Source organism: Strix aluco, chromosome 7 (genome assembly GCF_031877795.1).
Source record: "Strix aluco isolate bStrAlu1 chromosome 7, bStrAlu1.hap1, whole genome shotgun sequence".
Classification (NCBI taxonomy): Eukaryota; Metazoa; Chordata; class Aves; order Strigiformes; family Strigidae; genus Strix; species Strix aluco.
The window spans coordinates 1-237,375 of NC_133937.1; the positions used below are offsets into that span (position 1 = coordinate 1).

At 51.0% G+C, this 237,375-nt stretch overlaps 15 protein-coding genes, 1 non-coding gene and 1 pseudogene across 35 annotated transcripts; 6 read left to right on the forward strand and 11 right to left on the reverse strand.

Moving 5' to 3' along the window:
* Window positions 1-850: 850 nt before the first annotated feature.
* LOC141926101 (acrosin-like) lies at window positions 851-3,362 on the reverse strand (annotated as a pseudogene).
* A 3,396-nt stretch (window positions 3,363-6,758) lies between these two features.
* Window positions 6,759-9,278, reverse strand: LOC141926102 (acrosin-like). Its single transcript, XM_074831338.1, has 5 exons — window positions 9,181-9,278; window positions 8,670-8,867; window positions 8,068-8,333; window positions 7,660-7,805; window positions 6,759-7,175 (listed from the first exon to the last, which is right to left on the reverse strand). The coding sequence occupies exons 1-5, from the start codon at window positions 9,264-9,266 to the stop codon at window positions 6,759-6,761; spliced, it is 1,113 nt and encodes a 370-aa protein (XP_074687439.1). The 5' UTR covers window positions 9,267-9,278.
* A 3,396-nt stretch (window positions 9,279-12,674) lies between these two features.
* LOC141926106 (acrosin-like) lies at window positions 12,675-15,194 on the reverse strand. The gene is made up of 5 exons (XM_074831348.1): window positions 15,097-15,194; window positions 14,586-14,783; window positions 13,984-14,249; window positions 13,576-13,721; window positions 12,675-13,091 (listed from the first exon to the last, which is right to left on the reverse strand). The coding sequence occupies exons 1-5, from the start codon at window positions 15,180-15,182 to the stop codon at window positions 12,675-12,677; spliced, it is 1,113 nt and encodes a 370-aa protein (XP_074687449.1). The 5' UTR covers window positions 15,183-15,194.
* A 3,396-nt stretch (window positions 15,195-18,590) lies between these two features.
* Window positions 18,591-21,110, reverse strand: LOC141926109 (acrosin-like). The gene is made up of 5 exons (XM_074831350.1): window positions 21,013-21,110; window positions 20,502-20,699; window positions 19,900-20,165; window positions 19,492-19,637; window positions 18,591-19,007 (listed from the first exon to the last, which is right to left on the reverse strand). Exons 1-5 carry the CDS (start codon window positions 21,096-21,098, stop codon window positions 18,591-18,593), a joined length of 1,113 nt encoding a protein of 370 aa, XP_074687451.1. The 5' UTR covers window positions 21,099-21,110.
* Window positions 21,111-50,300: 29,190 nt separating this feature from the next.
* Window positions 50,301-65,855, forward strand: CWF19L1 (CWF19 like cell cycle control factor 1). 2 transcript variants are annotated; one of them, XM_074830113.1, is made up of 14 exons: window positions 50,301-50,396; window positions 50,533-50,617; window positions 51,135-51,213; window positions 53,453-53,554; window positions 54,332-54,546; window positions 56,499-56,617; window positions 57,307-57,391; window positions 58,254-58,394; window positions 60,628-60,739; window positions 62,410-62,489; window positions 63,412-63,621; window positions 64,407-64,526; window positions 65,432-65,529; window positions 65,618-65,855. In XM_074830113.1, the coding sequence occupies exons 1-14, from the start codon at window positions 50,374-50,376 to the stop codon at window positions 65,760-65,762; spliced, it is 1,614 nt and encodes a 537-aa protein (XP_074686214.1). In that variant the 5' UTR covers window positions 50,301-50,373; the 3' UTR covers window positions 65,763-65,855. The 2 variants fall into 2 exon arrangements, with proteins under 2 accessions (XP_074686214.1, XP_074686216.1); XM_074830115.1 differs by lacking the exon at window positions 50,533-50,617 and having other exon boundaries at window positions 50,329-50,396.
* LOC141926228 (small nucleolar RNA SNORA12) lies at window positions 64,100-64,241 on the forward strand. The gene has a single exon (XR_012624074.1). It is a non-coding gene; the product is annotated as a small nucleolar RNA SNORA12 (small nucleolar RNA).
* CHUK (component of inhibitor of nuclear factor kappa B kinase complex) lies at window positions 65,801-96,903 on the forward strand. 8 transcript variants are annotated; one of them, XM_074830105.1, is made up of 21 exons: window positions 65,804-66,032; window positions 66,110-66,204; window positions 67,984-68,098; window positions 70,221-70,290; window positions 73,802-73,890; window positions 74,587-74,676; window positions 75,303-75,427; window positions 76,985-77,092; window positions 78,636-78,771; window positions 79,741-79,935; window positions 80,329-80,431; window positions 82,747-82,870; window positions 84,168-84,319; window positions 85,351-85,412; window positions 87,973-88,082; window positions 90,107-90,156; window positions 90,892-90,988; window positions 91,837-91,984; window positions 92,821-92,960; window positions 94,416-94,515; window positions 96,418-96,903. In XM_074830105.1, exons 1-21 carry the CDS (start codon window positions 65,877-65,879, stop codon window positions 96,442-96,444), a joined length of 2,292 nt encoding a protein of 763 aa, XP_074686206.1. In that variant the 5' UTR covers window positions 65,804-65,876; the 3' UTR covers window positions 96,445-96,903. The 8 variants fall into 8 exon arrangements, with proteins under 8 accessions (XP_074686208.1, XP_074686210.1, XP_074686206.1 ...); XM_074830107.1 differs by lacking the exon at window positions 67,984-68,098 and having other exon boundaries at window positions 65,801-66,006; XM_074830106.1 differs by lacking the exons at window positions 65,804-66,032; window positions 66,110-66,204 and adding an exon at window positions 66,211-67,833.
* A 102-nt stretch (window positions 96,904-97,005) lies between these two features.
* ERLIN1 (ER lipid raft associated 1) lies at window positions 97,006-119,022 on the forward strand. 3 transcript variants are annotated; one of them, XM_074830116.1, is made up of 12 exons: window positions 97,006-97,092; window positions 97,537-97,764; window positions 99,019-99,100; window positions 99,637-99,683; window positions 105,502-105,563; window positions 106,451-106,576; window positions 107,742-107,815; window positions 113,016-113,074; window positions 114,128-114,219; window positions 114,751-114,840; window positions 115,057-115,136; window positions 115,333-119,022. In XM_074830116.1, exons 2-12 carry the CDS (start codon window positions 97,652-97,654, stop codon window positions 115,549-115,551), a joined length of 1,044 nt encoding a protein of 347 aa, XP_074686217.1. In that variant the 5' UTR covers window positions 97,006-97,092; window positions 97,537-97,651; the 3' UTR covers window positions 115,552-119,022. The 3 variants fall into 3 exon arrangements, 2 of the variants coding, with proteins under 2 accessions (XP_074686217.1, XP_074686218.1); XM_074830117.1 differs by lacking the exon at window positions 97,006-97,092 and adding an exon at window positions 98,806-98,891 and having other exon boundaries at window positions 97,704-97,764; XR_012623911.1 differs by lacking the exons at window positions 97,006-97,092; window positions 107,742-107,815; window positions 115,057-115,136; window positions 115,333-119,022 and having other exon boundaries at window positions 97,216-97,764; window positions 114,751-114,795.
* A 1,292-nt stretch (window positions 119,023-120,314) lies between these two features.
* Window positions 120,315-134,965, reverse strand: ADAM8 (ADAM metallopeptidase domain 8). The gene is made up of 22 exons (XM_074829992.1): window positions 134,848-134,965; window positions 133,607-133,716; window positions 129,655-129,731; window positions 129,297-129,375; window positions 129,113-129,189; window positions 127,257-127,443; window positions 126,711-126,776; window positions 126,540-126,608; window positions 125,750-125,919; window positions 125,580-125,661; window positions 124,766-124,914; window positions 124,337-124,514; window positions 123,468-123,557; window positions 122,516-122,711; window positions 122,195-122,294; window positions 121,912-122,095; window positions 121,737-121,814; window positions 121,547-121,631; window positions 121,286-121,400; window positions 121,013-121,190; window positions 120,878-120,934; window positions 120,315-120,612 (listed from the first exon to the last, which is right to left on the reverse strand). Exons 1-22 carry the CDS (start codon window positions 134,921-134,923, stop codon window positions 120,439-120,441), a joined length of 2,577 nt encoding a protein of 858 aa, XP_074686093.1. The 5' UTR covers window positions 134,924-134,965; the 3' UTR covers window positions 120,315-120,438.
* Window positions 134,966-137,703: 2,738 nt separating this feature from the next.
* Window positions 137,704-176,127, reverse strand: TUBGCP2 (tubulin gamma complex component 2). Of its 8 annotated transcripts, none has more exons than XM_074830121.1 (18): window positions 176,083-176,124; window positions 173,965-174,128; window positions 172,284-172,412; window positions 171,459-171,635; window positions 164,911-165,070; window positions 163,277-163,484; window positions 162,041-162,240; window positions 159,352-159,541; window positions 158,283-158,428; window positions 157,445-157,625; window positions 154,768-154,951; window positions 153,931-154,103; window positions 152,409-152,537; window positions 150,876-150,996; window positions 146,246-146,389; window positions 145,518-145,646; window positions 144,513-144,676; window positions 137,704-138,079 (listed from the first exon to the last, which is right to left on the reverse strand). In XM_074830121.1, exons 2-18 carry the CDS (start codon window positions 174,112-174,114, stop codon window positions 137,974-137,976), a joined length of 2,691 nt encoding a protein of 896 aa, XP_074686222.1. In that variant the 5' UTR covers window positions 174,115-174,128; window positions 176,083-176,124; the 3' UTR covers window positions 137,704-137,973. The 8 variants fall into 8 exon arrangements, with proteins under 8 accessions (XP_074686222.1, XP_074686223.1, XP_074686219.1 ...); XM_074830122.1 differs by having other exon boundaries at window positions 154,768-154,948; window positions 176,083-176,122; XM_074830118.1 differs by lacking the exon at window positions 137,704-138,079 and adding an exon at window positions 138,103-139,952 and having other exon boundaries at window positions 176,083-176,127.
* A 60-nt stretch (window positions 176,128-176,187) lies between these two features.
* ZNF511 (zinc finger protein 511) lies at window positions 176,188-182,402 on the forward strand. 2 transcript variants are annotated; one of them, XM_074830130.1, is made up of 7 exons: window positions 176,188-176,366; window positions 176,504-176,577; window positions 177,433-177,634; window positions 177,788-177,912; window positions 179,289-179,474; window positions 181,374-181,445; window positions 182,181-182,402. In XM_074830130.1, exons 1-6 carry the CDS (start codon window positions 176,208-176,210, stop codon window positions 181,441-181,443), a joined length of 816 nt encoding a protein of 271 aa, XP_074686231.1. In that variant the 5' UTR covers window positions 176,188-176,207; the 3' UTR covers window positions 181,444-181,445; window positions 182,181-182,402. The 2 variants fall into 2 exon arrangements, with proteins under 2 accessions (XP_074686231.1, XP_074686230.1); XM_074830129.1 differs by lacking the exon at window positions 182,181-182,402 and having other exon boundaries at window positions 181,374-181,785.
* A 4,113-nt stretch (window positions 182,403-186,515) lies between these two features.
* On the reverse strand, window positions 186,516-188,446 carry ECHS1 (enoyl-CoA hydratase, short chain 1). The gene is made up of 8 exons (XM_074830128.1): window positions 188,312-188,446; window positions 187,790-187,987; window positions 187,586-187,713; window positions 187,398-187,497; window positions 187,187-187,291; window positions 186,983-187,102; window positions 186,824-186,891; window positions 186,516-186,735 (listed from the first exon to the last, which is right to left on the reverse strand). The coding sequence occupies exons 1-8, from the start codon at window positions 188,412-188,414 to the stop codon at window positions 186,670-186,672; spliced, it is 888 nt and encodes a 295-aa protein (XP_074686229.1). The 5' UTR covers window positions 188,415-188,446; the 3' UTR covers window positions 186,516-186,669.
* A 148-nt stretch (window positions 188,447-188,594) lies between these two features.
* On the forward strand, window positions 188,595-190,342 carry SPRN (shadow of prion protein). Its single transcript, XM_074830135.1, has 2 exons — window positions 188,595-188,937; window positions 189,605-190,342. Exon 2 carries the CDS (start codon window positions 189,623-189,625, stop codon window positions 190,028-190,030), a length of 408 nt encoding a protein of 135 aa, XP_074686236.1. The 5' UTR covers window positions 188,595-188,937; window positions 189,605-189,622; the 3' UTR covers window positions 190,031-190,342.
* Window positions 190,343-190,585: 243 nt separating this feature from the next.
* On the reverse strand, window positions 190,586-193,497 carry MTG1 (mitochondrial ribosome associated GTPase 1). Of its 2 annotated transcripts, none has more exons than XM_074830132.1 (11): window positions 193,352-193,497; window positions 193,203-193,269; window positions 192,785-192,887; window positions 192,614-192,694; window positions 192,275-192,331; window positions 191,968-192,058; window positions 191,791-191,852; window positions 191,471-191,567; window positions 191,165-191,246; window positions 190,939-191,051; window positions 190,586-190,817 (listed from the first exon to the last, which is right to left on the reverse strand). In XM_074830132.1, the coding sequence occupies exons 1-11, from the start codon at window positions 193,479-193,481 to the stop codon at window positions 190,720-190,722; spliced, it is 981 nt and encodes a 326-aa protein (XP_074686233.1). In that variant the 5' UTR covers window positions 193,482-193,497; the 3' UTR covers window positions 190,586-190,719. The 2 variants fall into 2 exon arrangements, with proteins under 2 accessions (XP_074686233.1, XP_074686234.1); XM_074830133.1 differs by having other exon boundaries at window positions 192,785-192,950; window positions 193,220-193,269; window positions 193,352-193,482.
* A 475-nt stretch (window positions 193,498-193,972) lies between these two features.
* On the reverse strand, window positions 193,973-196,821 carry PAOX (polyamine oxidase). Its single transcript, XM_074830131.1, has 7 exons — window positions 196,674-196,821; window positions 195,949-196,441; window positions 195,669-195,868; window positions 195,176-195,431; window positions 194,846-194,958; window positions 194,604-194,761; window positions 193,973-194,145 (listed from the first exon to the last, which is right to left on the reverse strand). Exons 1-7 carry the CDS (start codon window positions 196,819-196,821, stop codon window positions 194,005-194,007), a joined length of 1,509 nt encoding a protein of 502 aa, XP_074686232.1. The 3' UTR covers window positions 193,973-194,004.
* Window positions 196,822-197,975: 1,154 nt separating this feature from the next.
* Window positions 197,976-207,839, reverse strand: LOC141926118 (lysosomal acid lipase/cholesteryl ester hydrolase-like). The gene is made up of 10 exons (XM_074831374.1): window positions 207,735-207,839; window positions 206,583-206,700; window positions 203,866-204,064; window positions 202,120-202,229; window positions 201,275-201,420; window positions 200,518-200,664; window positions 199,802-199,873; window positions 199,282-199,347; window positions 198,921-199,150; window positions 197,976-198,216 (listed from the first exon to the last, which is right to left on the reverse strand). The coding sequence occupies exons 1-10, from the start codon at window positions 207,837-207,839 to the stop codon at window positions 197,976-197,978; spliced, it is 1,434 nt and encodes a 477-aa protein (XP_074687475.1).
* Window positions 207,840-215,336: 7,497 nt separating this feature from the next.
* On the reverse strand, window positions 215,337-221,826 carry LOC141926122 (lipase member M-like). The gene is made up of 9 exons (XM_074831379.1): window positions 221,743-221,826; window positions 221,025-221,190; window positions 219,434-219,632; window positions 219,066-219,175; window positions 218,513-218,649; window positions 217,953-218,096; window positions 216,706-216,777; window positions 215,933-215,998; window positions 215,337-215,570 (listed from the first exon to the last, which is right to left on the reverse strand). The coding sequence occupies exons 1-9, from the start codon at window positions 221,824-221,826 to the stop codon at window positions 215,337-215,339; spliced, it is 1,212 nt and encodes a 403-aa protein (XP_074687480.1).
* Window positions 221,827-237,375: the final 15,549 nt, after the last annotated feature.

Here is a 237,375-nt window from a genome sequence, read left to right on the forward strand (position 1 = left end):
TGTGGAAACTTATCAAGAATTAGTATGTTCAGCAAAAATAAGAGACATGTCCTTGGAAAGCAGATGGGTTCTAACTAGTTCAGTCTTTATAGTGAATAGATAACCATATATGGACGGTAGGAACTGATATACTGGGCTTTTAGATAAGATAGAGAAGATAACAGCTCTTGTTGTTCAAGAAAGTGGCTAAGAGAATCTGCGCGTGCTCCGAGGAAAAGTACAAGGTGAGGAGGACTGTGAGCCTTCCTCCCAAAGATCCCTGAGACGCCCCCCAGGAGGCAATGCGCAGGTGCAAAGAGAACACAAACTGCTGACACCAGCCTCTAGAGCTAACCCAGCCTCACTCATGCATATGGATATTTGTGTTATGTAATCAATGAATATGTATATCCAGAGTCGATAAGTTTCTGGTAAAATGTGCTGTTGGGGTGCAAGCTTTGTGGGGAAATCCCCTCGCACCCCAGCGCTGGAGTAAACATACCTGCTGCATAACTCTCTGAGTTGAATAGAGTCTGTTTCCGCGAATCACTGTCCCCAAGACCTCTGGCCCCCTGTGACCAGTGGCCCCTTCTCCCACCGCACCCTCCCCCTCCTCTCCGACCAGGCTCGGGGTCACCCCTCAGAGTGACTCTTTCCCTTTGTGCCCGACTTGGCTGCCTGCAGCCTCATTTTCAGGTGCTGGGCATGGAATCCTTGTCTTGGACAGGAGACAGAATGGAACTGAAGCGTCGTGAGCTGTGAAACTTGGGAATTTTATTCAACAACTAAGACAACATTTTTTTGTGCAGTCGGAGGAGCATGGGCAGGACCGAGAAGGCTGTTGACGCTGAGGCTGCCGTTGGCTCAGCAGTCAGAGCCCTTGCAGGAGGCGGTCATGGTGCACTGCAGCCTGCACTGGATCCTGTCCATCCTGGTGCTCAGGCCTTCCCTCAGGTTCTGCATGAGCTCCTGCAACCAAGTAAAGAGTTCCACCAACTTCTGCACTAGAAGGGGAAGGAGCTGAACCCGCCTGATTGTGTTGGTGTTGGCCTTGGCGTCTGAAGGGGGGTTGAGGGAAGGCTGGCCGTGGCGTTGGAGCAGCCGTTACTGCTGGGCTCAGCCCCATCTGTTCTAGGATCCAGTCGTAAAAGTGCTGAGTGGAGGTGTAGATTCCCAGCCGTTTTGCTCTCGTACAGCCTCTCCCCCAGCTGGTCACCCCAACCAGCCAGAAGTGGTCAGCACTGTTGTCTTTGCAGACGAGAGGAGCACCGCTGTCACCCTGCAGTGGAGGAGAGAGGGTCAAGGTGGTGTCGGGTGGCCGCTGGCAGCACTAGGGCCGGCTCCTTCTCTCTGTCAGCACCCCCCAGAGCTGTATGCGCTGCACAGAGAGGCTCTGCTCAGGTGCTGGGGGCGACAGGACCTTGTCTGAGAGGGGGTCATGGGCCCGTGGGGTAGGACTCGTGCTCCTCTCGTGCTCCACCCAGCAATGCTGGCTGGGTGCAAGAGGGATGTTCCAGGGCTGGGACCTGGACCTCGGTGCTGCCAGGAGTGCTGGATGGGCTTTCTGGGCAGAGTCCCAGGCCTCTGGGACAGTGGGGCCCTGGGCAAGGGCCTGCAGCTGGGGAAGGGGAGGTGAGCCCCGCCAGCGGCGGGGACCCAGCGGTGGGAGGGCGACTGGCCAGGCAAAGCCCGCGCCAGGGTGTTTGGGCGGCTGTGCCGGGGCTGCCTGTGCCGCTGGGTGCTGCCTTGTCGCAGGCTCCTACCTGGCAGGTGTCGATGCCGCCCTGCGGGTAGCCAGCGCACAGGTTGTGGGGGTGGACGGCCCCTTGGTACGACCGGCTGCTGTTGCAGAGGTTGAGGTCGATGAGGTGGACCTTGGCCTCCTGCAGAACATCCGTTGGTCCTTCAGCTGTGAGCAGAGAAAGGAATTAACGCCCGGCAGCTCGTTGCCAGGTCTCCTGCCCTGTCTGGGTGAACCCTTCCCTGGGGCTTGGCTTTGCACCGGCGTTGCCCTTCTGTCTCGCCGTGGGCCCTGGGCCAGGCCCATCTCTCCATGGGCACACGTCCCCGCAGCCGCGCTCTGGCTCTTGCCTCTGCTGTCAGGAAGCCCAGCCCGCCTCCCCCGTGTGCCGAGCTCGCACTTGGGACGCGAGCGCTCTTTGGGAACTCACCTCTCGCTGTCGTGGACGCCCAGCCACTGATGTAGCAGGTTGTCAGTTCTGACACTTTCAGCGAGGCGTCGGGCACGCAGGCGAGTTGTATGGAGTTGCTGCACTGGACAGGCTGGTCCAACTCCAGCAGCGCAATGTCGTTCCTCTGCGAGATGCTGCTGTAATCCTCGTGAACCAGCAGCCGTTTAATATTGCGCACTTGGGCCTCCGGGCCCAGCTGAGTCAAAGCGGGTGGCCCCAACCACCACGCGCCACGTGGTGATGTGCCTGGAAGGCAGAGGGGGAGAGGGCTCAGAGGGAGAGGAACCACGTGCTGCAGCAGCCCAGCAGTTCCCTGCCCTTTGCTTCACACAGGGGAGAGGAAAGCAGTGCTACGGAGGGCGCGACTGCCCCTGCATGCCTTGGGCTCAAGGCGTGTCAAGCTGGAGGCTGCTAGAAAGCCGTGGCAGGAGCCCAACTCTCTCCTGAGCAGCGTCTCAGCCGGGCTCTGCAGTGCCCAGGCACTGGGCATACCGCAAGGAAAGGGGACGGGAGTAGCACGTGGTGCTGCGGGTGGGGCATCCGCGAGTGCCAGGGGATATCCCTGTTCCTGGCCCTCCTTACCTGGCCTTGGTGAAGCAGTGGGCTGCTGTGAGGACCCACTGTGGGCTGATGAGGGACCCTCCACACACATGTCCCGTGCCTCTTCTCCAGGGACCCTGGATGCTCACGATCCAGGGCCAGGCCCCTGGCTGGGCGTCTGTACCCCCCACCACGTGCGAGGTGCCATCGTCAGCAGCCATGGGCCGGAGCCCGCAGGTCCTGTAACCAGAAACTCATCACCATCCTGCTCGACGGCTCGCTGCTGTCCCGGCTGAAGGTCAGCCGTCTGCCCTCCCCACGAGGCACTGCATGGACAGCGAGGCCAGAGAGCCCCGTGGGGCAGGCGGGCGGCCGCCCCCATTTCTGCTGGAGCCCCGCAGGCGAGTTGTGCCAGCAGCCCGGGCGCTGCAAGGAGCCGAGGCTCCCGCGTGGGGCTGGGGAAGCCGTGGTGTGGCCACGGGGGACAAGCGGGCACCCTCCAGGGAACCCCATCAGGTTGCCCAAGCTCCCTCCCAGAGCCTCGGCCACTTACCTACAACTGTCCCAGGCGCCGTGCGCAGGCCAGCACAGGGCCAGCAGGATGAGGAGACGGAGCAGATGCATCGCTGCCAGCGGCATGTGCCAGCTGCCAGAACCGAGGGCTTGTTGCCACCAGTGCAGCAGCCAACAGAGTGCCCGCAGGGCTCGCGGTGCCCACGGTGCCCACGGCAACGGGGCTGATGTCACAGAGTCGCTGGTTCCAGGGGCTGGGCACGGTGGTCTCTAGGGGCGGGGGGGGGAAAACATGGGGGTTTCCAAGCAGCAGGGGAAGCAGAAGCTGGGATCGGACACCCCCGACAGACCCAGCTGAATGCTCTGCTTGCGGGACGGGGTGTGCAGGCCCCGTGGCAGGCAGCAGCGCCCGGCCCCAGCACTGCCTGCCAGCGGCGAGCAGGAAAAAACCCAGTGTGGCACCACAGCCTCTTGGGGGAGTTCACCGCCCCCCTGCTCTCCGCAGCCCTCTGCCACCAGGTCCTTCTCAAAACTCGTACACCGGAGAACAGAACTGCTACAGACAGCAGCACACGCGTGTGTGTGGCAAAGCCCATCTGGTTCCAGCCGCGCAAGCACGCAGGGATGTGCAGCCACCTCAGCCCACCAGAGCCGAGCAGTGTCACCCTTCCCGCACACAGCACAGGGCAGCACAGAGGCAGCACCGGCCACGTCAGCCCCAGCAACACCCTCTGGCAGGCGCCGTGTCCTCACTCTCCAGGAGTCGTCTCGCTGTTCTGGGCCAACACGGACAAGGGCGGTTGTGGCCCCTGGTGTGCGTGGCCAAGGACAGGCAGCTGCAAGCTCCAGGCAGAGGAGGCTGCTCCTGCTCTCAGCCCCACGTGCCATTCTCCATGGCCTTGGGAAATGCTGCAGCAGCCTCAGCTCCTCAGTCTGCCTCCTACGGCCGACGGCAGAGCCGTGCTCACGTGCGGGATGCAGGGCAGTCGTGGCAGAGAAGCAGGAGGCAGCCGCCTGCGTTGCGCTTGCTGATCAGGGCCGCTCCCTGGAGGGGCGAGAGCAGTGGCTTGAAGCGTGGCAGCCTCAAAGCTGGTGAAGGGTGCGGGAGCTCCCTGCTGCCATCCTGGCTTGTGTGGACAGACGTCAGGCACACAGCTGAGCGCCCGCCCAGCCTGGTCCCGAGGGTGCCAGGGCAGGCTCCCACTGAAAGCGGAATAGCTGCTGTCAAAGCCCTTGAGGCACCAGGGCTGGGCCCCAGAGAAACAGGACTCGAGGCTGCTTTGTTTTGGGGAAGTTGACCTGAAGGTGAGGCCCCAGATCTGCTTCGAGAGAGCAGGCAGAAGGCGGCCTGAGAGAAGACGACTCGTCCTCTGTGGCTCTTCTGGTCAGCCAGACCCTAATCACAGTTGTCTTTAAGCCCGGCCTGCCACTCAAAGCCTATTTGGAGCCCAGCTGGATACCAGATTGCCAGCCAGAGGCAACGTAGAGCCCGCCTAGACCACACGTCAGCCAGCCAGAGCCTACTCACAGCCCTCTTGGACCTCAGCTGGCCAGCCAGAGCCTACTCAGAGCCCTTGTGGCCTGCAGCCCAACTGCCAGAGCCTACTTGGAGCCGATGTTGTAAGAGTCGGTCAGAAGATCAGCATTGTCTCAACATTGTCATCAGGGACATGGACAGGAAGGTACCCGACAATGGCCTGTTTGGAACACAGTTGCCAATCCCAAGAGTGGAATGAGGCTCCTGAATACAGAACTGTGCGGCACAGTGAGCGCTGTGCTGTTCTCCTGAGCACTGAGGCGTGTGGTACAGAGTGCTGTGCTATTGTTCGGTACCTGAGCCTAACCAGAGCTGACCGCATAGCCACTGTCAAAAAAGATGGGTTGCAACTGTTGCCATAACATCAATGAAGAAATCATGAACTTTAGGCGAACTTTGCTTTATTATAATACCAAAACACACCTCCTGGTTGAAGGCTGCCCGCCTCTAAGACTGACCACGCCTTGGACACTCCCCCTCGTGCATGCGCAGTAGCCTCATTCGAGAAGGGCGGAGATCCCTGATGCAGAGGTGGAGCAAGGTGTGTCACTAAGCATAAAAGATGACTTCTGGACAACGAAAATTCAAAGCTTCCCCACCGAGGATCCATGGCGACCGACGACGGAGCACTACCTGACCCAGGACCATTAGGACATCTTGAGATCAGCGGTGGTAGCTATAACCTCCCCTTCTCTTCTTTTTAAACTTTACTTTTCCCCTTTCTTTCACCCATCTCTAGCTTCACAGGCAACACAACACAGTTTCACTGTTTGATTGATGCTATCCCCTTTGGTGTTGGTCACCTTAATTTTGCACTTTCGAGATCGTAGCAAACGAACCATCACAAGTCCACCGAGTGGACCGTGACAGATGTGGACACAAAAGTTGGCCAGCCAGATCAAAATTGGAGTTGTCTTTGAGCCCGGCCTGCCACCCTGAGAGAGCCAGTTGGGTACTAGCTGGCCAGACAGAGACGATGTTGAGTCTGCCTAGACCGCTGGTTGATACAAGGAAATGATCACCTGCTTTGCAACTTACTTACTTATAGCAACTTATAATGATTTCTGAATATTGTTTAATAATCCTGCTTGCCCTGACTGTTCTGTGGAAGTTTACCAAGGACTGCTGTGTCCATCAAAGCAAAGCCGTTTTCTGTGGAAACTTATCAAGAATTAGTATGTTCAGCAAAAATAAGAGACATGTCCTTGGAAAGCAGATGGGTTCTAACTAGTTCAGTCTTTATAGTGAATAGATAACCATATATGGACGGTAGGAACTGATATACTGGGGCTTTTAGATAAGATAGAGAAGATAACAGCTCTTGTTGTTCAAGAAAGTGGCTAAGAGAATCTGCGCGTGCTCCGAGGAAAAGTACAAGGTGAGGAGGACTGTGAGCCTTCCTCCCAAAGATCCCTGAGACGCCCCCCAGGAGGCAATGCGCAGGTGCAAAGAGAACACAAACTGCTGACACCAGCCTCTAGAGCTAACCCAGCCTCACTCATGCATATGGATATTTGTGTTATGTAATCAATGAATATGTATATCCAGAGTCGATAAGTTTCTGGTAAAATGTGCTGTTGGGGTGCAAGCTTTGTGGGGAAATCCCCTCGCACCCCAGCGCTGGAGTAAACATACCTGCTGCATAACTCTCTGAGTTGAATAGAGTCTGTTTCCGCGAATCACTGTCCCCAAGACCTCTGGCCCCCTGTGACCAGTGGCCCCTTCTCCCACCGCACCCTCCCCCTCCTCTCCGACCAGGCTCGGGGTCACCCCTCAGAGTGACTCTTTCCCTTTGTGCCCGACTTGGCTGCCTGCAGCCTCATTTTCAGGTGCTGGGCATGGAATCCTTGTCTTGGACAGGAGACAGAATGGAACTGAAGCGTCGTGAGCTGTGAAACTTGGGAATTTTATTCAACAACTAAGACAACATTTTTTTGTGCAGTCGGAGGAGCATGGGCAGGACCGAGAAGGCTGTTGACGCTGAGGCTGCCGTTGGCTCAGCAGTCAGAGCCCTTGCAGGAGGCGGTCATGGTGCACTGCAGCCTGCACTGGATCCTGTCCATCCTGGTGCTCAGGCCTTCCCTCAGGTTCTGCATGAGCTCCTGCAACCAAGTAAAGAGTTCCACCAACTTCTGCACTAGAAGGGGGAAGGAGCTGAACCCGCCTGATTGTGTTGGTGTTGGCCTTGGCGTCTGAAGGGGGGTTGAGGGGAAGGCTGGCCGTGGCGTTGGAGCAGCCGTTACTGCTGGGCTCAGCCCCATCTGTTCTAGGATCCAGTCGTAAAAGTGCTGAGTGGAGGTGTAGATTCCCAGCCGTTTTGCTCTCGTACAGCCTCTCCCCCAGCTGGTCACCCCAACCAGCCAGAAGTGGTCAGCACTGTTGTCTTTGCAGACGAGAGGAGCACCGCTGTCACCCTGCAGTGGAGGAGAGAGGGTCAAGGTGGTGTCGGGTGGCCGCTGGCAGCACTAGGGCCGGCTCCTTCTCTCTGTCAGCACCCCCCAGAGCTGTATGCGCTGCACAGAGAGGCTCTGCTCAGGTGCTGGGGGCGACAGGACCTTGTCTGAGAGGGGGTCATGGGCCCGTGGGGTAGGACTCGTGCTCCTCTCGTGCTCCACCCAGCAATGCTGGCTGGGTGCAAGAGGGATGTTCCAGGGCTGGGACCTGGACCTCGGTGCTGCCAGGAGTGCTGGATGGGCTTTCTGGGCAGAGTCCCAGGCCTCTGGGACAGTGGGGCCCTGGGCAAGGGCCTGCAGCTGGGGAAGGGGAGGTGAGCCCCGCCAGCGGCGGGGACCCAGCGGTGGGAGGGCGACTGGCCAGGCAAAGCCCGCGCCAGGGTGTTTGGGCGGCTGTGCCGGGGCTGCCTGTGCCGCTGGGTGCTGCCTTGTCGCAGGCTCCTACCTGGCAGGTGTCGATGCCGCCCTGCGGGTAGCCAGCGCACAGGTTGTGGGGGTGGACGGCCCCTTGGTACGACCGGCTGCTGTTGCAGAGGTTGAGGTCGATGAGGTGGACCTTGGCCTCCTGCAGAACATCCGTTGGTCCTTCAGCTGTGAGCAGAGAAAGGAATTAACGCCCGGCAGCTCGTTGCCAGGTCTCCTGCCCTGTCTGGGTGAACCCTTCCCTGGGGCTTGGCTTTGCACCGGCGTTGCCCTTCTGTCTCGCCGTGGGCCCTGGGCCAGGCCCATCTCTCCATGGGCACACGTCCCCGCAGCCGCGCTCTGGCTCTTGCCTCTGCTGTCAGGAAGCCCAGCCCGCCTCCCCCGTGTGCCGAGCTCGCACTTGGGACGCGAGCGCTCTTTGGGAACTCACCTCTCGCTGTCGTGGACGCCCAGCCACTGATGTAGCAGGTTGTCAGTTCTGACACTTTCAGCGAGGCGTCGGGCACGCAGGCGAGTTGTATGGAGTTGCTGCACTGGACAGGCTGGTCCAACTCCAGCAGCGCAATGTCGTTCCTCTGCGAGATGCTGCTGTAATCCTCGTGAACCAGCAGCCGTTTAATATTGCGCACTTGGGCCTCCGGGCCCAGCTGAGTCAAGCGGGTGGCCCCAACCACCACGCGCCACGTGGTGATGTGCCTGGAAGGCAGAGGGGGAGAGGGCTCAGAGGGAGAGGAACCACGTGCTGCAGCAGCCCAGCAGTTCCCTGCCCTTTGCTTCACACAGGGGAGAGGAAAGCAGTGCTACGGAGGGCGCGACTGCCCCTGCATGCCTTGGGCTCAAGGCGTGTCAAGCTGGAGGCTGCTAGAAAGCCGTGGCAGGAGCCCAACTCTCTCCTGAGCAGCGTCTCAGCCGGGCTCTGCAGTGCCCAGGCACTGGGCATACCGCAAGGAAAGGGGACGGGAGTAGCACGTGGTGCTGCGGGTGGGGCATCCGCGAGTGCCAGGGGATATCCCTGTTCCTGGCCCTCCTTACCTGGCCTTGGTGAAGCAGTGGGCTGCTGTGAGGACCCACTGTGGGCTGATGAGGGACCCTCCACACACATGTCCCGTGCCTCTTCTCCAGGGACCCTGGATGCTCACGATCCAGGGCCAGGCCCCTGGCTGGGCGTCTGTACCCCCCACCACGTGCGAGGTGCCATCGTCAGCAGCCATGGGCCGGAGCCCGCAGGTCCTGTAACCAGAAACTCATCACCATCCTGCTCGACGGCTCGCTGCTGTCCCGGCTGAAGGTCAGCCGTCTGCCCTCCCCACGAGGCACTGCATGGACAGCGAGGCCAGAGAGCCCCGTGGGGCAGGCGGGCGGCCGCCCCCATTTCTGCTGGAGCCCCGCAGGCGAGTTGTGCCAGCAGCCCGGGCGCTGCAAGGAGCCGAGGCTCCCGCGTGGGGCTGGGGAAGCCGTGGTGTGGCCACGGGGGACAAGCGGGCACCCTCCAGGGAACCCCATCAGGTTGCCCAAGCTCCCTCCCAGAGCCTCGGCCACTTACCTACAACTGTCCCAGGCGCCGTGCGCAGGCCAGCACAGGGCCAGCAGGATGAGGAGACGGAGCAGATGCATCGCTGCCAGCGGCATGTGCCAGCTGCCAGAACCGAGGGCTTGTTGCCACCAGTGCAGCAGCCAACAGAGTGCCCGCAGGGCTCGCGGTGCCCACGGTGCCCACGGCAACGGGGCTGATGTCACAGAGTCGCTGGTTCCAGGGGCTGGGCACGGTGGTCTCTAGGGGCGGGGGGGGGAAAACATGGGGGTTTCCAAGCAGCAGGGGAAGCAGAAGCTGGGATCGGACACCCCCGACAGACCCAGCTGAATGCTCTGCTTGCGGGACGGGGTGTGCAGGCCCCGTGGCAGGCAGCAGCGCCCGGCCCCAGCACTGCCTGCCAGCGGCGAGCAGGAAAAAACCCAGTGTGGCACCACAGCCTCTTGGGGGAGTTCACCGCCCCCCTGCTCTCCGCAGCCCTCTGCCACCAGGTCCTTCTCAAAACTCGTACACCGGAGAACAGAACTGCTACAGACAGCAGCACACGCGTGTGTGTGGCAAAGCCCATCTGGTTCCAGCCGCGCAAGCACGCAGGGATGTGCAGCCACCTCAGCCCACCAGAGCCGAGCAGTGTCACCCTTCCCGCACACAGCACAGGGCAGCACAGAGGCAGCACCGGCCACGTCAGCCCCAGCAACACCCTCTGGCAGGCGCCGTGTCCTCACTCTCCAGGAGTCGTCTCGCTGTTCTGGGCCAACACGGACAAGGGCGGTTGTGGCCCCTGGTGTGCGTGGCCAAGGACAGGCAGCTGCAAGCTCCAGGCAGAGGAGGCTGCTCCTGCTCTCAGCCCCACGTGCCATTCTCCATGGCCTTGGGAAATGCTGCAGCAGCCTCAGCTCCTCAGTCTGCCTCCTACGGCCGACGGCAGAGCCGTGCTCACGTGCGGGATGCAGGGCAGTCGTGGCAGAGAAGCAGGAGGCAGCCGCCTGCGTTGCGCTTGCTGATCAGGGCCGCTCCCTGGAGGGGCGAGAGCAGTGGCTTGAAGCGTGGCAGCCTCAAAGCTGGTGAAGGGTGCGGGAGCTCCCTGCTGCCATCCTGGCTTGTGTGGACAGACGTCAGGCACACAGCTGAGCGCCCGCCCAGCCTGGTCCCGAGGGTGCCAGGGCAGGCTCCCACTGAAAGCGGAATAGCTGCTGTCAAAGCCCTTGAGGCACCAGGGCTGGGCCCCAGAGAAACAGGACTCGAGGCTGCTTTGTTTTGGGGAAGTTGACCTGAAGGTGAGGCCCCAGATCTGCTTCGAGAGAGCAGGCAGAAGGCGGCCTGAGAGAAGACGACTCGTCCTCTGTGGCTCTTCTGGTCAGCCAGACCCTAATCACAGTTGTCTTTAAGCCCGGCCTGCCACTCAAAGCCTATTTGGAGCCCAGCTGGATACCAGATTGCCAGCCAGAGGCAACGTAGAGCCCGCCTAGACCACACGTCAGCCAGCCAGAGCCTACTCACAGCCCTCTTGGACCTCAGCTGGCCAGCCAGAGCCTACTCAGAGCCCTTGTGGCCTGCAGCCCAACTGCCAGAGCCTACTTGGAGCCGATGTTGTAAGAGTCGGTCAGAAGATCAGCATTGTCTCAACATTGTCATCAGGGACATGGACAGGAAGGTACCCGACAATGGCCTGTTTGGAACACAGTTGCCAATCCCAAGAGTGGAATGAGGCTCCTGAATACAGAACTGTGCGGCACAGTGAGCGCTGTGCTGTTCTCCTGAGCACTGAGGCGTGTGGTACAGAGTGCTGTGCTATTGTTCGGTACCTGAGCCTAACCAGAGCTGACCGCATAGCCACTGTCAAAAAAGATGGGTTGCAACTGTTGCCATAACATCAATGAAGAAATCATGAACTTTAGGCGAACTTTGCTTTATTATAATACCAAAACACACCTCCTGGTTGAAGGCTGCCCGCCTCTAAGACTGACCACGCCTTGGACACTCCCCCTCGTGCATGCGCAGTAGCCTCATTCGAGAAGGGCGGAGATCCCTGATGCAGAGGTGGAGCAAGGTGTGTCACTAAGCATAAAAGATGACTTCTGGACAACGAAAATTCAAAGCTTCCCCACCGAGGATCCATGGCGACCGACGACGGAGCACTACCTGACCCAGGACCATTAGGACATCTTGAGATCAGCGGTGGTAGCTATAACCTCCCCTTCTCTTCTTTTTAAACTTTACTTTTCCCCTTTCTTTCACCCATCTCTAGCTTCACAGGCAACACAACACAGTTTCACTGTTTGATTGATGCTATCCCCTTTGGTGTTGGTCACCTTAATTTTGCACTTTCGAGATCGTAGCAAACGAACCATCACAAGTCCACCGAGTGGACCGTGACAGATGTGGACACAAAAGTTGGCCAGCCAGATCAAAATTGGAGTTGTCTTTGAGCCCGGCCTGCCACCCTGAGAGAGCCAGTTGGGTACTAGCTGGCCAGACAGAGACGATGTTGAGCCTGCCTAGACCGCTGGTTGATACAAGGAAATGATCACCTGCTTTGCAACTTACTTACTTATAGCAACTTATAATGATTTCTGAATATTGTTTAATAATCCTGCTTGCCCTGACTGTTCTGTGGAAGTTTACCAAGGACTGCTGTGTCCATCAAAGCAAAGCCGTTTTCTGTGGAAACTTATCAAGAATTAGTATGTTCAGCAAAAATAAGAGACATGTCCTTGGAAAGCAGATGGGTTCTAACTAGTTCAGTCTTTATAGTGAATAGATAACCATATATGGACGGTAGGAACTGATATACTGGGGCTTTTAGATAAGATAGAGAAGATAACAGCTCTTGTTGTTCAAGAAAGTGGCTAAGAGAATCTGCGCGTGCTCCGAGGAAAAGTACAAGGTGAGGAGGACTGTGAGCCTTCCTCCCAAAGATCCCTGAGACGCCCCCCAGGAGGCAATGCGCAGGTGCAAAGAGAACACAAACTGCTGACACCAGCCTCTAGAGCTAACCCAGCCTCACTCATGCATATGGATATTTGTGTTATGTAATCAATGAATATGTATATCCAGAGTCGATAAGTTTCTGGTAAAATGTGCTGTTGGGGTGCAAGCTTTGTGGGGAAATCCCCTCGCACCCCAGCGCTGGAGTAAACATACCTGCTGCATAACTCTCTGAGTTGAATAGAGTCTGTTTCCGCGAATCACTGTCCCCAAGACCTCTGGCCCCCTGTGACCAGTGGCCCCTTCTCCCACCGCACCCTCCCCCTCCTCTCCGACCAGGCTCGGGGTCACCCCTCAGAGTGACTCTTTCCCTTTGTGCCCGACTTGGCTGCCTGCAGCCTCATTTTCAGGTGCTGGGCATGGAATCCTTGTCTTGGACAGGAGACAGAATGGAACTGAAGCGTCGTGAGCTGTGAAACTTGGGAATTTTATTCAACAACTAAGACAACATTTTTTTGTGCAGTCGGAGGAGCATGGGCAGGACCGAGAAGGCTGTTGACGCTGAGGCTGCCGTTGGCTCAGCAGTCAGAGCCCTTGCAGGAGGCGGTCATGGTGCACTGCAGCCTGCACTGGATCCTGTCCATCCTGGTGCTCAGGCCTTCCCTCAGGTTCTGCATGAGCTCCTGCAACCAAGTAAAGAGTTCCACCAACTTCTGCACTAGAAGGGGGAAGGAGCTGAACCCGCCTGATTGTGTTGGTGTTGGCCTTGGCGTCTGAAGGGGGGTTGAGGGGAAGGCTGGCCGTGGCGTTGGAGCAGCCGTTACTGCTGGGCTCAGCCCCATCTGTTCTAGGATCCAGTCGTAAAAGTGCTGAGTGGAGGTGTAGATTCCCAGCCGTTTTGCTCTCGTACAGCCTCTCCCCCAGCTGGTCACCCCAACCAGCCAGAAGTGGTCAGCACTGTTGTCTTTGCAGACGAGAGGAGCACCGCTGTCACCCTGCAGTGGAGGAGAGAGGGTCAAGGTGGTGTCGGGTGGCCGCTGGCAGCACTAGGGCCGGCTCCTTCTCTCTGTCAGCACCCCCCAGAGCTGTATGCGCTGCACAGAGAGGCTCTGCTCAGGTGCTGGGGGCGACAGGACCTTGTCTGAGAGGGGGTCATGGGCCCGTGGGGTAGGACTCGTGCTCCTCTCGTGCTCCACCCAGCAATGCTGGCTGGGTGCAAGAGGGATGTTCCAGGGCTGGGACCTGGACCTCGGTGCTGCCAGGAGTGCTGGATGGGCTTTCTGGGCAGAGTCCCAGGCCTCTGGGACAGTGGGGCCCTGGGCAAGGGCCTGCAGCTGGGGAAGGGGAGGTGAGCCCCGCCAGCGGCGGGGACCCAGCGGTGGGAGGGCGACTGGCCAGGCAAAGCCCGCGCCAGGGTGTTTGGGCGGCTGTGCCGGGGCTGCCTGTGCCGCTGGGTGCTGCCTTGTCGCAGGCTCCTACCTGGCAGGTGTCGATGCCGCCCTGCGGGTAGCCAGCGCACAGGTTGTGGGGGTGGACGGCCCCTTGGTACGACCGGCTGCTGTTGCAGAGGTTGAGGTCGATGAGGTGGACCTTGGCCTCCTGCAGAACATCCGTTGGTCCTTCAGCTGTGAGCAGAGAAAGGAATTAACGCCCGGCAGCTCGTTGCCAGGTCTCCTGCCCTGTCTGGGTGAACCCTTCCCTGGGGCTTGGCTTTGCACCGGCGTTGCCCTTCTGTCTCGCCGTGGGCCCTGGGCCAGGCCCATCTCTCCATGGGCACACGTCCCCGCAGCCGCGCTCTGGCTCTTGCCTCTGCTGTCAGGAAGCCCAGCCCGCCTCCCCCGTGTGCCGAGCTCGCACTTGGGACGCGAGCGCTCTTTGGGAACTCACCTCTCGCTGTCGTGGACGCCCAGCCACTGATGTAGCAGGTTGTCAGTTCTGACACTTTCAGCGAGGCGTCGGGCACGCAGGCGAGTTGTATGGAGTTGCTGCACTGGACAGGCTGGTCCAACTCCAGCAGCGCAATGTCGTTCCTCTGCGAGATGCTGCTGTAATCCTCGTGAACCAGCAGCCGTTTAATATTGCGCACTTGGGCCTCCGGGCCCAGCTGAGTCAAGCGGGTGGCCCCAACCACCACGCGCCACGTGGTGATGTGCCTGGAAGGCAGAGGGGGAGAGGGCTCAGAGGGAGAGGAACCACGTGCTGCAGCAGTCCAGCAGTTCCCTGCCCTTTGCTTCACACAGGGGAGAGGAAAGCAGTGCTACGGAGGGCGCGACTGCCCCTGCATGCCTTGGGCTCAAGGCGTGTCAAGCTGGAGGCTGCTAGAAAGCCGTGGCAGGAGCCCAACTCTCTCCTGAGCAGCGTCTCAGCCGGGCTCTGCAGTGCCCAGGCACTGGGCATACCGCAAGGAAAGGGGACGGGAGTAGCACGTGGTGCTGCGGGTGGGGCATCCGCGAGTGCCAGGGGATATCCCTGTTCCTGGCCCTCCTTACCTGGCCTTGGTGAAGCAGTGGGCTGCTGTGAGGACCCACTGTGGGCTGATGAGGGACCCTCCACACACATGTCCCGTGCCTCTTCTCCAGGGACCCTGGATGCTCACGATCCAGGGCCAGGCCCCTGGCTGGGCGTCTGTACCCCCCACCACGTGCGAGGTGCCATCGTCAGCAGCCATGGGCCGGAGCCCGCAGGTCCTGTAACCAGAAACTCATCACCATCCTGCTCGACGGCTCGCTGCTGTCCCGGCTGAAGGTCAGCCGTCTGCCCTCCCCACGAGGCACTGCATGGACAGCGAGGCCAGAGAGCCCCGTGGGGCAGGCGGGCGGCCGCCCCCATTTCTGCTGGAGCCCCGCAGGCGAGTTGTGCCAGCAGCCCGGGCGCTGCAAGGAGCCGAGGCTCCCGCGTGGGGCTGGGGAAGCCGTGGTGTGGCCACGGGGGACAAGCGGGCACCCTCCAGGGAACCCCATCAGGTTGCCCAAGCTCCCTCCCAGAGCCTCGGCCACTTACCTACAACTGTCCCAGGCGCCGTGCGCAGGCCAGCACAGGGCCAGCAGGATGAGGAGACGGAGCAGATGCATCGCTGCCAGCGGCATGTGCCAGCTGCCAGAACCGAGGGCTTGTTGCCACCAGTGCAGCAGCCAACAGAGTGCCCGCAGGGCTCGCGGTGCCCACGGTGCCCACGGCAACGGGGCTGATGTCACAGAGTCGCTGGTTCCAGGGGCTGGGCACGGTGGTCTCTAGGGGCGGGGGGGGGAAAACATGGGGGTTTCCAAGCAGCAGGGGAAGCAGAAGCTGGGATCGGACACCCCCGACAGACCCAGCTGAATGCTCTGCTTGCGGGACGGGGTGTGCAGGCCCCGTGGCAGGCAGCAGCGCCCGGCCCCAGCACTGCCTGCCAGCGGCGAGCAGGAAAAAACCCAGTGTGGCACCACAGCCTCTTGGGGGAGTTCACCGCCCCCCTGCTCTCCGCAGCCCTCTGCCACCAGGTCCTTCTCAAAACTCGTACACCGGAGAACAGAACTGCTACAGACAGCAGCACACGCGTGTGTGTGGCAAAGCCCATCTGGTTCCAGCCGCGCAAGCACGCAGGGATGTGCAGCCACCTCAGCCCACCAGAGCCGAGCAGTGTCACCCTTCCCGCACACAGCACAGGGCAGCACAGAGGCAGCACCGGCCACGTCAGCCCCAGCAACACCCTCTGGCAGGCGCCGTGTCCTCACTCTCCAGGAGTCGTCTCGCTGTTCTGGGCCAACACGGACAAGGGCGGTTGTGGCCCCTGGTGTGCGTGGCCAAGGACAGGCAGCTGCAAGCTCCAGGCAGAGGAGGCTGCTCCTGCTCTCAGCCCCACGTGCCATTCTCCATGGCCTTGGGAAATGCTGCAGCAGCCTCAGCTCCTCAGTCTGCCTCCTACGGCCGACGGCAGAGCCGTGCTCACGTGCGGGATGCAGGGCAGTCGTGGCAGAGAAGCAGGAGGCAGCCGCCTGCGTTGCGCTTGCTGATCAGGGCCGCTCCCTGGAGGGGCGAGAGCAGTGGCTTGAAGCGTGGCAGCCTCAAAGCTGGTGAAGGGTGCGGGAGCTCCCTGCTGCCATCCTGGCTTGTGTGGACAGACGTCAGGCACACAGCTGAGCGCCCGCCCAGCCTGGTCCCGAGGGTGCCAGGGCAGGCTCCCACTGAAAGCGGAATAGCTGCTGTCAAAGCCCTTGAGGCACCAGGGCTGGGCCCCAGAGAAACAGGACTCGAGGCTGCTTTGTTTTGGGGAAGTTGACCTGAAGGTGAGGCCCCAGATCTGCTTCGAGAGAGCAGGCAGAAGGCGGCCTGAGAGAAGACGACTCGTCCTCTGTGGCTCTTCTGGTCAGCCAGACCCTAATCACAGTTGTCTTTAAGCCCGGCCTGCCACTCAAAGCCTATTTGGAGCCCAGCTGGATACCAGATTGCCAGCCAGAGGCAACGTAGAGCCCGCCTAGACCACACGTCAGCCAGCCAGAGCCTACTCACAGCCCTCTTGGACCTCAGCTGGCCAGCCAGAGCCTACTCAGAGCCCTTGTGGCCTGCAGCCCAACTGCCAGAGCCTACTTGGAGCCGATGTTGTAAGAGTCGGTCAGAAGATCAGCATTGTCTCAACATTGTCATCAGGGACATGGACAGGAAGGTACCCGACAATGGCCTGTTTGGAACACAGTTGCCAATCCCAAGAGTGGAATGAGGCTCCTGAATACAGAACTGTGCGGCACAGTGAGCGCTGTGCTGTTCTCCTGAGCACTGAGGCGTGTGGTACAGAGTGCTGTGCTATTGTTCGGTACCTGAGCCTAACCAGAGCTGACCGCATAGCCACTGTCAAAAAAGATGGGTTGCAACTGTTGCCATAACATCAATGAAGAAATCATGAACTTTAGGCGAACTTTGCTTTATTATAATACCAAAACACACCTCCTGGTTGAAGGCTGCCCGCCTCTAAGACTGACCACGCCTTGGACACTCCCCCTCGTGCATGCGCAGTAGCCTCATTCGAGAAGGGCGGAGATCCCTGATGCAGAGGTGGAGCAAGGTGTGTCACTAAGCATAAAAGATGACTTCTGGACAACGAAAATTCAAAGCTTCCCCACCGAGGATCCATGGCGACCGACGACGGAGCACTACCTGACCCAGGACCATTAGGACATCTTGAGATCAGCGGTGGTAGCTATAACCTCCCCTTCTCTTCTTTTTAAACTTTACTTTTCCCCTTTCTTTCACCCATCTCTAGCTTCACAGGCAACACAACACAGTTTCACTGTTTGATTGATGCTATCCCCTTTGGTGTTGGTCACCTTAATTTTGCACTTTCGAGATCGTAGCAAACGAACCATCACAAGTCCACCGAGTGGACCGTGACAGATGTGGACACAAAAGTTGGCCAGCCAGATCAAAATTGGAGTTGTCTTTGAGCCCGGCCTGCCACCCTGAGAGAGCCAGTTGGGTACTAGCTGGCCAGACAGAGACGATGTTGAGCCTGCCTAGACCGCTGGTTGATACAAGGAAATGATCACCTGCTTTGCAACTTATTTACTTATAGCAACTTATAATGATTTCTGAATATTGTTTAATAATCCTGCTTGCCCTGACTGTTCTGTGGAAGTTTACCAAGGACTGCTGTGTCCATCAAAGCAAAGCCGTTTTCTGTGGAAACTTATCAAGAATTAGTATGTTCAGCAAAAATAAGAGACATGTCCTTGGAAAGCAGATGGGTTCTAACTAGTTCAGTCTTTATAGTGAATAGATAACCATATATGGACGGTAGGAACTGATATACTGGGGCTTTTAGATAAGATAGAGAAGATAACAGCTCTTGTTGTTCAAGAAAGTGGCTAAGAGAATCTGCGCGTGCTCCGAGGAAAAGTACAAGGTGAGGAGGACTGTGAGCCTTCCTCCCAAAGATCCCTGAGACGCCCCCCAGGAGGCAATGCGCAGGTGCAAAGAGAACACAAACTGCTGACACCAGCCTCTAGAGCTAACCCAGCCTCACTCATGCATATGGATATTTGTGTTATGTAATCAATGAATATGTATATCCAGAGTCGATAAGTTTCTGGTAAAATGTGCTGTTGGGGTGCAAGCTTTGTGGGGAAATCCCCTCGCACCCCAGCGCTGGAGTAAACATACCTGCTGCATAACTCTCTGAGTTGAATAGAGTCTGTTTCCGCGAATCACTGTCCCCAAGACCTCTGGCCCCCTGTGACCAGTGGCCCCTTCTCCCACCGCACCCTCCCCCTCCTCTCCGACCAGGCTCGGGGTCACCCCTCAGAGTGACTCTTTCCCTTTGTGCCCGACTTGGCTGCCTGCAGCCTCATTTTCAGGTGCTGGGCATGGAATCCTTGTCTTGGACAGGAGACAGAATGGAACTGAAGCGTCGTGAGCTGTGAAACTTGGGAATTTTATTCAACAACTAAGACAACATTTTTTTGTGCAGTCGGAGGAGCATGGGCAGGACCGAGAAGGCTGTTGACGCTGAGGCTGCCGTTGGCTCAGCAGTCAGAGCCCTTGCAGGAGGCGGTCATGGTGCACTGCAGCCTGCACTGGATCCTGTCCATCCTGGTGCTCAGGCCTTCCCTCAGGTTCTGCATGAGCTCCTGCAACCAAGTAAAGAGTTCCACCAACTTCTGCACTAGAAGGGGGAAGGAGCTGAACCCGCCTGATTGTGTTGGTGTTGGCCTTGGCGTCTGAAGGGGGGTTGAGGGGAAGGCTGGCCGTGGCGTTGGAGCAGCCGTTACTGCTGGGCTCAGCCCCATCTGTTCTAGGATCCAGTCGTAAAAGTGCTGAGTGGAGGTGTAGATTCCCAGCCGTTTTGCTCTCGTACAGCCTCTCCCCCAGCTGGTCACCCCAACCAGCCAGAAGTGGTCAGCACTGTTGTCTTTGCAGACGAGAGGAGCACCGCTGTCACCCTGCAGTGGAGGAGAGAGGGTCAAGGTGGTGTCGGGTGGCCGCTGGCAGCACTAGGGCCGGCTCCTTCTCTCTGTCAGCACCCCCCAGAGCTGTATGCGCTGCACAGAGAGGCTCTGCTCAGGTGCTGGGGGCGACAGGACCTTGTCTGAGAGGGGGTCATGGGCCCGTGGGGTAGGACTCGTGCTCCTCTCGTGCTCCACCCAGCAATGCTGGCTGGGTGCAAGAGGGATGTTCCAGGGCTGGGACCTGGACCTCGGTGCTGCCAGGAGTGCTGGATGGGCTTTCTGGGCAGAGTCCCAGGCCTCTGGGACAGTGGGGCCCTGGGCAAGGGCCTGCAGCTGGGGAAGGGGAGGTGAGCCCCGCCAGCGGCGGGGACCCAGCGGTGGGAGGGCGACTGGCCAGGCAAAGCCCGCGCCAGGGTGTTTGGGCGGCTGTGCCGGGGCTGCCTGTGCCGCTGGGTGCTGCCTTGTCGCAGGCTCCTACCTGGCAGGTGTCGATGCCGCCCTGCGGGTAGCCAGCGCACAGGTTGTGGGGGTGGACGGCCCCTTGGTACGACCGGCTGCTGTTGCAGAGGTTGAGGTCGATGAGGTGGACCTTGGCCTCCTGCAGAACATCCGTTGGTCCTTCAGCTGTGAGCAGAGAAAGGAATTAACGCCCGGCAGCTCGTTGCCAGGTCTCCTGCCCTGTCTGGGTGAACCCTTCCCTGGGGCTTGGCTTTGCACCGGCGTTGCCCTTCTGTCTCGCCGTGGGCCCTGGGCCAGGCCCATCTCTCCATGGGCACACGTCCCCGCAGCCGCGCTCTGGCTCTTGCCTCTGCTGTCAGGAAGCCCAGCCCGCCTCCCCCGTGTGCCGAGCTCGCACTTGGGACGCGAGCGCTCTTTGGGAACTCACCTCTCGCTGTCGTGGACGCCCAGCCACTGATGTAGCAGGTTGTCAGTTCTGACACTTTCAGCGAGGCGTCGGGCACGCAGGCGAGTTGTATGGAGTTGCTGCACTGGACAGGCTGGTCCAACTCCAGCAGCGCAATGTCGTTCCTCTGCGAGATGCTGCTGTAATCCTCGTGAACCAGCAGCCGTTTAATATTGCGCACTTGGGCCTCCGGGCCCAGCTGAGTCAAGCGGGTGGCCCCAACCACCACGCGCCACGTGGTGATGTGCCTGGAAGGCAGAGGGGGAGAGGGCTCAGAGGGAGAGGAACCACGTGCTGCAGCAGCCCAGCAGTTCCCTGCCCTTTGCTTCACACAGGGGAGAGGAAAGCAGTGCTACGGAGGGCGCGACTGCCCCTGCATGCCTTGGGCTCAAGGCGTGTCAAGCTGGAGGCTGCTAGAAAGCCGTGGCAGGAGCCCAACTCTCTCCTGAGCAGCGTCTCAGCCGGGCTCTGCAGTGCCCAGGCACTGGGCATACCGCAAGGAAAGGGGACGGGAGTAGCACGTGGTGCTGCGGGTGGGGCATCCGCGAGTGCCAGGGGATATCCCTGTTCCTGGCCCTCCTTACCTGGCCTTGGTGAAGCAGTGGGCTGCTGTGAGGACCCACTGTGGGCTGATGAGGGACCCTCCACACACATGTCCCGTGCCTCTTCTCCAGGGACCCTGGATGCTCACGATCCAGGGCCAGGCCCCTGGCTGGGCGTCTGTACCCCCCACCACGTGCGAGGTGCCATCGTCAGCAGCCATGGGCCGGAGCCCGCAGGTCCTGTAACCAGAAACTCATCACCATCCTGCTCGACGGCTCGCTGCTGTCCCGGCTGAAGGTCAGCCGTCTGCCCTCCCCACGAGGCACTGCATGGACAGCGAGGCCAGAGAGCCCCGTGGGGCAGGCGGGCGGCCGCCCCCATTTCTGCTGGAGCCCCGCAGGCGAGTTGTGCCAGCAGCCCGGGCGCTGCAAGGAGCCGAGGCTCCCGCGTGGGGCTGGGGAAGCCGTGGTGTGGCCACGGGGGACAAGCGGGCACCCTCCAGGGAACCCCATCAGGTTGCCCAAGCTCCCTCCCAGAGCCTCGGCCACTTACCTACAACTGTCCCAGGCGCCGTGCGCAGGCCAGCACAGGGCCAGCAGGATGAGGAGACGGAGCAGATGCATCGCTGCCAGCGGCATGTGCCAGCTGCCAGAACCGAGGGCTTGTTGCCACCAGTGCAGCAGCCAACAGAGTGCCCGCAGGGCTCGCGGTGCCCACGGTGCCCACGGCAACGGGGCTGATGTCACAGAGTCGCTGGTTCCAGGGGCTGGGCACGGTGGTCTCTAGGGGCGGGGGGGGGAAAACATGGGGGTTTCCAAGCAGCAGGGGAAGCAGAAGCTGGGATCGGACACCCCCGACAGACCCAGCTGAATGCTCTGCTTGCGGGACGGGGTGTGCAGGCCCCGTGGCAGGCAGCAGCGCCCGGCCCCAGCACTGCCTGCCAGCGGCGAGCAGGAAAAAACCCAGTGTGGCACCACAGCCTCTTGGGGGAGTTCACCGCCCCCCTGCTCTCCGCAGCCCTCTGCCACCAGGTCCTTCTCAAAACTCGTACACCGGAGAACAGAACTGCTACAGACAGCAGCACACGCGTGTGTGTGGCAAAGCCCATCTGGTTCCAGCCGCGCAAGCACGCAGGGATGTGCAGCCACCTCAGCCCACCAGAGCCGAGCAGTGTCACCCTTCCCGCACACAGCACAGGGCAGCACAGAGGCAGCACCGGCCACGTCAGCCCCAGCAACACCCTCTGGCAGGCGCCGTGTCCTCACTCTCCAGGAGTCGTCTCGCTGTTCTGGGCCAACACGGACAAGGGCGGTTGTGGCCCCTGGTGTGCGTGGCCAAGGACAGGCAGCTGCAAGCTCCAGGCAGAGGAGGCTGCTCCTGCTCTCAGCCCCACGTGCCATTCTCCATGGCCTTGGGAAATGCTGCAGCAGCCTCAGCTCCTCAGTCTGCCTCCTACGGCCGACGGCAGAGCCGTGCTCACGTGCGGGATGCAGGGCAGTCGTGGCAGAGAAGCAGGAGGCAGCCGCCTGCGTTGCGCTTGCTGATCAGGGCCGCTCCCTGGAGGGGCGAGAGCAGTGGCTTGAAGCGTGGCAGCCTCAAAGCTGGTGAAGGGTGCGGGAGCTCCCTGCTGCCATCCTGGCTTGTGTGGACAGACGTCAGGCACACAGCTGAGCGCCCGCCCAGCCTGGTCCCGAGGGTGCCAGGGCAGGCTCCCACTGAAAGCGGAATAGCTGCTGTCAAAGCCCTTGAGGCACCAGGGCTGGGCCCCAGAGAAACAGGACTCGAGGCTGCTTTGTTTTGGGGAAGTTGACCTGAAGGTGAGGCCCCAGATCTGCTTCGAGAGAGCAGGCAGAAGGCGGCCTGAGAGAAGACGACTCGTCCTCTGTGGCTATTCCAGCACCAGGGTTTGCCGTTGGTTAAGGGGGAATGATGTGAGAGGGGCCACTCTCCACAGATAATTGAAGGGAGAGATGGGGTGATTCTGGGGAGAGCAATCGTGTGTTTGTACATCTTACGTTTGTGAATATACATATATATATATTCTGGTTTAGGATACCTTATAGCAAGTTAGTGTGCATCTTTTCACTTTTGAACCTCTAGTGAAGTGGCTATTTGAATCATAATGTATTTTACTGAATTATTTTGTAAATCCTTACATTGGTTCATGATTAAGTGCTGCTAGTCATTAATAAATCTTGATTTGCTGCTAAATCATTACTGGGTTAATATTTCCATCTGCGACGTGCCCTCCCTGGGGATGGCCAGATAGTCCAGAGAGAGTGTTCCCAAGGCCCAGCAGCAGTTCGGGATGCTCCTTCCATGTTTCAGAGCATCTTTTTCCTTGTCTCCAATTCTCGGGATACAGTTTTTGGAAGCTGCCTGCCGAGAGGGCAGGATGGGGCGGGGGGCAAGGACCGCTTTTGTTACTGTAGGCCAGGCCATGCGACCTGGCCCAGCAGGCTGAGCAGCCTGTCAGGCAGTCCTGGGCTGCATCTGGGGCCTCGCTTTGGTCCCAGAGTAGCGTTTTAAGGAAGGAAATGCCTTTTCTGTAGTCGGTATAAAATAATAGATCTGAATTTTAAGCACTAACTAGCTCTTGGAAGACTTTCCAAGGAAAGCAAAAGTCCTGATGCCAGTTTGATGGATGAGGAGCTCAAAGCAGAGCACCCAGCTGAAAGGGCATGAGGTGCTGGGCCTGAAGGAGCTGCCACCTGCAGCTGGGCAGCAGCACATGCTCATGTGCTGGGCTCAGGACTGAAGCAGCTTGGCCAAGATTTGTGGCAGAGGGGCACAGAAATCAGTTCTCCCTTGTTTTATTCAGGGGCTCCATCTAGCAGGTGGTGTGGCACTTTATGGGATCTGGGAGATTATGACAGATCTGGGTATAGGTGACTTGGTGCCCCTGGCCTGCACTGGAAATGCTCTTGAGGTTCTTGCTAATAGAGGAAATAGCAGAAATAGACAGTGGGGGATGTCTGTGGATTGCTCATGAGCAGCAATTCCAATGCCTTATTTGTAAAATAAAAGACAACTTTTTTTCTTGATGGTGAGTTCAAGCTTGCAGAAGCCACCCAGACACTGCCAGTGACTATTGCCAGTGTGTGATGGTGTGGAATTAAGGTTGAGCTGTAAGAATGGCAGGTGCTTTAATTATGTATTTTGTGATTTATTTACCTTTTTCCTGGGACCTGTATTGAACTGCTTGGTGCATTCTGAAAAGACACAAACACCACAAGGCTCACCCAGCTCTCCACTAGCAAAGTTTGGAGGCATCAGAGTCTAATTAAATGTTTGAATTTATTTCTAGAATTTAAAAACCCAGAGGAAAGGAGTAACAAAATCCCTGCCAACGTAATTGTGCAATGTAACTGACAGCTGTATTTTTTTTCCTTCCTTGTTGGTGATCCAAAACAACAAACACACGAGTATTTCACTGTAGTAAATGTGCCAATAGCACTTTGCTCCTTACCTGTGCAGCAGAGTTCCATTCTCAGCTTGTTGATATTCAAATGCTTCCTCTCAAGGCCCCAGGATCACACAAAGCCCTGGCGGGCTGGATGCACAGTGTATAGCTGTCCAAGTTTCAGCAGCTCATGTACACTGAGTTCCCGTGATAGGAAATTTAGCTTTATTCTGTCTGAGGTTTTGGAGACCCAGCAGGTCCACTGACTGTGTGCGTCTAGTGGAAATTTAAATGGAATGTTTGCACCTCTGCGTTTTTGTAAGCAAAAGTTTCAGTCTCCTTCCTGAGTAAATAAGGCCCATCCTATTTTCTTGCACTTCTGTGTCATTTTTCAGGTTAGTTTCTGGCAGGCAAGAAGAGCACATTGGATGTTGGGAAGCTCTTCTGAGAAAATGGCAGCTGTGCCCCTCTGCTGGTGTTACCCGTTTTGGGAGGCTGTGCCACCGCTGCAGGCGGTGTGCTGAGCTGAGGGACCTTGGGGCTGACTTCCTGCAGTGGTTCTTGTGCTGTGCCCCTTGTCAGGGCTCAGGGGAATCTCTCTTCTGGCTGCTGGGGAGGGGGAAGGCGATGAAACTGGCTGCCCTCAGAGCCTGCACCAGCGCCGTCGCCTGTACCTGCGTGGGCTTTCCCCATGGGAGTGAGTGTCAGGGGGTGACAGGTCAGGGGCAAAGGTTTTCTTTCTGTATTGAATTCACAGGTTTCCTTAAAGTGTTCAGGTGGAATTTGTAAAACTGTATGAGGAAAGTTACAGGCATTCTTCCCTGTCTGCATCTTCTCATGATTTGTGTTTCTGCCTCTAAATTGTGGAGGTCTTTCTGGTCTGCTCGCCCCCGCCACCCCAGAGAGGAACCTGCTTTTGCGTAGTTGCTGTTAACACTTGTGACTCACATTTGCCTATCAAGGGTGTAATTACATGAAAGCCTGACACTGGGATTTTTACAACACGAAGCATGATTAAGGATTATTGTTCTGGGCTATTATTAAGTGCTCATCTTATTGCAGTGGGTCTTGAAGGGAACTTGCTAGTTATTATTAACTGTAAGTGTGAATGCACAGAGCTGCAACAGACAACTTATATTGTTGCTAATGCAACATAAAGCTGAATCCTCCTTCAGTTTGCTTCCCTAATTGGCTTTTCCTGATTCCTACATACAACTGCATGCTTCAGCATATGTTGTTCTCCTGTGCCCTCCATATAATCCTCCAGATTTTGGTTTCTGATATCCCTTTTGGGCTGTTTCAAATACCTCAAGGAGAAGCAAAGCTGCTGCAGATGCACGTTTTGCATGGGCCAAGGGATCTGTCCCATCTGGAGGGTGGGTTTTTTGCTGTGTGACCTCTACAGCCACAGTAGCATCAGTGTGTGGTATCTCATTCAGCATTCAGGGTTTTGCACTTTCTCATGCAGAGTCCCCAGGTCCTCTCAGACTGTACCCGTGCTGTTAAAGGAATGAGCTTGTACGCTGCTCACCCGTTCTTCCGAGCTGGTCCCTGGTGTGCTGCTGGCCTGTGCGAGTGTCTGGATGGGGCTGGGTGGTGGCACGCAAGGGGCTGTTCTCAGCAGTGGTCATGCACTGGCCCAGGGTTAATCCCTTGGTAGGTGTGCCTGGGGGCCACTGGGCCCCACGGGCGATCAGGCAGGGCAGCCTGTGCCCCTTGGCCTCGGGGCCAGAAACTCGTCTGTGGCCCTGTTCTATTGAGCCCTGTAGATGTAGCCTTGAAGGCTGACACCGTTGTGCCATTTGACAGGCTGTGGCTCTGTGACAGAGGAGTTCCTTGTAATAGCAGAATTTTGTGCGATTATCCCAGAATGCAGATGAGAATGTGGTTCCCGTTGCCTCTGTGATCAGGGGGGAAATTCACTTGCTTGGAGCCATAAACCTCCTTTGGTTCTGTGTCCCTATATCAGGACTGGAGCATTGCATCAGCATTGAGCTGGCCAATGGAGAAGCTGAATTTTATTCTTAATGAGAGTAATTAAATGAAGTTACCAGAAGACAGTTTTTTTCTTGGACTGACAGATTTTCTTTCATGTGCAAATTCTGGATGGTACAAAACTGTCATCTGCAGAGCCCAGCAGTCTCTTGTTCCTCATACACATACTTCTGCACTCACCCCTCTTAGCTGCTTCCTTATTTGTGTTCAGAGGAAAACTGTCTGTAAGTTCACATCCTGCTTTGGTGTAGGGAAATGGAATTCAAGACAGACTTCTGAAAATGTAAGCATTGCTGGTGCAAGATGAGAGGTAAATCAGGTGTGTGGCACTGCTCTGGTTTTCTGTATTAGTGAAGAGGAAGCATTGCTATATGCTATATCAACTCTAACTGTATAGTTGATATATTGTTGCTATTCAAATGCTTCCTCTCACTAATGTAGAAAAGCTTACAGGAAGCATATTTTCTCTATTAGTGGAGCTGTCAGCCCAGCCATGACTAGGGGGGGCCTTTGGGGGCCTTCCCCAAATCCAGGCAGGGATGTTTCTTGCAGGGTGTTGTGAGAATTGGGATTTCTGCCTGAATCTCAAACCTAAACACACAGCTCTGTGCATGTTGGGGGTGGGGTGGGTGGGTGTTACAAGTATGGAGGCAAAAATTATTGAGTCCCACTTTTTAACCTTTTCTGACTCCATTAGGTTTTCATACGTGTTGTGGGTTAACCCTGTAAGGCAGCGAAGCACCACACAGCTGCTTGCTCACTCCTCCTGACCCCCAGCGGGACAGGGGAAGAGGAAAGGAAGAGTAAAAGCAAGAAAACTTGTGCATCAAGATAATAATTGTTTAATAAGCAAAGGAGAAGTGGAAGAAGAGAGAAAGCAAGTAAAAGTGATGCAAAGGCAATCACTCGTCACCTGCCCTAGGTAGACTGATGCCCAGCCAGTTCCTGAGCAAAAGATGGCTCCCCCCGCCCCTAAAATCCCCTCCTCTCCCTTTTTACTGCCGAGCGTGGTGTTACATGACACAGAATATCTCTTTGGTCAGTTGGGGTCATCTGCCTGGCTGTGTCCCCTGCCAACCTCTTGCGCACCCCCCTCCATCTATTCACTGGGGGGGAGCTGGGGGGGAAGGCAGAGTGAGAAACAGAGAAGGCCCCAACACTGTGCAAACCCTGCTCAGCCACAGCTAAACCAGTAGTGGGTTATCAGCATTGTTCTGGCCACTGATCTAAAACACTGCACCATACAAAGTGCTGAGTCCCAGCCAGACTCAATACAACATTATAAAACCAGTGGGATCAATTACTCTTTTCCAATGAGGAATAGGAGATTTTTCACCCTCAGATGTAGCCCTGCAACCGGATCATTAATAATCTCTGCCATCATTTGAAGCCAGAACAATATCTACAAATGGTTGCCCAGTTTTGAATGAGTTTTTGGTACACCACAGTTTCTATCTAATGGGGACATGGCTAGCACATTAGCTGGAGTGCTGCTGTTATTTAGCTGTTAAATTATATTATTAATACTATTTTGTCTTATTACCCCAGAAACAACAGAAGCAGTGAGTTAGCATCTCTAAGGGCTTGAAATACAGATTTGTTTATGGATTTTTTGAAACTATTAGTAATCAATCATTCAGGCAGGACTACTAGCAGGATTGTGTTGTACTCCTGTGACATCCACCAACCTGCCCACCTTGCTACGTAGGTTCTGGTTTGGGCAGGGGTCTGAAGTGTTCAGCTTGACACATCTGCCCTCCAAGCGTAGTAAGTGCTGTGTTACAGAGCAATAGAGACCCCCATCGTGGGGTGATCTGGAGAAGGACAAATACTGACTGAAGCAACATGAACCTCCTTTGCGTATGCAAATATTATTTACATGGATAAAATATTCTTGCACTCTAACTGTGGGGGCAGTATCTAAAAGGTTGGAGTAACTTTTTCAGCTGTCCAAATACATCTCCTAACAACAAAATCAGAGATGTTTAGACTTTGGGAAACCATCAGTAGCAATGTGAAAGAAATATGCATGTGATTTTGTTTTTTCTACTTCAGCAGTTTCTTTTGTTTCACTGAGCCATGTTCAGAAATAAAACTTACCAAATGTTTAGTGTCAATGAGTCAAAGAAAACCATCCCTCTCCTCAAAAGCCTGCCCAAGCAGCAAATGATGCTGAGTTGCATTGCTCTTGTTGCCCCCAGGACTGTTCACAGCATGAACAGAAGTTGCCAGGAAAGGACAGGTTAGTGCTGCCAGGTGAGCACAGCACACAGGGTGCTGCAGCCTCTGTTACAGAGGTGTCCTAGAAAAAAGAACAAAGAAAGTGTAAGATTTTTATTTTTTTTCAAAATCCCTTATTTTCTTTGCATGTTGAAAACCTCTTGATGGGGATTTCTTAATGTCACTTCCCTAGAACCCTGTAGATAAATAACAGCATCTGCCAGTAGAAACAACACATAATTTTAACAAAACAAGACTTCTCTTACCCTTTGAAGTTCCTGAAGAAGCAGCTCTCCCCTCTTTCCTTGCCCTTGCACCCGAGCTGTGGCCTTTTCTTTCTTTTATCTCCATGTAGTGGCTCCTGTCCTTGGCTCAGGGCCAGACTCAAACTTGGTCTCCATGTCCATGGTGCCACATCAGTGAGGTGCCTACAGACAGCTCTCAGATCACAGGGACGGGGGATGTGGCGAAGAGAAGTTCCTGGTTTCTGGACCGAGGTGGCTTTGGAAATCCTCTCGGAACCGCCGAGGTGAGCCTGTGCTTGTTCTGCAGCGTGGCACTGGGCTTCACAGCTGGAGAGCAGCAGGGCGTTAGCCAGCTGGGTTACAAGGTGCCCCATTTCTCACCGCTGTGGCAGCTCACCAGGGTGTGTCAGCAATGCAGAGTTAAGATTTTTGACCCCAAATATTACTACAAACACTCGAGCCCTTTTTAAACCCGGAAACCATTTCCTATCAGGAGACTTGAATCAGAATCTCCTTTTCCCTTTTTAATGGAAACAGAAAGCTGTAGACTGCACAGTTATAAATAAGTCTGGAAAACAAAGTATGCTTCAGTTTAGGGCAGCTGCTTGAGGCAGAGGCTGTGGGAGGTGTGAATGGCTCAAACCCCTCCACAGCATCCTGAAGCCAGGAGCGCCTTGCAGGACAGCGCTTGCCTCACCAGGGGTTCTGCACAGGGATGTGTCTGTACCTGCCCTCAGGTAGGGCACTTGCCCAAGCAGATGCTCTGTGGCTGCTGGGTAAGTGTTGGAGCACTCCTCCTCCTGCCACCTCCTGGGGCTTTTCTGTTCCTGGAAAGTGGTGATGATTTCTTGCTCCACCTGGGAGGAGAGGCAGTCTTCTGCTACAGTCACATCAGAGGATGATCTGCAGACATGGCGAGCACCGAAGGCTCCTGATCAGCTGGGTCAAGCCTCGGCTTGGGCCAAGTCATGAATAGCTCAGATAATTCTACTGGGGATATTGCAAACAGGTGTGCATCCTTATAGGTAGATACTCCAGAAAGCATTTTCAGATTGACACCAAGTTTAGCAGCAGAGCAGAAAAAGCAGAATGTCTATGAATAAAGAATTATGCAGGGGACCCCTTATTTTCTGGATTTTTGTATTGCATTGACGGTGTAAAAGGCTGGAGAGCCATTAGCAGGGTCCTCTGAGATTACTCGCCCTTCCTGTAGTGTCTGGCAGAAGGAGAGGGTGTGGCAGGGCATTACATGCTCTGGTTATTTTCTCCTGCTGCATTGAATCTTTAAGGTCCTTGCTAAATCTTGGCAGTATCCTTTTTTTGAGGCTCATTTTTTCCCTCCAATCTTGCATGCTTTCCTGTTGTTGCAGCTGTTCTATATAAATGATTCTAAGATTAATCTTGTTCAAAATACTACCTGAGCTGCCTTTCTTGGCAGATGTCAGTAACACACGTTCATGAGGACTTAAAATCTTAAATACTGAAGACTATGGTGTATATCGCTAATCCAAAAGATCAGAAAGAGTATTAGGCAGGCTGAAAAATAAACCTCTGGGCACTTATGTCAAGCAGCTGGGTGAACAGAAGCTTGATGTATACGTAAACTGTGAAATAACACATGAAAAGCTGACAGCAAATGAGCCTGTCATTCATTCTGTCTGATCTTGGCACATGGAAATAAACATAAATTGTAGAAGAGCCTTGCTCTATGAGACCGGCACACTTTTTTTTTTTTTTTAGAGGGACTGAGTGTGGGAGGAGAGAGCGTGGGAGTTCAGTCATGACCTGGGGTAAAAACAATGTTCTAGGGAACACAAAAGGCCAGAGGTTTTTCTTTAGTCAACCACTTTCTTCCTCTTGTTGCTTGACAACAGGACTCCTGAGTCCCTGATGTTGCTTCCCTGTCAAACAGCAGATGATACCAGAGTTCCTGGGTAAATTCATTCCTTGCTCTTGCAGACCTGGCCGGGGCTGCACGCTGAGCAGGACTTTGCACATTTGACTTCTCCCTTGTGCTGCCCTGAGGTTGGGGGCATCTGTTGGATCTCCAGACTCTTTCTGGCCCCTGAAGAGAGGTGGTGGGTGCAGGCACTCACAGGGCCCTCAGCCTGCCGGGGGGCTCTGCCTGCTGTGGCACTAGTTGGCAGAGGTGGGAGAAGAGCTCTGAGACCATCTACCCAGCCTGACTCGCCGGGGGTTAACATCATGTTCAAGTCACCAGCTGTAATTGCCTGATTGCAGGGCAGCCTTCAGCGCTGTTTTACGCATTAAAAGATGTGAGTCAGTTTTGGCCAGTGTCTATCTGCTAGGCTATGCATAGTTTTAAATTGAATTAAAGTGCCTCTGCTCTTAAGAATTTTTTTTTTCCTCCCCATTGAGCTTTGCTGCACTCTCTCTCTGCTCTATCACTGGTAACAATGCTGAGTGATAAAATGCCTCTTGCCTTTGAAGTCAGGTCTAATACCAATTTTTAAACCAGTTTGAACTCTGTAGTGGAAGAAGATAGGACAACGATATGGCAATCATTAGTTTCTTGTTTCCCCCTAATCTGGTAGAATGTGTGTTATTGTGGCCTTTGCTAACTGTAACCACAGCAGCAAATAGTGATGGGTATATTGCACTAGGATCTGCTATCTCAGTGATCATATTCTGCTTCCAGACGCCTTACAGGTCACAAAGTAAATTAACATTCAACGGCGATACATCAGGATGGTGCGGAAAATTCCCTCCTCCCTTTCAGAGAGATGATCCAGGCTGTTTGGGACCCTGGAGCAGGAGCTGACTTTTCCAAAGTCCAGCAGTATCCCAACCTGACCGTTACTGAGCAGGCTGCTGTGTAAAGGTCAATGAACTTGTCTGCCTGGGTTAGTTGGAGGGGCTGTACAGGGACCAGCAGGTGGAATGAAATTCAATCTATACCAGCAGAAGAGTGGGCAAGTGACTGAAGGGGACGGGGTGTATTGGAGCTTTGGTAGTAGGGCACTCCCTGTTGTGGGGTGGGGGTTTTCTTAAACCAAAAGCCTTTAAAGTCAAAAAGTTTTCTATTAGTTCTATTTGTTTGCTGCTGGTTTGCATTCCAGACTCTGGCAGAGGAGCTGAGCAGCACGGAGTGGCACGTGGTGCTTTTGGAGAGTATTATGGTCCAGGCACAACTGTGAGTGTAACACTAATGTGCCCTGGAATCAGAGGGAGGCGTGCTGGTGCAAGAGGTCTGGGGTGAGTGTAAAAGCAGTTGTGATTATGGAGGAAGTTAACAGGTCTGGCTCCTGTCCCCAGCACCTTGTAGGAAAGACTGAAAACAGCAGCAGAAGTGGTGCACTGCAGTGGAGAACAGTTGTACCTTATATGAATAACATATGTAATTGATCCGTCTTTGAAGGGTTGTTAAATTGCTTCTGGCCTCTCTGAAAATGAGGAAGGTAAATGTGTCCAGTTAAATTTCCCATTTGCTGTGTGCATAAACAAGCTTAGAAAAGTGAGTATTTGCCCAGCCACAGGACATCCTGAGACCAGTATGAGAGCAAGTGGGATAAATCGCTTCTGAGGAGTGTCTGTCGCTTCCTAGAGAAGTTAAAAAGACATGTCAACTTTTGCATGTCTAAAGTCAGAAAAGATCTCAGTCCTATGGGGTGATTTTGTAAGAGAATGAAACAGAAGAGTGGTTAAACTGCTCGGTTGAGTTACCTACTCAAATTGCATGTGTGTGTGTTGTTACTTCTCTCAGGCACTTTAGAAGATAATCCTCTTCTCAAGAGGTACTAAGCTGAATACACTTCTAGATAGTGACTGCACCTAAGGATGTAATACTTCTAAGGAGAAATAGAATTTTCTTTTACATTATTTAACAAATTTGCCTGTGGCCTATCTCCTACTCCCTTGTTACTAACAGGAGTTTTTCTGAACAGTTCACAAATGTGTCAGTTCTGTAGTTACAGGAATGTATAAAAAGTAAACTGTGCTCACAGATACATTAGAAGAAACCAAACGCGTTACACTTGAATATGAAAAGCTGCACCTTGGACGTGGCATCTGAGCACACACCAACACAGATATGACTGAAGAGAAATACCCATGAGGTTGGTTATTTACTGGAGAATTGCTGTCTTGCTGTTTGCTGATACTACTCTGATACTCTTAGGAGGATACGGGGGAAAAATATAATACTTTTGAAAGTCATTTGTGTGTGTTTCTGAAGTACTGATTGATCATGACTCAAAATATCTGGCTTCAGTACACTTTGAAGTCATGCAGATACAAACCCAGGATATTTCTGAGGATTGTGCTGATGCTCGTAACCACAGCTCAGATCTCTCTGTGGATTCCATCTGGTGTATTTGCAAAGAGGCTGAGTCTCTGATGCTGCTGCCTCTGTGTTAAGTAGTTCCCCTTCAGGGGTCTGTTGCCTGGCTGTGGGGTTTTTCTCATACCCAGATAAACTGTGCCTGTCACTGACCTCACGACAAGCCTCATCCAACCTATGAAATGTCCTGCTCCCAGCGACAGTGTCGTCCAGGACAGAGGCTGCTCAGGATGCAGCGGCCAGTTACAGACCACACAAGGGCAGCCAAGAAACCCAACTGAAATGTGGTTTTGCACGCAGGTTCCTAGGTCAGCCTGGCTTTGGTCAGGCAGCTGCTGACTTGGCAGAGAACTGTCTCTTGGCATGCATGTCTGTGTTCCCCTGCAGCTGCACCCGGTGAGTCTCTCTGTTCCAGTTTGGGGCTGGAAGACTCCTCTGGAGCCTGTTACCCCTGCTCTGGAGTTAGTAGCGAGGAAGCATCGCAGCCGCAGTGCTCCTAGGTGATACAAGGGTTGTGCCACTTTCATTAGTTGGCATTTTTTTTCTGAAGTCATGCTCTCATTCTCTAGCATTGATATAAAGCTGCCTTAAGCCAGAAGAAGTGAGCACAAGCTCTAAGCGTACAAAACTCTTTTACAGACATGACGACGTCCACTGCAAGGGTCATACCATGTATTTCTGCTGATGGGGAAGCTGGCGCTCTCTGCTGACTTCATTTAACTTCTGTAGAGGTGGTGTGTGAGCATCTAATTGGCAGTGTCCACTGCTGTTAGACTCCTTATATAGCTGTGTTGTAATCTTGGAAACAAACTTCTGTTCATTCTCTATCAAATAATTACCTATAAATTTCTTTAAAAGTGCTCTTTTATGTATGTTCCTGTTTTCTCTCACAAGTGTGCATTTGACTCGGAGATTCTAAGCCAATATGAGTCTTTACAGGTGCATTTATTTTAAGCAAAGCATTGGTTTACCTAAGCCGAGTTGGACCTTTAATGTAGGAACGCAGGAGTGGAGACTTCCAGCATCTGAGCACTGGAGGAGATGGCTGTTGTAACTTGGATGGAGGGGGAAGGACGGACTGAATAGAGCCGAGATCTCTCCTTGTGGATTTGTCGTAAATTTGAAGCATAAGGTGGAAAAGGTGGTGTGTATTTATGCCCTAGTCAGCCTCTTCTCATGATACTTAAGGTCCAGGCTTCTGCAGTCCCTTCTTTGGACCCAAATTGCGTGAGAGAATTTATGGTGTATGGGTGAGTGGAGTCAGAGGTGGGGATTTGTGGATGGCTGTGTCGGAAATGAGAAGTAGGAATTCTGCTGGGGTGTCTGAAGAGCTGTTGGGAGGGCTGTGCTGGGTCTGGATGGCAGGACTGCTGCATCTGATCTGCCTCCACAAGGAGCTGAGGCTTTACTCACCTGCAGGGGTTTGTCTCTGCAACAAGCGTCTCCAGTGTGCGTGTGAGAGAGAACGATGGGGTGTTCTTGTGTCGGTGATATTGGAGGCAGAGGGAGAGGAAGTACAACCTCAATAGCATTATAGAAATTATTTTTTTGCAGGTCTACATCCCTAAGCAGGTTAGAAAATAAATAAAAACAGAGCCTTGCTCTTCCGGCCCAGAGAAGCCGCTCCTCCCTTACGAGGTGACCAAAAGGGAGGGTGGAACTTTCTTGGTAACTTGTGGAAACTACTTGCAGCTTCCTTACTAGATATAATTTTCCCTGGGGAAATAATTTGGGAATTACTGTGGTTCACTCAGGTCAGTACTTTGTATTTGCGAGTGCCTGGAAGTTTGTGTTTCTGAGGAGGGGACAAAACCCCTCTGAGGCCAGTTATGGAGCAAGTGTACAGATGGGAAGCCTTTTTCTTAACTAGAGCACTCAGCTTGGCCCTGTGCTTTGCAGTACTTCCTATCTCTTCTATTAAAGGTGTATAGCAAGTGTTTGGGGATATTTCTTCTCTTCCTGAAAATAATTGCATTAGAATTCATATTTCTACTATGCTCTGTTATGTGTAGAAATAGTTAAAATGGTGAATGTTAATTTTTCTGCTGAAAACTCTCAGGAAGAAGATAATCCAAACGTGCTTTTTCTTGTTTGGAAAAGACCTCTAATCTTTATGAAGATGAGATTGCTCTCTTTACTGGTGTAGTTCATTTTGCTGTGTTATAAACACAGACAGATTGATACAGGTCTCGTGTCTGACTGCAGCGACACTACAGTTATTGCTGCTGTTCCTGTTTGTGGCTTCTGGTGGCGGATGCTGCACAGGCAGGTTGGTATCACTGCTTTGATGTGTCTGTGCTCTTGGCCAGGCTGTGCTGCCCAGCGCAGGTGTGATCTCTGCTGGAACTGGAAGAAAATGTTGCAACTGGACTGTGGTGGTAGTGAAGGATATAAAGCAACAAGTCCACAGTGCCTGTGCTGCTTCAAAAGTGATGGTGGGGAAGGTAAAAGAAAATACAAAAGCTGGAAAGTGAATCTACCAGCAGCCAATGTGACGTATACAATGTGATGTACCAATTTGCCAATGTGACGCCCGTCTATAAGAAGGGTCGGAAGGATGATCCAGGAAATTACAGGCCTGTCAGCTTGACATTGGTGCCTGGGAAGCTGATGGAGCAGCTCATCCTGAGTACCATCATATAACACGTGTGGGACAACCAGATGATCAGGCCCAGTCAGCATGGGTTTATGAAAGGCAGGTCCTGCCTGACAAACCTGATCTCCTTCTATGACAGGGCGACCCGCTTACTGGATGAGGGAAAGGCTGTGGATGTTGTCTACCTCGACTTCAGTGAGGCCTTTGACACCGTTTCCCACAGCATTCTCCTGGCAAAACTGGCTGCTCGAGGCTTTGGATGATCACACGCTTTGCTGGGTAAAAAACTGGCTGGATGGCCGGGCCCAGAGAGTTGTGGTGAACAGAGTTAAATCCAGTTGGCGGCCGGTCACGAGTGGTGTCCCCCAGGGCTGGGTTTTGGGGCCACTCCTGTTTAACATCTTTATTGATGACATAGACGAGGGGATCGAGTGCACCCTCAGTAAGTTTGCAGATGACACCAAGTTGGGTGGGAGTGTTGATCTGCTCGAGGGTAGGGAGGTTCTGCAGAGAGACCTGGACAGGCTGGAGCGATAGGCTGAGGCCAACTGGAGGAGTTTCAATAAAGCCAAATGCCGGGTGCTGCACTTGGGCCACAACAACCCCCAGCAGGGCTACAGGCTTGGGGAGGAGTGGCTGGAGAGCTGCCAGTCAGAGAGGGACCTGGGGGTGTTGATTGACAGCCGGCTGAACATGAGCCAGCAGTGTGCCCAGGTGGCCAAGAAGGCCAATGGTGTCCTGGCTTGTATCAGCACTGGCGTGGCCAGCAGGGACAGGGAAGGGATCTTGCCCCTGTACTCGGCACTGGTGAGGCCGCACCTCGATGAGTGGGTTCAGTTTTGGGCCCCTCACTCCAAAAAGGCCATTGAATGACTCGAGCGTGTCCAGAGAAGGGCAACGGAACTGGTGCAGGGTCTGGAGCACAGGTCTGATGGGGAGCAGCTGAGGGAACTGGGGGGGTTTAGTCTGGAGAAGAGGAGGCTGAGGGGAGACCTCATCGCCCTCTACAGCTACCTGAAAGGAGGTTGCAGAGAGGGGGGGATGAGTCTCTTTAACCAAGTAATGAGCGATAAGACAAGAGGTAATGGCCTCAAGTTGCACCAGGGAAGGTTTAGACTAGATATTAGGAAGTATTTCTTTACAGAACGGGTAGTCAGGCGTTGGAATGGGCTGCCCAGGGAGGTGGTGGAGTCCCCATCCCTGGAGGTGTTCAAGAGGCGGGTTGACATAGCACTTAGGGATCTGGTGTAGTTGGGATCTGTCAGTGCTGGGTTAACGGTTGGACTAGATGATCTTCAAGGTCCTTTCCAACCTGGATGATTCTGTGATTCTGTGATTCTGTATGTGGGTTATTTGGGGGCCCTCTATAGCTGATGAGACCATTGGCTGTTCCATGGTAGTGCTTTTCCCATGACATACTTCTGAAGACTGAGAAGGTTTGGTTAACAAAACATTCAGTATCTATTTTTCCTTTAGCGCTGACAGAACTAGTTCTGCAGGTGCACACGAGCCAACTTCCCTGCCAGATGAAGTGACCGGGCGCGGACATCCCGCCCCCTGCTAGGAAGAGGTCTGTGCCTCCTGCCTGCGGGGGAAACCCACAGGGGCGATTCTGGATCCCACCCCAGCTTGCCAGTGTCTTGTCTCCTGCGTTGGCCCCGTCCCAGGGCCGTGCCCCCACTTGCTGGGGCGCCGCGCACCCCTCACGGCATTTCAGGGCGCAGGAGCCACGGCCGTCGGGCAGGAGATGGCCCACGCTGCTCCGTGGCCTCCCCAGCACCAGCCGGTGCAAAGAGAAGAGCGTGAGAGCTGGGTGCCCGCGGAGAGGAGCGACCCGGCCCGTGCGGTACCCTCGTAGCTGCGGGTAGTCGGTAACTCAGGGTCTATAACATCAGGCTGCTTTTCCTCCCTTTGCTCATTACTAGGTGGACTTTTTTTTTTTTTTGGCTGCACACATGCGAAATATCTGTTGGTGGAAAACTAGATTTGTCAAAGTCCTAAGTGGGGTCGAACCATTTGATTTGGCTTCATTCTTGAATTCAGCATCTGGTTGAGCCAGCGGGCACACGCGAATCTGAGCAGGCGCATCTGAATTTGTCTAGCAGATGTAGGCGACTCTTCGTGCTGTACTGCGTATGTGTCCTGCATCAGCAAGGACAAAATTGTTACATAATAGGTTAATTTGTGAAAATAATCCTCAGTTATAAAAACAGACAGAAGAGACTTTAGCTATAGAAGGCTTAATAATTTTAAAGCAGTGGCTGAAATTTCTGCAGTGAATTGTCTTCGAAGCAAAATAAGCTAAAATGGAAAAAGCCACCACCCTTCTGGAGTAAGCTTACCCATTCCTGAGAAATCTTTTGCACAATTATAGGAGTATAATGATATCTGTTATTTCCTGGAGTAAACAAGTTCTCAGTATTTTTTTTTTTAAAAAATCAAAAAGGGGAAGTTAACGTTTATATCCCTACAGTCTAGTAATAAATAATAGCTGGGGTATTCCTTTGCTCTGTTGTTAAAGGAGTGAAATCTGAGATTCAGTGTTCACTAAAGCAGTTTCCTAGCTGCTTGTTAGAGCCTCTGCTTCTCTGGAATGTTTTAATTTCCAAGAGGGTCACTCCATGTGGAAACAACCAGCTTAATTGAAGGTGGACCTGAGAATGACAGCCTGTTTCAGGATTGTTGTGTACAAACAGTCCATAGGAAATAAATATCATAGAAATTTAGACAGAAAATGTGCATTGTTTCCCATTCTAATTAAACTTTGTGACATCTGAGTTTTTTGGTGATAGTTTTCCTCTTCTCTGTTAGATCCTGCCTCACATCTTCTCAGTAGCATAAATATTTCTGTGGCATCACTCTGGAACAATTTCATTGTGTATTTCTTTCTATTTCATAAAAGTCAACACAGAAATATTGAATATATTTAATTGAATAGTGCAATAAAACCACATGCAGCTCTGTAAATATGCAGCTGTATATGTACACTCAGCTTAATATATGCAACACTGAAAAAATTTGATCCTCTTGCTGTGTTACTTGTGAGCCCAGTAACTCTGGGTGTAGCAGAACAAATACTCTCTATTCACAGATTCTCTACTGCTGTTTTACTTCCAAGGCAACAGCTCATCCCGCAGAGATCACCTATCCAGAGCTACCAGCTGGACACTCTTGCGTTTTGAATATACTTGATATTATTATCTCTTATTCCAGGAAATGACACTTCTTAGAGTGAAGGATTAATTTTCCACCACGAGCATCCTCTGGTGAACTGAGTCATTGGGCTCATTCTTTAACATGAACAGAACATTTTGTTTGAGATGTGACATCAGCCTCTGCTCACCTCACTGAGCACGTCAGGACTGTCAAACCTGTCCCTTTGGAAATGGCCACCTGTCCCCTCCGCAGCTGGGACAGGCACAGCAGGAGTATGTGCTCAGGGGCTCCGGACACAACCGCTCGCACGGCAGCGACTTTTGGCCTCAGCCTGTTCTCGGACCTCAAAACCTTTGAGAATCTGGATCCTTGAGAGCAGCTGCAGGGGGGACCCGCAGGTCCCCGCAGTCCTTGCACTGACGCTCCCAGCTCCCTTCTAAGAGACTCTCTCTTGGCTCAGGGTGTGTTCGTGCTGCCGTCAGTGGTGGCCATGGGTCCATCACAGTGTGGGAAGGCAAGTCCAGACACCCGCTGGTGTCTGTGGAGCAGCTCTCTGGGTTCCCTGCTAAATGTCGCCACATTTGCACTGTCACTGTCAAGTGAACGTGATCCCAGAGGTGCATTTTTCTTGGCTTCAGGTACCCTGTAGCTTTATCCTTCATTGCATTAACTAATTCTGTAGCTTTAGGTGTTTTTCCAGCAAATGTCTTTGCTCAGACGATGCACACATACCTTCCCTTGGATTGTTTAACAAGCAACTGCTGGTGTGTACATAACCTATCAAATGGCATTTCTTGGCACCATCATCCCAATAACTTTAGATTGCTCTTCATTGGCTGAAACCTCTGCCTCTGTGGTTCCCCAAACCACTACAGGCAGCTGGGTTTTTCTTTGATACTTCCTTGCATGGCTCCCTAGGCTGAGTTCCTCCATAGTTTCTCATTTGCTTGTTTTCTTATGTGTGGTCTTGGTTCCATGTGTATCCAGGGAAATCGGTGCATATCTGAGAAAAGCCTGTCATCTGGGGCCATGATTTTTTTGGAAATAACAAATTTTACTGCCTGGCAAATATCCAGTGGCTCACACTCATCTTCATAACAGCAAAAAACTCGGTGTTTGTCTCCTGTAGAAGAGGATGATGTTTAAGTCTTCAGCAGAAAAACCACATAGATAAATAGTTGTCTATTCTTTGAGAAATCTTTTGAAAATTATACTAGGCAGTAATTTTGAATGAAATCTCCTTGCTGCAATAAGGAATTGTTTACAGAAAATGGTGCAAGCAGTTATAGAGCAGAAAATGCTGGGTGTGTTCAAGAACTGTGTTTGTGGAAACCTGAGCAGTCAAATTAAGAAAAGTGTGATTGACTTTAAATTACAGTGGCTGGGCCATGCTTGGTTGACAGCAGATCTAATACCGAAATGGGAGAGTGTTGTGACATCCTTGGATTAAAAGTATGTATGGGGGGAGGGGCACGGAGTGGGAAAGGAGCATCCTTATTCCCCTTGGAAGGAGCCAGGGGGGGAAGCAGGAAGAAGGCGGAGGATACTCTTCCGGGGGGGGGGGGATGATTACGAACTGGGAGTTTCTCCCAGGCAGCCTGCAAGGCAGGATGGTGAGAGGCAGCTCGGAGATGAGTGATCCTGGTGCACCTCTTTCTGATCCAGACTGAGCGGATCCTCTCGTACCCCATGCAGGGCAAACCGGTAGCACTTGCAGAGTGTTGAACTTTGTCCCAAAACCTAATAAAGTCAGCAGGATCATGGATTGCAGGGAACACTACACTTCAGTGCTTAATTAATTAATTAAATGAATTAAAAGCAAATCAATAATGAATGTCCTGTCTCATCAGGCAGCTGCAAGCATATTCAGAGGTTAAGGTACTGACCAGAGCCGTGTGCGTGTGTCTGTGTGCCAGGGTTTTAGATTCCTGATTGTTGCTTTACATTTTACAGTGCTATGGAGCTTGGGGTGTTGGAAGAAACAGACTTCTGCCAAGGCCTTTGGAGACCAAATCCTCTCCGAGTGACCTGTAACTGAACGCTGCGCAATGTTTTTGCAATTTAAAGGATTTTAACTTACCTGAACACTATAGAAAGTTTATTTTGCCATGATGAATAGCTATGGTATGGAACTCATTGCTACAGTACACCACAATGCTTACCTATGTGTATGGATGATGAGATCTTCTGTAGTTATGAAAGTAAATAAATATCCATGATGAACATAACCCCAGGGCCTCAACAAACAAAGAAACAAAAATGCTCTGGGATATTGAGATGTGGATGGGGGAATTGAATTATCAGGGACAAAAGTCATCTGGTCCACTGTTAATATGGGTGCTTGTAAACTCCTCAGCTGTGATAAATGCAAGATAATTCCAGGAGTGAGAAAAGTGGACACTCAGACCTTCCTTCTGAAGGTACGCTCCACGTGCAGGGGGAGGATGCCGGGGACCAAACCAGGCTTGGCTGAGAGTCCATGGAAGGGGGATGTGAACGCTTCCTCCCTGGACACAGGGCCCCGGGCCAGCGCCCAGAGAGACCTAGTGGGGTGGGTGTGGCAGGTGCATCCGCCCAGTGAAAGCAGAGCTTCTTGGCTGCTGAAGTGTGGCAGCTTCTGGCTGTCTTTGTTCTCAAGGTCTCGTGGTAGTTGGGACCTTTGGCCAATGGGAGCCGCTATTGACTACAGGTCAGATTCAGCCTGGGTATAAATGGAGTCCCCTGGGGGAGCCATTTGGAGCTCATCCTCTGGAGCAGCATGTTGTGGTCGAGGACTCTCCCCTTGGGTCAGGACGCTGCCCAAGGAAACTCCTCGAGGGGCCTTGGGTCGGGATGCTGCCCTGAGCAGGTCCTCGAGGTTGAGAGCCCTCACTTCTTAGGTGAGCGATAAAGTGTTTTGGGTTGCCGTTAAACCCTAGGGAGTGGGGCTTTGTTCTGCGTTTTGGGTTGCCGTTAAACCCTATAGAGTTCTTTGTAAAGCGTTTTGGGTTGCCGTTAAACCCTAGAAAGTTGTTCTGTTCTCCTCTCACAGACATCCGAACCTGTAATTTATGGAGAGCTAGTTAACTGTGTTATTAATAATAATTTTTTATTTTTTTATATTAGTGGTTAGTTGTTTGAGAGCCTCCGTAACAGTGGGGAGGGCTGAGTAGCAGGCAGTGGGGGACATTTTGCTCCCCAGCAAAAGGGGAGCGAGGGCAGCGTCATGCCGTGGGAGCACAAGTCCTGAGAGAGCCCTGGCTGCAGCCACTGCCCTCAGCAGGGCCAGCTGCACACACGGCCCCTCCACCAAACGGTGAATTGTGCCCTGGAGAAACAGGGACGGCCGGTGGCCAGAGCTGCCGGGCAGCACCGTCGCTGCATCCCGTGGCCCGCTGGCAGCTGGACAGGGCCCTCTCCTCACAGCAGAGCGTCCCCTTCTCTGCAGTGCCCCCCCCTGCCAGGAGGAAGGCAGGCAAAGCGGGCAGCGGGGCTGGGGGGCTGCGCACCAGCTGCCCCACGCACAGGAGCCCCTCCCCGGCCTCTCTGTCTGCGCAGAGCAAGGGGCAGAGGGAAGGGGCAGGGGGAAGGGGGACGCAGCCCCAGCCGGGCCGGCACGCAGAGGAGGCCAGGAGCCTTTCCCCGTCCCGTGCCCCGGCCTCCCCAGCAGCCCCGGCACCAGCAGTGACCCTGATGGCAGCAGCTGCTCCCACCCGCCTCCAGGAGCTGGTTCCTGAGCAGGAGCAGGGCTGGCAGGGAGGTACTGACTGCACTGTCACTCTTAACACCTCTGCTTCCTTTTCCCTCTTGTCTTCACAGAACGCGCCGTTTCCCAGAGCCTTTTCACGTGTCAAACTTCTCGTGAAGAGCAACTGGGGAAACCCATTGTACACCTGCATTTACCGAGTGCAGGTGCACGGGGTGATGGTGGGAACAGGAAGCCTCAGCTGAAACCAGAGGAGACGAAGAAGGACCAATGTAAAAAAGAAAGGTGGGGGGAAATAAATGATGTGGCAGTTCAGATCAGTGTAGAAGATTGGTCTCCAAAGAGGGGCACAAGAAGAGCCCTTGGGGGAGGAGGGGGGTGCCCGCTAACATGGCCACTGCCCAGCCTGCCAGCGGGGGGTGCAGGGCCACCAGCAACCCTGGGGACAGGTCTGGGGGGCTCCCAGGGCCAGGGGTGGGAGCTCCTCCATGACCTTCCCGATAGTGGGGACAGAGGACCAGATAGAACGGTTTGGTCTGGACCTTGCCAGCAGCCAGGCTGGCTGTTTGTGGATTAACCCAGAATTTCCATCCAGCAGGTGAGGGGAGTCCGTCTGACCGGCCTGTCGGAGAGCCCCTTCCTCACCCCGGGAACGTCCCCGTTCTAGATCTCGCTGCTCTCTGTCCAGCAGCCGTTTGTGCGTGGGGGCACACACAGACACAGACTGCCAACTTCTGCCAGGCTGAACTCGATCAAGGCTTTGAAATAATTACCAGAGACAGTGGATGCTCAGATCGTGCCACTGCATATGTCTCATTTCCTGCTGTAATAAAACTTCCTCAGCATCTCATTTCTTCTCCTCTTTCCTCCTCCCGGCTTACCCTCAGTGGCACTGACTCGGTCTGCAGAAAATAGATAAATAAATAAAAAACTGTAAAAAAAAATCACACATAGGACTCAAGAGGGACTTCTTCAGAAACAAATGGCTCTATAGATAAAACAATGGGTTAAATTAGTTTCTAATTAATTCTCAAGTTCTCTGGCCTCTGCTTTGACAGGTGTCGGCTGAAGATCTCTCTGCACTCAGGAAGCTCTAGAGTGGGATATCCCGGCAGGAGTGCTGGGGGACAGGAGCCAGGCAGACCTAAACCTACTACTTGTTCTGTTTAGTTAATAAACCTTAAGGAGCATAAAAATTACTCCTCTGATGGCAGAAGCAGAACAGGATGAGGGGATGGAGATTTTCAGAACTGGTCTTCCATGTATCACAACTATGTAGCATGAAAAGCTTTATTCTGACCACATTTCACAGTTCCTTCATAGCCAGAAGGAATTTCATTGCACGAATTTTCATACTGCTAAACTGGCAAAAATGTATACAGGCCTTTTTATCGCTTTCTATCCTTTCACACTTGTTCCATTAAACCATTTTCCACTCTCCAGGTCACAATCTCTGTAAGCAGAAAAGTGCCACTTGTCATAAACCGGGTAGGATATGACAAAGTATCAAATACATCAGTATTCATAAAAATAGCAACTTTAAAATGAAAAAAAAAAAAAAAAAGAAAAAAGTATGGTGGGGGAAAAGTTATTTTCTACCTTGACTGTTAGCTTCTTTAGCTGCCAGTATTTAACATTAACGGCTCTGGATTTCAAGGCCATGACTGCAAGAGTTCTGCTATGTGTGGGTATCAGTGAGGGATTAGCTGCCTTTCACCAGCTCAGGTGCTCCACCTACACTTCTTCATAGATTTGATTTTATTTCATTTTTTGAAATGTTTGAAAGGTTAGAATCTAACCTCCAAGGTGTAACGGGCAAAAGAGCCCATTTTAAGTGAAATTAAATTACACTTCTCTGAATTTCAATGCAAAAAGTTACCTCCACTGGTACATTCCTCCACAAGAACATTAGCACCTCCAACCTCATAGACACCCATAATTTATTTCTGTAAACAGTAAATTACTAAACATAGCACAGCACTCTATGAAAGAGAAGAATGCACACAATCAGCATTTTCCTCTGACTAGAAAATGAAAATCTCTAAGAGCAGATAAGCCTGAACTTAAAATCAATCGTATCTGGACCCCAAACGAGGTATGGGTTCTGATATGCCACACACCTGGACTCAACTCTTGAAAGCAATGATGCACTGAGGAATATTTTAGGTTATTATGCAGAGGCTTAACTAGAGTCTCGGCAACTTAATTCATGTCTGGGTTTTCACGGGCTTGTCTGTTGTGGGGCACCACTTGTACCCTGGATTCACCTTCACAAATGCATCCTTGTACTAGGAAAGAAAAGGAAAATTACCAGTCATGGCAGTCATGCCATTATACTATGCATAGGGTAACAGAGTGCACTGCTTGGGAGAGGATTTAATACAGTAAATAATCCTTAAATATCTTGATTTTTTAACAGCTCAATCACATGCTTAGAGTCTGACCACCAACACAATCTAACAAGAAGAAATATTAAGATAAGTAGAGCTGTATTTTAAAAAGTGGGGTTTCTCTTTCCTCTCTGGAGGGTTTATCACCCAGAGCAGGCAGACGTTCTGATCCTGCAGACTGCTCCCCAGTGCTTGTACGTTCACCCTGGGAAACAAAGACAGCTATTGGAATTCTTCTGCAGGTACAATCTTTGTTTACTTTCTAGTTGAATGAAATTAAAACATACATCTATGTGCAGCATGATGCTCCTTACCTTGCACTCATTTTTCTCTAATAGTTCAGTATTCTGGAATATTTGAGTATATTCTCTCGCAAACCAGGCACTGAAAATAAACCACTACCCTATCACCTCATTTTCAGTAACTTCCGATACATCATCCCCATGTTCCTTCCAAAACGTAGCGTGCTGCACAGCTGCATGGGACCATTTAACACTCTCCTTGGCCTGGAGCACACAGCACCCATCTCAGTTGTTTGCTGTATTCTTGGTATGAGGCAGCGAAATGAACAAAGACAGGCTACACATAGCAGGGCGTGGAGAGAAGGTCTGGATCCTGCACACTCTGGGGGGGTAAAGGGAAGGATGGGAACTTGCTGACTAGACCAAAACAAAATTTTGAATGTTAACAGCAATAAAAAGAGCACATTTCAGTATTTTAGATGTGTTGCTATGCAAGATGGGGAATGGCTACGAAACAAAGCAATTGACTCAACAGTAAAGTTTTTTCCTGTTCAGCAGGAATTTTTTATTAGCAGCACTGGGGTCGCCCAGGGGATTCTCCACCATAAGGGCTCCCCCAAACTAGCAAGGGACATCCGTTTACATACACACAAACCATACATATTCAGTAGATTTCCTGGAAAGGGGTGTCTTATGACAATGAGTTCCTGGGATTCATTTACATAGTCTGAGCATGCGTAGTGGAAATAGGGTGAGGGTCTTCGGTGATTGAGGGAGGAAGTAAGCAGTCTTCTTCACGGTGTTCACTAGTTGACCCTCTCTCCAGAGCACGAGCTGTGAAGTAAAGTCCAGATGCCTCCTTCCTAAATCAGCAGAATCATCCTCTTTATAACAGGGTCTCTTTGTTCGAGCCCCTCTCTTACCTTAGTTTTCCCATTCTAGGAGCTGCCCAAGTGCCCACTGAAGGCCTTGAGTCTGCTCTCAGTGATTTCCGTCAGGAGCCTGACGAGCCTTTCAATCTTACCTAAACAGACAAAGGGACCTGAGGAAACAGTTGAGGAGTCAGAAGTCCTTGAGAAACAAATGAAGCAAAACACAAGCAAAGCTCTCATACATCACAGTTTAGTCTTAATAATTGTCAGAAATTCATTAGTTTGAGCCCTTTCATTCCCTTTCATTCCCCCCTTTTCTTTTGAGGGTATAGTGCTTATAGCCCCATCCCTCATTTAAATGAATTTGCTATATCGTGAATAGCAGTTACAACATTGAATTGATAAACAAGTTACTACAATCATCACAGCTATCTCTACAATTCAAGTAATTGTTTTAACCATCTTTAGTTTGGCAACCATGAAGTAAGCTTGTCCCATATTTCTTCAAAGCCTAAGGAAGTATTGTCCTTTTGTATCTCTTGCAAAATACCTAATTGTTGCTTTATTATTCCTAAATCTACATTTATTTTTCCTGTTTTGTCCATGTATGTACAACTAGAATTCACAACTGCGCACTCTCCCATGTGAGGCCAACATCATATCTAGAGCCATTCTGTTTTGAAGGGTGACTTTAGAAATTTCAGTAACTTCCCTCTGTAATGTTTCTATTATAGAATCACAGCATCACAGAACCATTCAGGTTGGAAAAGACCCTTGGGATCGAGTCCAACCCTCAGCCCTACTCTACAAAGTTCTCCCCTACACCACTTGTGGTTTTCAACTTGTGGGTTGAAATTAAGATAGTTTAATAAGCAAAGGAAAAAGGAAGAAGAAAGAAAAAACAACAGCAGCACCAAAAAAATCAAAGCAAGTGATGCAAATGCAATCCCTCATCACCTCTCACAAGCAGACCAATGCCCAGCCAGTCCCTAAGCAATGGTTCCCACCACCATTTTGCAGTTTTATTGTTGACCACAGTGTCATATGGTCTGGAATATCCCTTTGGTCAGTTGAGATCAGCTGTCCCAGCTGTGTCCCCTTCCAGCCTCTTGCCCACCCCAGTCTACTCACTGGGTACCAAAACACTATCTTGGTCACAAATCCAAACCACAGCACCATATGGGCTGTTGTGAAGAGAATTGGCTCAACCCCAGGCAGACCCAGCACACACAGGAACACTGGTCTTGTGGGGAGGGAGAGGAACCCAATCCCACGTGCGTGCCAAGGCCGTGATCTGGTGCCCCAAACAGCTCACATTTACTCCAACTCCCCACCTTTCCCAGGAGGTCGCCAGTGCCCAGCTCCTGGCACTGCCCCGTCTCTGCTCTGCCACCCGACTGCTTGTAGGGCAGCAGGATAAGCCATGCCCCAAAGCAAGGCTGTGACCCGACTCTTCCCCTTCCATGGTGACAAAGGGACCCTGGAGCACATGGTCATGGGCAGGGAGCCCAGCAGGGACAGAGCCCAGAGCCTCACAACAGGCACAGCAAAGCGAGGCGACGCCAGCCCACAGCCTGGTCGTGCCAGCTGGGACACACAGCAGCCCCAAGGCAGTTGTGGTCTTGAGCAGCCTGGCCTCCATCTCCCACTGGGATGGCACCCCAGGGCACTGTCCCAGCCCTGTGGCAGCCCCACCAGTGTCCCTGTGCAGAGCAGCAGCCCCTGCCATGCTTTGGCTTGGCACCTTCTGCCCAGGCACCTTCATGTCACTTCCCTCTCCTCCTTGCCATGGAGGCTGCATGTCCCACCTTCCCCCAGGGCCACCGAGACCCTCCAGAGAGGCAGGAGGGTGAGCGATGCCTCACATGCCTGCAGCAGTGGGGAGTCACAGGCTGCAGTTCCCCGGGAGCTGCTTCATCTTTGGAGCACTGGAAGCAGGGTTGGCCAGAGATGAGCAGGGAGGTGCTGCCCTGGCCACGGCACTGCAGGCGCAGAGGGTGCTGGTCAGCTGGGCATGGCTGATGGAGCTGCCACAGGACATGGGCTCTCTGAGCAGCTTTGGATGTGCTTGGTGCAGCTGCAGACCTCCTGTTTCGGATGGCAAAGAAACAGAAGATTGGCTTTGCAAGGCAATACTCTGGAGACTTTTGCTTCCATTTTTGACAGGACTTCCTCTGGCCTCCCTTTGGGAACCGTGTGGTTTCAGGAGTCTGCCCGGAGGCAGCGGTCAGCAAGGGTGTGATGCTGAACGCAAGGCTGCGGTGTCTTCTGCTCTCAGGGGACTGAGCGAGGGCAGCCCCTGCACACCGCTGCTGGCACACCGACCAAAACAGCCCTCGTGGTTTGCTCTTGGACAATAGACACACACCCTCTGCACACACACACAAACGCAGACCCATGCACTCCATGCGCACAGCTCCGTTTGTCACACACACACACAGACGTGCCGATACACACACAGAGTCCCATACACTCTGCAGTCACACAGAGACGCGTGCACCCCTCACACCCCCACTCAGCCTGCACACACATACACCGACACGTGGGCACCCACCTACCCACCCCCAATTTTACAGTAAGACCTACACACCCCTTACACACACACAAACAGACCCATACACCTCTGACACACACCCACACCCTCCAAACAGTGCCCGGGGGATCCCCAAATACATGTGTGCCCACGAGCCCCGAGAGTGTCACGTGTGTGTGTGCCTGCACAAGTGGCCTCCTGGCTGTGCCAGCCCCAGCAGAGGAGGGGATGTGGCTGTCACTGCTGGTGTGTGATGGCAGCGGCAGCGCCTGGGCTGTGGCAGGCTGTGAGCCCCCACGAGTGTGTGTGCCTGTGTGTCTGTACATGTCTGTGTGAGTGTGCATGTCTCTGTGTGTCCGTATGGATCTGCAGACCTTCCTGCCTCCCCTCACAGCACCCAGCGAGCAGTCAGAACCAGCCTGCCCCAGCAGCAGTTGAAGAAAAGGAGGACGACGGGGGCGACATTTGCGGTGATGGTGTTAAGTCTTCCCAAGGAAACGCTGTGTGTGCTGAGGCCCCGCTTCCCAGAGAGCGGCTTAACATCAGCCTGCCACTGGGAAGCGGCGAATAAATTCCGTATTTTGCATTGCTTGTGCACACAGCTTTTCCTTTGCCTTTTAAACTGTTTTTATCTCAATCCATGAGTCATCTCAGCAACTCCTATTTTCCACCCATCCCAGGGAAGAGGGGAGTGAGTGAGTGGCTGTGTGGGTGCTTGGCTGTTAGCAGGGGTCAGCCCACTCCGCTGGCTCAGACTCACAGGTCACAGAGGAACCCAGGCTGGAAGGGACCTCCAAAGATCATCTGGTCCAACCTCTTGTGGGAAAGGGAGCCTGGATGAGACTATCTCACACCCTGTCTGGCTGCACCTTGAAACCCTCCAGTAATGGGGACTCTACCATGTCCCTGGGGAGGTTGTTCCAGCAATTGATTGTTCTCACTGTAAAAAAATTCTCTGTCAAGATGAAACCTCTTCTTTCTCGTTTCATGCCCAATTTGTTGTCAGTCAGGACCCCCAGGTTCTTCTCTGCAGGGCCACTTTCCAAATGCTCAGCCCACACCCTGTCCTGGTGCACAGGGTAATTCTTCCACCAGGGGAAGGGACTTTGCACCTCCCTTGGTTGAACTTCACAAGGTTTCTCTCACCCTGCTCAGATGGCAGCACGGGCCTTCGGTGCCTCAGCCACTCCTCTCAGTTTTGTAGGACTTGCAGACTGGTGGAGGGTGCGTGGCCACCTCACTGGAGAAGGCCATCACAGAACCATCTCGGTTGGAAAAGCCCTTGAAGCTCCTCCAGTCCAACCATGAACCTCACACTGACCGTTCCCAACTCCACCAGATCCCTCAGCGCTGGGTCAGCCCGACTCTTCAACCCCTCCAGGGATGGGGACTCCCCCCCTGCCCTGGGCAGCCCATTCCAACGCCCAACAACCCCTTCTGGACAGAAATCCTTCCTAAGAGCCAGTCTGACCCTGCCCTGGCGCAGCTTGAGGCCATTCCCTCTTGTCCTGGCACTTGTTCCTTGGCTCAAGAGACTCATCCCCCCTCTCTGCACCCTCCTTTCCGGGAGTTGCAGAGGGCCATGAGGTCTCCCCTCAGCCTCCTCTTCTCCACACTAAACCCCCCCAGTTCCCTCAGCCGCTCCCCATCAGACCTGTGCTCCAGACCCTGCACCAGCTCCGTTGCCCTTCTCTGGACACGCTCGAGTCATTCAATGGCCTTTTTGTGGTGAGGGGCCCAAAACTGAACCCACTCATCGAGGTGCGGCCTCACCAGCGTCTCCTCAGGCTGAGGGAACGTGACTGCCCCTCGGTGAATCCACGCAGACTCCCCCGGTCACTTCCCCGTGCCTGGAGGTGGTTTCCAGGCTTGGTTGCTCCATCCCGTTCCCGGGAATGGCAGCGGGGCCCGGCCAGCCGGCAGCTCCCCACACCCTCCCTGTGGCAGTGAGGGGCAACACTTGCTTCCCTCCGCTCCTCCGGAGCCCCTCCCGGTGCCGGGACTGTGCCACGGCCACGGCCAGCGGCCCCCGCGGCCGCCACGCAGCTCCCTCAGCCCTTGTGTGTGACAGCCGGTGACCGGCACGGCCCCGGGCAGGCGGCTCCCGCTCCCGCTCCCGCCCGGACATCTCCGCTCTCCGCGGAACCGGCGGCGGGGGGGGCGCTTTGGGCGACGCACCCGGAAGCGCGGGGGGACGCTTTAGGTGACGCACCCGGAAGCGGGGGGGGTTTCGCGGCGCGGCGCGGCGGCCCCTCTCTGGGACGAGCGGCTCCGGGATGGCGGCTGCGCCGCTGCGCGTGTGAGTGCGGCGGAGCGGAGCGGGACGGGCGGGAGCGGGCCGGGCCGGGCCGGGCCGGGCCGGGCGGCGGGAGAGGGGGCCGCTGAGGCGGGGCCGCGCCGTGCCGCGCCGGCCGCTGACGCGCCGTGTCCCGTAGGCTAGCGTGTGGAGACGTGGAGGGGCGGCTGGAGACGCTCTTCGGGCGGGTCCGGGCCATCCAGGGCAAGAGCGGCATCTTCGACGTAAGACTCCGGGGGGCTGGGGGGCAGCGGGGGAGCGGGGCTGTTCCGTGTGGGGCTCCCGTTCCCGTCCTCGGGATGCTCAGGTCAGGAGCCTGCCCCGGGCTGGCACGGGAGAAGTTCCTGGGTGGGTTTCGCGTGGAGGGGATGCGCTGGGGGTGCTTGGGCAAGTGTTGCTGTCCGGAGCCGCGCTTGTCCCTCCGTGACCCTTCCCTTTCTGCTGGGGGTACGCAGGGGCCAGCGGAGGGGACTTTGCACCCCCTCAGCCCTCCTTGTCCAGCACCAAAGCTTGGAAGGAGCCGTAATCTGTGGGCAGAGAGTGCGGGAGAGCAGCTGTGAATGTCGCTGTCATGCCTTTAACACGCGACACAGATAAGAGACACCTCTTTACCGTGGCTGACAAAATGCTGGTGGAGTGATACATGTCACAGCGTTGTGGCAGTACAGCGTGTCAGCATAAAAGTTGTGTATGTTGTGTCTTCGGTCAAATGGCAATTCTCACTTTGTCTGATGTTTTCAGATGCTTTTGTGTGTTGGGAATTTTTTTGGCTCTACTTCAGAGGCAGAATGGGCAGAGTACCGCACAGGGGCCAAGAAAGGTAAGGAGAGTCACGCTGGGTGCTGGTGTTCGCACTGTTTCACAAGTCGCTTTACCATCTCGTTGCAGTATGCTTTTGAATTCAGAAGTTGCAGTTAAGCAGTGTAATGTTAAAGCAGTTAAACTCAGGTAGGAAAACTCCACACAGGAGGAAAAGACAGGTTTATTTTAAACCAAAACTCGTTTCTGTCATGCTGTCAGACTCGGGAGCACAAAGATGCACGTTGCCCGAGTGGCCAGCCCATGATTTGGGCATGAAGGCCTGTGCCTGGGTTGTCTGGCCAGCGCTGTTTGCAGTCACAGGAGAGAGACAGGATGCTACTGATTGGCGTCAGGGTCTTCTCTCTTCTTGCCTGGATATCTGATGGCTCCACTTCTCTTCCTGCCATCACCTCCTTACAGTTTCCGCTGCTGGCTGCCGTGTGGAGTGGTCCTTGTTTTCTCATCCCGGGTAGCCTGAGAAGATGTACGTAGATGTTTACGGCGCTTTGGTCAGCAGGCCATGGGATCCCAGCACACCTGCCAGTGTCTAACCCTTCTTTTGCCACTCCTGGTGCTTCCCTCGCAGAAATTCCCAGTCATTCCCTGTTCACACCCACCTTCACGCTTCTACTGCTGACCTCTCCGCAGTGTCTAGCAGTGCTGTTCTTCCCCTCCCTGCACTCAGCCCTGAGGGGAAAGGGGAAAGCAGAGGTGCTGGCGGGCTGAGCATCTGCTCTTCAGCCTTGGAGATCATAAGGCTTTCCAAAGGAGCAGGGTTTGCCCATTCCTCCTCGGTCCCCGCAGCCCTTGTGCTGAAGACGTTTTCCCAGCCATGGATATGAAAAGTTCTCGTGGACTTCTCTGCCTCTTTCTACACCTGTCTTGTAAGGGAGATGCTACCTCATGAGCATTTGTAGTGTTCCTATTTCCCCTTCAGTGTTACTCTGGCTCTCGCCCGTGGCGTGAGGCAAGCCAGAAAGAAGCTGGGACTCTTGCTTTCTAGTTCCTCTCTGCTGCTGCATCACTCCCCAGTTATGCCCTGCATGTTTGTGCGTCTGTGCGAGCTGTCTGGACAAAGATTGTCCTATTTGCTGCTTGTGGCTGAGGACTTACATGGCGAGGCGTGTTGCCTTGGGTTCCTGTTGCTATGATAATATAAGAATTGTTACTGGTTTAAACTTTGCTCCCCGTGGAAGCTCTCCTGTGCATGCAGGGACAAGAGTGGGTGTTAACAGCAAAGTCTTCCCTGGACCGATGCTCTTTTGCTCACCCTCACTTGAATTGTCTTTACCCTGTGAAATCTATAGTTTATAACCTCTCCTATATGCACAGAGATACAAACAAGATTCCTGTCACTTCATTTTGGTTTTAAGCCATTCATAAAGTTTTCAAACTCTGCTCTGCAATTGAAAGCAATCTCCTGTATCTTTTGACTGTGGGAACTGGAACTTCAAGCAACAGCCTAATAACAGCTGTAGCAAAGCTGCTGTATTGCTGCTGCTCTCCCTTCTTAAATAGGAAAGTACTACTGGTTTTTATTCAGTGAAAAACTTAGGACCTGCTGACCAGGTGAACTGCTGACCAGCTTATTGGTGTACTGGTCTGGCAGGCAGGCTACAGGAGGTGTCTCTGACATCAGTCATTGCTTTTTCTGTGATAGCTTGAAAAGATTTGACTTACACTGTTTGGAGCAATAAATTTTTATTGATCACCCAGCCATAGAGAAATTAAAACTGGTACTTGCTTATTGCTTTTTTATTATTATTATATCCACCAGTTCTAGGTAAAGTCATGCAGTGAGTTCTTCTACTAAGCGAATCAACATGCTGATGAACTTGAGCTTTTCCCCTAAAACATCAATGGTTTGCAGTTTTTTGATAGCCTTATCAATTTAGATCAGCTTAAACTGAATAACCTGGTATTTACTTAGCAATGCCCTAGGAGAGACCCGTGTTTTTAGGGCTATAGATCATTTCACAGCTGATCTTCTGATGTAGGCAGTGGAGCAAGACATATTTAAAACAGAGGTTATTCTCTGCTGGTGCTGTGTGCATCTGTGGAAACAGCAGGCTTGGGAACTTATTCTGAAGGAAGGTTTCTTGTTCTGTGCTTACTGCTTCTTGGCACTCTACAAAGGGGTGGTGATGGGGTCTGTAGGAATGGACAGGACCTGCTGCAATTCCTAGTAAATGTGGACTGAACCTGTGCTAATGTGCTTGAATTAAAGCAGACTGAGTGCATGTGGTTTTCTTCCTCAGCTCCAATTCCAACCTACGTGCTTGGCGCTAATGACCAAGAGACTGTGCACTATTTTCCAGACGTCAGTGGCTGTGAATTGGCTGAGAACATCACTTATTTAGGTAAGGCTGCAGGTGATTTGTGATAAGGGATGTGCATTTGCCCAGTGGTGCTTGCATGAATGTTTTCTGATTTTCCCACTTCAAAGCCCTTTCTTTTTCTGGAAATTTTAAGGTGGCATTTCTTATTCTGGGGTTCAGACTGGAGTTGAACTCCATGCTGAAAGGCTGATACAATGTGCTATGTAAAATGTGAGAGAGAACCCTGCTTTCTTTTTGTTGTTTCTAACACTGACCTTGCTAACCAAAAGGAAGAGTGGTTGAAAGAGTCTGTTCTTTGAGAATATCTTATTCCCATAGCAAGCCTGTCTTTGTATGGGGAAGGTTTCCTACTTTTGCTATGCTCTGAGGCTGTACTGGAGTAGCAGAGGTAAGAAGTGTCATCTTTAAAGGTAATGAAGCTGTAGCAAAGCTAAAAGGAAAAACTAGTTTCTTTCCAGAATGCCACCCAGCAAAAAACATAATGAGTAAAGGCACTTGCAGTTGTCTTTTTTTTTTACTCAGCCTTCATACCGAACTTTTGATATGGATTGACTTTTGGGAAGCAAGATAGAAGTGAGAAGAGAAGACTGGGGGTTGTCTGAACAGCTGCTGCACTGTAGGAGTGTTGGGTGTGAGCCATTGCACTTTTAAAACTTGTCTTTCCCACAGTTTATGGGCACAGAAAATGAGCTGTCTGTAAGGATAGTTTCAGTAGAAGTAAGGCAGGACTGCTGAATTTGGCCCTCTGTCTGTGATGCAGTGTCTACATCTCAAGTGCGTGCCGGTGTATTAATGCAGGCCGTCGAGGTCTTTACAGTGGTACTTCTGGACTGCAGATCGCATACCTGAGTGGTACCGAGTCCCAGGATGAGCCAGCTCCTGCCTACAGTTTCAGCACAAAGGACGTGGCAGAATTAAAAACATCTTTGTTATCAACCCCGAACTTCAAAGGTGTGGATATATTGCTGACATCCCCCTGGCCCAGAGACGTGGGGACTTTTGCCAACAGTGCGGTAAGTGTTCTGTTTTCCCATAGAATGGGTTTCTAGATGCATTTAACAAAGGGTTGCCCTTCTGCTTGCTGTGCCAGTTTGGGCTATTGGGCCATCTCTGAGTGCTTGAGAAAGCTGAGAGTAAAAAATGGACAGCGAACGCTCTGGATCTTCAGAGAAGAAGGACCAATGGGGAGGGGGACTTGTGAAACTTCAGGGTGTTTTGTCTGTCCCTGCCTGCAAAATAAGAGTCAAGAGTTTCCATATGATCACATATGTTGCTCTGAATTCAGCTGGCTGCAGTTGCTGTGGAACGATGCTGCTAGTCTCTGTCATGGAATGCTGTGCTCTAAGCTTCTTCAATACCACTTGACATTTAGTTGTTCTTTCTCCCCCGTTCAAAACTTTTTAAGTGGTTTAGTGTTTATTTCCTTAAGTATCAGTCAGCTGTACTAAATGATCTGGTTCTTCCTCTGTCTGGATTTGGAGGATGTCGTTTCATTCGTGTCCAGTTTTCTGTTGTTAATGTTCCTCAGCAGAAGTGATTTTCCAGTTGTAAGTTCCAGTGATCTGAAACCTTCCTGGAGAGTAAGGCCACATACCATGGCAAAAGTATGCTTTTTGCTTCCTCTTGGTATCTTTCAACATCCCAAAAGAGATACAATCCTCAGTCTAAAAGCATAAAGAACCCTCCTCATCTCCACGCCCCCCCCCCCCCCCCCCCCAAAAAAAACCCCAACCCCGCTAGCCTAGGGAGTTGGAGAGAAACAAGTTGTAGGGATGTTCTGTCTTAAAAAGAAAACTCGTGTCTCGAAATTCCCATGGGGATTCTCTGTAGTGGTTCAGTGTATCATTCTACACTTGGCTTCCCTCAACATGAATCTTCTGAGAATGTACTCACTTGAATTAGCAGAGGAGTATATTAATAGTGTTGGAGAGTGTGCTTCATCACCTGAGGATTTCAGTAGTAAGTCTTGGAGATTCCCTTGGGTGCTGAGACCCTGAAATCCCGTTGCTCAAATAAAGCAGGAAGTTGAGGAATGAAAAATTAGGTCTCTTGCACTTTGTCACCTGAAGTTTCTCTTTCAGCAGAAGTAGTGTGAGGAGCTAAATTGCATGGATGAGAATTGTCTTTCTGGAGAAGTCTGTGGGTTTCCTTTTCCTGAGATGCTTCATAGCTCTGGCTGTTTTCAGTGGGGCTGGAAGCAGCCTGCCCTCAGTGCAGAGGCTGCTGGGCTCCCCTCTGCCATGCCCGCTGCGAGGGCAGCAGGAGGGAGCACAGGGAGGAAAACTGCTTGAGGGTGGGTTAGTGCCTGTCCTGCTACCTCATGAAGGGCTGTGACAGATGCCTGCCAGTTCAGAGTCTCGTTCCCCGTGCATTTACCAAAGATAACAAGGTAACAGACATAGGCTGTTTCTGCACTTCTCTCTTCCCTTGTCCTTCTCCTTCCCTACTTCACTTCTCAGTCTAAGGCTAATGGGGAAAAGACAGCACAAGAGGCTTCACTCAAGGAAATGGTTTGAAGTCTGCTTTTTGGTTGTGTTTTGTTTTGCTCTGACTTCTCAGGGATGGGAGTGGGATAAAATTTTGCTTCCTAAGGAAACCTCAGAGCTTTCCTAATTGCTTGAGTCATGCACTAAAGCTTTGGCACTCTGGGCATGTGGTCAAAACTTGTCTTAATGATTGGTGTTGGTGTTTGCCAAATTCACTCTGTGTTGCCCTGGCTTCACAAGGCCAAGAGAATGAAAATATGACAAACTTGGATTGATGAAATGAGTGGATGCACAGAATGGAATAAATGAGTAGGTTCTGGTGATAAGAGATGGAGCCCTTTTGACTTTTCTTCTGCTTCCGGGGAATGGGGACCGCTATAGTCAGTTTCTATGTTTCTAGCACCAGGTCTGTATAAAACTGTTTCTTTTCACTGCAACCTGACAGTTTTTTTTAAATAAAACTCGGTTGTATTTTGTAGGGAGAAATAGATACCAAGAAATGTGGCTCCAAGTTAGTATCTGATCTAGCTGCAAGTCTGAAACCAAGGTACCACTTTGCTGCCCTGAAGAAGGCCTATTATGAAAGACTTCCTTACAGGTTTGTAAGACCATGTGAAAAGTCATTTATTTTCTAATAAGAGCTCAATTTTTAAAAAAATACAGGAGGACAACTTTAAAATAATTTTATGAAATCATCCAGCCCCAACACCTTACTATCATAATTCCTGCTGCCTCAGAAACGGTGCTATTGCTGAAAACACTTGTCCAAGTATATTGCTCTGAATCTGATGCCAAATTAGTTGCCCTTAGTCGCATTTAAACCATGTTCAGCCTAATTCAGGGGTGTGTCACTGAAAACGTATCATGGAGAAGCTCTTGTGTAGTGAAGACGGTGGTGTTTTCAGTCATAACTTTGTATATAAAATGTGACTAGTGACATAAGGTAGGTGTAAGAACAACCTACAAACAAACCTTAGGCTGTCATGTTTATATTGGGTACGATCGTTATCCTTTCCACAGGAAACACTGTAAAGGTGTAGCTGTTTTCAGACTAGTGAATTGTCCTCTCGTTTCTGTGTTTGGACTGCAGTGAGATGTCATTTTGGTCTGTGCAGCTCTTTGCTCATAGATCTCATGAGTCTCTGTCCTCAAGCCACCTTGTTCTTGGCCAAAGACTGTATGTGGCTGAAGTGCTGTCTGAGTAGCTTCGTGGAGGAGACGTGGTTTTCCCACTGTCCTTTTCTATATTGTATATGCCAGTACAGTCCTGTTTCTGCTTCCTTACAGAAATCACACAGTGCTGCAGGAGACCCCACAGCATGTGAGCAGGTTTATTGCACTTGCTGATGTTGGCAATGCAACCAAGAAAAAGGTACTGACACTGTTGAATCTTTCTTCTTTTCTCAAGTACAAGTAATAGGGCAGTAAGCCCAGCTTTGGCAAGCTAGAGGACAGCATTGATCACTTAAAAGCTTGACTGAAGTGGAGGGATTGGTGTCACTTCAGTAATAGATACCATTTGCCCATTATGTCGGAGGCCTAAGGGCTGCAAGATGTGTTCTGAGGCATCATTGTTCTTCTCTACCTGGTCAAATGGCATGTAGTTGTGAAGACAGCTGCAGAGGAAGGTGGTTAGAAAGCTGCTATTCCTTCCCCTTCCCCAGCTGCTTTACGTATTTTCTGTTTGCATGGCCTGGGTTAGGAAGGAAGTGAAATTCCAAAGGAGCCCTTACAAATGATTGAAAATAACTTCTGGGATGGGAAAGGGCTGATTTGGGTTTTTCCTAACCTGTTTCTCCCCTTAAGAAAGTTATGAAATATTGGTATAGAAGGACAGGTTGGTAGAGATTAAGAAGGCATAGGAACCAGGCCTGGTAACAAAAAACTCCTGGTCCAGGAGTTCTGGACAGAAAGAAGGCCTGGAAACATGCAAAGATCAAGGTCATTTCTTTTTCAAGAAGGATACGCTGCTGCTTTTCAAAAGATCTTTCCTTAAAGCGAAAGGAGTGAGCCACTTGGAAGCACTCTGTAAACTCTTGGTTGAACTGGGTGGGAGCCTGGCACAGGGAGTGTGTTTTTCATGTCCTGCCTTAGCTTTAACAGCGATTCGCTGAGTTCTTGCAGTGCTAAGTTGTGTGTTACTGTTTCAGGGTGGCTTAGTTCACAGCTGACCTCTTCAGAATTGCAGTCGTGGCAAAAGCTTCTTGCATTTGAGCCGTCTGTTTTTGTTCTAGTATCTCTACGCCTTCAGCATTGTGCCGATGAGCTTGATGGACCCTGCAGAGCTAGTGAAACAGCCCCAGGACGTCACTGAAAATCCGTACCAAAAGTCACGGATGGAGGCACAGAAGACCAAATCACCCCTGTGTGCAGAGGTACTGCTGCGTTCTCCTTCACGTGTGTGCTCTGGTTTCACTCTCTGTGTTCAGGGAGCTTAGAACAGTGTTTGGCTTTAACCTGGGAATATTTCTGTCCAAAACACTTCAGGGTTCTGTGTAAGCCATTTGCATCAACCAAACTGTATAGATGCAGTGCATGGGAGTTTGTTACAGTTTACCCCTTCTTAAGTCAACTGTATCCAGGGCCACATCAAAAGAAGTGTGGCCAGCAGGTCGGGGGAAGTAATTCTGCCCCTCTGCTCTGGTGAGACCCCACCTGGAGTACTGCATCCAGCTCTGGTGTCCTCAGCACAGGAAAGACAGTTGGAGCTGGTTGAGAGGAGGCCACGAAGATGCTCAGGGGGCTGCAACACCTCCCTTATGAAGACAGGCTGAGAGAGTTGGGGTTTTTCAGCCTGGAGAAAAGAAGGCTCTGGGGAGACCTTATAAGGGCCTTCCAGTACTTAAAGGGAGCTTACAAGAAAGATAGGGACTTTTTAGTAGGGCCTGTTGCAGTAGGACAAGGGGCAATGGTTTTAAACTAAAAGAGGGTAGATTCAGACTAGATATAAGGAAGAAATTTTTTACAATGATGGTGGTGAAACACTGGCACAGGTTGCCCAGAGAGGTGGTAGATGCCCCATCACTGGAAACATTCCAGGTCAGGTTGGACGGGGCTCTGGGCAACCTGATTGAGTTGAAGATGTCCCTGCTCATTGCAGGGAGATTGGACTAGATGACCTTTAAAGTCCCTTCCAACCCCAACCATTCTGTGATTCTTCCTGCAGGTCTGCATGGTTATGCTGTAGTTAGATCTGCTTGTTTGTCAGGACTGTTCCCTATGGGCACCTCAGCACACATGGTCTTATTCTTTCTAAGGTTGTAGACTACAAATTAGTCCTTTGCAGCTGGCCCCCCATTTTCTCCCTTAGGTTGCTGGCTACGCACCTGCTACTTTTTTTAATGTTGCGTTTCTACTCTATCCCTCAACACTGGTGAGGTAGGTGTTGGGTAGAGTTTTGGGGTTTTTTTTCTCAAGTGTCCTAAGTTACCAACTCTGTGCTCCTTTAAATATCGATTGCTTGCCACCTGAGGGCAGAAGGGTTCCTTCCTGGGGCCTGTTGGTGTCAGAAGATTTGAAATTGCCAACTTTGTAATTTGATCATCGGACAAGTGGATTGTGTTCATCCGTGTAGAGACCCAGATTATTTCCTTGTGCAGAGCATGTTTTGCCCTCTAAGCATCGTGGGATACTCCGCTAATGTGGACATGTGAATAGCTGTGCCTGTATATCTTAGCATAATGTAGACAAACCAAATTGGGAAATCATTGGCGGGGCGGGCGGGAAATACTCAGCCTGAAGTTGGGCTTCACCTGGGCTTTGCTGAAACAGTGTATAAAGTAGGAAGCGCAGGCATTGCTCTCCAGCCTTTCTCCCTGGAGCATGCATGCAGTGGCTCTGACACCATGGGTGGGCACAAGGGTGATAGACACCTCCTGATCTCCCCTGAGATTTGCTGTTGTGTTTAACCCCTGGCAGTAAGACTTTAAATAGACCAAATGCTCTTGATGGAAACAAAAATTCTTGTACCTTTGAGTTTCAATGTCCACTTGAAGACAGGCATGAAAGCTTGGGAAGTTTACTGGGAAAAATGCTTCCACTGTACGTGCCAGTTTTCCAGCATGGGTTGGATTTTAGACTGCAGTTGTGCTCCTGTGTGGGAGCCAAGCGAGGCTGGCATGAGCAGCCCTGCTCTTTGCTTTCCTCTTCCCAAGCACCTTCCTCTGCAGCATTAAAGCCTTCTAATAGCATTTTGCCATACATGACAACGTTGTCAAATCATTTCAGCCTCTGTGTGAGTCTGTTGAGAGGTTACCATCTCTAAGAAATAAAGACATTCTTTTGGCACTGGCTGTCAAGTGAAAAAGGTTTGAATAGTCCATAAAGCCAAGTAATTCTGAATGTTCAGCATAAGGCTAAATAGGAGAATGTAGCAATTTGGGACAGCTCTCCCAGAATTTTTTCCCTGTCTGAGGCTGTGTATCCAGACAGGCAAAGTCTGCTGTGGTACTGGGAGAGCTCAATTCATTCTGTTCCAGAATATTGATGCTTTTGCTGTTGATGCTTTTCAAGGGTGGTTATGCACCTCTTCCGGAAAAAACAAATTCTTGTATGTACTGTGACTCCGTGGTGCAGTTACAACAGGCTTCGGTTTCATTTTCTAAACAGGAAGAACCAGCTTGTCAGTTTTTCTTTGATTTGAACAAGCATCGGGGAACAAAACGTCCCTCAGATGGGAAAGAGGGAGGGAACTCCCAACCTAAGCAAGCCAGAAAACCCCGTAAGTATGCAGATGCTTTTTTTTCCTGAGCTCTTCCCTTGAGGCATTCTCACTCTTCATTTTTCTCAAGCTGTTGAGCTGCACATGTCAGCTTGCTAACGTGCTTTGTCACTATACTAGATGCTGTGGGAATACAGAGGAATGAAGGGTCCTTTGTTTCTTATAAACCTGACAATCAATAGGTGAAAGAAAAGTCAAAAGCATAGTTTAAAAGCTAGTTGGGTCTGTGACTGTTGCAGCTGGGCTGATGCCATTTACCTGCTGAACCAGACTGGCCTCTGAACATGACAACAGGCAGTTTCAGAAGGCAGCATGTTTCCATTCAGAGGGACTGCGGGAGACTGGATCACAGTGCTGATGAGTTCTTGAAACACCACTTCAGTTGTTCTCTGCTGCGAGTTCACAAAGTATTAATGAACTGGGAAGGGAGGAAGCCCTCCTGTTACCTCTGTATTTCTGTGCTGTGAATCTCGTTAGAGTTTGTCTGACTTGAAGAAATTGAAATGAAATCTTTAAGGATTGTGACTTCTTGGTGACGGTGTTATTGCAAGCGTGTATCTTTAGAAATGTTGGTCTTGGTTATAAAGAAATTCATGCTTAAAATGCAAATGTAGGTGTCAGCCTCCCCTCTTGTTTCTCTGAAAGCTATTCCCACTGCCAGTGGGTAAGAAGACATTCTTCAAAAATGCCTCTGGTAGATAAGTCTGGCTGCCTTTGTTATGTGAGACTAAATTGTTCAGTTTTTATTTATTAGATTTACAAACCCTTTGCATAGTCCTTGCATGTAACAGTTGTACAGGCTGTATGACTTTATGGTAAAATGAGCACAGTGTCATTGCTCTATACGTGCCTGCAGAGGCACGACTAGCTGTAACGGCAATCAGTTTTGATGAAAGAATGTCTGGGGGTTTTCTTGTTTTCCCCCATCGCTTCTGTAGGACATAGTGTGTCATTGTGCAATATTCATATAACTTCCAAAGTCTTCTGGAGTTTGATGTCATGCGAAGAGAGCCTTGTTACACTGTTCTGCTCAGAACTGAACCCCAGAATCGGACGTCTGGTTTCCTGCAGTTCTTGGGAGAGCCATACGTGTTTACTGCACTTGCAAAGCTGCTGGTTTGTTCTTGTACACAACCTGCAGAGGTTAGTGTTTGACCCTAAGAAGAGGCCTAGCTTACCAATGCCATCAACTTATATTAAAGGTCAGCTCAGGTATCACAATTTGGGTGTGAATCCAGGTGTTTTGGGTGTGATTAATAGGCCAGAACTGACAGGTGCACTTGACAGTGTCTGTCCTTGTCTGTTATCTATGCAGTAATTTTGCCTCGTTTTGACTTGTTTGTTTAAATTTCCTGGTGCTTTCTTATTAGTGAGCTGTAACCTCTAAATTCCTGGAATTAGTGCTCTTCCATTAAATTAGAGCACTTGATGAGAATGGCAGTCAGCAAGGGTGTGACTGCCACTGCCTCCTCTCTTCCTGAAATTCCCCAGAGGCACCAGTTCTCTAACCAGATCTGCTTCCAGGAGCTGTGTCCTTCTGATATCTTCAGCACTTTTTCAGTCGGGAAGGGTGGCTGGAAGATAACAGCTCTTTCAAATCTTTTTCTGTTCCTTGTTCTGACAAATAAGCCTTATATTAACACTTGTTTCTCTTTCCTCTCCCAATTAAGCACAGCCCACGGGGCCCTGCTGGTTCTGCCTCGCCAGCCCAGAAGTTGAGAAGCATTTGGTTGTTAGTATTGGCACGCATGTGAGTACCCATAGCATGTTCTTTGCTACCTGATGGCAGAATCGTGCCAAAACACAGCAATATAAAACATCAGTCTCCAATTTTAAATCTTAAAAAAACCCAAACAAACATTATTTGAAGCTGACTCATGGTTTTGTTTTCAGTTTCTTTGCATCTCCCCTATAAAAGGCATAAGTATACAGATAAAGTCTTTTAAAAAATGAAGCATGGTCCAGTTTTGCTCTGGCAGCAGAGCTGGATTATGGTGCCAGAACACTTTTTGCTGTGCCAGCCCTCATGGCTTGCTTACGTTACCATCTGGCAGAACTTTTCCAATGTGAAATCAGTGTAAACTGGGACCTGTTTTGGCAGCAGGATGCACTGTCTGGAGTTTTGCCAGATCTCCCTGGGATGATTAGTTCCAGTTTTGTTACATATACATTAAACAGAAGATAAAATAGCTTTAAAGTCTGCATCTTGGAGATTAATTCAATCATTGCTTAAATCCTTGCTTAAAGTTATTGCTCCTGTGCAACATAATCCACTTTACACTGCTACAGGGACAGGTTTGTCCACGGGCTTATTTTGAAAGCTGTTAACAATTTTCAAGTGGATTTTCTTGTCATACTAAGAAATTTTAGCCACAGTAGTGAAGTTGACTCAGCTGCTTTCCTGCAGACAAGACATTCTCTGGCATTCAAAAGATTTTTTTTTTTTTTTTGGTTCTTTAGCAGCCCATCTCTCGCCCCTCTCTTTCTCATTCCTCTAGTAATTAATTGCTAATAAACAATCCCTAATAAGTGAGATAGAGGAGAAGACTTTCCTGTTCCTGAAGCAGAATTCTTAGGCTGGGGGATACTCAGAATGCAGTCAGAGAGTAACTTTCCACAGCATGGTAAGTGTTGCTTGCAGTGAGTAATTGGTGTGTATTGTTTCACTCTAGTGCTATCTTGCCCTGGCCAAAGGTGGCTTATTACCTGATCACGTCTTGATTTTGCCTATCGGGCACTATCAGTCAGTGGTTGACTTGTCTTCAGAGGTGGTGGAAGAAGTGACCAAGTACAAGTCTGCCCTGAAGGAATTTTTCAGAAGCAAGGGAAAGAGATATGTCCTATTTGAAAGAAACTATAGGAGTCAGCATCTGCAGTTACAGGTATGGTTTTAGTGTCACCCTGGGAGAATATAAACTTGCGCTTATCTGCAAATGAATTGAAAAAAAAAAAAGCTCACCTTCAAATTTCCCTCTTTATTCTGTGCCTTCCCAGAGTATGGAGAGAAGTCGTCCTACCCACAGATAGAGCCAGAGCAAAAATAAAACCGGTGTGCTGGTTCTGCCACAGTCCTTTAATTCTTCCTGTTACAGCAGCACAGCGTTGGTTGTGTTGAGTGGGTGAGGAAAACTTTTCCCTGCATGGAACTGATTAAAAAGCCCACACCACAAGTTACAGATAACTTGCAAGACCTCGCTCTGACTCTGGCTCACACTGGCACACGAACTGTGGTGCTTGCCTTTGTCTGAAGGAGGCTGAAAATCTAAAGATATATGTAGAACGCTGGTCATTGTCTACCACTACCAGCCCTTTGATTTGAGGTTTTCTTTTTTGTCCTTGTGTGTCAGTCATTTAGGGGTTTATTGTGGTAGTTTCTGTATCTGGCAGATCTGTAACTGTATCAGAGCGGCCTTAAACTACCACAGAGATCAGAAAGGAGAAGGCTGTGCTGAGAACTTTTTCAAGCTTTTAGTTTTCAGCTTTTTGTTCCTCTCCTACAGAAAAAAATCTCGTAAGTTTAAGCCTGAACAGATAGGTGCTCACCTGTCTTGTTTGATGATGCTGAGTGGTACTGAGGAGCATAGAGGCTCCAGTGATGGATTGCTTTGTGCAAGTGGTTTGTTTTGTCTTGTCTTCTTTTTATGGAAATGTTGTCCTCCCTCCCCAGGTGATTCCTGTCCCATTGGACCACTGTACTTCTGAAGACATTAAAGAGTCCTTTATTGCACAGGCACAGGAGCAACAGATTGAATTATTAGAAATCCCAGAGCACTCAGATATCACGCAAGTATGAGATGTGATTTCACCTGTTACTTTCCCTCTGTCCTGTCTAGGCTGCTGTGTCCCTTTGAGGTCACTTGGTGTGACAGGGTTAAGCTGTTGGAGGCAGACCACTGTAGACTTAAGTTGCAGACGTGCCAGACGTATTCTGCTCCGTGTGAAACTCCTAGATGTGTTGCTTATCTGAAAATTATTCCAGCTGCGCGTAGGGCTTGCTGAATTCATTCCTTCTGACACCAAACACCCCCCCTCTCAGTGCCGCTGCACATCAGGGAGTTTTAGGTTCCCTTGGATAGAAATTTGAAAGAAGTATCAGGGAAGTGAATTAGTAGGGACATAGGGTTTTTTTTTTTCTTTGTGCTTAGTGGTCACAGGGAGACCTGATCTGCAGCAGGAGCCAGAAATAGCATGTGTGCATGCTTATCTCTTTGTAAGCCCTTACAGCTGTTGATAGCCGTGTTGGCAAGCTCGGGGGCTCATTTCTCAGCTGGGAAATGTGAATGTAGTCTCTCCACATGCCTTTCTTGCTCAAAAAACGTGCTGTATTAGTATGGGATGACTTAGCTCAGGTTAAGAATGATCAGAACGGCCCGATTCTCTCATTTAATGACTCTGTAGCAGTAACTGCAAAATTAAGCCACAGAAGATGTTACAGTGGTGCCCTGTGCGCATCATCAGCTGCTGAGCCCCGCAAAAGCCGGCCCCTGCTTCATCGGCCCTTGCAGTTCGAGCTCAGCCACTGTCGCAGCCGGGTCTCTGCGGGTCGCTCGGCTCCTCAGCCGCGTTTCCTCTGAAGAAATGCCTCTCTGAGGAGGAAACGCCCGCTTTGGGGTTTTTCCCGAAAGCCGCCCCCGTTGCTGGCGGGCGGGGGGGCGGCAGCGGGCGCCCCTCTCGCGGCCTCTCCCCCCGCAGGTGGCGCAGCCGGGGACGCCCTACTTCTACGTGGAGCTGGACACGGGGGAGAAGCTCTTCCACCGCATCCGCGGCCGCTTCCCGCTGCACTTCGGCAGGTCGGTGTCTCCCCCCGCCCCCCCCCGGTGCCGGTCCCGCGGGGCGCCGCCGAGGGCCGCCCGGCGGGTGACGCGGCTGTGCTTGCAGGGAGGTGCTGGCGAGCGAGGCGCTGCTGGCGCTGCCGCAGCGGGCCGACTGGCGGCGGTGCGCGGCCGAGCGGGCGGAGGAGGCGGCGCAGGCCCGCGCCTTCCGCCGCGACTTCCAGCCCTTCGACTTCGCCCTCCGGGCCTGACGGCGGCGCTGACGGACGGACGGACGGACGGACGAACGGGCGGGCGGCGGGCGCGCGCGCGATGACGCGGCAATAAAGGCGGAGTTGCCGGTGGCGCCGAGTGGCTGCGGCGCGATGGAGCGGGGTCTGCCCCCCGGGCCCGGCGGCGCGGAGCGGGCCCCCGGCGGGGCGGCGCTGCGGGGGCAGCCGGCGGGCGGCTGCGGGCCCTGGGAGATGCGCGACCGCCTGGGCACCGGCGGCTTCGGTAACGTCTGCCTCTACCAGCACCAGGTGGGGCGGCGCGGAGCGGGGCCGGGCGGCGGCGGGGAGGGCCGGGCCGGGGCGGCTGACGGCGCTGTGTCCTGCAGGACTCGGGCGCCCGGGTGGCCATCAAGTCCTGCCGGCTGGAGCTCAGCGTCAAGAACAAGGACCGGTGGTGCCACGAGATCGACATCATGAAGAAGTGAGTGCGGATGGGTCGGCACGGCCCGGCCCGGCACGGCCAGTCGGGGCCCAGCGGCCCCGAGCCAGCCTGGCTGAGGGGCCCCGGAGCCTGGGCACTGCCATGGCCTCAGCCCTGAGCCACCCGGGGTGAGGGGCTGGGATGGGGGGACAGCCATGGCCTCAGCCCTGAGCCAGCCGGGGTGAGGGACTGGGGTGTGCGGGCAGCCATGGCCTCAGCCGTGAGCCAGCCCGGGTGAGGGTCTGGGGCAGGGGGACAGCCATGGGCCTCAGCCCTGAGCCAGCCCGGGTGAGGGACTGGGACGGGGGGACAGCCATGGCCTCAGCCCTGAGCCAGCCCGGGTGAGGGACTGGGACGGGGGGACAGCCATGGCCTCAGCCCTGAGCCAGCCGGGGTGAGGGGCTGGGACGGGGGGACAGCCATGGCCCTGGTCCCTAAACCAGCTGGAGTGAGAGTGTGTCTGTCACCCCGCAGCTCTGCGCTGGTGTATCTGTCATCCCAAGATGTCCAAGCGCTTCTGCTCATGTCCTGACTTGGGACCCCCGGCACTCTCGTGTTGCATGGGCAGTTTGTCCGTCATAAATTCTTCCAGACTCGCACTGTGCAGCAGTTTGGGTTTTCACATGGTGATGTGAGAACACCCCCATGTTCCCATACAGTTCAGTGTGTTCATCTTTGATCTAGTAACCGGGGGTCTAGGACTTGCTTTTTTTCTGTCACACTCCTGCATGTACAGAATAATGTGTCCTAGCACTTTCTTGTAAGAAACTACATGTTCTATGCTGCCAACCTTCCTTTTCTCCAGCATGTCACTCTGAGGTACCTGCGAGCCAGAGCTGGCCAGGTTTGTCCTCATGGACGTGAGTGGTAGCTCTGGGTGTCGGGGTCTCGTACATCCTGAGAATTCCTCCTCCCTTTTGAGAGAGATCCTGGAGCATGAGATACTCCATCCTGCTGGTGGGAGCAGGGACGCCACTCAGTTTTGTTCTGAGTTGTCCTCACCAAGGCCTGCAGTGCCTCTGCTGCACACTGAGGTCCTACTCTGCCTCTTTGTAACCCTTGCCTGCTCACTGTATGCACTGACGTTGGAGGAAACCCCTTGCAGGCAACCTGAGTTTGTAAGTCAGGGCTTGGTGATCGCTGTTCTCATTAGTGTTTTCACCATACTCATTTTTGGAATAGAAGCACTGAGCTGCACAGCTGATCTTGTGGTGGCTTCCAGAGGCTTTGGAAGGTGTACGCAAAAGTAATTTGACTTCACTTCCTTCTGGACGTGTCATTTATTCCCAAGAGTAACTTATATTAGAGACAGGAAGCAGCTGTTTGAATTCAGTTACAGAAATGAATCTTTCCCCATGTATGTGGATTCCACCTGCCTCGTTCCACCTCTCTAGTACAGTTGCACAAGTATTGAAGGATTCCTCGGGGACCCTTGGGCCGGTGAGAAGCAGACCCCACATACAGAAACAGAGACACATGTTTAATGACTTTGCCAGGAGTATGCAGGAATCCAAAATTTGAGCCCGGATCCCTATCATCAAAGTCGTGCACCTTGACTTTGAGACAACATTTCCGCTCATCACTGGTTTGTGTATTCCCAAGGTGTGGATTTTATGCATTTGGATACTGGTAGGTACCGATTGAAGAGTGTACTTCTCAGCAAGTATACGTTTGGGGAATAGAAGTTGTGCCTGAAACATAAAACATGGTTGATTAACAATCTGTCTTACTCTTCCAAAAGAGGAGTGAGAGTTTTCACCCAGCTTTCCATGTGCTTAGGCTGAACCATCCCAATGTAGTAAGAGCCTGTGAAGTTCCCGAGGAGATGAACTTTCTGGTTAATGACGTTCCTCTTCTGGCAATGGAATATTGTTCAGGGGGTGATCTCCGGAAGGTAATGTCTGCTTTCCTTTGCCATATGCAGAAAAATCAAGTGGTGGTGATGCTGTTTCTGTAACTGTGGTTGTCTGTGAAACCATGTATGTTCTGTGGCACTTTTCTTTGTAAGTACAGGTGTGGGGAAGTAAATGTAAAGTGGGAAAAAACCCACATATCGGAAATGAGGCTTGTGTTTTTGAAACCAGAGGACAGAGAGCAATGCAGGTTGTCCTTTCACGGAACTGCTTTAGCATTAATACAGCTTCCTGTAGCCTAGATACTGGCAGCCAGCGTGTTTGACTTTGCTGCAATGTGTCTCTGTTTGGAGACTAATCTGGTTTTGATTCATGTCTATCAAGTGTTGCATTGCTCTCAGCACAGGGAAGGATCCTGTTAGTACTGGACTGGGGCCTCCAGGGCTTCAGAGACTTTCCTGATGAACTGGAAACTGCCCTTCTGCAAAGCAACAATACCCCAGAGTAAAGGAACCTTTCAGTAGTTCCCCAGGCAGTGGCTCTGTGGCCTGGTAGAGTTCATGCTCCCTCTCCACTGCAGCTGGATTCAGGAAGTAGCCATTTGTATAGGGGTGAAGAGGCAAATCCCTGTTGATTAAGGTTTGCTTTGAAATCACCTCATCTAAGTGATCAGGAAGCTCACTTTTCTGTTTTGTCTTTTTTTGTTACTGGTGTTAAATAGCACTGGAGGAAGGTGAGCAGATGTTGAATGCAGTAACCATATACCTGCGCTAGCAGCTAGTGCATCAGTAACTTACTGAGCCTCATTTTATGGTTTTGAGTTGTTTAAAGCAGTAGGGACAATAGTAAAAGACAAGGTTGGCAATGGAAGGAAGTGGGCATATATGAAAATAGCATTTGGATGTTGCAGACACGTGTAGCTGACCGTGTTCTCGGTGATGCTTGGGTGTTGTGTCTTTGCAGTAGAAGTTTTGAGAGTGGTTGAAGGTAAATTGGAGACCCTGGCAAAGAAATTTGGGATTACATTAGCACTGCTTGCAATGCAGTATTTGATCATCTAATTTCTAATGAATGAATCCTTAGATGTTGCATAGATGCTAGGACAATTAATTTAATTTGATCACATGTAATGCTTTGTTCCTTAAAGGAAAAAAAATGCCTTTTTTTTTATTTCTGATCCTGCTCTTTAAATCTTTCTCTTGCACTCGCTTGACATAATTTGTGTTTATTAATTTCTCATTGCCCATCTGCAATCTTCCATAAAGCTTGGGAAAGCATCTGCTTCTGTCTGTGAACCACACACATTTTTATGCTTGTGCTCTTTCAGGGTAGTGTGGGCTCGGAGCTTGATTTCTGACTTTGCCTGTCTCCTCCTTTGTTGTTCAGCACATCTACCCAGAGCTTAAGGAGTGAGATGTTGAAGTTTGGCTTCTCCCCCGTAGAGGTTTGACTACTGGTTGTACCTGAAGCATGGGAGGCAGGCAAAAACATGAAGAGGGCTGGCTGCAGTACAGAGGTGTACCTCAGTCATCTATGAACACCTTCAGTGTAGTAAAAATCAGATCACATGTTGATTGACTCAGGGCGTATGCAGGGAATTGCTGAAGCTACTTATTGACAGATCATTAAGACAGTGATTAGGAGCAGGGTTCCTCCGGTGCTTCTACCTGCCTTTCGCAAGAGGATAAAAATTCAGAGCAAGGGAGCAGAGAGATGAAGAAGCACTTTAGAGGGGAGGCAGGGTTGAGAGTACAGGTCATGGTCCATGCTGTGGACACTCCAGTCGTCCACAGGCCGATGATCTGCTTTTAGCTCGGGATTAACTATTTGGGCAACCAAGCCAGTGTGCTGAAGTGTCAAGCAGCTTCTCCTTGTGGGAGGGCAGTCAGGAAGGAGGCCGTGTCCCAAGGCAGAGCTAGCCCACGATCGAGTGCTGTGAGCTGAAGAAGGTGACTTGTGTGGAGTGGAGCAGCCTGTGGCAGTAACACCGTTACCAGAGAATGTGCCCTTTGCTGATTTTAAGGTGCCTGACCATGAGGTGGGTGACTGGTGTTATATTTGAGCTGTGCTGTTTTCTGTGTTGTGCCAGCAGGGGATGGAAGATGTTGTTCTTGACTGTTAGCTGTTGCACTGTGGGTCTAAACATCTTTTCCTGTCTTGTAGTTGCTAAACAAACCGGAAAACTGCTGCGGACTTAAGGAAAGTCAAATACTTTCTCTGCTTAGTGACATTGGTATGTAGTCTAATGCCTTTCTCATGTTTTGGTTTGGGTTTTTTATTATGTGTAATGGCATTTTGCTTTTTCAGCTGACCTGGAAAAGGGGACTAATGAGGCCAGGTGTGTTAAAACCAGTCAGGTTTCTATTCCAGAGCAAGGACTTGATATTCCTGCTGATCACAGAGACAAGAAGCTTGCACTAATTATGTGTCTGTGGAATGGGATTGGAAAAGCTGTGTAGTGGTCAGTTGTAGGTAACTGTGACCTTAACGTTTTGTTTTGTTAAGGTCACAGTTTTCTGTTGAAATCTGGTTTCTGTTCATGGCTCTGGAGATGCCACACTGCACGTCACTTGAAGGAATGTAACTTTTACAAACCAAAAAGCAAGAACCAATGTGAAAGTGCCAAAGTTGCCCTGTGGCTTCTCTCTGTAGGGTTTGCTCAGTAGGAGGGAAATTTTGTTTGTTCAGGGTGACATTACAGAGGAGATGATAAACTGGAGTGGAGCTGAGGGCAAGGTACGTAAGAGCATAGCAAAAGAGGAAGCCAACTATGCCATGGCTAGTCCAGCAATCTTCTGGCTAATGATGTGCTCTCAACTGAGGGTTAAGTAGGTAGGCAATCCCAACATAAATGTGCCTGAATGTTGAGAAGCTTCTCATTTTGGAAGAGCAGTTCTGTTGGTCTGCATTAGAGTTGTGGCTAGCACAGTGATGGAGATCATTGTTTCCTCTACTCAGCACTGGGGAGGCTACATCTGGATACAGTTGTCCACATCTGGCCCCAAGTTCCAGAGGGACGTGGAGATCCTGGCAGGGTGCTGCAAAGGCTGCCCAGGGCCTGGAGCATCTGACCCACCAGGATGGGCTTGTTGGGTCTGGCCGCAGGGAGGCTGAGGAGGGTCTGAGAGCAGCCCATGGCTACAGAAAGTGCAAGTGCAAAGGTGATAGGTGGGACCATACTGTACTTGGTGAGCAGCATGACAAGGGGCACCAGCCTTCTGTTGCACCATGGGAGCTTGAGGTTGGAGAAGAAACCTCCTTTCCCACTGACACTGCTGCTGTGCTGTATATGGCCCATGGGAAGGTCCCAAGGCAGCGTACAGGGAGGCAGAGTGATGACAAGATGAGAATTGACCAGATATCAGCTTGATCTGCGTTACAGAAGATGTCTGATATCATGTGGATTTCAGATTCTGTGGTTTGGAAAGGGAGCAGGCAACAAATCCGTACAGGGTGGGAGTAGCTCAAGGTGACAGCACTGCTCGTAGGGAACAATTTAATTTGATACCTTTGGGTACCTGCGTTAAAGCCATTTCCCAAGGCTATAGCAATCCCTGAAAATCACTGTGACACAAACTTGATGGTATCCAGAAGTGTTTCATCAAATATATTTCAAACTGTTTAGCTTGCTTGATGCCAAATTCTTGACCCCTGAGAGCACTTTAAGAAAGTAAAAGATGTGAGACTTGAAACTGGCCTTTCTGTCCATCAGGGAGTGCCTGGCTTCTTGGGCACCCTGGGGAGGACAAGTCATCTGATTGAGGGTGATGCTACACATGGTTTCTACAGCAAGTAGGCTTTCCAGGAGAGCTGCTCAGTAGAGCTCCTTGGTTTTTTAGTTCTCTTACAGATAGCCCATCTCTACTTATAGGAATGGAGCTAGTTTTGGCATGAGAAAGTATTTTGGACGTATTGGTCTGGGCTTCTGTCCTTTCAGTGTTCAGAGTGTTGCAGTTGAGTTCCCAAAATCAAGTGCGACTGCATTCCTTCATCCTTGTTCCCCTTCCCTCTGTAGAATGGGGTCTGTTGTTTTCATAAGTTGAGTGTCTCTGGCATGTCTTTGGCAAAGATTTGAAAATGCAGTGGAGAAGAACTGCAAGTCAGAAGCTGTTAAATGTATAAATAAGTGGTAAATCAGTGAAGGTTGGGGACTTTCTCCCTGATGGGAGAAAGTGTTTGAACTGTGGACAAGGCCTGTTGGTTGAGTATTTCTCTTAAAATAATCCCATGATGAATTTACAGTCACGGCTGGTCAGCACAATGTGCAGTTGGAATATCTTTTGCATAGCAAAATTTAAAATACCCCATGATGGAGAGGAGAAAATACAATACCTGCCTTGGGCCTTCCATGGGACCTTTTATTTCTATCTGCGCATCTCCAAGACTGAAAAATCATGACTCAACTGACTACTCAAATTTTGAAAGTCATCTTTTGCTGTTTTGTCTGTGGCTGTGTCCTGTGGCAGACACTGGCTTGATAATCTTTTATTTAGTGGCCAGTGTTGTTTTGTGGAGGGACTGCTAGTGAATTTTCCCCTTCCTGCAGGCAGGATTTCTCTTGTTTCTGTTTTGTTAGTGGCTCCACAGTCTCCTCAAGGCAGTTCAGGTGTGGACTGTTGCTATAAGGCAAAGTCCTGCTCTTTGCCTTTCTTGGGCACGTGCTCCCATTCCCTCCCCTATAGCAGCCACTCCTGCACCCAGGCGAGGAGCAGGTTCTGGAAACCAGCCTGGCTAAAACCTGATTATTTTTTTCTTAGTAGTTTCCAGCTGTATTGGTCCCAGAATCAAGTTGATCACGTGGTACCATAAATGCTTGTGCTGCCATGGAAATTGCATATGGAAAAGGAGAGTTTGGGAACCTGTGTTTCTTCTGGGGACAGCCCCTACGTAGGCTGGCTTAAAGCAATCGTAGAATTTCATTTTTAGCAGTGAGAGTGACAGAGGTGGTGGTACTTGGAGCACACCAGTCCCTTACCAGCAGAGGGGAAGCCTTGAGCCCCTAAGTTCAGGGTTGCTCATTCTGACCGGGGCATTGGTGGTTACACCTCAGTCAGCTGCTCCACGCAATGTTAACCAGAGGCTGCCCAGGAGTCAGTTTTTAGCTCCATCTGTGCTTCTGCTTCATCACAGCTGGACGGTCCCCTCCCTGATGGGATGGTTTGTGTTGTGGTGCTTTGGCAATGGTGGAAGTTTACTACAAGCTCTGTTAGCCACTATTTGGCAGTAGTTTTAGGTCAAAGAGAAACTCAGCTTGTTTCATTTGCTTAATTTCAGTGCTTGCTTTCATCAGCATTTTGCATAATGTGCTCACAGACATCAGTAGGTCTTTTTGCTACCTTGTGCTAATTTGCCAAGATCTTAGGCTAGAGGACATGCAGAGCTGTTTCAAGATGCCTGCACATTTTGGAGACCTGTCTGCATGCTTGTCTTACATTCATTTTGTAACTCTACAGTTTGAGGAAAAATTCAGCTGCCTTCTCTGCTGCAGTACAGGCAAGAGATGTGCCCTGCGGTTATACCGTGAGTCTGAACTTTGTAGCAACCTCCGCTTCTTCAGAGCAGAACAGCAGAGCTGGTTCAGTCCTAGCATAAATCTGATGAATCTTTTAAGTAGCAGTTCTTAATGGTGTTTTAAGATGAAAATTTATGGATGTCAACCCCAAAGTCATGGATATTAGGTTTTTATCAGGTGTATCATTAATCAATCTGAGTTTATTTTCTATTAAATCAAACGTGTCTTTCAGGATCTGGTATCCAGTATTTGCATGAAAACAGGATTATACACAGAGATTTAAAGCCTGAAAATATTGTTCTTCAGGATGAAGGTGGGAAGGTAAGTCAGGTGGCTGCTGTCAGTGGTGTTTCCACTGTCATTTCTGAAAGTTGTCAGCAGCTGTGTCTTACCTGAGAGAAATAAAAGAGAACAAGTAGTTTGTGGCATTGAACCGGACTGAAAACTCGACTGTGAATTCACTAAAAGTTTTACGTCTTCTTGAAGCCACAAATCCTATTTTGCTTATTCTTAAATCCTTGTCATTAAAAACAAGCAACTTTTGCTTCTGCTCAAGAACCCTGCCTGCAACAGAGTATGAGTGATATGAGACTGTAGCGTATCCCTGTGTTTGTGGCTTTGAGGGCTGCATGTAAAATCGAGCTAGTTCAGAGAGTCAGCCTAATGGATTTCTTAATGAAAATTGTTTTCTCTATTGTTACTCTTTAAACAAAAAACTCACTTCCCAGATAAAAAGCTAGATATTCTGTTTGGCCAAGCTGTAAGTGTCAAGCTGCTTTATTTAAAGTTGAGTCTCAGTTGAGATAGGTGGACAACGCCAGCTTACGTGGCGAAACAGCGAGCCTTAACATCGCATCACATGTCGAAGATTCACCATTGACTTTCTCCAGCATTTCCATTCTGGCTTCTCTCTTCTTGAGTGTATGCTGTGGATGTCACTGCACAGATTTTGGGTTGTTTGGTGGGTTTTGTTGTCTGAATTTGCTCTTCTGATGAACTAGTTAAAACTGTCTACAGATTGTTCACAAAATAATAGACCTGGGATACGCAAAAGATCTGGATCAAGGAAGTTTATGCACTTCGTTTGTTGGAACATTACAATATTTGGTAAGACTTTTTTTTCTTCACATATACAAGTGGTGTGGTATTGCCACATTTTATAGAATCACAGAAGTGTGTGTCAGAGGGAACCTACAGGGGTCCCTCGTGCAGCCTTCTGCTTGCAGCGGGACTGTCACCAGCACTAGGTCAGGGCAGCCATGGCTTGGCCCAGCCAAGCCCTGAAACCTCCAAAAATGGAGATTGTGCACCTTCCTGGAGACCTGTCCCGAGGGTGTTCCCTCTCCAGGGGAAGAAGTGTTTCCTCGTGTCTGACCTGAACCTCCCAGATGGGGATCTGGGGCCTTTGCCTCTCACTGTATCACCTGTCACTTCCAAGATGAGTTTGGCCCCATCCATCCCTTCCTATGCCCCAGTCAGGGGCTGCTCTCAGCCCGCACCCCCCTCCAGCCCCACTGCAGCCAGACCCACAAGCCCAGCTCCCTGCCATCTCCTCGTGGGCTGGGGGCTCCAGGCCCGACCCACCGGGCAGCCTAAGCAGGGCCACATCAGGGTCCCTGTGCCTCTCTGGAACTGTGGACCACGTCTAGATGCAGCTTTGTCTCCGCAGAAATGCAAGAAGATAGATGACCTGAAATACCACTTTCAAAGTGTCTTTTTATGATCCTTTTTAGGCTCCAGAACTCTTTGAGAATAAATCCTACTCAGTTACTGTTGATTACTGGAGCTTTGGAACAATGGTGTTTGAATGCGTTGCGGGATTTAGACCTTTCTTGCATAATCTACAGCCATTTACCTGGTAAGACACAAATTCTGCAAGGGGTGAGGCCAGGCAATGAGAACGACAGCTACTGCGTGTGGTGAGGTGACAGCATGAACCAGAATGATAAATTTATTGTTAGGTGCTGAGGCTGGTGGTCTGCTAAGCTTTGCAGAAGCCATTGAAACTTTAGTAGTATCGATGACAGTTTGACTGGCTATTTTTACTTACTGTAGTATGTGCTTATTACATTGTGTGGTAGACTCTGGTCAGAATAATTCCTTCCCAAGTTAAATTTGAATGAAAAAATATAATTATAAACCAGTCTGTATATCACTGTCAGAAAAATGTAATGGGGAGGAGTGATACAGTCCTTTACTCACCTAGGCTGTGAGGTTACTTATTGTTTGCAATCAATAACACACAGCAAGAGCATGTTTTGTGTAGTAAACACATAGCTACATGATTGTAAGTAACTTCATAAAAGTGACAACTGAAAGAGTTTAACCTGCATATGGAGGCTTCTGCTCGCTCTTTGAGGGCTAGAAGAAGGGGCAGAAAGATAAATTTTTATATTTCCACTACTTACCTTGTAATACCAGGAGTGTGTGTAAGCTTGGTAAAAGGGTAATTCTGCAACAGAAAAAATATGAAACTTGCTTTTCTGTTAGCATTGAAATAATAATGGGAGAAAAGGTAAATTTGAGTTTTAATGCAAGTGTTAGCTTAAAAATTTATTATGTGTTAACAAAAAACTAGTATGTGGTAATAGTTTCCTTTTTAACTGCTAATTCTTGGGGTTTTATTATTTTAACAGTTCAATATTTGTTGCCTGTTTTCCAACATGTAGAACTTGATTTCCTAATGTAAGTAGTAGAAAACCAATGAATTAAATGAGTTTAGAAACAGCTCTTCCCTATCCATAAAAGAAGGAAGAGAACAGTGCAGGCCTCCCATATGTAGCTTCAGTTCCAGTTGATGCTGACTGAGACAGAGCAGGCTGGCAGCCGCCAGGAGCAAGGAATGTTCAGCTGCCTCACAGCTGACTGACTGTTGGCTTGCCCTGGGCAATCCTGCTGCTCCCGGAGCAGCTGAGCTCTAGGCAGGGTTCAGCCCACTGCTGAAGTGAGCCACAGTGAGGAAACTGAGGCAGAGGTGCTGGTGATGCTTTCCCTGGTACTGGATCCAGTGGCAGGCTGTGTTTCTAACATTTATTAGATGTTTCACTTGGATCAAGGTAAGAACAGTGGTTTTGCCAGATGCCTTACAAATGTTATCTGTCTCATTACAGTGTAGAGGCTGGTTTTGTTGTGCGGGCTTGCTCTGTGGTCAGTGAATTGTTACATGTTGACCCTCTTGCTTGGTGCTCTCCAGACATCCTTGCAAGCAGGGGCAAAAATGTTTTCAGAGACAGTGTTAATTACAAGGGCTCCCCTCTTCCACTTGGACATGCTCTGGGTGGCATCTTTGTCCTAAAAGAGAAGAGTTTGGTTTCTAAAGCTACTAGACTGTGGCGATTTTTATTGCTGTCATATTCAGTTGGCCCTTTACAAAAGTAACCTCATCAGTATATCCACAGAGGTTTTTATTTTCTAGGCATGAAAAAATCAAGAAGAAGGATCCAAAGCACATCTTTGCTTCTGAAGAGATGAATGGGGAGGTTCGCTTTAGTACTCATTTGCCGCAGCCTCACAGCCTCTGTGGGTAAGTGTGTCCTTGTGGCTACATGTGATAATTTTTAGCTTGTCTTAAACTGAGGGCTCCTCCTTTATCCCAAGCACTGAGGGGTCCTCCTTCTTTCTCCTAAGGAGTGTTTCAAGCTCTTTGTAAGCTACCATTTGCTGTGAAAGTCTGTAGCCACACGGCTCTTTTCTGATGCTTTGGGTTCACCCTGCAGTTTGTGGGATGATGGCAATCTACCTTGCAGTGTGAACTCTTATGAGTTTTCCACCCATTATTACAAGGCCATGGGGTAACATCTACCCAATAACTTGATGGTATTGAATCTCCTAAACCAAGTACTTGAATGAGCTGCTTCATGAAAGCAGAATTTTCTAGTGCTTCTGTTGGGAAAGCCGCTGCAAGTCAAGCGGAGGCCACAAAGATGGTCAGAGCCTGTTGAATAGAGTGTACAAGGAGAGGCCTGTGGAAATGGGCTGCTTCAGTCTGGCAAAGAGAAGGCAAAGGGAAATGTAACTTTTTCATCGTCTGTCTACTGGGGTGTTACAGAGACAACAGATGTAGGCTCTTCTCAGAGGGGCAAATCAAAAGGACCAACTGCAACAGCACAAGTTACAACAGGGGAAATGAAATTTGGGCACAGGAAAAAGGTTTCCCTGTGCTAGTGATGCATTCCTGGGACAGGCCCCGGGCAGGGGGGGATCTCCATCTGCGAGGTCTGCCCAGACTCACTTGGATACAGCCGTGAGCAGCCTGCTGTAGCTGAGACATTGGCCCAGCTCTGGGCTAGGGTTCAGACCAGAGACCTGCAGGGGGGCCTTCAACCTGAATTAATTGGCCTTGTACCAAGTCAGAGGTCAGACTCTGATTACTTGACACTTATCTAGCACTTGTGTCTTCAACTGTGCCCAGCAGTGCAGCACAACTCACTGCAACTGGCAGATTTCTAGAAAAAGTACTGGAGTTGAGAATGAAATAAGTGGCTTTGTGCCAGTGCTTTCAGCTTTTTGCACTGTGTACTGTCTTTAAAGACATTCTTCGCAATAAACTTAACATACTTCTAGTGTGGATAAACATGCAGGAGAACTTTCCAGGTGGCTCTGCAGCATGGGGATGGTTATTCTGCAGACAAGGCTTTGAAAACTATTTGACTTTGTGTATCGCAGATAGTTTTTGAAAGAAAAAGAACAAAAAAATAACTCTCATCCATTTTGACACACCTTACTGATGTGTTGAGATACTCTTGACTCCATGAATATGGGTCAGAAGTAGTGTAATGCAGGGTGTACTGCATGGGCGTGCGCTTCTGAGGTCAGCAAGGACTCTTGTTACAGCAGGGGTGCTCAATCTGTATGTGCTTTCCTCCCCTTCTGGGTTTTCCCCACTGTCAGAATGAGCAACTGCAGTGAAATCGGGTGTTCTTCACACCTCTTCAGCAGGTGTTGCACAGATATGGTCTCTAACCAAATAGTTGTAACCTTACTGCTGCTGTGAGACCCTGGTTTCTTAAGTGGTCTGACTGTTGTAGAGTGTCTACCTTCTCTTTCTTACAGCCCTTCTATTTTAGTTTAATTGTAGAACCAATGGAAAACTGGTTGCAACTGATGCTGAATTGGGATCCACAACAGAGAGGTGGAGGTTTAGATCATGAGACCGGTCGTCCAAAGTGTTTCCTAATAATGGATCACATACTGAATTTGAAGGTGAGTGAGGATTGTTACTGGTTTAAAGGCCTACTGAAAGCATCTCAGAGGACAGAAGGTGTGTTCAGTGGAGCAAAGCTATAATCCTGACATCCAGCTGCAGGATCATGAGGAATGTTTTTCTTGGTATCAGGAAGTGAGTGTGTATACAGCCTGTCCAGTACATATCTGAAGGCAAAATATCACCAGCAATATTAATCTCTAGTTTTACACTTGTAGTAGAAGATTAAATAATGGTTTAATATTTGCTAATAAGTTTTCCTGAACTCCACTACTGATGCTGTGACCTCCACGTCCATGTACTATAGTAGTAGAACAGAGATTACATTTACCTGACTCTTCCCCTTCAAGTAATTATTGGAGCTTTGCTGGAGTAAGAATAGCTGAGGCAAACATGTGTAGAAGCCAGAGGATAGTTTTGTCTGATCTGAAGGATTCTAAAGGAATTAAGGCCTGAAACACAAAATATTGTGCCCGTCATCGGGACTTGTCAAAATCTGTATATTATGGCGTGTTTTGGGTCCTACAGTCTCTGCCCAGGTATAGTAGAATTATAGTGAGGGCCATGAGAGCCATGAGAAGATGAGCACTGGTATGTAACAGCTTTTTTGTATGGAGGGATTAAAGGAAATGGAACTCCCTCTCTTGGGAGCAGTACTGGCCAGCATCAGGAGACAGCAAGGCTCAAGATGACCTTGTCACTGTTCTTCTGATTTATTTAAGCTGCAGCATGGCTTCCAAAGGCTGTTACTGTGTTTGATTGTAATTTTCTCTGACATTAAGTTAAAAGTTACAGGCCCAGGCTTTGAGTCTGTTATGTGGGGCTTCACTCCTGAACTTGATTATTGTAGTCATTTAAAACTCAAATGATGCTCTAACATGTTAATTGCTACATACTCCCTCCTGGGCCTTTGTGTCCTTTGTCTTTGATAGCCAGTGACTTGTCATCAACTTGTACTCTTTTTACAGATAGTACACATCCTAAATATGACCTCTGCCAAGATTGTTTCGTTTCTCTTGCATCCCGAGGAAAGCCTTCATTCCCTTCAGATTCGGATTGAGTTTGAAACTGGAATAAGTACTGGAAATCAGGAACTGCTGTTGGAAACAGGGATTTGCCTGGACCCTCGGAAACCTGCTTCTCAGTGTGTTATTGATGGCGTAGTAAGAATGATTCTGTTCACTTACTCATTTACTGTCTTTCACAGTCTCAGGGAATTTAAAATCTTAGAGAAGATAAATTGCCTTAATCTTCTCCCACTGGAGACAGTTTGCTCTGTAAGTGTAGTAACTCTTAAGGTCTAGCATTATTTCCTTTATTGAGTAATGTATGCAGATTCCTATAGTTATACTCTGTCTAAATATTTAAATAAAGTAACATGCTAGCAAAAGGTCCTATGTTTCTGTGGGATCTATCAAAATCAGTTTTTTAAGGCACCTGATAAGAAGAGTGTCTGTCCACAATAATTAGTTCATGATGTAACCAGGACCCTCTGGATTAGTAGGAGCTATGTTTGGGATATCTCTTGTTTATGTTCTCTTCTCTTGTCTCACCAGAGAGGCTGGGATAGCTACATGGTCTATTTGTTTGATAAAAGCAAAACTGTCTATGATGGACCCTTTGCTTCTCGGAGTCTGTCTGACTGTGTAAATTACATTGGTAAGTATGCTGGAAGACAGCTGGGAACTGAAAGTGCTGCTTCTCATGTAATACAAAAGTAGATTTGCCTTACAAATCTCTGTGTTATCTTGAAGGGTACTGTCTAATTCAAAGAGGACCGTTTAAGAACCTGGAGCAGCCTAACAAAGTTTCATCTACACTCCTCTATCTCCACATTTTGTAAACGTAGTAGTTCAGAGAATTTATTGCCTGCCCTTTGGGAACTCTTCTATAGAGCAACTTAAGAATTCATTTAAGGTTTTTGCCCTTTTATTAAATTTTGTGCACTGAACAGCATCTACCCCACCTAAACACTTAAACCTAAGCATTGCCCCACTTAAACAGAGCCATGATGTGAAGGAAGGCTTGGGAGGTAATACATGCAACCTAATCTTGTAGCCTAGAGAGGGAAACTTTTGGTTATGTCTGCACAGCACATCCTGGAAAGAAGATTCTGACTTGGGTGCTGTGATTTCATTTGCACAGCTTTCTGCTCTGATAGGGGGTCTTGTCCCTTTACACCCCCAGAGTGTTGAGGTGACATCATGCTGAGATGGGTTTGCAGAACTTGAGTGACAGCCCACATAGACATCCTTTGGTGGTACCAAGGGTCAGGGACCTTCTTGTCTTGGGGTTTAGCATCTGTAGAAGTTGTGCATGTATCCCTTCTCCTCCTCCCTGTGCACAGGTAAAAACAGGTTACGGCTCCTTGCAGTCCTGTCTCCTGAGATTGGGTGCTTTGGATATTCATGGCCAGTTGCCCTCCTACAGCTCTCCTAGATTTTGCTTCTGAACCCCATATCAGCATCCTGAGGATACAGATTACCTTTTTGCCCTGTACTGTCTGTGATGGTTGCATTTCAGCTGCAATCCATCTCTCGTGTCTCACCTAAGTGAAAGAACAGGTCCCTCATTCTGTGCTGCTGATTCTTCAGGCCTTGTATGAGGAAATTCATCTTGCTCTGATCACAGAGCTGAGACGGTGTGTTTGGCCGATTTGCACCAGTTGCAGAACTGCCAACATTCCCCTGTGGAAGTTAGGAGTTAGGGCTGGTCTTCAGAGATGCTTGGCAGAGGTTCAAAACCTCTTGCACTGTCTTCCCAACAGTTCTCAGCTCTAGCAATAATGTGTCTGTGACCCCATAACACTGATCTGACTTCTGGTCTCACCAAGTAGAGCCAAGTGTCTGAGAAAGTCTGGTCCCCTCCTTCTGAGTTAGGAGTAGAGCTTATGTATTGCTGAATGGATACTGGTGGGATCTGCTCCGGTTGGTCCCTCTTAGTTCTGGTGCTACTGCCTGGCCCTGGCATCATCGGTGTACTTTTGGACAATGCATGAAAGCTGCTGCTCTGCTTACAGCTTCCCTTATATATCTCCTGAAATGACAGCAGTCACCTGCAGGACCTAATAGACCTCTGTGAAGGTATATATACACCCAGTATACCTGTAGGAAGGACCTTGTATACTTCTGTGAAAGAGAAGATAGTGTCAGGGGACAGGAGACATCTACTGGGATACTGGATGTAAAGGAAATGCCTTGTGACATACAGTTACTGCTAAGTAGCTTAATTTTCTTCGGCCTGGCTCTGCAGAAGTGTTGGGTTTCCTGGTCTCCTTTTACTGTCACTCGGGTTTATTCTGATTGTTTTTTTTCTGTGTTCTGGGCTGTTTTGTTCTGGTGAATCTCATTGCGTGGCATCATTGTGCTGAATCTCTTGGAGCTGAGGCTTTTTGCAGTGTGTTTATTGATATCCCAAAGTTCCCTGTCTCTAAAGGGGAACACACATATAACTCCTGCATCTTTTCCCTTTAAATATCTACATCAGGAATTTGGGAGGAAATGTACAAAAGATTTGAAGACGTTTTCAGATGAAAACACATCAGGACAGTGACTAATATCAATAAAATAAATAATAATATAATAAAACAAATTTGCTTTGCTAGTTTGGGAGAGTGCTTTAGATAGAGATTTTGGATAAAACCACCTGCCTTGTGCCATGTTTCATGCAGTGTGCCCCATGTCTGCTAGTGCCAGTAGGCCAAAGCTGTCAAAGAAATCTGTTCTCTTGTAGCTCTGAGTTCAAACATGAGCTCTGTTGCCTGGTCAGCCGCAGGCTGGCGAATACCTGGGGAGCTATAACATGAAAAGCTTATACATGCTTAGGCATCATCACATAAAAATTGAGCAGATCTTATGTGGCTCAATCCCTTAGTTTAAGCACCTGAAGCAGGAACTGGGAATGTTGTAAACACTGAATTTCTTTTCTAGAGTTGTCCTTTCATTTATGTACAATTGTGTTTTTCTTGCATTCAGTACAGGATAGTAAAATCCAACTGCCAATTCCTCAGCTGCGCAAGGTGTGGGCAGAAGCAGTTCACTACGTGATTGGACTAAAAGAAGATTATAGCAGGCTTTTCCAGGGCCAGAGAGCTGCTATGTAAGTTATTACTCCTCATTCAGAAGATTAATTGTTATGCAAATACAGCAACTGTTTGCATGGAAACGTACATCTCAGGGAGTTTTGGTTACCCAAAGTCTCACATCCCTCTGCTGCTTTATACTTTTGCATGATAAAATGTATTTGGGTTTGGAGCTTACTCCACTCCAGGAATTTTACTGCATAGTGCCTGACATTGATAAGAACTGGAAAAACTTGAACCTTGAATATAGTCACAAACTCACGGAATGGCTGGTGTTTGCAGGGACCTCTGGAGATCCAGTCCAACCCCTCTGCCCAGGCAGGATCACCTAGAGCTGGTTGCCCAGCACCGTGTCCAGATGGCTTTTAAATATCTCCAAGGATGCAGACTCCACAACCTCTCTGGGCAACCTGTTGCAGTGTTTGGTCATCCTCACAGTAAAAAACAGTTCCCTGATGTTCAGAGGGAACCTCCTGTGTTTCAATTTTTTGCCCATTGCCTCTGGTCCTGTCACTGGGCATCACTGAAAGGAGCCTGTCTCGGTTCTCTGTGCAATGCTCCCCTTGGGTATCTGTGCATTTTGATCCCCACTCAGCCTTCTCCAGGCTGAACAGTCCCAGCTCTCTCAGCCTTACCTCAGGAGAGATGCTCCAGTCCCTTAATAATCTTCATAGCCCTTCATTGGCCCTCTTTCCAGTATGTCTCTGCTGTACTGGGGATCCCAGAACTGGACCCAGGTGTAGCCCCACCAGCACTGAATAGAGGGAGAGGATCACTTTCCTCCACCTGCTGGCAACATTCCTCCTAATGCAGCCCAGGATAGTCATTTCACAAGTGGCAGAGTGAGTGGAACTGTTTGTTATATTTGTAGGGTTTTGTCCTGTGATTGAATCCCAGAATGGGCAGTGTCATATATCTCAAGTGATAGAAAAGGTGCCAGCATTCACCAGGGGCAACATGCACTTACAGGACTCCATAAATGCTAAGAAACACTCTACACTGCAAAGAACGGTTGGACTAGATGATCTTCAAGGTCTTTTCCAACCTAGATGATTCTGTGATTCTGTGACTGTTTAACTGAGCTTGACAAAAAACCTGAGAAATGAGGAAGGACTTTCTTTTTTTTCTTGATGAGGACCTGCAGCTTCTGAGGACGAGAGATGGAGGGTGTGATCCCACTGAGACTCCCTGTTCCAAGGATCTTAAAAATATTTTGCTAGCTATGTCTTTCCTTTAGGTAATGTGACAGCACTGGCCACATAAGTCCAGATACAGTTTTCAACTAACATGTGCTGTTCTTGTTTCGTTTATTAGGCTCAGCCTTCTTCGGTATAACGCCAACCTAATCAAAATGAAAAACAATATGGTGTCAGCATCTCAGCAACTGAAAGCAAAGCTGGAATTCTTTCATCAAAGCATTCGCCTTGACCTGGACAGATACAGTGACCAGATGGCTTATGGCATATGTACGTATTGTGTAATACTTGCCAGAGTGTCTTGTCTGATCTTACAAAGTCTGATCAGACTGACTATAAAGGACTGTGGGTAAGAACTAGTTTAAAAAAAAATGAATGCAGGAGCTGCCATTGTGTTCCTTAGGATCTTTATGGGTATGTTTTAGCTGGGGCAGATGCAAGAGAATAGTTTGGCAGAAGCAAAGGCAGGAGGGTAAAAAAATAAAATGTTTTTGGAGACCTTCAGTGACAGTGAAACAGGCTGTTCCCCACTGAGAACACCAAGCTAAGAAAATTGTAGTATTAATAGTACTGGTGACGTAAATGTTTGCTATTTATTCATTCAGAGTCTGATTCATTTGGAGTTGTCACAGGGCATAAAGTGGAGGGCAGAGTTGCTGCACGTGATGTACAGTGGAGGGGCCACTAACCATCCATGGCAGAACAAATGGCCATGGTGACTGTGGAAACACCGTCGCAAACAGAGCTAAGGCAGTGGTCTTGCTGTGCTTGATAGATGCAGCATGAATCAGGATGAGAGATGAGGTGAAAAAGCACTGGCTACAGTTTTAATGTCCCAGAAACATCTGGGTCTTACAAATATTGTTCAGGGGAGAATAGTAAGGTTTATGCATAGTTTGGATACACGGCTGAAAACTGGAACTTGAGTCAAAAATTATGACTGGGCTGAAGGTTGATGATGGAAAATGGAAAGACTCAGGGAACTGGTTTTGGACAGTCTGTGTTTAATCAAAAATAACAGTTGTTGCACTTAATGGTGGAGTTTAAAGACTCAAACTCATTTAGGCCGACAATTGCAAACAGTGAAATCCTACTGAAGGGTTTTTATGAGTTAAGGTCAAGCACGGAGTTGTTAAGTTCCAACTTTCCTGTCTCTCTGTGATCTCTGGGTCATGACTCCTGCTTGGAGATCCAGCATCATGCTCCTTGTGTGCAAATTCAACTGATGTGTATATAAAGTTCAGGTCATGCTTTGTTTTTATGTTGATACCTTTTTATGTATTAACAACTCTTCTCTTAAGCTTCAGAAAAGATGCTCAAAGCCTGGAAGGAGATGGAAGAGAAGGCCTCTCAGTGTGCACAGGTAGGGGATATTAAAGAAGCTTCATTACCTCTCTGTGAAGGAGATCAGGACAGGAACTTTGTGTCATATGGGCCACTGCCATGTCCCTTCAGTGTGTTTCATATGCTGCCTGCTGTGGGAATCAGAATATCATTACAGGTGCATTAAAAAAGAAACAGTCCCCAGTCACCAGGTTGTTTGAATCTAGTGATTTGAACAAAACCAACACAAATGTCACTAGAGACTCAGTTGTCTATACAGGAAAGTAGACTAGAGAGACACATTATTGATTGCCCAAAAGAAATGGTGTTGCTAGAGACAAGAGTCTTCCTGATTGGGTTTATTGCACACAAAAATTTCCATTGCTAAAGCTGAAAATGATAGCAGTCACTGTGCAGTGATTTCAAAATTGCAGTTCTTCGTTTAGGAGTACAGACATAAACTTCTGGTGTTCTGCAAGTAAATATGCAAATTAGCTTTTAAGATGAGTCATTCTTAAGAAATTTAGAGCAGAGCTAGAGCCAGTTCTTACTCTGAGTAGTCCTAATAGTTAACAAATGTTTTCACTTGTGGTTTATGGACAGCTGAGCTGACATAACGGCTCTCTGTTTCTCCAAGAGTTAGTTCTGCGAGAAAGGCTAGTTGAAATTTATCTGCTGCTTAGAATTCTCATCTCTGTCTTCAGGGAATGAGCATTTTAATTGTACCTCCACTGAAAACAATGAGGAGACAGAGGTCTTTTTGATGGAGAATAACTCTGCCTACAGTTCTGTCCAGACCTTTATAGGGAAGGAATAACTTGTAGCTGTGAAAACTAGGGACAGAGTTAGGATGATTGTAGTTATTGTCAAAAGCTGTTTCTTCTTCCCTTCTACTGGATGCACTGAATAAAGCTTGGGAGAGGGGAGCATTCAGAAGGAATGCAGGGAAAAATTGGCACATTTGTAATGTATTTCTCAGAGTAGAGGTCTTTAAAATATCTCAGAAAGTGCTCTTGTTTTTGTGCTCCGTGATAGCAGCTAGCTGCAGGAGTGCCAAGAACATTGCATGTTCTGCTGACCAGGACTGTCACATGGTTTGCTGGGCTGATGCCTTGAATTTCTGCTCTCCCCTGCAGGGAGTTTTTGTATTTGCTCTTACAGTAATACAGAGCACAGTGATTAATGCATAAAAATCCCAGAAACCATTAGAAACATAAACAATAAATTACATTGCCTATTTTTCCCCCCCTACAAAGGAATAGACTGTGTAGTTCAGGTTCTGGGATCCATTACCAATCTTCATCTAAGTCAGAAGGTTTTTGGAGCCTTGATTTTTCTTGCTCATATGATGGAGATGGGGGAGTTGGGATTCCCACGTGAACTCTCTGTTTAGCTCTTTAACTTTGGGATCCTGCTCCCTGTTGGAAGCAACAAAGATAAAAGGGAGGGTGCCTCTAGTAGAATAACTCAAAGCTGTCACTGGCTGTTTCCAGAAAACCAGGAACCTCAACAAATATTTACTTTGCAGACCATCAGAATTATGTTCTGTCTTCAAGCTGTGCAGTCCACATGTACAGTCACACTGTCCATTTATCAGGAATGGAAAATGTTTTACTCTGTAATACACAGTGGTATCTCAGTCTGTCTGGCAGGCAGCTTAACCCCTGGGAATTCAAGAGACACAGTTACACTGTGTGGTGAGTGCTCCAGACAAAGACATTTCTTTTGTTAACAGGGTTTACTTCACGTTTTTCTTGCTGTTTGATTTTTCCTTTGATTATGTGGCTTCTTGCTGCTGCTTTTTCTTGGTTTATTCTTTACCTGAAAAACCTACAGACATCCCTTTCTGATCAAGGGGTCACATCCCATTTATATAGCCTCATATCAACTGCTGCTGCAGCTTCAGCAAGGGCTGTGTTCTGGAAAATGTTCAATTTTCGGGTCCTACAGCCCCAGGTCAGAAAGGAAAAGCTGAAATATCTCAAAATACTTTCTCTGGGAGGTAGATCAGTGCCCACAGCCAATGGCACTAAGACCCACTGTGGTGACCAGTACTTGCTTAACCGTGCTGGGGATCTCCAGTGCCTGTCTGGCACCACGTACCTACTCCTCACGCTCAGAAATGTTGTTGGCTGCCTCGCCTAACTTACTGTGGGGGCTTGGCGTAAGATTGGTATCTTTTATATAGCTTTGAGGAACATGTGAAATACCAAAGGAACATCAGACCAAAATGCATATGGGAGGGTAAAATGTGAGAGCACACTCTCTCCATATTGTAAGAGTAGGAGAAAAAAATCTTCTGTGACATAAGTAGAACCAGAGCGTGTGTGTGTCTGCAGCATGCATCCCACAGAGATAGAATTTATGAAGAAACTGCTTTTTCTCATCCAGTGTGGTTGTCAGAGTTTTGTATCCAGATGATCTCATGCACTGAGGAGATAGTAACCTCAATTATTGTAGCAGCAGTCATGTCAAAGAGCTTTTTTTCTCCTAAACTCTGCATGGAGTCTGCCCATTATCCAAACAAGTATTCTGGGGATCTTTATCTGTTTTATTGCTCTCCTCCTTCAGTTTGATTTGTACCTACATTTTGCCATTAGGCTGAAGATATTGGATATCTGGATGAGCAGATCATGGCCCTGCACACAGAGATTGTAGAGCTTCAGAAGAGTCCGTACGCAAGGCGCCAAGGAGAGGTCATGGAAAGCTTGTAAGTGCTTTGCTTGTTATTTTTATCACACATAAGTGGATTTTGTGTATTTCAGTGTCAGAGGGTTTTTTTTCTCTGGTGGTGGTTCCATCAGAACCACCATTTGAAATGCACTCCTCGCTTTTTGCAAAAACTGTGAGTACAGAGTAGTTTGTAATCCGTTTAAGATCATTTTGCTGGTAAAAGGGAGGGTCCTACCACTTGTGACTGTATGTTCCTCCTTCCTCTTGAAGTTCTAACGATTACTTGGCAGCATTATAAGGCAGAATGCACAATGACTAGACTTGGGGAAACATGGGAAACACAGCTAGGGAGGACAGGACACTTCTCTGTCACTGACGATGAAACTTCATCGTGGAAGAGGATGGACCTAAGATGTATCTTGTCTCAACTGAGAAATGCACAGGATTTCTTTTTGCACTGAAAAAGATTGAATTCTATAGTGTTGAGTGAGAAAATTACAAGAACAATGTAAAATCCTGTTAAAAATCTTGTGTGTTTTCAAAGCAAGGATAATTAACAACTCATGGATACTTGAATATTTGGAAACTTGAATGTTTATTTTTTTCAAAAGCATTAAAATATGCAAGATATAAGTGGTATTACTGGTCTTAAGATGTAGGAAGCAATTATTGTAGCTTGGGCTGTTGCTGAGAGCACAAGTGTCAATTATAAAAGAGAGGGATCAAATAGCCGCCAAGATTGAACAGCCACTAAATCTGTTGTTGATAAGAGCTATTCTGAATGACTCTGAATATTCTGGGAGGAACTGTGCCTGTTCCTGGCGTGCTCTCCCTCCTCTCTCTTTGCAGAGCTAGATCAGCTTTTCATCCACGTGTAGTTGCAGGAGCAGCAGAACTGGTGCACAGGGGAGGAAGTGGAAGGGAGAAACCACCTCTTGCAGCAGTAGCCTGCGTTCAGAGCAGCTTAAACGAATTGTGAACCTGCCTCCTTAAAACATTGTTTCTAAGCATTTTCACAGCTACAAACCCAAGACTGCATCAGCTATTTGCAAGGTGCTTAAAATGTGCCCTAAGCTGTTGATTATTCTGGTCTAAAGCTACTCCTCTTAATGAGGAGTGAAGTGGAGAACAGATTGAGTGTCCTGCTCTTTAGTTTTTGGGGCTGTAGCAAAGCATAGTGCAGAGCACCAGCTTAAGGTTTGATATACACAGCCAGGAGACATGCATGCATCCTGGGTGATCTCGCAGATCCACCTGTCGGGGCTGGATGCTAATGTTCTCCTCTTCCCAGGGCAGCAGGAGTAAAAAGCACCTCTCCCCTTATCCTTGGCTGATGCAGGAGTTTTGAGATGGATAACTGTCCAGGACACTAGAAATGCTGACTTACATAAGCAGAAGCAGCTTGCATGATCTCTTGAAACAGTATTGGGGTGATCTAAGCCATGGGGAAGAGGAGGCCTGGTGAAGGCCCAAAAGCAGAGCTGCTTCTTGTTTCTGACAGGCTTTTGATTTAGAACAGTGAAGATTTGCTCAAAGGTAGAAGCCTTAGTGTTTGGCTGCTTTTGAAATATTTGAAAGTAGTAACATTTATTTAATGGGAAGAAGAGAAACACTGTGCTCTTGTTTGTGATGTAGCTGTGTCTCCATTTGCAGAATATCACTAAATTTGAGGCAAAAAAAATGCAGAACAGGAACAAAAATTTATCAGGCAGTTGTACAGAAGTACCTATAGTTATAAAAATGAAGTTTCATAATTAAGGATACCACGGAAAGAAAATAGAGCTGAGCCATGTGGGAATTTGAAACTGAAAATAACCTCCAGTTGGTATGGTTATCTGAGAAGAAAATGCATAATCAGAGGAAAAGAGAGACAGCTTTTAGGGAAGAGTTGGTTTCCATCACAGAAAGGCCATCCCTGTGTTCCAAATGTTGTATACTAGCTGTGGAAGAAGGTGACAGCTCCAGCGCATGAGGTTCAGTAAGGCATAACTTAATTGCAGTGCATTTTTTCTTGTCACCTGCTTGTTGATACATGTATGAAATATTTTCTTCTTTTTGAAGGGAACAGAGAGCCATAGACCTGTACAAGCAATTAAAAACAAGACCTCCAGGTATGGAAGCAGATGGTTCAAAGACTGTTTCATACTCGTACCCCATGACTAATTTTTCTGAACTCAAACCCAGAAAATACTGTTTAGGAAAAGGCAAATTATTGTATTAAAGTTAACCAGACTCAAGGGCATATCTTAAGATGACTTTCTTTTTACTGAGCCTAGAGCCCTCTGAAATCCTCTAGTCCTGTTCCTCAGCCGTGGCTTTGTCTTTTGGTTTCAGTCTTGGAGCATCTACCCTGAACATGTCTGCCTTCTGGCATTCTCTACTTTTTTCCCCGCCCCCAGTACTACTGCTTTACTCCCCGCAGACATGGGAAGAACTACTGTTTCTCTGTCGCTGCCCCAACCCAAGGGCAGTCTCTTTTCTCCCTCTCTTCTTCTCTCTTAGTTGTACTGGATAGAGCCCCATGTTTGGGGTTTATTGTGTTCTGAACATAGTAACTGGTGAGCAGAAAGATTCAGTTACTCATGCATTCAGCAGCTACCTGCAGCCCTTATTGAAGCCAGTATCTAGACAGTGCAAGTGGCTGGAATTGTATACAGTGCTGCAGAGAGGAGAGGCGTGGAGGAAAAGCTGTGCCTAATGAGAGATTGTGACAGATTTTCATTATGTTTCAGTTTGTTTGGCTGCACTCGTTAAGTCAGATCTTTCCTTGACTCTGGGTGTTCTGTGTCCAGAGTGGTTCTTGCTGAAGAGCGTTTTACTAATGTGGTGATTGATGGCCCTTCCAGATCATGCCTACAGTGACAGCACGGACATGGTGAAGATCATTGTGCAGACAGTACAGAGCCAAGACCGAGTTCTCAAGGAGCTCTTTGGCCATCTCAGGTACTTTATGCAGGAAGAAAACCCGAACAAATGCAACTTGCAGCATTTGTAGCTTTGTAGCAGGAAAGGAGAGGGAAAACCATGGGCATCAGAGCCCAGAAGTTCCATCCATAGGTGTATGTTTCTCATAGCAATATTAATTCTGCTCCTTTGTGTCTGTGTTGAATTTCCACTTACTTTTTTAAAGCATATACCTAACGTGTATAGTTAATAGGGAAGGGGAGGAGAATGCTATGGCTTGTACTGTTAGCATCCAGGAGTTCACTTTAAGGCAGATTCTGACAGTGTTTAGGTTGGGATTAAAATCTTAAGAAAAAACGAAATAACGTAGCAGCTGAGAAGATACCACAGTGATTTGTTCATTAATTCATTAATTCTTCAAGTAGCTCAGAAAAAATGTCATTATGCTGATCTCAGTAGTCAGCAAAGCATGATTTAGTTTTATTTTCATGTGTGTCTTAGCCTTAGTAGATTCCATAAAGAAAGTTGTTAGCTATAGTCTGCCCACAGAGAGGAAAACAGACCAGAGAAGATTAATAAAATACTCTGAGTTGCTTTGCTGTCCATTGTCATCAAAATTGTGTTTTGCATTTCAAATAAAAAGAGCTTATATTGTGGATATTAATAGTAGTGCCATCTACTTGCTGGTTTGAGTCTTATCTGGACTTGGAAAAGTCCAGGGATCACTCCAGTCTTGCAGGTTTTGTACCTGCAGCTGTCACTGCTGTGCTAAGAGAAAGGGGTGTCCTCACAGAGTTGTTCTTGAAGCCAAGGTGAGGTTTTTGCTTTTGCCAGAACATAATGCCGCACAAGCTGGAAAGCAACTTTGTGTTTGGTTTTTATTATAGTAAGCTCTTGGGCTGTAAGCAGAAGATCATTGACTTGCTTCCAAAGATTGAAGTGGCTCTAAATAACATCAAGGAAGCTGACAACTCGGTGATGCAGATGCAGGGCAAGAGACAAAGAGAGATATGGCATTTGCTGAAAATTGCTTGTGTAAGTAAATTTTGGACTATTTGTTTGCTCCTCCTTACAGTGCAAGAGGCAAGGGACATCAGATGAAACTCTGAAGAGACCAAAAAGGGATACCTTCCACAGTGGTTGATTTTTACTGTAGAGAAGAGCAGTTTGAGATGCTGAAAGCTGACACAAGTTTAGAAAGTGGGTAGACAAATTCGTGGGAGAGAAGCCCAGTAGAGGAGTCCTCGGTCCCGGTAAATCATCGCCGGTGGCTGCAGTATGGTAGACAATGCCATGCCTTGTGCCTTGTTCTTACATTCCCTGAACATCTACTGTTGGCTGCTGTTGGAGGCCATATGGTGGGATAGGTGAACTTGAGCCTGATACATTAAACCTATCATGATTTTAGTGCTGCAAAAGTGAAGTAGGTGCTTTTCCTGGTTGGTTTAAGGTGTTTTAAGATTACACTGCTTTCTCTGCATCAATTATAGTGACTATACAGCTGAAGCGATCTCCTGATTTCCACATGCCTACATTCGAGGTCAGCATAGGAAATGTGCATGTCTTTCCCCTGTCAGGAGAGTTGCCTGCTGCTCAGGACTCAGTTTAGGACATGACACCACCTCCTAATTCTTCAGTGTAGAAGACATGTCTTGTACCACATGGGTGACTTACATGCAGAGGCACTTGGTACCAGCAATTTGCAGAACTGGAGTGTTGTCAGCTGACTTGCCAGCCACAGGCATGGCCTACGCTGGGTGTATGTGTTACAAACAGTGCTCGTGTGTAATCGCAAGTCTTCCGTACAGAATAGTTAAGCCTGACTAAATTCGTCCTTTGTCCATCACAGCAGATGAATTTCTTTTTTCTAGACTCAGAGCTCTTCTCGATCGCTGGTAAGCTCCAGCCTGGAAGGGACAGCCTCAACTCCAGCAGCCCCTCTGTGGCTCCCACAGAGCTCCTCAGGGAACGTACCTCACCCTCTGTCATCTGTGGCAACTCCTGAAGATGGGTAAGAGCTGTCGGAAAAGGAGGCCACTGTGGAGAAGTCAGTGTAGCCATTTTGTATGCACACACTCTAAAGTCCTGTCCTCTGGCACTGGGCTCTCTGGTGCTGAGAGGGCCTGAGGGGCATGTCTTCGCCAAGTCCCCTGTGGTGGGTTTTGGATATGCTGCACAGGGAGAGTTTTGGCATGTGAGACTGTCTCTGAAGGCAACGTTGTTCAACTCCTGAATGGAGTTTACCACAGCAAAATGCAGCAATGAGATTTTGAACCAAAATGCAGTTTCTTTTCACGCCCAGGTTCTGGTGCAAGTCCCAGATAAATCAGGCCATATTTAGTGCTTCTTGCTGATTTTAAAAAGTCTTAACTCAAATGGAGGTCTGAAGTCAGGGTCAGTACTAAGCAATCCATCTGGTGGTTTTTTATCCTTCAGATATTTCCGTTGGTTTTTATCCTTCCAAAATAAGATTTCAGTAGCTCGTATGTTACTAATGCTCTAAAAAACACGGGAATTAGGTTGAACTCTTTATTCAGAAACCTCCACTCTCTGGTCCTGAGCAAGTTCCACATACCGCTCTCAGCTAAAGTACTGTGCTGTTCATTTCTTGCATGTCATGTTATTCTGTCTTGGGGTTGGATTTTGTTATTAAAGCCCCTCTCAGCCAGTCCTAGCTGAGTTAAGAGAGTTGTCAGGAGCTGAGAGGTTTTTCTTTTCGCTTCATCAGAAATTTTATTTCTGTTCAGCGTAACAGAAGGGAAGGTGCCCTTCAGAGACTGCTCAGCCCTTGATCTGCAGCAGTGCTGGTTTTGCGGGGGCTGGGGCAGGAGCTGTGAACATCACCATCAAACCATTTGTCCGCTTCTTTCTTCTTGGGTGGTCAGGGAAATACCGAGATTCTGAAGATACACATACTCTAAGCAGGCTTTTGCTGGAAGTCATTGGATTTTTCTGAAACCCTAAGTAACCTTTTCCATTTCCTCTTTTCTGTCTGCTGCTGTGGGGCCGTTTTTGCCTCTGAGTAATGTGGGGTGATCACCCTTTAATAGGTGCTTTCCTGAGCAAGGTGCCTTTGGATCACATCAGAGCTCCTCTTCGAACCATGACTTCACTGTACAAAGAGTCAAGAAATGTAAAGTCATTTCAGGCTCACTTATTTAGTTCTGTTAAGGCTGAGTTTCAGTATCGTTTGTGCAGTTCCTCTGTAGGGAAGGAGTGCAAATCCACACTTCCAGGGTGGGAATCTGCAGGATGCTGCCTCAAGGTATGGTTTTGTGCCCTACAAGGTAGCTTCTACAGTTACAGAGAACTCCTATAAATCAGTTTTTTGGGTGTTTTTTCTTTGTTGTGGTTTGATGTTTTTTGGTTTTGTTTTTTCTTTTTTTTCCCCCCAGTACAGAGTCTTTTGATGTTGGTGTCACTTTGTGGTTTAAATCTGTCATCTTATGCCTTCCCTTCCCTGCAGGGAAAACTTTGTCCATGTGATAGAAGAGAATCTGAATTACCTCGAACTCTTTAGCAGTATTTTGCAGGAGGCAAGACAGGAGCAGGACAACAGCATGATGGTAAGTCTGTAGATGTACCTCTGAGGACCTGGTTTTTAAAAGACATAGCAGGGTCCTCTGGAGGTGTGGAGAACTCCTTAAATAGGGTCACCTTGTGATGATGTGAATTTCTGTGGCTGGCATGTGATGTCTGTCATCCCTCCTGGACTCCACTAACGTGCTGGTCCTTATGGAAGCTGTCACTTAATGTCAGCTGAGCGCTCTGTGTGGCGGAGTGGGCTGTTCTGTGGGACCCCGGCTGGTAGAGCTCACTCTGAATGCTGGTTGCATTCTCAGCTGGAGTGTCCTGGTTTGCATCCCTGCCCTGGAGTGGGCAGGATATTCCATTTCCAGAGCCCTTTCCTGATTGTTAACTGAAGCTCTCCTTATGGCAGAAGTGGGGCTTCGGAGAGTCCGGAGAAGGGTCTTTGCACAAACTGGTATTTGAAATAGCAAGAAAAGACAAAAGTAAATAATGATCACCCAGATGTTTTGACACGATCTGAAACTCTGTTCATGAACTACTAATTGAGGGCCAGTAAGTCACTGCTCAGAAGAAAGAAGAGCACCACAGAATACCAATCTTTTAGAAGAGTCTCTCAGCTGATTTTGGTGTCTGTGTCGTAGAAGCATCTGTATGAATATAACGAGAAAGGGATGGCTGGGCATGCGGATTGACCTGTTTGTAATGGAGAAGAGTCAATACAGCCTCTGTTAGCATGAAATTGTCTCACAAATGTATTGCAGTCCTGTAAAGAAGTCAAAGATCCACTGATAGGCTGTAACTTGGGTTTTCAAAAAGTTTCTTAAAGGTCTCCTTAGTGATAACTTCCATTCTCATGGGATAAAAAAGTTGAAGCTGTTTACCAGTTGTAACTGCTGAAATAACAAGGAACAGAGGGTTGGGGAAATGGAGGTGGTTGATGAAATGGAGCTCTTGTTCATAAACATTTTAATTCATAAACATTTTAATGTTCTAATGTTTATGAATAATGGTAAGCAGTGAAGTGAGAGTTTATGAAGTTATTTGGGATGATGAAAGGAAAACTTGCTAGTGGGAGTTGCGGATGACGCTGTAATAGCGAGTGATTGAGCAATATGAATGGGGAAATGAAATTAGCTACTAATTTAAGATGAAGTAATTACATTAGTGGGGAAGACAGCCTTAACTATGCATATCCTGGTCTTCATCCATGAATGCTTTGTTTGTCTTTGTTCCATTCTGACAGGGTTGGTATCAGCTGCGTAACACAATCTTGTCTCCTTGCTGTGGCTGGAGACGAGCTAGAAGCTGTATGAGTGGCCTCTTCCCTCTTAATTGTCATGTCTCTGTCACCCTGTTTCTCATTCCAGGGTGCAGCATCTGTCTCTGTCATGTTTTAGCCTAGAAAGATTATTCATTGTTGTGGAATTGTCCTCTGCAGATCAGCACCCATTTTGTTATGTTTGGATTTTTTCCCCTTTTTTTTTCCCTCAGGAGACAGAAGTTAGGCAACAGGAAAGCAGAAGAAAATGGAATTTGTCCTCTTTAATTCACTTGGGGAAAAACAGAGGGGAAAAAAGAATGAGTATAAGAACCTTTTCTCTATTCTTGCATACTTGGAGCCTTTCTTTCTTTTTCATTTGTGTTCTTGCACTACCAGTGTGTCCCACAGTGCACTAGGAACCCTGGCAGTAGGTTTTTAATTTCCAAAGCAAGTACAGTCTGTGACTTGTCTGAGCACCGTGATAAGTATGGGGGATTTTGTATTGGGGACAAACCGAGTTGTGAAATTGTGAGATTACTTCTCAGCTGTTAGATCAGTGTGATTCTTTGTGAGAGAGAGATGCTGGATACTGAGCGTCCTTTGGTCACCACCTTGGAAATGTTATATTCAGTAGCTGTTTCCTGCACTTCAGTTGTTTCCTTGCTTCTTCTTTCAGAGTTTTGATTGGAGCTGGCTGAAATAGTCACAGGAGCCAAGGTGCTGCTATCTGCAAGGCGCCTGCATGCTGAGGGGTGGCTTGGCAGCCTTCGATGTGACAAGCTGGAAGGGACTGGTCCATCAATCACCTTTGTAACCCTCAGCGGAACTGGTTACCAAGGCGGTGGTCGGTAGCAGACACACCACTGGCAGTCACAAACAGCGTCTGACAGGCTCCTGCCTAGTTGGGCTTTCAACTAAACAAGTAACCTGCTTGCGGCGGCAGCACCTGGGGCGGTGGCACGGCCCTACCTGGCCGGGCAGCCGGTGCTGAGGGGCGGGGCCTGCGGAGGCTCTCCCGGACTGAACGGGAGGAGAGCTACGGGGGCTGCCCCCGCCGCCGCCCCTTCCCGCCGCTTGTCACGACTGCTCACGGGCGTAACATGAATGTATAGATTATATATATTTTAAATAGAATGAACTGCAATAAACACTGTGGAGAGGCTGGCGGCGCTCGCTGGCTGCAGGCGGCGGGGCCGTTGCCGGGCAGCAGGCAGGCGGGGCGTGCGCCGTGATGTCATCAGGCGGCGCCGCGCGGCGCACGCTCCTTACGCGGCCGCAGCAGCGGGCGGCGCGCATGCGCAGCGGGGCGGGAGCGGGGCCTCGGCCGCACGTGGGCACGCGGCGGCGGCAGGTACCGGGGGGGGGGGGGGGGGCGCTGAGGGGGAACCGGCCCCGAGCGGTCGCGGCCTCGGTGCCGGCCCAGCCCCCTCCCGGCGGGGTGCGGCAGGCGGGGGCTCCCCGCTGGCACCGTCACCGCTCACGCAGCGGCCTGAGGGGCGGGGGTCGCCGGCGGGCCCGCCCGGGCCGGGGAGCAGCCTGCGGGCCACCGGCCCTTTCAGGGCGGCTGCCATCCCCGGTGCAGCCCTTCCGCCGGCGGTGGGGGTCTCCTCGGCCGGAGGCGGCCGTGCGCCTTTGGCGGCGGCGTCGCGCTCGCTGCGTCCGGCGCGAGGGGGTAACGCAGCCTCGAGCTGAGGCGGCGACGGTACCTCGCTGCCGAGCGAGGCCCGCTGGGTGCTGTGAGGATATTCCTTGGCCTTTTGGTCCAAAAGCTGAGAAAGTTTTGTTGTTGGAAAAGGGCAGAGACACCTTCAGAGAAGAGGGAGCGAAGACCTTCGTGCCGACGGCGCCCCAGCATCCAGGTGACAGGCTGCTGCAGGGGTGACGCGCTCTGCCCCGCAGGTGATGTGAGGATGACCATGGCCCAGGCTGGAGCCGTAGTCGCAGCTGCCACGGGACTCCTCACGTTCTTCCTGTACTACTCCATCCACAGGGTTGAGGAGGGGCACCTGGCTGTGTATTACAGGTACTGTTCCCTGCCAGCACCTTGGTGGCTTCTGTAGCCTTCCCTGAGTTTTCCTCTCAGCCAGGCTTCATCCCTGGCCCAGATCACCTTGGGAGGTGACTGCTCTCCTGTGCTTCCCTCCAGGCTTTGACCCGAGGTGGGCTGACCGTGTTGTTTCTGCTCTCTTGCACTAGAAATAACGTGGGCCTGGATAGCCTGGCTCTGTCCAGAACCATTACAAGTTTTGGTCTTTTTGAATCCTCAGCTACTTTAACTCCCTCTCGTTCTTCCCCTTTTGTGGGTCACAGTTTGGATTTCAAAGCTCTCGGTCCACCCAGTCTTTTCATGTCTGTTGATCTCTCCCTCTTACATCGAGGGCTGTCACCTCTGTTCCAAGACTGTTGGCCAGCCAGAGTACCCACTTCGTTGTTGCTTTGAAATGGGTCTTCTCCCTGACTCTGGGCTGAGTTTCACCTGGGGCTTGTAGCTGCCCCTAATAGCACCTGTAGAGCAACTTGTCAGTCCACAACACTGAGTGGTTACAGTCACTAAATGCCACCTCTTGACTAGATTTTGGTTCAAATTTGAGTAAAGGAACAGAGAGATTCAGCACCAACCTTTCTGAATATTTTGCTGTTTCTGCTGTATTTCTGTCCTGTCTCTTTTACCCTTTGCACTCATCACCATGGGCCAGTTTGCTTTGCACTGCTCCTCCCTCTAATTCCGAGTGTTTTGAACAGCACAGACCCTTGTGGGATGCTGCAGGAGACCTTACTGTACTACAGGGGTCCATCACTTCGAGCTCTCCTCTGTCTTCTGTCTTAATTGCTTGCCAGTCCCCACGAGACACTGTGGGGGTGGTTTTTGTGCTTTGGGTAAGGGACTGTGCTGAATGCCTCGTGGAAATCCAAACTGGCAGTATCACATCAACTGCTGGATTTTTCCATGGTTACCAGTGAACTATTTAGAGAGGAAAATCTGTGTTCTTGAAGCTCTCTGCAATGTTGCAATGATGGAAGAATTTAGCAATATCTGCCTTCTCTAAAAGTTAATTGCTCACAGGACTGAAGTGATTGTCAAGTTGCAGCAGGCAAGTACCATATGCAGTCAGCCCTGTTATAGGGGATTTGATGGCAAATTTGATGCAGGTGAGTAATGTAATTTGCGCTACCACAGCTGTGACTCCTGACAGTTTTGAATATATTTGCTCTAAAAGCCAGTGCTTACTATTTTCCAGATGCCTGAGGCTTTTTCCTGTTTTCTCTCTCTCTGTAGGGGTGGTGCGTTGTTAACTAGTCCGAGCGGACCAGGCTACCACATCATGCTCCCGTTCATTACCACGTTCAAATCCGTGCAGGTTAGTATCTTCTCATCTTGGAAGAGAGTGAGTGGGAGCAGGTGTTGGTAGGGCTGTCACTGGATGGGGGTGACTTGGGCAGCTGGTGTTTGCAGAGGGGCTCGGTCATGTGGTAGTTGGAGCAGCAGCTCCTGTGAAGCCCTTGGTTCCTTCTGCCTTAGGTGCCAGACCCAGCTGTGCCCTGGGACTTGTCCTTTTGGTGGAATCTCCACAATGTGCGTGTGTGTGGCCTGGGATACGAGATGTCTTGCTCTGGGAGGACAGTCTGTGTCTGCAGCCCTAATTGTTCCCCAGGAGAGCTGCAGGCCTTACTGCTGCAGGAGCTGAGAGTAGGGAAGTGAGCACAGCTGCCTGTCTGTCTCCAGAAGGCAGTTAAGAAGTCCATCTTCTGCCCACACCTGCAAAAGTCGGGAGGGAGGTGGAGAACACGGTTTTGACTCCATGTTCCTGTGTAATGGTTGTGAGAGTCTGGGCACAGCATGATCTTCCTGGAGAATGGAGTGGGTTTGTGAGCACTGGTTGTCTTTTTATTTCAGACCACGTTGCAGACTGATGAAGTGAAAAATGTGCCTTGTGGGACAAGGTATGTTTTCCCTTTGTACGTCTCCTGGTGATGAGTGGATTTACTCTATTGTGTAGTTTGCAGCTAGTCATTTACAATGCTGTGACACGGAGCCTGAAAAGTAAAGGCACGTATCCTAAAACTAGTCCCAACCATACATACCTCACACTTGGAAATAATAGAGCAGGAGGTATGGGATGGAGTGCTCTTGTTTTCATTGGAGGTGATGTTCAGAGGGGTTTTGCATTTATAGTGATATTCTCTTGATTTTTCTCGGTTTCTTCCCTCGATTATTGTGGTAGCCCATTGCTTGTGCTTTGCTCTGCCCTCTGCTTTGCAGTAGTACTGGTCTGAATCTTGTGGCTAATACAAGTGCTAAGCCTAGCAGTGGGCAAAAGTAAATGGTGAATGGGAATCCTCCTGATGGGAGATGGTTCATTTCAAAAACACCTAAAGAAAACGAGTCTTCTGGGATCGTTTGGGCATTTTTGGAATTGTCATTTCACCATTCTTCATGTAAAGAGGGAGAGAATGAAGAAGAATCCTGTGCATGGGTGGCACCTGCCTGCTTCATAATTAAGATAATCCTTTTGTCAGCACAGATCTGTATAGTTCTAACAAGCACAGAAGTAACAGAAGGAGAGGGCTAGTTGAGTTGGGTTGCAGATCCTGTTGTGTTGGTTCATTCACAAGTTGAAGTGATGACCGAATCTGTTTCTTCAAGATAAAAACAAAACTGGTGATTCTCCTTTTAGCTTTAAGGTACTCAACAATATTTCTCTTTAAAAAAAAAAAAAAGTCAGTATGACTTGAATGATGGCACACAATGACCATGTTGGAATTAAAAGTTGAACATTAGTGGCAATATTAATAAAGCAGAGTTAATTTTGATCTGGTTTAGCCCTTACTGAAATGAGTTCTTGGAATTATTCCTGTAGCATCAGTCATCACTTGGGCTTACATATTAACATAAAGTTTTCCTGGGCCCTAGCTGGTTTTAGTTTTAATTCTCAAACCTCTTTCAGGAGTATCTGTAAGTAATGCTAGTGTTCAGTGCTGCAGCCATGACTTTGTGGTAGAGTCTAGGTCAAGCAAAAAGTAATTGCAGGAAGGAGGAGTACAACTCATTATGTTCTGTATTCATATCTTTTAAATGGCACAGTTAAAAATACACCATCAGAGCAGAGTTTTAGCAATGTGTTTAATGGCAACTTTTAGCTCGTAAGTAGCATAAATAGGAGTAATACTTCACCTTCCAGACATTGTAAAACAGCATCACGTCTCTGGGCCAGGCAGCGTGTCCTGCTGTCCTGCAAGCCTTCTTAACAGACCAAGCCAAAGTTTCTGCTGAAGCTTAACAACGTTAGATGTGCTAACATAGCCAAAATTAAACTGTGCTGCTTTGACCCTGCTTGAGCAGGGAAGGTGGGCAAGGTGACTTACAGAGGTCCCTGCCAGCCTCGACCATTCTGTGCATTCTGTGATTTAGGAGCTAAATATTCTGTTTAATTCTGTATAGTTAGTTCATTAAGTTCCTGTTACATTTAGCATTGCAGGATCCAGTTGTGCAATACAGGTGGTTGTGAAGTTACAGGTAATAAACATGCTTTAAAACACCAAACAACTGGTGAAGCAGTTCTTAGTTAATAATTGAATACATTTCAGACCAAAGGTCCCAGCAGCTCTGTTCATTTTTAAGGTGTTACTGCAGGAGCCTTTAAGTTTGCTGCATTTGGAATCAAAGTCTGCAGCTGCTCCATGCCAAAACTTTGAATCCACATTTCCGTAATAAAACATTAGCTTATAAATAACAAATGGATCAAATCTGAAACTTCACTATCCCGGTTTAAAGTTCATTGCAAGAATAGATCCTAAACAGTTTAAGCTTCTGTAATTGTGTATTAAACCATCGGATTTTAAAGGCTGGGTTTCCCTTCCACCATATTCATGTTCCTGTTTCCTGGATCCTCATCTACATGAGACAGCTTCTGAATGGCTGTGTGGGTGTCCCATCCCCAATTTCTGCCTTACCTGTCCCATTTATACTTGACAGCATTAAGTCAATACTTTAAATACAGATTTTAAAATACTTTGGCACCAGATGACTGTTTTTCATAAAACAGCTGTCACCTCGGAGATGAAAGCCATTTCACCGCGGCAGGTAGAACATGTATCTGCTGTAAGCTGTGAATTGCCTCTGGTGTCTCGGATTTCTGGCTTTCCCCAACATGAAAATGTGTGCACAGTTCCTTGGAAAGTTCAGCAGTTTCCTCATGACAGGTCTGCTGATCTCCAAAACCTGAAACTAGTTTTAGAAGAATGAAGTATTCCAAAGGACTGACTCGAAGAATTAGTTGAGAATGGGTATACGCATGAGTATATGAATTGTGGAATACAGTAAGTGGGTTGAAAATGGTGTTGTGGAAATATTGCATGAGGGAATTAGGTAACTAGCATTTTTCTTATAAAATTAACTGGAAAGAATCAGGCTAAATATTGCATAGGTTTTCACAATGCCAAGAAACAGTAGATAGTCAGGACACTAAGCAGTAATATTGCTCAAGCATTAGATGTTTATTTGCAAAGGTGTGAGAGTCATCCGGTGCTTGTGCTGCAGATCTTTGGCAGGAACGCAAGCAGAGCACTGAAGGAATGCTATTCTGGGACAGATCCCTGCCTGTTAGCCAGTCACATGGAAAAATCTGTGATGAATATTGCAAGTGGATGTATTGCACTTAATCCCTGTATCTCTAGACAGACCAGATCTGACCTTTAAGCCCAGTTTTTTACATTCTCTGATTGCCTAACCTGGTCTGGTCTTGTTTGTGGTCAGCTCTAGCAATAAGCATTAAACTTTCACCTCTTTTTACAGCCCCTTTTTTATGGCAATGTCCTTCAGTTTTTCCTTTGTCTTCTGGCCAGGCATAACCTAAAGTCCTGAAATGTGTGAGGCTTTCTAAGGTTTACTGAAATGCCTGCTAGTGTATGTTAGTCCCCTGTACACTTTCACCTTGTCCTGTAAAGTTAGGCACTTGCTGCCTAATTATACTTAAACTCCTCCCAGGTGCACATAAGTCTCTGTGTTGATCCTCCTTTCAGATTTTCTATGGATTTCTTCTTGTTCCTCTCTCCCTGGCCAAAAAGCCTGCTCGAGTCACTGCTGCTCTGCCTGACCAGCCCCATGAGCAGCTCTGCGGGAGGATCTTGGGGGGTGCAAGTAGCCCTTACAGAGGTTGCAAATACTGGTGTTAGACTGTAGAAACTGCATTGGAGAGTTGCAAGCGCTGGGAGTCTGGGAGTCACCCTGCCTTGTATCTGGCAAGAAGCAGGCTTTGGCAGACAAAAACATTTTGAGAGTGGTAGTGACTTACCACAGTGGAAAGAGCGTTGTCTGAACCAGTGTTTAAGCCGTAGGTTCCAAAGGGAAGTAAAGCAGCTGTGGATGATGGGAGGATTTGTACAGTTCCAGCTCAACAAGGTGTGTGAATCACCCCAAATCTGTGTGATGCTCTGCTAGAACTACTGTCCTGAAACTACCCAGGACAGTATCTCCAGCACCCCAGTTTACTAGCGTCTTCTGGACCAGGCTGTTTGAAAGGAGGTCTTGTCTGAGATGCTTGTTTTTAAGATCAGAGTGTTACAGTCCAGTTTGGCTCCTGGTTTTACAGCATCAAGGTCCAGAGGGCCATCCCTTCTGCACAGGGTGGTGATGGCTCCAGCAGCTGGATAGATGGATGGAAAACACAGTGTAGATGCTCTGTGGGCATGGTTTAACCTTAAGCCCTCAGTGGGGAAATGGGTGGCCAGCATACTGGGGCTCTGAGTGGCACCTATTTCCTCCAAGCCATTGCCTGACCAGCAGGACTGGTATAATTCACTTATGCCCCACCCTGTTGACCCTTGGTGGTTGAGAACCTTGGCAGGTTGTATGGGTAGTGTGGTTGAGTCAGGCAGCAGGCAGTCCTCTCTGGTCTGAGGTGCCAGCCTTTCCTGCATGTGAGGTGGTGAGAGGCTGTTTCAGGAGGCAGATTGTCTCAGGTGCTCTCTTTTTCCTTCTGACATCCCCATAAAACTGAAATGCCGAAAGGACCCTAACATAAAGATGGACAGTGGAGGAGATTCTGGTGGAAGAGACCCACATGCTCTGCTTTGGTTCCTCACCAGGATGTCTAGAAGATACCCCAAGATGGTAGCAGGTTTCCCTGTCCTGGTGGAGATGTCATAAGGTAACTGGAACAAATCAGGAGGATGAGAGCAGGTTCAGAAGATCCTGAGGAGTGCTGTTGGATGACACTGGCAATGATAAACAGTCATTTTATTGGATGTGGTGGGACAGTTTTAAGTGCAGAACAGATGAGATCGAGAAAAGCACATTAGAACTGCTTGCACAGCCTGACATACCTACAAAGTATCCATAAGCCTGTCTTATTTAAAAATAATAGTAACGCTTCTTAAGAGAGTGCCAGCAAGAACGCCCGTGGCCTAAAGAGAAATCTTGAGTGAAAAAGAGATTAATACTCTTAATACTAGTATCTCAGAGGGGAAATAAGTCTCTCTTTGGCCACAAATGCCTTTTCTGTTGGCTTGTCCCTTCCAGCAGACAACTCCAGGCTATCACCAAGGTTTTCAGCTCGTGGTTTGCCATGAAGCAGGCAGGTTTGGAGAGTGAATGCAGGCTGTGCCTGGGAGACTTTTTTTTTTTTTAAAAAAGAGCACAGACATGGGCAGGGCAAGTTCGGGTGATTTTTCTGCAGGCTTAACTTTCAACTGCCAGAGATTAAGATTTGCAAAATGAGAAACTGAATTTGTCACGGGGTATATGTTTGAGTTCAAACACCACAGAGACTAAGTTTGAAAATGTGCGAGGTCTGCTTCTGGGGGTCAGCTGTCTCTAAGCGGTTTCTGCTAAAGCTTCTTGTTTGTGATTTGTCTTTGCCCTCCGGACAAAATTGCAAGATATCGTGCTTTAAAAATACACTCTCAAGAGATTTAGGAGCTGTTGAAAATTAAGGGTTTTTTTCTTCACTGTAGAATTTGTGCTTTTCTCCGGTGTCAGAGGTACCGGGGCGTGGGCATGACCTGCTGAAAGCCACAGCACTAAGAGCAGAGGCTGGGATCAAGCCCTGCTTCTGATTTCCTCTTTTCTTGGCCGGTCTGGCAACACATGATCCCCTGGGGAGAGGACTGCTTGCAGGCTTCTTCCGACGAGGTGTCTGGAGCTTCTTGACAGTGCACATGCCTGGGCACGTGTGCACTGTTGCAGTGTTACTGGAGAGCTACTTGCAACATGACATTGAAGCAGAGAATGTGAATTAAAGTCTGTTGTGTGCTTTGTTTCTTCCTTTCTGACAGGGGCCTTGTCAAGTTTGTGCTGGAGTTAGTAAATGCAGGAACTTAAACTAAGGGCTTTTCTACGTAAAATGTATTTGCTGCTTAGAAGAGTTGCAGTGCATCTGCAGTTTGTGTCTGCTCTGCTGCTTGCTGGTGTCATCTGCTGTACTTGTTGCCTTCCTTTGTTGTGCTGGACTCCCCCTTTCTGATAGTTGCAGCTACATTTCTGTTCAAAAATGTGTTCCTTTTGCTGGCTAAGTAGGAGATAACAGTGAAGCAAAAGTGCTTTCCAGACTTGCTGGAGCACGCTTTTGACTTATGTGGAGAGAGGGACCAGTCTGTACGAAGCTGGGGTTTGCTACCCTCTAATTGCAGAATGCTCAAGAAGTCAGAATTGTTCTGGGTAAGTTTAGTAGAATTTAGTAAGAGAAGTAAAGATGACTTTACCTTAAATACAGACCACTGTTAACAGTTGCAGTAATTAATGAATTCTCTTTTTCACTTACAGTGGCGGTGTTATGATCTACATTGACCGAATAGAAGTTGTGAATAAATTGGCACCGTACGCAGGTATTTCCCGTCCTGTTTCAACAAGCAGCGCTCTGACTCTCTTCACTCATCCTGTAGCAGCTCTGTCTTGGTTTGCAAGACTTCCATTTTCTGTGTCTTGTTATCCTTATGGTTCCCAACACCATAGCACTTAGTTTCATGCAGGTGTCCGCAAGCTTTTCAAAGAGCCACACATTTGCAAGATGAAGGTAGATTCTAGGGTTGCTTCTCCCCTGTACATGTACAATGTGATGTGTACTCAAGCAACTTTATTTCTTGCTGCTGAAGGGTGGAAGTAAATACACAGGAAAAGCCCCCAGGTGCTTGCCAGTTCAGTTCCTGGGAAAATGACACAGGCAAAGCCTGCGTAGGAGCCCCTTACCTTCCTATTTCACCAGCTGCCAGACCAAAGATCCAGACAGCTTTTTTTTTTCAGCAGCGTAGCTTAATGCAAAATGCTAGTATTACTGAGGCATCGAAGGGTGAATTCATGTTATAAATGTGGGAATGATACTTGTTTTCACTTTATAGTAGTATCTGTTTGTATGCATGCAGGTCCTGGACAGGCTTTACTGTTTCATTTGTTTATACAGATCATAAAACAGGACCACGTGGTGTATCTGGCCGTAATTATGCTGCTCTTCGAAGTCGTACAATCGCAGCAGCCCTGGTGGAGGGGACCTCTGCAGGTGTCTCCTCTGACCTCCCTTCCCTTCACAGCAGGCTTCTCACTAACAGCTGGGCCAGCCAAGTCCTGAAAACTCCCAAGGATGGAGACCCCCTCCATGCCCCCCTGTCCCAGTGCTGCGCTACTTTCCTAGTACTCTGAGCTGTTGTTTTGCAGTTATGGCATTGCAGAAAGCAATACATGTCAGTGGTGACCTGTGATCATTCTCTTACTTTCTCAGTGTACGATATTGTGAGAAACTACACTGCAGACTACGATAAGACCTTGATCTTCAATAAAATTCATCATGAGCTGAATCAGTTCTGCAGTGCCCACACCCTGCAGGAAGTATACATTGAGCTGTTCGGTAAGTGGATGGCAGCTGGATGCACCCAGCAAGGGCTGTATAATCTCCCTGTTCTGCCGTCAGATATGTTACAGCAGACTCCTGTGAGCAAACAGCTGCTGTGCTGGAGTTGCAAACTAGAATCCAGCTCCTCATATATCCATATGCCACTTCCCATGTAACTTTACTCTTTAGTGATTCAGATTTCTTTGTCTTTCCACATCTGCATGTGGGAATTTGATTTCAGTCCTTTTCCGGTTAGGACTGAATTCTGGACGCACAAAGTAGCCACTCTGCTCTTGTGCACGCAGTCATGCCGTTGCCTTCACTATGATGATGGTTTTGTCTTGTCTACTTCTACTTTTATGCCCCTGTTCTGTGGCTGAATTGACTTTTTCACTTTAAAAGCTTCCTTCTGGCTGTTTTTAGCAAGTGAGAACCGGAAGAGACATGCTCTCAGTTCATTGCAGTGGTTTAGTTTTTTCACAAGGGGGTAGCAGTGTTCAGGAATTGGCATATTTAATGTTCTACTTCTTGGTACCTACCTGTGCCCACAAAGACACAACAGCATCACAATCTTCCTTGAATGGCAGAGCAGGGGAAAATGGGTTTATGGAAGATAAAAGGTTGTCAGGGTTTTAAGAGACTGTGAATCTTTGAATGCTGTACTCAGACTTGCCAAATACCTGTACTCAGAGAGGAGTTTCTTGGTAGTACATGCAGCTTAATCTGTTCATAACTGGCCGTTTCTGTGGAAAGATCTCCCTGGAGCTTGGAAGTGACAGAACACATTTTTTTCAGTAGCAGGTGCTGGATCCTGCAGGTTACTAGAGACTTAGGGCAGAGCAGCGGGGTTGGTGTGGGTCTGGCCAGGAAGGCAGAGGCTTCTACCGCAGGCTCTGGGTGCTTTTTCTTACTGAGATGCTGAAAGCCATTTGCCCTTAGCTCAGATACCGTGAGTTCATCAATAGCTGAACCTTTTTAGAGACACCAGCATGTGGGTCTCCTTTCGGGAACATTTTCCAGGGGATATAGGAAGGGAAACAATGTACTGAACGATCTCAGAAAGTGTCTTTATCTTACACCATAGAGATACCTGCTCTTCCAGGCCAGCCGACTCTGCCATACAGGATGTAGGAGAAAAGATGCTAAGCTAAGTGGTCTCTCTCTTGTCCTCCAAACACAGATCAGATAGATGAGAATCTGAAGTTGGCCCTGCAGAAAGATCTCAATGTCATGGCACCAGGTCTCACTATCCAGGTAGGTTCATTCCCTAACAAAGATTATTCTTTTTTCCACCTCTGATTTGCTCACCTTTCACTAGATTGAGGTTTCTTGCTTCCATTTTCCCCATAATGTGAAATAGTTGAGCCTTGAGTTGAGGTTTGTTAGTTGAAGACTGTCCAGATGACAGTGACCACTTTTAAACACTGGTTTTATGTTAGGGGAAGACCTGCAGGATAGATAAAAGGACCTTTTAGGCCACAGACCTGCAAGTATTGGATTAATTTGCAAAGAACAAGAAAATATTTAACTACCTTTGACACCCCTGCAGAGCTGGGTGCTCCCATGTGCCAGTGCAGTTACTGCAGGTAATTGAAAAAGAAAAGAGATCTTCATCTTTTCTGCACTTGTGCCAGAGATAGGGAAAGGTGTTATATCCTGAGTGATTTTCTGCTTACACTTAATGTTAGAAAACCATGTTTAATTTTAGCTGGGCTCTGGGACATACTGGCTTTTTGGCATGTTGAAGTTCAGGGCAACCAACTGGGAAAAATATACTTTAGTCTTGCAAGGGCTAAGATGAAAATCTGTGGAGATTTCCACTGAAGGGAAGAGTGAGACCAAATCTGTGTTGCCATTTTTGTTGCCACATTTAGGTAGGCTGGCTGGCTGCGTGCGGGGAGGGAAAGCCTCCCGTTGACAACATGTGTAATGCTACGATAACTACTGTTCTGCTTTGTGGCTCATTTGTGCGTAGGCTTGCTCTGTTTTGATGAGGGTGAACCACAGGCAGTGTCTTATCACAAAGAAGCTGAGATGGCACCACTCTTCCAATTATCCAACTTAACTTGCGCTGTATCTTGCACTGTATATTCCTACAAAAGTTCATAATTGATCAATATTATCGTCATAATGTAAAGGCCCTTTTTGATCTCAGGGTATGGAAATGTGTAAGCAAAGCTCATGGCTCTTTGCTGGAGATGTTAACTACAGAGCTAAATCTGATCTCAGTTTGGCATGCCCAGTCATCACTGTTGGTCAAAAGTTGGAGGATATTCTGCCTGCATCAGCCCAGCCTGAGCTCACCAGACCACCAGTGTGAAGAGGTCCCATAACGAGTGAGGAGAGTGGTTCATCTCTAGCACTTCAGAGACTGTGATTCTGCCCTCGTGTTCCGATAGTTCCCTTTCAAAACAGAGCTGCACCCTTGTCTCCAGTAAAACTGTGCCTCAGCATACAACTTGCCATATTGCTGTGTCTCTTGTCAGGAAATACCCCGCTCCTTTGGTGAAGAGCCGAGCTTTCCTTAAACTCCCCACATAACAGCTGCGTAACCCGGATCAAATTAACTGTACCTATAATTAAATTGTTTTGTGAGCTCTAAGGGAAATAAATCTGTATTTGGACATAATGCTTTCTTCTTGAAGAGCATATTTGCATGCATGAGTACTTCAGAGATCACTGACAATTCACTTTTGAAAGAAGTGTCACAGAAAACAATTATTGAAAACATGCTGTTAGAGGAAATTCACAGCATTTATTTCTAGATGATTTAAAACTAGACTATTGAAACCTTCAGAAGTCCTCCAGGTTGCCTGATGCAAAACTTTCCTAACTGTTCCAGTTCTTTCCTAACTGGAATGGTGACCACAGCCTGAAGAGAAGTGGAGGCTAGTGGATGGTGAGAAGTATCTAGGGACAGTGTCGGCAGGTAGGCTTCTGCACTTTCGCTGTGAAAGCAGCACACCCTAGGGCTTGTCTCAAGTGTGCGGACAGAAACACACCCATCATGGGAAACAAACCTGAGAAACTGAAAACCTGTGCGCATTTGATGTCCGTGGGGCCTGGTGGAATAGCTTACGTGAGTGCAGTGCTGCTGTGGGTGGCTACAGACTCTCTAGGGAGGACGAGCTGAGAAGGTGAGGCAGCAGGGTTGTGCTGCCTGCTAAGGACTGGCTCAAATCACGGAGCTTTGTTTAAGGATGGATGATGAACAGCAGAGATAAGAGCCAATATAGGTAAGAAGCAGACCAACATGGAGGACCATGTGGTCCTTGTCTTCTGCAGACTACCCAGTTAGTAAGATGAAGTAGGTAAAGCTGCCTGTAGAAGACCAGAGGAAGCCACATGCTCACAGACCCTAGTACTCATGGGGGTCTCTGACAGCCTCAGTGTCTGCTGGAAGGGCAGCAGGGCTGGGTGCAAGCCTTGCTGGATGTTTCTGAAGGGTGTTGAACACAGGTTTTGGCACTGGTAAGCAAAGCTGACTGGGGGAGATACTCTGCTGAAGCTTTTAGAAACAAGGAAGAACTGGTTGGGAGGTGAAGTCTGGTAGCAGTGTGAGCTGTGGTAGCTATAAGGGGGTGAGTTCAAGGTCCTCGGAGGAGTGAGGTGAATAGGAGAGTTATGAACCTGGACTTCAGGAGGACAGAACTTGGTTTGTGTGAGATGTGCTTGGCAGGGTCCTGTGGAAGACTGCCATGGTCAGCTGAGGAAGCCAGGAGGCCCCACTTCATTGCCAAGAACACCCCAAAGTGCAGAAAGTCAGGCAGGTGAGAGGAGTCTGGTATAGATGAACAGGGAGCTCCTGACTGAGCTGGAAAGCAGAAGAGAAACTCACAAAAGGTGGAGTAGGATAAATGAGCTGGGAGGCATAAAGGTGGTTGAAACTGAGAGTGCAAGGACAGAGTTAAGAAAATCAAAGTTCAGTAGACTTGGACCTAATGATGCCTGCATAGGACAACACAGAGTGTATGAGGTGCATCCACAGCAAAAGGAAGGACAAGGAAGCTGTGGAGCAGGTCACATAGTGACCAAGGACATGGAAAAGGCTGAAGTACTCAACACCTTTGACTTCTTTCTGGCAAGGTCTGCCCTTGGGCCTCCCCGTTCCTTACCGTAGCAGCAGTCTACAGAGGTGAAGCATTACACACAGTAGAGGACAGCTGAGCAGATGGACACACACACACACACAGGTCTGTGGAACTAGGTGGGATGCATCCCAGGGTGCTGAATTGCTGGCCCGTGCCATTGTGAAGCCACCCTCTTGTCTTTGAAAGATGGCAGTGGTCAAGGAGGTCCCTAATAACTGGAAATAGGCAAACGTCACAGCCATGTGTAAGGAGGAGGATCAACAGGAGAGGAGAAGTACTGTACCATCAATTCCCATTCTCTGCAACATTTACATTGGCATCTTGGTGACTTTAAGCTGCACTCTCCAGTTTGTTGGTATCCCTGTACTGGGTTCCTCACACTGGATGCAGTATCCAGATGCAGCCTCTTCAGTACCAAGTCGAGGGGCATAAAAATTGCCTTCAGCCTGCTGCTGAGCTTTTGCCAGTGCAACTCAGGATGGGGCTGGACTTTGTGGCCACAGGGAAAAAATGCTGTTGTATAGTCAGCTTGTCTTTTGATTCCTTCGTGCTCTCTTTTGCAAAGCTGTTGCTCAGCCAGTTAGTCCCAGCATGTCCCAATGCCTTAACGTTTGCTTATTAACAGTATCGACAGTGTGCAGTAGTGTTTCCATCTAGTAGATTTAAGCAGATTTCACTGTTAAAGAGGTTTTGGCTTAAAAAAAAAAAAAAGAGCTAGTGGATATTTTCAGAGATCTGACAGCTCTTCTGATTGCTGAGGAATCTTTGCGTGCGTTGGAAAAGCCATGCTTCTGGAAACTGATCTTTGTTTTGGTGCAGGGGGTATTATGGAGGTAGAAAGGATATCACCCTGCAGTGCCTGCTGAGGTGAGCTTTCTGCATGCGATACTTTTCTAGGGACTTGGAGAGGCTGCGCTCCTGGTAGGAGCTTAGAAAAATTGTTTTGCTGAAGGATGTTCTGATGTCCCATAAATCTGCTTTCTTTGCTTGTTCAGAGAAGCAGCAGAGTTGGAGTGGTTCAACCTGGAGAAGAGAAGGCTTCAGGGAGACCTTATTGCAGCCTTTCAATATATAAAGGGGGCTTATAAAAAAGGTGGAGAAAGACTTTTTGCCAAGGCCTGTAGTGACAGGACAAGAGACAATGGTTTTAAACTGAAAGAGGGTAAGTTTAGATTGGATCTAAGGAAGAAATGTTTTATGATGAGGGTGGTGAGACCCTGGAAGAGGTTGCCCAGAGAAGCTGTGGCTGCCCCCTCCCTGGAAGGGTTCAAGGCCAGGTTGGATGGGGCTTTGGGCAACCTGGGCTAGTGGAAGGTGTCCGTGCCCATGGCAGGAGGGTGTTGGACTGGATTATCTTGGAAGGTCCCTTCCAATCCAAACCATTCTGTGATTCCCGAGTGTCCTGTTTTGGTGACAGTCTGGCTCCTTCTCCCCGGGCAGGGTGTGTTTGCCAGGGCCAGGGCGCCTGTCACCTGGAAACGGTTCCCTTTTTGCACTGCATACGAAAACTTGCCTGGATGTGGCTGTATCCTGTTCCTCTCTGTGGAAGCCCCTGGGTTCTTTACAGACTTACTGACCAGCAGCAGGTTCAGCACTAAATCTGCAGTGGAGATGGAGCAGGAGGGCTGTGAAGCCATGGACTGTCAATCTGCATCTCCCAAAGCTCAGTAATGAGCCATACAATGTGCCAGAGGAGCAACAGCAGCTCCTGGTCCTGTCTCTGGAGGTGTTTCCCACATATTTCAGAGAGAGTCCCCCACAGAGCAGCTTAGCAGTTGTCTCTGGCGTGTACTTGAGTTGTGGTGTTGGCATCACCATGCACATCACTCTTGATGCTCCACAGCTGCGTACAACAGTTCCCAGCTGCCACCCGTGCCCTGCTGCTCTCCCCTGTCTTCACTGCTATGTCTCATTGTGTGGTTGCTTTTGCAAGCTTTTCTCCTGGAAAATCCATTCCTGAGCTTGTAGCCCTGCCTCTGTTTTGCAAGTCTTGCTCCTGCAGTTTTATTTCTTTTGTGAGCCCCTTTTTTGAGGAGTACTTTGGGAAGTGATGTTTGAGGAGTCTTTGGGGTGGAGAACTAAGGTGCTTCTGACAAAGGTGGTGGACCTCTTTAGCAGTCCACAGGCCTTAGTCGATCACTTAGGTGCCATAAAAGGTGCAAAGACAGGAAATACAGACGTAACACACCTCTGTGAGAGTAGCTGTGCTCAGCTGTACAAGAGGATTGGGAACCATTATCTGTGGTCTCGGATCAATGTGGAAATGTCCAGAGCACTGCATCTCATTTTGTAAAGACATTTCTTAGTTATGCAGCTGACATGAAAATATTTAATTTAAAATACACTCACTTTTTTTTTCATAGGCTGTGCGTGTTACAAAACCCAAAATCCCAGAAGCTATCCGAAGAAATTTTGAGCTGATGTGAGTAGCTGTACATAAAACTGTATGAATTGGTTTTGAGGGTCCAGCACAGGCATAATGCTATTAGAAAAGTCTTACCTGGTGCTCAGGTGGGAGGTGGGCTCTAGTCATTGTGTGCTTGGCTAGGTGCACCTGTGTGTTCTGCTTCTCCATTTCCATAGCTCTTTCACCTTGAAGCCCTTCAGCCCTTCATGAAGATGGTTGTTACGTGTACAGTCCATCTCAAGGCCACGCTCTCACTTTTATATAAAGGGGACCCTGATGTACTGTAGAGAACCTGAAGAAAACTTGTAAACTGAATTCAGGGCTCAGGGGTCTTGATGTCTGACCCATAAGCTCCCCTCCAGAAAATTCACAGCATTGCAGGCAGATTTTAGTCTGATACATACCTGTGGAGATCTCCTGTCCAAGTCCTTTCCCAAAGCAGGGCCAATGCCTCAGCTGCAGCAGGTGGCTGGGGGCCGTGTCCGGGCGAGTCAGGGCATCCCGGGGGATGGGGATCCCCCACCGCTCGGGGCCCGTCCCAGGGACGCCCCGCTCGCACGGGGACGAGCTGTTTCCTTGGGGCCGGCTGGGGTTTCCTGTGCTGCAGCTTGTGCTGGTGCCTCTGGGGCTCCCGCTGTGCCCCTCGGAGCAGAGTCCGGCGCCTCCAGGACCCCTTTGGGCAGGGGGAGACGCCGCTGGGTCCCCCTTTGCCTCCTCGGCTCCGTCTGAGCCAGCCCAGCTCCCCCAGCCTCTCCTCATATGCCGTGGCCTCCACCCCACATCTGCAGTAGCCCTGCAGTGGACTCGCTCCTTGTCCTGAGGGCCTCAAACTGTGTACAGCATCCAGATGTGGTCTCACCAGTGCCAAATAGAGAGGGGGAATAATCCCTTCCTTTGGCCTGTTGGCTACACATGTGCTTGTACAGCTGAGGACAGAACTAGTCCTCGTGGCTGTGAGGGCATGATGTTGGCAACTGGTTGGCTTCTTGTCCGCTGGCCTCTTGTGCCCTGGTTTGCAGAGCTGCTCCCCAGCTCCATTTCCCTGTGAAAACGTTTCTCATCCTGCAGGGAGGCTGAGAAGACCAAGCTGCTGATTGCAGCCCAGAAGCAGAAGGTAGTAGAGAAGGAGGCAGAGACCGACCGGAAGAAAGCGCTTATTGGTATGTCACCAGTTAGGGAGCACTAGCGGATGGGGCCAGGCTGAATTTCCATTCCTACATCCCCCAGTAAGCCAGGGTAGGATGTTGTCTTGCATCACTGGCAGCTCCCTGAAGGAGGCATGGCCAGGCTGCACCAACAGCACTTATTTTAGAGAAGATGAGTGTTTGTGCTGCTGTCTACATCCCACATCTCTCTCCGTAGCAGCAGAGCCAGCAAACACCTCTGTCCTACAGCTGGCCAAGACGTGACGGCCCTGCCAGAGGAACTCCTTGGGCTTGAAATTAAACGTCCCTGTGCCAGGGGGACTCACGCCTGTGAAAGGGATCTCAGCCAGTGCAACCCTAGAAACATCAGCGCTGTGTTTTCTTTCTGTAACTGTATTGCTTGGAGTCCAAACTGGCGCTGTAGCATCCAAGCAGAAAGGGAGGCGACAGAGAGCAAACTGCTTGCGTGGTAGAATGCTGGGGGCAGGGTGCTGATGCTCAGGGCCTGAGAAGCGAATGTCTGAGCTGAGCCTGTTGTGTTTGCAGAGGCAGAGAAGGCTGCTCAGGTGGCCAGGATTCACTATCAACAGAAGATCATGGAGAAGGAAACAGAGAAGCGGATTTCTGAGATTGAAGGTAACCGTGCTGCTGGGGTCATCTTCCAGATAAGGGTGGTGGCAGGTAGCGGAACCTCAGAACTGGGCTCCCAGGCATCACTGTCCTGCAAAAATAATAGAGTTATGCACTGGGGTCACTCCTCCCCTTTGCAGGTACCTGTGGGACAGGGGCTCAGGTGCTCTATGTGATGGGGGTGTTCGCTTGCTAATGCTTATTTTCCTGTTGCTGTGTTAGATGCTGCATTCCTGGCAAGAGAGAAAGCAAAAGCTGATGCGGAGTACTACACTGCTTGGAAGCTGGCTGATTCCAACAAGGTGAGCACTTGAAAGCTGGTCAGAAGAGGACTTTTTATATTTTCCTCTGCACCAAGAGATTAGGTTCAGGTGGGCAGCACTGGAAAAACACTTGATTTAACAGCCCGTGTCCCAGGAGGCAGCTGCCTGAGATGAAATCTAATGATGCGGGGCCCAGAAGATTGTCTCTTACAGTCTCTGGTTTCTCTTTTTGTAGCTGAAGCTTACCCCTGAGTATCTGGAACTAATGAAATACCAAGCAATAGCTGCAAACAGCAAGCTGTATTTTGGTGACCGCATCCCCAACATGTTTCTGGATTCCTGTGCCTTCCAGCAAGCCAATCTGAGGACTGCCCAAGAAGCCAGCCTTCCTTCACAGGAGGCCTCGGAGGCCTCTGGAGAAAGCCACCTCAGAGCAAAGGAAAGCACTGGCTGACAGGGGTGGAAGGATACCCGGTATAGCTCGACAGCCAGCCCGGCTGCGAATGGGGATGTTGCCCTGTGCTGGTGGGGCGGACGCAGCGCATGCGTGGACATCTTGTGTATAGGTGGCAGTTGGGTTGATTTTCTTCTAGCAACACATTGCAAGTGCTCTGCCTCTTCCATTTCTTCCCCTATTAAATTGGTGCTTCCAAATGAGGGATAATCCTGTACTAACATACCAATACTGGAATATTAAAAGACAGACACCAGGAAAGCCTTCCGCAGTAGGTACAATTATTGAGCAAGCATTACTCTGGAGGTAGGAGATGTGGCTTTGAGTGCTATGTTGCTGCACACTGGTCGTTCCCCAGTGCTCCTCACTGAGGCCAAGTGAAGAGGTTTCCTTCGTTCTGCCGATGAAGCTTCGCTTTGTGGACTCCAAGGCAGGTTTCTACCGGCGCTATCTTAACTCTCCTCAAGGACTCCAGTGGAGTGGGCTCTCCTTGGCCAGTGGAGGCTGTGTGTTCCTGCTCAGGGTGAGGCCTGGCAAGGAATGGTTTGGTGTGGAATACGTTATTTGAATAGGATCTGCGTAGCCATAATCTTTCCTGTAGACAGTGGCACTAGATAATGACTTGGAGCGAGCAATCTCTAACAGCCTTCTGTAACTCCCCCTCTCCAAGCAAGAGCCGTACACTGGCTGCCTGGGACTGACTGTAGTACGTTTTGTCTGGGTGGCTGGGTCTCGCTGTGCATCCTCAACGAGATTTCAGAGTGCATGGAGCACCTCTGAGCAGCTGGTTGGGAACAGAGCTGGGAAGTCTTTGCTCAGGCCCCAACCTCCTTGCAGGTCTTTTCACCAGGGAAAGGGGGCTGAATTTCCACTGCTCTGCCTTGCTGGCAATGTGAAGGGGAAGAGAAGAGTGAAGGGACCCTGCTCTGCAGCAGATCAGATGTTTGACGCCTCAGCTGCAAAGTAGGTGAGGCTTCACTTCTGCAGTGCAAAATCTGCTGCTCCAAGAAGTGGGAGCTGCCTTGGGTTGCTGGTCCTCTCATCACTGGCCAGGCTTCGCTGCTTTGCAGGGCTTCTGGCTCGCGAGCGGTGCTGGCAGGATGATATTTTCTCCTGGTGTGTGTTGTAATATATCCCACCCCTCCCTGGTGTGCTTCTGCAGGGCGAGAGACGTGCTGGGGGTAGAAATATGCTGATCTGCTTTCCCCTTTTCCTCTGCCCTCCCCGCTGCCTGTGAGGACGTGCTTGTTTCTAGGACCTGTTTCTCATTGTGTTCTGTGACGATCCCAGAAGACAATGGCTGGGGAAGCAACTGGCAAGAGCTTGAGCTGAGACGGGGCTTGCACTGCAGTGTTGCCTGTCTCTGAACCCACCACGTGTCCAGAGACCGCCTCTCCCCTGCCAGCCTGGGATATCTGTACATTCATCCTGCTTTCCTGCCCCTTGGGTGCAGCCACGTGCAGCGCTGGGCCCTGGGTTGGTGGTGATGCTCTGGGCGCTCAGCCGGTCGGTAGTGACAGGGCGGTTGGTGCTGGTCTTCAGATCTTCTGTTCCCGGCACCATCTGCAGCCTCGTGGCAAGGGGAGGCACATGCTTAGCTTTTGCTTTGGTGAAATATTCAACCCAAAACAAACGGCCTGAGCCTCTGCTAATGATTTCCTCAAACGCGTTGTGTGGGCTTTCAGGCTTTCCAGCGCTGTTTTCTGATCCTGTGTGACTTGACACAGAGGATGGCAGTGTGTCTCCTCAAGGAAGTTTGGTAACTACACTGCCTTACCCTGCCTGAGCTCCTGCCCTGGCTGCCTCTCCATCTCTGGGGCAGAGCAGGGACGCATTGACCCTGCCTCTCCTGCTGCCACTGCTGGCCAGCTGTGGGACTTTGCAGCAGTTTCAGGTGGTCTTTGTTTCCTCCCTCTGTCTGAAAACTCCCAAGGTTCCAGCTCCTTTTGAAACCCAGCCATGGCAGGAGCCAGCGACCAGGACCCTGCCCCAGTGAGGGACCAGCTGAAGGTGCTGAGCACCAGTCCCAGCTTCCAGGGAGGTTGTGCATGAGCGTTCTTCCTCGTGCTCTGAGGATGGAGGAAGGGTAGTGCTGTCACCAGGAGGAGAGGTTTCTCCAGTTCTCGCTGTACCCACCTGGCGCACAGGGGTTGGTGGCACAGCCGTGTGCCTTGCAGGTCCCAGCCTGGGGACTAAGCCAGGCTTTTGCATAGTGGGACTCGCATCTTAACCCACTGGAGTCTTGGGCAAACAGTGCCCTCCTGGCGCAGAGCAGCCTTTGAAGGGTGTTGGTGGCCAGGGGAGCAGGAGGGATGTTGGCATGTGGCTCTGGAAGGCAGCTCAGCCAGCAGGCAGGGCAGAGCTGAAACCTGTGGCTGATGGCAGGAGAGGAGCGGGCAGGCCCAGCATTAGCCCCGTTAGACCCTGCAGTGCCCTCCCCAGGGGAAGGGGACCAGGCCAGAGAGGGGATGGCAGGGTATTTTGTAGCTGTGGTGTTTGAAATGTCTCTTGGAAGTGCTGTTTGACTTGCAAGGTCCCCTTTCTCCTGTGGGGAGGGCTTTGAGGAGCCAGTGGAGTTGCATCTCTTCGAGCCTCCACCTCCTTGGTGTTGCTGGCTTGCAGCAGAAACAGCCTCTCCTTGCCCCAGCAGCAGCTGCTTTGGTTGAATTTTGAGATAAAGGCAGGCTTTTTAGAACAGAAGCACTCCTGGAGGAGTCTCTTGTCTCTGTGTTGTACTCACCCAGTGCTGGCATCAAACCCTGGCATCAGGCTGGGTGGACAGGGTGGATTCTGCCATCCTGGAGGTGACAAGAAGCAAGGGCATGAGGGGAACCACTAGAAACAATAACCAGGCAGCTCACAGCTCTCCCAGTGATCAGAGCAAGCTCCCCAGGTGAGGAGTGGGAAAGCCCTCTAGCCCAGTGCAGGAAGGGCTGCTTCCCCTCGGATCTGAGCCTTGCTGGCCTCCCTGTGCCCATCCAGGTGGATGCATGGCTTTGCCATTAGTGGCTGTCACTCTGGCTCAGTGTCATCCTGCTCTGGTTGGGTGTGCATCAGCCACCTTCTACCCACGTGGTCTGAGGGACGCTGCGGGATGCTCGTGTGGTGTGAAGTCCTGCAGCAACGTGTGTGTGATGCTCAGTGCCTTCTGCAGCAGCCTACTCCATCCCTCTGCTTCCCCAGCCAGCGCTTCAGAAGCCTGAGTAGGTGTGCAAGAGGAGGGAATTGCTATGGCTTTAACTCCCCAGTCTGGGCTTTGCTTCTCTCTGGGCTGGGAGGGAGCAAGGGTGCAACCAGGATCGTGGAATGGAACTGTTTTTTCTGTCCATTTGAAAGGCCCGTGTGATCCTGTGACTAAAGGGGTTTACCACTGGATCCACACCTTCTAAGGAGACACGATACACATGTTCAAGTTTACATGCACAGTGTTAAGTTCTTTTGATAAAGCAGAATAAAATTATTTTGTTACCATTTCCTTGGTGGCTTTATGTGTGTTAGGGCCAGTGTCACTGCAGGCAGACAGAGGGGGGACACCTGTGCCTCTCGCCCCATGGTAACGGCATCTCGTTGCATGTCCCCAGCTTCAGTGACTGCCACCCTGGGAGCCCCGTGAGCACAGGCTGGTGCTGAGCAGCAGGGGTGGGCACTTCCCTGTCCTGCTGTGTCTCCAAAGCTTGTGGTGGGAGCTGAGGCCTGATGGCCTTTGGGCCACCTCCTGAGCTGCCCAGTCACTTGTATGTGGCCATGGTGGGAGCCTTTCCCAAGCAGGCGTGGCCCTGGTGTGTCAGTGGTGTCCTTGGGGCCCACGGGCTGCTCCCTGAGCACTGATGTCACCTGCAAGCACAAATGCTTGTCTTGGACCAGGGTGATGGGAGCAGAGCTGGTCATGGGGGTCATGGTGGCCAGTCTTTGGTCATGGAGCGAGCCTGGAGCTGGGGGGTCATGGGGACTCAATGCAGCATCCTCCAGCCCCTGCGACAGCCTTGCTGAGTGCAGCTGGCAGAAAATGCCACTTGGCCCCCATGGTTCTGGCACAGGCTTTGGGAGCTCAGCTTGAGCCCTTGTCGCCCCGGCTCCATCTATGCCAGATCCACCCTGGGCAGCTCCCTGCCTGCTGCCACCCTCCTGCCGCGCTGCCTGCGTGGCCCCCTTCTGCAGAGAGACACCCCGTGACGCCACTATCTTCAGTCTTTATTGGTATAAAAGCCTTCAACCTAAATTATATCAAAAATGGGGAGGTCTGGTTTCACAACAGGTGGCTCAAAATGGTCACAGAAGGGTCATAAGTTAATGGCTGCAGTAAAAAGGTTCCCAGGAAATTCCCTTTCAGGAGAACAGTAACTCAAGTGAAAACTTCAGAGATAGAAGCCCTGCAGGGAAGCCAAGCCTGGCTTGGACCTGCCAAAGCCCCTGTCGAGACTCCCCCATGTGACTGTCCCCAGCCAGGGCGGGGCCCTGGGGCATGGTCCCAGTGCTGCAGCACCCCTCCTGCCCTGGCGAGCCCGGTGGGTGATGCCAGGAGCTCCTGGCCATGGCCCTGGCAGGGGAGGGGCAGGAGAAGCAGGACACATTCAGGTCGTCGGGAGAGAAGGCAGCAGCTCCCAGGGCGCAGGAGAGCCTGGACCAACTCGGGGCTGGCCTCAAAACCAGAGCTGGCGTCATCCCTGCTCCTGGTCTCCTCACAAAGCCCCCAGCTGATGGCTCTCCCTGGGCCAGCCGTGAGGCTACGAAGTCTGTTAAGGCACAACTCAAATATCTGTAAACACTGGTGCCCTCCCAGGGGAGGGTCTGGTGAGCGATTCAAGTAAGGGTGGAAGCGAGACAGCAGCTCCCCAGCTGTGCCACTCCAGCGCCAGAGCCAGCAAGTGGTGGGCAGAGCATCCTTGGTCACCTCCTGGCTGGGGGTGGCTTCAGGGCCACCTTGGAGGGGACACCCCTCTGACAGCCCGGGGCAGGTGTCAGCGGGGAGCGAGGGAGGGCTGGTCCTGGTGGCCGCTCGCCGTGGCACGGCACCTTGCTCTTTAGAGCCGGGAGAGGCTTGCTGGGCGGCTTCGGCTTCACCTGGCGGGGGGAGAGAAGAGACCCCAGTCCCTCACCTGGGCACCAAGGAGGGATCCGGAGGGGGACAGGGGGCAGAGAAAGCCCCTCCCCCCCCAGTCATCAGTCGCCTGGGCCACCCCATGGATGCACCCCATGGATGCACCCCACATGCCTGGGGCTGGTCAGGCCAGGGGACGCTGGGGGGGGATGTCTGAGAGTGGCCCCCCTGCGGGAAGGACAGGCTGCCGTGCCACGAGGCAGCGGTGGCTATCAGGGGGGTGGCTACCTGTAGGGGCTGTCCTGGAGAGGTTGGAGATGTCACCTGGGGGACCGGTGCCAGCAGCTGCGAGGTCAGTGGGAAGGGGGGTGAGAGGCTGCCCTCCCTCCCGCTGGGCACCAGGGCCCTGTTCAGCTCCCTCACCTGTGGGGCCGGCCGGCAGGGCCCGAGGGGCCGGGTGTCCCGCCGGGCTGCCGTGCTGCTGAGCAGCTCGGGGTGGCCGATGTCCTGGCGGGACAGCTGGCGGCGGGCGGGTCGCGTCCGGCCGCCCTCCGGGAAGAGCGGGTTGGCGAGGCCGGCAGTGGGCCTGCTGGAGGGCCTCCTGTGGGGCACAGGGACAGTGGGGGGCTGAGCCAGGCACACCCCAGGGTTGGCCACGGCTCAACCCTGCTGTGGAGCAGAGGAGGGGGACATTACCCTTTCTGGAAGTGCCTTGTCCCCCTGCCTCTGAGGAGCATGACGCCACTGCCGAGCAGGATGCCAGAGAGCGCCAGCACAGCCAGCACCGCTGCCACGACCACACTGCTGCTCCCTGCGGAGACCCGGCTGGCGTCGGGACAGGCACCCCTGCGCTGGGGCCACCCCATGGGAGTGGAGCAGCGCCTAGTGGCACCACGGCAGGGTGCCCACACCCTCCCCAGGCTCCCTCCCCAGCACACGCGTGTGGGGGTAGCGAACCTGCCGTCATCTCTGAAATCTTCTGCTCGCAGTAGGGCGCTGCCCAGCCTGGCTCACAGTGACACTCCCGCTTGTGGTTGCACACCTGAGATGAAGGGAGAAGCCGTCAGGGTGGTGGATGTGTCACAGGGGCCGGGACCACTGCCCAGGCCCCACGGCTGCTCCAGGAGAGGCTGATCCCACAGCATACCCCGTGGTTGTTGCATTTGGCTGAGCAGTTCTTGTTGCCATAGACCAGGAGGTTCTGGCAGCGCCCGGCGTAGCAGACCTGGGGGCAGGCAGGGGGGGTCTGAGGCTGCCCCAGGTCCCCACGGCCAGTGGTCACCCGCCCTCAGCCACCCCAGCACGGCAGCCAGCACGCTCACCATCTCCTCTCCGCACTTGGCGCCGGTGGGCACCAGCCTGAGCTTGGCCACCACCTCGTTGGCGTCATTGCTGGCGATGACTGCCTTGCACTTGAAGCGGCCGAAGAAGAGGGAGTAGGAGCCACCGCCGAGGACGGGGCTGGCGTTGTCGCTCAGGCACAGCAGCGTGCCACACTTCACATCCCTGCGGGAGAAGCGGCCATGAGCACCAGCGGCAGGGCTGGCACGGGGCTGAGGAGCATCACACACGGACACCCCCGCACCCCCCTCCCCAGCTCCTTACTTGGGGCTGCAGGGCCGCTTCCCATACTTGGTGAGGCAGTGGAGGTGAAGGTGTTGCTCGCTGTTGTGCTTAAAGCAGACATCAGGAGCTACTTGGGCCTCTGCGGGACACACGGAAAGGGTCACACAGAGCCAGAGCCCACAGCAAGCCACCAGCGCCAGCACCAGTGGCCACACTTCTGGGTCAGCGGCCATAGCACCCCAGCTAGGGATGCAAGAGGGGACCACAGCCCAGCAATGCCCTGGCCCGAGGAGTCGGGGCTCCAGGCACATCACCCAGCACGTGGGGTGAGGAGGGTGGACAGGGTGGGGGAGCCACTACCTGCGCCCCAGAGCGTGCGGCACTGCTCGCCGTGCGAGGGGCAAGCCCCATTGTAGCAGTAGCCGTTGCCGTTCTGGCAGGGGATGCCATTCTCCTGGAAGACGTCCTCCGGGCACTCAGCGCTGAGGCCGGTGCAGTGCTCGGGCAGGTCGCAGTCGTTCTTGCTGGCCCGGCAGAGCACACTGGCAGCCTTCACCTGCACAGAAAAGGGGATGTCGGCACTGCCTCAATGCTCTCGCCTCCCCCGACTCACGCAGGCACCACAGCCTGGCAGCACCCTCGTCTTCGAAACATCTCCTGGCACCCCACAGATCCAGACACGGCAGCTTGTGCTGCTCTGGCACAAAGACATTTGCTATTGACTGAGCTACTGCACAGGACGGAGACACCATCAGGCCTTGGACTGGATCTTCCCATAGTTAAGTCTCTCTCTGCGGGCAATACCTTGTGCTTTGGACTTGCCCCAGGGTGCTCTTCCAGCCCTGTCTCTTCACATCAAGGCATTTGTGAAGCCATTGTGCAGGAACCAAGGCCTGTAACCCTTAACTTTCTCTTGGATGAATGGAGCAGAAGAGTCAGGTTGGTTCCCTTAATCAGGAATGGGCCATGCCGATCTCTTCTGAACATTGCCCAGTTCCTCAACACCTTTCACCCAGCATCTAACCTAGCAGAGCCAGGGGACCAGAAAGAGAGGCTGCTTCACCTTCCCCACCGCTCCCCAGATGAGATGCTGACTCCATTAGTGAGTGCATCGACTGGAGAGCATGATTCCCTGCCAAACCATCGGGTGGTGTTTGACTTGGGCAGGCTGCCACAGAGGTCCTTCAGGCTCTCCAGTGGGCTGTGGACACACCTTGCCTCTACTGGGAAGCTCTGGAGGATCTCAGGGGCAGGCCCGCACAAGTGCCAGCTCCCTTCCCTGCCAAGCTGGTCCCCCCGCCAGCGGCAGTACCTTGCAGTCCTGGCAGCAGTCCCCCCGGGCGCACTCGGCTCCCTCTCTCAGCTGGCAAGTGGTGGCGTTACAGCAGCGGTCGGAGCACTCCTGCGAGACAGGGAGGGACTGAAACCCTCACAAAAGACCCCTGAAAGACCTTTTCCTTCCTTTCTGGGGGGACCCAGTTGACACGTCACCAAGTGCCAACAGCAGTGTAGCCACGATGGGCTGAACCATGGGGCAAAAACCACAGCATCATCCCCGGTGTGAGCCATTCCTTCCGCTTCTTTACCCCCATTACCAACACCAAAGCAAAGGACCAGAGAAGATTTTTCAGAAGATGGGGCCTGACCTGGCCCCTGCTCTCTGGTAGCACCCTTTGCACATCTCCAGGAAGAAGAAGACAGGAGGGTCTCTGTGCTCTCTGCATCAGGGAAGCATCCCTTCAGATCCCAGGGCAGGGATGTGACCCAGGGATTTATCCCAGAGACATCACCTGGCCGTTTGTCTCAAATCTCCCCCACCACGCTGCAGGGATGGGACGCTAGGGATGAAGAAAAGCTGAGCACGCCTCTTGAAAGGACAGCATGCCATGATGTCCCCCTCCTCGGATCACCGCTTTGGAGGATATACTGGGGGGATGTCCATCTTAGGCATGCTCCTGCTAAAATCACAGTCAGCTACACGAAGCGGGGACACACATCCGAGTTAACAAATGTCCTCTGCAAGTAATTTTTTGGCAGAAGCGTCGGGAACATAAGGATGATGAGGCTTGCAAAGCACAATATCCAGGGAAGAGGCTTGCACAACCATTTCCAAGTCTGAATGGCAGGTCTCCGGTCCCTGCCACCCACACTCCTTCCCAGGCTCTCAGGGAGCATCCCTACCTCCGGCGTGCCGCAGTCGCACTGCTCTCCCCGCTCCACAAACTGGTTCCCGCACACCGGCCCCCCGTACAGCTCATCTGCCCTGGGGACGTTCAGCAAGCACCTGGTCCTGGGGTCCACGAGGAACTGCCACATGTCCTGCTCGCTGCAGCGGCTGAAGAGCTTGGGGTAAACCAAGCTGAAGGGGCAGAAAAACAGGCAGTCATGAGCAGAGATGAGAGCCCGAGGGCCCTCACAACCACCAGAACAGGGAGAAGTCAGAGGGCCGCCAACAGACTCAAGGGTACCAACAGACCTTGGGAGTGCAGCTTCACGTGGAGTGTCCACCCACACCTGACCATCTCACTGGCTTCACCCCAACAGGACAGTGCTGGAGGACACCTTGAAATATTTGCTGCCCAGGGATATTCCCCTTTCACCTTCACTCACCCAACACTCGCCGCCATGACACATCCTCCATCAGATTTGGGGACAGGACAGCGGCAGCCAGCAACATCTTCATCATGAGACATCCCCAGGTTGTGCCCCATCTCATGAGCCATGGTGGACGCAGCGCCGATAGGATTCATGCTGTGGTCCTGTGGGGCAAGAAGTGCACCATGGTTCAAATGCTCTCCCCAGCATCTCCACCACGGGGCCCACTGCGGGGGCTCAGTGCCAGGTCTCGCTGCTGTCTGCAATGCTGCCATGCTGAGGTAAAGGAAGACAAAAGCTGGACTTGGTCCCATGGCCCCTGAAGACCTCCAGACTGGGATCTCAGGGGCCTAAGTGTGCTTAGATATAGTGGCTGCCCTGAAATGATGCTTTGCGGTGGTTCGGGACAGCTGCAGGTCCCACAGGCTGCTCCAGCAAAGGATGCCCTCCCTGGAGAGGGATGAGGAGCACAGCCAGGATGGCTCAGGAGCAATTGCAAACCAAGTCCCAGCCACCTGATAGGTGGTGGGAGCAGCCCTGTGTCCATGGAGCTGCTCTGGGAGCCTCTTCAGGGTTCAGGTCTATCAGAGCCCTCCGTGGGCACCCAGCTGGGTTTCCACAGCTACCCCTCCCCTGTGGCCAAGACTTCTCTGGGGAACAGTCACTCAAGGGTCAGAGATGTTAGGGGCCAGATCCAGCCCTAAGGCTGTGAAGTGGGAAAGCTGGAGACCAGTGGAGGAGAGACCTGCTCTGGAAAACACAATGCAGGGAGCACAGACCGTGGGACCACTGCTGCCCTCCCAGTGCATGCCTGGGCAGGGGGACCCACCTGGTTGACGCCTCCCGAGTCCCTGGTGCACATCACAAGCTTCTTGGCAAGCCCTACGGTTGTGCCGTGGAAGTCTATGCCCCTGTAGGATTGAGATGCCACGGTGGCCATGTGGCCTGGGTGGCAGCAGGGCTGCAAGGATGGTGAGGTGGTGGCCCCCCCATCCTTACGTGATCAGCTGGGCATTGTCATGTGGCTTCCTCCGCAGCAGCTCTGCCTCCCGCCAGTGGAGGAAGTTGTCCAGTGTCACCTCCGGGTTGGGACTGACCATGATTTTGTCCTTGTGGCTCCACACCTCCAAGCCGATCAAGGCCACCCGCAGGCGAAGAGGCTGATAAAGCTGGGGCAGAAGACAGACCAGAGGAAGTGCTTAGATTTGAGCTGCACAAGCAGAGGGAAGGTCTCATGTCCCCTGGGGAACCACAACCAAGCCCAGGATCCCACCTCACTGCACAATATCAGCTCTGTCACTCCCTCAATAAATAACACAAGCTGGGGTGACCTCGTGGACAAGATTAACCCTGGGACCTCTGGGCTCCCCCTTGGCCAGTGAAGGCTGGGATGTTGCTCCCACACTGCCGACCAAAGAGTGAGGCTGAAGCAAAACAAGCAGAAACCCCGTCTTGGTGCACCGCATCCATCACCCTCCCCTCGTTAGCACCCACTCCAGTTTGAGAGTAGCTGTGGGACATGTCTCCTCCCTTCCCTTATGAGAGAGCTGGGAGGCAGCTGTCCCACGCTCCTGAGGACACAGGGCTGAGCTGCTTTTCGTGTCCACTTTGCACACCCTGTTGGCCAAGGGAGTTGGTCATTGTGCGGCAGCCCACCTGCAGGCTTGAGATCGGCTCCAGCTCCACCACCCTACCCATGCCAATCTCTCCTCTGCTGCATTCATGCCTGTGCTGGCACTGCAGGGCACATGTTGGAGCCGGGAGGGCATATCCAGACCCCTGGGCTCACCTTGTCAACGTGGTTCACGATTTCCTTCATGCGGTTCTGCACCGTGCGCAAGTCCTTGTGTTTCCTGAACTACGGGAAGGACACAGAAAAATTTCCAGGCTGGCTCCACCTCCTCGCTGCAGTGGATGACAACGAAAACGTAGGCACCAGCTTGCCTCCCACCCTGCTTACCTCCTCATTGTCCACGACCAGGACCAGCTCCACATATCGGGGACCTTTGTGTAACGGAGCTGATTTCTGGAAGGGAAGAGGAAAGTGAGCGCACAGAGGGGCTCAGCTCTGCAGCTTGCTGAGCCCTGCAGTTGACCCTCCTGTGGGATATGTTGGATCCTGGGGCATCTTCCAATGTTATTCAAGGCTAGGTATGTCTTCTAGCTCTGTTTTCTGATGTTACTCTGCTGGGTGTTTCAGACATCTTCCAACATACAAGGAAAAACCCAAGCCTGCTACTGGGATAAGGCATGAGATAGGCTCTGCAGGCATCACGGAGCTCATGGGGTAAGAGGATGCTCCTGCTAATGGTACAGGATCTGAGGACTTGCTCCCACCAGGAGCTAGGCCACAGGGAACAACCCGTGTTTGGGTACCCAGCCAACAATGCGTGGGAGAGGAGCATCTCCAAGAGATGCAGTATGGCCTCACTCCTCTCCTGGACTTCACAGGACCTAGGCTCTTGCAAATTCAGCTACAGGAAGGAGAAGCAATGCAATCCTTAACCCAGCGGTAGAGCTTCATGGCTGCAGGAATTTTCGGTTCATGGTCATATTCTAGGGTGGCACCGGACTCTCGGCACGTGCCACGCTTCCCCCGCAGATGAGCTGCTCTGTACACTGCGTGCCAGCCGGCCGCATCCTCCTCCAGGGGCTCCAGCAAGAAGGTGGTCTCATTCACTCGGAAGAACCCACTGCCAAGAGAGAGGGCAGGCATCAGAGAGGGGAGATATCTGCCAGGACACGGACAAACCCTACACACACCCCCACAAGTGCCTGCAATACAAAATATAGCTGTCAAATCCCACCTAGGAAACCACCCTACCCCTTCACAGCTCCATGGAGAGCTTGGATGAGCCACAAGCCACTAGCAGGACACGACAGTCAGGTCCTTCTGACCACGTGCATGAAAACCACACTCAATGCAAAGTCCCAAGCAGCCCTTGGGTGGTGCGTGAAGGCCCACACCGCTGTGCAGAGGTACGGGATGTAGGAGCTCACAGCAACGCAAGGGACTGGATGCCTCTTCCCTGCAACCTCACCTGGCCCAAGAGCACATCAAGAAGGTGCTGCAGGATGGAGCTGACCCAGGGCATGCTGGCCCGTGGGGAGCCGTAGGAAACATGCCCACAGTATTTGCTTTTGGAGGCTGCAGAAGGACTGTAAGGGAGGCTGGACACTGGCTGCTGGGCTGGGAGGGAGCAGACCATGGCATGGCATCTGCGGCTGTACTTTGGGCAGCAGAAATGTCCCAGGGTTCAGCAGGGAGAACTGCCTAGTGCTGCCAGGCCAGGTTTAACAGAGCGTTTCTGCGGAGCAGCTCTAGCTCTAGCCTTCAAGATGCTTTCTGTGCCCTGTCTGTACTGTCCTTGTCTTCTGTAGTGCCCTTGCGCATCTTGTCCTCTACTATACAAGGCTATCAAATGTCAAATGTGCAAGCCAAGGTCTCCGCAGACCCAGCCCCTGCCCTCAAATTGAGGAGATGGCTGCCATGCAGCTCCAGCAGGTATTTATCCTCAAACGGATCCTCGGGTGCTCTAGGGATCACCTGTCCTCCTCACATATCCCCCTGCAAGGGATCCCTTCCTCTCTGGCTCACTCTGGTGAAAGAAAGAGAAAAGCAGAGTGCGAATCTTCTGTGTCAAACTGAGCAACCTCGCATAGACCTGGTGGCTTGGGTTACCCTGCAAGGATGCTTTCTGCTGTTAAATGAAGGTGGACCCAAGGCAGCTTTTGAGAAAGGAACACCAGCATGGCCAGCAGCTGGTGGGTAGAGGGAGACACAGCTGGTCTGTATGTCTTTATCAGCACTTTTCTTTTGGAAAGGCACTCAGCCATCAGCTCTGGGAGCTCGGCGTGGCCCAGAGGATATGCTGGCTGCCTGCATCGCCACGAGCACACCTTTGTGCCGCTGCCTGCAGCACTCAGGGTGAGTTTGGTCCAGTCTGCCCTGGGAAGAGAGGACCGATCCAGGACAAGCTGTGAGTTGCTGTCCAGGGAGGGCACTCCTGCCCAGACCTCCTGTCATGCTCAGGTTTCCAGTCTCATCCTGTGCCATCAGTCAATCCCCTCAAAACAGCAGCCTTAGCTGCAAAATGCTGCATGCTTTTCCTGCCGGGCGCCGAGCCAGGGCAGTCAGCACTCCTGCCGCCAGCAGGAAAAGGGATGTCTTCTTCTCTTCCTTGGGGGAAAGCTGAGCTCTCCCTCCATCGGCACAGCTCCGGCTGGCCCGGGCTTGGTTACACCAGCTCACCGTGACACGGCACCACGTCCACCAGGAGCAGCGCCATGGTGTGCACCGAGGCCAGGCTCGGTGCTGTCCTCTGGCCAGCCACAGTGCCCCGGGGGAGTCAGAGGTCCTACCTGAGCCCGTTGCAGGTGCTGATGCTCGCTGCTGAATCGGCATATCCTCGCACGTGGCCCTGATAAAAGCAGTGATCCTGCGGCCGAGAGAGAGGAGAGGTGTAAAGGGGGTCTGCACCAGCTGTCGGCATGGTGGGACCCTGCAGGAGTGGGGAAACTGCTGTCCCAGGAGCCAGCCCTGTACCTGAACATCTGGCTTCTCCGTGATCTCCGTGCCGTCGGCTGAGTAGTGTGTCTCAGTGTAGTGCTGTCCCAGCAGCTCCCTGCAGGTTGGGGAAGGGGCATCAGCAGTGACCCCGGTTTTGGGGAGAGGATGGAAAGCTTTGGGGATGAGGTTGGTCAGGTTGGGTACAGTGGGCCCATGATCTCCCTGGGCGGGTTTGGCAAGAAGGGAAAAAAAATGCAGTATTTTGCTAGCAAGGGTCTGGACTGAGGTCTTAGATCACCAGTGCAGTGACACCAGACCTTGGAGAACTGATGTTCACGGCAGGGGTGGGAAGTGATCCTCCCCTGGCCATCCCGCCATGCACACCCGCACTCACTTGTTCTTCTCCAGCTGCAGGAGGTAGTCCCTGCCTTCGGCACGGACGCTGTAGAGGACGTGGTCCGGGTAGATGCTCTGCATGAAAGACAGACATCACAGACTCACCATCACCAGGAGCAAGAGCTACAGAAGAGAGGACTTCTGGGCTCCTGCACTGCCCAGAAAGGGGATGAGGTCTGCATGCACCCCACTGGAAGGCAGCTGCAGGACAGGGAGCCTGGCTCACCCTGAAGGCGTCCAGCAAAGACACAGGAAATCAGAAGAGAAGAAAGCAAGCATGTGGGCAATAACATAAATCCCTGGCACATCCTGAGATAAAGAACAGGTCACCAGCAATGAAACAGAGTCAGCAAAATCTGGTTTCCCGTGCCTGACACATGGCTGCAGATGGCCATGCCAGAAACTGAGGTTTCCTACTCATCAATCACAGATCTCCTTTTTTGGAGACTGAGCTCAGCACTTACTCACAGGCTGAACCACAAAGATCCCGGTACTCAAAGGCTCTCATCATCAGAGACTTCCTTATCTCTGACCGATCTAACATGCAACATCATGGCTAGAGAATAACCTTCTCCTCGTTCTTGCCTGCTGCTGAGAGTAGATTTTAGTATCACCATGTGCCAGATCCCCCAGGCACCACCCTAGTGCTGGTGGAAGGCACCTCAAGGCATCTCAAATCCAACCTCCAGTCACTACGGCTGGGTCAGGATGGCTGCAGCTCAGCCCAGCCAAGCCCTGAACCCCCAGGATGGAGCCATCCCTCCAGAACAATTGTTTCCCTCTGGGATGTCTTGTGATCTCCACCTGCAGACGTTGGACCACAGACCTCCAGAGGTCCCATCCCACCGCAGCCACTGAGAGAAATGAGCATCCCTTGCACGGTGCCCCATATCAGGCTGCATCCTCGGCACCACAGACCTCCTCAGCCACCACCGCAGCACAGAAACCTCTCCTGAGGGCACATCCTCAGCTCTTATGGGATCCCGGGGTGGAGAGTTGAGCAAAAGGCAAATCAAGTGTCTCCTGCAGGACCAGCATTCCTCCCAGATGAGGTGTGCAGCCTCTCCCTGGGGAGGATGACAGCACCTGCTGTCATACCACGGCTCAGTGCCCCCAGGGGGATGATCTGCAACCTGGTGGGAGCTGGGGCTGAGTGGAAAGTCCTGCTGACTCAGAGCCAGCGGGGCCAGGTGAGAGGGTTTGCTCGTCACTCGGTCACCCTCAGTTCTACCCAGTTTATATTCCCAATCTGAAGCGGCAGGCTGCCGGCTACAAAACATCCTCTCCGCATGCCAAACAGGTTGCCACAAGCCGGCCAGGCAGCCCTGGCTGCAGGCAGGCACACCTTTGGCCTGTGAGCACACTCACTGGTCGCCAGCACATTCTTCTCTTATGAACAGTGTCTCCCGCCTGAGGTAGCCCTCCCGTCCCGTATCCGCCAACAAAGCGATGCTTTGTTATTGTTGGCAGTGCTGGAGCCAGAAGAGGTCTTAAGAAATGGCAGGAAAGCACTTGGAAGGGGTTGGTGGGTCAGGGACCAGCTCTTGGAGACAACCGCAGGGCAAGTTTAAAAATAAAAAAAGTCCTGATAAAGCTTCTCTGAACCACCCCCTTCCTTATTAGCATGGTCTTTGCAAGGGCTCCAGATGGGAAGGCTTTGAAAGCGCAGGCAGCTCAGCGCTGCCCCTGCCCGAGCCCTGCTAACCTCAGGACCATGACCGTGCTGAGCAAGCAAAGCAAGCTGTGCCCACAGCACACAGAGAGGAGGGATTTCTTCCAGCTGGCCTTACTAAGAGACCCAGAGAGCTTGCAGAGAACCGGGACGTGATGCTACCCTCCCACCCCATCACAGAGTATTTCTTCTCTGGGTGGGAAGAGGTGGCTGGTCTCGCTAGGACAGTAGGGATGGGGCTCATTGCACCATGCCATGTGTCAGAGGAGCTGCAGCACAAGAGAGGAGGAAAAGAAGGCAGGTCGCTGGGCCACCACTGTCCCTTGCTCCTGCTCCACCTGGCCCCACCGCTCACTCTGCAGTGTCCTGCTGCTTCCTGCAGAGCCCTAGGCTGGGACAGCCTCTTTGCCTCAACTGATGCCTCTTTGCCTCAGCTGGCTCCGGGACGCAGTGGGGGGATCAGCAGGGCTGCGCGAGCACAGGTGCGCTGAGGGAGAAGCCGGCAGCTTGCAACACCAGGTCTTACACAGGCAGGAAACCATCCTCCCGTTTCAATACAGCTCTTTGAAATGCTGGAGCATGGGGATGAGAGATGCCATTTCTGCAGTCGAGCACGTAACTATAAATCCTTCTGAAGGCCCTTCTCGCTCTTTTTTGGGTCCCTATCCACGAAGAACCCAGGTTTGCCACATGCCCTGTCATGGCCCTGCTAAGAAGACCATGGCCTGTGGGAAGGCTGGCATCCCAGGAGATCCTGTGTTGCAGGACCCAGGTCTCCACCCTGTCTGCAGGGCTGAGCATTTTGATTTAAGCAAAGCCAGAAGGGAGCTGGTCTGCTTCCAACCTCAGCTCACAGATGCTCTGCTGGACCAGCCCCATGTGTCCCAACTGCTCTGACCCAGGAACCAGCTCCTGGCTCATGCACATCCCAGCCAGAGACTGCTATGGCAAAGCCACAGGAGGGACTGGCACAGAAAATGTCCAACCAGCTACTTGTCCCCACTTCAAAGAGGGGCTTGGTGGTGGTCAAGCCTTGCTGAGAACCTCTTCCCCACCAAGATGGGCAAGAGAACCTCTGCTGAGAACCATTTCCTCACCAAGGGAGAGCAAATTCAACTTTTGTCCAAGAGAAGGAAAATGCCTTGAAAGGCAGGAGACCGCATACCCTCAACACAGCAGGTTGGGGAGATCCAAGGACTGTCCAATCCAAAACCGACTCCAGTTGCCACCCGGTAGACACCACACCCACGACTGTCCCGAAGTACACAGCTCAAGGCAGATGCCTTCTCCCATGCCTTGGAAAGCAGAAGGATGCTGAGATGGGTGAGCTCCCCTTTCCGGGGGGACCGGTGCAGAGCCGCCTGGCGCGCCCTGCACAGATGGTGTCTCTAAATAGCCTGGGGAATGTTTATCTCATGGACAAGTTTAGGTTTCTAGAGCAGGGAAAACAGATGCTTTCAGGGAGTGTTTCTGAAGCTAGTTTATCAGAAGGGGTTTGAATCACAGATGAACGTGCTGTATGAAGCGTTTACTAGGAAATAAATGTCCCCAGCCCTTCCATCTCACCAGGTGCTAAAGTTGGTGCTTTTCAGTCCTAGAGAATGAATCCACGTATTTGGCTGAATTTCACTTTGAGGCAATGAGGAAAGCATCTTTGAGGTCAAGGCCATCATCCTATGGACGTCAACCCCGAGCACTCAAAACCCCTGAGTCAAACCCCATTCCTTCCCTCAAATTACAAGGTTTCCCAAGAAAAATAACACTGGCTTGCTTTCATGTGGATTTCTGCAACTTTCTGATTCTTATTTCCCCTGTCCCAAAGGACAAAAAAACCCAACTTCAGCAAACACAGCAAGAAAAGTGCTTACAGTTCAACGAGAATTTGCAAATCCCTCCTTAAGCAAAGACCAGATGTCACAAGATCACTGCAAGGCTGCAAGAGGTGGCACCACTGGGTAATGTCTCCAAAGAAAGCGTTGGAGAACGCAGCACCCCCCCTCCAAGAGTCCACCCTGCTATCTGCTGTTCCTATTTTGACCCAAAACAGTCCAGGAAAGCTGATCTGATCAAATACTTCAAGATCTCCACCCTCTGGGGTGGAGGCAACACAAGAAAATGTGCACCAGGTCATTCTTCTAGCACAGGGCCAATGGGGTCCAGCTCCGAGCCCAGTGGTGGGCCAAGGGTCTCTGCTGGCTGCAACACCCCCCACCCGGCCTCCCTGCAAAGCAGCGAGGACGGCTGTGCCGAGCTGGTGCTGGGAGGTGACACTACTCACCGGTGGCACAGGAAGGTCCCTCTTTCCCCGAGGCACCAGCACCCTGCGCGGTATCACCGTCTCGTACTTCTCGACATGGGTGAGCTGCTCCTCCAGCCTGGCAGTGGTGCCTGGGAAAAGCGAAAGGGTTTTCAGCCAGGATGCCCAGAAACAACCACGTCGGGGGATAACGGAAGGGGACAGCATGAAGGCGCAGGAAAGAGCCAGAACAGCAAGTCCTGAAATACCTGCTGGGAACGCAGCGCCCTGATGAGCGCCAGGGATGCTCCAGCCCCCGATCCAGCCCCGGCACCCACAGAGCGCTCAGCATCACCCATGGGCAAGCGGGCCCCTTCAAGGCTGGAAAACCCTACTGAGCCCCTGGTGTGTAAATAAAGACAGAGGGTTTTTTCAGCCTCCCATCTTGATGCCAGTCTGTGACTTGGTGTCTGGCAGCTGCCAGGGGCTGTGTTTTGGAGAATGGCCCGTGTCTGGGCGGGCTCAGCCCTCCTCCCATCCTTTTTTTTTTTGTTATCAGCCTTTTCAGCAATGAACCCTCAACCGTGCCTGTGCTCCCGGGGTTAGACGGGGCCAGCGGAGCCCGCGGCGAGGCAGCGGCAGAGCAAACCTCTCCGTCTGCGGGTGCCTGGCGGCCCTCGCCCACGGCGCCCGAGCGGGAGCCAGGAGCCTCATCACCACCCCCTCGGCCGGCTGAGTCACTGGTCCCCCCCCAGCACGCCGCAGGCTGGCGGTGACAAATTTCCTCTCGCTCGCTCGCCGGAGCCTCCTCGCCGGGTGCCTTTACATAACGGCGGGCGCCCCGTCTGCGCGGGGGGCGCTGGGGCGCGGCGCGGGGGTCACCGAAAGCGCCGCTCCCCGCGGGGGAGGCAGACCTGCTCCTCACACCCCCTGCTCCACCCTGCGCCCTCGGGGCAGCTCGGGGAGGTGACGCCGGCGATGCCACCTGATCCCCTGGTGACCCCAGGGTGGACCAGCCGACACTTGAGCTGTGACCCGTCCCCAAAAGCCCCAAAAGCCCCGCTCCCGCCCTGCGCATCCCTCCCGTGCCGCTTCCCACGCGTCCCCTTCATTCCCGCAGGGAAAAGTATCCCGCCCCCAGCCCACCCCCCTGCCTCCAGCCCTGCCCCAGAGCAGAAGACCCCCCGCACCCCCCGGGGAGCCGGGGTCTTGCCCTGCACCCCAAAAACTTCACGCCCGTCCCGTCGGTGCGCACGGCCGCCCGCCCCCCCCCCCCCGCTCACCGTGGAGCAGCAGCAGCGGGAGCAGCGGGAGCAGCGGGAGCAGGAGCCGGCGGAGCAGCAGGAGCGGCGGGGCCATGGCTCGGAGGTGCCCGCGGGGCCCGGCCCCACGCTCCGCCGCCACACGCCGCGCCGCGCCGGCAGCCCCCGCCCGCCGTGAGTCACCGCCGCCGCGGGACCGGACGGCACCGGCAGGGGCGGGACCGGGCGGCGATGGGGCCGCCCCCGGCGGGGGGCTCCGTGCGGAGCGGGGCTGGCGGCGGGCGGGGAGGGTCCGTGGGGCGGCGGGGTTGGCTGCGGGGCACTGCGGGGGGTTTGGGAGAATCAGAGGGCGCGCGTGTGGCATCGGGGAGGGGGGGGGTCCGAGGGGCATTGGGGTACGGAGCGGCTGTCCGAGGGGCATTGGGGGCGGTGCCCATGGGACACTGGAGGTGCCTGCCTGGCTCTGAGGTGACAGAGGGGCTGGAGGGCCCGAGGACATTGAGCAGCAGCTGTTGGACGTGAAAGGAGCGTCTGTGGGACACTGGGGCATCCCTGAGGTGATTCGGGTGGACCCAGCGCTGAGGGATCTGGTGGAGTTGGGAACGGTCAGTGTGAGGTTCATGGTTGGACTGGAGGAGCTTCAAGGGCTTTTCCAACCGAGATGATTCTGGGATTCTGTGATGCAGGAGCTGAGGGTGGCTGCACTGCCAGAGGGCAGCAGTGGGGCTGGGGAGGTGTTGGGGACTGTCGATGGGGCATTGAGATAAGGGAGCGCTGAGATGGTGGAGGGGCTGGGGTCACCGTGGGGGACTGAGCTGTCAGGAGGCCTGGGTGGACCGTGTGACATCAGAGTATATCAGTGGGGCACTTGGGACCCTCCCTGACCCCAAAGGATCGGAGGGGCTGAGCTGGGAGGTGTGCGGCACCCTGAGCTCTCCACTCTGCCACGGGGCTCACTGCTGCCTCTCCTTGTCTGCTGAGTGGCCCAGGCTGGAAGGGACCTCTGAAGGTCCAACCTCTTGTGGGGAAGGGATGAGGTTCTCTCCCACCCTGGCCGGTCACATCTTGAAACCCTCCAGTGATGGGGACTCCACCACGTATGTCCCTGGGGAGGTCGTTCCAGCAAGTGATGGATTTCTTAGGTTGAGATGAAACCTCTCCTGGTGCAACCCATGGCCCTTGTCTTTTCCGCATGGCAACTTGTGAAGAGAGAACCCCTTCCTGCAAACTGATTTTTTTATACTTTCTTGGTGTTTCTGGCCAGGACCATCCAGGAAATGCCACATTTAACTTTTGCAGTTAGTGAAAGAGGGGGGTCGGACACCAAATTCAGGTGTTGCAGAGCTACATCACCAGGGTCAAGCTTCCTTCAGAATGGCACAGCAACCATCGCAGTCAACCACTGCTCCAGTGTCTTCCCTCTTTCTCCCCACAGCTTTTCTCTAATTCCCTCCTAAACAGACACCTAAGTTTATTTTTTAGAAAAATAAAAACATTAAAGCTCCATGCTTATGCTTTCACCCTCAACACTCATGTCTGGTTGTGCGGGTTGAAGGCAGTAGCACAGGATCCCGCAGAGGTGGAGCACCCACGTCTCCCACCGAAGGGGTGTGCAAGGAGGGGAGCCCCCCTCCCAGGAGAGGGGGGCCTTCCCACCCCCCTCAAAAGCTGCGGGAGGGATACACATAACCGTCTGCATGTGTGCACATGCGGGTGTGAGCGGGACTTCTTGGGATTACTCACAGACGGGTGCTTAGAAATTTGCTGTTGATTTTAAAAATTAACATTTCAGAAATATCTGCTACGTCTGCTGAGACTCAACGCTTTCTGGTTAATTATGTGTTCCTAATCTATAAACGGCTTCAATCTCCATTTAATTTAAATTGCACGAACTGAGTTTTTTCCTGCAACAGCCACCATGCTTCTCATTGGTGTAAAAAATGTGTGTGACCAAGGGTGACAGAGTGAGGTGCCAGGGGAATCTCTCAAGCCTGAGATGCTGGGCACCAAGAGGTAAGTAGGTTCTTCCAGGGACCTGAGCCCCTCTGCCTCTGCACTCTGAGCTCGAGGGACAGGCTGTCACATCTAAATACACAGAAACTTAATGGAAGTGGCCAGTCAACTTCTCCAAGCCCCCCTGACCTGAGAGGCCACCTCAGTGGAGGGAACAGGAAACTCTCCCAGTGAACTGCACAAGACGATGCTGGCTGAGGTCTCAGTCCTCAACCTCATCCTTCAGATGAAGGAATTCAGTCCTCCAGACCCAGGACTGTGGTCTCCATCCTCTCCTTGGGTCTCTCTCCTCTGTCAAGCTGGAGGACCAGCTTTAGGCCACCAGAGCACAGAGGACCTGGCTCTTCCTTCCAACGCACTCCAGAAGGTCCTTGCAAGGGAGGAGGTGAGGGAGAGAAAGGGCAGGTCATTAACAGGAGCTCTCAGACCTGTATCCACAGCCCTCGCATACCCCCCCAGGTTCACACACTTGCCACCGAGGCCTCCGGGTCTCTGGCACGTGTCTTGGTTACCACTGGTGGCCTGGGAGACACTTTTCCTCTTTTCCACCCTCTACCGCACCCGCTCCCAAACTGGCTCAAGCAATTTTCATGGCTGCACAACTCTGCCAGATACCCTGCAAGTCCTCTGCCGAGGACTCGGACAATACGATACAAACATCACGTACCTGCTCATCAGCTCCGGGGCCCATCTCATCGGTTAGAGCAGCTGATCAGCTTCACTGCAGCAAGCCCCCAATTAGGCTCTCCCCCCAAAATAATGCCGCATGGCAGCAGAGCAAGATCGCTGTGAGACGGCCAAAATTTAGTGACCTGAAAGACTAATTTGCACCCTGAGTTCTGTTAACAGACAAAGTAACCCAGATTATTTTTTTTTAATTTATTTTACAACACGCAAATACATCGTTTTACAATGTAGTAAAAAAAAAAAAAAGACTTAACAAAAGCCTCTCAGAAAGGAAAATGCATTACACACATTTCAGGAGACTGAACATTCCCGTCTCTCTGGGACAACCCTTATGGTTCGTTTCCAGCTCGTGCTGCCAACGTGGAGGGCTGAGTACTCCCAACTCCAAGTGTCTGGTTCTCTGCTGGTGCAGAGGAGGTGGTGGCTGGAAGGGGCAGCAGCGGGGCGTCACTGGGCAGGTACGGCCAGGCGGGGAAGCAGGGGAGCTGCCTTCCGGCTGCGCTCGGCAGACATGTGCTCCAAGCGCTCTGTGTAGAACCCGTTGAAGTCCAACCTGAGAGACAGAAATCCCAGAAGTTTCGGCAGCCCGCCGGCTCAACGCTGCCCAGGAGCGGCACGCGGCGAGCCCCCCGTGCTGCCGAGGGCCCCCAGGAGCTCGCTGCTGCAAGTGCTACGGCACACGTGCTCGTTGAGGCACTCACAGGCAGCAAGGGGATCCAAAATTACATAAAGTCTGTCACAGGATCAGATGAGTTTTAGGACAAAGGACTCTCCCCGAGCGCCTGCTGAGCAGAGCCTTGCTCCTACCCAGCTATCCCCCAGAGCAGAAACCTCTCCCAGGCACCAGCTGAACCACACCACAGCCAGCTCCAGAGCTGCCATCCACACCCGGGGCTGCCCCAGGCTGGGTAGACACAGCAGCTTGTTCAGAGTGCAACAGGGCTGTCTGCACTCTGCCACCTCTTCTGTGCTCGTCCCTTGACAACAGGCTCTTTACAGGTATATAAACACATCGGGAAGGACCAGTCCCTAATAGCTTCTTCTCCGGAGACACAGCTTGACCACACAACCCTGGAGAGGGTCACACAGGGACAAGGTGCCAGGGGTGAGGGCTCCTCAGTCTCCACACCTTCCCGGCCACTTTCCACCGTTCCTTAATACCAGAGTTCACCACCACTCAACTCCAGCATTAATTCCCATATAAAATCCACCATATTATCCACTGTAACTACCATGAAATGTTGCAGTTTCTATTACCACCACTCCCTTGCTAACACAAGTATGCTTCAAACAGATTCATGATTCAAGGCGGCGAGTAACTGGTTGGAAGATGCTCAGCCAAAACCACAAGTATTGCTGATACTTGTAAACGCCTCTCCAAAGCAGGCATCATCCCAATATCATAATCCTGTCTCCTTAATAATCCAAAATGATGCCACAAAACCACCCAGCTCCACACCTGCTGTGACCTGCCTTAGGCAGATCTCTGCACTACGAAGCCAACTAAAACATGTGCAGCTCTTAAAAACATGTGCCCTGGAACACTGAGCAGTAGTTGATATAAGCCTGTGAATCACACAAAAGTTACGCTCTTCATTTCTCAAATTAAGCTGCTCCAGTACTAAATGAATGGGCACAATATTTGAGCTTCATGTTGCTTAACAACCTTACACAAACGGCAACAAATTGTTCCTTGACATTTTTTGGTGACTGCAGAAAACAGAGCCTCGACAGATGGAATTTATCTGTTGCTCTCTCCTGGTTGAAAAGCTTACATCTCTTTCGTCCTTCAAGTGTTGTACAAAGGAAACCTGACACTGAGGCGGGCATATTTACCAAACTTTGATTCAAATATAAGGCCAGGGCTCTTTTACATCCTTGCTTTGAGGATGTGTTCCATTTCTCAAGTTGCTTTATTCCAAATTTCTTGAATTGCAGATTTTGATTTGCTTCCCTTTCAGCTGTTTTTAGGGTTAAATGATCTTTGATAACGATCTCCTAAGAATTTGTGTGGTGCTTCCTCAAACTCTGCTTACACTTCAGTTTCTTGTTTTGTGGTTGGAACTTTTATCCGCTGGGGTTTGTATCACTTCACATGTCCTACTGGTCTTACTCTAAGCTCAGTCATTGCTGTTTCCTCCAAACTGATAAAGGAAGGATATCTGATGAATGCTAACAGCACTTGATGGGTAAGATTTCTAAATATTTGGAATTAACTAATCCTTCTGATGAAGTCCTCTATGCTGTAATTCTTCTCCTTTTCACTACTGGGATGTGAAGGAGTGACTCACTCTGGAGATTTCCTGCAGCTGACAGCACTGCTACTGATGGAGCCAAGGCACCTGAGCAGGACTTCAGCACGCTGAAGATCTGTGAGCTTCCCCACTTTGAAGGAAACCCTCTGGATCTCCATCTTCTGTTTGGTGCTACAAATATGATGGTTGTGCCTCAGTTACTCAGTACTGTAAACTGAATAAATATTAACCAGGACCAAATAAATAAAAGAGAATTATGAATAAAAGGGATATTTTATTATCTTACATGTTGACTATCAACGTCGAAAAGCACTCCTATAAAAAGGTTATCATTTATAAGAAAAAACCAGTATGTCTTATAAACTCTTCCAACTCTCTGTAAAATATGTTATTTCAGATGGTAACCGTCTCCGCTCTGGTTCTTGGGTTCCTGTTGCCATAGAGTCCAGGACTCAGTCCAATAATCTTTACAGACTGAATGAGAGCTAAATGTTGTGTCTGGGCATTCATTGTGGGACTTCCACTCTTTTTAAAACATTACTGAGCAGCCTGTAGAAATGGAAAGACATGTTCTGTTGCACGGCCTGTTAACATGCAGTATTTCCGTTAAGGAAATGGGGACATGTGGTTTGTCAGTAAAGGTACAGCTATGTCCAACATCTTGGTGAAGACTCACATGGTCCCAGACAGTCCAAACTGGGGGACTTGATAGTGACGACAGTCCTGATGGCATAAAGACACAGTATTTCCTCTGCAGCCCCTGAACAGAACTGGGGGGTGGAAATACCAGGGGGCAAGGGCTCAGACCCTCTTCTGAACAGCTGGTTGCAGCTTAGGTCACCACTGTCAATGCAAACTGCTAATGGAAGCATTTTGTTTTCTCAAAACCCGCCTGAATCACCATACTTCTCCTTTCTCCTGAAACAGGAAGCACTACTTGTAAAAAACAACCTCTCCGTATTTGGAAGAACTGGCTCCAGAGCTTCCACAGCCCAGGAGTCACGTCCTGCCACAGCCAACACTCATGTGCAGCCTGTGAAACACAAAGGCATCTGGTGAAGGAGAGCTCCTGGCCATGGCACCATGGACACACAGTCGGACAAGACACACAGCCAGTCTCCATGGTGCAGCATCAGCTTGACCCACCCTCCTGGTAGATGCATCAAGCTGACACAAGGGTGGGGAGGCAATGATAAAAGAGGTAAACCTCTGATGCAACATGTAGGAGCAGTGCTGGAAGGAGGACACCAGCTGAGCTACTGCCAGAAAAGGCCTTACATCAGTGTCTGGCGTCACACGTGATGAAGTGTGATGGAAGGCTGCGGGGCTTCTGCTGTTGCATGATGTAAAGACTGGCCAAGGACTTGACGCTGGTGACTTCTTGGGTGAGCTGAGAACCAACTCCAGCCTTAGACCAAGCTGCGTGATCCCACCAACGGGACAATCTCCACATGTTCTTTGCAAGACTCGAGGACTGGGGGGGGGTCATGATGCTCTTCTATTAAAAGAGCAGGCAACTTGGTCTTCAACACTGTGTTGGCCATGCCTGGTGCAACCTGCAATGATGTCCAAGCAGCTGGATCACGGTGTTAGTTACCATTGAGGTCTCCTGGATGGAGCATCATAAAAAAGCCCGTCTGTTAGAGCTTGTACTGGTAATGATAAAAATGTAAGTGCTTGATAAAGGAGGAAGCAGAGCTGGAGCACTGAGGAGGAGTAAATGTTCTTGCCTGGATGACTCAACTGCTTGTGGTCTCAATCCCTGAAATGAGCCTGACTCTGGATGCTACTGTGACACCCAGGAGTGACGGCAGCGAGGGAAGCATATTGCTTAATCCCTTTGGCCTGTCAATTCTTCTACGGATGGATCCTGCCTGCAATCTACAACAGTCCGATGACAATAAACAGTGATGCCCAGGCAGACAAAGGTTGACTTAAAATGTCCAAAAGGCCTTGATAAGCTGCACCATCATTTCCTACCAGGCTCTGCAGAGAGCTAGCTGTCCTGGTTACGTCCTGAAAGGAACAGCAATCAATTGTACAGCTGGGGCCTCCACTCAGCCACAAAAAAAGTCCCTGAAGAATTTCCAAGATGAAGAGGAGACCTCAGACTCTGGCCACTTCAGAGATGGCGTGAATCAGAGTTATCAGGACTGTGGAGAAGGGGTCCTCACCTACCTTCCCATTTCAGCGACTGAGTATCAACCAACAAGGGCAGTCCTGGTGGTAGGAAGACAAGCTCCCACCCTGACTGGCACTGCATTTCCTTTCAGATGCTTGTGAGTATCCCTGTCCTCCTTAAATAAGGAATAGAATCCTACAAGGAAGAAGACAAGATACGTAATTCTCTCCAGTGTTGTGGGAGCTGGTGGGCTAGACTCCACTCCTGGAAGTAACATGGATGACAGGTTTTAGTGTTCAACCTTGCTCTCAGCTGTGTGACCACATCTCAGATAGAGCAGCAGATGCTAACACAGGAGGCCAGGGGCTGTGTAAATGGATGGTAGTTGCTGGTCAAGAAGTTCTCAAAAGTAAAGGACAACTGTAGGCCCAGTCTCCTGCTGGAATACTTCACAAAACAGTGTTTGCAAAGGTTGGTACCAGGAATCCTAGACATCCCTGTCAGATGCTGTTAGAACAGGAAAATGAAAGCTTCAAGAGACATGGCATGAGGTGGGGACAACAACTCACTTCAAAAAACCACTCCTGAAACTTTTCTCTCTCTGTTTTCAGGTGTAGCACAACTCAACAGAGGTGTAAGGGTTATCCACCAGCCGTAAGAGACATCTGGTACTGAAGGGCAGCGAACAGAACCCAACGGTTGCAGGTTAATATTCTTATGGTTTTCCTGAAGATTAAGTTAAAGGATGAGAATGACCAACAAAAAGTACAGTTCACAAAGACCAAACAAAGCAGAGGAGCAAGACTCCACTTAAATAAAGTGAAACAAAACAGAGGACAAAGCACAGTTAGGAGAAAGCTCAAAGTACCCTTTAGTCCCATGTCACTAAAAGGAACTAAAGAAGGATCTACTCTGTTCTGTGCTAAATATCAAAGGGGTTGGGGCATGAATCCCTACAGCACCAAGGGAAGAAAGAAAATATATGTGATTAACCAGTTATCAGGCACATTTATGAACAAAATTACGCATCACCGATAACTGATTCTAGCATATCTACCACTGAAAAGCAACTTTAGATGTAAAACATTATTAAAAGGAGGGAGTACTCCTTGGTAAACCAAGGGCCTCCCTCAGAAAAAGATGAAACAATCAAGACCTACAAATGACCTTAACTTCTGGCTAGCCCTATAAGAGCTCTGATCAACTGCTTACACATGAAAATAAGGCTACACACTGGCTTACAGACAGCATGAAGAACCTAATGGATGTTTAGGATGGCTTTGTTTTTGGTGCCCTAGCTGACAGCAATGACAAAGGAGGTAAGTCTCAGGTGTTCTAGGCTCACACGCACAGTAACAGTGCAAATGCATTTATTAGGCTTACGAACATAGAGCAAGCACTTAAAAATGTGTTGGTGTTGAAATAGTTTATATTAACGAAAATCCTAGCCTCTTAAAATTATGTGTATATGCAATATATATCCTGCCTCTTCACTGGAAAAAAAGTCACTATAGAAATGACTTGGTTTTTGTATGTGCCTAACAATCTGCAGGCAGCGTTCTGAAGAGTCACAGTCTTCGCCAGGTGTGAGGCAGCTGGCGCCCAGCAGCTCTTACATGTGACTTCCACCAAGGTGACTCTCTGAACTAAGAGATGTCAACTCCTGACCCTCACTTGCCTTCTTATTCTGTGCTTATATGCATGCCTCAGCTGAACATTTCCAATCTGCAGGCTGCTAGGTTTCATGAGTGCTTAACTCTTGAAAAACATATTCCAGACGCTAAAAGCTGCTCTTAGCAGCAAACTCCATAGCTGCAGTTATTTCTGTGCTGCTCCTAAAGCGCTGGTAGCAGGATCAGAAAAGCACTCTGCTTGCACAGCACATGTGCTCAACTCAGGGTAAAGCTCCTAGAACATTATCTGTGGTTCTTCAAAGCTAGAAGTACCAGGACAGGTCCCTCCACCAATCTGTAACACGGATCTTAAAAAGCCCAGCAATGCTGATATTTCCTGTAGCAATGTTAACTATACCAAAGAAGGCCTTGCACATCTCATTTTATTGAAAAAGAAACACAGAGGTTATAAACCTAGCAGCAAAACTAGATCTCCTTCTCCCTCTCTCTCTCTGTTCCTGCAGCGTATCTTGTGTACCTGACTTTTAGGTATTACTGGATGAATTTTGATTTCTAAGAATCTAGGAAGTCTGGGTGAGGCCACAATAAATACATAATAAGGGATGCTTATTTAAATAAAGACAAGATGTGAACTTAAAACAAAATAGTCACTTATGATCAATCTTTTGCATGGTTTTCTCATCTTGGAATACTGACGCTGTATTCAGGAATCAGCTTATTCACTGTCTACACAGTGAGACAATTCCCAAGAAAACCAATACTTGTATTACATTTACAACATTAATAGACAAATTTCACACAATTCAAAGGAATGTGTTTGGTTTTTTTAAAGCATTGGGTTGACATGCAAAGCAACATTTCTTGTGATTTCAGTGTTTTCATTGATATGCACAGTTATAAACAGCAATTATTCTTCCTGAGCTGAATTTGGGAACCACAGGAGGGGAAGTCACAGAGAGAAAACGACGGGCTCACCTGTAGATGATGTTGAGCATGCTGTGCTCACAGTCATTGGTGCTGTAAACGCTCAGTTTGTCCAAAAGGTCCAGCAGATGTGTTGAGAAATTGCTATCAAACTTGTTGATAGTCGCTTCGAAGCCAGACGTCAGGTGGAGGCTGTCGGCATGCTCTGCTAAAAGCTATCAAGACAAAGGCAGAGTGGCCCCATGTGTTTGCCGATTCACACTTGCCAAAGAGATGCAATTATTCCTTCCCTATTTCCTACCCTGCTCAGAAATACCGTCATAAAACTTCACAGTCACTCAGCCACTAAAATAAATCTTTCAAAACTGTTGGAAGGTCCTTGGTAGTTAAAAACCTTGCTATGGCTATCTGGGAGAACCCCAGAGTAGATCCCAGTAGAGTTATCCTCAAATCCATGCTGTCATTTCAGTCAGGAGGAAAAGCCAGTGAGGAGAAAGTGAGTGTTGCCTCAGAGAGGCTGTAACCTCTGGAGCACTCTGACTGCCCTGCAGCGTGATGGAGCAGAGCGGGGCTCTCCGTGGGACCGCAGGGCATGCCCAACAACCCGCTTAGTACGCGTGCATCTAGGTACAGAACTATGGGCAAGACAAATATCCCAGGTATGAAAGGGATGGCTTGCAAAGAGTCACACCTGACAGTTTATTGGCTCATCCTTCACAAAATGCTAGTTCTGGAAATAAGAGAGTTTTCCAGTTGCAGAAAGCCTGTATGTGGGTACCCACTGCACAGCTGAAAATACAACTAAGAACTTAAAAACAAGTGCAGGGGCTGCTGTGGGAGACAGGGTCTTCAAAGCAGACTTTGGGAACACCATCAGCACTCCACACTGCCCTCAGAAATGCCCACAATTCCACAAAGGCTCTGCTTTCGGGGCCAAAGGTGCTCTAGAAACTAGGAAGGTCTGTCTGCAAGAGGTAGGGCAGCCAACCCTGACCAGACTGCAGCCCAGGCAGCACCCACAGGGCAAAGGGCTCAGCTGTCCATCCCATGTCCCACCTTGTTAGTCAGCTGCTTCTTCGCAGTCTCTTCAGCACGCTCCTCCTCTGTCGGCGGGCCCAGCATTGTGCCGTGCTCTAAGGTGAGTCGGTCCATCTCATTATCCAGCTTCATGCTCTGGGTGAACCTCTTGGAGGGCAGAGGGTTGGGGAAATGGTTAGACCCCATTTTTTCAATTATGGCAAAGCAGGAGACTGACTCAGTTCTGCTAGCCCTGCAGCTAACTAACTCCCACGAAAGCTAACTCTGAAATTAAATTTACGATGTTAATACACAAAGCTCCCTAAACCCAAAGGAAGGTGGGTTTTTTTAAAGCTATGGGCTCCCTGAGGTGCTGGCTAAAGTGTGCCCACAGAGATCAGTCTCCATGGGCCCAATCACCAGTCCTCGCCTGACCCTCAAAAGAGCATGCTAAAAATTGCAGAGTCCTACAACTTCTGCTGCAGGACTGGCTGAAGAGAGGTAATTCGGTTCATATGAACCTGATCCCAACACTGAAAAAGAAGAGCATAGAGAATTTTGTGGAGGGAGAAGCCACAGAAACAATTTGGGCGAAAGGATGAGGGTCTGAGCAGTCAGGCTCTAAAGTCAGCTGGAGGGACGAACAGAGGCTCTTCCATGTGCATCGAGGACAAGAGGGGCCAAGTTGAAAAAGAGAGACTGTCACAGCTGGCTGGCACCCAAAGCAGCTGGCCGTGGCATGGTCAGTACGGGGAGGCTGTACATACCTGCATGCAGTTTGTGAACATGACACAGACAGACATCAGCTTGGAGAAGATCTTCAGCAGCTCCGGGTTGGTTAGCATGCAGTCCTTCAAGCAGTTATCCAGGAAGCTTGTGTGGTGGCTCAGGACATCATCAATATTAGATGCCTGTGACAGAACAGTACAATAATGAAAAACCAAACCAGGGCTGCTGTGCTGCACCAGACTAAAGCTCTACCCCAGCATCCTGACTCTGACAGTGACCTCTCAGATGTGATCTAGGGCTTGTTGAGACACTTCTCATGTACCTTCCAGCTTTGAGAAACATCCTGAGATGGAGACTGTATTTGTATTACTGCATTCAACAACCCTTCACAAGCTTTTTACCTTTGATTTGTCACATCACCTTCTCAACCAAATTATGCTTGCTTTAATCATCCAAACCCTCCACTGGGCTCAGAATGGAGTTACCTGCTTTCTGAACATGCACTTCCTTTGCTTTTAAAACTGCTTGTCATGCCCACTCCCACCTTCACAATCTCAGTAAAGTCAGCTACAGTAAGTGGAAAGAGAAAAATAAATCAAAGAACCTTAATGTCACTAATTTTACAAGGCTTAAAACATACAGCTTATTTAGAAACATGGTTTAGGAGCACAATAAGGAACTGGGACATGCAGTGTTGCAAGGATTTTTATGATTTTTGTCTAGCTTTGCTACTTCAATGAGCTGTTTCAGTCTTGAGTTTTAAATGATAGATTAAAAACCCCCTCTCACTCGTACACTTATGGGATGTGCTGAACCCGAGAACACAAGAGAAGCTTAGAAAAGAACCATAGGACTAAAATTGCCAAGGTATCCGCCGTGCTCCATCAGGATTGATGCCAGAAAACCCCCACCCCGTAACCTTTTAAACAACCAGTACAGAACGGGGATAAATGGCACTCTCTAATGCAATGAAGATGCTAGTTGTGTTGACAATCATGTCGTGAAGATGAAGATACTAGTTAGATTTTCAGGAAGAAAGCACCTTGACTTCAAGTGGAAATACACAAGAGAGAAGTCTGACAAATAAAAAACCAGCATAAAGCACTACATGAGACCAGTGAGGATCATCCTTTTCCCTCCTAAAATGCAAATGAAATGAAAATCTATCCCAGTCTGTAGGCTATGGAGGTTAAAGAGCCAGTTCTGCATTCTCTGTTTGCAAATAAATGATGTTTGTATTTAAACCAAGGAAGATTTTACCCAGTAGCTGGAGATATGCCATCCCTGGTGAGCAGCTCTTTTAAAGGACTGCATAACAAAGTGGTTGCTGAAACAGCTTCTTTAGCTGGCAGCACTGAGATGTTTGACTCACAGGTGCCCATATCACTACACTGCCTAGAGCCAGACTTTTCCTGCCCCAGCACTGGCAGAGGGCATGCTCCATCTCCCAGAGATTTAAAAGCCTTGAAGGACACCGATGAGGACGGGAGGCAAACATACATTTGGATAACATCTCAAAGACTTTGCTAACTTGCCAAAAAACTTCCTTGGTTTCAAGTGATGACTTGTGTACATATTCACATCACGGGCAGCTTTGAGTTGTTACTACTGCACAATTACCCAGGGAAGCCCTTCGTGTACGGAGCAATGGAAGGAATGCTCTACAAAACGCTGCAGCAGCCCTCAAGGTTTCAGAATGAAGAGGCATATGCTGAAGGCACGGACAAATCTCCTTTCCTCAAAAGTCACTTTATATCTGCTATCTCACAATCTCTGGCAGGCTAAAGAGGCTCACCGATGTTCCATAGTGAGGGAAAAATTCTGCCCACTTGGGCTATCAAAATGATTTGGTCTATAGACATTTCTTGGGAACGGGCTCCTCTGAGAAACAGTACAAACTGGCAAATTCCTTTTGGAACTGAAATAAAAATCCTTCAACACCGCTGTATCTCTGAAGGAGCAGAGAAACTCAATGGCTGAGAGCCAAAGCAGAGAGGGATCTTCAGACAGAAAGTCTTTGCAAAAACTCTGGAGTCAGGAGATGATCTCTGCAGAACAGGGGATGCTGTCAACACAGACCACATACCTACTGCATTTAACAGTCCATTCTGGGACATGTGGAATCAGCAGAGGCTGAAAGGAAGCACTACCTGAAATCAGTATGGAAGAACCCGGGACAGCATAACTTGTTCAAGTGCCTCAATGCAAGTAAAGTAAACTGAGCATTATGATTTGCAAACCTAAACTTACAACAAAATTAAGAAGCAAGTACACTTCTCTCAGATCATCCAGGAGCTTGACACATAACCTCTTCTTGTTCAGAAGTCCTTGCCAAGAATATGCAGAGATGCTCACAATCCTAGACCTGATGCCTCCTGTGAATTCTCCAGGAAAAAGGATGACAGGGTATTAAAAAAGGTTGGTTAGCTGCCCCCAGAACAACTCCCCAGTACACAGCAGAAACTAAGACAGGGTCAGTTGTTGTTGAAGATTCACAAGGCTCATCAGAGAGCTGCCAAGAGAGCTGCTGTGGCTTAATGCAGATTGCAGAAGGAGTGCTGGGCTGTCTGGTACATCAGATAAATGTTTTCCACAGTGTAAGAGGAAAAAGATGTGCAACCCGGAAGCATCTGACCACAGGGTGACTACCAGAGGGAAGAATAATACGGTGATGTACATCTGCCTCCTGTTCCCTCACAGTAGCTGTGGCACCCCAACACCAGCCCCAGCACAGCAGCACCACAGCGGGTACGGAAGCTGAGAAGGACCATGAGGAACGCCATGTCCCTTGGGATAAGGAAAATTACTACAGCCATCACAAAGGTTATGCTGCAAAATAAACAAGCTGGAGGAATAGATGACTGACCATCTGCTCTAATTAAACATAAGCTCAGTGCCTGGCACAGCCCTTGCCTGTGCTGAGTGCCATATGCCAAGACAACCATCACACAAAGCTGAGGGATAGCACTTCCTATGGACCTTTGCAAGTTGTCTCCTGACATGGAGAAGGCAGCAGGTCATATTCCCTCCCTTGGCAAAGCCCTCCAACACTACTCCACCAAACTTCGTACCCTCAAGCACTTTCACAGGCCTTCATGACACACCCTAGCCCATGCAATGCATCCCTGCAGCTTCATGTTACGAAAAGAGCCACAAGACAGCCCTCCCCAGACTGCTGCAAACACTTGAAACTGGAAGAACACAAAAGACCGTATGTTAAGACCACACAGGACCCCATGAAGACATTTGCTACGTAATGTGGAGCGGACGGCCTGTGTCTCTGCCCTTGTTTTAGGCAGCAGTACAGAAGTAACCTAAGATGCCATCTCTACTCTCATTTTCCTCCCACAAAGACTTGTTTGTATGCCAAAAACCTGCAGAAGCCATGCAGGTCCACTGGTGCTGAGAGGTGAGGCAACCAGTGCGCTGGCTCCAGCACATGTTCCTAGGGAACGAAGAAGCTATGGGCTAGGCCCAGGCAGATGGCAAGGAAGACAACGGGTATTTGCTGTGGCTTTCACTAGATCTGCCAGTACTCAGGCATCATCCTTTGCTTGTCCAATGAACTTCCACAGTAACTCTGTATGCCCTGAAAGTCTAGATCTTTACCAGTCAGGTAAAAAGGGAAGGTAGAGAAGGGTTTGCTCTAGACAGACTGAGAATAGCCCTTGACCTGTTGGTGACAGATTTTTTTCCTCTGCTGTCAAGGATGGAACCAACAAATCTGACATGAAAGGAACCAGGTATAAGACGACCTTTATGGGCTTCTTGGACAGCCTGTTCTGAAAGGTAAGCTCTCAATGACTTCTCATTCTTGGTTTAAAACAGGCAGGTGGGACATTAGCTAAGAATGTGTTCCATTGTGAGATAATAAAGGCATCTCACATGCCCATCAGGAGTTAAAAACTGATCCTTGCCGTTTTTGCTAGGGCAAAGAGTTAACGTCTGGAGAAGTCACTGACTTGGACTAGTGAACCAGAAATATTCTGTAACACACTGGAAAATCCCACAGCTCAGATCATTACATCTCTGTGAAAGGAACCGAAATGATGCCCCAGATACCCCCTTGTCAGACAGAAAAACCAGTAGGAAGTGAACTTAGCCTCTCCCAGATACCACCGGAGTGGAAAAGTTCTCCAGCCCTGCCCACCTGCAGTAGGAATACACATGTGGAACAGCCACCTGAATAAGGAAGGCCCTGTTATGTAACAGACAGTCCTAACATGCCAGTCCTTGGCAGCTTCATGGAAGAGAAAGCACATCCTTCACTTTCAAGAGCACTGTAAGTCAGCCACGGAATCAACTGAATATGACTGGACTGGTTTATGACCTTTTCACCCTGCATCCTTCTTCCTTTTTCATCGTTTTCCTTCTTCTGTGCATGGCAATGTTCAGCAGAACACCACCTTTACATAACAGGGTGCAGAGTATGAGCTAGGCATAGATAGGAGGACGAAGCAGAGGAAAGGGATATACGACTAATAAAGCAGAAAGGTGATGCAGAACAGCAGCACTCTGCAGTGTGATAAGAACAACAGTTCCCAGATACTTTAGTGCCTCCAGCAGAACATTTAACAGACACCTGCAGTAACTGACATTAAGCATTTTTTCCCTGTATTAAATTTGTTAAGACTTCTGTTCCAACTTCTCTCAAGCACACACACTCACCAACTTCAGGTTCTTCTCAAGAATGTGCCATGTTGGCTCCATCACTTCAAACATCATGTAATACTGGATATTCTGTACAAAATTCAGCATCCGCTGCCGCAGTGTGAAAGCACCAGCAAACCTAGGGGAGAAATCACACCCACACAACTTAAGAGCTAGCAAATGCCATGGAGAACTATCACCAGGCTTGCACAGTCAAGCAGAGCTAAATATTTCTGTCCTAGCAAATTCACTGCTGCAACGTGAGAGGGATTATAAAGTTAACGCAAATCATCTCTGACTGTTTTCCACATATTCAAATGGCTTTCCCTCAATTACTAGAGTCAGAGTTTTGAACTTGTAGACTGGACAATTACTTTGAATATTTGCTTATATTCAACTAAAATTTTAATACTAAATATTAAAGCAATTTTACCAGCATAACTATCAAGTGAGAAGTGAGACATGCATTCGCTAGCAGGGCAAAATTTAACAAGATAAACGGTTCACGTCTCTTTCCAGCCTTACTTGTTAAATGAACACTTAAAAATATTCTATGCCTTGCATCAGTATGTTCAGGGGATCCAAATATTTAATCAGATCACCTGCTACCTAGGGTATTTAATGCAATTTCATCTTAAAAATAGAATAGTGGGATTATATAGAGGTTCTTTCAGTGTTGATTTATGCAGGCTCTGTGATGGCAAACTAAGAACTGACTTCAGCAAACTCGGAGAGGTCACCGGAGAGGTGGGGGGTGGCCACCCCAGGGGTTTTCAACCACGGCTGCCCTGTCCCCTGCTGATCACAGTTGTGCTGTGAGCTGGAGGTTGGACTGGAGACCCTCACAGCTCTCTTACCCTAACACCTCTACAATTACAGGAGAACCAGAGCTACAGTCATGTTGGCTGAGGTCAGCCGAGGTTACCTTGTCACAAGAAAGTGTCACTGGCAAGGCAGAAGGTACCACCTCGCAGTGCTGGGGTCTGCCTCACCCTCCAAACAGGCACCTCCAGCACCTGGAGTGCAGACCCAAAGATGAAAACTTACCCTCACAGATGGAACAAGATAGAATGATTTCCCGGGAAAACACCCCACCAATTTTACCTTATCTCCAGTTTGTATCACACCAAACCCCCAAATATTAGCTAAGCTGTGTGAAGGTCACGAGTCCTTGCCAGAAGAGGAGGATGTTCCTTTTAAAGGACTGGGGTCCTTACTAATCTTCCTGATGCTAAAGCAGCGGCCAAGACGGTATGTGCACAGGTGTCCTCTGCTGTAACTGTTCAGAGTATAATGAGCTAACCCTAAAGGCCACCTCTTCCTTTTCAAAACTTCATGCCAACAGAGGAATGAGCCAAGCAGCTCAAAGATTATTGAACACACACTTCCTATTGAAACCCAAATTGTTGTATTTTGACCTCTCTCAGCCTGTAAGAAATTCGTAAGGATCTTTTTCACATCAAAATGATCTGATCCATGTCCCGACATATCTAACTAGCAAGAAGGAAAAACAAAACTTCACATTTGATCCAGCAGAAAACAAGGCCATACCACTTAGCTGAATGCAGGGAGAATTGTTTGGCTGTCTTATTGCTGATCCAAACGTTGCACAACTGTCTTTCCACGTGCTTGCAATAGAACATGTGTCTGAAAAGCATCTGGTATCTTGTCAGTGCTTTCCTGAAAAGAAAGGAGAAACCCATCCAGATTAAGCCCTGTTCTGATTGACAGACTAAGCTGTGAAGGCTGAGGCTGCTCAAAGGCAAAGAGACTTTACACAATATGTTCCTTACGCCTTCAGACGCACACAGATCCGCACTGAAACAATTTGAACCAAAGGAAAAAAGTCACATTTGTAACCATCCCAAAGAATTTCTCTCCAAGGAGTCCCTCCTCCATATTTCCTACCAGCGGGTACATCTCCAGCCTCCTTCTTCAATTCCCTCGAGCTACCTGCAGAAAGGTCACTCCACAGACGCTGGACGGAAGGCTGAATGCCTGCGGTCATCTACCCACTGCACTAAGGCTGCTATGATCACCAAAACAATTCACCAGCATTCTCCAAAAAGATGAAGAAAAGCCTGTAACCAAGCTACAGGCAGCATTACCCCACTAGCGATGCACTGTCAGAAGCAGATGGGGATGCTTATTTATAGCTTCAGGGACTGGATTCAGGTCTGCATTCAGACACTTCAGTGTAGGTGTCTACTGAGCTCCAGTCGATACAGTTTATGAAACCTTACCAAATAGTATTTTCACTTCCATGGCTACCATCAGAGATAATACACTCAATTTGAAAAAAAAAAAGAGTAATAATTTCAAAAGCATCATGTCATTAGAAAAGTCCCACTGTGTTAACTGATTTTTTAAAGGGGAAATTAAGGAACAAACTAATTGTTGGCATTTAACAATTCAACGTCTGTCACCCCGTTCATGTAGCACTGCTTGTCCCATTTGCCCTGGCTCACAGTAGCAGGTCTGCCAGTGTTTCTTCAGGGAAACAGGGGGCAAATCCCTGCAGAAAAATGAACCATTCAGTCCCTCATAACTCAATTAAATGCAAAAGAGCTTGCTCTAGTGATTCTAGCAACAGCCTGTATCCTTCTAGTTTGCAACCAGGGATACCAGAAAGTACATTTTTTTCTGCTCTCCACATTTGAGAAATGCTTCATTCTTGCATGGAAACTCTTGTGAGAGTTCATATTCTCAGGGGAGATACTTCAGAAAGCCATGGACAAATGAAAACTGGGTGGCCAGTCACAAGTAAAACCAGGGACCAGGCTGAGAAAGCATCCTTTGACCTATGTCTTTCCACCATTTAAAATGAAAGCTTGACTTTCCAAACATGCCTTAGACACGGTCTAGCTGGGCTCTGCTGAAGAGACAATCCATATTTCATAGCCTACAAGCGGAGCAAGCAGGGCTCAGCAACCCCAAAGCATTCCCTGCTAGTCAGCAATTTATAACATCCCTTTAAAGATACAGGCTTTCCAGTATTCTGCTGGGTGGAAACATGCTTCAACCCCATGCAAAAGCTTCTGCCTTTTTTTCCTTCAGTGAATTGATACTTTACCTGTTTATAATAAGGGATAGAGGCCACTTAACAATGTAGTCAAAGGAAAATGCTTCCAGACCGCTGAGAGTGAGCTCTGTGGGATCTGCACTGATAATGGCCTTCTCCTGTTTCGTTTCTATGGCCAGTACTCTCAAGAGCTGTGTAATGAGGTCATGTGGCATCAAGTCAATCTATAAAAGAAGAGCAGGAAAGAAATGAAGCCACAGGATACTCACAACTACTGCGTAGCAACGGACGTGTGGCAGAAGTGCAAATTATCAGAGTCGCCCTCAAGTCACCAGACCACCTAGGAAGCAATAGTGAGTGGTCAGATTGGGATGGTACAGCAGCAGACACCGGAGCAGCATTGCTGTAGCATTTAACAACCAGCATACAACATACTCCTCCATTGATCACTCTGCCTTGCCTCAGCCTCTGTAAGTCTATTCAGATCTCACACTCCCCAGGCACAGCCCCTGTGCTGCTTCACATCTGTAAAACACACAATCATTCACAGGCAGGACTTCTAATCGGGTATTTTCTTGTACTCCAAAGCAAGCACCCAAGCTGAGAATAAGCATGAGAGACACACTACTGCTTCTACCTCATCCTGAGGCCACCCAAAAGCACCTTCTCTGTGCTCAAACACCAGCAAGAAAATGCAGTCCACGGTGGGTGCTTCCAATTGCTAATCTGGATGAAAGAGGACTTAACCCAGAGAAGGTCTGCAGGACAGCCTCAATTCTCTTTTCCTCCACTGTACATTCAGCAGGTTCTTACAGGCACACAGAACTTCCCAAATCATGGCAGGCCTTTGCTCAGATTCAATTATCTTCTGCTTACATACATTCTTACCTTTAAATCATCCTTGAAAGGATCTGTGTTGGCTGTGCTCATTCGCAGGGCTAATTCAAGCAGAGCCTCTAGCCTCGTAGTTACTATGTCATCTACAGGCTTTTTAAGTTCCTCTTCTGTGAGATCCATGAAGTGAACAAAAAAGTCCCCTTGATCCATCAGGAAGTAGTGTTTTATAGATCTGCTTAAGAAAATGGAGGGACAATTATGTTTTTTAAAGCCTAAATTAATCCATATTAAAGGAACAAAAGCAATCAATTTAGCCAGCCTGCTGGGTTTGATCACAAAATGTTCCTCTTCATACACTACACACAGCCATAAATAACCCATTTGGAGACTAGTCTTTTATGCATGTCCCCTCCTCCCTTCCACCTCAGTCAGGATGCTTTTGTGCAGTCAGATCAGGGCTGCTGCTGTTCCTTTTTCCCTTGAAAAATGAACCTTAGGAAAAAAAAAATGCACTAGACTGCTGGGTGAAGGCTCATACTGCTATCCTGAACACACCCCAACCTCCACAGTGTGCATACCCATCCAAGAGGCAGTTGCCAATTCAGAGCAGAATCTTGGACTCCTTTGAATGAACAAGTATCTGTGCTGATTTTTTAAGTACTCCAGGTACTTGCGTTGACTTCTGCTATACTAGGATGCATAAACTTTAATTTTCACTTGGCACCAAGGACAGTTCACTGCTGTGGGCCAGGAACTTGGAAATCGCTCAGAGGAGAGTCTGAGAATTAATTTAGCACCTGGCCAAAGATCACACATGGTAACTGCAGTTTCAAGAGCAAAAATGGGACCAGCACAGCCTTAACACAATGTGGGTGCAGACTCCTGATCACTATCAACTTGGGATGATGCTCAGCCCCTCTGTTTCCCTGACTGTCATTACTGTCTTGAACCAAGAAAACTCCCCCAGTCATGAGGAGGTCATGACAGTGTCAGCAGTTAACTGAGGACACAGCAGGTAGGGGAGTGAGATACTTACTGCTGACACACCCTAGAGTGCAAACCCAAATAAAAACCTGACCTAATGCTGGCGACAATCCCACTTCAAGCAGGAGGTTCAACTAGAGACCTGCCAAGGTTGTTGGTCCCTTCCAACCAACATTTCTGGGATGGTAGAGAGAGAGAGTCAGTACTCCCACTTAACTGAGGGTTATCTGTCACAGATCCCTGGGGTTTGATCACAACCATCCCACTTCAGCCCTCAAAGCGCACACGTGCACTGGAAGCTCAGTAGCTTCCTCCTCAACCAGCTGCACTTGCACCCCAGCAGATTACCTACACACAGGACAGCTGCAGAATGATCTAGCAGAGAGCCTGTTTTGAAGATGAGGAGGTCACAGACATCAACCCCAGCTGGAGAGGCTGAGCAACACCTTAAACTGAAACTATGCTGTGACAGATGGGCCCAGCAGAGGACATGCACCACCAGAGCTTTGGAGGCCAGTGTCTTTTGAATAGTCCTGTTAAGCTTGGAAGGATGACAGTTGTTAGCAAGGCTAGGAAGAGTCTTCATAACAACTGACAGGTTTCAGACAGCTCTTATAACCTTTCACAAAACATGTTCTCTGGTGGTTTTCACAGGGCAGGAAGGCACGTATCAGTTTCAAATGAGTGAACTCTTCAGGTCTTCCTACAACCTCTCTCAGCTGGAACTGTAGTGTTCCCAGACCTGAAGCAGACACCTTTGCTGCAGCTACAACTTTTTCAGACCTAGCAAAAAGCAGGACCAAAGCAATCCCACCTCACCCGCTAGGCACATTCACTTCAGTTGCTATTACTGCCCCAGCTTATGTCTCCCAATCCGCAACCTCTTGTGCAAGTCACTTGGCAGCTTTGTCCCAGGAAGCTCAGGCCATTTCCTTTCACACCGTGTCACTGGTTTGAAGTGGCACCTCTGGTACCAGGTCTCAGCCCAATTACAAACTATCTTACAACCAGCTATCAATTGCAATTTCCTATTTGTTGCTGCCTTGGTCTTCTGAACAGTTAAGATTCCTGTTTTCACTGTTTTCTGAGGATAGTAGTAAACTAAAAGCTTGATTCACATAAGAAAGCCACAGTTTGCATGCTAGAATGCACTTGCATTTGCTATTGGCTGAATGTGTTGCAAGAATCAAAATACAGGTTATTAAAATGAACTTTAAAAAAGGATAATGTTAAGAAAAACCCTGTATTGGAACTTGGGGCTAATACACTCAGTCTATTCCAACTACCTATGTTTGCATGAACAATAACCATGGCATATATTTGGTGAGATGCTTATTATCAAACTATTTCTTATTCACATTAAACTCTTCTTGATCATACCAGATGGTGGTGGGAGTGACATGCAGCCATGGGAGAAGTTATGAGAGAGGTGGAGGATGTCCATACTTGAGGGCGGATTTTGGGACTGGGCTAGAAAAAGCCACGACTGCCCTGACCTAGTTTTGGCAACAGCCTTCCAATGAAGTTGGACTAGAGATGCCCAGACATCCTCCCCACCCAACATTTCTATGATTTTACACTTCTTTTTTCATCAGGAAAAAAAACGCATCTTAGTTTTTCAGGTCAACCTTTCTAATAAAAGTAGAGATAACACATTAATAAACCCGAAGAAAAGAGAGATAACGTCAAAAACTTAGCTTCACTGTCAGAACCGATCTATTTAACGTGCATTTAGTAATCAAACCTTAGGTGAGCCACCAGCTCTTTCTCCTCCATTAGGAAATCCAGAAGAACTTTGCTAGCATAGTTATATGCTTTTTCTATTTGTTCCACATATGCTCTCTCTTTTAAAGTATAGATGACCTCTTTAGCCACAGGGCAGGTAACATCACGTCCACATTCTCGCACGACATTTAAATATTTCCCTAGAAGCAAAAAGAAAGAATGACCCATGTACATCCAACAGGGAAACTTTCAGACCAGTTCCTTCAAGAAGAAGATACGCTATGAAATGTTTACACTATGTTCTACTGAAGGCTGGAAAGGATTTATACACCTTTCAAAAGATGATACAGAATTTTAAATTAGGCCCCTAGTATCATGTTTAAGGAGAGATGTAGAAATGGCTTTGTTTCCCAGTGGTGGCAAAACATCTCTGCAGATAGCCAGAAACTTTGAAGATCTGGTGCTGCACTTCAGAAGTAGCTTTTGGAAGGGTTTGTACTCAGGGAAGAGAACAGCGGTAGCCATCAGCTTGCATGCTTCATTTAAACACCCAAATTAAAACTCAGCATGCTCCAACCTCAGCTGCCTAGCTCCATCTAGCTACCTGCTAGAAAACTGCTGCCATGAAACAGCAGTAAGACAGACAGCTCCCCTTGCTGCTGGACTCCTTCCCACGTGTTGTTTTATTTATAGGATTTGGGGTTCTTTTTTAATCTGGTTCTTCTATTCCTCTGACAAATTCAGCTGGACAACCCCATAAACTGGCAAAGCACGATGACATTCACTTTATCTTTACACAAAGTATGGTAATGTTTATCTCAAGATTCCTCTTACATCAGAAGCATATCTTTACCTACCTGTGCTTAGTATTTTGTCAGCCATTTTCTGCAAGAATGAGGGAATCTGTTGCTGAACAACAGTATATCTTTGATCCCAATACTTGTCATTATAGTCCTCCTGAATCTTCTCCTTCTGCAGCTCATGCTCCTCCACCATGAACTCACTGAACAGTTAAAGCAGATGTTTAGAAGCAGGAAGTGATACAATAAGGATTACTTTTTTTGACCTGTAAACTGGTAATACAATCTATCAGAAATAAGGTCTCATGAAAATACATTCCAATCAAGAACTGAAATTAATCTATATTTGTAGTAAGAGAAGCTTTATGCAGAGTGTTTCCACTAATGTGCAATCAATTATGACAGAAACAGAATTTTATAGGGTTCACAAACCAAGTCTAAACGTTATTTGGTTGTCAGTGCAGAGGTGAGGAAGCTGGCCTTTGTCTGCCCTCTCATCACCAGGAAGGCATTAATTTTAGCTATTTTGAGTTTTGGCCCCTGTAGGATTCTGAAAGCGTGGGAAACTGAAATACTACATAAACTGTTAGACACAGCGAAATGCTTCAAATGATTCTACAAAAGACAAGAAACTTCAAAGAGTATTGTTAGCTCGTATCAAATTAGCATATTAGTGGACTACATTTAACATAAATTCACTGAGTTATCAGACTCACGTCCCATGAGAAGAGGACTCATCCCTGTTGTGAAGAGGATGAGGATGTGAGAGGAGAATACTTAAAGGGGGACAGGCATGGTAAGGTGGAATTTGAGTGGACTGCATATTTGAACTGTTGTGCTACTGACTTTTGCATATAACTTCCCTGAATTTGAAAAAAATGAAGCAAGTGAGAGTGTGTCTGACTGTATAACCACTGAATCAAATAAGAAATGTGATTAAACACTCTCCAGCAGCAACCCTTCCCTGCAATGCTGCCTTGTCTACCTACTGCTGCCATGTCCAGGCCCCCAGGCTACGCAGACTCTGCAGAACAGAGGGATGGGTGCACTGAAAAGTAGAAGCCAAAGACCTGAACAGTATTTCTAAACTTCTGCATTTCATTTTCATTCCTTAACTGTTCTTTACCTGTATGGATCATTAATGATGCCTCGATATATCCACTTTTCCAGAATTTCAAAATAAGGCACGCTGGCTGCCTTGGTTAAATACAGGCACAACTCCTGGGCCTGGCTGTCCCCCGTGTAATTGAAAGTCTTGTCATGGAGTAAGCTCAGGGTTGATCCTCCCATACACTCACCTTTATCCACAGAAGTAGCTAAAATTTAAAAATACAGATGTAAGACATAAAGCTGACGCAGATTAATTACACAACCTTAATGAAGTTAGCAGCTGATTAGCTGACCACCCCAAGTCACAGACCTCCATGTCAGCTGTAGACCCTTGCTGTGAAGATGCAAGGCCATTCCACCACACAACCAAAAGCTTACATCCTGAAAACCCTGAAAGGAAAACCCAAATGATCCACAGTCTGAAAAAGCAATAACCAAATAAACCCAACCCTCCAGGGAAGGAGAACTGAACTCAGGTAGAGGCAAGGTACGTGGTGGCTGAGTCCAAAAGCCTCCTACACCGAGGGGACCATGTACAGAGATCCACTTTCCAAGTGGTAATGGAAGAAACACACTTCAGTGGCTTGCCTGAGAAAACTCGGGTCTCAAAAGCACTTCTGTTGTCAACTGTAACACTGTTAGGCATGCATATAGCTCGAACACCAGGATTTAGGTAGGTTGATAGTGAAATTTTTACTTTGCCGTCACAAAAGGGACATAGGGACAGAGAAATACAGTACTGCAAACGAGTTTTGGATCAAAGGAAACCTTAATGTAGTTGGCTAACTGCTGTGTTCTAAAAGCTGAAAATTTCAGAAGTGAATACCAAGAGGGATCATCCAATTCCAGACTGTAAACAGAACAGATGTTTACATCCAGATAAATTCTCTGCGCTGAGTAGAGAGAAATTCTCATGCCAAAGAGTTTAACCAAAATTATCGAGGTAACTGCATCTGTGACCAACAACCTCATGCAATGGCACAGGCTGGGACCAGATGGCTGAGGAGCAGCACTGCAGAGGACAACCAGGGTGTCCTGGTGGACAACCAGCTGATTGTGGGTCAGCAGTGTGTCCTTGCAGTGACCAACACCAGCAGCACCCAGGGCTGCACTGCTGGCGATTATTGCCCTCTGCCCTGCACTGCTGAGGCCACCTCTGGAACACTGTGGTCAGTTCGGGGTCCCAGTATGAATGACAAAATGAAGAGTCTGGCAGAGGTTAATAAGATGGTGGGGGGCTGGTGCCCAGGACATACAAGGAGAGCCTCAGGGAGCCGGGCTTGTTAGCCAAGAGAAGAGCAGATGAAGCTGGGGGCTGTCAAACATCATCCCTTCACTATCCAATGGATGGTTCTAGAGGAAATTGTATGAGACTCAGAATCACAGAATCATTCAGGTTGGAAAACACCCTTGGGATCATCGAGTCCAACCCTCAGCCCTACTCTACAAAGTTCTCCCCTACACCACATCCCCCAACAGCTCATCCAAACGGCCCTTAAACACACCCAGGGATGGTGACTCCACCCCCTCCCTGGACAGCCTATTCCACTCTCTGACCACTCTTTCTGTCAAAAATTTTTTCCTCATGTCCAGTCTGAACCTCCCCCGTTGCAGTTTAAAGCCATTCCCTCTTGTTCTACCACTAATTCCCTGTGAGAAGAGACCAGCACCAACCTCTTACAATGTCCTTTCAGGGAGCTGTAGAGAGTGATGAGGTCTCCCCTCAGCCTTCTCCTCCTCACACTAAACAGTCCCAGCTCCTTCAATCTCTCCTCACAGGATTTATTCTCCAGGCCCTTCCCCAGCCTCGTTGCCCTCCTCTGCCCTCGCTCCAGCACCTCGAGATCTCTCTCGTATTGAGGTGCCCAAAACTGGACACAACACTCCAGGTGTGGCCTCACCAGTGCAGAGCACAGGGGGACTATCACCTCCCTACTTCTGCTGGCCACACTATTTCTAATACAAGCCAGGATGCCGTTGGCTTTCTTGGCCACCTGGGCACACTGCTGGCTCATGTTCAGCTGCTTGTCAATGAGAACCCCCAGATCCTTCTCTTCCACACAGCTCCAGCCACACCTCCCCAAGCCTGTAGCCATGCAGGGGGTTGTTGTGGCCCAAGTGCAGTCCTCCCTTGGAGGAGCACAGTGACAATATCAGAAGGGCAAAAGTAACAAGAAGGGCAATTCCAGTAGGAGATACAGAAAGAAATGTTCACAGAAAGGGTGGTGAAGTCATGAGAAAGGGCCCAGAATGGTGGGGGATCTCCATTGCTGGGGATTACCCAGACTCGCCTGGACATGGCCCTCAGCAACCTGCTGTAGCTGTGACCAAGGGGATGGACTAGAAACTTCCAGGGATTCCTTCCGGTTGAATGAGTTTGTGGTTATACATCCACACACAGCTGGAGAGGCATTTGGAAAGAAGCTGAGTAGAGACAGCAGTGGTGGAAACAACAGATCCAAAAGGCATGGATTGTGAAGGTAAAAGGCATGGACTTGCCTCGTGACAGCTCTGAAGGGCAGATTCAGCCCTAGAGTCCACTGCTCTCAAAAAAGAGCAGTACTCTGACAATTCCCCTTGGCTTTCTTCTTTAATATAAAATAACATTAAAATGACACATACCCTGCCTGTATTGCTACTCTGTACAGCTTTCAGAAGTTGTCATGCACCTGTCAAAACGTAATGACTGTATTTTTGAAATTTACCAAGTGAAGCAAGAATCTCCAGGGTCCTCATTGTGGGCTGGATATAAAACCAGAGTTTCTGCAGTGACAGAAGTCCCTGTCTCTGAAGATGTTCCAGCTGGGTAATCAGTATCATGTATTCCTTGATTAGAGTCCGCATAGCAGCAGCCAGGGCATGATTTACCTGTCCGTACTCGAAAGAAGACTTCTCCTCTATAAACCTGTAAAAAGAAAAATGGAAACTTTTTCAGGCAAGGCACCTTCTATAATTTTCAGAGTTTTTATCGTCAGGACACTGTACGAGTAGATCATGCATTGGAAAGCGTACCCAGCTTCAGCTGGAGTTTCAGGTTTCACATTTGCTCTGTGCCCCGCTGTCTATCCCCCATCACCACATCTCCTAGTATGGAAAGCTGTGGGAAGACGTTTCCTCGCAGATTGCAGGGGAACTAGAATTATTTGCAAAACCACTATGTAAAAAGTGAGAGCCAGGATTTTCAAGGCAATTGTCTTTGCACAAGCAACAGATTAGAGGACAGGAAAAGATCTCAAAAGGAAGCAGTGTGCACCCAGACATGTGGGGAAAGCACTGTTGCTAGCCTCCACACCACACACCACAGCAGAGCTTCATGTGACCACATTTAGATGTCAGTGGAGAGAGGCAGATGCTTCTGAACACAAGTCATATCATCTGGGAGGAGACACGTAAAAGAGATTGGATGAATCACATCCTAAAATGCTTCTTTCTCTTTGCTGATCTTTTAGAATCAAACGCAGACACCTACATAACAAGCATCTGCTGTTAGTGAGGTGTACCTTTTAACAATTACTTAAGTTAGCTACCAGAAACTAAGCAGCAGTAGGCTCTCCTGCTCAGAAGCACACAAAGGTTGCCTCAGTCCTGGATGCCCAGTGGAGAAAAAAAAGCAGGAAACATGAAAAAATTCACAGCAGAATGGTAAAACAAGCCAGAATAAGCAGACATATCCTATTTGCACTGTGCCTGAATGTACCAAGACCAAGTTTGGACAAAGTAAACGTGAAATGAATGAAGAAGTGAACTGGCAGCACAGTGGAGAAACCTGGCAAAAAATAGATGCAGCTAAAACCACTTCAAATAAATTGTCGTTCTTATTTTATATTCCCATAGGTTTAAATTAAGCTTGGAATTTAACATCTGCACAATGATAGATTCTCTATTCTACAGCCTGATGGTCAAGGGAGAACATCCTCCTCTGACAAAAGTCAGCTTGGTACCTGGTGACAGCAGAGTAACTTGCTGCTACAGGAAGAATCCTGGTCACCAGCTCCTTGATAGACAAGTCCAAGTTTGGATCGACTGAAAACGCTCGGTTCTGCCTGCCTACAATAGGCTGTGCTGTGATGTATCTTCCATCCACACCGATCAGAACGTACAGCAAGTCCTCCACGATCATGGATTCTTGCGAGGCTAACGGCAAGGTACCTGTTTTCAGAGAGACAACAAAAAAAAGAAGACAATCAGAACATGCCATAGTACTACCTGATGGTCCATTCGTATCATTTCAGTCTAGTACCTGAAGCTTGAAAGGGAGACATACTACCATTTAAAGAGAACAAAGGAAGATCATATAAAACTGAATCAAGATACAGAGAAATAAAACTGAGTTAGGGTCAACTCCAAAATCATCTACTTTGCCTTCCAGGAAAACAGAATCCTTTGCTCTTTTATAACCAAAGCAAACCAAGTAGACAGGGCTATACATCTCACATCTGTGGCCAAGAGAACATCACTCACAGCTTGTGCTGCTGATCCTTCCATCCAAAAGGGCTCGGCTATACTGGACCCGAGGAGCTCCAATCTTGTCAACAACTCCCCCTACCTCCCCTCCACTGAAATATTCCAATATCAGGATTCAGTTCAAATACCGACACAAAGAAATGCTAGCCCAGCAAAAGCTGCAGGTGACCTGCGAACTGTAGGGCCTCTGAATGGTGCAGTCAGCTACAGACCAGCTGCAAAGAAGCATAAAGGACTCAATCCAAAAGATATCAAGTGTATCAGAAGATCAGGGAACAGAGTGGCTACAACGCTAACTACAGCAAAGCTTATCCTGTGAAACACGGCAACAATCCCTCTCCATTTGTAGGATTGTACGTGAGAGAGCAGTTACAAGCTTGCTGGAACACACCCTCACAGCACATCCCAAAGGGCCCTGGCAGAAATGCACTGGTGGACAAGCTATTTAACAGCACTTCCAAGAATAAGCCTACAGTTTTCATGCCCCCCTTAGACACAGCCCAAATCCACATCAGGAAGAGGCTACAGGTTTCTTGTAGGAGCCTCCACAGTTCTAGGGAACGGAAACATGAGTTTCTAACTCAGCTGTTCTCTTCCAAAAAATACCTAAATCTAATTATGAATAAGAAACTATACACAGTTCAGCCTAAGGCTAGAATACAATGGCGAGAGATTAGTCCCCTGCTGCTCTGGTGAGAAGAGAGACAGCACATCAAGGAGGTTGTTATAGTCTTACTGGAGAGGATATTGAGCCGGGTGGATTGATGAATATTCCCTTGTCAGGTACAACTACAGATTTTTCATCTTAGAATACAGATACGATACTCCTACAGTAGGATTTTACGAAGGCAGTGAATCAATGGAGAAAAAGGACTGGGAAAGTCAAAGCCATTAACATCCCATGGTTCAACAGTGGGACTGGAATTCAGCACAGGAGAAACACTGTGAACAATATAAATTTGGGGGATTTTTTTTTGAACCCCACTCTTCATCTGCAGAGTGCAAAGAGCCAAGTTTTGCTTTCATCCTGAGTGTGATGAAATCTGAACAGCACTTCTGAACAAGTACGAAACATTAAAAGTTAATGCAATTTTCCCTGTGTATCACATACCTATAGGTACCGTTGTGTCAGTGCTTAAACTGGTGCCAATTAAGAAATCGCCAATAAGTGCAGGTCTCTCATACACCCAGGATGGAAATACTGGAATGGGCTGACCAGAATTCTTCTTGTTCTGCTTATCTCGGAGGATTTTTCGTGTAAGCTCAAGAGGCTGTTGGAAAAAGAGAGAGAGAGAGAGAAAGGAGAAAAAGAGATCTTCAGAAGTCCAAGAAATATTGAATTTTAAGAAGAAATTGACTGTAAACTGTTAACTTGAGAACAGAAAGTAGCATAGCTGATATTTCAGTAGCACAGTGTGGGATTTAGTCTCCCAATGCCATCTAGTCTATTGGTCTCAGTGCTGCAGAGGTGATTTTTTATACAGTTGGCCTTCTTTTTATTGGAGGGTACATCAAATAACACCTTTCTGCACCCGTCCCCACCAGCCTGGGTGTTAGGGCTCACACAGGGGAGCAGAACGGGGACATGCACAATCACCAGGCAGCTTACTAGTTTGCAAAGCGCACCAGGAGCAGTAAGTGGTAACATCTTACTCCAGGGGCACTCGCAGACAGGCTAACGAACACCTCTGATCTCGGTTTCTGCGCAGTGCCCACTGAGTAGCTGCATGCCCGATGCCACCCAGATAATCCACCTGCAGAGAGCTGGAAAATGATGGAGTTTTTTACTCTGAAGAGGAGTCAGCGACAGAAGCAAGCTCTTAAAGACCAAAAGACTCTCCACTCCTGGCTCTGGGTCTCTGACACTAAAGTAAATGGAGTGCAAGATTAACTATCAGCTGGAGAGCGCTGCAAGATGTACAACCTACATGAACATTTAGAGCCCCAAGCACACAAACACAGGGGACATGCTTATGAATGCTATTTCTTAAACTCCACAGATGTGTATGTGAAATGGGATAAGCACAGGGTCATTTTATTCTCAGAGGAGGTCTCAGTGGAGAGAGGAACTTGGGAAAGAAGCAAATGTACGTGTGAGCTTTCATCTTAAAGAACGGCGCTCTGACGCGTGAGAGGTAGTTGATGCACACTGTGGCTGGCACAGGCCATTTTTCACATTCTCAGAGCTGCCCAGTGCCAGGTCTTGAAATCCTTCAAACAAGCATCAGCTGTGGGGCCGCTCCTCCAAGCAGCACTGGTTCCAGGCATGTTTGCTGCAGCCTCACCACTGGCATAACACCAGTACAACGTCCTCAGGGCAGAGAGGCACCCCAAAGCAACGCTATATTTCTGCTTATACTGCATATGTGTGATCTGCCAGAAGGACCTCAAATTCCTCTTCTCCCCTAACAAAACCAGGACTCTTACAGGAGGGTATGGAGAAAGATGAAGCATCAAGTAACTCAAAGGATAGCTAAACTTCACATAAAATAGCAGATCTTAGCACGGGATCGAGTCCTTCATGTGGGTGAACAACTTGAACTCCTTTATAAACCTTAAACCCATACAGTGAGAAAATACTCATCCACTGAAGCAGTATAGAATAGTTTACTTGTCAGTCACAATCTGGACACACAGACATTGGCTAAAAGATCACAACATCACGTGCATTTCTCTATCACCTTGAGCTCCAGGTCATTAAAGGAAGACCTGGAGTGGAAGATTTCCCTGTAGCACTGGCCCTGTGCAACATGGCTGTATGAACAAGCTTCTGCTTAGGAAGAGGGCAGCAATCATCTTCCCAAATGGCAGGGAGGAATGAGTTGGAAGAAAAGCTCCAGAAATCATAGACCTCGCCATCACATCATCTCCATGAACCATGCATACTTATGAGAGCAGACTAAGAAAGTATCTAAGTCCAAAAGCTTCTGAGGCATTGCGCTAATTATGGGAGACCATACAAGCTAACAGAGCCAGGTAAGATCTCAACAGCACGTGTGCATGGAAGACAGTACTATAAAACAGAGATAGTTCAGTGAAATGGAGTATATGAAAGTTACATCTTGGAAATTCAGAGACATGAAGTAATTTCTGTCTCCAAATGCCAAAATGAAATCAGATCATAGACTCATAGAATGGTTTGGGTTGGAAGGGACCTTTAAAGATCATTCAGTCCAACACCCCTGCCATGGGCAGGGACAACTTTTACTAGATCAGGTTGCTCAAAGCCCCGTCCAACCCAACTTGGAACACTGCCAGGGATGGAGCATCCCATCTAAATCTACTCTCTTTCTGTTTGAAACTGCTGCTCCTTGTCCTGTCACTATAGGCCCTGGTAAAGTCTTACTCCATCTTCCTTGTAAGCCCCCTTTATATATTGAAAGGCTGCAGTAAGGTCTCCCCAGAGCCTTCTCTTCTCCAGCTGAACCCCCCCAACTCTCTCAGCCTGTCCTCACAGGGGAGGTGCTCCAGCCCCTGAGCATCTTCGTGGCCTCCTCTGGACCCGCTCGAGCAGGTCCGTGTCCTTCTGATGTTGGTGCCCCCAGAGCTGGACACAGCACTGCAGGGGGGCTCTCACGAGAGCGGAGCAGAGGGGGAGAATCCCCTCCCTCACCCTGCTGCCCACACTGCTCTGGATGCAGCCCAGGGTAAAGTTGGTTTTCTGGGCTGCAAGTGCACATTTCTGGCTCATGTCCAATTTTTTTTTCACCAGTATCCCCAAGTCCTTCTCCACAGAGCTGTTCTCCATCCCTTCATCTCCCAGTCTGTACCAATAGTGGGGACTGCCAGGACCTTGCACTTGGCCTTGCTGAACATCATGAGGTTCACATGGGCCCACTCCTCCAGCCTGTCCAGGTCCCTCTGGATGGCACATCCCTTCCCTCCAGCGTGTGACCGCACCACACAGCTGGGTGTCATCGGCAAACCTGCTGAGAGTGCCTTGATCCCATTAGGTATGTCACTGAGGAGGACATTAAACTAGTATTGGTCCCAGTATGGACCCCTGAGGGACACCGCTCGTTACTGGTTTCCATTTGGACATTAAGCCATTGACTGTAGCACTCTGATGTGGCTGTCCAGCCAATTCCTTACCTATCCAGTACTCTCCTTTCCTTCTTGGCCCTGGAAAATACTTACTGTAAAATTTCCTACTTCCACACTACACAAGAATTAGCCCAATAGCTCCTAGTGCCTCAGAGAAATCCCTGAAACGAGATGAGCTCACAGCACTGTGAGGGAGCATGCTGGCACCACCATCCCTGTGAGCTCACAGGCTGGGTGGAGTAAGGGTGTGGGCTGTGGCATCTGTCCCTAATAAGAGGGCAGGGACTGAGGCCTATTCCTTATAGTCATCGTGACAAGGAGCAGCCAGAACCCCTGAAGCAAATGCAGAACCTCCTTCCCGAGGGACTGCTTCCTCTTCACTAGCAATTGGCTGGGATAACAAGAGGCAGGGAGCTTTTTCTGGAGTTCAACTAGCTCTAGCATGAATTTGTTAACTGACAGTGTTCAAAAAAGCTGATGCAGTTTTGGCTATAAAGGGCACAGCTACCTGAAAGGGAACAGGTAACTTTTACCACCTCGATGATTCTTGAGCTAAAACTGGTCTAAGCAGCAACTCCAATCACTGAAAGATCACTAGGTGATCTAACCGTGTCAAGTAATCACAGGGCAGATGGTACAGCACTTGAGGCACCGGTGACAAAGCATGTCTTGGGGGCATGAATCACTTCTCTGCAACTTCAAATTTAGATCATTGTCATTACAGGCTTCGATGACAGCCTGGATAAAACTCCCAGGACTGAAAGTGTGGCCCTCAGGTGTCAGCCTGGCACTTAAAAGCCCATGGGATAGGGTGGTGGTTTGCCACTGTCGTGCTGATGAACCTGCATCTGCTATCTTAAGCAATGACAGTGCCCAGATTCATCGAGGTAGAGAAAGAGCTCACCTTCGAGCTCAATGAATGCCAACTGCACCAAAGGGCTCCCTGCACTGCAGCCCTGGCGCCAGGGAAGATGGGCTGCAGTGGGCACACACTGGACTTAGAGCGCATGATCAAGGAGGTGTGGTGAGGGCAGCTGGGCTTTGTTGGGTCTGGCCAACAGAAGGTCTAAGAGCAGCCTACAGGAAGGACAAGTACCAAGGTGATGGGTGAAACCTAGCTCCTCAGTGGCAGGAAGTTCAGGCAGCCACGGACAGAAGCTGCCTTCTGGGGGTATTGACATCAGGCATGAAGAGACACCTCTTCCCGCAGAGGGGGAGCAGCCATGGGATGGGTCAGCAGGGAGGTGGGGTACCTCCCTCCTGGGGGGCTGCAGGACTCAGATGGACAAAACAACAGCTGCCCTGATCTAGTCTGGGTGACAGTGTTGCCGTGGGAGAGAGGCTGCACTGGACAACCCCAGCAGTTCCCTCCACCAGGGCCACAATGAATCTGTGGAAACACTGGCAGCTATCCTCCATGCCCCATGAATGAAGATGGTGCCACAAGGATCACAAAGAGAGTTGCTCAAGTGAGAGCCTCACGTCTGTTAATGCAGTGTGAAGGATCACTCCAGGGCTTGTGCCAGCACACAGCCTGGCTTCTAGAAGAGAGGTGGAGAAATAAATCAATTGTAATTATTATGACTACTTGACAGCCCTCCTGGGAAGTGGCTCTAGCAGAAACTCTGGGTCTAGAGATTTCATCTATGTGTGTTGATACAGACCTATTAACTCAATGGCCCTGAGCACCTGCCCGTTAGGGCCTTTTTATCAGTTTCAGCTCTCTAAGTCTGAACAAAGTATAAATGGAGCAGCAGTGAGGCACAAATCTTTGAACTGGTCTGCATTGTCATTTCAATTCCTCTAGTTGGGAACTGCATATCCCAGAGAACACCACACTCTTCTTTCCTCTTTTAGGAAGTCTGCACATAAATCCTATTAAAAAAATCATCTGTCTTACTGGAAATTCATCTTCCCTTCATGATCCAAATCAACCACTTGACTCAGATCACCTGTGAAGGATTTGGATGAGTCAGGCATGTATTTCAGTCTGTGCAGACATGTATTTCACAGTGTATGTGGAACAAGGCTGGTTTCATCACTGTCTGACAGAGGGAGGGGCTTGGACTCTCTCTGTTTAGGATGTGAATTCCCCTTCATCACATGCACATACAGCCCTTCAAGCTGAGAGACCTGTCAGGTGCCCCAAAACACCGGACATGGAGGGTCCATTCCTCTAGCTGTCAATGGCCTGCAGTGATCTGACCACCACAGCAAACTCCCCACTTGGTGACATCATCTACTGCCATCACCTTCACCAGGGACAGGACGGCGTTCCCTGGAAGGTGTTAGCTCTGCTCAGCCACTGCCACAGAAAGATCTTCACAGACTGAGGAGTAACTGCACATCTGCTGGAGAGCTCAACAGCAAAGGCTGGCGGGACACATCGCGAATGTGAACGCTGCCACGTGGCCAAGACAGGCCCAGCAGAGCCATGACACGAGCAGCTGAGGGAAGCACACACCTCACCAACGCGGACAGACCCCGTGCACTAACGAGGCATAGATGTGCCTCCACTGAGCGAGGGCACAGGACTGCCACAACAGAGGCTGCAGATGGAGAAGACCCCAGCGTGTGATTTCTGAGCATCCACAAGCAGGCCAGCATCCTCAGAAACAGTCACCTTCAGAGCCTGGAGGCTTGTCCCCTGTTAGATCTTATTGATCAGTCATCAGAAGGCAGAAACAAACCTCCGGGACAAAGGTAAGCTGCAAAATTTTAAATGGAAGCATTTGCACATATTGTCCAATTACTCACACACTACAGACATCTGAGCATCTTTTTCCCCTTCTCCACACTTATCACTCTTTCACCTCTGTCCAAATAACTGTCCACACACAGTTGCTCCTGTGCCTTCTGCAGCCAAAATGCCCTTATCTCGATCCACAAGCTTTTTGTTGTATTTTTCTCCCCGCTGTCCTGTTGAGCAGGGTGAGTCAAGGTCAACCCATCACAGTATAGCTATTTATACAAATGATCACAGGAAACAGATGCTGGGATTTAAGAAATAATTGCCCCTTTGCACTTCCTGCCTCCCGGCCTACTGATAATGAAATGCTCGCTTAACTCTTTTCTAAGCCTGTGCAATGATACAGTTTACTTCTACAGCAGGTTTTTTAATTCCTTATTGTCTTTGGGATCACTTTGCAGCATTTATTTCAGGAACTCAAACAGCTAAGTAGAGGGAACGGCTGTGTCCACTTGGGGAATGATTACGTGAGGCATTGTACCCACATTATCTGAGAGAGTGGAACTTCTAGCCAGGATGGAGACACTCCACAGGGGCTGGTGAGCTCCTGAGCAAGCACTGCCACAAGCAGAAAAGGAAACGTCAGCACAGCTTAAAGTGGTCATTTGAAATGGGAAAATTAAATAACATTAAACCCCTCCAGTCAGAACTGTCATGGCCTAAACTTGACTTTAAAAAGGCCGCTTTTATTAAGAACAGCACAAAGATTTAATATAACCTGACTCAGAAATTTTGAGAGACAATTTAGATTATCTGCACAGATAGGAACATTTATAATTCCACTAGATGATAAAAGTTAAGAGCACAGCTATACATGTGAGCAGAAGGGAAAGATTTTGTACCCAAAGCCTGGGAAGAAACAGTACCTGCTGTACACTGGAGTTGGCTGTGACACTGCCCAGCTGCTTGCGTAGCTCCTCAAGCTCCTGCAGAGATATCTTGGAAGTAGACGAGGGAATGGAAAAATTTGTGCTGCCACTGGTTGCTGCATTCGCTGCAAGTTCAGCCCTTTCTTTAGCATTTTGTTGCAAATACTGGAGTGTCTGTATATACACAAAAAAGAAAAGGTTTTGTGAATGCTGATCAGCATACACTAAAGCGAAAAACATATGACCAGAAGACTGTTGTGCTGAATCAGACCACAGGTCTTTCTGTCACAGATTCCTGTGTCTTAGTGGTTTATATCAAGAAAAGTGTAATAGTGCTTTAATAATTAGGTAAACACTAGAACTGGTGCACGCTGACTGGTGCAATGCTGACTTCCAAAAGTCAGGCTGGACTCAGCAACAGCCTTACTCCAGAACAGCACTACTCAAAGCTTGCTGCTGTCCTGCAAGAGGACACCTCAGAGACTTCTGGTGTCCCTAACTAGGTGTTACCAGCCTTCCTGCTGTCCCAGGGCTGCAGTAGTTGAATGCCCTTAGGGATCACCAATCAGGGTTGGGTGTAATCACCCTCACCCAGGCACTGCTGACAGCGTAGCACATGCTCGCAAACTCCACTGCCACCAGAGACTGACTGACTGCCTGTAGGGTAAGGCAGGTTGTCTTCCACTCATGTAAGTTCCTATAAAGTCAGATAGTAGCATTTTGCTGAAAACTGTCATCAGAAAGCATGCTGTATTTAAAATCATTGCACAGTTTCTACTGCTGAATACTTGTAATACATCCAGTTCTAAAGGAGACACAAACCTCTTTGTCTTCTGTGAGTTTTGACAGTAGATAAACTAAAGAATCTAGATGTCTTGTATTTTTAGATTTCAGCTCATCATACTTCTTTAAAAAATCTTCAGGAGTCCGAGAAAACTCTGCTATTTTTACCTGTAAGACACCACGTTAATATTGGATGTTTAATGTACATTATTATCACAGCATTCAAAAGAGGAGCATTGTGCAAGGGTGGAGACAAGGTGCAGGCTGCTGCTGCCGCCAAAGTACCCAAATTATGTCAAACCCAGGGAATGGGACGGAAGGCTGCAGCGTTGGTCTCCTACTAATAACTGTGCTGGAGGAGAGTGGGGGTCCTGGCATTCAGGTGATGGAGAAGGGACTGCGGGAGAGTAAAGATGAAGGTAAGCACAAGATCTGTATCAGGGCTTGCTTTGCACACGCTCAGCCTGAAGCAACATAATTTTGTATCAGCGGGTTTATTAAGGGATTTGGCATTGACTAAGCCACGTCTGCACACTGGGAGAGACATCAGCAAACTGGACGGAGCCCAGTACAGAGCCATGGAGACAGTGGGGTGTACTGCCCATTGCCCAAAGGGGTTACAGACCCTGCTCCCAGGGGCTCAGCAAAAGCACCACAGGCACTGCCCCAAACTGCGACACGGAAAATCCCAGCTGGGCCTGGGCAAACTGGAGAGAGTTTGCGACCCTGAGGACACAGCCAGAGTGATGGAGGAATCTCCTGGAGATCTTCAAAACACAGCTAAGCAGTCTGCTGTAGCCGTGATGCTGGCCCTGCTGTGAACAAGGGGTTGGGCTGCAGGTCTCCGGCTCTGCCTCCTACTTAAATCTTTCTACAAGTCTACGAAGTGTAGCTGTCAGTGTAAATGACACATAAGACTGGAATTAGAGAAAATAAGCAGTTCAGGCTACAAAGATCTGAACTTTCAGACGGAGTTAACAATTTTCTAGCATCTACGGCTTGACTGATGGATTGCTTTTAAAAAGGACATTAAAAAGCAGTATTATGGCCACAGAAGTGTGCCTGGTCATGAGGGCATCAGGCTTTAATGCCTAATACCTGGGTGATATTCAGAAAAAAAGTCAGGTACCGTTCATATAATCGCATTTCATACAGTTACTATTTTTCATTTGTTTTATTCCTCCAGAGGACAACCCCTCTAATCAAAATTTGAAACAAGCATCGCAGACAAAAAATAAGCTCCCTTCTTTGAACTCACCCCCCCCACCAGTTCTAACAATCCTCATGTTCTTCTAACCAATCTCTCCCAGATGCATGGATTTTACCTTTTTCCTGATATAATGTTTCTACTTTATAGCCAAAACTGAGATTCCAGATCACATTATCGGATTTTTTTACCAGTGCCAACGTGACTTCACCATTCTTCTCAGAAAAACTTGTGACAGCCATTACCCCTTCCAACACATGTCCAGTTCTGCACCCACAAAAGTCATCTCACAGAAGAGTAGAGTAAGGACAAGGTAGTTCACATCACTGGCCAAGAGAAATCACGCTGAGGAATGTTTGTCTTGAATTTCTCCTTAGGGAGGACTGTGCTCCCAGAGCTGCAGGAACCTCTATCAGCAGCCGCAAAGGAAACACACTGCCTCAGGAGTCCTGCCAGCCCCCCCGTAAGGTCTGAAATGCCCCTCAGCTGTGACTACGCTACGTCAGCGCTTACCTTGGCGCTGTGCGCAGAGACGGTCGTGGTAACATAAGGCGTTCGATTCTTCTGCAGGAGATCGATGTAGACTTCGGCTCCCTCCCCCCCGTGCACGCGCAGCAGGCTGAGCAACTCATTGACGTCGTGGTGAATGCGGAACTCGCTCATGCTCCCACCTGAGGCTACAAGCTCCGTGGGGTGCAAAAATAAAGGTGGCAAGTTATTATTTCACTGCTCCAAATGAAAATATATCCGCACAAAAACCATCTCCTGACTACGTTATGAGCCTGCAGGGTATGCTAAAATACTTGACTGGAACAAAGAAATACGTGTAAGGGGAGGAAGCAAGCAAACCAGAAATACTCATTATCGTGCCTGATTTAACTATACCGGTACAAACCCACCTCAAATGTTGGTGAACCAGCAGAGGATTTTTCAATCTCAAAATCACACTGGCAGTGAAAAAGTTCCTGAGTCGTCCTAAGTAGTGCTGGTTCGTGTACTGACAGACCCCAGACACAGCTGAAATGGCTGGCTTCGGCAGCCCGCCCATGCTGCTGCTTCTGAAGTTATTCAAAAGCAGTTTTTCCAAGTTTAGGGGTCTTTATATTCTACTGTCCATTTTATTAACAGACAAGCACCAAATTCTGCAAAGTTACTTACATTATGGATGCAGAATTAAGAGCCATGCAAGTCCAGAGTTTAATGTGAATATGGACACACTTTTGGTTTGCCAAAATCGTTGAATCATTTAGGCTGGAACACATCTCTGCAAGCCTCAGTCCAACTCTCCACCCAAAAATTAGTCAAATTAGAGCAGGCTGTGCAGGGCCTTGTCCAGCCCAAGCTTAAATATCTCTAAAGATCTAGATTCCCTCACCACTCAGGGCCCCAGTCCTCACCTGGAAACACCTTTTCCTAATACTCAACTGCAATTTCCCATGCTGCAGCTTACGCCGGTGCCTCTGGGGCTCTTGCTGTGCCCATTTTCAGCAGAGTCTGGCCCAGCACCTCTGGGACCCCTTTGGGCAGCAGGAGATGCCATTGGATCCCCCTTCACCTCCTCATCTCCGGCTGAGCAAGCCCAGCTCCCCAGCCTCTCCTTGTATGCCCTGGCCTCCCCCCACCATCACCAGAGCCTCCCCAGGCTTCAGTTTGTTTATCATTTTCTGATGAGAGCCCCCAGACTGGCCAGAGGGTTTTGGATGTGGTGTCACAGCCGAGGCACTCCCTCTCCTTTACCTGTTGGCTCTGTCCTTGCCCACTGGGGTGAGGACTGGCCTTTGCTGGCCCCAGGGCATGGTGCTGGTTGTATCCACCCTCCTGCCCTGGTCCTCTGGCTCCCTCTCTACCAGGTGCCCTCCAGCCAGGCACCACCCACACTCTGCTGCTGTTTGGGTTACCGTGGTCCTGGGGACTCAGCATTTGCATTTTTTTCAATTCTTTAAGGTTTCTGTGAGCCCCACCTCTCCAGCCTGTCAAGGTCCCACTGAGTGGTCACCACAAGCCCGATCCCACGCACCCCTCACCCCTACTTGCCAAAAGCTGTCCCTCCTGTCACCCTGCCTGCCAAAGGACACGTCAAACCTGCCCCAGCAGCGACGATCGGCACCAGCAACAACCTCCAGTTCCCCCTCGGGCTACTGAAGCGGTCGGGGGTCAAGAGCGGGAGGAACGAGGAGAGGCTGGGGGAGCTGGGCTGGCTCAGACGGAGCCGAGGAGGCGAAGGGGGACCCAGCGGCGTCTCCCCCTGCCCAAAGGGGTCCCGGAGGCGCCGGACTCTGCTCCGAGAGGCACAGCGGAAGCCCCAGAGGCACCGGCACAAGCTGCAGCACAGGAAACCCCAGCCGGCCCCAAGGAAACAGCCCGTCCCCGTGCGAGCCTGGGACGGGCCCCGAGCGGTGGGGGATCCCCATCCCCGAGGATGCCCCGACTCGCCTGGACATGGCCCCCAGCCACCCGCTGCAGCTGAGGCGTTGGCCCTGATGGGAGCGGGGTCGGGCCGGAGCCGCCCCCACTCAGGTGCCGCGGTGGATCCCTCTGCTCCCCGGCCGCTGCCCGCCCGAGGAGGGCTGGGGGGCACCCCCCATCGCACTCCATCCCATCCCATCCCACCCCGGCCCGGCCCGGCCCTACCTGCCCGCCCGGAAGTGCCGCCGCCGCCGCCCGGAAGCGCGCCCCGCGCATGCGGACTAGGCCGGGGGGGACGGGACGGGACGGGACGGGACGGGACGGGACGGGACGGCCCCGCCCCCCCCGCCATGCTGCCGCTGCCGCCCGGGCTGCGCCGCCGCCTGCGGGAGAGCCCGCCCCCCCTGCCGCCCCCCTCGCCACCGCCGCCCTGCGCCCCGCCGCCGCCCCCGCCCTTCACCTTCGCCCCCCGCCGCCTCCGCCTCGGCCCCCACCACCCGCTCCTGGAGGTGAGGGGCCGCCCCCCCGCGCTCGGGCTGTGCGGGAAGCCTGTGCCCTCAGCCCCCCCGCGCCGCCGCGGCAGGGTGTGCTGGGGGGGGTGGGGGCAGGCCTGCCCGCCCACCGCCCCTCTCTGCTCCTCTCCTAGGATGGGGACGTTCACAGGCACCTCTACCTCCAGGGCGTCCTCACCGGCCTCGCCGAGGTGGCCGAGAGACCCAAGTAAGTGCGGCCGGGCCGCGGCGGTGCCTCCGGCTTCACCCACCCGGGGGGGGGCGAGGCAGCGTGGGGGCCCTCCTCGTGTCCGTGGCCTTCAGAGGCCAAGGGGGAGAAATGGGTCAAAAGAGAAGACGGGCATGCGTTGCAAAGCGGTTTGAGGAAGGAAAATGAGGTGCTATAGTTTGCAAACCTCAACGTCCTGCTGAAAAGGTCAAAAATTGGTATTTCGTGTTGCAGTCAGCTGTCTGAACACTGCCGCCTTCTCCTGCTGGATGTGATGTCCTTTCGCTGAGAGTTCCCCACAAGCAGATAAGGCATCGATTATATGTCTGACAACTGGGATTGTAGCTAAACAAAGAGGGTTTAAGTGGCAGGTTACTATTTACTGAGTCAAAACAGTGGGAAGGCTGTGTGGTACAGACGGCCCCAATTAGGAAAGCTGGGGAGGAACCTTCATCTTGCTTTAAAACCTGCTCTCGTATATAAGATTGAGGAGGTGCTTTGAGGATTGTATGACGTTATCTTACAGATGCCTGCTAAACAGAGTTGGCACAAAGTTTCAATCCACAGCTGCAAATTTAAGGTCAAACAGCTTATTTCTCACATTGCTGCTTGTTGTTTATTCATAATCGAAGCACCACTTCACAGGGCAATAATACATATGATGCTCAAGCCATAATGGCAAATAAGAGTTTCCAACTGCCAGCACCATTGTAATCTTCATTCCATTGCACCTTGCATTTAATACAGGTATTATTCAGCAGAAACGCCACAAGTAAATAAAGTCATCTAGAGGGATGAAGCTTGAATTAAGGCTCTAACTTCATTTAAGGCGTGGATGTCCTAATTTCCCTGCAGGGTGTCTGAATTCAGTTGCCACATCTCTGGGTGCTGCCAGGTCTTTGATACACTGGAGGGCTATGAGCACCACTACAACACGCTGCACAGGAACGTCTGCTCCTTCTGCAAGCGCTCCTTTCCGTCAGGGCATCTCTTGGATATTCACATCTTGGAGTGGCACGACTCGCTCTTCCAGATAATGGCTGAGAAGCAAAACATGGTGAGTTGCCATGCCCAGCCCTTCGCTGGTGGTTGGTGTGCACGGCACGGGCTGGCTCCCTTAGAGACTGACTGTTTGGGGAGGGCATCCACGTCCCCAGCTGACACCACTTGCCTTTTCCAATGATGACTTTTTTTTCCCCCTGTCTTTCAGTACAAGTGTTTGGTAGAAGGCTGTGCGGAGAAGTTGAAGAGCAGCAAGGACAGAAAGGATCACTTGGTCACTGTTCACCTTTATCCTGCTGACTTTAGGTTTGATAGACCAAAGAAAACAAAAAGGTAACTGCAGAATTGCAATACCACAACTGGTTTTCCCCTGTAGAAGTGATGTTCTCTGCTGTTGCACTCCCTTTCCAGAGTAAGCAAGTTTATATCCTAAGAGGCTCAGAAATGACATTTGCTGCTGTTTGTAAGAATGGATAAACTTGCAATCCTTTCTATGGCAATGTTTTATAGAATCATAGAACCATCTCGGTTGGAAAAGCCCTTGAAGCTCCTCCAGTCCAACCATGAACCTCACCCTGACCGTTCCCAACTCCACCAGATCCCTCAGCGCTGGGTCAACCCGACTCTTCAACCCCTCCAGGGATGGGGACTCCCCCCCTGCCCTGGGCAGCCCATTCCAATGCCCAACAACCCCTTCTGCAAAGAAATCCTTCCTAAGAGCCAGTCTGACCCTGCCCTGGCGCAGCTTGAGGCCATTCCCTCTTGTCCTGGCGCTGGTTCCTTGGCTCAAGAGACTCATCCCCCCTCTCTGCACCCTCCTTTCAGGGAGTTGCAGAGGGCCATGAGGTCTCCCCTCAGCCTCCTCTTCTCCACACTAAACCCCCCCAGTTCCCTCAGCCGCTCCCCATCAGACCTGTGCTCCAGACCCTGCACCAGCTCCGTTGCCCTTCTCTGGACACGCTCGAGTAATTAGTTAACTTTAATTAATTTACTTGATCTTAATGTTGTAGTGCATCTTATTCCTCTTCCCACATGGCTTGAGGCTATGCTCTGTTTGTGCCATCTCAAGCGTAGATGCAAAGCCTAGCATCTGTGTGTCACTTTGTGCATGTTTCCTGCTTTGCTCCCCAACCCTTTGCAATATTCCCGTTCCCCAAAAGCACAGGTAGAGCAGAGGCAGACTTTGTAAGTTTGGGAAATGGCTTTCTCAGCTGGCTGCTGGTTTCAAGCACTGCTTTCACCACAGGGACTGATGTTGTTTAACACCTTCCTCAAAGACCTGAGTGGTGGGATGGAGAGACAATTTCTTTGCTGGCAGGGTGGTGTGGCCCTGGGATGGGTGCCCAAAGGGACAGGGGCCTGGGCTTGTGGAGTCTTTCAAAGCTTGCTTGGGTAGCCTGGTGTGAACCCTCTAGTCCAACCCACTAGGCCTGTTCAATGATTTACACTTTATGGACTGAAGAACAGAACTTGGGGACAAAACTGTGTCCTATAATGCATCAACCCTGTATGCTTTAGTAGAAACTCATACAAGCCTATTGCGCAGCTCTCCAGCAGCCTTCTGGCTGCTCCTGGTGGTTTGCACAGCCAGATCTCTGTGCCTCCCTGCAGTAACTCACCTAAGTTGGACTCGACCTGTTTCATCATTTCCTTTGCTCTAGGCCCACGTGGCAGCTGCTGAGAAAAGATACAAATTTTTGTCTCTGCAGTGTCCCCAAGCACGTGAGCGCTGCCGTGAAGCAGGGTGCCAGCGTGCCGATGGATGTGAGCGTGGAGATGTCGGAGCAATTCCAGGTGGACCCGATGGAAATAGGGCCCGGTGAGAACATGGAGATCCCTCAGCCTGCGGCCAGCCCCAGCCCCTCAGTGCCAGAGAAACGACTCTATAAATCCAGGTCTGTACTGTTGGCCTCCACAGGCAAAAATTTCTGGGGCGTGGACCACCTTAATTGCGTTTTGCAGTGCCTAGTGCAGCATGGCTCAGGGTGCTTCTGTGTTGAAGATAAAAGAGGTAGGATTTCCATATAGGTTTTAAAAGCCATTTTTGAAAGAGGAAAGCGTAAGGAAGGACAGAGCATGCGTGCACCGTGAAAGCCATGTCAGCAGTTTGCTGTTAGTCTGCCCGCCTGTGATGTCTTTGCAGGGTATTGCGGAATGGCGTGGGTCTGAAGGGAAGAGCTCTGTCCTGAAATACTCAAACAAGTTTCAGTTGTGTTCTGTAATGCTTTCCCATCCCAGCTGACTCGGGGCTGAGCTGGTGCGTCTCACTGGAGCTGTCAGTGCTCCTGTGCAGTCGCAGGACAAGGCACAAATAAAGCAGGTGAACGTCTGCTCTGAATCTTAGGTTTTGCAAGGCCAGAGCAGCATTGCTGTTTTTTCTGTTTGGAATTTTTTTTTAATAAAATCTTTACAAAAAGTTGAAACTGAATTGCCTAATGCTGGCTTGACTTTTGAAATCCGCCTCATCATGTGCTGTTTAACCTGTATGAGATACAAGGTAGCCATCAAACAGTCACCACCCTCACCCCAGCACCTGGATCAGCGTCATTTCATTCATCATTTTAATCATCTCTCAGCATAAAGGTTAATATGGTTTTGCCTGAACTATTCCAGTTAGCAAAGGGATTCTTGTGTGTTGAGTTTGCTGCGTCTGTGACACACTGGCAGTCTGAAGGCAGCACCCTGAGCCCATGACTGCGCTGGAGCACTGTGGGGAAACTTGCCTCTGCCCTCGGCTCCCTCTCGCTCTCACTCTATAAAACAAGGTGAGCCCTGCTGTTTCAGGGCTTTCCCATGAGTTGTGGAGTCTGAAAGTGCTTGCAGCATGCTACAGCCAGTTGGGCCTGCTTTTCTACGTCATGGTTTGCCCAACAAAATTCTGTCCCTAAACGGCTGCCACAGTGACGTTTTAACTTCACTGCCTTGTCCAGCCTAACAGCGTATAAACCAGAAAGAAACGGTTGCTTGGATTCAATGTGATGCTGCAGGTCAAAAGGAAGATTTGCTGCTGAAAGGCCACGCTTTTACTGCTGCTTCTGCTCTCCTGCTCTTCACAAGCTTCCACAAAAAATCACTGCAACTGCCCAAAGGCATACTACATTTTGTAACACTTTACCTAGTGGTAAAGAGGGGAGAGGCCTCCAGAACTTACAGAATCATCTTGGTTGGAAAAGCCCTTGAAGCGCCTCCAGTCCAACCATGAACCTCACCCTGACCATTCCCAACTCCACCAGATCCCTCAGCGCTGGGTCAACCCGACTCTTCAACCCCTCCAGTGATGGGGACTCCCCCCCTGCCCTGGGCAGCCCATTCCAGCGCCCAACAGCCCCTTCTGGACAGAAATCCTTCCTAAGAGCCAGTCTGACCCTGCCCTGGCGCAGCTTGAGGCCATTCCCCCTTGTCCTGGCGCTGGTTCCTTGGTTCAAGAGACTCATCCCCGCTCTCTGCACCCTCCTTTCAGGTAGCTGTAGAGGGCCATGAGGTCTCCCCTCAGCCTCCTCTTCTCCAGACCAAACCCCCCCAGTTCCCTCAGCCGCTCCCCATCAGACCTGTGCTCCAGACCCTGCACCAGCTTTGTTTTCATTTCAACTTAATGAAATGTGCAGAATAAACAGGAAAGCCGACCAGTATTTCACCCATTTTTTGAATTACCCTTTGGTGATGTAGATGTCCTCCCCCACTACCTTGCTCTTCCCACTGTGGGAGCTTGAAATGCTACACAAGAAGTAAAGTGTCCCGGTGATCCTGCCAGAGGTGGGGTCTTAATGTGTGTTAAAGCCTGTCTCCCTTTCCAGGGTCCCATCCACAATTTGCTTTGGACAAGGTGCCACCCGAGGATTTAAAGGACCAAGGAAGAAAGTCTGAAGGTCAGTGCACCAGATTTGTGCGAGATGAGAAGGCGCCGGCAGCTGCCGCTTGCGAACATCAGCAGTGGCCCAGCAGCCGAGCGGGGATGTTTGTGGTTGTGTGCAAGGGCCCCGCTCCCTGCGGGGAAGGCAGAAGGGCAAAAACGGGGATCATGTGGCAGCAGTTCGGGATACATCAACACTTTGGGAAGTGCTTTGCTACCGTCCCTTCCTGCCTCTGTACCACTTCCCTTTGGCAGCTTTTCAAGCCGACCTGTGCTTATATTTATCCCTCCCGAGACAACATTCTCTTTTCTAATCCCTCTGAAATCAAACTACAAATAAATCCATCTGCCTCTGTGCTGTGAGTTTTTGTGTCCCATCAGTGCCAGGACCACTCTGGGCAGCCGTGGCTTTCTAGATGGAGTGTCCCATCGTGCCTGAGCTTGCAAATGGCAAATGCTGTTCTGAAGCTCCAGGCAGCTGCATGGATTGCAGGGGCTTTGTGAAAAACTTGCAAGGAATCACTGCCAAAAAAGCAGCAGGGGTAACGCCAAGCAAAATACACCGTGTCCCCTCTTCCTGCAGGAAGCCCTGCATCCCCCCCCTGCTGCCCTGCAGGCAAGGCATCACCCTTCCCTGCCCGCCCTGCTTGTCCAGGGAAGAATCAAAATGGAATCCAAAGAAAGAGCAGCGTAGATTACAGCAATTAATTCTTTTAATTTAATTCTTTCATTTTCTCACTGTTTTTAAAAGCTCCCAGCGAGGACAGCCCTTGGGACAGCATGTAGGTGTGGGGCGGGTTGAACTCCACATCAGTTGCTCCCAGAGAGTCTCAGACTGCAGTGAAGCACTGCGTTGTGGAGGTGAGGGGAGACCAGCTGCCGGATCTGAGACTACGTGGGATTATTTTTTTGATTTTTTGCCTTTTGGGAGAAAAAAACAGATTCAAGAAATTCCAAGACAAAATCTGCTGACTGTATGGAACCTGGAACCACTGACAGAAAGGAAAACAGAACAAAAAGCATTGGTCCCTCATTCTAACCTTCTCCATCTCACTGGAGTCTGCTCCCCACTCCCTGGCGCGTGCTCTGGAGCCCACGCAAAAGGTTTGCCCAGGCCTGGAAAAACTTTCTGCTGCCTTGCAGTTCATTTCCACAGGGAGTTAAAGTGACTTCCAACTACATGAATAAATAAAAGGAATTTTTACAAAATTGCTTCGTAGAGAATTTAAATGCTGTTCTGAAGCCCAGGTAGAATCAGATATGAAGAAGAAACCTCCCTTTGCTCCAAATACCCCCAAAACCAGGTTGAGATGGAGGTTATTTTTCCTCTCTTATTTTTCCCTATTAATCTCATCCTGCCAGCAGAAAAGATTGTTTGGAAACAGAGAGCCAAGCTCAGCGTGCTGCCGCCAGATCTCGGGGCCCTGTTGAACTGTGACACTTGTTATAAAATTGTCCATAAAATTAAAAAGAGGTTGCTGGAATGGCATTTATCCAAGAAGCTTAGGATCTATAATGGCTTTTTTTCCCTTCCCCCTTTCCAGGAGGAACAAAGGATAAAAAGGGCTTTGAAAAAAATCCTTGCAAATAGGAGCAGGGAGTGATGCTTACAGAGACAGATTTCCCTGTGAGTTTTAAAATGCTTCACTGTTTAAAACTCAGGTGGCTTGTCTGGCCTTAATCCTTGCTCCTTGGCCTCTGGGAGAGGCCGGCTGGCAGCCCTGTGATGGAAGGGGGAGGGAGGGAGGGAGGCCGGCCCAGGTGGGGCAGGGGAGAGGGGAGCAGCTGGTTAGGGCACGGAGCCCCCGACACACCCCCATGTGCACACCCCCCCACCCCATGCCCACACCCCTGTGTACACCAGTACACACACCCAGCAGCTACAGTCCCGTATCCACGCAGCCCGTGGCCACCCCTGTACCCAGAGAATCCCAGAATTATCTCAGTTGGAAAAGCCCTTGAAGCTCCTCCAGTCCAACCATGAACCTCACCCTGACCGTTCCCAACTCCACCAGATCCCTCAGCGCTGGGTCAACCCGACTCTTCAACCCCTCCAGGGATGGGGACTCCCCCCCTGCCCTGGGCAGCCCATTCCAACGCCCAACAGCCCCTTCTGCAAAGAAATCCTTCCTAAGAGCCAGTCTGACCCTGCCCTGGCGCAGCTTGAGGCCATTCCCTCTTGTCCTGGCGCTGGTTCCTTGGCTCAAGAGACTCATCCCCCCTCTCTGCACCCTCCTTTCAGGGAGTTGCAGAGGGCCAGGAGGTCTCCCCTCAGCCTCCTCTTCTCCACACTAAACCCCCCCAGTTCCCTCAGCCGCTCCCCATCAGACCTGTGCTCCAGACCCTGCACCAGCTCCGTTGCCCTTCTCTGGACACGCTCGAGTCATTCAATGGCCTTTTTGGAGTGAGGGGCCCAAAACTGAACCCACTCATCAAGCACCAGACGAGGCTCCCCTCCTTTTGGTGGGCTTATTGAAGCTGACCCATTTGGCTGCGTCACCAAACGCCTGTGCCCTGGCAGCCTCCTGGGAGACATCTGCCTGTACTGGCAGGTTGCAGGCACCGCTTGCCTCTTCAACCCCCTGCCTATCTTGCCTGGACCACCTCCTCCATCCCCCCTGGGGGCTCTGGGGCAATCCATCTCCTTGGAGAGGCCTTCCGCCCGGATGTGTTGCTGCAGCTGTCACCCCATCGCGGTTTGATTTCAGAGGGTGAATCCAGCTCTTCAGCTTCCAACAAGTTAGAAAAGCTTGTGCTTTTCTGCAGCTCAAGGCCAGGTTGGATGGGGCTTTGAGCAACATGCTCTAGTGGAAGGTGTCCCTGCCCGTGGCAGGGGGGGGGTCGGACTCGATGATCCTGGAAGGTCCCTTCCAACTAAACCACACTCCGAACTAAAGCTGCCTCATCTTCTTCCCTTCTGACATCCACTGCTTGCAACGGCCAGGCCGTGCTCTAACAAACCTTATTTATGTAACACAGCAAGGCTCAGTGAATGTCTGCTCTGAGGAGGATTTTAGCTGGTCCCTGCTCCTGCTCCTGCTCAGTTCACTTAATCAGAGATCAGAAACACAGCTGTTCGCTTTGTCAAAGATGGGGATGCATAAGCCGTGGTGCACAGGGAGACACATGTGCCCTGGTGCAAGGGGATTGCAGTGTCTGGGTGCACGGGGAGGTTGCACGTGTCCCGGTGCACAGAGGGAACACGCACCCTGCTGCATGGCAGAGATAATCCCATGGCCCGCTTCCCCCAGGCAGCACCGGCAGCACCACCCAGGATGCGTGGGACGGGCAGCCCTGGGAGAAGCCGCACCCGCCGGCGGGCAAAGTGCGGGGCAAAGGCCGGGCAGCCCACGGAAGGCAGCCATGGAGCGGTACGTCCCTGCCTGGCCCCAGCGGGCAGCACCAGAGGGCACGGGGGGGGGCAGTGTGGGCAGGGGTGGGTGCTGGGGGTCAGGAGGGAGCTGTGGGTGCAGGCACAGGGTGTAGGCTGGGACTGTGGGCATAGGCAGGAGCTGTGGGCACAGGCCGGCGCTCTGCAGAATGGGTGCGGGCAGGCAACAGCCAACACAGCGCCTGCCAGTGTGGCTCCTCTGTCATCTCTCTGCCAGCCCGAGCGCCACGCGGCTCTGCAGCATCACCGTCCTGCTGGGTGCTGCTCTCCTCCTGCCCGCACCCGGAGGCGCCCAGGTGAGCCCCCGCTCTCCTCCTCGCCCTCCTGCTGCCCTGCCTGATGAACTGGCACAGGGAGACATATGCGTGATCTGTGTCACCCCCCCGGAACCCTCCTCTCTCCCCACAGGCTCCGAGCGACACTGAGTGGGAGGACCTGGCCACCAAGCAGGATTTGGCCGAGGAAACGTAAGAGGCGGCCGCGTTCCCCGCACCTTCAGGCACCTGCATCTGGCTTGTAAAAACCAACAAAGCAACACCCCAAAACGTAAAGCGTTTCAGGGGGGGATAAATTTCCTTCGTTGCTTTGTGCCCCCCCCCCCCCCCCAAAATCAAGGGGCTTCCATCTCCATCTTCCCCCCAGATCACCCAAACTCTCTGAGCATCGAGCCCTGGCAGGTTTCCTTTTGCTGGTGGCGGTGGGGAGCTGCAGGTGCTGTGGCACCAACGTCCCGGACCCATCCAGCTCATTTGCAGGATAAGCGGCTAAATTAGCCCGGTTTTTCCCCAGAAATCCTAATTGCAGCCTCCTGGAGGGGGAGGTGCCTCACCAGGGTCCCTGCACCCTGATGGAGTAGGATTCCCTTGGGGCAGGGGGATATTTAGTAATCCTGACACACTGCAACCTTTCCTCTTCCAGCATCCTGGGTGTAGGAGCCGTGGAGCCGCTGGAGGAGGATGAGACCTCCAATGGGCTGCAACCAGGTATAAAGGTCTTCTCCAGCAGTGCCTGGGCTCAATGGGGCCCCCGCCAAGCCCAGGCGGGACCTGAGGAGGACCGCGACCACCTCCACCACCCCCAGGATGATGCCAGGGAGGACAATGCCCACGGGCTGCCCCGGACACTGTCCCTGGAGGTGCAGAGCGGCCTGGAGGAGGACCGTGATCATCTCCACCATGGCTGAGCAGATCAGTGCCTGGGCTGCAACGTGAGGGGAGGGAGCCACCCCTAGGGCTTCCCCAGGGGACTTGTCCCTCCCACCCCACCCTTGAGTCCCCACAATAAACCCATTCCCTCCTCCACGTCCTGGTGGGCTCCTCATTGCTGCCAGAAACCTATTGCTAAGTGCAGGGCCCCCAGATCTGGGGGATCCCCCTCCCTGGGCTTGCTCCAAGACCCCAAGCAGGTCAGGATGATGCCTTGGGGTGGGGGACTCAGACCATGACCCCGGCCTCGGTTCAGCCCACGTGGGGCTGAGGCCAGGCAAACTCAGCCCATCAATGTTGTGCCCAAGAAGGTACCGCGGGCTGTGCCCTCCCCGGGGGACACACGGCCCTATTGCTCCACAAGGCTGCTCCTGCCCAGCCCAGCACTGGAAAGCAGCACGATGGAACGGAGCAGTGGGGGGTCTCAGTGAACCCCAACAGTTCCCAGCTCGGTGGGGCCCCACAGCAAGGATGCCCCATCTCCCAGCAGTGCCAGGGAAACCTTTTAATAGCGATGGCAAAGGTGGTCCCTGCTGCTGGGCATCTCACCCTGGGCGAGTACTGCTCGCCGCCAGCTCCTGGACTCCCTCCACGGGACGGCTGATGGGCAGCAGGCGGCCGCGGGGACCGCCACCACCCCAGGCTTAGCTGTCGGTGAAGTTCGCCTTGCGCTTCTCCACAAACGCCGTCATCCCCTCCTTGCGGTCGTCCTGCGAGGAGCAGAGACGTGAGGTTGGGGGGGGCTGCGGCAGCCCTGTCATCCCCCCCGCCAGTAACAGGGTTGAGCCCTCTCCTCACCGTGGCGAAGGTGGCGTAAAAAAGTCGCTTCTCCGTTCTGGTTCCCTCCGCCAGCGTTGTCTCGAAGGCTGAGAGCAAGGGAGAAGTTGGGGGGACCCCACTGCCTGGCCCCGCAGCCCCCCCGGTGGGGCTCCCGGCTGGACCCTCAGCCCCTCCTACCGGCGTTGACCGACTCCTTTGCCATGGCGGTCACCAGCTTGGAGTTGCTGGCAATCTTCTCAGCACAGCTGATGGCCGCGTCCAGCAGCTTCTCCACGGGGAAGACCTTGCTGACCAGACCTAGGATGGGCGGTGGGAGGTGGCGGGGTGAGGGTGGGCTCCCCACCGGACCCCCGCAGCGCTGGCACTGGCGCGTGTCCCCACCTGCCTCCTTCGCCTCCGCTGCCGAAATCCGGTCCCCAGTTAGAACCATCTCCATGGCCAGCGACTTCCCCACCGCCCTGGTCAACCTCTGCGTCCCTCCGGCACCTGCAGCCACGCGGGGAAGGGAAAGGTGCAGAGAGGGACACCAGGGTGTCCCCGCTGTCCCTGCTCCGGCCGGGATGGGCCCCCCTTGGCGGGTGCCCCTGCTCACCTGGGATGGTCCCCAGCAGGATTTCAGGTTGCCCAAACTGCGCTTTCTCCCCGGCGTAGATGATGTCGCACATCATGGCCAGCTCACACCCACCGCCCAGCTGCAGCGGGGGAGGAAGAGGGGGGTCAGGGGATGCTGGGGCTGAACTGGGGGGTGTGGGGAGACACTGGGGGCGGGGGGACACTCACGGCGTAGCCATTGACCGCGGCGATGATGGGTTTGCGGACAAGAGACACCTTGTCCCAGCCGGCGAGGAAGCCGCCGCTGTAGCACTCCTGGAAGGTTTTACTCTGCATCTCCTTGATGTCCGCGCCGGCTGCAAAGGGAAACAGGGTGCAACACCGACACCCACCCCCCAAAACCCCGGGGTGGGGAGGGGTGCCCCGCCCTACCTGCGAAGGCTTTCTGGCTGCCGGTGATGACGATGGCGCCCACCTGCGGGTCCTTCTCCAGGGCCCCCAGCGCCCGCCGCAGCTCCTGCATCAGCCCCTCGCAGAGGGCGTTGAGCGCTTGCGGCCGGTTCAGCTGGATCAGGCCCACGCTCTGCCGCGCCCCCGTCTTCTGCACCGACAGGTACTGGAACGGGGCCCCTGCCCGCCGCCCCCCCGACACCGGCCCGTTAAGCGACCGGCTGCCTGCCGCCGGCTGAGACACCATCCCCCTCCGCCCCGCCCCGCGGCCCGGTGCTATTTTAAGGCGACCTTCAGGGCGGCGGGCCCGTGCCAACGGTGACCGGCAGCCAGCGGGACGTCACCCCCACGGCTCGCGGTGAATCCCCGGTGCGAGGCCTGACCCGGGCAGGCGCAGCCCGGTGACGCGCCTGTGCCGGGCCGGTGCGCGGTGCCGGGATGCGGTTGCGCGGTCCGGGCTGTCCCCCGGGCGCTTCCCCACCCCCCCCCCAGTGCCCCGCTCACCGGCGCTGCAGGCCCGCGCCCCGAGGAGGGGGCGTGGCGGCGGCGGGGGGAGCGCGCGGCGGCGCGCGGCGGGGCGGAGGAGCGCGCGCAGAGCGGCGGCCATGGCGGAGCGCGGCGGAGAGGCCCCGCCCCTTCCCGCTGCCCGCGGACGCCCCGCCCCGCCCCGCGCCCATTGGCGGAGGCGACCCCGCCCCCCAGCGCGCCGCCCCCATTGGCCGAGGCAGGCGGTGGGGGCGGGGCCGGGCCGCTCCCGCGGGCGCCGCCGTGGGTCCCCCCGCGCCCGGCCCGTGGGCGGAGGCCGCGGGCGAGGGCCCCCCGCGCGGCGGGACACGAGCGGAGCGGGCGGGGACGGGCTGAGAGGAGCTCAGGGGCGCCGTGGGGCGGGACGGCGGGGGACGGGGGTGGGGGGTGTGCGCGCTCCCCCGCCGCCTCCCGCAGCTGCGCGCATCGCCACGGGCGGCCCCCCCGGCGCCGTCCCGCTCCCCCCCTCCTCCCCGCCGCCGCCGCCGCGCGGCCCCGCGCGTGGAGTCCAGGGAGGGGGAGACTGCCGGCGGCGGGAGCGCGGCGGCGGGAGCGCGGCCGGGGAGGAGCGGAGCGGAGCGAGCGCGGCGGCAGCCCCGGGCCCGGTGAGCCCCGCGGGCGGTTCGGGGGGGGGGCGGTGCGCGTGTGTTCGTGTGCGGGGGGGCCTGGGAATGTGCCCCGCGGCCGTGCGCGGGCACGCGTGCGTGCTGCCACGGGGGCGGGGGGGGGGGAGGGTGGCGTGCAACACGCGCGTGTGCACAGCCATGCCCGAGGGACGCGCGTGAGCAGCGTGCAAGCGCGCGCGCGCACCACGGGCGGCTGCGTCCTCCCCGGCGGGGCGCGTGCAAGTGTGCCCGCGAGCCTTGCACGGGTGCCCGTGCACGCGTGTGAGCTGTGCACGGGCGGGCTGAGGGGCACGTGCGGGAGCACACGGGCGCACGCGGCTCACGCAGGGGTGTGCAAGCACCGCCCGCGCAGGCGCGTGTTGATGCGTGTCGCCAGGCGCGCAGGCACGTGCAAGAGCACACTGGCGGGGGGGGGGGGGAGGCCGTGTTTATGCAACCCACGGGCTGTCACACGTGTGACTCGACACGCGTGCATGAGCAACGCACACATGCCCCAAACACACGCATGCTGCCCGCATGCACGGTCCCGCCCGCGCTTCCTGCGTGTGCCCGTGGCTGCACGCAGGCGTGCGAGGCTACGCCCCATCCACACGCGCGTGTGCCTGCGGGCCGTGCCTGAGCGCCTGGGGGCTCTCCTTGTGCCCAGGTGCGGCCCAGCGGCGGGATGCGGCGGAGCGCGGCGGCGTGCTGGGCGCTGATGCTGCTGGCTGCCGCCTTCTGCGACACAGCAGCCGGCAAGGGCGGGCGCGGCGGGGCCCGGGGGGCCGCCCGCGGTGGGGCCCGGGGGGCCACCCGCAGCCGGGTGAAGGCGGCAGCACCCCGCTACGGCTCGGCCGGGGCGGCCCTGCGGGTGGCGGGGGCGGCGGCTGCGGGAGCAGCAGCTGGCGTGGCGGCGGGGGCCGCCCTGCGCCAGCCCCGGCTGGCCAGCGGGCTGGAAGCGGGAGACGGCGTCGAGTACCGCGATGGCAACTGGACGGCAGCCGCCTGGACCTCCGCCGCGCCTGCCCGGGACCCACCGCCGGGCTGGGCTGCCTCCTGGCTCTGCCCCTTGGCCGCCATCCTCCGCCGCTGATGGTTTCAGGGGACCAGCCTGTGCCTGGTGCAGCTACTGGTGCCGCGAGGACCAGCCGCCCCCGCCCCGGGGCTCAGCCCACCCCCCTGGGCTAGCAGTGGCCCCCCAGGGCTGCGCCCATCCAGCGTCCGGCCTCACCCCGTTACCTGCCGCCGCTGGGGCAGGACCCCACGGGAAGCCCCTCCGCTCCCTTCCCCCCCACCCCGTGCCAAACCCCGCCGGCCCAGGTGCCCCGTTCGTGCCGCGCCTCTGTACGGGGGTCTCGCAGCGTTTGGAGGACGAGGAGGTGGCAATAAAGCTGGGCAGAAAGCAGGTGTGGCTGGATGCAGGACGGGGACCCTGGGGTGGCCACCGCCCTGGCACCCTGCCCCCATGGAGGTTTTATTTCGGGATGAAGGGCCCAGAGAGGCCCAAGTCTGCAGCGAGGAAACGGCTCCCTGCGGAGCATGTCACCCTGCGTGGCGAAACCACGGCGCAGCCACCACGGTGCAGCCTCACCCCCTGCCACGCCATCCTGTAACTCCCAGCCCCTCGCAGCAGCCCAGGGTCCGAAACTGGTGGCCGCCCTGGCACAGCCACTTTAATCACACACCAGAGCTCTGTGCCGAGGTGGCCCCAGCCCCGTGGGGCACTGGGGTGTCCCCTGCCCGCACAGCTGCAGGCAGTGCCTCTCCCCTGGGGGACAGGTGTCAGTCCAGCGTCACCCTGCCCAGGCGTCCCGCCCGGAAATCCCGCAGGAACTTGCAGGCAGCGGCTGGGTAGTCGAGCATCGTCACGTTGACGTTCCCTGGAGATAGGGGTGGTGGGTGTGGAAGAAGGTGTCAGCGCAGCCTGGAGCCGCCCTGGGACCCCCAAAAGCCTGGTCCCTGCACCCCAATCAGCAGATTCCACCCCCCCCAAGCACTCACCTGTGCCCGTCAGCACCTTCACCTTCTGCGTCCTGCCCAGGGTGAGGGCCACCTGCTTCAGCACGGGCTCGATGTCATCGCAGGGTGCAGCCAGCCCGTAGCGCTGTGTGTACCTGCCGAAGGAGGCGGCTCACACCCCGCCGGCATTGCTTCCCCCCCACCCCCCAACCCCAATTCCCTGGGGGCACCTTCTTCACCCCCCTCCCTGGTTCCCCCGCCAGCTCACCCAAACTGCTGCCACTTGTTCAGGGTGTACAGGAGGTAGTCAGCCATGATGTCCTCCCCCACCAGGTGGTCACGGATGGCTCCTGGGAAAAAAGGGTCAAGCCCTAGCTCTCCCCAGCCCTGCTCAGAGCCCGGGCCACCCCTCCTGCTGTCCACGTGTCACCCGTGGGCACCCAGACAGCACGCACTGGCCTGGGGGAGGGGGCTGTGAACAGCAGACTCCCACCCCAGCCTTAGGTACCACCCCCAGCAGGGGCTTGAAGCCACATTTGGGGAGTACCCCCCCCAGCCACAGCCTCCACCTCACCGCACAGCGCCAGCTTCATGCCCATCTCCACGTCCCCCAGCCTCGGGGGCAGCAAGCCAGGTGTGTCCACCAGGTACATCAGGGGCTTCTCGCTGACCTGGGACAGGGGGAGGCAGGGCTTAGTAATTAGCACCGCAGACTCTGACACAGCTAACAAGCAAGGCATTGAACTCTTTGGTTAAGGCCTTGCTGGAAAGGGGACTCGAGCAACCCTTTGAGATCAGCTCTGCGTGCCTCGAGGCTTTCCAGAACTCCTGTGAGAGGATGTGGGGAGGCAGAAGCAAGCACCCACCCAGCTGGCTGCATCGTGGGGACGGTACCTGGATTCTGGTCAGCACTGCCTTGGTGATGCCTGGCTCGCCACCAACTGCGGTGGCTTTCCCTTCGGGAAAAGGAGAGACACAGTCAGGGAAGCAAGCGACACTCTGCCCTGCCGCCCACTCCACGGCTGCACCAGCAGCTCCTCCCTGAGCCCAGGAGCTCTTCTTGAGAAATACCCTTCTTGAGATGCAGCCTCCGCAGGGAGTTGATGAGCGAGGACTTGCCCACGTTGGGCACGCCGATCACTAGGATGCTGTACTCGGTGTTCTGGAAGTGAGGAGGACCCAGGCAGGGAGCAGCCAGTTATGGGCCACCCACCCCAGGAGCCACAGGCAGCCGCAACAGCGAAACAACCCGGCGTTTGCCAGTGCTTATGGCACGCGTGAGAGCAGCCTTGTCCCTCCAGCTCAAGGGGGAGGTGACCTGCAGACAGCCACCCTGACTCCCTGCGCACACACCGGCAGCCTTGCTGCCGCGTCTCACCTCAGCCCTGTGGTACCGTGGGCTGTTGCTCACCAGCTTGGCAACCAGGGGAACGATCTGCAGAGAAACACGGAGAAGGGCTGTAACCACAGCTCCGTGCCCAGGCTGGCAGCAGCCACTTGCTCGGAGGACACTGTGTCAGGAGGATGCACAAAATGGAGGCCAAGCAGAGGATGGGGTGCCTCGGGTAAACTGGGGATGAAGATCAGTGCAGACCAGCCAGCGGGACCTCCTCACAGCAGAGCATTGCAGCTCTCCATGGGGCTTGGAGAGTGGTGCACGGCCCCTAGCTGCCAGCAGTGAGGAGCAGGGCTGGGCAAAGGGCTACTGGCCCATTACCTTCTTGACGTTGCCATCATGCTGGCAGTCAGTGAAGACAACATGTGAGCATCCCTGCTGCTTCAGCTGCTCCAGGATGGCCTGAAGAGGACAGGCACAGGCATTGATGGTACCTGCCTGCAGTGACTTGGGGACCCCCAGCCAGCCAGCCAGCCCTGCCCCAGCGCTCACCGGCTGCCGGTGGGGATCTGCCAGGTCCATCTTGTTCAGCACCAGGATGTGTGGGCGGATGCCCAGTGCCTCCTGCAGCATGGGATTGCGGCCGGACAGCGGGATGTGAGTGCCACTAAGGAGAGTGACTGTGCGCTGGTGTGGGAACAGGTACCGGAGGGACGGGCTGGGAGGGAGGGCGGGGGAAAGAGTTGATGGGGCTGGTGCAGAGCTGGAGAGGGGCACGGGAGGGGGACAAGGGGCACGGGAGCGGGACAAGCGGCACGGGAGCGGGACAAGCGGCACGGGAGCGGGACAAGGGGGCGGCCTGGAGGTAGACTGAGGCACACGGGGACGAAGGGGGGGGACGAGACCGGTGCAGGGCACGGGGTCCCGGCTCCTGCTGCCCCGGGAGGGATGAAGAGCCGTGCCGGAGGATATGCGAGCGTCGTGCACCTCGATGAGGCAGTCGGCGCGCCGCAGGGAGGACCGCATCTGCCGCAGGCCTGCAACACAGCGCTGGGTGAGCGGCGGCAGCAGCAGCCGGGAGGGCGGATGCGTGTGTGCGCGTCAGCTCCCACCCCTCACCTTTCGCCATATGCCCTGGGAACCAGGAGACCACATCACGGCCGCCAAAATCAAAGCGCTCCCGGAACCCGCCACACACCGGCCCGGGCCCGGTCACGGCTGCCCGCAGCGCTCCCGCCCACCCGCGCATGATGGCGGCGGCGGCACCGCCCCTCCCGCTGCGTCACACCCGGCGCGACGCGCGGGGATCATGGCGCAGGTCGCGCGCGAGCCGGCGGCAGGCGGGGCCTTCCTCTCAGCGGGCAAGATGGCGGCGCCGCGGCCTACGGGGCCTGTGGGGCCTACAGGGGGCCCGACGGTGCGGCCTGGAGGCATGGGGGGTGCCGGGTCCGGCGGCGGACACGGAGTGTCCCCCGCCGGACCCGGCACGCCCCGTGCCGCGGGGCCTGCTCCCCAACCCGCGCCCCCACCGCCCCCAGCCCCTCAGCCCACCCCGGAGCCAGGCCCGACGCAGGCCCCGCTGGACGACACCCGCTTCCTGATCTCCAGCACCAACTGGTACTAACGCCGCAGCCCCTTTTCGTCACCAGACCCGAGCCGAGGAGCCGCATGCATCCCCCCGGAGAGACAGAAGCCTCCGTGTCCCTCTGCCGGGGAGGTCTCCCAATAAATGAGGCTGTCCGGCAGCGAAGCACGGGCTTTATTTTCCCGCCTCAGAGCCGAGGAGCGGGGCTGGGTGCCTCGAAGAGCTGGTTGAGCCGCTCAGCCTCTCGCCAGCCCGACAGCAGGGCCCCGTGGGTGGTGGAGTAGAAGGTGCGGTGGGTGGCCTCGCCGGCGAAGAGGAGCTGCAGAGGCTGGTGGCGAGGCGGGAGGTGAGCACCGGGGGCCTGCCACCTCCCCCAGCCCAGCGGGGACACTGGGTCGTACTAAACCAGCCTCATCTCCCTGCCCTTTGACACCCCACGGATGCATGACCCACTCTGCAGCCAGGGAGAGAGCGAGGGGCGGGCACCTTCCCTTCCTTAGAGACCCACCCCCTGCCGTGAGGATGCTGGAAAGTGGTTGGGAGGAGTTATGTGTCCCCAGATTTTCTGGAAATGTGTTTTCCCCCACCACTGCCAAGCTCAGTCAGGGGGGGGTTGGTTGGTGACCTGAGTATCGGTGACCCCTGAGTGAAGTGGGAGTGGGGTATGCCACCTCCCTGTGCTCCTCAAGGCTTGTGTCCTGTTCCCACCCCTGTCCGTCAGTCCCCGTTCCTAGGGGGTCCCACTCCCCCCACAGCTACTGCATCCCCTGGGCCAAAAGTAATTACCCTGGGGTCCTCTGGCTCCTCGGGCAGGGGCTGAGCCAGCACATCAATGTCATCCCCTGAACTGCCGACGGCCACGTAGCTGTAGGAGCCCCGGGTGTAGGGAGCGCTGTGCCACTGGGACCTCAGCACGCTCCTGGGAGCGGGCAGGCACGGGTTCCCTGCAGGCATGGATTTTGGGTGGGATCCAGAAATCCGGGTATGTGTTTCCCTGGGGGGAGGGTTTGGGGTGACGAGGGCGGTACCTGTCAGTGTGCGGAGAACGCGCGTCATGGTGCTGAGCACCTCTGCGTCACTCAGGGTCTCCATGTACTCCGACTCCTTCCCTGCGATGAAGCCGCAGAGGACGTGCCCGTGCCTGGGGAGGGAAGATGGGGCTTGAGAGCTGCCTGCTGCCCTCCCGCTGCTCACCGTGCCCTCCCTGCCCTGGGAGCACCGCTGCCTCACGGGCCACCAGTGACCCAGGGAAGGTTTTGAAGCTCCAGACGGGACCGAGATGCTCCTTCACACTGCCCGGAAGATGCCTGAGCCCCCCCCAGCCACGATGCCCCTTTGCTGATCCTCCCGTCACATACTGCTCCGGTGGCTGGAGGACCACGAAGCCAATGAGCTTCTTGAACCAGTTGGCCTCCAGGTCAGCGCTGGGCTCCTCGAGGGGTGACTCGTCCTCCCACACCACTTCGAGGAGCTGCTGCTGGGGTTCCCAGAAAGGCTTCTCAAACTCCAGGAAGATCTTGTTGTTGGTGCCGAAACCCAGGCGGCAAATGGCCTCTGCTTTCCGCTTGGGCAGGGGAGGCTGGAAGAAGTTCTGGTGGTGTTCCTTGAGGAAACCTGCAGGCAGAGGATCGGGCAGAAGATGGGGCAGCTCTATTCACCAGGCTCCTACACGGGGGCTGAGATACTCTGCCTTCCCAGCCTCCCCTCTCCCACTGCGGGAGAGAGCCCCGCTGCAAGAGGAGAGGCTGCGAAGGGGTTTGGGCAAGTCCCTGCCCTCCATCTGCCCGTCTCCAACCATAGCAGCTGGTTGGAGGGGACAGGTAGGGCAAGGAAAGGGGTTGGTGTCCTCACCCAGCGGGACGGTGACGATGACGTGGTCGGCGAGGAAGGTGTCTCCGTCCTCACACTCCACCCGGACAGGGAAGTCCCTGATCTCATCCCCTTCCTCACAGAAGGACCCTCTCCACTGGATGGTCCTCACGGCCTTGCTGAGCAGGAGGATGCCCTCCGGCAGAGCTGAGACCATGCGATCAGGCAAGCTGCTGTAGCCGCTGTGGGAGGAGGTGCTGCTGGGGACAGGGGGCCTCCCCAAAACGCTCTTCCCCGTCCCCCTCCAGAGCCCTGCGCTTACCCCGGGAAGGTGCAGTCCAGGCCGGGCAGGGAGACGTACTCCCCAAAGGGCTCCAGGGCCACCAAGTCCATGCTGTGGGTCCCGCTGATGCAACACTCCAGCTTGAGGCAGGCAGCGAGGATGGCCAGCCGCAGCCGCCACGCGTCCTCCTCACCCCCTGCCTGAGTGGGGACCCTCTGGGCAATCTCTGCCCGCAAGTACTGTCCCACGCTGGGCGCCGGTGGCTCCTCAGCCCCCTGAAAAGCACGGGCAGAGGCCAGGAGGGTGTTGAAGAGGTCGCGGGCTTCGCTCACCACCTGGGGACTCAGCACCCTCCCGGAGCTGCTGTAGGTGATGGAGGCCAGCGGGGGGTGGCCCCCCGCCTCGGCCTGCTGGTTCTCCTCGCGGGCAGCCTCCGGGCCCAGCAGGCCGTAGCTGGTGGCCAGGCAGAAGATGGGGTTCCCTGGCGAGGGGCCGTGGATCCAGTGCGCCCCCATCTCCGCCAGCCCCGTCGCTGTGGGGAGAGAGGGAGCAAGGGGTGGGGGGGGCTGTCACCCTGAGGCAGACGCGTGGCAGGACCCCCAACCCTGTGTGCCCCCCAAAACAGCTGAAGCCAGCGGACCCCCCCTGCCGGTCCCCCCCGTGCCACCCCCGTTCAGGCGCAGCTCCCGCCGCCGTACAGCCTCCCCGGCCCCGCCGCGCTCCCTGGGCCGGCCCCGGCCCCCCCGCCGTGCCCCGTCCCGTACCGAAGGGGCGAGTGCGGACGCGGCCCCCGGCGCAGGCCGCCGCCTCCAGCAGGCGGAGGGAGCCGTGACCGCGGAGCCGCTGCGCCGCCGCCAGCCCCGCCAGCCCCGCGCCCACCGCCACCACCCGCCGCCCGCCGCCGCGCTCCATGGCCTCGCCCGGCCCTCCGCCGGGGCCTCGGGAGGGCGCCGGGGCGGGGACTGCCGCGGGGGGGTGTTTCCTCGGGGGGTCAGGGACCGAAAACCCGCCGGCTCTGCAGGTGGAGGGGCGGGAGGAGGCTGTTTGGGAGAGGGGACCCTTCCTGGGACGGGGACAGCCCGGGGACCGCCTCGCCGCCCTCCTCCTCCTCTCCCCGGCCCGCACCAGCGGCTCCCCGGGGCGGGGCTGCCTGGCCCGGCGGGGCGCAGGAGGAGCCCAGAGCTCCCGCCTGCCCCTCGCTTCCGAGGCGTCGTGGGCAGGAATAAAACTCTCCGTCCCTGAGGGTGTCCGGTGGTTCTTTGCCAGGAAGGGATCTTACCCCTGGGCTCGGCACTGGTGAGGTCGCCCCTCGATGAGTGGGTTCAGTTTTGGGCCCCTCACTCCAAAAAGGCCATTGAATGACTCGAGCGTGTCCAGAGAAGGGCAACGGAGCTGGTGCAGGGTCTGGAGCACAGGTCTGATGGGGAGCGGCTGAGGGAACTGGGGGGGTTTAGTGTGGAGAAGAGGAGGCTGAGGGGAGACCTCATGGCCCTCTACAACTACCTGAAAGGAGGGTGCAGAGAGGGGGGATGAGCCTCTTGAGCCAAGGAACCAGCGCCAGGCCAAGAGGGAATGGCCTCAAGCTGCGCCAGGGCAGGGTCAGACTGGCTCTTAGGAAGGATTTCTTTGCAGAAGGGGTTGTTGGGCGTTGGAATGGGCTGCCCAGGGCAGGGGGGGAGTCCCCATCCCTGGAGTGGTTGAAGAGTCGGGTTGACCCAGCGCTGAGGGATCTGGTGGAGTTGGGGACGGTCCGTGTGAGGTTCTTGGTTGGACTGGAGGAGCTTCAAGGGCTTTTCCAACCGAGATGGTTCTGGGATTCTGTGATCATTCCTGCCCAGCACTGTCCGAGGGATGTCCCTGCCTCCCGCCCACCCCAGCGGTGGTGGGGCATGGCTACCACGGGGCTACCAGCTGGGACCCCCAGGCAGGACCCGCCATGCCACCCTGCCGAGCAGCAAGCCGCTGAGGTCACCCCACCACTGCGGGCAACTGGCATTTGTCCCTGCTGGGCCCAGGTACAGGCAGCCCCCCAGAAAATATTTACGTGCAAGGAAGAGCCGAGGGTGTCAGAGCTGCGGCGTGGGCTCCTGAAATCCCCTTTGAGCATTTATTTTGGAGGGATTTTCCCCCTCTGCAGTTTTCCAGCAAGCAGCAGGGTGGGACCCCACAGCGGGGGTTGCGCACCACCATGGGACACCAGCCTGGTAGCAGCTTGGGGGGGGGATGGTGGCCCTGTGACCCAGCCCCGGGGCATTTGAAGCCACCAGCTCCCAGGAATGGAGGATGGGCATTCCTGGCGTGTTGGCCCTGGGACCAAATGATTCAGGCAAGCCCCTGGCTTGGCCCAGCTGAGCCCTGAACCCTCTCTGAACGGAGACCCTCCGCCTCTCTGGGAAGCTGTCTGCGGGAAGAAGGGTTCCCCACATCTAACCTGAAACCCCCTGGGCTGAGGTCCAGGGCTGGGACACCTCATTGCATTGCCTGTTGCTACCGAGAAGGGTTTGGCCTCATTCACCCCCTCCATCCCTGCCTGTGCTGCGGTCGGGGGCTGATCTCAGACTCCCCAGCCTCCCCACAGCCAGACCCAAGAAGACCATCTCCCTCCCATCTCCTCATGGGTCAGGTGCTCTAAGTCCTGACCCGCTGGGCAGTCACCGTGGGGTCACAGCAGGGTCCCCACGTCCCTCTTGTGCAGGCCAGGATGCAGCTCCACCATCACCCTGGGGCCCTTCCAGCACAGCTGCCTGGCCGGTGGCTCCTGCCTGCTCCAATGCCTCAGTTGACCCCAGCACTGCCCTGCCTGCACAGTGCCACCAGTCCTTGAGGAGCTCTCAAGCGAGGAAGACAAACCCCGACGACCAAGGGATGCATGGGAAGCACCATCACCACAAGTGTGTCAGGCCAGCAGGAAGGAGGGGACAGCAGGGGATGTCCCACCATCTCCTTGGGCTGTCCTGGTCAAGGGAGAGGGGCCAGGCCACTGGCATCTCCCTGGGGAGTCACCGCTCTACCAGGACCCCTCCATCATCTCCAGGATGCTGCTGTAGAGGCGCCTGGGGGCATCCAAGCCCCAGATGAAGTCCCAGTGGTTCCAGTCAGAGATGTGGACGTAGGTGACGAGATGGGCGATGCGGGGCAGCAGCAGGCGGACATCTCTCCAGTCAGCCACCCAGTCCTCCCCCCCTGACCACACTGCGGTGGGCACGGGCATCTCGTCCAGCCGGTAGGAGGGAGGTGTGTCCTGGAGGGACACAGGGGGACCACTGAGAAACCGCCATCGTGTTCAACCCCCTTGAGCCAGCCCATCCCTGCACCACCCAGGACAGTCCCCTGGAGTCTCCAGCCACCAGCATTGCTGCTGCAGCCTCCTACCTGGTGGTACACAGCTGGGTTTTTGCTGCCATAGTCGAAGGCTTTGAACTCTCCTGATTTCAGCACCTAGGAGGAGAGGATAGATCTGCAGTGGGAGGGCAGTGAGCACCGCTGCGTGGGTCCAGTATCTCCTGGCCTCCTCGAGGGACCACATCACGAGAGGATGCTCACACGGGACATTGCAGGGGAAGGTGGCATCCCTGAAAAGCCAGACTTTCCATGTTTTTAAACAGGGAGATGCTTTGACCTCCAGCTCCATGACTGCCCTAGCTATGGGTTGACAAGCCAAGTGTTGCATGCAACAACTCCTTGGCAGCCCCGGTGCAACGCTTGTGCCTTTGAAAACCTGCTCATGACCAGCTGTGTGCGTAGGACGCTGCTGGAGGACTTCACGTTGGCGAGTTTTCCTTCAACAACCTGATCATCCTTACCTTCTCATGACACTTCAGGCTCAGAGTACAGAGACTCTCAGTGAAGGGACCATCCCAGGGGTGAAGCATCTGCATTTCAGGGAACCTACCTGAGCCCAGTGTATCACGTTTTTGACAGACGTCCCATCCGGATAGTGGGATGTGTACACATCCAGCTGTGTCTGCAAGGAACCGTATTCAAACTATCACTGCTTTTCAGTGGACAGGAGCGTGGACAGCAGTTGCCAGATGATGCATTTCCCAAACTGGCCACTGCTGAGTCACCCTGCCTAGAGAGTTGGGTCAGGTTCAGGAATATAATTTTCATTAAATATCAATTGCTCTGAGACAGCTCCAGGAGTAAAATGGTGATGAAGGATGAGGTACCCCTAGCTCCCGGAGATACCTCATCTGGGCTCAGGGGACTGTGCTCAAGACCTTGGTGACTACCCGTGGTCATCCAGATGCTGTTTCAGCAGACCTGATGTAAGGTGGGTAGGAGCAGGGGCTGTGCCCCAGGGGTGCTGGTGGGAGGTACAGCCGGTCTTGGTGACAGGCAGCCCTAACTTGGAGATGCTGTCAAGTGCCACCTGGCCACTGGCATTCACCCAGCAGAGCCTCTCCTATCTGGGAAAGAGAAGCAGCGAGGGAGGGATCTGGCAGAAGGACATGCATTGCCCTTGCAGCATTTGCTTGCCCATGAGCGCCGGGGGCGAGCGGCTGTAACAGGCTGGGCGTGCTGTTTGGCAGGGAGGGGGCAGGCAGCAGGCAGGGGGGTCAGCAGAGCCAGTGGGCGCTGCCGGGGGCTCCCAAGCAGTGCACCCACCATGTTGAGGTTCTTCTCGTTGTAGCCGCCCAGCAGAAAGAGGAGGTTGGCACAGGGCTTGTGCAGCAGCGGGTGCCTGCACAGCTTGGGGAGAAACCTCCACAGCTTCCTCATCCGCAGCAAGGCATCCGTTCTGCCGAGCAGGAGCTGCAGAAACAAAGGGCAGGGTTGTGTTTTGGCATTTCCCTTCCTGCAGCCTAGCCCTTGGACTGCCTCCCCTGACCTGCCGCCGGCCAGTGTCCCTGTGAGCTGTCCCACCAGCTGGGCAGTGAGGGGATGGGTGGCACCCAGTACCTGCAGGAGTCAAACCCACTTATCCTTTGCCCTCCTGCCTTGCGAAGATGTGTACAGCTCATTGCAGGAGGTGATGCTGGTTGAATGCACACCAGGGAAGTCAGTATTCGGGACTCTCCTCTTTCCCCCCACCTCCCCCAAGCATTAGATTCGTTTTTCACTGTCATTAAAATCAACACAGTAAAGCTGCTCTTTTCCAGGTGGTCTGTCTGGGCATTCAATAAGCACCCCTATAGAAAGACCAGTTTCAACACCTGAAGATCCTACAGGTGGAAGGCAGGCATGCACTCAACAAAGTGACCATGCAGGACTGCACCTGCACCTGAATCTTATCTGTGCTTATAAATCAGCAGGAATTAACTGTTTTCTGCCGTGTTGGATAGCCCTGGGGACTGCATCTGGGCACAATCCCTTTTCTAGCACCAGTGTGTTCAGGGGGGGAAAGCATGGACTAATGCCCTACCTGGAGCATCTTGAATTGCCTATCCAGAAGGAAGGACATTTTCATGATGGGACTTCTGGTGTGCTTCATTGTAACTGCTGGAGCCAGGGCAAAAAACATTTTGATTTTCTGAGCCAGTTCTGGCATGGATGAAAACGCAATGAACGCTGAGAAAACAGAAAAACAACCTGAGACTTGGTCTAACTTTCTTCAGGTGCTTAATCCGAGGGTTCTCTTGGACCCATTGCCCAGATCTGTTTAGCTGGCATTATCTCCCACTAGAAATCTGGGATCTCTTGCCACCTTTCTGCTTCACATTAGTGCTAGAGATTTCCAAATGGAGGCAACACCTTTATTCCTATTGTTAGAAGTGGCTGATGAGGCACTTCAACAACTACCACTGATGGGAAGTCCTGCCCCATTCACCAGGTGAAGGGAACAGTACTGTCATCTTCCATCAACCGCTGCTAAAAGGTGTCATTGTCACAGGTTATCTCATACCCCTGATGGCCCAGCTGGTGAAAAGAAGCACCATGCATTTCATCAGAAAGCAGAAGCTGTGACGTCCATGCAGAACGCCTTTGGTTTTGATGTGGAACAGTGCAATTCAGTTGTCTAGGATGAATTATAGTTGCAGCAGGGAGCTTAGAGAGGTCACCAGGAGCTTTCTTACTACCCTAAGAGCACGCTGGGCCTCCCAGATGTCTTGTATGAAAACCATGGCTGTGTGGGACTTCTCACTGCAAGACACCTTCCACCTAGCCTGCCTGCTTGGCAGCCCACAAAGACAGGACCTCTCTGCTTTCTGCTTACAAACACCAAAATGAACATTTTCAAGACGGTCCAGGCAACCCCTTCTAACGCACCGATCGTGCAGCCCTGGGAGTAGCCAACGTAATATATTTGCTTCTGCCCAGTCTTCTGCAGAACAAAGTTGATCATAGCTGGGAGGTCGTACATTGCCATTTCATGAAAGCTGCAACACAGGAGTGGTGCGTTAGTTATAAGGTAACACCAGGAGAGCAAACTTACCTGTGAATTTTGGCTGTCTTGCATTGCTTGTGTACTGAAGGGCTTAACATATGTGACTGATTTTCCAGGAGAAAATTCCTATGAGCTCGGAGAGCCTACAGCTGTGGCCCCTGTGGGAGGCTTCTCAAAGCTCCCCCGGCTCCAAGTCTGACCTCTGCCCAAGGCCAGGCCAATTAACGATGGTGGCTGTGTCTCTGTGATGACGTATTTAAGAAGGGGAACCTGGGAGGAGGAGTTGAAGTTGTGAGGACACCTCTGCAAACACTGAGGTCAGTGGAAGGAAGGAGGAGCAGGGGGAGGTGCGCAAGTGCCAGTGGTGAGAGGGCAGGGCCACCTCCTGCCACCATGGAGTCACCAGTGGAGCAGATGCCCTCCTGCAGCCCGTGGAGGACCCCACGCCGGAGCAGGGGCTGTAGCCGAAGAAGTTCGGGACTCTGGGAAGAAGGCCCTGCTGTTGTAGTTCAGCACTGGGAGGACAACAACATGTGGGAGGGGACCCATGCTGGAGCAGCTCAGAACAACTGTGGCCTGTGGGAAGGGCTCACATTGGAGAAAGTTTGTGCAGAACTGTCTTCTGTGAGAGGGACTCCACACTGGAGCAGGGGAGGAGTGTGAGGAGTCCTTCCCTGAGGAGGAAGAAGTGGCAGGACTGACCACATTTCCAATTCCCTGCCTTCTGCACTGCTGGGGGTGAGGAGGGAGAGAAATCAGGAGCGAACCTGAGCCTGGGAAGAAGAGAGGAGTGGGGGGAAGGTGTTTTTAAGATGTGGTAATGCTTCTCACTGTCCTGCTCTGTCTGTTAAGTAGCGTTGTTGTTAGTGTTTGAATTAAAGTGATGTTCTTTTCCTTCCCCTAATGAGTCTGTCTGTTTCTTTTGCCCAGTGACCATAATGGTTGAGTCATTCCTCCCTGTCCTTATCTTGATTCCGGAGCCTTTTGCTTTATTTTCTCCTTCCCATTCCTCAGGGGGAAGGGTGAGCAGCTGCGTGGTACTCAGTTGCCCTCTGGGCTCAAACCACAACAGAATGAACACCAGTTCCTGCTCATGTACCTTTTAGTGTGATATGGTGAAACACAGACCTACTTTATTAGGATTTTCTTGCTGGAAGCATGTTTATGAGCTTGGGAAATCCAGAACTTCTCTGAAGATCAGCTCTGGAGAGGCAGTAGCAGCTTAAAAAGCCATTCTTGGGGGCAAGGTTTCTGTGGACAACATCTAAAAGAAGGGGAGGTGGCAATGACGCTTGTGGACGCCTTGCTGGGGGGCTTGGCTGGGGAGGCCCCTGCGGAAGCCCCAAGGTAGGGCTGCTGTCTCTACAGGATGGGTGTCCCCACACAGGCAGCAATGCCCTGAGCTCTCGGCAGGGCCAGGCAGCTGCAGGGAGGTGTTTGCACCATGTCAGCAGACAGGTCTGCACAGGTGCCTGCACCCTCCCCAGGCACATCACCAGGAGGTCTGGGGGAGGCCATACTCAGGGATTAGGTGCTCTGACTTGCCTGCTTGGAGGCACCCACCTCTGCCTAGAGGTTAGTGACAGGCAGAGAAGTTTGCCGTGCTTTTGTAATCTGCTCCAGCCCACCTGAAATCCCAGAATTCAACCTGGTCAGCTGAAAGGTTCTGGTGTTTCCGGGACCAGCTTGTCCCTCGGCTGTTTCCCAGCCAGACGTCATAGCCAGAGTCTGCTAGTATGAAGGCAAGGCTGTTGTTAGCCAGATTTTCCACCCATTGACTGCCTTCTCCAAGGAATCCATGCTGGAGAAACACGACTGGCTTGACCCCTGGATGTGAAAGAAACAGCACATTTCATTGAACCAGAATTTCTCTACTTACTCATCCCAAATCCAGGCCAATAAATCCTCTTTCTTGCACTGCCAGAGGACGTAAAATGTGCATTTTAATGATGTTTCCTGGTGATGAAATCCTTGCTGTAGTTGTCTTGTGGTGGTTGCCCTCATTGTTTTAGGCTGGAGAGCTGCAGATGTCCCTCCTAACCCTTTCAGACCCCAGGTGCTCATCCCCACAAGCTCAGTACCATGGCAACTGACAACAACCGTGTGAAAGCTCAGATGTACAGGCTCATCCCTGAGATTGTTCAAACCCCAAAGTCACAGATTTACGGGAAAAAAATTAAATGAGGACCTCTTTTAAGATATGCCTGCACCCTCTGAGCCTTAAAACCAAGTCTCTGCTTGATATGAAAGGTGGTTGCTATGCTGCACACACGCTTTCCTATGCTCACTGATAAAGCCTTGACTGTAAATTGGAGAAGTACTGTGGATTTCATGGAATCACAGAATGGTTTGGGTTGGAAGGGACCCTAAAGATCATCCAGTTCCACCCACCTGCCATAGGCCAGGACACCTTCCACGAGACCAGGTTGCCCAAAGCCCCGTCCAACCTGGCCTTGAACCCTCCCAGGGAGGGGGCAACCACAGCTTCTCTGGCAACCTGTGCCAGTGTCTCACCACCCTCACAGGGAAGGATTTCTTCCTTACATCTAACCTGAATCTACCCTCTTTCAGTTTAAAACTGTTACCCCTCATCCTATCCCTACCCCCTGATCAAGAGTCCCTCCCCCCTTTCCTGTAGCCCCTTTAAGTCCTGGGAGGCCGCTCTTAAGGTCTCCCTGGAGCCTTCTCTTCTCCAGCTGAACACCCCCAACTCTCTCAGCCTGTCCTCACAGGGGGGTGCTCCAGCCCCCTGAGCATCTTTGTGGCCTCCTCTGGACCTGCTCGAGCAGGTCCGTGTCCTTCTGATGTTGGTGCCTCCAGAGCTGGACCCAGCACTGCAGGGGGGTCTCATGAAAGCGGAGCAGAGGGGGAGAATCCCCTCCCTCACCCTGTTGCCCACACTGCTCTGGATGCAGCCCAGGACACGGCTGGCTTTCTGGGCTGTGAGCGCACATTGCTGGCAGTTCCTTCTCCACTGAGTGCTCCATCCATCAAATCCATGTCTCCAACCTAGACACAGGGATGTCATGGGGGACAGTGCCAAGTGCTTTGCACCAGTCCAGGAGATGACGTCAGTTGCTCTTCCCTTACCCACCAGTGCTGTAACCCTGTTGTAGAAGGCCACCAAATTCATTGGGCACGAATTGCCCTTAGTGAAGCCGTGTTGGCTGTCACCAATCACCTCCTTATTTTCCATGTGCCCCAGCAGAGTTTCCAGGAGGATCTGCTCCATGACCTTGCTGGGCACAGAGGTGAGACTGACTGGCCTGCAGTTCCCTGGGTCTTCCTTTTTTCCCTTTTTAAAAATGTGGGTTATATTTCCCCTTTTCCAGTCAGCGGTAACTTTGCTGGACTGCCACGACTTCTCAAATATGACGGACAGTGGCTGAACCGCTTCATCCGCCAGTTCCCTCAGGACCCACAGATGCACTTCATCAGGTTCCATGGACTTGTGCACCTTCAGCTTCCTTAGATGGTCTCAGACATGATCTTCTCCTTCAGTGGGTGGTTCTTCATTTTCCCAGTCCCCACCTTTGCATTCTGTGACTGGGGCGGTGTGGCTGGAGCACTTGCCAGTGAAGACTGTGGCAAGTCATTGAGTACCTCAGCCTTCTCCATGTCCCAGGTAACCAGGTCCCTGTCTCCTTCTGGAGATGGCCCACATTTTCCCTAGTCTTCCTTTTGTCACCAACATACCTATAGAAGCTTTTTCTTGTTGCCCTTGTTGTCCCTGGCCAGATTTAATTCTGTCAGGGCTTTAGCCTTCCTAACTTGACCCCTGGCTGCCCAGAGAATTTCTCTGTATTCCTCCTAGGCTACCTGCCCTTGCTTCTACCTTCTGTAGGCTCCCTTTTTATGTTTGAGATGTCCAGGAGCTCCTTGTTCATCCATGCAGCCTCCTGGCATTCTTACCTGACTTCCTTTTTGTTGGGATGCATCACTCCTGAGCTTGGAGGGGGTGATCCTTGAATATTACCCAGCCTTCTTTGGCCCCTTTTCTCTCCAGGGCTTTATCCCATGCTACTCTGCCAAGCAGATCCCTGAAGAGGCCAAAGTCTGCTGTCCTGAAGTCCAGGGTAGTGAGCTTGCTGAGCGTACTCCTTGCTGTCCTAAAGATCTTGAACTCCTCCATTTCATGGTCACTGCAGCCAAGGCTGCCCTTGAGCTTCACACTCCCAACCAGCCCCTCCTTGTTGGTGAGAACAAGGTCCAGCATATCAACAATAAATACTTTAGCTTTAACAGTAAATAGTTGCCTGGCCTGATAAGATTCATCCCCATGTTAAGTTTTGGTTTGTTTTTTTTTTTTTTTTTCTGCTGGCTTCCTTGTGAAATAGAGCCATACCTCTGTTCCTAGGATTTTCTCTCCCGTGAGGAATTCTGTTCAGGCTGATGTAGTAGCCGTCATGAGTCAGGGCTTCATACTCCTCACTGGGGTACCCTCTGTGGCAGATCATTTGGCTCTGCGGAAAGGAAAACCAAGGTGGAAAGCTTTCTGTAGCTGAGGTGCTCATTTAACTTGAAGACCACATCCCTCATCCCCTGGAATGCCTTTGCAAAACTGAAAAACTGTGGCAGCTGGGACATTGCTTTGCCTGGGGTGTCTCTGGACCAGATGAGGACTTTCTGAGAGAGGATGCTCTGTCCGAATCCCACACTTGCCCCAGTGAGATGCCCAAAGGAAGAGGAGACACTCAGCTGTGGGCTTGTGCCTGTGAGCAGGAGGGGAGCTGGAGGCAGCAGGGCTCCCCTGCAGCACAGGTGTTTGAAATGTTTCCAGAAATGAAGATTGAAACCAAAAGGATTTACTGACTGTTGACAATGGCAGCAGAGCACGTCATGTCACGCTCTGAGCTGATGTGTGGGGCAGATAAGATGTCAGGGCATATCGAACCTGCTGAGCTGGGCTGACTGGAAGAGCTATAGGACGAGCCCCATAGGATTTGCTGCAGGGCTCCTGAGGCTCTGCCTGAGCTCTATTTATGCTGAAAACTCCACAGATTGGGAAGTTTCAGTCTGGTGAAATCCAGCTGTGATCCTGCCTACACATCACTGTATGCTCGCTTTGTCACACGGTTGGCAGAAGAGATTAATTTCATCAATTTTATTGCCCACATCTTGGGTCCATCTAAACCCACCTTCAGAGGCTTTTCAGGACTCACCTGGACATAGCCCTGAGAAACTTGCTGCAGCTGAAGGAGGGGAGCCATGAACAACTTTCTACCCTCCAGGAAGGAGCCTGATGAAATCCAGGCTGGGATTACCCCCTTCTCTAACTGACCTGCTGATACTTGCACTTAATACTGCTGGGAGGTAGAGAACTCCTTCAGGAAACAGGGCTTGTTAGTGATGGTAAGGAGGCAAAGTCATATCGCACTGCTCAACAAAACCAGCACGTGGTGACCTGAGCCCTCTCCACATACATACCCTTCATCCCTCTCTCCCCCAGCTAAATGTCCACGAACTTTCAGAGTGGAAGTTCAAAGTTCTGACTTACAACATTCAGGAACGTTTCAGGATTTATAGATTTTTTCTGCTCCATAGCATCTTCTGAGTGTGTGGGTGCTTGTATCAAAAACAGGATTGCAATAAACAGCCACATCTTGCATCTGTGTAAAATACTGTTGTTATTATTATTGTTATTATTCATTGTTATGAATATCTGTTTCTACTTGGTTATGATGGGTTAAGTTCCTTATATATCTGAAGACTATATATCATGGTCTGGGCTGGGGAAGCGGAGGGGATTGCCAATTCCAGCTTCCGTTACAGTCCACGCAAGGCTCTTCATACTCCTCTGTACAAACTGGATCTGGTACTAGGTAAGACCATTTTTATATGAAAAGAAACAGCTTTATAATGCAAGAACTAAAGCAACAGAAAATACGGTCAGCCCAGTTGTCACACAGAGGACATTAATCCAAAGTAAGAATTTATGCTATGGAAGGAACATGTTTGGGTTGTCTGGGCTATAACTATGTCTATACTTCTGCTGTTTCTCTATTGCTTAGATTTTGCACCCAGAAGTCACTATTAACAGAGGGAGCCTATGAACTGCAACTGGTAGAACCTCATAGGAAGACTATTTATTAAGTAAGTGTAGCCTGAAAAAAACAGAAACTTTTATGATTGCCTTAGAGACTTCTGTGCCGAGCAGAGATCTATTTTCAATATACACAGTTAATATTATATACGATTTCTAATGCTTTGCCAGGATCCTAAAAGTTAGAGCTTAACTTCAATCCAGTAGCATGAGTTGCAAATTTTCTCATCAGCCATATGGTTACTCTCTACCTCCCTTCTTCCTCCTCCCAATGGGTCTCCCACACCGTGAGATGTATCTGCCCTTTGAAATATTCCCAATACCCCTCTCATGATATTATCAAGAGGCAAGTTACCAATAAAAAAAGCAATCAATGCTTTTCACCCTGGGGATAGCTCCAACACAAATCTGAATTACGCGGAGGAAAATACATTACCAGTCAGAACCCACTGTCGTGTCTGATCAGGCTGGTGGTGCGAATGGTGGCGGCTCTGTCAACACCAGTGTTAAAAAGAACATGTTGTGTCAGAGCCCTGCTACGTTGGCATCACGCTGCACCACATCACGTGTCCTCCAATTAAGCGATGTGCACGCTGGTCATATCTTTAACTTCCTCTGCTTGGCCGTGTTGGTCATGACTTTTGTGCTTGTAAAGGATTATGTTTCTAAAAGCAGCCGGAGTGACGTGGCGAGTAATTTCAGCTGTGAAGTTGCACCTTGAGCTCATGATAGCCACGGTAAAAAAAAGTCAAAAGATTTTCTTTGTAAAGGGTCATTTCCTAGCTCCTGAGGGCCCTTGGGAATACCTCTTAGAAGAGTTCTTGGGGCAATGAAAGGACTTGGGATCCAGCAGCTTCACGAGGCCTCAGGAGCATGCCAACCTCTCCATAGACACACCAAGGACAGGTCAGGCTTCACTGACTGCCTGGATGAGAGACACTCAGTCATTATCCACTCTTCAAAAGTGACATTGGCCCAGGCAACCTCCACACAGGCCTTACATCCAAGTGGTATTGTATTTGCAACTGGCAGTTTGCAAAAGCTCTTAAACGTTTTCTGGAAAAGCACCAAGCTTAGCGTCTTACCTATAGACGGCAGAGCGGAGAGACCTTGAGCAACGCCCCTGCTTGGCTGCAGCGACAGGTATTGCACAGAGTAAAGGTGGTCATTCTCCACATCCAGCCCGTGACTTTACAACCTTTCTGTAGCTGCTTGGTAGCCACCTAAAAGACCGAGCCTTCTGTTGGCTACCAGGTGCTCTGCTTGAGTATACATTTCCTGGTCATGGATTAAGTTGACTTCTAATATTCATACCAGCCATAGTCTATGAGCAGCATAAGAGTTTTGAAACAGACCAAAACATGCCTGTGTTACTCCATCCACCAGACTGTAATTTTCTGTCAGCGCAGCAACCACCAACACAAAGGGACTCTGTGTGTGGGCGCTATCTTCCTGACAGCAGGTGTGGCCAGAGCCTTCACTGTTTCATTACCTTACTTCTGTCCCTGTGTCTCCTTTGGGCTTTTGAAAATGTCTTCTCACTCCCGTGATTGCAAAAATCCCACTAAGTAAGATGGATTTTACATTGTGTAGAGGACAGTTCCAGTGTGCATCCCAAGAGGAGTTAAAAAGTACCCAATGGTTGGAGAAACCCCTACCCAACTTGTGTTTTTCTATTCTACCATCAGGTTTCCTTCAACAGCATCAAGACAGACCTCACCTTTTATTGTATGGTTGGCTACTTCATCCACTATCAGGTCTGCTGTCTTCTACCTCCACTGAGTACTAGTTACCTAGCAGAGGTACTAAGTACTAGTACTAGGTACTAACAGAGGTTGGAAACAGGCCATGGGACGAGCTACGGGAGCAGCGTATCAGTGCTGAGGCTAGTGTGCGATTTAGCACCAGTACCTATAAATCATAACTGTGGTAGGAAGGAGAGAAGTTGCCAGCAAAGAGCAGCTAGCTTTTTACTGAGAAACTCATGTAGCTTAGTCAAAGGAAGAAACGAAGACCTTTGAGTTATTTGAAGTTAGGAGACCAGAGTTGGGCGTTTTGACACATAGGTGCAAGTTTAGGTGGAAAGAGCAATACCACCACGATACTGCTGTGATTGGACACTTAACAGAATTGTAAATAGTCACTAGCATTAACCTACGGTGTCACGACCCCATAATACATGGTAGGGTGCACAACCAAATATTAGATAGCTGTCATGGGCATCTTAAAATGAAGCTGTATAACCACAATCATGGGATGTTTTTACAGTATTGTTGTGGGAACTAATGTGAGAAAACTCCAAGACTGTTTAGAAACAGAAAGCTATTTTATTCACCTTTCTAACCAAGCAGACTGTGGCAATCAGTGCTCGCGTACACACATTCTCAGAAGGGACAAAATGTGTGTATCCAAGTGGTCTGGCCTGACTCAGTGGTCAGCAGAGTGTGATATGGAAGGCAAGGGTTGCCAGCTACTGAGTCCTCCATATGCCTTCTGGGTTCTGCCTGAGGCTCAAAGGTCAACTCTTTCTTGACCTCTAAGGTCCTTTAGGAGTCAAAAGTTTCTATGGCGTGATGTTTTCTTCTGCATCTTGTTAACTTCATGTGTCATAAATATTAGGCAACATTGCTGCTGGGTGTCTTTCATTTTCTTGTTTGAGGTATCATAAGACTATCCCATGCTGCCACTGGGATAACAGGAAGAGAAACAGCCCATGAGATGTGCTGTGTCCCCACTGCTGTCCTTCTGTTAACAGGTGCAGGTCTTCTGCTGATGAGTCACCTTCTCTGTGTCGCATCATGGTGCGAGCAACACATTCCTCAGTGTTTACCAGTTTGATTGGTGTTAATCATGTCCTTGGCTATCAATGCATGCTATTTCTCTAACTCCTGCTCTGGTGTTTCTCCTGGTGCTTTCACACACGTACAAGCTGCCAAACTGTATGGCCAGGCTGCTGGTTGTTACCTTCTATCTGTTGCCTTTTGCCAAGCACAAGGATAAGCCAGTCACAAGCAGGGAGATGCTTAACTAGTGGTCATCTGGTCTTGGCATCCTGAACTGGGAAAGAGAGTATCATTCTGGTTTTAGCAATAAGAGAGCATCAACTCTCGTGTCATTTCTGCCAGATAAGCATGATTCCCTTGCTGTAACCTTGGAGAACCTTGCTCAAGTAAAGAACCTGATAAGGAAAGCATTGCTTACCTGGTTGTACGTCTCCTAGCTTAAAGCCCCTCAGCTAGGCTGGGATATCTCCAGCATCTCTGATTACACTTTTACTAGGGGTTTTAACATTGTTGCATAGTGAAGCTTGATGAAACACTGAATTCTCTTCACACCACCTTGATAGAATTGTTCATGCAATCATTTTATTCACGGTAGTGAAGCATAAACATTCCTAAATGTTGTTTGTGAAATAGTATTGAGATGTGGTCAACAATGGTTTGTCTCTGCTAATTCTTTCCCTGTTTCTTTGTTCAGAAGACCCCAGAACAACCCTGAACTTCTTGTACTTTTTCTCTGATCTCTCTTCGTTGTAAATTGTCTAAAAGAGTTTGGTTTGTTCATGAACAGACCTGGGCCAAATTCAGCAAACTTTCTCAATGAGGAAATACTAACATTTTTCAAATTTGGTGTCATGGTCTCTTGGGCTTTATTCCAATGCATTGGAGAAAAGCCGATTGGGCTCAACTTAGCCAATGCCCTGGTTAGGGCTACCAGAGACCTTCAGGGAGCAGTAACATGTCCCACACGACATAGTCCAGGGTCAGGAACAGAGACCAACCCAGGCTTGTGAAGAGTGCTGGAGGTCGTTATATCTGATCATGATTTTGGCTAACCGTAACTTTCCATGGCCTCATAGCATTCTCATTCACCTAAAGTACCAATATATGAAAATACAAATCTCGAAGACCAGTTACTGGGTCTCTCTTCCAAGCATTCATCTCAAAAGAAAGCTTGGAAATAACACAGGAAATAACACAGGAAATAACACAGAAATTGCTCATAGTTCCTGAAATAAGGAAGTGACATGTCCTCAACTGAATAAAACTCTGAATCTGCTCAGCAATGCCAGTGACTGCTGGAAACTGTTGTCAGGCTTGATGTTAAGGATCAAAAAACAATGAAAAGGCAGTACACCCTCTGAAATAACTGGATGAAACCTTATCCTAGATTAACCTAGGTACAAATCAGTTTCCAAATAACAGCGCAGGACAGTATGTTGCTTAAAGCAGACACCAAAGCAATCCTAGGGTTACTTGCAAAAGCGCAACTTCACCTTAAGCATGTGCTTGTGCATAACACTCAAGCGGGAAGGACACTGTAGTAGACGTGCTCACCACCTCTCCAGTGTGGTCACAGCCTGGAGCTGACCATATGCTCCACAGTTCATGGAGCTGACCATATGCTCCACAGTTCATGCACATGCTGCCTTTTTTTTGCATTGACTGTGAGGATGATAGAAAATTAGGTCAGCACACATGGTGCAGCTACTGTATTTTGAATGGGATGTGACACGGTTTTAAGCCCTTCTGGCTTTGTGTCATATGCAAACAGATCAATAATGGCTTTGCATGAGCACATCTGGAGGAAAATTAAGTAAGTGGCTGAATGACCAACATCCTCCACTTGTGTAGGCGTATGACTGAGGTTGGTTTGTTCACGCACAGAGTAAAAAGGGAGCAGTGCTGTGCCACAAATACATTCACCATGGGGGTGAAGGCCTTGTGCGATGTTGTGAAGTCTAAGGGTGAGAGATTGAGTTGATCTGGACTCGGTCATGGGCTGATGTCCCAGCCTGGCCTTGGACCTGTGTCATCACCATGGACCTGCCTGATGACTTTTGACTTGCCTGACAGACTTGGGACATGCAAAGACTCCAGTCCCAGCAAGATCAACACAACTTGCCATGTAACTCAATCTGTTTATTGATCAAGGCAATCCCAGGTGACAGAACATCACAATATTTATGCTAGAAACACCCTGATGATTTACTGTTCTGTTTGCTTCCAAAATGCACTGCTTCAACCGTTGTTGATCCTTTAAGAGGAGATGGGAAGCAAGTAGCAGTGCCATAGGGAGCAGAGCACTTCCAGAATCTGATTTAGAGAGAACTTCACCAAAATTCTCCGTCATGGGAAATGGCCAATGAATGAAGATAGTGCCAAGCAAATATCGCATCAGATAATTACAGAAGTGGCAGAAACGTTATAACCTGAACAAAGCGAAGAGACAAAATCCTGAAATTCTTACAAATTTTCGTAAGTAAAAAGTTAGTACTTTTTAATTAAACATAAATAAGTTCTTGCAGGCTTTTCAGAAGTCTGTTTGGGAAATGTCTCGCCAAGCTTTAGGTGTTTATTTGCAAAGACAGAAAAATCTTCTTGCATTTTCATTGATACCCATGGCGTGAACACAGTGCAGTCCTATAAGAATTCTGCTCCAGGGCAGACCCTTGCAATAAATAACTAATGACACAGAAAAAGATGTCATTACAAATATAGCTATACAGCTAATCACTGTTGCTCCAGAGAGACCATATCTAACCTATAACCTAATTCTTACACCCTGAGATTACCTCATTCCTGTCTCCTGTGATCAATTCCAGCTGTAAGGGTGGCAAGTGAAACACCTTTACAGCCAGTCCCCTTTGATGATAACTCAGAGCCCACTGCAGTTGTCCTACAAGGACGTGCACCAACAGCCGCATCCCACCATCTCCAGACGTTCAGATGAAAGTGTGCTGCTAAGACCCACAGTTTGCCTCTTGGTATCCCTCCTCACCCTCCAACCTGCCCTCTGCGTCCCACCCCTTCCCTGCAGGGCACAGGGTGGGGGATGCTGGTCGCATCATGGGTGGCAGGCATCTGCCAGTGTTACAAGCCACTGGAAGTTTTCCCTGAGCAGGGAGAGTGCTGGACAAGCAGCTCTCCCTCATCTGCACATGGCAAGATGTCTGTGCTGAAACCCCCCATGCTCCTCCAGAGGTTTAAGGCAGTACAACCACACAGAACCCAGCAGACCCTATCTTACTTTACTATTATTATTATTTATTATTTGTACATCTTTGTGGAAAGAGGACATTATCCTTTGCCCTGCTTGCTCCTAGGCATATTTTAAGAACATAGTTACACAAACAAGCAAATTCACAATTCCTCCCCTAACCAATATATTATTAAGAAGTGTAATCCAGAATCTGAAAGCAGAGTTAGACTCATTACTGGCTTCCATTAGACTCTTCTTCTCTCCCCCGCATAAGGAAAACAGAAGCATTTCCTGAGAGCTGACGAAAAGTGACCTTTCCAGCTGGGTTTGTGCCTTAGGAATATTGCTTAAAATGATGCAAAGTGGTGTTTCTTGGTAGAACTTACTCAAAACTGTTTTGTGTACAAGCAAGGCTGGTGTCATCCAAATCAACATGAATTTGAGAAAGATGTTCCCTACATTAGCAAAATGGAAAGTTCTCAGGGGAAAAAAAAAATTACCTCTTTACATTGTCACCAGGCAGAAAGTTTCTAGCTCCTTCTGACAGAAAAGTAAAACAATGAACATCAGGATATTGGGATTCCTGGCATGAAAGAGTCATCAGAAGGTGGATAAAACTACACTGGCAGGATTCATCGCCCAACCCATCCAAGCACACCTATTCTTATTAAACACTAGCATCCAGGAGGGAGCTGGGCTGCTGTCCAGGTGTTCGCAGGTGGGAACTCAAGCATAGGGAGGACAGAGCCTGCAATGGCAACCAGGAGCCAAATCCCACTGAAATTTCAGCTTGTTGCTGGAAACCCACGTGAGTGAGGCACCCGGGAGACTCAGAGTCCAAGGTCCATGTCCAACTTCTGCAAGGACCTCAACCTATTTAACGTAAATCCTATGTGCTTTCCCAATCATTGGACTGGCTTGTTTTCCTCACTTGCCAGAGTAATACTAATCCAAACCAAGCATAGCAGTTTAATGAGCCTTTTTCTTCATGTTGGGTTGTTTTTTTTTTTTCCCAAATAAAAGAAGCCACAGAAGTCAAACGAGAAACCAACAATTACTGCCGCTGGTCCGACTCTAGGCGTTCTTCTCCATCAGTTCAAGAATTTCTTTATACACTTGTTCATACACTTGCATGCTCCAAAGAAAATCAAAATGGACGAATTCGGGAATGTACTTTTTGTGTACAACATTGGTTATACGAGACAGTGTGATGTTTACGTCTTCGGGGACTGAAAGCCAGTCCCTGCCACCATACCATGCAGCAACCGGGGCTTTCATATTTTCCAGCTCATAGAAAGGAGGTGTGGTCTGGAAGACAAATAGTGTGACTTGAGGAAGGAAAGCCTAGGAGGTCACAGGCAAGTGAAAAATTCAGAGTATTTCTGATTGCTGCTTGGAATCTCTCCCCTGTCCCGAGAGACGGTACAGAAACTATCACCAGAGATCCTGACTATGCCTTGGGCTCCTGCGCTTTTCACCGGAGGGTCGGAAAGTCAACATCACAGAGCTCTTTTTTGTAAGAGAGGTACAAGCCTGTTTGACCATGTAAGGTAAATTCCCTAAATCACATAAAATACAGTCTCAACTACTGCAATAATTTCATTGTAATTTTCTTTTTTTCTTTCTTTTTTCTCTTTTAAAACTGACAAATGAGAATAGGTTTCTCTTACCTGGTTGTAATGAAGCATGTTGTCACTGCCGTAATCATAATATTTGAATTCCCCAGTTTGATAGATCTTGAAAAGGAGGAGAGCTGTGTTTATTATCCAAGCATTAGAGGGGACCATAAGAAAGATAAAAGAGATGGCTGGGGAACTGCACTGCTCCCTCCTGCTGCTAAGGCCCAAAGATGCTATTTGTTACGTGTGATATTGTCTTTTGGGAGGAGAGCTCAGCTCCCAGGAAGATCTCAGCACAGCCTGCAAGATTGCCTGGCGTTGATCACGCCTTTCATCCCTCCTCACTCAGGTAGCTGGTGAGCTGCAGAATGCAAACATCTGGAGGCTGAGGCCCCAGAAGCCCCCCTAGTGTACAGCAAGAGCTAGCCTCAAAGAAGACACAAATCAGACCTTTGTCTGTCACGGTCAATGTCTGCAACAGAAGGTTATGAGTCTGTGCATGTTTTCAATAATTAGTTGTTGTATCATTAGTTGTGTCTACTGACCCTCAGCGTTTAGCCTTTACTCCAGCATCTCCTGTGTTGGTTTATTGCTTCCATCTCCTACCAGCTCCAAAGACTCTTGGTCATTTTTTGTTGAAAGTCATGGCCAGAAGAACTACATCTGCACCAGTTTCATGCCAGTTTCCCCCTTTATCTCTAATATAGCTCTGCAGGGAGAGTAACGAAGGATTATATCCAAGCACTAAGAGGTCCTTGACAGCTGAGAGAGGACAACATGGGCCCTGGCTGCACGTGATCTTATTCTGCAGCGGGAAATATTACCTGGCGCCAATGTAACATGTTTTTGATGGATGTTGAGTCAGGGTAGTGGGACAGGTAGACATCTATGCGGCTCTGCAAGAAACCATTGGAGACATTTATTCTCTGCATGGAGAGAAATCCCATTATAAATAAAACTGATCCTGTTCAGTAGCCACACAGGCTACTGGGAGCTTGCATTTGTACCGACTGCTTCATCTTATCTCTGTGAAGGCAGAACTCAGCCACATGCCGTGTGAACACAACCACAGACAGCAGCTCGAAGGGTGCTGTAGAGCTCCCTTCAGCAAGCCGAGCAATTTGCATAGGGTGCTGGGTCATGTTAGGAGTCTAAATGGTTTTCAAACCACAAAGTAAAACTTTGTATCTTGTGCTCAGGACCCTCTTGCAAAGACAACGTGCAACTCATCACAGTAGCTCTACGTGTTGTTTCTAATCTCTTTCCTCCTTGGAATATTAACAAATTACACCAGCATTTTCCTTGAGAAACAGTGGCCCAGCTCTGACTCCACCCATGATCAAACTATTATTGCTTGGTACTCTACGTGGATCTGTCTCCAATTTTACTCATGAGAGGTTTGTGGCAGGATCTGGACATTGAAATCTCAGCTGACCTCAATGAAATAGCCATTCCTCATGTGAGCAGGGCATGCCTGGGACCACCCATCTTGCCTGGATATGTCCCTAAACAACCTACTGTAGCTGTAGTGTTGGCTCTGGTGGGAGCAGGGTCAGGCTGGAGACCTCCACCCTGGTGCCTCCAGCCTGAATTTTTCTGTGACTCTGTGACAGGGAAAGGCTCTGATTTGGGGATAAATATGTTTTAAGGGATGGTAAACTGAAGAGTCTGAGGCCCCACTTCTCCTAGTAGAGGGTTGAAGGGGAGTTTGTTCCATAAGAGCCGTTTTGTTATTAAAACACATGTGAAATTACAAATCATTTAGTGAAAGAGAAACCCTGGGAGCCCCTGAAGCGCCAAATGAATTTCTGCTCTCTCCCCTTTGGCATCATCCCCACTGGGGAGACAACGTGCCTGATGGACACGTCACCTTGTGTGCACTCTGGGCTTCCCTCTGGCATCAATGCAAGAGCGTCGCAATAGCCAAAGCAATGGTCAGATTGCAAAATGCCGATGTAATGGCCAGATTTTTTTGATGAATTGAAGATACAAAAGGCCAGGTGAAGGCAGCTAGTTGACAACTTGGGCTGAGACAATGGATCGCTTAACAGGTAAGCTGGAGTGTACGTACCATATTTAAGCTGTTGGTAAACCCGCCAGGCAAGTAAAGGACCAAGGAGCAAAGGCTTTTAAAGATGGAGTAGCTGCACAGACTGGAAATCACTTGCTGCAAGATCTCGCTCTTATCAAAGACCACCGTGCGTCCAAAAATGAGCTATGAAAGTCAAAGGCATTGATCAGTGTGGTTCACATTCCTCTTTTGCCTCCAGGCACTCCTACCTCGCTGCTCACCCCTGAAAGTTGCTGTCTTCCTTGCCACAGCTTTGCTGTGCTTTGTAATTTTGGCTTTTCAGAAATGGCCATGGCCCTGGTCTTCCTAGAAGAGGTTTCTCCTAAGAGGATGGACCCAAAAACAATGTTTAGAAATATCTGTTCTCTGATTAGGGCTGGACAGGAGGATGTTTTACACTGCTCAGTGCCCTGCAGGCTCAAGAGTGTAGGCACAAATGTACATGCTCAATGCAAAGGGCAGGGAAACGGAAGTGATGTACAAGCACTGCACGTCTCAGGTGATGAGACCTTCCCGTTCCCTCCTTCCCCTTTCCAGATGAGCATGTGGCAAGGACGTACCTTAATCATCCCCTCAGGAAGGTCAAACACCCTTACTATGGGTGACTTCATATTTGAGTTTGTGGTAGCAGGAGCCAAGGCAAAAAACATCTTGATCTTGCGATCCAGCTCAGGAATGGATGAAAATGCAATGAATCCTGTGGGAGGGAGAAGGAAGCACACCCTGCCCTGTTATTTCTGAAAGAGCTGTTGACTCCCAGGTGTGTGTGCCCACCAGAAGGACCCTTGGTTGATGGCTTGACCTGAAGCCTTTGCTGCTGATGCATTTCAGCTCCCAGCTTGGCTGCTCAGCCCAGCTGCATCTCCCACAAGCCATTCTTGGGGCTCTGGCAGCAGTGGATACAACAAAAGCCATCATTGCAACCATTTTGGGCTGTCACTGCTCAAAACTGTTCTGTTAAAGCAAACGGGGATTTTCACTTGCTCTTTTCCCTTCGTTATTTGGACATGCCTGGACGTTACCCTCCCTGTCCAGGCTCTCAGGAGAACACTCCCAAACCGGGGATGCACAGCTAATGTAACTCTGACACTGGTCTGATTTTCTCCTAAGTACCTGTGGTAGTGCCTTGAGAGTAAGCCACATAGTATAACTGCTCCTGTCCAGTTTTCTGCAGAATATAGTTGATCATCGCTGGAAGGTCATACATGGCCATCTCATGAAAGCTGCAGTGGAGACAGGCACATGACAAAATTACTGTTGCTGACCTTGAGAGCGATGGGCAGGACACAGCAAGTAGTGTCATGACTATTTGGGGATCAGGTGAGGGCTCTGGCAGGTATGGGCACCCCAATGGCATCTTGGTGGTGTTGGTTTATGCCCATTGGCAGACGGTGTGACTGTCAGTGGTGCTGCTCCTCCAACCTGTGAACACTGCTGAGGGTATCAGGTACCTGCCCACCCTTCAGTTTTACAGAAAATACCTGTAAGCTGAGTATTCCTGGTGGTGAAACTCAAACTTCTTGTGCTTTCGTGACCAGCTGTTCCCCCGGTTGTTTCCAATCCAGACGTCGTAGCCGGCGTCAGCGAGGATGAAGCCCAGGCTGCTGTTGGGCAAGTTGGTTACCCAGTTACTTCCCTCCAATGCCAGGCCATGCTGCAGGAGGACTGCAGGCTTTGGAGCTGAAGAAAGAAGAGGAGGATTATCTTCTCTGACCACTGGCAAAATTGACCATTCACATCCAGGTATTGCTTTGGCAGCAACCCCTTGGAGAAGTGACTCCAGTGCAGGGAGATGGTCATTTATGTCCTCAGCCTCTTTGGAGAGGTGTTATTGAAGTAGGGTCTTTGGTCATCCCAGGGCAGAGAAAATTGATACAACAGAGCTGAAAAATAAGGTTGGACTCCACACTGAATGGAGTTTGGTAAATCATGCTCCCAGGAAGAAAGAAACCAAGCCCCATGTCTGCCTGGACACTGACTATGCTCTTTGCATGGAGACCACCCACCTCACAGTGCCTTTTGTCTGGCTCAGGTACTCTGGATCTGACCAGGGGACACTGAAAACCCAGCAGAGTCTAAGCACCTCCCATGGCACAGCAACACCATGATGCCCCATTTCAAGAGACGCAGGTACTTGAGGGGTCAAGAGCATCTCCTTCACCCACTTCTGCCCATTTTAAGCCATATGGGCAAGTCTCAGCTCCCCAGAACAAACCTGAGATCTTTTTTACAAAGGACCAGGAAGCCTGAAGTGCTGTAGGAAGAGAGTGGAAGAGAGATTATGGAAAGGCTTAGTCTGGGAAGGACCTCTGGAGGTCTCTGCTCCAGTCCCCTGCTCAAAGCAGGTCCAACTTCACAGCCACAACAGGGTCATCACAAGGATATCTGAATTCATATGGTAGGGCGACCACAGGTTACAGCATGAAAAAGTTGAAATAAAAGTGACTTTCCTTTACTTTTTTGTTTGTTTTTGTTTTTTTTTGTTTTTGTTTTTTCCTTTGTCTTCTCTTTTTTCTGTGGGTTTTTAGACCCTCAAAATAAGACTCACATTTCCACCGTGGACAGCTGAGGAAAAATTGTCCTGAATGGAGATCTGACTTTTTACACTTCTTTGCCATGTTCATACACCAGTCCTCCTGCTTCCCAGGACAGGGACACCCTGCCAAGAATGGGGCATCACCCCCTCCACTTTGAAACAGCTGTTCAGATGAAGAACAGAAAGGAGCAGAAATGGCGAGATGGGCATTAGATTTGACACGGGGTTTTTTTGCTGACAAATGGCTTTTTGCTCCTCCACTGGCTGGCTTAGAGCTGGGGTAAAACCCGGAGCAAGATTTCTCTGTCCCATTCATTCTCCTTATCTTTTCCTTCCTCTTTGGAGCAGATATTCTCAGAACAAGGCCATCAGCATGGTGGGCACCTGCATTTCTCCTATTCCCAAGGCTAATTCTACAGGGAAAGTTGTATCCCTGCGGACCCAGCCCATGATGAGGCAGACCTGACCATGGCCTACTCCAGCCCAGCAAAGCTCTCAGGGTCGCTATACCAGGCAGAACTTCTCATAGCACTTACGGGGACAGAACAGGCTGGAGCCCTGTGCCTCTGCTTCATGGGAGGTGCTCATGCTTCCCGGGTTGTCTCTGCCGTGAGGAATCCTCTGCATGGTGAGGTAATAGCCATCATCTGTCACCACTTCATGCTCCTCGTAGGGGTATCCATGGTAGTGGACAATTTCACCCTGTGGGAAGGGAAGGACAGGGTGGGACTGGTCCCCAGGGAGGTGAGGGTCTCTGTCCTGGAGGGTGTCAGGGCTTGTCTTGTCTTGGCAAAGCCAACAGTGGTGGTGACTCCTGCTGTCAGTGGAAGGCGGAGTAGGGACCTCCTAATGTCCCTTCCACCAACGCTGCAGTGATGTCATGACTTCAGCTAAAATTTTTGGCAGGTGTGAGTTTCCCTCACCCCCTGAGCAGGTCTGGCAAAGAAAGATTCATTGTTGTTTTTCATGTTACAGTCAATGTTTGTGAAGAGCGGGGCAGCAATGACAGCGAAGCTCCAAGCCTGAGACAGCTGCATTGACCAAACCTGTTGACTTGGACTAAACTTCCCCAAAAATGTCTTGCCATAAATCTCCATGTACTTAAGCACAGGGGGACAAAAGCTCTAATAAAACCCTGGTGCCAGGCCCTGATGAGGATACACACACAGAGACCATGGGTCCCTCCCAGACTATGACAGCATAGGTACCTTGCATGCCCCAGCAGGAAAAGAAGGGAGAGAAGTCAGGACTTACAACATCCATGGACACCTCGGGGCTTGCATCTGACTTTTCACTGATGCACATTAAATAAGCAATGCTTACGAACAGCCACTTCATGGTGCTCTGCAAAACATTGTCAACACGATGAGCATGAGAGACACTAACAGTACTGACACAGAAGCCAGGGATTGCACACACTTCACTTGGCAAGAACTACACTTCTGTTAAATTTTAAATACTCTAATTGGTTCTAAAAATGGCTCATTTTGCTTATCCTGAACAATGCCAGAGTCCAAACTCCATCACATTTTAATCACACGTTCTTCTTCAGATCCTTGTATTCAGAAAGCTGTGCGTGTATGTATACAGCTATATATGCCAGGCAAATCTGGTTTTCAAGGGGGTGATTTAAAATGATGGCATGGATAGCTAGAACGATAGATTATCTGGTTAAACTGATAGCTGAACTAATCAGCAGTAAACCACCCAATTTTAAGTTGCAGGACCGTGGAGGTTTTGTTCCTAATATTAAATCAAATAATGCTATTTGGACTCTGCTTATGGCTGAAGGAGACCCCGGGACACACCTGAGTTGTTTTTGCATACCTGAGTGAAATACTGCCCCAGGAGACCCAGTTCTTCCTGGGAAGGGTTTTGAAGTATCTGTTTTGGTATGTTCCTACCACAAACCATCTTACTATAATTTTATTTGTTGGAGACAACAAATTTGCAACAGAAATATTGCCTCAGCTCTTGTGTGACATGCTTAAATAGTTAAATTGTGTGGAGCCCACAGCAAGGAGCCCTGCCAAATCCCCGTTGAATGCATGTGCCTGTGCTGGTCTGCATGGGGAAGCAGCGACCAAGGCTGGGATACCAGTGCCAGGTGTCTTGCATCCATCTCATTGTTTCCCTGCAGAATATCTTCCTGCGGAAAGAAAGGAGAACTGCGAGCAGGTTTCTGTCACTTCCCAGCTAACCCTCACCGTCCCCTCTCCTGCTGGAGGAACTGGCATCCCATGCCAAAGAAGGTGGTTTTGCAGCTGGGTAGAAGGCCTCCTGCTCCCTCTGCTGTCCTTGGAGCAGATACGGGGAGAATCATTCAGGCACCGCTGCTCTGCTGGAGGGGACCTCAGGACACCCCTTACGCACGCTCCTGCTCAGAGTGAGGTACCACCAGCATGAGGTCGGGGTGGCTGTGGCTTAGTTCAGCAGAGCCCTGGCCCTCCCATACCCCGAATGTTGACAGCCTCCCTCCCGTGGCTGCTTCCCCACTCTGGAGAGAAAAGGGTTCCCCACCTCCACCCTGAACCTCCCGGGCTGCGATTTAGGGCTGAGACCCCTCGTTGCATCACCCATCGCTGCTGACATCTCTGCTGTGCAGCAGGGCTCTCTTTCCCTGGGGGAAGGCAGGGGAGAGATTGTTCCCCGGATGCTCCTGAGGAGTACGCGGGTCTCTGGTACACACGGGCAGACATGGGAGGCACAGCAAGAACGGCAGCCACGTGCCCTTTTGCTGCTGCCTGGCCCCAGGAGACTCTGGTCTCATTACTTTTAAGACTGAGCCTTTCAGAAAAGCGAGGAGAGACAGAAAGCATTTTTGTGGCATAACATCAGGAGAATAGCATGCATATTCAAGGGAAAAGCCTTGCCCAGGATGGCCTTTTCCTCCCAAAAACAAACCTGCAAAAATACTGCTTTTGTGAAGGGTCCCTCAGCTCAGCAGACCTTGATTGCTCCTGGTGACCTCCGAGAGGTGCAGCAGGGTGAAACCTCTTCCATCAGCAGCATGGTCCTGGCCCCCGAGTGCTCCCACCGCCCCTCCCATGAGCAGAAATGACTTTTCTTCTGACCCAGGACTCCCAGGGAAGACCCGCTGTCCCATCCTCGGGGCTCTTCAACTACCTACAGCTCTCTCCCGCTGTCCCCAGGGATGGCCGCTGGTTGGCAGCCTGTGCAAAGGCAGAGGCACCCAAGAAGGAAGGATTACCCGTTGTGGTCCAGGGGCTGCAGCAGAAGAGGTGTGGGTGCCTTTCTTCCTTATGTCTGCCAAGCAGGAGGTCCCTGCCACCCGAGCACACCACTCTTACCCACCAGGCATCGGGCTATTATTCCTTCTGTTCCACACATTCAGGAGCGTCACAGGTTGCCACTCCCTCTAATCCTTCCACCTCCAAACATGAAATTTACCCGAGGGCTAGAGTCTGGTCTGAAAGGAGACACCCTTCCTACCTGGGCTCGCTTGGGAATATTTCTGTGGCACTACAGAAGAGTTGAGAGCTGTAACAAGTTGGTTATTTTCATTTGATGTGGCACAGTGTCATCTGACATCTCCTGTGACTTCTGTGGACTGGAGGACATGCAGTCTCTGGACCACTCTTCACCTGAGCTGCGGCTGGTGCTGGTGCAAGGGGCTGGTGCTGGTGCAAGGGGCTGGTGCTGGTGCAAGGGGCTGGATTTGATGCATGGGGCTGGCTTTGGTGCGAGGTGCTAAGGATGCTGCAGGGTGCCAGCCTAGCTCACCCCAGCAAGCTCCTGTGGGAAGCCCACCCAGCTCTGTTTGGCTCTTCTTCTTGCCTCCTGGCATGTAACGAGCCACTGCCTGGTCAGGCAACCCTCCCAGTCCCCATAACGACGGCCTGTGGTGGTGCAGACCCTCTGGGCCATGTTGCAATGCCAGGGCCAGCCAACATTGTCTTGGCTGCAAGTGCAGCGAGCTGGGATGATCTGGCACTTTTTTGTCCTTTATACAAGTGCCGTGGGTTGGGACAATTAGGCACTCCCTAACCATACCTAAAACTCCTGCTGCCTGACAGTGAGTGAGGACAATTAGGCGCTCCCTGACCTACCTGAACCTACCCTAACCTACTGTTGCCTGGGAACCATATCTAAAACTCCTGCTGCCTGGATCGTAGCCCACTCTGAAAGATACCAGAATTACCCGACAAGAATTGTGACCAAAATGAAAAAAGTACTGACCAAAGTTAATCATCTTACGATCTTATAAATAGCGATCTTAAGTGAGACCCTTTGAGCTCTCTGAGATCGCAGCAGGCTGGGACCCATTATTGCCCTCTGGATTGCCACACGTCTCAGGGATGACTCCGTGAGGATTTTGCAGAACAGAGTTCATAAAGATTTCCAAGCTCATCTGCTGGTAGATGGCAACGAAGAAAAAGAGTTCAAAGATCATCTGTTGACAAATGCTGATGAAGGAGAATAATGAGTAATTCACTACAATTAGATTTCATGAAGTTTCAAAGATCATTTAGTACCAATAATTTACTCTCACACGTTAACCCTTATACCTCTCTATGTGTGTGTTTGTGTATGTGTATTCAATTTAGGAAACTTTATAATGTTGATTATAACAAATTTTATTAAATCACCCTGATAATTAGCTGATGATTAGCTATTCTTAAAAATCATTCAACCTAATCTTCTGTTTTACCATAACAGTGTCTTTAAAATTGCTGTTACGTCAAAGATGTGTAGGATCCATAATCAATCATTCCCCAACAAACTGGCATAATAACTCAACTAGATATTTTCCTTACCCGTTATATTAATTCCATTAGACATAAACTGTTGACCAAGTCTGGGACTAAGTCTGGATCCAGCCGCACCTAGACTCCTCTCTGAGAAGGAGTTTAGAAAACAAGGGGGTCCACTCTGAACCTCGTGACTCAACGGGAGGGTCTCCCTTACCATTTTTATCGCTTTGGTCTCTGTATAAATAATTTTAAATTAATTTTAACATGATTTTCCTTTGTATGTTAATCTAAGCAATAGAGTGAACTTTGCCATTGAACTTTGTTAAGTCGCACTTTTACAAATTCACATTAAAATCGCTTTTGTTGTACCTTTGACAGTGATTCTTTAAGTGATCTAAAACACTCTTCCACAACACTGCTGGGGGTGCTCTTTAAAAAATGAGAAAGAAAGCCATCCCCCGGGAGGGAAGAAGCTGGGAATGAAGTTACCTTTCACTCTCACCGGCCGTTGTGTGCAGTTTTGGTGGGAGGACATGTCTTTTCTTACTGAGCCCTAAGGATGCCCCTCTGGACCACAGCGAGAGGTGACTTTCTCCGCTGGGTGTCTGTGCCCACCCAATATTCAGTTACCTCCATCTGGTCAATTATCTCCGTGTGCACTTATCACAGCCCTTGTTAGGTGTTTTTGCTCGTCCTGCACTTCTCCCGCAGACTTCACTTCTTCCCAGCTGGCAGCGCCTTTGGCCAGTCACTGCACACTTGCTGAAATGCAGCCATGCATTCTGTGGAAATCCTAAATAATTTCACCTGGATTTGAAGCTGTAATGACTGGGTTTTACTAAAGACTAGCTGGAGGCAGTGCCAAAAGTCTGGCTCACCCTTGCGTGAGCGGTGACTCAGACCTGAGTCTGAAATTTCCCCTGCAGGGAGAGGAGGAAAGCTGGAAAAACAGGATCAAATATGCCGACAGGAGATCACTCCCTCTTCCTCCCAGTGTATGCCAACATAACTTGCCTTCCTTTTGGGGACAGGACATCAAAGAGGTTCCTGGTGGAGCTACAGCCACCCCTGATCCTCACATCAAGTCTGGGGCCACGTTGCTTCCCCTATTACTTGAGTCTGATGGAGAGAGAGCAGAGCAGGAGCTGAGCCTTCAGCAGGGTGTCCCCAGAGATTTCCATCATGCAGACCATGACATGGCTCTTGCTGTGGGATAGAGACTCTCCAGAAAGGATGCAGCACATCTGATGAGGCTTTTGTGCACCAACGGGTGGCAGACATGCCCCACCCTGCCCCGCACCCCCATCCCCTCACCCCTCTCTGCACCAGTCCCAGCTGGCATCTCAATACTGCTAGTGCTGCAGCCCCAGGACTACTCCCAACCTCTCCTGCAGCACTGATAAAATCGGGCTGGGAGGCCCCCAGAATGGCCTTAATTCAGGGTGAATTATTACACAGACTATTAAGGCATAAGCGAGTCAGGAAAAACTGCCACAGTCAGATCTCAGAACATCAGCTTTTTCTTGCTGGCAGACTTATCTGCCCAAAGGAGACCTGTGCATGCCGCAGCCTGCAGCTGCTGGGGTACTGGACTGCCTTGGCATCCCCAGCCGGGCAGAGGGATGCAGAAGGCATTTATGTCAGGCAGCCGCAAGCTCAGCCCAACATCTGGCCCTGAATGGGGAAGGACTGCAGCATGCAGAACGTACCGAGTATCAGCTAATGAGCGAAATGGTGTAGGGCGCTTGTTAGGCTCAGCACCACAGCACAATCCATGCTTTCAGCCCTGAGAGTGAAGGTCATTACTGAGAAAGAATATATTCTCTTATCTGTCTAAAAGGAATTAAAAACATCTATCTACAAAATTGTGACAATAATTAAGAATTCTGAGCTTAAAAGCCAAGCTTATTCCAGAGGTTTTAAAAGTTATTTTATTTTCCTCTTGTAACAACAAACACCCACTGAAGGGGAGAGAGAGAGGAGGGGATTACTCAAAAGCAACTGCGAGGTGAACCATTGGACTACTTTGTCATTGGTGCTACCGTTGGTACCAGATTCTGAAAGGACTGGTGTGTACGCAGCGTGACTCACGGGAGTGAGCATCCACCACACATGGGTTTTATCTGCCCGTAGTGCTGGGGGATGCAGTTTCTGTCCAGCTGTGAACCAGTGAACCAGAACACTTGGAGTTCAAGGAAACATCTGAAGATGCTGCTGACTACCAGCCTGCAGGACAGTGCAGGAGAAGGAGGGAGTTTTGGACTTGCTTGAGTTCTGAAATTGATTTTTCAGAGATTTTAACATTTATACATTTTGTATTTCCTTAGATTTTTTCAAATTATTGAAAGCTTTTGTTGCCTGGGGTGCATCACACACAGCATGGCCAGCCAAGAGAGGGGATTGTCCTGCTGTGTTTGGCATTGGTGCGGCCTCACCTGGAGCCCTGTGTGCAGTGCTGGGCCCCACCATTTGAGAAGGATGTGAATGTCTTCAAATGTACCCAGAGGAGGGCAACAAAGCTGGTGAAGGGCTGGAAGGAATGTACTCTGTCTGAGGAGTGGCTAAGGACTCTGGGCTTGTCTAGTTCGGAGAGAAGGAGGCTGAGGGGTGACCTCATTGCTCTCTGCAGCTTCCTGAGGAGGGGACATGGAGAGGGAGGTGCTGAGCTCTTCTCCCTGGGATCCAGGGACAGGATGCGTGGGAATGGTTCAAAGCTGCACCAGGACAGGTTCAGATTTGGCATTTAGGAAGCATTTCTTTACTGAGAGGCTGGTCAAACACTGGAATAGGCTTCCTAGAGAGGTGGTTGGTGCCCTAAGCCTGTCAGTGTTTGAGAGGCAATGCCCTTAACAACATTCTTTAACTTTTGGTCAACCCTGAAGTGGTCAGGCAATCGTACTAGATGATCATTGTAAGTTCCTTCCAACTGAAATATTCAATTCTGTTTACATCAATTTGACAGCAATGTTTAAAAAGCCTCCTGCTCCTGGAGGGGTTTCCTGTGGAGATATCAGCACTTTTGGGAAGACCTTGGGGTGGGTGCACAGCCTTGGGGGACCATGGTGACTGCATCCTGGTGACTCTGCCCTCCACTCTTCGCAGTCCCCCATCCCCTTGGTGCCATAGTTCTGCCTCCAAGGAGACCACGTGCCCGAAGGAGCTTTAATCTTGTGTACTCTTTCCTAAATTTCTTGGTGCTACCCACTCTTCAGCCAGCTGCTGTCTGGTCATGTAAGCACTGATGTCTTGGACCGATTGTTGTCCACGGGACTGTGCTCGCTGAAGGAAAGGGGAAAGCCTGAGCAGCAGAGGGTGCTGTGAAAGCATTGGTGAGGGAGATGATCTTCTGCCCAAACCCTCATGGTAAGTGTAGTGTTTAGGTATATTTAAAAAAAAAAACAAAACACGGTTGTCCACCTCTCCTTGAGCATGAGGTGCCACCTCATGAGGTGGTTCTACAGCCTGGCCACGGCCACCCAGGGCAGGAGCTCTGTGAGGATGGAGCCCTCTCTGCTGTGAGGATGGGAAAGGGCAGCCTGGCCGGGTCCAGCCCTCCCACCATCCATGTTATGAACTGTAATGTCACCAACTGTGTTTGTGCTGCTTCAGCTGGGTGAGAGGTGTGTTTTTGTTGCATTTGTTATAATGCATTGATAAATCATGCTGTCATTTCAGGCCCTCAACAACCTGCTGCAGTTGTGAAGTTGGCCCTGATGGGGGGCAAGGCAGGACCACAGACCCTCAGAGGCATCACCATGATGCCCTGGCTGACTCTGCATTTCTTCTTTCTGCTATAGTGGAGGAGCAGGAGGGAGAAAAATAAGCCCCTCCATAATTCCTCTGTGTTTTTCAGCTGGTTATAAAGCTTATTGGTGTTCTGATGCAGAGCAGGTGAGATGTTTCTTCTTGTGTGTGCATCTGGGCTGTTGAGTTTAATTTAGCAAAAAACTTGAGCTCAGGTTTTGCTGGTTTGTTAGTAGCAGAGTGTAAAGTCTGTTATTGGAAAAAAAAAAAAACACTAAAACAAAACAGAAAACCCAGGGCACCTCTGTGTTCAGTTTGCTTTCCTCCTTTGTTACCAGGGGCAGAAGCAAGGTTCATGCAGTCTGTGCTAAGCTCCATTGCTACCTAATCATTTTACTGCTCACATGACTAATCCCCTCCCTCCCCTCCCCATGAAGCTATTTTGCAAACCATGGCAGGTCAGCAGCAGAGCAGAAAGGTGGTGTTTACTTCAAGGAGAGGCACTCATCCCCTGGGCGCTGGGCAGTGAGTGGTAGAGCAGCCCCCTTGCAGGCTCCTGCCTGGGCAGTGGAATGTGTGGCCGTGGTGTGCCACCTGGCCAAGGGGCAGGTCCAGCCCTGGAGATGCATCTTCCCGGGCTCCATCCCTTCCCACCTGAGTGTTCCCAGGTCCCTCAGTATCTCTTAGGTCCTGCTTGGTGGGGGAAAGCACATCCTGACTCCAGCTATGATTTTGCTGATTATTGACCATGCACATGCCGGTTGTGCTGAAGGCACTGGGCACCATTTAAATTGTGCCAACAGAAACATGGTGGTGGTTGAGTGGATGGCGCCAAAGCAACCTCCTCAGATGCTCTGCAAGCCTCTTGGTGAGGTGCATGTGTCTGGGAGCTGACCTTTACATGGCCAGACAAAGCCATAGGGAGGTGACACCTACCACATGTGTGCTGGGTGCTCTCAGGGAATATGCAGTAGCTTTTCACACCCAAATAACAAAGCAAAGATCACGAGGTGCTCACAAGTAGAAGGGTGTGCCAAGAGGGACCTGTGCTGACGTGGCTGCCCTGGCTGAGAGGAAAATCTGAGGTCTTGATTCAGTGAGTCATTTTCTGGATCTGCCAGGCAACCCACTGAAATGCATCTGAGCCTGTTCAGCCAGTCGATACCTGCCTTTGAGCTGTGGGATCCCCTACCGCATGGGGCCCTGTCCCAAAGATGCCCCGGTCACATGGGGATGGGCCAGCCAGGGTTTCCCATGCTGCAGCTTGTGTTGGTGCCTCTGGGGTTCTTGCTGTGCCCCTCGGAGCAGAGTCTGTCCCCAGCACCTCCTTTGGGCAGCGGGAGATGCCACTGGATCCCCCTTCACCTCCTCCTCTCCAGCTAAGCAAGCCCCCAGGATCTCCTCACACACCCTGACCTCCACCCACCATTGCCAGGGTGTCTCCAGGCTCTCTCTGATTTGGGGGTGCCTCACTAGTCCCTGGGAACCCAGAACAGGATACAGCATTGTGATTTGGCCTTCCCAGTGCCAAGCAGAGGGAATAACCCACTCCCAGGGCTTGCATCCAGGCTCGCATCTCCTCTGGCTTGAGGGGAGCAGGAGGGCCAAGTGAGGAGTCATCGTTCCCATTGAGCAGCCAAGCCTGTCTGGGAGGAGAAGTTAAAGAGGAGGGGCAGGGACTGGAGAAGTAGCGGGGGTAGACGTAGGGAGATCTGTGGTCTCACAGCTTGTGCAGGGAGGCATGGAGGGGAGAAGGCGTTTCTGGAGCGGGTGTGAAAGGAAGGACCTCTGAAGGACCGAGGAAGACTCATCAGGCATTGCTGCAAGACACTGAGGTAGATGAAGGTGAGCCTGGAGGCCAGAAGCTGCCTGTGAGGACACAGGGAGCATGGGCAGAGCTGAGTCTAACTCCTTTCTACCTGCTGCTCTGGGTGAGGAGTGTCCCTGCCTGATTCCTGGTGGGAGATGGCTTTGCTGCACCTGGGGACTTTCTGGGGAGCTCCTGCAAGGAGAAGATCTGTGCAGGTCTGCCTGCAGAGCTCTGTGCATCTCAGGAGTCTCCTCTGCCTGAGCCTGCTCTGGTGACAGTGCTGGGGATGGTGTGTGAGCACTGCAGAGAACCACAGCTTGAAGGTCGTGAGCTGGGCTAGGCAGGAGCAGGCTTTGAGGAGCATCCCTGAAGCCCTGCAGGCTCCGGGGTGGTGGGGAGGAGGAGGTAAGAATTTGGGATGTCACTGGATTAGTATTGGTGGTGCGGAAGCCAAGGGAGAAGGCTCTCATCTGCTGATGGGGGCTGTCCCTGATGCTGGAAGTGGTGGGGAAAGGCAGCTTTGGGCTGGGACCCAGGTTTTATGGAATGCCTTGGTCTGGTCTCTGAACCGTGACCAAATACAAAAGCTCTTTCCAGACCATCTTTATGCAGTGCACAAGGTAATTCCCAAGGCTGGTCTCTTCTCTCATGGCTTCTGTCGTCTGCCTAGGAGGGAGCCAAGCGACTGTTGGCTCTGCTGACGGTCCTCAGAGGCAGTCTTCCCTCCCGCAGTCCCCAGCCACATCCCCATGTCTCTGAGCAACACACAGCGGCCCGCGTCTGGCCAATGTGCGCTGGGGATGAGCTGGTGTGACATCTTCCCTCCTTTTTCAGCTGAAAACGGTGTGCGGTGACATCTATGGCCACCTTCCCACAATCTGTTGGGTGGCACGCGAGTGGCTGCCAGTGTTAACAAACACATCCCTAAATAAAAGGATGCTGAACACACTTTTGCCGTGGGGCTCGCAGGATCCTGGAAGAGCAAGACATGACCTGCCAGCTTGACAAGGAACCAAGCCACTGTGGTTGTGTGCCAGAAGCCTTGAGGTCCCCAGGGAAGAAGCAGAGGTCTGTGAAGGACTCTGTGGGCAGGGAGGAGAGCCACGGGTGTGATGAGAGGACCAGTCTCAGCACGTTCTCATCTGTGCTGTGACCATGGGCTGAGCTGTCAGAAGCTGCCCAGGATCTGGTGACAGCTTTCCAATGCCTGGAGGTGCCAAGTGAGTTTGGATACCCCAGGATTTGGGGTGCTGGGGAAGCTGGCACTGCCACCCCAGAGCAAGGTGGCCCTGCGGTGGTTCCTGGAGTCTGTCTTACCCCTTGCCCTCTTCCCTCACTTATGCTCTGCCCACCAGAAAAGCAAGAACTCTCCACCGTGTCTGCACACAGGGACCGGAGCAGTGGAAGAAACAGCACTTTCAGGAAGGACAGACACATCACCTGTTATTTGATAACAACTTCTGCTCTATGGGAAACAGCTCCAGGCCTCTCCCAGGCTTTTCCTGATGGCCAAGCTGCCAAGAGGCACCTGGTCCCTGCAGGTGGGAGTTACCAGTTATGTCTCATCAGCATTTCACCCAAAGACTTAACTGTTGATCTGTTGTAAATGTCAAGCCAACATGATCTCCTCTTTCTTGGGTGACGCTTTTTGTTCCTGGTACAAAAGAAGGAGCAGCCTTTGGACCCGGTGGTCAGCATCTTATTGGGACAGATGGGTCGTAATGATCCCTTACTGGACCAGCAGGTTACTGAAAGAGGCACCTCTGCCCTGTGCAGGCTCCTGGAGTTTCCTGAAGGTTGAGCTTTGGACCGAAGCATGGCCAGCATCACTGGCTCTTAGCTGTAGGAAGGCTGTGGTGATGTGCTGGAGGGGAGCATGTCCTAGAGGTCTCAACACTGCTGCTGGGACTCTGTGCTGAGATGACCTCTTGCAGAGCTTCCTCATGAGTCAGCATGGGAGCTGGGCCATGGGCAGAAGGCATTGGATTCAGGAGTGATGCCAAATGTGGGTCTCAGCATGCACAGACACCTGAATGCAGCTACTGGGCAGGTGTGGTTGCCCTGTAGATTTTGGGGAACTGTAAGGAACAGTCACCACTCTCAATCCACCTAAAACACCACCAGACGCCTACCCCTCATCGGAGGGTTCACAGACCCCACGCAGACATATTCAGTGTTAGTCATGTTGCATACTTGATGGGAGCAATGCCTGCAATTTATGGAGCAAAGAAGAGACAAAACTTAATGTTTTCTCTGTACCAAGTACTTTACACTACAAAGGAACCATTAAGGCCTTACAGCAGGCCTTGTAACCTCAGAAGGTCTCCAGAGAAGAGGCTGCCACATGTGAGGATGATGTCTGGATAGGGAACAGCAGCTCTAGAGGACAGCTGGACATCTCTGCTGAGCAGGAGGAGCTTGGGGAGCCCAGGCACACTGCTGTTTGCTTAACTCCTGTGATGGGTGCCTTCAGATGCACCCATGTGCCCTCCTTTGCAGTGCCAACAGCCTCTGTTGCACTTGAGATGACACAGGACCCTTCTTAGTGGAGCTGGGTTCCCCAGCAGAGCAGCCCTGGCTGTCCCCACCTTGCAAAGTCCCTGATCGACTCTCCTGTGGGTGTTAGTCCCACCAAAGCCTCTGCTCAGGAGACTTCCTCATCTGTCTAGCAGTCCTCTGGTCCAACACTGTGTGTAGATGTCAATCAACAGTTGGAGCATCTCTCCTGCTCTTCAGTCCTCCTCAGACAGGCACGTAGTTTTGGTTGGACAGATCCTTGGAGGTCTCTATTTTCTAGCAAGTCTCAAAGCAGGGTGATTTTCCAAATAGATCAGGGTGCTTAAGGCTTTGTCCCGTTCAGTTTTGAGCATCTCCAGGGATGGACATTCCACCAACACTCTGGGCACCTGTTCCAGTGCTTAATTACATCTGCTGAGAATTTTTTTCTCCTTAAAATCTGTCTGTATTGCTGGACCTTTCACCAACTGCTGATCTTGTTCTGCAGGGCACTGGACAAGAGATAATTTATTATGTTGGCCTGTCCTGGGACAACACTTTACAAGTGTTGATACAGGAAATACCATTCCTGTAACTCTGTAGGGCTGGGCAGAAGTCATTAGAGTGCAAAAGCATCTTGCCCCAAATGGCAAGCTGTTGTGAAATCTTCCCCTTCTCAGCACCCAGTAATATCTTGCATGGCTTTTGCCCTAACAATCACATGCTGGTGGCTTTACCTGTCACTTCTTAACCTTTTACTTGTGCTTATATTCCTCATGGGTACCTGTGGTTGAGGCTTTCAGTGCAAGGTACATCTTGTGTAAAAGGAACCTTGGATTTTTTTCTTGGTCAAGTTGATGATTAAATGTTTACTTTGTTCTATGGCACTTCTTAGCATGGTTTTCAGTCTCTTTTCTTGTAGGAATGCTCACCTTTGCCTTGTCAGGTCCATGCCTGATGCTGCCTGAAAGGACACGTAGGGCAGAGCATTCCTAGCTTGGTATTTTGCCACCCCTGTGTAGCTGTTTTCAAGAGAGGAGAGGCTGCAAACATGGCCATCCAGACCAAGTAGGAGTGCAGTGAGCAGCAAGGTCATCAGCAGAGATGTCTGTAGGTGCTTGAGTCAGTGGAAGTGTTCCTGCAAGTCTTCTATACTTCTTATGCTTCCTTTGGGTTTCACTGCTTTTGCTTCAATAGTCCAGCTAACTCAAAAAAACCCCGAACTAGTTTTGCACTGTGTCCTCTCCGCATTTTTCGAAACACTAAACTTCCTCTGTTGAACAGTCTATGTCCACCAGAAGCACTAGAGATACATGCTCTGGTTTGCACAAGCCACTGTAAAAGAGTTTGGAAAAAGGCTACAGGACAAGTTTGCAGGTAAATAAATGCTGCCTTTTGGATTGCTCGGACTGTGCAATCAGCACCGTGACCCCTGAATTTCAGTCCTGACATTTGTGCTCAAAGAAGCGCCATGTGAGTGGTTACAGCCTTGTGCTGAGTTACTGAACCAGTCTGCCTCCTCCAGGACCTCAGCTGGGTGTGGGGAATAGTGCCCAAAGGCCCTGTAATTAGATGAAGGACTTGCAAAGGGCAACATCCTGTTCTTTCATGGGAACATTTAAATTTAGAAAAACAAACAAACAATCATTCTGATGGTCAAAACCACAATAAGCATGGGTCCATCCAAGCCAGAGGTATTTTGCACTGGCAGAGGAAATATTCTGCTCACCAGTGATAGCACCCGGAAAGACTCACAAGCACTTTGTGACCCATTCTGTCTTCTGCTGGGCTCTTTACGCACCTGGATGCTTATTCCTTGAGCTCCTTCAACTGAGGTGACGTTGTCCTTCCGGGGCTGTGGATAAGCTTGGTCCATGGAAGACAGGGCAGGACATCTCTGTGGCCTGCAGCCACCACTTCAGAGCAATTTGGTGCAAGAGCAAAACCTACTTGTTTTGCTAGCACTGAACAAACGTATCAGTCAGTAAGATGGAGATCCTCCCACCACATGGGAACAGGCTGCTCTGTTTCTCAGAGAGGATGGTGACGTTTGTGCTGGCACCCTAATTCAAGAAGAAACAAACATCCCTGTAGTGGATGCTGCCCCTGTGTGCATGAGACACCTACATCCTCTTCAGCCAGAGCAGCTCCTCACCTCTCATGCACCTGGCTACAGGAAGAGCAAGCTGCTCAGGCAAACTTGCCTTAGACCAAGATCTTAGATCTTAGACTGATCTAGTCAGCCATTGACAAAAAACCTATCACCTCATGTCCTGCCACACGAGTCCAATTTGCTTTCCAAAGAAAGCAATGTTCTTGAATAACCTTTCAATACAAACTCTGTCATTAAGGCTCATGAGTCAGAACCCAAGAAAGAGAGCTGGAGCTGGTGTGAAAGAGGTCTTCCCCAGTCAGGCTGGTTTGGCCCTGGAAATTAGGAGCCTAATTTGAGTATTGAATAGTTGTGCTGTGAAATGAGTGGGTTCCAATTCAGTCCTGGTCTGGGCTTTCTTCTAACTCAGATGACCTGTTGCATCACAGACTTTGGACTTGAAGTTCCCTGCAAAGAGCCTGACTTGCTGGTTGTTCTGTGGAGATCTGATGGTGGCAAAACACATTTGTTACTTGTTCAGATCAAGGCACCGACTGGGAGTCCCCTGTCAGACTTGCGGTTCCTGGGACTTGCATAACCCACAGGCAGGAGGAACTCTTCTTACTTAATGTCTTTGCTGCCATGAAAGTCACATCCAAAAGCAGTTCAAAACGAAGGGCACATCAGCATGGCAGACACATCTCCAGAGGTGGCTGTCAGTGAATGCCCAGGGAGGGTATGAGCAGGGCTGTGGCATGGGGAGAGGACTTTCAAAACAATGTCTATGGCCAGTACTTCAGATCTTATTATTTATCTTACATGCAGGAACCATAGTCAAAGGCAATACACTGGGGCGTGTGAACTGTGAGCCTGCTCTCCCAGGACTCCACTTGCCCTGGCGTGGCAGCAGGTGTCACTGTGCTTTGGCCTGTGCATCAATACTCATGTCCCACCAGCAGAAGAGGGGGTTCCAGGTTCTCAGCAAGCTCTTGAAGGTCCATGGAGTGGTGCAAGAAAGGGAGAATCTGGGCTGTGACCTTGTGCATGCTGACTGTTCTGTTTTCCTCAGCTGGCAGAAAGTGGAGAGGTCCAATATCTCAACCATGAGAGCTATAGGAGAAGTACACCAGTACACCAGGACCCCAGTCTCTCATTCTCAGTGAACACTGCACAGGAGCTGGAAAACTATGTAGACCAGAAACTGTTAATGCATCAATTGCTGGCTCAAGGATGATTGTCCCATTTGCCAGCCTGGTTATGCTTGTCTTCCTCCACCTGGCTTTTTCCTGGATGCTGCTCTGCAGTCACATGGGTCCACCTCAGCTAGACAGAGCCACAGATACTGGTGAGAGTCCTGCTGTGAGTGGGAGGCTGGGATGCAGACCCCAGAGGTCCCTTCCCACCACCATTGCTCTCCTAGCAGGAGGAAAGGTGATGGGGCTGGAAGACCTGTGGTTGAAGGGGCCCGTGGACACAGAGCCATCGTGGAGGGCTGATTGTCATGCCTGCCCACATGAGATTTGCTTTGTACCCTTTGGATTTCCACTGTTAAGATCTCCACACTGATAGAAGTCAGGCTGTCAGTGTCATGTGAACCTGGTATTTCTTCCTCCTTTCCTGGGTGAGCTCTACCTCTTCCCTTTCAACCCAGGCATGGTTGCATCACCTCCTCTAGGCATCATGGTCATCCCCGTGCCTGCTGCTGACATGCAGAGCTGAGACGCATTGCCAATGGGTACCTACACCAGGAAAGCCAGCGTGAGCAGCTGGTGACCTGTCTGGCAGCCCCAGAGCACGCTGCCCTTCGCATTACAGATGAGGCAGCTGGAATCCCTCTGCAGAGGTATGCCAAAAATGCAACTCCCAACTGCAGGATGCCACAAGGCCTGGGTGTTCCCAGTGATGGGGCCATTGCCCAACCTACCTTCAAGATGTCTCACTTTGCTGCTGAGCTCCCTGGGGTTTGGGATGCCGTGTCTGAATCATCGGGCTGGAGAGGAAGAGCGGGCAGTGTGATTGGAGGACTGGAC

What these genes read in the sequence shown, in the direction of transcription:
- LOC141926102 (XM_074831338.1), bottom strand. Translation starts at nt 9,266, where the DNA reads ATGCCGCTGGCAGCGATGCATCTGCTCCGTCTCCTCATCCTGCTGGCC. An exon ending in GGCGTCCACGACAGCGAGAG is followed by an intron (nt 7,806 to 8,067) that starts GTGAGTTCCCAA and finishes CTCTGCTCACAG; the next exon opens with CTGAAGGACCAACGGATGTT. An exon ending in GCGGCATCGACACCTGCCAG is followed by an intron (nt 7,176 to 7,659) that starts GTAGGAGCCTGC and finishes CCTCCACTGCAG; the next exon opens with GGTGACAGCGGTGCTCCTCT.
- LOC141926106 (XM_074831348.1), bottom strand. Translation starts at nt 15,182, where the DNA reads ATGCCGCTGGCAGCGATGCATCTGCTCCGTCTCCTCATCCTGCTGGCC. An exon ending in GGCGCCTGGGACAGTTGTAG is followed by an intron (nt 14,784 to 15,096) that starts GTAAGTGGCCGA and finishes TTCTGGTTACAG; the next exon opens with GACCTGCGGGCTCCGGCCCA. An exon ending in GGCGTCCACGACAGCGAGAG is followed by an intron (nt 13,722 to 13,983) that starts GTGAGTTCCCAA and finishes CTCTGCTCACAG; the next exon opens with CTGAAGGACCAACGGATGTT.
- LOC141926109 (XM_074831350.1), bottom strand. Translation starts at nt 21,098, where the DNA reads ATGCCGCTGGCAGCGATGCATCTGCTCCGTCTCCTCATCCTGCTGGCC. An exon ending in GGCGCCTGGGACAGTTGTAG is followed by an intron (nt 20,700 to 21,012) that starts GTAAGTGGCCGA and finishes TTCTGGTTACAG; the next exon opens with GACCTGCGGGCTCCGGCCCA. An exon ending in GCGGCATCGACACCTGCCAG is followed by an intron (nt 19,008 to 19,491) that starts GTAGGAGCCTGC and finishes CCTCCACTGCAG; the next exon opens with GGTGACAGCGGTGCTCCTCT.
- CWF19L1 (XM_074830113.1), top strand. Translation starts at nt 50,374, where the DNA reads ATGGCGGCTGCGCCGCTGCGCGT. An exon ending in TGAGAACATCACTTATTTAG is followed by an intron (nt 53,555 to 54,331) that starts GTAAGGCTGCAG and finishes GTATTAATGCAG; the next exon opens with GCCGTCGAGGTCTTTACAGT. An exon ending in GTCAGCATCTGCAGTTACAG is followed by an intron (nt 63,622 to 64,406) that starts GTATGGTTTTAG and finishes CTCCCTCCCCAG; the next exon opens with GTGATTCCTGTCCCATTGGA.
- CHUK (XM_074830105.1), top strand. Translation starts at nt 65,877, where the DNA reads ATGGAGCGGGGTCTGCCCCCCGGGCCCGGCGGCGCGGAGCGGGCCCCC. An exon ending in CAGGGCCAGAGAGCTGCTAT is followed by an intron (nt 82,871 to 84,167) that starts GTAAGTTATTAC and finishes TTCGTTTATTAG; the next exon opens with GCTCAGCCTTCTTCGGTATA. An exon ending in ATTTGCTGAAAATTGCTTGT is followed by an intron (nt 91,985 to 92,820) that starts GTAAGTAAATTT and finishes TCTTTTTTCTAG; the next exon opens with ACTCAGAGCTCTTCTCGATC.
- ERLIN1 (XM_074830116.1), top strand. Translation starts at nt 97,652, where the DNA reads ATGACCATGGCCCAGGCTGGAGCCGTAGTCGCAGCTGCCACGGGACTC. An exon ending in TAAATTGGCACCGTACGCAG is followed by an intron (nt 105,564 to 106,450) that starts GTATTTCCCGTC and finishes TTACTTTCTCAG; the next exon opens with TGTACGATATTGTGAGAAAC. An exon ending in CCGGAAGAAAGCGCTTATTG is followed by an intron (nt 114,220 to 114,750) that starts GTATGTCACCAG and finishes TTGTGTTTGCAG; the next exon opens with AGGCAGAGAAGGCTGCTCAG.
- ADAM8 (XM_074829992.1), bottom strand. Translation starts at nt 134,923, where the DNA reads ATGGCCCCGCCGCTCCTGCTGCTCCGCCGGCTCCTGCTCCCGCTGCTC. An exon ending in CCTGCCGGCCGGCCCCACAG is followed by an intron (nt 120,935 to 121,012) that starts GTGAGGGAGCTG and finishes CTGACCTCGCAG; the next exon opens with CTGCTGGCACCGGTCCCCCA. An exon ending in CTCCAGGACAGCCCCTACAG is followed by an intron (nt 120,613 to 120,877) that starts GTAGCCACCCCC and finishes TCCCCCCGCCAG; the next exon opens with GTGAAGCCGAAGCCGCCCAG.
- TUBGCP2 (XM_074830118.1), bottom strand. Translation starts at nt 174,114, where the DNA reads ATGAGCGAGTTCCGCATTCACCACGACGTCAATGAGTTGCTCAGCCTG. An exon ending in TCTCTGCGCACAGCGCCAAG is followed by an intron (nt 172,413 to 173,964) that starts GTAAGCGCTGAC and finishes GGTGTCTTACAG; the next exon opens with GTAAAAATAGCAGAGTTTTC. An exon ending in ATGCTCAACATCATCTACAG is followed by an intron (nt 139,953 to 144,512) that starts GTGAGCCCGTCG and finishes TCATATTTGTAG; the next exon opens with CACCAAACAGAAGATGGAGA.
- ZNF511 (XM_074830130.1), top strand. Translation starts at nt 176,208, where the DNA reads ATGCTGCCGCTGCCGCCCGGGCTGCGCCGCCGCCTGCGGGAGAGCCCG. An exon ending in AGACCAAAGAAAACAAAAAG is followed by an intron (nt 177,913 to 179,288) that starts GTAACTGCAGAA and finishes TTGTCTCTGCAG; the next exon opens with TGTCCCCAAGCACGTGAGCG. An exon ending in AAACGACTCTATAAATCCAG is followed by an intron (nt 179,475 to 181,373) that starts GTCTGTACTGTT and finishes CTCCCTTTCCAG; the next exon opens with GGTCCCATCCACAATTTGCT.
- ECHS1 (XM_074830128.1), bottom strand. Translation starts at nt 188,414, where the DNA reads ATGGCCGCCGCTCTGCGCGCGCTCCTCCGCCCCGCCGCGCGCCGCCGC. An exon ending in AAAGGAGTCGGTCAACGCCG is followed by an intron (nt 186,892 to 186,982) that starts GTAGGAGGGGCT and finishes CCTTGCTCTCAG; the next exon opens with CCTTCGAGACAACGCTGGCG. An exon ending in TTTACGCCACCTTCGCCACG is followed by an intron (nt 186,736 to 186,823) that starts GTGAGGAGAGGG and finishes TGCTCCTCGCAG; the next exon opens with GACGACCGCAAGGAGGGGAT.
- SPRN (XM_074830135.1), top strand. Translation starts at nt 189,623, where the DNA reads ATGCGGCGGAGCGCGGCGGCGTGCTGGGCGCTGATGCTGCTGGCTGCC.
- MTG1 (XM_074830132.1), bottom strand. Translation starts at nt 193,481, where the DNA reads ATGCGCGGGTGGGCGGGAGCGCTGCGGGCAGCCGTGACCGGGCCCGGG. An exon ending in CCCAGGGCATATGGCGAAAG is followed by an intron (nt 193,270 to 193,351) that starts GTGAGGGGTGGG and finishes GCTGTGTTGCAG; the next exon opens with GCCTGCGGCAGATGCGGTCC. An exon ending in CAGTGCTGACCAGAATCCAG is followed by an intron (nt 191,568 to 191,790) that starts GTACCGTCCCCA and finishes CCCCTGTCCCAG; the next exon opens with GTCAGCGAGAAGCCCCTGAT.
- PAOX (XM_074830131.1), bottom strand. Translation starts at nt 196,821, where the DNA reads ATGGAGCGCGGCGGCGGGCGGCGGGTGGTGGCGGTGGGCGCGGGGCTG. An exon ending in CTGGACTGCACCTTCCCGGG is followed by an intron (nt 195,869 to 195,948) that starts GTAAGCGCAGGG and finishes CTCCTCCCACAG; the next exon opens with CGGCTACAGCAGCTTGCCTG. An exon ending in GTCCTCCAGCCACCGGAGCA is followed by an intron (nt 194,959 to 195,175) that starts GTATGTGACGGG and finishes TTCCCTCCCCAG; the next exon opens with GCACGGGCACGTCCTCTGCG.
- LOC141926118 (XM_074831374.1), bottom strand. Translation starts at nt 207,839, where the DNA reads ATGTGGCTGTTTATTGCAATCCTGTTTTTGATACAAGCACCCACACAC. An exon ending in GTTGAATTCTGGGATTTCAG is followed by an intron (nt 202,230 to 203,865) that starts GTGGGCTGGAGC and finishes CCTGTGTTGCAG; the next exon opens with CTTTCATGAAATGGCAATGT. An exon ending in GAGATGATGGAGGGGTCCTG is followed by an intron (nt 198,217 to 198,920) that starts GTAGAGCGGTGA and finishes ATTTGGTCCCAG; the next exon opens with GGCCAACACGCCAGGAATGC.
- LOC141926122 (XM_074831379.1), bottom strand. Translation starts at nt 221,826, where the DNA reads ATGAAGTGGCTGTTCGTAAGCATTGCTTATTTAATGTGCATCAGTGAA. An exon ending in CCGAGGTGTCCATGGATGTT is followed by an intron (nt 221,191 to 221,742) that starts GTAAGTCCTGAC and finishes CCCTTCCCACAG; the next exon opens with GGTGAAATTGTCCACTACCA. An exon ending in ACATGCTTCATTACAACCAG is followed by an intron (nt 215,571 to 215,932) that starts GTAAGAGAAACC and finishes TTTGTCTTCCAG; the next exon opens with ACCACACCTCCTTTCTATGA.